Below are 268,383 nucleotides of genomic sequence, written 5' to 3'. Positions count from 1 at the left end.
TAGTTATGACTCTCATGCTGCAGCATTCACTCTTAGACAAATGGCATTAAGTGCTCACACTCAGCTACTGTTGGTATAAACTACCTCATAAATTTTATGGTGAGCTCAAGAAGCCTGATTACTAGTCTCCTAAAAACTCCTAATGCAAATCCATTCTTGTCTTCGAAGCAGCAGGATGATACAAAGGACTTTATGGGTACCTTTTCAGTAAGTTAATAAAACCTAAAGCCAATAATAATGACAGCTAGTAGGTAATTCATCAGAGCTTGTACACTGCTAGCAATACATCAGCATAAGACTATCATTAGAGGCCGGTATCTGTGTGTTACCAGATGAACTCTGCATTAAAAAATGAGATTTTATTTTCCACAAATGAGGCCATTAATTCAAATACTCTTTTTGTCTTTCCTTGTTGTGATGAGGCTGCTAATGCAACACAACAAAGCTATGCTTTGTCTCAAACAACTGGAAACTTGGGATTCTGAACCATTCTCTCTCTTGAATTTCATTAGTACTGAGAGTCTACAACAGAAATTATGAGATAATGCTTATTTTGTTATTTTTAATTTTAAATATAGGGCAAAAATGAAAAGAAAGGAGCTTGACAGATTTCTGATCAGAGAACAGATGGGCAGTTTGGCATGGAAACAAAGATGTTAGCATACATTCATCATTCTCATAGTGAAATACATGCTTATGGTGCCTATCCAATGGATGTATGGATCAAGTAGATCTTTTTCCGCTACAAGAGGTGCTTTATATCATTATACTATAAAGTATCTAACACACTTTTGAAAGCTAAATGGTCAAATGCTCTTGCTCCTCTTTTTGTCATCTCTGTCATTTCTTCAGCATCACACAACTTGTGGATTTCAGCAGCCATTGGTGGTTGAGTGTTCTTGACTCTGGGTACTGGCTGATGTGGAGAAACAAAGTCCTGGTTCTGCCACGGCAATAGGCTGGCAGACCAGCACAGCTGTGAATGAAAACTCTGCTACAGAAACTTGCTGAGCAGATAAACTGAGAAATGTGGGTGAATGCTGTGAACGCTTCACTGGGGCAGGATGTGACCATCTAGATTTTCCTGTAGCCAGTCTATTGTTCAGAGTACTCTTAGATCATGAATTTCACGGTTATTTCTGGTGCACATAACTCACCAAAGTAGAAAAATTTCCAGTGGATTGACAGATAATTGTTTTTATGACAATGCTAGAGTAGATGCAAAAATGACTTTTTTTGGACCATGATTTGGGGGCAGAGGGGGGAAAGCCTCAAATGCCAGTCCTGGTGAAATCAGTGGGAAAAGTGCAGTATCTTGCTCTGCACTATGAGAATTTTAAAGGTGAACACACATCATTACTTAGAGGGAAAAAAAATGAACTTTTGGTTGAATTCCAGTGATTCTGTAAGTAGGCTTTACTATTAATGTAGATAATTTTTACCTTCTGATATGTTCTCAAAGGCATCGGTAGTGTCCAGGGCCTACCATACCAATGCATGTTATTGCCTTGAAGGGTATGTCTAGCTGAATTGTTTCGACAGAAGAGGTTGCATTTGGTAGTGTATGGCACCCTGAGGTCAATGGATTTTATTACCACAAACGTCTTTTCTTTGATTCAGCACAACAATCTGTACTAGCACTGTTTATCAAGGCAGTGTACAAAAGATGTGCGAAGTATCTCCATTGTGACAGAACCCTGACAAGTAAGGCCCTTTCCTGTACCATCGAACAAAATGGTGTGGATTCACTACCCCATATTTCTCCCATTTAGCTAAAGCTAATTGGACGCAGACATTTTCTGTTATCTGCCAGAAGCTTTACACATTTCCTCTTACTTCTTCTCTTCTTTTTGCATTTTTATCCTACTGTCTGGGACATTTCCTCTGTGTTTACAACCCACTTGTAGTCCCCATCTCTCCTGCCAAGCACACTATTCTTCTATCTCATCCCACTCTGCTCTATTTCAGCCCCATTCTGTTGTACCACATTTTGGTTTCCTTGGTTGGTTGGAAACTACTATTGGGACAGGTAAGTCTACTGCTCTGTAACTACAGGTAAGGTGCTGGTTTTGTTAAACCTCCTTGTGAAATTAATTTTCATCAGAGGACTGATTGGTAGATTTTGTGAAATCCCTGTAAAGATTCTGTCATAATCAGAGAAAAAGAAAATTAGAAAACTCCAACTGCAGGAAAGCTACAACCCTTCTCTCCCTCCAGGCACCATGTTGCTCAACAGTCATCACTGCAAATCTCCACAACTGCTTTTGGCATCATTGCAAAAATTCTGATTCTGTTATGCTTTGAGTGATTAATGACGAGTTCCAGAGATGTTCTTTGGTGATTCTCATGAGGCGTAAAGGAATCAATTGCCTCAGCAATGTCTGGAAGCAGAGTATGTCAGGGATACAGTTTGCTTCCCTGAGTTTATAATTAAACATCTTATTGCATTCATTGCTGTAAAGTACTAAATATGTCCTGCATCTGTTTGGCCTGAGCACTGCAAGTTTGCCTTAGCAAATTGACAGAGTTTAGTAAGAAATTGGTATTAACAACCACCAAAACTACAGGTTTTCTTATGTTATGAAGAATACAATTTAGCCTGACTATATTTGTTCAGTTTTTTATATGCAGTAGTATAAATCAGAATACTCCAAAGCAACTAACTCCTGGATACTAACAATTCGTCACTAAAAGTTTTATTTTGAATGCTAGGGAAATGAGCATGGAAAATGGCCCTGATTCTGCTCCACTGTAAAGCTATGTCAGAATAATTCTAACATTTGTACTAAATCTTTCTCAGTGTCAACCTTACAGATCAGTACAATTGAGTAGATAATTAATATATCCTTTCTTGAGATTTATACTGGTGAAAAGGAGAGACATTTTCTCTTGTAGTTTTGGTCATCTCAGTTTCTAAATGCATGGGCTTCTGTGAAAAGAGTTTGGGCTTTTTAATTAGACTTGATTTGACTTTGAAATTAAAAATCAGGAAAGGTTCCACTTAAAGTGGAAACTTGCAGCCTGGAGCCCAGTGGTGTTATTCTGGCTGATGTTCTATCTGATATGACTGTGGGGAAAAATTGCTGCATTGCCATTCTCTCCTTGTCTGTGAGAGAATGTCATATGTATCTATGTATCTACAGTATGATGATTCTGTTCCAATGTTTCTTAGAGGATTCTTTTGCTTAAACATACTTTTGTATCTCTATTTTTCCATTCTGGGGAAGTATGCATAACAAGATATTATCACAGCAGTTCTTTGAGTTAGGGTAGCAATTTCATCATGAAGAAGAAATGGAGGAGAGAAGTCAAACGTCTTTTGAAGAGCTGTACTGGCAGAATACATCAGGACCTGACAACCAAGCCTGTGTTTCTTCTCAGCGCATAGCTTGTTTCTGGTCCATTTTGAAACTGGGGACATTTGGAAGTATCCAAAACCAATTTTCACTGTGTACCATCACACCCAAACATCTCAGAGACTTGTTGCTACCTTTGCTCTCCCTCAGAGACCAATGCTCTGTGCCTGATTTCTCCACAGATGTGACATTTTTATCAGCTCATGGTATTTTTCCTGTGAGTAAAGAAGTGAAGCATTTTCTGTGGCTATGTAGTCTTGATGTTTTGTTTTTTCTGGTTTAACAGTATTATGTACAGGAAAGCCTGCATTCTTTGATGAGACAGGAAAAAGTTTAAGAATGAATGTGAAGATAAGTTTGCATTGCACTGGCTTCTGTTAAGACTATCTTTAACCATTATTTTGATAAATAGTAATTTGTAATAAAAAGGTCCCATTGCCTTTCTTCAGGCTTCCTGTTTCTACCTGCATATATCCTATCTTCTGATTTACAGACGATTTTGAGGCAGCTGAAGCAGCGGTCTGGCTGCTTCCTGGCCAATGGTTCCTACATTCCTGTCCTAATAGTGTGCCACTTCCAACGCTACTTTATCTGATGTGTCAATGGGCCAGGGTTTCATAAAATTATACTTTTCCTTCAACACTTTAATCCCCTGGTCCTTTCTCGAGAAAAATTCTTAAGACTACAGAATGTATTGTGCCTGAGGCTTGTAGAGTGAGACCCAAGATTTAACTGTTTGGCAATTCTTGGTTATAACACACTGAGAAATTATTCACTATGAATCTCACGTGGATCTAATTATGACCTGTCAACAAACTAGGTGCGAACAAGGAGCTGAGCATTTTAAAATGCATTGTTATTCATTTTAATCAAGGAAAACAATTTGATGGCATTTTAAGAATGTCCCAGGAGTTAAAAAAGAGAGGCCTAAAAGTAATGTTTAAAAGCAGTTCCACAAAATCAGCTTCAAAGAGTGAGGTATGGGATTCCTGTGTTGTGGTTAATGGAAAAGAATATTTCTGTAGACAAACAGAGGTGGAGGATTTGTACATTGTACATTGTAACATTTTTCTGCTATGGCACCATGGTTTTTAGTAGTGTTCCTTATAGAGTCATAGAATCACGAAGTTGGAAAGGATCTACAAGATCATCTAGTCCAAATGTCCTCCTATCACCATTACTATCACTAAGCTACTAAAATATATCTCATAACACATCATCTGGATGCCTCTTGAACACCACCAGGGACAGTGACTCCACTACAGCCCATTCCAGTGCCTGACCACTCTTTGAGAGAAAAAGATTTTCCTTCTATCTAATCTAAATCTCCCCTGGTGCAACTTGTGGCCATTTCCTCTTCTGAGGTTTAAATGTATGATAAAAAGGTTGGTGCAGGTGCTTTGAGTTTAATACAAAGTTCTTAGCAGATGCTATGTAGCAGTTCACTGTAAAATTAAATTTCAGTACCACGGTGTCCCTAAGGAACATAAATATCACCACATCTTCTCACCTTTTATGTCAATTGAATCTGTGATATTTAATAATTTTGCTGTCCTGTGTGGACACTACAAAAGCTTCACCAAATACGGAGTTGAAATTTCCGAGTGCAAGTGTGCCGTTGCAGGCAGTCATACCGCTTCCCTTAGGCTGTGCTGAACAGTGAGGAGAAGGACATGTAGGTCAGTATGAGCATCTTGAACTGCCTGGACTGTAGCCAGGAGCAGTCTCATTCACCTTGGGCAGTGGCAGAGAGGGAGGCAGAAAGTCAGATGCATCTTACTGATGTCTTCCTCTCGATGCTTTTCAACTCAGTTGAATTCAAGACAGTGGTGATCTTTTGCTAGGTCTATAGGGAGTATTCTCTGTAAAACACACATTTCCTTGCCTTTTGGAGTATATTTCTACCAATGCCTGACATTTACTTTGCTTTGCTTTTCTATTTCTGCATTATTGCAAAGAACAGCTTTCAAGGTAGCTGAAGAGCCTCCCTTAGCCAAGTGGTTGCAGCCTACTTTCATTATTCTTGTTGCATTTCTCATGCTTTCCCTTAGGCTGCTTTTTTTTTTTTTTTTTTTAATCAAACAGAAAACTTGTATTTATTTTTTTGTAATCATAGAGGCCATTTAATCAAAATATTTAATTATGTCCCTCTCCAATTTAAGTCTGGAGCCAGTTTGGTTTTATTATAATTAGAACAAGATTTTCTAAATGACAACATTTTCCAGTATCTTTCAACTGAATCAGAGATTAGAATCTCAACTTCTGTTTATGGCAGACATTCAGAAAAGTCTGTAAGTGTATCTGTAACTCACACTGACTTCAGTGGTGGTGTTCACAGTTCCATACAGACAAACATATGCTTAAGTGTCTTGCTAGCCTAGGCCTGAATATCACACAGAGTTTGGAAATTTTGACACATTTTACCAGGCCAAAGAAGAATTGAAATTATACATGGCTGTTTTAGGGAAACCCTTAAAAGTAACTGATTTAATTTTTAATTTCAGTGAATGTATTTCAGTGGTATTGTGATTTCCAACTGCATTGAGATAGAAGCAGAGAGAGTGACCCCAGGTTATAGGGGGAACATGACTGTGGTCTGGTGTGGCTTTCATATTGCCAGCCTTGAACTGGAAAGTGCCCTGGACATGGAATGCTAGAAGAAATGATCAGGTACTGCCATAGTCTTTGGAGGCGTGTAAAGCCAATGGTTGAATGCACTCACTCCAGACTGCCTTTCACATGGTGCCACTTGTACTAAAGAAGCAAATGGCTGGAGACTGATTTGCTGATGCATTAAGGTGCTCTAACGGTGACAAAGACTAGTTAGGTGTATGTATCTTTACAAAGTGGTAAATTTTCCACGTGAGATGCAGTTTCATTTTCATCAGTGCAAGTAAGTAGCCAGTTTTACTGTTTCTCCTCACCAAGGAGAAAAAACACTAGTACAGAAACTTTACTAAGTGAGAGCTTTAAAATGCAGTTTCAAGCACAGATGTGTGAAACAACACTTTTTGAAAGGAAAAGACCTCTGTTGTGAGAAAACCTTTGCGAATCTTGTGCCTTAGTTTTCAATTGCTAGAGGGCAGCATTGCATCAACAATGAGAGTATGACCTCTGTAGGCGTGCAAGCATCTTGCTGCTGAGTTTAAATTTGGTACTTCTCAAGGATAGCAATGCTTTCTCAGTTTTACGATCATGGCACAGTTAACAAAGCTATTTCTACTTTGATTTTGGTCTCAATGATCTCAATATTCATGTATCTATATCCCCTATGCTTGTTTTTGGCTTATCATAAATGTTTTGGTGAATTGTTACCTTATTCACTTTTCTTCATGCAACTGCCAACATAGTAAGTAAAGAAATTATGACATTTAGGACTAGTTCCACAAGTTATTTAGCTCACAATGTTATACAAGTTATACAGTTAATTTTCTCACCTCCCCAGAAGATGGCATCTACAAAATATTTATGCATTAGACTCTGCAACAGGGAACGTTTGGATATAAAAGTTGCAACAAATTATTCAGCTTTTGCTGATGGGTCTCAGAAGGGTGTGTCTCTGCTTTATGTTGTTCTTCTCTGGCTTTTCCTTATTTTGCTTATGCAATGCTTATTGTAAATGCATTTAAAAAAACCTGAGTATAGAATCAACTTTGTTCATAGTACTCATAACCAAGCAAGTATTGAAACAATGCATAGAATAAATTTACATTTCATCTACTTGCAACTAAATAACTAAATTTCCAATTACAAACAATTAAAAAATGGAAAGATCTGAAATTCCTACAGTATCAATAAAATTAATAAGCTTTCTGTGTCTAGATGCAGCTTTTTAAGACACAGAACTCAGCATAGGAAAATCAATATTCTAAAATATGGCAAATGATTTGGGGCTTCTGTGTGGCACATCTGAAACTACAAACATCTCGTAATTGAGAGCTTGCTTGGTGTACTGCTGCTCTCTGCTTCCTCTGCAGATTTATTTTGGTTGTTCGCTTACCACATTTCACTGAAATAGGCACAAGTAGCTATGGGGCTGCCCCACGCTTCCCTTGGCTAGACTTGCTCCCAGCACACTGCCTGTGTCAGGGGGGAGCAGATTTCACATTCCAGCCCTGACCCTGACCATGCACTTTGCATTGAAAAGCTGTCAGCATTCTTGACATGGAACTGGTTGTGAGTGATCAGTTATGCAGAGTTTATCTTGCTAGACAAACTGTGTGCTATTGGGGAATCCTCAGTGCCTTTTTAGGAGAGCTTTATGTGCCTTTTGACAACTGTGAATCTAAGGGAAGATAACAAAATTAACCTTTGTCACAGAGTTTCTCTCCTGTTGCCTCAGATTTTGTGGCTTCTCCCCTTTAACTTTTCTGATGCCCTTCAAGATCTCCGAGGCCAAGGTTATTCCTTTAACTTCCCCCTTGTGTCATGGATCCCAGGATTCCCCTCTTTCCTTCAAAGTCTGCTTTCAAGTAGCAGTTCCTCCTGCAGAGTCCCTCATCCCCAGCCTCTCCCTTTTCCCAAAAGCTTTCAGACTCTGAATTCAGAAAGGCGAAATCCATCAGAGAACACCTGAGACTTAAGATACCCTCTGTATTTATGTCATTATTTGGACACAGTAAGTATTGATGCTAATGCAAATTTACTCCACCAAGACAAAAAAAACCAAAACCCACAAGTGTTCAACTGTTCTAAATTAGGTTAAAAAAACAAAGCCAGCTTCTGAAGAAGTGCAGAATGGCACAGTACTATTGAAGCCAATGGGACGAACTGGCTTACACCAGAACAACTCTGCTCCTACCAGCCTTTTCTCTCTCTCACTAGAAATGTCTGCTAATAAAAATACAGTCTGTAATTTGGAAACTCTTTACTTTTAAGAAGCTAAATTAATCACAGAGTTATCTGTAGAATGGTGAAATGGCAGGATGAATGGGCAGTCAGAAGAATAGGTGTAGAAGAGTAGGTGTTGAACTTCTGACAGCTCATTGGCTTGGGCTGCTAAATGGAAAGACCTGCTTTTGCTTATGGTCCCAACTCCAGGTCTGCTGAAACTGGAGTCTGGCTCTGCAAGAAGCCCCACGTAGGTAACTGCCCACAGCTAGAGAGCCACTCATCAAACCTGCTGCTCTCAAACGTGCTGCTCTCAAAGTGACCTTCCTAGTGACAGAGCTATGGAGCCTTGCTGGACAGTCACGTGAAGTAATGAGGTGGTTTCGGCTCACCCAATAGCCTTCATGGCCGACCAGCTGCCCCCAGCCCCTACCTACTGACACAGACTATGGACAGGTGCAGTGAAGGACTTGGTCTGCTACTGTCTGCCCTGCTGCTGGGCTTCAGGCTCTATGGTGCTGAGACAACTGTCTGAGCCTGTCCTACCACCTGCACCTTCTCCTTCTGTACCAACAGCATTTCCTCTTCCCTTTCCTACAGAGGGCACCGAAGCAGGTCTCTGGTACCTCCCGGTTCTGACAAGCTGAAATAAACATTCCCAGGGAAGGTTACTGATCACTGTCCTGTGATTTCTTTCTCTTCTCCCCCATACCCACTATAAACCAACTCATGCTGCCAAAAAAGAGTGCTGTTCTAATCTCCAGCATATTTCTCCAGAGTGAGCAGCAGACTTCAGTCTCTGCAGGCTGGCAATCTACTGTCTTTTGCTAATGCTACAATCAGTTCATTTTTTTAAATCTTATTTATTTATTTATTTATTTTTACCTCCATGTTTTTGTTTGCAGACTCGCAGTATGAAATTTCTTTTGGTTGTTTGTCTAGTTTTTAGTTTCACAACTGAAGAACAAAAAACACTTTTAGACTTTCTTTTAAAAACTTTTTTTTCCTGAGAAGCAAAAAGCAGCCAAAGACACAGTACTGAATAAGTCCAATTATGTTGCATTCTTGTGGTTGGGTAAGACATAGAGCAACTAAAACAAACTAACATAAACAGGGAAAGCCAAATTAAATACTTACATTCATATAGTGCAAGAGGATCCTGGGCTCAGGAATGTAATTCAATCTTTATTTATTTTTTATGTAGACGGTGCATAAAATTGCTGGATATCTTTCCAATGCAACTCTATGGTAGTGGAATATTTTTTGACTAAAGAGTCAGCTAGCATAGTATTGTAAGAGGACTAAATGTTTGCTCAGAGTGCAAGAGAGCTTTGCCAAATCTAAAGAAAGGATCACTGAGTCAGTCATGGCTCTTCATAATACAAAAGCAAATTATCAAAAGGATACCTGACACCAAATGGGGAGAGAGAATGTGGGTGTCTAATTGACACATACACGGTCTGCTCAGCATTGGAAGTGTGAAGTTCTACTTGAAGAAAAAATGATTGTGGTATGTAAGGAATGCAGATGTTTATCTATATATCATTGCCACCGGGCCTTCTCACAGCCCTGCTAATAACTGCTCTGCAGAAAAGCTTTTGGACTTTTCCAAAACAAACCTGACCTTGCTATCACTCCCCACTTCAGTGTGCTTTGTGCAAAAGAAGATACATGAAAAAGTAACTGCAGCTTAGCATAGACATTAAGAAATGGCATAGCACAGTATTTTGTAGTTGAAGATTGGGATGGAGGGATTTCTTTTGGAGGCACTGCTGTTAACTGACAAGCAGTCTGTGTTTGTGATTGATGCATCATCTCTAAGGTCTATGAGCGATGTATCAGATGGTGGCAATTGATCCCTGAAGCATCAACACACAAAGTGGCTATTTCCTGCTGACAGGTTGAATTGAAGAAGCTGCAATTTATTAAATACATTGCTAGCTGGTTTCCTGCGCACACAAGTGCTGGAAGCCATTACTGGGACGTTAAGGGAATGAAAGAAGTTTGAATCATAGGCACAAATGAAACAGAAGGTGCATCATAATCTTCATCAAGCATGGTCCAGTTAAGATCTGTGTGGATGATCAGAGTTTCCATGTTTATGCACCTTTATGAAGGAAGATCCTAAGGCTCTTTATATACATAATTGTGGAAATGTATGAAAGATCAGAGGATTTTCAGCTCAGCTAGCTCCTTGTCCTCTCAGTGTTGAGTTCCCACTATGTTTTTTCAGTAGGGAAAAAGTGATGAGCTTTTTCACGGTGAAGTGTCTATTCCTATGAGACATTGCTAATCAAATTGGATTTGGCTTTACTATTTTTAAACATCTCTGCTTGCCTCCTGATGCTGTAGGAAGAATGCTCAGTGCTTTGCCTGGACATCAGGTATGTCAGAGCTGTTATGGGAGTGATTGCATGAGCTACCTTCCTGTTCATGAGGCACAGCTGCAGCCTTGTAAGAAGAATTTCCAGGGCTGCTGCAGTTCTTGGTAGGATTTACCTTTTCTCCATCTCTGTAGTGGAAATGCTAAGTCATGTCTTGAAACAACGAGCACCTGGTGGAAAGGCAGGGCCAACCCAGGGCACTCAGGTGCAGGCAGTGCATCTGAGTGACAGGAAGGGGTGGATCCTGGCTCCACCCCTTCCAGACCTCATTTAAGGGTTGGCAGGGAAGGTCTTCTGAAGGTGAGCAGCTTCTTTCCTTTGTTTCTGTGCCTATGGCTGTTGCATTTGACCAATTCCTCAAATGCCTAGGTTGCTTGCTGCAGCCTAGAACCCTGCTGCTTGGTTGCCATTACTGTGCTTTCCATCGCATAGCAATCTTTCTCTTTTGTTTTGAGGGTTGGGGATTTCTTATCCAAGTGATCCATATTGCCATCCATATTGGGATGGGTAGTGGCATCCTAAATGGCACATGGACAGTCATTATAGGAGAGGGATCTGGGATGTGTTGGCAGTATATACACATTATCCATCCTATTCTCTACTTTCAAATCCCATTAAAGATTTAAAGTCTTAGATCTGAGAGAAGCTGATAACATGAGTGTGTTGCACCTACTTACATTGCATAAGCAGACCATCTGATGGAGTAGGGCATGAACACTCTGGCCTGGATAATAAGAAGTGCCAAAAAATTGTTCTCTTGGTACTACTCAAGCATATGCATGTGGGCTCCAGGCTTAACAGAATTTCTGGACCTAAATGAGTAGCCTCCATTTCATCCTGCTGTCAGGGAGCAGCTGTCGGGTTTTGCTGCACAGAGAACATAGCACCTGCCTTGTCTGGTAGCAACACTTCCTCTGCATTCATCTGCTTCCTGTGAGGGAACCTCCAAATTCTATTCAGTGGACCACAGTCAGAATTAACTGCGTGAACTTGATGTTCATGATTTCTTTCTCTGTGGTGTTTCTGGTAAATTGGGTACCTGAGTTGCTAAACAGCTGGGATATTGTACAAATAAATGCATGTTTTGTGGGGATTTGTAGGATGTACAGCATAATCAATGCTCAAGGGAAAGCCAAGAGAGCAGCTGGAGCCTTGCTCAGAGTGGGAGAGCTCCATTCTGTGAAAGGTAATGGAAAACTTTACTGTTTTGCTTTGGTGCTGAGTAACTTGATCTACGTGGTTATTTTTATTCTTTTCTGTTTACATTCTTAATGCCTTTTTCTGATATATTTTTTTTTTTCAGTGTATGTACGCTTTTCCCTCCCTTCTCCTGTGGGCTCCTGGACAAAATTTTGCTAAAGCCCTTTCCCTCTAAAAGTATAGATAAATGTAGATTAAAGATATCTGTTTTTGCAAGAGGTCTGTATTCACACTCTTTCTCTCTGGATGAAGATTGCTGTGGTTTATACACGCGCAGCTGCTGTCTAATGAAAGCCCATGTCTGCCCTGGCTTTAATGTCAGTCAACAGTATTGAAGCTGTTAACCCTCTGTTACTTCTTCCTTCTGTCCTATGAACACGTGAAAGGATGTGTGTAAATAGGTTGAGAAACAAAGAAACGAAAGCAGAGTTTTTAGTCTTTCTGTGTTTGTTTTCAGTCCTTTTTAAGAGAGAAGGACATGGAAGCCTGCTCACAAAAGAAGTGGTAGAGCCTCTGCTCTCTGCTTGTGTGAAGCAGAACCTCATGTCCAGCTTGCAGGGTTCAGGAGGCCCTGCCTTCCAGAGGGCATTTTGTTTTATTTTTATTTTTTACATGGCTGTTCTAAATGATAGATGAAATAAATGACTATAGCTACAAGTTTTGTTTTATTTCTATGGGACTTGGCAATAGAATAGGAAATCTGTAATATAAATTAAAAACAAAACTAAAAGACAATCAACAGGAAAAAAATTGACCTCTCTTTGAGTGCTATGTAGGCTTCCAAAATTGCATCAGTTCAAGTTTGTGGTTTATTATGTGGGCTCCTCTTGATAACTTCTGAGACTTCATCCAAATGACCTCTTCAGATCCTGGGTGGAGTAACACTAATATGATGTAACAGACCTGAGGTCAGCGCATCTCCTCCCAGTGTGTGGTCTGTGAATAATATCTGGGCCTGTGGGTCCTAGAAGCAGTGATCTCTCTCAGAAAGAATTTAAAAAAAAAAAAAAAAAAAAAGTAGCTGTATCACAGTTAATACTCCCATTTCCTCAAAGAAACCATTCACTGTGAAGTAGGAAGGAATACGCCTTTTCAACATCCATCTTTCAAAGAGCACTCAGCAGGCTGAGGCGCTCTGAGGGCTGGAGCTGGGTACAGAACTCATGTGGAGACAATTTAATAAAGTCTCTATTTGATATGAGTGCTTGCAAAACAAAACATTTTCGTTGTGATGCTTACAAGTGGGTTTAATTGTAATCTTTGAGCAGTGTTAACCACAAAGAGGTTGTAAAACAATAGCTTCTCTCTAAACATAAGTTTAAGAGTATTGTTTTAGATGTTGCAGATTTTAGGATGTTAGCTGTGGTGTCTTCTTGCCTCGCTTCATAAATGTATTCTGTAGAAATACTAATAGTTTTAAGGGAACCAAATGGATTTATATTTTTTTTTAAACCAAATGGAAAATTAACCTTCCTGTGTATCCTCTATTCCCCAAAATGTTGTTTAGGTTTGATGTGTTAAATACCAGTGTTTAATGGAGAAGTTCTACATCTGTCTGTGATAGTGTCCCTTCCACTGTAGAGCAGAATTATTGCTGTAATTATTTGATCTGGTGCTTTTATTTACATGCTCTGGTTTCAGGTTGTGAACTTATTACTGTAAAAATTATTGAGATAAAGCTTATGGATGGCTTCACAGTAATAGTGGACCTGGTGTATGTCTTTGTGGGGTTTCAGATAGAGGCTTTTCCAGTGTCTTAAATGGGAAAACATTTTATTTGTGCTGTTGTGATCTCCTTTGCTTGTGCCATGCATGGCTTTAAGCGTTCTGATGGGATCTGGAGCACTATCTTGTCAAAGCTTAATGAAAGAAAAGCTGTGAAACTGGTCTGCAGCATGCTTCGGAGTTTCAGAATAGGTGCCTTCTGTATACTTTCAGGTGGCAAAGGAAGGCTGTGTTGCATGTGATCAACATGCAACGTGTAAGTTAACTAACAACTTATGTGATAATACTTATCAATATATCCCTAAGAGTGATTGGCCAGGCTTTGTGACATACCAGCCTACTGTGTTATAATTGAGCCAAAAGACAGGCAGATTGGTCATTTTGGCATGATGTTATCTTTCTGTTTTGTTAGCAGAAAGACTCTTTTACCAGAGGATATTTAATCTTCTTTCACCTCAGGTATATTCCTCCTAATGTGCCTTTGAGTGCTTGTGTGTATAAGTATGTGTTTGCCTGTGCCTAGGGTCTTCTGTATTTACTCGAGAACAGTGTCCAGTTCTATGTATAGGAGTTGGGCATTAACTCTAACTGCCTAGAAGAAAGACTTATCTTTTTCCTAAGTTAGAGTTTGTTTTAAAAAAAAAAAAAAAAGCATCAACTCACTAAACATTTCCTTGGGGACAGAGCTCCTAGCCTATTTTCTCTAAGAAGAGATTGATGGAAGTAATATAGATAGGTGAAAAATAGGCTCTTCTGGACAGTGATTCAGAAGAGGAATCTTCATGTGATTTTTATTGTCACTTGCTCAGTCCTGGAAAATCCTGACTTTTCACCAATTGCTGTTGGAAAAATGAAATATCGCAAGCAAGATGGATTTCAGTTAGACAATAACTTGCTTTTCAGCTACCCACTGGGACCTGGGCAGGGGAACTTGCAAGCGAGGAGCCAAAAAGAGATGCTGAGAAACTCAAATTGTGGATCAAAATGGTCGCTATCAGTTATCATAAATAGTCTGTTTTTTCACGTTAGTTTATCATTTTTTTTTTATTTATTGAGTTGAGTGTCTATTTCTCTTTTGAGTTGGTATTGAATTGGATAAGCATGTTTTCTGAACTGAAGAGTGTATGTTTTCATCTATTTACCCTGAATCTGGTGATAAATTTGATCCACATTAGAGTATAATAATGAAATATTCATAATCAAACAATTTTTTTCTTTGCTTTAATATTTCAGAATACAGCCTGTGACCCAGGGAAATACAACACCCCTGTATCTGTGCACTTAAGATGTCTTTGGCAAGCTAGATCTCTGAGGAGATAACGTGTTTGACTAAGCATGGTTTATATATAATGAAAAATGAAGTGGCTGTTCTAGGTATTGACACTTGGCAAGCACTGAACTAAAGTGGGAGTGCACATAATTTTTTAGAGGTATGGACAGATTGATCTGAGTCATTTTTTATTAAAATTATACAGTAATGCTTAGTCATACCTCAGATGCAGTTGCTGGAATAAAAGCAGATTATCCTCCAGAGGTAAGAATCACCTTTATTCCATTAGTGCCTGTGCAATGAAAACCAAACTGGAGGGATCAAATTGCTTTAATTCCGTTTGGTACAATCTTTGGACAAGGCCTTCTCTGTGTTATTGAGCAAGGAAGCCTTATCTCCTACCGGCCAAGACTATGTGCCATTTTACTGTGGGTAACTAAAATGTGCTTCTTGTAATTGTGTTCATTTATGAGTCTTAATCTGGTGAATAACTACATTTTTCCTGCGGTTGTTCCTTGTGAATCTGAAAAAGAGAGAGTAGTCTTCCTCTTCTCAAGTAGAATGCAACTCCAAACCAGTAGCTTTTACAGATACATCTTTCAATTACAGAATAAAGCCAAATTTTAGTGAAGATCCCCAAATACACACCTGCCACCTCAGTGACAGATCCCAGTCTAGAGAGGGCTTGCTTCTGGGTAAATCCACAAGTCTTGGAGCAACCACTTCTGTCCCTTAGATAGAAAGTCCTGCGTGACCAGCAGGTTTTGTGAGATTGTTGCTGTATAGCAGCTATTGAGTTTGCTAGTGCCGAAAACACAGAGCTGCCTCTCCTCTAGGATCAAATGCTACCGTGGAGGAATATGAGTCAGTGAAAATATAAGGAGATGAATACAAAGTATAGGAGCAGGCAGATTCATTTTTGTGTGTTTTACATAACAACCAGGCCAGCACCCACACAACTTTCACAGAGGTCTTTTTCATATTGCAGTAGGTAAAAGTGACCTTAAACTGGAAATGAGTATAACTGGCAGTTAGAAGAGTTCCAGCTATAAAAGTGCCTGTGTGAAAGGGGGAATCTGTCCCTTACCTCTGCCCTTTTGAATCTTCTAATATTGAATAAACAGATGCTTTTAATACTGCATTATCTTCTTGGGTTGGCAGTTCTTTTTGAAGAAAGGTTTCTAGAATTTTCTCATGCTCTAACTGAATTCAGTGTTAGAGTTACTGACTTTTTTTTTTTAAAACCATTAAAAGTAATTTTTATTACTTTCTCCAAGTTGTATTTTAAAGTTTCTGAAGCTTATTGTTGTTTTTGCTTCAAATCTTATGTCTTTGTTGCAGATTATCAAATTGCATAGGAAGTCTCTTGTCTGGTATTTGGTCCACAAACCACCTTTTTTTTTTTTTTTTTTCTGGTCATGACATACCTTACTTATGCAACTCAGGTTTGTTTTTTTTCCTACTGAACAGCTGCCTTTTCATTGCATGTTCTGGGAACAACCATGAACTGATGAGATGAAGTCTGTTCAGCGTTCATTATTTGAATGCAGTCACCACTCTTTTGTCATAGAAGACCATATTTTCTCATATATATTTTGTCTGGAATGGTTTCAGCAGCATAGCTCACTCCAGGAGTGTTCTTTTGAGCCAGATCTCTAAACCATATGAGCCAACAGCAGTCACCTTCCCGTGCCTAACTCTTATGGAAATAACTTGGGAGAAGCAGAATTCACAAATCCTCGTACCCAGGGCTTTGTAAATACAAAATGAAACCACCTGATGTATGAAATCTATACAACTGAGTGATAAACCTTATAGAAATATATTCCATATTTCAGAAAAGACTTTTTTCTTACCATGCATGTCCTTTCTTTTGCCCTTCAATTAAATCTGTAGAACACACAGAAATATCATAGTGAATGTTAAAAATACAACACCCATAATACAATTATTTTCTTAAAGCCTCAGCTGCTACAATAATTTGATTCTGCAAGCATTTTAGTTTTGAAAATAAATTATTTGAGCATCTTTTTGTGGGAGAGCCTCAAAAACACAAACCTCAAAGACTTAAATCCTATTTTAAAAAAAGTCGAGATTGATTTAAAAAACAAAAAAAGCTGCGTTTTGATTTTACTCCTTTTTTTTTTTTAGGGACGAAGTTGATTTCTTTTTTTAAATGCTTAAGACTGGCAGTCCTTAATTTTTTTCACACTTTATTGCTGCTTAATTATGTTCCTTCTAATGTAGTAGGAGATAGTCAAGCTGTAGCAGAACTCAACCAGTTCCTATCAACATGTGTTTTTGTTGCCTCTGCAAAAAATGCTTCCATATATTGCCACCAGTGGGTGCTTTACGAAACAGGGCTGACTCATAGAGCTGAAACACGTTCTTGCAGCCGCTGAATGCAAAGGCATATAGCTCCATAATACAATGCCTCTTCCTGGGATTCTTCCACTGTGTTTACTGCCAAGAGCAATAGAAGATCTCTTTCCTGGTAGGCTTTAATTGAGCCAAGCTTTCTTTGATTTGAAAGTTAGTTTTGCTTCAGCAATGAGTACAGAACTAGGCCATACGAATAGTTCAAAAGAGTATTGTATGTAGGTATTATCAGCTAGCATTATTGATATTAATGAGGAGACATACTGCACTTACCATCTGCAGATGCTGGAGTGGGTAGATTAGATTTGGATTTTAGGGAACTAGAAACAACCTGATTATTTTTTTTTCTATTTGGCTAATTATGAAATGATTCTTAAAACAGATAAGAATGACTAATTTGGCCAATGAATTTAATGGGATGAAAGGCAAGTACAAAAATGAAGCAAACAGAGAAAGGATAGAAAAAAACAACGCAAGGGCTTGGTGTGTATTTAATAATGTAGAATTTCTGTAGGTACCATAATGAAAATTTTTCCCATGACCACTCGGTCATTTTCTGGTTTTTGAAGTCCAAAATTCAATTAGAATTTGAACACAATAAATATCAGTTGCAGAGATCATTGTTGCTGGCTTGTACATGATTTAGAATACTTACATATCGTGTGTCAGCAAATCTGTGGTTCACAGGAGGAAATGTATGTATGGGTCTTGTTACCTGTCCTGTTATATAACTGATTATTACATATTTTCTGCTCATAGGGAGCTACATCTTAAGTTGTTAAAACAGAAAACAAATCTTCATATTATATTTAGTTTGGAGAGTTGCATGGTTTTTGCTAGTAGTTCTTTCTGCTTGCTGCTGTGAGGAAAAACCTTCAGTATATTATTTGTGTGCTGACTGTGACGGTGTTGCTTTTCTGATCTTTTGCTTGTTTTAAAGAATGAGAGAGGCTACAAGCAAAGGAGCATGCCTGTCAGCTTTGGCTGCTGCTATAGCAAGCCCTTGCTTTTAAAGGGAAAGCTGACTGTGGGTTTTCTTGGTGTTACAGATCACATACCATCAGTGATGGCTGATTTGCTTAAACATGAAGATGAATGTGCTAGTACGCTACAAAGAAGAGTAAGCTAATTTGTGATGATTTTTGGTACCAAGGACCAATTCACCCTTTTGGCCATTTAAGAGGAACTTTCTGTGAACATAATTCACTTGTCATCTTTTCATGGTTCCTCTTCCACCATCAGTCCCTCATCTTTTATGGACAGATTCTTTCCAGCAACTTTGCCGGTTAGGCTAGTTATCTGGTGTGTTCTTTTTCCTCCTTATGAGATCTCATTTTGACTGTGCAAACTTAGGCAGCAAAAAATGAGCTTTGTGAATGCAAGGATTGCTTTGCTGCATTCTGCAGAGAGCCTGTAAGCTGCAGGAGAAATGCCGTGCTGTGGTAACAGGGCAGCATGTCATGGAGGTCTCATCTGCAAGGAGCCCTTTGTGTTCCAGAAACAGCAGTACGGCATAGAGCAGTTCAACTTTAGCTAGCTTTTCCACGTTCAGTAAGCAAGTGGGAGGGTGTATGGAGGAATTAGTTTTCATCTTTTAAGGCTCACATTGTGTATGAGGTTTCCTCTGCTTCTGCACAAAGGTGACTTTCCACTTGTAGCTGCCCAGGTATCAGGTAGGTTTGTTTGGGATTGCGTGCAGGCCTTGGCAGAACAGCAAGCACAGCGTGGCCGGTGCTGCTGCTGACATGACTCTGAGCAAATGGCATCTCTGTCCGTGCTTGAGGACAGCTGAGAGGAGTAGGCTAAGAGCAAGACCGACACAGCATCCAACCAGCAGTACGACAGAGCTCTTCCCATCTGTCTTCATGGCACAAAGGAGATGCCATAAAGTCAAAGGGACTTGCTTGAGGCTCTGCTGAAAATCAGTGGCAGCGCCAGCACTGAGTCTCCTGAGTCAAAGCAGTGCCTGGGCTCCAAACCTCTGTGCTGCTCCATAGGCCTCCTGTCAGCTCATTACATAATGTTAGCCTGATTAACAATGATCGTTTTTATCTAACCAGAGCCAATGAACCTTAGGCTGCTTCGGAGAGGAGGGTTGCATTACATGGTAATTACAGGATGCAAGAGCTCTCCAAGAACATTTTAAGTTGAATGTATTTGATATTATGCAGATATAAAAAGGCTGCAGGTGGCTGCTCTCTCAGCTTCACCTCTTGACTTTTGGACTGTGCCTCTACAGAGGATTTTCAAACACTTCCATGCCGGGACAACAGACGATGGAAGGCTGCCCAGATATAACTTGTATCCTACTGGGAGGAGAAGAAACGGCCATCCTCGTGTCCAGCTTTTCTGTGTATGAGTATTTCTTCCTGGCCAACAGACATAGAAAAGAAATAAACAAAAGAACTGCACTTTCAGTGAAAATTCCTTCTTAAATAGTTTGGTAGAACAAAGGGCTTCAAACGATCTCAGGAATAAGCAATAAGCTACTGATTGTACTGACTGTAAAAAAAAAAAAAAAAAAAAAAACCTTTAAAAATAATGTGGAAGTATCTTACTGTATATAGGAAGGCTTTTTTATTTGCTCTACTTAAAAAAAAAAAAAAAAAAAAAAAAAAAAGCATATATTACCCTTTAGGTTTTACTTTCTTTTATTGGGCTTTTTTTAATTCTATGTTGGGCTCATCTTGTCCAGGCATTGATTTCAGTACGTATTGGAACTTTCTTTAACATTTTCTAGAAAGGTTTCTTTCATTGCTACTAAACTTGGAAGGCAAACAAATGAAGTGGATGAAAAATATTTGTTTGGATGATGGCGTGTAAGAAAGTGATCTCAGTTCAATAGCCTGTCTCACAATGTTTGCTTTTGATGTAGTTGTTTTCTGGAAAATCCTTAACTTGCTGTAAAAATGTATGATTAGTGAAGAGCTTCAAAGCAAAGGATTCTTTCCTCCTACTTTTGATTATTTGATAGATTCTTAACATAATCATATGGTTAAACTGATTATGCAAAACAGGTTTTTTAGCAATTAATATTTGAGTGAAAGCCTGCTCTAAAGTGAAACCATAATGGATCACTGTTACACTATCAGATTTCATAAAGAGGATGTTTAGCTAAGCTTATTCTGTACAAACAAAGAAATAAAAAACAGGCATGAAAAACTCATCAGTTTAAGACTTTTCTGCTGTGGAGTATCACTGTCTTTTCTGATGCTATGGCAGCTTTGTCTGCAACTCCAAATCTTTTATCTTGGAATATTTTTACATAATCAGTGCTTTTTCACTGTGATCGTAAGGTTTCATTATTTTTCTTAAAGCTGTTAAAAGAGAGAGTGGTACTTTGGCATGGATTCCCAGCGAGCCTTGATGAGTTCCAGAGAAGTGACTGTTATACAAATACAAGGAATGAAAAGAACTTGTTATCTTTAACAAGACCTTGATTGGATGTAATAAAAGTTCCTTGTTAATTTACTGAAGTTAGCAGCTATGCTGGTAATGAATTTATAATCAACAACATTTGATCTTCTGCGGAAGCTTTTACCCCTTTCTCCCCCCTCCCCCCCCCCAAAATGTTTCTGGAGAGAGTCCAGATAATTTTCTTTAATAGGGATTACAACTTTAAAGGAGCGCTGCTTTACGGTGACCCTTCTTGGCCGTTTATCAGAATTCTTTTGCAGCTGGTCAATGTAACTACAGAATTCTGCGGAGGGATGACTATTTTTCCTTAATCTCTGGTCTCCCCGCCCAGCCATGGGCAGCACATTGTTTACAGCAACACTGACAAAATAAAGAATCACAAAAATGAGTTACGTGAACAGGAAAGCTTTGATTGTGCAGGAATAGCTCCAAAAATGTCTTCTGTTTAATGCATGTTAAATGAAGTCATTATCCTAGAACTTTCAAGTAATTCTACCCAAATAGACGTAACTTGTTTTTTTTTTTTTAACTAATTATGTTCCATTTAGAGTTCTGAGAAATTGTCTGTACTTTTAACAAAAATTAGGACTGACATTCACACGAGTACTGCCACAAACGCTGTTCAAGTGTTGTGCTGCGTTTGTAGGCAAGCTTTCCTGTTGACTCACTTGGATTTTACGGTCCTTTTTACAAACTAGCAGTGCTGGAATTCAGGGTCTTGGTGGGGAGGAGGTCACGTAAGCGTTGTTGTTTTATTCACTTTTTTCTTTTTTAAGTCACCGAATCGGTCCTAAATTCCCTCAAGTTGCAGCCCCTGCTATGTACTATCCTGTTCTGCTGGGGTGAGCACCAACAGCACGGTGACAGATGGACAGGGCAGACAGACGGCCCGTATAATCCATCCTATGCTGTTTTTATAAGTCTATAAAAATGCAATAAAGAAAAAGGTCTCATTAGGTAGAGGCAGGGGGCTGATTGATTTGCAGGCCACACTCAGTTTATAGCTGCCTTCTGTGTGAAAGTCCATCTTACAGTGTGACTTTACCCTGTTTGCATGGCTTGTTTAGTCAGAGTTAATTTACTTCTGGTAGCGTCGAGCATTATTCATGTTTTTGTGGTCACTTCTGTTCCAGTTTGGTACCTAACTGTGGACTCTTTCTCAGTTTATTTTGTACAAATGAAGCCCTTAAGCCTGAGGTCAGGAGGAAAGCTGGGTGACACACTTCTACAAGTGTGCTGTCTCTGAAGGCAGGAGCTGGGTAATTGAAAGGGAAACTTAAAACCGCCAGAGCTCTCATTTCAGCTTACTTGTATTTTTCTGCTCTGCAACAAACACCACCACCAAATGCTGAGAGAAAATGCTCTGTACGTGGCCAGTCTGGGTGATTCTCAAAGCGTTCCACTTTGTCTTTTGTTGTGCAAGTGTTTCTAGGGAAGGGGCTTTTCTCTGGGAAAGAAATAAAAGCATGCAACTTTAAAACTGTGCAATGAGACAGAGGGGCTGAGGGAGCCGGCTGCACCAGCCATGCAGCTTTCTTCAGGCCATGCCATTGCCATCGCTGTCAGCCACTGCCCAAGCGGGGAGGTGAGCGGGTCTGAGCGAATGGAATGACTTGCCACAAAGGATGTATTTTTGGGAATACAACCCAAAGAAATGATGACAAATTCCTACAGATGTACTGAGGAATCAATCTTAAGGAACTGCAGTTGTTTTTATTCATATAATTAATATTTCGGTGATTGAGCTTTTCCTTGGTATCTCCTGTGTCTATGGAGATGTGTCTGTGTCTAATGTTTGCGTCTAGGCATTCTTGTTTGGTGTTAATTATTTTCCCTTTATTTATTTTTAAATTCCTGCTTTTACATTTTATTGGATAATATTAATACTTAATACGAACATCAAGTTATGAACATTTGTAGTAATTTAAGGGAACAGACGTTCTTCAATTAAAAACATTTGTTAATTCTAGTGGAAATTGTTTCAAAGTATTTAGTAGTTTTAATGTTCCCCAAAGTTTTCAGTCTTAACTGAGTTCTGTTTTGGCAAGTTGCAAGTTCTCAGAACTTAATTGAAGATCTTTCAATTCATTTACTCTTTCTTACTGGATATCTAAGTTCTCTTCAACCTTAAGAGAATAAAATGAGAACACTGGCAAACTTAAATAACTTTGTTCTAGCCAAGAATTACTTGCTAAATTGATCATCATGCCAGAAAAGATTTGAGTCTTGAATTCAAGCAAGGAATTCCAGTTACCATTGAAAAACTTTCCTCAGAGTCTACTAAAAATATATATATATATGTTTGGATATTTAGTTCAATCTCAATTCATATTTTTTTCTTATTATTATGCTTATTCTTCATTATTGCTGTTGTTGTCTTCCTCCCCTCTACTTCCTTTTTATTCATCAGAGAAACAAGCAAGCAAAGAAGTGACTCCCACGTGATACAGTTAACCACTCAACTCATCCTTACCCCCAACTCATCCTTACCCTTTGATACTATACATTCACCTCCAAAGTTGCTTCTTCAAAGCCATAGACTGGATTTGAGGAGCCAATTTCTGTTAATTTTAATGGAGATTGGACATCCATCCCCTGAGGCAGCTTTGAAAAATCTCCACCAGATTCTTTATGGCTCTTCTTAGAGGCAATAAGATGTTTACCCAGTTACGTAGCTACATTTCCTTAAGCACTGCTGGCATAAAGTTAGAAATCATCTTCCTCAAATGCAAAGTGCACCATTTCTCTCTGCAGCTGAATCTTCTGTTTCATTTCTATGCAGTCCTCTATATAAGACAGTTTCAAAAGGGGAAGGCAGTTTTGGGAAGGAACTAGATCATCATTCTTGCATGTAAGAAAATAATTCCTTTTTGTTTGACATGTACTCTGTAACAATCAGTTATATTCTCTTCTCCTTTTCTGGATTCTCCATTGACAGCTTTCTTCAGAAAACTGATTTCCTTCCATTCTGCTCTGAATGATTTATTTATGACATTTCATCTTAAAAATAGAGGCTTTCAAAACAAAATTACTGAACCAGGGAAGGGAGAAGAAAGGAGAGAACTGTTTATTCTAACAGAACTAATAAGCAATAAACCTGAGAACATTTTCTATTCCTTAACACATGTACCCGGTAGAAGTCTGGATTCACTTTCCCATGCACTGGTACTCTTCCATCTGAACTGACTCTGAGAAATAAGAAGATCAAACCTCAACTCTTTATGTTAAGCTAGTTTCCTTAGGAGTATCTGTTCTGCAAACATTTCCTTTGACAAAGCAAAAGTTTGCCATGAATATAAACGGAAGTATCCCTAGTTATAGCAATTGGATGGCTGCTAAATTGCATTTAAATTGTCCTTGTTTAATATATATTCTGTGCTGTCTTCCATGTGTATATCCCTTAGTTATGGTTTTGTCAGATTTGTTTTTTAAAATGTATTATAAATCTGATTTCCCCCATAAACCAGTCTGGAAAAGGCCATCTGTACTGGAAACTGTTTTTAGTGACTTGACACTTTGGCTCTTTTATGTCGTGAAACTAGTTTTAATTTTCTTAACATAGGCCAGGCATGGTACATAAACCTCTTCCCCCCAGGGAGGCTTTTATGTTTGATTCCTTTAGTGGCAAAGCTTTTGAATTTCTCCCCTTGATTGACTTGATTATGATCTTACCAGTATATATCCTTCATGTTGACGAATTCCTGGTAGGCATCCTCAAAGGAGTTTACAAGCCTCAATGCTAGATGAAACAGAAGAATTAAATTATCCTTGCAAAAGCTGCTACTAGTGAAAATAGGAAGTTGAATATTAGTGCTGAGGATTTATTTATTCTTTGACTATCTAATTTGAGATACTGAGGAAAGGCTCCTTTTTAGAGAATCAATGCTCCAAGGTTTCTGCCAGCTGACTCTGAAGCTGCACAAACTCAGAATTGAATTTGGAAACGTGGACACCAAACCCTATAAATATTGTCATGGTTTGCTCTTCTCAAAGTGACTACAGTGACTTCTACAGTGACTCCATGCTTCATCTTTCCATTTACTTACCTTTCATGATAAGTACTATGAGATATTGTCCCTGGGACTGAGAAAGCCACAGTGAATGCAACAATACTAGAATACACACAGAGACAAAACCAGGGGAAGATATTTTGACCTTAACATTATTTTCATTGTTGGGTTTCTAGTAAAGAAAGGTTAATGGCTTTTTTGTGTGTGTGTTCAGGAAGGAGAGTCTTTATTGGCTCTCGCTAGCTCTTAGTAATCCACCCTGATCAAAGGAGCTGTAATTTCTGGTACTTAGCTTTACAGTTGTTTGTCTTCATGACCTAAAACTTTTTGGAAATTCTCACTTTCCTAATGGATCTATGAGGACTGCTCTGATAGTAATGCCTCCTGTTTTATTATTTTGGCCCAAGATGTCAGAGGTGGATGTTGGTGGGATGGCAGCAGAGGTTGAACCTTCCCACCAATATGCCATTATGTTTTCTTGCTGTGTGACAGATGGCAGCAGAGGGGTGGTCTGACAGAATGGCATCTGACATAGAAGTGTGGATGAAGCCAAGGGGTGGAACTGAATTCCTCCATGAGGAAAAAATGACACCCGCTGACATCCATTGATGCTTGCTGAAAGTTTCTAGAGACCAACCAGTGCGTGTGAGCACAGTGAGGTGGTGGGTGGTTTGTTTCAGCAACAATGGCAGCAATATGAAAGGCAAGCCATGCTCTGGATGGCCATACACAGCTGTCATGCCATGAAATGAAGCTCATCCATATGAATTGGTAGATTATGATGAAGGAATTGTGTACAGAGCTAACATCAACTTTAGTGCATTGGAAACAATAGTGGCACTATTGGAATATCAGAAAGTTTGTGCCAGGTGGGGCCCACGAATGCTCACACAAGAGCAGAAAGAACACCGTATGCATATTTGTCAGGACCTATTGAGCCTATATAAGGCTGAAAGTGACAGTTACCTGAAGCTCATCATTACAAGACCACTACAATAGGAGTAAAAAATGGCAGTTCCTGGAGTAGTGATGTGTGAATTCCTCATCGAAGAAGAAGTTGCAGATGCAGCCTTCAGTAGGTAAACTGATGTGCGCTGTCTTTTGGAATAAGAAAGGGGTGATCCTTCTGGATTTCCTGGAACTCAAACCATGGGCTCTGACAGCTACATTGTAACAGTGACTAAGGTGAAAGCTTGAGCTTCTAGTGACAGACCAGAGAGGATGACATCCTTCCTCTTGCAACACAGTAGCACTAGGCTTGTACCAGCTTGAAGACCCTGGAGCACAATGCCAATCTTGGTTGGACTGTTCTACAGTCTGGATTTGACGTCTTCTGTCTTCCATCTGTTCAGGCTGATGAAAGATGGACTGTGTGGGCAGTGTTTTCTGAGCAATGATGGGAGCAGCTGTGAGGCAGTGGGTCACCTTCACTGGTGCAATTTTTTACAAGTGCAGCATGCATGCTCTTGTTTATCTCTGGAAAAAATGCATACCTAATGTTGGTGACTGTGTTGAGTAGTAGTGTTTTGTAGCTGATAATCTGCTCTATCAAATATTATTATTGCAGTCTTCATATCTGTTGTAGTTTCCATGGAAATAAATAGGAGGTATTATTTTTGGAGCCACCCATGCAAGTCGGATGCAGCTAAAAATCTAGTAGAGGCTTAAGAAAATCTGTTAGCTAAGTGATGGTAAGTCTGGATGCTGCACCTTTAAACACGGAATGTCTGCTTTGAGCAGGAAAGAGTCAAGAGGCATTTCCAGTAGGACACTGGAGCCAGACTGACCTGCTTCTTCCCCTTTTGTGCTTTCACACCCATATAAGTAAACAGAGATGATTGGAGAAGGGAGCTAAGTGGGGAAAAGCAGGATCAGCATTGTATTTTTCACATACTTTTTTTTTTCCCCCCCTCATCAGAAGACTGATGTAGCCTCAGAGTTATTGCAGACTAATTCACTTAGACTTAGTAGTAGTGAATTAGTAGTAAAGGTCTGGAAGGGCAAACAGGAGAAACATAGACGTAAGCTGCCTGAACACAGGTATAACTTTATGCATATGGATGTTCAGGTCTAAATTATTTTCTAGACTCATAAAAAGTAAATACTACAGAAATGCTTCCCATCTCTCCCCATACAGTGGCTGTAAGTCTCTCAGCTGTCATTGTCATTGTTGTTAGAGCTGCCTGAAAACGTTCCAAATTTTATGAAAACTGTCATGACCTCTTTTCCTGAGTTGACAAAGAAAAGGATGCTTTTTCAGGGTGGAGAGAAGTGTTATTATCACTAGTGAAAGCAAGTTTCTTTTTTTAAAAACTGTTTTAATAGTTGTTTCTATTCTGGTAGATCTGTGTATATGGAAAATGATGCCAGAATGCTAACAGTGCATACTGCCAGAAATCAGTTCTGATTTCCTTCTTTCTTGCTGTCCTTTTATAAAAGTGAAATTATTAGTATTTTAATTATTGCTTCTCCTATTCATGTAAGTTTCTCATCTATTTTTAACACTCTGGACATTGGCAGTCTCCTGCAGTAGCTTTTTCAAAGACTCTGTGCTGGCAGAAGAAAGTTTTAAATCAGTTTTGAACTTGCTGCTATTCAGTAGAGCAAAGGAGAAGGACAGCAAGGGTTTGGTAAGGTCTTGGGGTGCAGCTGGTTGCCAGGGTAACTTTTTTGATCTTAAACCAGTAATGCTCTTACATCCATCCAAACCATTTTATCCCCAGAACCTTTTGCTGACTTTTGCTGTGTACTTAGACAAATCCATGCTGCAGATAATTGGAATTGTTTCTTCCAGAAACCAAAGGTTACTAATTCTGTAAATAGTTCCAAATGAAGACTGGAAAGTATCTAAGACAGAGATGTATTTTCTGATGAGAGTATTAATAAATGAATGTGAATAACACAGAAATAATTTCAGTCAGAAAATTCCTAAGTTAGACACAGAATTTGGAATTTGTAGTACGGAAAAGTATGTATCCATTTGATTTCTGATGAGGTTCTGATGTTTTCAGAGCTCTGTAGATGCTTTCAGTCCAAAAAGAAATCTGATGATGTCGATAAGTTCTGTGATTTGCACTTTTTTAGCAAGGCTGCAAAGCAGGTTAAGATGTTGTTTGTTTCAGCATATGCTGGGGGTCATCTGCCTGGTAACTTTGAGACATGAGCTGTAAAAGCTGGGTATGGCCCAGTGTGACTCTGACAGGTCAGGTCTCTTCCCTAAGGGATCATACTAATGCTATACCATATATGTTGCTATTTGTGTACAATTTAAGGACATCGTTTTTGTGCTGTGCCCATGTGGCCATGAATATTTTATAGTCCCCTCCAATGGCTGTGGTGGGGAAAGTATGTCTGGAAATAAGGTTTCTCCTACAGAAATATGACAAAAATGGCAGCCACGACCACAGCAGAAGGCTTGCATGCAGGCAGGCAGTGAAGAGCTGCACGGCAGACTGCTCAGGAATCTGCAGTCAGTCAACAGTAGTTACCCAGCAATGAACAAGACAAGGCTGATGTGGTGGTTTTCCTCGCCCTTTCTTTTCCATCGTACATTCTTTCATCATGTTTGCTTCTGCTCGAAACTGTAAAAGACCTTTTTCCTCCTCCTTTGCTTCCATCTCCATCCAGAGTAGGGTAACCATACAGACATCCAGTGCTCTGAGACCATGGGGACCTTGTAGGGGTTTCACTCACTGTTCTGCTGCATTTTATTCTTCAGGCTTATGTTTTAACAACCGTGCCAGTAAGTTGACAGAAAAACCCCACTGCTCTCCAGTAACCTTTAGTGCTTTTGAGTTGTTGGGCAAAAATAATTGAATTTGTGGAAGCAGAAAATAATGAGGAAAAATGCAAATGAGGTAAGGAAAAAGCTTCAGGGGCTGGACTAGAATGTAGATGAGGGAAATCAGATCCTGGGAATTGTCACTTCTAGAGTGGCTTTGACTCAGAATGAATGTAAATTAAAAAATACATATTTATTATTGCCTTATTTAATGGTGCAGCATGTTAACAACTTAGCTGTCACCTAGAGGCGCTTTGCTACATAACAGAATAATGGCACTGTATCTTCTCCCTTCAGTTATGCTATTTCTTTTGCGCATGATTTTACTCAAGATGATCATCTATCACCACTGCCTTTCCACTGATATGATCAACTGCACAAATAAGACATTAGGAAAGGAGTGGGCTCTGTAGTCTGAGAGTAGAAGACCTGGAAGGCAAGGTGGATTGTGAGAGCTAAGGGAAATTCTAGGGCCTGTTAGCTGGAGTAATTCGGGAAGGAGGAGGATTTGGGTCCAACTGAGCACAGCACAGAAGGAAGCACAGAACAGGTGTTTGTACTGGACTGGAAGATTGTCTGAGAACATTGACATATAGTGGAAGTGAAATTGAAATAGCTGCAGCGTTGAAGTGGAGATGATATAGTGCTATAGCTTCTGCTCAGTCAGATGTATGAAATATATGTTCTTGGGCTGTCTGCGAGTACAGGAGACCTCCCTGTTCTCCTTCCAGTAAATCTCCTCTGTAATAACTAAACAGGTTTTTAGATCTTACTTGCCTGCTAGATTTATCACCAACATTTTGGCATATTTGTTTAAGGAAGAGGGTGGGAAGGTTCCTTTTTCATTGAGAAAGTGGATATTTGAGGAATGACTCAGCACAGAAATATGTAAATGCCCACCATGATGCTCAACGACTTGTGTGGTTCTATTCCCCTTGACCCTGCTCCCCCTCACATGAGATGGCCCACTCAGGACACAGCAGGGGTGAGTCCCCATGTGCTGTGGAGCAGGCTGTGCTGCTGGGAGAGAGTGAGGATAGGATTGTAAAGTGTTTGGACTTCAGCTCCTGCAGGGTGCCATGAAGATACTCCCTAGCTGTGATATGACTGTCAGTTTCCTTCATGAGTTTCCTATTTTTTTTGTGTGGAATTTTAGTAAACAAACAGTCTGCACAACTTTTTAACATTCTTGGACACTCTTCTGCCATCCACTTGGGTAGATCTGGAGCATGTGCATGGACACCACTGGTCCGATTCCCAGGGCTCACTAGAATGGAGTGTACTTAAAAACTCTTGGCTTCTATTGGGCAATGGAGAAATTAATGACAAATGCCTCCAAAATGTGAAAGCCTTAAACCTTTAGTTTTTTAAAACCCAGTTCTCATTGGTGCTAACTTCCTTTTCATTGCCAGATAATGAACCTTCACTTCTGTTATGTGTCCTCGCCTTCAGCCTGGTTCTCTGCATAGCTCCCGTCGTGGTCAATTAGCTGGCAGGAGAGGCCCACAACAGCAGAGACTATTGCTTAATTGTTACTGTGGGATCCTTATGAAATGTGCAAGTGCTGGGGTTCATTTACAATTCTAACACATCCAGTGCACCCTGCATCAGGAGTCCTGTGAACTGGACAAAAGTTAGAAAGAGGCAGCGCTGTTCCTGTCCAAAAGCTCATTAAGATAGCCGTCTCCTGCTAGTGAACATCACACAGCTGACACAAGCAGCTCGATCCAAACAAGAGACATTCTTTTGTTCTGCCTTATGAGGGCTTTCACATAAAAAGAATTCGAGGCTACTCAAAGGGCCAGCTGTGATATGAAGGGCACAGGTTTAAAATAGCTCTCGAGCAGTAAATGCTTAATGATCAGATCTTTCATTGGTCTTGGAACATTTGAGGAAACTCAGCCAGCTAAAATATTTGTTGATTACTTTAACAGAGGCCCTTTGTTCGCATTATCATGCAGAGTAATTAAGCCAATGCAAGCTAGTCCCCTTAGCTATATACATAATTAAAATGTTAGACTGTGATTGAATAGGCTGTATTGGCACAGGGAGCACCTATTCACTTCATAATAGAGTTCCATCACTGTGTTAAGCTTGTTTTCATCGTATATTATTTGTTGTTGTTTTGGAAAAATCAGTTTTATACAAGACAGATTGTGGTAGCTGTGCTTCCAGTGAGGAACTAATGAGATCTTACAATGAGAAAAGAGAGATATTCAAAGCGCTTAGTCCGTAGAGCAGAATGCAAAGAAAGCAAATTAATCCATCTTACTTTACTCCAGAGTTCATTTTGCAGAGGCTATGTCCAATTTTCTCATTTCCTTCTTGATTTTGGCATCTCCTATGCTCTAGTCAAACCTTCAAAGTGAAAAGTTGATGATTATACTGCAGTTGAAACTTTGTCAGAAAGGCAAACTCTTTGATCATTAAAATATTTTAATTCAATACATTTGTTAATTTTTGGATTACCGTTAGTCAAAAGCTTATTGTCAAACATTACATCATCCTGAGGTCTCCCAAGCCTAAAATCCAACTTTCTTTTGGGATCCTCTCTCAATTGACAGTTTGTGGTGATAAGTTAAACTATTGGCAGCAGCAGACTGGCTTTTCCCGTGCTTCTGCAGAAGAATGTTAGGACCCTTTTTGATTTCCAGTAGAGATGGAGTTTTTTTAGAATTTCTCCTAGATGTCATTTCTTCTGCTTGTTTTGGCCACAGAGTCTCTTTTTTTTACCGAAAATTCCCCAAAGCAGAATAAGTACAAAAAGTATCCTTAAGTCTAGGACTAGGAGGAAGCTGAAAAGGAGGAGACGCTTGATAGAAATCAGGTTATTTTGATGCAAGGAGATGTCTCTATTGTTTTTGACTTTGTGTGTGTGTGTTAATGTGTCTGGTAAAATAGTCCAGTTCAGTAGAACAGTAACTTTAAGATATGTTGGCCAGGGAGGTAATCCCAGAAGAGATCCCATATTTTATTTTGACTGCCTGACATGTATGAGAGCAGAGAGATCTTTAATTACAAGTAAGGTCCTTGATTGTGTTTTGTGAGATGGAAATAAAAGGCAGACTTGTCCTTAAATGCTGTGTTCATCCCACTGCCCTGAAATGGAACTGAGAGGGGTGACATCTCTACTATCTTCAGTAATCCTTTGAGCTAAGCAGTGCTATTGGAACCTCTGCTTACGAATCTGATTTCACAGCTTGTCCAGCAGGGCTTGCGATGAAAGATTTGCAATGGCTCTGAAAACAGCAGTTTAAGAGGAAAGAAGATGAGAAAAATCTTTCTCCTTACGTTGATAGCAGTTGTTGTCACATCTTCCCTCTCTTTTTTTACTTATGCTTTTGGTCCAGATTGAAGTGCTTATGCCTCTATCTGGACAGATGTTCCTCTAAAGTGCTAATAGGCCGATTTCCACAGAATTTGGCCTGTTAATTTGAAATCCTACTTGGTGTATCTTTTCTACTGAGTTTCACTGAAACTTTTTGAGTTTATTGTGAGTATGATGTAGGTTTATAGGGAAATATATTTTAAGAGAACAGCAGCAGGTACTGAGTTTCTGGTAGATTTGAGCTGTGTCTCCAGAAATCTGGAGAACTCTGTTTGCTTGTTACTGGATTCATGGCTTTAAGAGTCTTCCAGCAGACCCATGTTACTGGAGATTCATTCTAGAAGTACTCTTCCAGCAAACGCACCTTTCAACATTTTAATAATTAGTGAAAAGATGAAAGATCTCTTAGGAAATAAACTACTTGATGGAAAAGCCAGAGGACAGAGCTCCAGTTTCCAGTGCTGATCAGTCAAGTGCAGGTCTGCAGTTGCCACGTGTTTTTTGTGCTCCTCAATTTCTCTATGGTTTGCTTAAATTCTTGATTGAAAAGTGAATTATCAGTAACTATGTTTTGTTAGGCACTCATGTTTATTAATGTGTACTGTGATCATCATGAACGTGGCAGTTATAATAGCTTTCTCTTAATAAGAGTGATCTCATTGTGGGCATAATTTTGATGGAGTAAATAATTCTCAACACATGCTGATGAGAAAGAAACTGCGAGCTTGTTGCAAGCTGATGTCATGGGAAGAGCCTGGTCTCTTCAGCAGGGACTCATCAGTGCAAAGGGCTCTGAAAAATGTCTGACTTGGAGCTAAAAAGAAAATGCAGGTTGGGAAAAGCTGTTTTAAGTACTTAAATAACTGTATAAAAGGCAAGACTTTGACGATTATTATCAATTGAATCTTTCACTTATGTATGACTGCAAAATAAAAGAGATGAGGCTAAATTTTCCTTCAATTCTGAAGTAATCTGCATTTTTTTCCTCTTGCTTGTGGAAACAACTCATTATTTATAAACTAAGTCTTTCAAACAAAATAGCAGTGGGGTTTTTAATAACTTTTTTTTTTTTAATTTAGACTTGTTTATAGTCATGTACATGGTGTGGAGTGAGTGAGAAGGGCTACTGGTAGGATTTGCTTGTGTGATTTTTCAACTGTTTTGCATTAATATGAGTGGCAAAGTTAAACTTACTGGATAACGAGTCCTGATTGTAAACATCCTCTGATGTTTTATGTAGTGCTGTCATTGGATTATTTTTTAGAGGACACCACTGTCTGGCTTGATCTAACTGCAAGAATTTTGTGATACTTAGTTTATGTGAATAGATATTATGGTCCTCAAAGCAATGAAATGTTTTCTACTAGCACAGAATTAAGAAGACAAACTCAGGCACCAAAATACAGCTTTGGAACATATTGTCACTTGGAGCTACACATAATAAATTAAGAATTTTTTTTCCTAAATAAATAACTGTATTTGCAATCAAATCTTACCAAATCTTCATTCTTCTAGGAAGAACTTTAAGGTTGATTAATTGATTATGATTGTCTACTGGTTTATGAACTATTTATAAAATTATTATTATAAATGCATAAGAATTTTACCAGCAAAAAGAATAAGGTCCCAAGGTGTCACTATACTTGCTTGATGCTGCTGTGGAATTTCCTCCTGCATCCTGAGTACTCTACAAAAAGTTTGTACTTGAACTGCGTATTTAACAGTGCACAGCCTGGCCATTCTGCACAACACCTTAATAGAGAAAATTAAAATAAATACCATATTAAAGTCAAGCTAGATATTTTAATGGGAAAGCCTGAATCTTCCCATTTAAAGATGCAGAGCAAAAATATTCACTGATACACAAACCGTAAGCATCACTTGACTCCTATTTATACTTCTAAAATTAAGACCCAGAATAAGTCTAAAATGATTATTTGTCCCATCCTAGCTCTTCACACAGTTTTGAGTAGCAGTGTGGCTATGAGTCTATCTGTGAAAAGTAGAAAATGTATCTTCTGTACACAAAAACACTAAAGCATGCTGAAATGTGCTTAATGCCTGCATAGTGTGTGCCAGTACAAGTTCTTTGGGGACTGAGAATTCTTCAGGGATTTCTTTCTTGCAGAGACTGAGAATTTTTCTATTTACTTCAGTGGGAATAGGGTGTAGTTTTAATTTTTCCTGACCTAAATTTTCTTGGTGTTTTGATTCTGAAACAGGTGAAGAGAAACAGGTGAAGAAAGACACGGGAGAAGTTAGTCTTTAGGAGATGAAATTAACCTTGGTGGAGCGATAAATTGGTGCTGTTTGACTGTTTGCTGCACTTAACACTTGGTGTGTTGAATTATCTCTGCCTCTTGAGCTGAGGTCAGCTGAGGACAGAGCGAGAGATTTTACTTTGAGTGGTAGTGAAATGAGGCTCATTGCTTTTTTTTTTTTTTTTTTTTTTCCTTAACAAGCTGATTTAACAGCTGGCGTGCCTACATTGAAAGCAGTTTTCTTGTGTTAAACTCAATTATTTCTTTTTGCTTTGGCTGCTTTGCATTCTCGCGCACAGTTGGGTTGGTGTTATGTGAGAAGGGCAGGGTTATGGGTTCGTATTCATCTACTCATGTTGTTGCAGACATACTTTACCCAAGAAATAAAACAGTCTAAAATCTCAGTGGAGAAGTTGAAGACATTTCTCAAACCCCAAACAAAAACAATAAATGGAAACAAGGATTAACTTTGTCAATTTTCACCCCTCCCACAATAAATCTCCCAAGTCTTGGCTTTTATCTTAGATGGATAACACAATAGGCACCAGAGCACACCAATGTTACACAAATACTTCATGTGCTATCAATTATTTTGGAAGTATTCATCATCTGAATTGTGAAATGGTTTGACCTTTCTTCCTAATGGAGAGTGTAAAAGGATGCAAGTCTTATGCTGTCACATTCTTTCTCTTGTATGAATATCCTCTAAAGTTATTTCAGAAGGGAACAGCTCTAAGTTCTCCGTTGGTACCCTGCCCCTCTTGTTGCTCTGTGGATTGATGTTGGGTTAAAGATGATCTGATATGTGACAGGGGAATAGGGGTGAAGCGAGAAGCAAAACTGTGTAGTTTGGTGGTAAAACATGGCTTAGACATTATGAAATCAAGAGAATACATTCAGTGGGAATGCAGCTGCGCAATCCTGCCTGATTGACTCCCAACCTTCAGACAGCTCCACCTGAGAAGGAAGGAGCTGCTGCAAGATGAGGTGGGAGCAGAGCGGGTGAGTGTACCTAGAATGTGTTCTTAGGGAAAGGACTCTTGTAACATACCCAGCAACATCACACACAGAACGGCTTGCTTTTTTAACAACTTTAAAGTTTATTAACTTATAAAACCAGGTTGAAGTGATACAAGTACATAAATAAGTACCGTAACAGACATACGTCCCATGAAAAGAATTGAAAGCGTGATGACACTGTGTATTTTATTTCCCTATGTGATGAAAAACTGCAGAAATGCAACACTGCATTTTACTAAGTGGTGCTTATGATTTTTTTGCTTTTCTTAGAAAGTGTTTATTATAAAATAAATACACAATCTGGACTCCACCAGTCCTGTCACAAATACAAAAAGCTGATTGCCGCCTTCACAAAAACACAAACACTATACACTTTCCCCTCGGTCTTTGTTCACCAGCTACTGCTACAGACTATGCCCATGAGGTGAGAAGGCAACCGCTGCTCTTCCCACCAGATCGCTACAGTTCCTCAGTCTTCCTTACGGCATCTTCACCAAAGGAAAGATCAGGATAATTCATGGCTTATCAGAAGAGTTCTAGTGAGATTTAGCACTTCTACAGCACATTTGAACTCAATAGATGCCACATGCTGTGGGTTTTGCTAAGATCAAGCTGGTGCTTCCGCAGTTAATTATTTTGCAGTGACCTCTGGTGCAGTGAGGCCTTAGGACCTCGGTTAGCATGCCCTACTCCACTTCCAAACACCTGCACAGCACTTATGGAGGCAATGATACCATGGAAACTCAATGGAACAAATCACTTTGTCTTATGGCCAGGTGCCCATTCAGACTCTGCACGTAGCACGTTACCAGTGGTAGTGGTGTCTGTGCCCTGCTGGGCTCTGTGAGGAGAGGCTGGGCTGTCACATGGCTGCAAAGGCACAGCTGGGCCCAGTAGTGACACCTCAGGAAAAGGGGATTTCACAAAGGGTGAAACTGGGCCAGCAGTGTGAAGAGTGGCCCTGCAGCAGGTCAGGGCAGGAGGGGCCCCAGGCCTGGGCTCCCTGTGGCCTTGCTGTGCAGTTCTGGTGGCAGGACTGTGTCTGTGCAGGACCCGTGTTGGAGCAGCTGTCCTCACTGCGGCCTGATGAGGTTCGGTTCTTACTGATATCAGGCTAGAGTTTTATTATTGTAAATTCACCTACATGCTCCCTTTTTAGCATGTTTTCCTGATATAGTGGACTGCGTTGAGCACTTGGCAGGGAGGGAAGCATTCCTCTATGTCAGCCACTCTGTGCCCAGGCCTAGGGACAATATGGCGATTATATGCAGGATCCTGGAGCTACAACATCCTGGATCGCTCAGTGAGTTATTTGCCCAGTTCCCTCCAGCTTTCCCACCCCTTTCAGACTGTTTTTGTCACTTGCTCCTCTTTGCTGGGAAGCCCCATGCCGTGCTGCCTGCAGCAGAGCAGGGCCTGGGCAGCACGAGGCAGCCTGGCTGAGAGGAGCTGCAGGAGCTCCCACACCTCCGTCCCTTTAGGAGTGAATACACCCCTACAGTGCTGTTGCTGGCAGAACAACAAACCTCAAAATCCACGCAGTCACTGTGACTTCACTCCCTATGAAGGCCCAGCCCCTGGTTCAGATTGTTTCCACAAAGCTTTGTTTCCTAGCGTGTGTTTGAACAGCAGTGTTCCTTCCCACTTGCGGAGCAGAAAATGGAGGCAAAGCAGGCAGAGTCATCTGCTTCTTGAGACTTCACCCAATACTGCAGCCCCTGGGCAGTGCAGCATTATGGTGACTCTTCAGAGAAAATATTTTTTAAAATAACAGCCTTCTGCTTCTTTTTTGGCAGATGAGAACCACCTTTCTTAAACGCTGTAGATGTACTATACTAAGTTTAACAGAGTATCTCAAAATTCTTTTTCACAAAGATAAGAGTTTTCATAGAGCTACTGTGTTCTAAAGGCTTGCTGTAGCTGTTTGGTATTTGTCATGGGGGAAATCTGTCCTTGAAGCTTGAAAACTGGGAAGTCACCATCAGGAAAAAAATGCAGATTAGTTTTGCAACAAACCAGAACAAATAAATTAAGCTCTGTTGTAATGAAAGAGTTATTAATTGGGAGGTGCAACCCCCTAGGAATTCTGAAAGTGCTGCAAGTACTTCACCACCTTCTTCAGCATCGCTTTACAAAGCAGTCTATTAGCCAAGATCACGTGTTAATCAGGCCCAGAAGAATGAAGTTGTTAGGGCTGTGATTGAGAGATAATACATACATTTTTTTAGAGAAGTGGGTGGTGGAAACAGTAAAAACCACTTGAAAGCGAACATTTGCTCAAGTTGCTACAAAAATACAGTGATTGCCACTAACACCTGCTGTTCAGTTTATGGATTCTGTTTGCTCAACTACAAGACATCATCCCAAAGGCAGGCTGCTTAGGAGTTTGTTAGTTTAAATTTGTTTTTTATGTCTCCAACACAAGTACTGTAGCACTTGTATTTTTCTTCCACTGCTTAAAAAGAAATCCACAAGCCATTTCAACTCCAGAAATGGTATGAGCTCGGCACAGGAAATAATGTTCTCCACAGCTCCTGCACATTTATTAGGTGTCCTTCTTTTCATTAGTTTGAATAACTTGCCAAATAATAAAAGCATTCTGTTTTCTCTTTTTAACTTGTAAAGAAATGCAACTCTGGGAAAGTACAGTCTCTCTTTCTGCTTCTCCCATCAGTAAGACAGAGTCTCCTAGAATTTTGGAGGAGATATTTGAACGATTGACACAGACCACTACACATAAAGCAGCAAATTTGCTGTGCATGATGTGAATAATTACTGCATTATAGTTTTGGTTTTTAGGGCAACTGTTGACTTAAGCAAAATAAGCCTGCAGTCCAGCTGCAGATCCAAGTTTTCATAAGTTTTCTTGTGTTTCTCCCTCCAGTGCTGTCTCCCTTAACAGTGACCCTTTTCAGACTTCTCAAGGTACAAAACCTTTACCAAATCCTCGAGCTCAGTCCTGCACACTCTGCTTTCACACATTTGGCTGATCTGAGCTTCTCCCTCGCTAAATATTTTCCACTGACCTGAAAACAAAAACACAAAGGAGAAAGACACTCGCTTAGGAAGGGCATAGGGAACTTTGGAGTCACTTACAAGCATTCTCCAGACAAACTGATTCACAGTGGTCAAAGAGAGGATGTCCAAACCTCCCATGGAAAATATTCAAAGTATCTTACAGTCATTTAACATGAAATTCCATTCCATGAAAAAAACAATGTTGTTATAAATGATGAACAAGAACCTGAATATCCTTTTCTTTAATCAAGTAGTACTATTTGCTTCAATCATTTATGTAGTCAGGTCCCCTGATTTATGACAGTGATATAAAAATTTAAATGTGGTGGTAAATGAAAGCATTTAGAAGTCAGCGTTTCATGCAATATGAACTCTAGCTACCTGCGTATTATACAAACTGTGTCAGATAATAGTATTCTGGTATAGTTTTGCTAAGGTTAATAGAATTGCTCACAGTCCTGCTAACTAGGATGTGATAGTACAGATAACAATGACAAGTGCAGAGAAGGCTGAAAGGAACAAATTAGAAAATATTCAAGATGAAAAGCTGTCTGCCTCTCACTTATCCTGTATTATGAAGAATAGATTGTTCCTGGGCAAAATACTTCCCTGCCTACTTGGAACCTCAAAAAAAGAAAAAAGACAATTAGTAGAGCAAAAGAACTAGTAGCTAAAAGTGCCTATACCTTAATTAAACTGTCAAATTAGGTATCATATCCCAAGCTGGATGAAATACAAAAAAGAAATTGAAGCAAGAGTGATAAGTGAGTTGCATACCTTTTCAAAAGACAAATTTTAATAATAAAAATACTACTAAGAACACAGAAAAGGCTTCTTTGAAGTACAACATATGTATGTATATGGGCTTAAATAAAGTCAAATAGTGCTGTTGTGCTGACATCAGTCATATTTTAGACTCGTGGCATTATAAGCAGAAAACAGCCAATTTGTTTTCTCAGAACGACAGGAGACTAGCGCAGCATGCTATATGTACCTACATTTTAAATTGCTGTATTTTGATTATTTGATTTTATACAAAGCCACATACTAGAGGAACATGAGGCTGTTTGACTGCACTGAGTAAAATGGCGTATTTTTCAAGGTTGTGTAGATGGAGGAAAGCCTGAAGGTGTCAGAATTTTACTTACTAGAGGTTGTCCTTGTTATCTGTTTGAAGTAGGGAAGCTCTTCAAATTCCCTCTTGGACATTTTCTCAATGTAGAAATGACGGAGAATCCCTTCAGCAAAGGTACAAGAAGTGGCTGTTACTGGAAGCATGCACACTGCTCTAGGCCCGGGGTGCTGCCTGGTCTTTATGTAGAATTTCTGCTGTTTTGAGCTACGCTGTGAAATAATCCTTACCAATAATGTGGACTTTTGGCCTATTCTGTCTGTTTGCTACCCCAGTGCTCCTCTTCAGAGGATTTATGATTGCAGAGGGGTGTGAGAATTGGCTGATTATTTTCTGACATAGCTAAAACCTTTCTTAGCATGGGCGAATGTAAAACTACAACAGAAGCCAAAATCTCAGTATCTTGGAAAAAAAACAGTACAATTTTGTTGTTAACTGCCATTTTGCCTGTCATGAGTTAGCAGACATTACTGACAAGTCATCACAAGCCTTTGTAGCTTCTTGAACACATAAAGTAATTATTAACTATCAGCCCTCCTGCGATTTCTGTTCTGCTCACAGTTGGGATTTGGCTTTGTGCTTTATAGTGCATTCTGGAGATCATTTCCGTGGAAAGGGCTGCACTAGAAGAGGTTTTCCTAAGGGGATTGCGTCCTTTTTGCTTAAATTGGATTAAGTAGATAGAATCTTTAAAGAGCTGAAGATAATATTTTTTCTGTACTAACTGTTGAGGATTTGCAGTAATGCAAATCAGAAAGCTTTTGAATTTTCTTCTGATTTTACCAGTTGGTGTAATAAGAGATACTGCTTTCACCCTTAATAATTTATTGTCAATATTCTAGGCCATCATGAATGCATTTATGTATCACTAGGGAATACAGGACAGATAGGACAGACAGTAATTTCAAAGGAAAACTTTCTGGTCCAGCTAAATAAGCACTGGGTTCAAACCCACTGTTCATTTCTCTGTCACAGATTACACATGGTATTACTGACACCCAACATGGTTTTGTTGTTTTGCTCACAATAAAGGCCAGGAGTTTGCAGAACTAGAAATGTGTGTGTTATTAATGATGTTTGTAGAGCAAAACATAGTAGTGGACATGGCTGTAGTAGTGGTATCCTAAATAGCTAAGAGAACAGCGGTCTCTAGATGCTTGGAATTTAAGTTGCTCTGGCATTTTAATGAGAGATGATATACTTTTAAAATATATAACTTATTCAACTCACCTTTTCTGATTGTCCACACGTGTATTTCTATTTGTGGTGACTTTTCAGTCTCTACTGCAATTTTTCTGATAGTTTCTCCTTCCTCTGTGAAAATGGATTCATAGACAGGAAAGGTCTCTTTCCCACAGAAGTAATCTTTGTTGTCAAAGCTTTGACTTGGCACTTCTTCTGTTTAAGAAAAAAGCCCAAAACACATTCTACAGCTGTAAACAAGTCTTCCAGAAATTACGTGGCACTAAACCAAGCAGGTTTAGTTTAAAATTAGAGTTTTCATAGAGTCATGGAATATCCCAGGTTGGAAAGGTCCCACAAGGATCATCTCGGCCAACTCATATGTTCACTTATGCAGTCTTTGAAATCCATCTCCAGCTAAGCCATAGGCATTTAATAGTGTTCTACTCTGCTAGGTTCCCATTGCCTGCCTCTTGTGGCAAGAGAGTATTTGTATTTATAATCCATAAAGAATTTCATAAAGAAATGAGCTATACTGGTCTGTGAGAATCCTCAGGATTTTTGAACCACTGTCCACTTTCCAAGCATATTTGAAATAACAGTGGAAGTCTCAGAGGTAACTAAACAATAATGAAAATCAGTGGTTGGAGAGAGTGAAGAAACCCGAGCTAACGCTTTGTTCAGGAAAGGGGTGTGGGGAGAACCTACATCTTCTGCAGTTTGATCAGCAGGGGCCACATAGGGATGTGGCCAGCCAGCAGTTCAGTGCAAGCCTGGGCTAGGCACAGGGCACCTTATCTCATGACAGCCTGGTAAAGTCACAGGACATAGAAGTGGAAACTGTAATTATTCTGACGGTAGTTGGAAGTTGGACAAGAATGGGAGAAAGAAGATGAGATGATTTGAATGTTCTGTGAGTACTGCAGTGGGGAAAGAATGGAAGAGTCTTCTGATAGCAGTGGACTGTGTATGTTTCTGTAAAATTCTCTTTGGAAATGAGCATCAGGAAGTCATGCAAACAGTACAGAGAAAGACAGGAATTGATGAGAACACATGTGCCCCACGCAACAAGCCCTTCATCTGAGTAACAACAGTGAAGGCTAGGCAGGCAGCGGTGTGTGTCTCACATGGATATCTCTGCACATAAATCAGAACCGTGGGCACTGCTCTGCTGTTTTCATCAGATTCTGTGACCAGAATCCTTGACATGCACAGAAAAAAAGTGGTTTATCATGAACTCTTTGTTTTACCTGGACAGACTTTACAGCATTTTCCTTCCACTTTCTGAGGGTATTTGCAGGGATATTGTTCTGGACAATGAATTTTCTTACACTCTTGTTTGGTGATGTTGCAGGTACACAACACACACTCTACAATTCCAAAGGCCCGGAGATTAGGATGCCACGATTCACCGTGGGAGTATGTTTTGCCATTTGAAACACAAACTACAAAAGAAGAGAAAAGGAAGAAAAAATACAACTGGAAAAGGTACGTTCACTGGCTGTTCTTCTGTGAATATTCATTTGATTCTTGCACATTTGTTTAAAGCAGTGTCTCTGTACCTAATTCGTTACTGTCTCTGGCTCATTTCACTACTTGTTTGCTTCAGTCAGAGATTTGCCATGTAAAATGAGCCAGAGCCCATGATCACTCTTTTCTGAGCAGATTGGTTTTGATTCCAAATCCTACGATGCCAGTGTCCACCACTATTTTGAAGACAATGGAGAAGGTGGCTGAGTCAAGTATTTGAGTAGCTCCCCTCCAGCACATGCATTTCAGTTATGCATCATTAACCAGCTTATAAAACTAACTCCTCCTTCTAACTAACTAACTTCTCAGTCCACACACAGGACATAGCTGCTAAACTGGCTCTGGATTCTAGTATTGAATCTTCAGTGGGCAAAATCATGACATTTGCTACAAGTTATCTGAACAACTGTTCCTAGTATTAGCTGAAGGTGGCTTTTGCAGGGAGAGACATACTATCAACAGGATGGATTGGTGCCATCTGGGCCTTTAATACACAGGACTTCTGTACACAACACAGAGCAAAAGCAATGGAATGTTACAAAAAGAAGTCTGATGTCGTTTGTGGGGATATGTATGTCTACAGGTATATAGGGACATTTGGCCTTTGGAATTACAAGAAAATATTAACTTGAAAGGATGTCTGTGGGGCTGAGATTTCATTCCAAGAGCATCTAAGCATCTCACAGTATTTTTTTCATCTGTGCCTCTGAGAGACAGAGAAATACAGCTGGCAAAAGGAGAGTGGAAAAATTCCTACCTGGTAGAAGTCAGTTTGGGTCACCCTGCATTTAATGGGGATTATATCACTTTACACCGTGTTTGCATTTGTCCTATAAACCTTACTTCTTTCTTTTTAAATATTTTATAAACATGAAGAAAAATGCAAACTAATCCTAACAAGGTGAAAGAAAGGGCATTGCTTGAATTCTAAAGGCAACTGAAGTGAAGCTGGGGTATGTTGCAAATATTTCCAATTCTTTTAATATGCCATCATTTTTATTAATGCTTTTATTTGTAAAATATGTTCCTATTTTGCCTGTAACTTTCAAAAGCAATTTAATTTTTATCTGTAATCTGAAATTTACATCTAACTGGTAACAGATGTGATCAACTGGCTTATACTTTGCTGAGTTGCTGAGATTTATGGGGAGTGTTCTTTGTAATGTATTATCTTTCATGAGGTTATGTTATCATTTGGTTTATAATTTGCTACTTTTTAACTCCTTCTTAAGACATGGCTTTATTTTAGAGGTGGAAAACAGTTTTGTTTCTCACATGAAAGCAAATAATGTGTTATCTGTTTACTGAAAATGAGAGAAGAAGGATCTGTTTAGCACAGAACAGTCCAGGGTAGCAGATGTAGCCTTCAGAAGAAGCTAAAATATGGCATATAACTTCTAGCTCTCAAATGCCCTGGTTCTTTTTTTGTGTTCTTCACATTCAGAATTATAAATCTGTATCCATACAATCACATCTTATTTGTGTCTCAGGAGAATTGCTATGTATTTATTTTTTAGTTTGTTGTGTCTCAAGGAGCATATGCATTAATTAATGCATTACTTGTTAACTGGGGAAGAACAAAAGAAAATACATGGTCAGCATTTTGGTTTCCACCAAGGGGATCAGTTAGACACTCTCCAGGCAGTGAATGTAGGAAGTTGTAGCAGTTAGTATACTGCATTCAGAAATATGCTATTCATCTGTATGCTTTTTATTTGCTGAAACAAATCAGTTAGAAACTGCTTTGATGATGTCTTTATGTGTGAATAACATGTCAGAGATACTGCCCTGTGGAGATTCCAACTCCTAGATTCAGCATAAAACACTGGCATGATCTGAATGCTTTTTCATGGTTGTTCAGGTGGATAATAAAGATCCTATGGCCAACATTCCTCTGTTAGTTAATACCTTGAAAGATTAGTTGGCCCTAATACAGGGGCTTTTAACTCTTTGTGGGTAGTTTCTGAGTGCCTACTGAGTGGTATTTGTGGATAACTGCTTTTCTGAACATACACTTTTACAGCTATTTATTTTATGGCTTCTTAGACCTGTTCCTGCAGACCTCAGCTGGCTTACATACACCCACTGGGGGAACTGAGCATCCTGCCCTTTTGGTTGTACAGCACCTGCTGAATCATGAACTGACAACTGATATTTTCCCTTTATTTTTGTCTGTCCTACAATGCAGCAGGGATGTCTTAGTCATGTTTGTATAAGGTCTGCCATATAGGCTCAAAGTCTGCTGCCCACATAATGTAATATATTATCAGAGGGCACTAAGGATTCATTGCTTTGGTTAACTTTGCCTGGTTACAGCTCAGACATCTAGCTAATAACCTGCTCTGCTTCTACTGTTAGACATGATGGAGGAAAAGGATCCCTGATGGAGGAAAAGGATCCCCTGCATCTCAAACAACCAGCTTAAGGTGGAGGAAGTCTTGATATTTCCTTTCTTTGGAATAATTTGCTAAGCCTTGGAGGCAGAAAACTTCCAATTCTACAGCAAAGTTTTATGACCTGAGATTTGTGGGGCGGTTTAAATACATGCAGTTTGCAGCTAGTAAAATTACAAAATAGGAGATGGCGTAAAGACCATAACCACCATCTATTTCCTACTGGACAAGTCACTGTGTGAACCAGTTAGCAAATCTAAGGGCATAATGCTGTCCTTTGAAGCACTTAGAGCTCACTTTGCTGGTCACAGCAGCATGTGTTTTCTGAATTATGTAGTACAATACCACAAAGCAATTCAGAAAGCAACACAATAATGTTGTGCCCATGCAGACTGAAATGCACTGTTGCATTAGCAGGCACAACTGATCTCAGTCAAGAGCTTATTTCATATCCTCACTAGTCTGTTGCTTTCACCCTCTGATTTGCATTGGGTCTTCTGATACCGGTGTGAATTTCCAACAGTCTGCTGTACATTTTGAGAAGACTATTTTGTAGGTAAATGCCTGACCCAGAATAATACCATACAAAATACTTATCTTTACCTCGTCCATGCTTGTGCTTGCTGTTGATAACAATTTGTACTATTGTTCCTGATGCTTGCTGGGGATCTGGTAGGACTCCGCGGTTACTCCTGGCACCTGGAAATCGTGGAACATTGACTACCTGCCTGGTGGAGCTGGGTGACAGCTCATAGTGGGAGCGGTGGTAAGAGTGTCTCTGGAGACAGAAAGAGAGCAGGAAAGTAAATGTATCATTCCAGTGAGCATGAGGAAAGAGGCTGTACTAGAAACTCAATATGGGCAATGATTGTTGCCACTATCAACAAACCAGCCTTAAGCGTAAGGAATGGCACCAAACAAAAGAAGACCACACAGGTTTTGCAGGTGCTTAACGTGGCAATGAAGTTAACTACATATACAGTTGGACCTTATCTCACCAGACTGTATATTCAGTGTAAGTGTCTGCATCTAAATTGATTATCTGAAGTCCCTTATCAAGTACCTCTTGAATGTTGATCCATCTGACCTATTGTAGATCTCAGGAGATGAATCACAACCCAGAAGTCCCCATTTCACTCAATTTATGATAAACAGAATTCAGAGCTAGACACCTTCTTTACTTATGTCTGCTTTAAAAACAGGTGAGCCTGTCTAGTTTTCCTCATCAAAACTGCTTTCTGCTTGGGCTGCTTCTTGTTTGCATGCAGCTGTTCTGAACCCTTGTGCTGGGCCAGGGCTAGCCAACTTTACACAGACTGAGCAGAACCTTATTTCAATCTGTCTTGCAGACTGGGAAATCTCATTTGATTTGCAGAGGAAAGTAGACTGTGTGTTTTCTATAGCAAAAGAGCTGGCTATTTTCAGAGAATTATTTTCCAAAATACCCATGGGCATGAAGGGATAGTGTGTACTAAAGCAGATATTTTATGAGGCATGATTCTTCTCACTAATCCAAAGACCTGTTGGTTCATGTATTTGGATAGTGTGCTTAAAAATGCTTAAAAGCTCTTCATGTTCTCTCCAAGTGCTGTTACAAAAAGCCTCTCTTGAGTAAGTTGTTAGTGGTTACTGTTAACCCCAGAGGCAGTGAAGCCCCTAAAGTAAATACACATGTATATATGTCAACTGGGAAATAAGAGTTTGTAATTTTGATTTTGAAGTGTTGCTTGTATAGCAAACAAAATGCTGTGGAATTTTATTCTCATAGAGCACATACAGATGGCCGAATTCAGAGCCTACAGGAGCTCATGTGAGTTTGTAATTCAGACTTACTCATGAATTCAGGTAAAGTTTATTAAGGAGCTTGCTGCAGTAGATATTTCTATACCTTGTCAGACCTGATAACATCCTCTTTCTTCTTTTTCTCTCTTTTTCCCCCCCCAATGTACTGGCATGCATGGGCAGAAAATGTGTTTTTAAATCATAGGTCACACTTACAGCCTCCCTGTTGGCTGGCTGCCGGAAGATATCTCCATCAGCCTGCTCCCAGGATAACTCTCCATCTCCTGTACATGAAGTAGAGCAGTATCAGTTAGGGGAGTCATTGTGCAAGGATTTGGAAGATACGTAGAAGAGAAGTCTCAACCAGCTTTACAGCTAAATTTGTCAGTCTTTAGTCTGACTTGATTGTGTTAGATTATGTAGAGATGACTTCCCAAATATCTTGGAACCTACGTGATCACAAAGGCAAGGAGAAATGATCTTAGCTGAGCTCACAGAGAAAGGCAAGGCTGTGTGACCCTCTATCTGCTGTGTGCTGAAGGGACTCACAAGTGCAGTTACTGTTGATCAGTGGGTATGTAACTTGACTGACTGTAGCTCAACTCTGAAGTGTAGCCATTAATAATTTACATTCGATTACGTCAGGAAAATGTAAGCCATACTTAGTCCTGCACATTTTATATCCCTATGTGTGGTTGTTTTCTTCCTTATTTATGCTTTTTTTTTTTTTTTAAGTATATATACATATATATTATGTGATCATCAACTGCACTGAGTTATGGCAGAGATGTCATATATGAGAAATTGGCCCACTAAGACTGGATCCCATGTAAGCTCACAGGATGCTTTATTTGAATGTAGAAAGTATGAAACGTTCAAGCGTTCCTTTTTGAACTGGGCCAATAAAAGTAGTACAGAAGTAAGGCTCATAACAGTAATAGCCTTCATAACAAAGCAAGGACACGCTGACTTGTCTTTTAAATAGAAAAGGTTTTGTTAGAGCACTTGCAATCTGTGCATACAATGTAGAAGTAATGAATGCTCTTGAGAATCAGTGTGAGGGACTTGCAGAGCCAGCCTCTGGTCCCTTACAGCCAAACTTGTAATTCATGGGAAAAGTTGAAAAGAAGAAATTCTCAGTTTCTATTCACAAGTAACATCCAGCTGTTTTCTGGGTAAAGACAAGTTCCATAAACACATACACAACTAGTATGAGCCACATGAACGTTACAGCAGGGAAACATCCATTTCAGGCTAGAGAGAGAATGTAGCTATAGGAGTTGTTAAAGACATATTTAGAGGTGTTCCTTGTAGGAAGAGCCATGGAACTACTGATATCTGGTTTTTGGAAAACTTGTACAAGAGCAGGAGAAATCATTTAGTGTGGAGCTGCCCTTGGAATTTATCCCAGCCATGGAATTCAGATACAGGTACCGATAAAGTTGTTTTGCTAGTGGCTCGAAGCCTAGCTCTGTGTGTGCTGAGCAATTACTCTGGAACACAGTACAGTACCACCACATCGTGAACCTGCTGGCTTACATGAATGGCACTCAACAGTGCCAGGCACAAGCTTGGGCCCCTGTGACAGGACAGCTGCCACAGCACTAATAGCATGTGATCCTGGCTTGGGAGAGCCATGGTGCTGATGCAGCTGTGTCTCCAGTTCTGCAGTTAACTTGATTTCACTCCACCATCGTGGTTCTGCTACCCTATGGCATTTTTTTAGAAATCCTCATCCTTGCTCTGACTGGAAGGACAGTGACACCAATGAACCCGCAGCACAAGATGGATGCAGAGCTGTTGGACTGGGTCCAGAGGAGTGGCATTTTTGAAAACCATAGACACCTTTAACTTCCTTGCACCTCTGAGAACTGGCCACAGCTGCTTAGATTCTTGACAAGTGGCGATTCAAATGACACAGTACCAATAGTGAGATACAATACATCTAGAAATCTTCAGATATTTAGACAGGTTTGCAGGCAAATATTTAAGTGTAGACATTCAGAAGGGCTGGTAAGGCTGGCAGTACGCTTCCTCATAACCAAGTTCTCCATGCTTACAGGATCTAAAATGGAACTGCCAAGAAAATACAAATTTTTGCTGAATATAGATTGACACCTAATTTAAACTGAATTGAAATTAACCTCTAAACTGAAATTCTTATGTCTTGTATAACTTGAGCAGGACTGATAACTTGTCAAATGGAACCTCATCTTTTACTTCAAAACCTGTCTAGCCAAAGTAATGGCAACTATTTAAATGCATCATTTGAAGCTCTGACTGTCTTTCATTGGAATGCAACTTCATCAGTGCATTCTTTCCTTGTTTCAATTAAGAAAAACAAAGCAAGTAATATTGCCTTACTGGAATTTGGTGTTTTATTTTCCAGCATGCATTGGGTTATAAGTAAGTGAGAAACTTGCAGGTAACATCCTAAGTGACAGTGCTGGTGCACAGACAGGGGAAGGAGTACATGCTGATGTATGTCCTGTGCATATGTAACACTTACCTCTGCAAACTGGACAGCAGGACTCTGGAACAGAAACTGGGAAAGAGCAAGTTAATTTGGGACAGGTCTTCAGCCCACAGTACACATTTCCTTCCTGCCAGTAAAACACAAAGAGCATTTAGGAGTCATCAATTTGTAGGTATCATGTGTGCACTTTTATGGACATATTTAAATCTAGTATGGATGTTTACATATATGCCTCTCAAGTAGCCAAAAGCAGAATACTAAACCAGTGAAGAGTCTGAATAGCAGTTCTTAAACGTATGTCATGCAGAGGGAAGTCCCTTTGTTTTACAAAAATGAGAAAAGGTAAAGAAGTGTGGGGAAGGAAGGAACCGCAATTACTATAAGCCTAAAATCTGTCTAATGTTTACACCTGATGTAAATTCTTCCCCATTCTCCCTAAGTCATCTCATACCACTGATTTGGAGGAAGAATTTGGCAGTGACACAAAATTGTTCAGTACCTAACCTGTTCAGTTTGTTGTTACTGTTGAATACAACAATAATTCGATCAAAAGAGGTCCTGATTGGTTTGAGAAGGATGTTTCAGCTCAAAAAATGCCTCCAAAGAGTCACTGAGTGACTGCTCAAATATGCTAGATTTAAATTGGTGGCACCTCAGGAATGGGTCTGGGGCCCGGTGCTGTCTTACAGCGCTGTCCCAGCTCATGGGGCTCTTATCAGCTCAGCCCAAATGAATCCAGTTTCTTTCCATGACTCAGTGTTGTATTTTCCAGTCAGGTTGAAGTGGTATGTTCTATAAATGCCATGCACTGCATGCTTACCTACAGCAGATGTCTGACAGGGTGAGCTTTGTCCTCTGTGTTTGAGCAGGAGGCAGTCTGGCATTTACCAGGTGCCATGGACTGGCTTGTAGCACTTTCGTAAGTTTCTGCATTAACTCCCAGTTCCCAGCCTCTACTGTGTGCTATGGACTGCGTGCATTTCAGTGCCATGTCTTCTGGAAAGGTGAAATGAAGCTCAGACAGAGAAGGGATCTGACAAGCTGTGGTACTTACTGAGCAGCTGCACTGGGCACACTGGTTTGCTTGCCTGTTTTGGAAAAGCCCCTCTGCCACAAACATTTCGCCGTGATGGTAGGTGGTGCCATTGTATTCACAGGATTTCCCAGTGATTTTGCTGCTTACTGAGAACAGCGAATCTTCTGAAAGTGATGGGAAAGGAATACTTCATGCAAATTGTCCTAACAAGTAGCAATATCACAAGTACAGGAATAGGAAAGCTTCTCTGCTCCCCCATTTCTCTTTATTATAAAAGGGCAAGTTTTGTCATGCTACAAAATATGAGTGAAATTCTCATGCTGCTATCTTGCTGAACTTTCATAATTCACACTTTTGAGTTGACTGTTTCAGTTAATCTTTGGATTTTGATTTTATCATGAAGGCCAGCACAAACTGCCATCTCCCATGCTGCTGTGTTTTCTCTTGCCCTGTCTTCCACAGCATTACAATTAGGATAAGCAGGTGCAGTTATGTGCTCACTTGTTAAATTTACATGGCTCTTTGAGTTTTAATGTAGAAGGCATGAGGGCCTGTATACACGCAAAATTCCACTGTCAGTAACACATTTCTAGCACTGTTTCCTGCTTCTTAGGTCTGGTATTATTTTATTAATGATTTGCAGTGGGAGTTAATTGCAGGTCAGCCAGGTGTAGCCAGGTGTACCACAGGGCAAGCACAGGGCTGCTTCTCTGCCATTCACAGCACAGACCTTCTGGTGTACAGGAGAATTGAAACTGATGTTGGAACTCTGTTAAGAGTGAACAGGCCCACGAATAATTGTACTATGTTCTATATAAATGTTTGCTCCCAATGGCCTTCACACTTTGCTGCTGTTGTTTTCAGAATGGGCAAAACTTTTCAAAAGTAGTCTGCAAAAGCCACCCAAAAGCCAATGTTTTTCTTACATACATTGTAAGGTGAGATGTGCAAATTAGAGCATTTTGTTTGCAGAACTGAGTGCATACAATGAAGTGCACAAGTGTCCGTTCAATCCTGAAACCTCTTGTTTCAACTCAAAATCACATGGAGTTCTTCACCATATGAGTCAGATTTTCTTCTTATTCTTAAAATTATCCATATCTTAAGTTAAAACATTCCCTAGACTGTTTAACTATCACACAGCTGACAAACTCTGCAAAGGGATTATACTTCACCTATGAAATGTAAGTCACTTGATACATACTGGGCAGCAAATCTGACTCTAATACATTTACATTTGCATGAATTTAGCATCTCAGCAAGGGAAGAGGCATTTTGAACAAGAGCTCTATGGAAGTAACAGTGGAGTATTTGTTCTCTGGAGCCAGAATCACTGCAGATTTCTAGGAATGCAGCTGAAATTTCATTCAGTGGGTTTGGGCTTTTATGTAAAAGAAACCTGACCTGAAAATTCAGGTCCTGCTGTAGTCCCTTTTATCATCTATCAGATGGATGTGAGGAGATTACTTTTTGAGAAACTATGCTGTCATAGAGTGCAAATTTCTCAGCTGAGTTTTCTGGTGATGCATACTGGCATTATAAGCACTGACATTCAGAGTTTTGGATAAAAGCATGTATTTTGTTATGTTAGTTTCATCAGATATTAGTTATCCGGTAAATTGTAAATGTCAAATCTGCCTGTGGAACATACACATACTGCAGTATTTGAAAATCTAGTGGGCCAGCAAAGAACCTGTGGGAGAAAGGCAGAAGTTATCCATGAGGGGCCATTTAGGGCCCCAGGCCTGATATTTGATTTCTCTCGGAGTGAGCATCGAAGCAACAGATGCAGCATTATTTTGGTGCAATCAGAGATGTGTAGTGGTACCTTTCCAACATGCTACACAAAGCACTGACACTCGTGCTTGGCATGAAAACGCAATGTATGTCAGTTCACTGGTAACGCACATTCTGGAATAGCAAGGTGTATGTTCTAATTAAGACAAATTTGAAAGTCAAAGCAAAAGATTCAAGTAACAAATTCAGCAACTGTCTCATTAGGCAGAAATATTGGAAACCACAATAAAGAGGCACTTTTCAGGATAGTCCCACTTCTCCCAAGTTATGCCACCATAATTTCTTGGAAAGCACAAGAAAGCAGAAAAAGGAACTGCCAAACCCTAGATGTCCTTTGTACCTCAGGCAACTGGAAGAGCAGTTGAACTGGGAAGAAAATTATGAGAGAAATGAAAGAATACAGATGGTTCTTGCCTGGATGTGAGGGTTCATGCAGCCTGTGCAGGGCAGTACTGTGCCCATGTAGGATGCCTGTCCAAAGCCAGTGTTTGGCTTATGGTCTGCAGGTGTTTGCAAAGACTCGTTATGACACATCAGAATACTGGATGAAGAGTGTAAATGTTACTGCAGATTTACCTTGGTACATGCCACATTGCTCAGATTACTATGAAATCTCCAAATGCCTTCAAATAGAAGCTTTTGAATAAGACAAGGGGGATGGTAAACTTTTCTCTATATACTTTTATTTGTCCCCATATCCTCAATTATTTATCTCCAACAACACTTGAACTGTTGTAGGGTTCCAGTTGGATTACAGGGTTACAGCCCTGGTACATGACAGCTGAGTCAAGAAACGCAAGGCTGAGGAATCATTGCTGCTTTTCTAATTAGAAGGTGAACAGCAGAGGGGAAAAAAAAATCACAAAACTTTTCTTATGTAGTTCATGCTTACTCGGATTTCTGCCTGGGTTTTCAACACTGTCAGGTTAAATGATCACAAGGAATCTCCTCAACTGATTAAAAAGATGATGCTTTAGACTGCTGCAGGAGGAAAAGGACAGATAGTGATAGGATGGCTTGCTCTGGACCAGCTCAGGCCAGCAGCTCAGGATTACTGCTGTATTGTTTGATTAATATTAGAGTCTACACAGAAGATAGATAGATTCCTTGGTAACAATAATTCTCTCTCTGAGACTCTTCAGGTTTGGCAGGGGTAGAAAACCAGGTGAGACTATTAGAAATATATCAGAAATGATGTGGTGTGGTCATCTGAGATCAGCAGAGGACCAGGAGAGTCACAATGCAATTATGCACTTCAGCTGGGAATGGAGTTATTGTAGCCAGGAAGATCTTCCAGTAACAAGAATCAAGAGGCTGTATCTTAATCGTGATACAGATGCTAGTAAAGACAAGCTTTCCTTTTCAACAGAGCTACCCATACAAGTGCTTGGCCAACAGTAGGTGGTTGGAGTGCGTAGTTTTTGTTCATTTGGATTTCTTTTAAAGTTGATCATAGAGGTTAGGCCTGTAACAGCTAAATCATAACATACAGCCCAAAACACACGTATGCCAGACTATCTTTGGAACGTGGGAGGCAGTTCTATTGCTATTTGGAAGTCTTATTTGATGTAATAATTGTAAGAAAAATCAGTTTCAGTAGCAGGCAGTAAGACCATGTTTTTGGTCCTGATGCTGCACATACCTGTGCATGTAATTACCTTTGAGCACATTAAGTGAGTGGGGCTACTTGGTTGCATAGAACAAGGTTTAAAAGTTTCAGATCGAGACCGCATGATTCTTACTGCAGAAAAATACATCGTGTTACATACTGGAGAGATCATACTGACGAGTGCAGTTGATCTCCTCCAAACACAGCATCTGAAGCTGCAAGGAAGCTTTGTATCATATGCCTGTATGTAGCTTCTTGAGAGAGAAAATCAGTCTGAGAGTGACTTTCTGCAACTGGGGCTTGCCTTGGTTTCTTTTCCAGTGCTCTTTGAATCGTGGCTAATTAGAGGAGTTCAAACTTCCTCATATCATATTCTCCTGTAGAATGTGAAATTGTAGACATTGTATGTTCTTGTAATAAGTGCCAGGTTGGAACTTTGAAAAATCATGCCATTAATGCTGATATCAGCATGCATTACTCTGTGCCTCAGTTAAGGTACGTAAGAGCTGGGTTAGCTAACTGCAAACATGTGCCATTGCTCAGAGTCCTGTTTGTAAACCTTGTTTCTTAATCACAGCTGTTCCTGTAGCTTTATCTGGCATTTTAATGGTGCTGACTAACCTTGCTTTAATTAGCCGTCTCCATAAAGTACCGGGCAAACCATCTGTGTGAATCCTTTTAATTAACTACATTCAGTGGTGTCATTTTTGGCACTCATAGTGTGTCACAGGAAGCAATATAAAACGTAGGCTAAAGATGTTATAGCATCAATGGAAAAGGAAGTGGCTCTGTTTCTGTGGCTGCCATTTATTCTCCAAGGGCGCAGATTCCAAAATAGAGGTTGATAGGCCATGCTTGCATTGCCTGTGATTTTACAGGATTCAAGATAAGACTGTGTGTTATTAAAATGGATAGCCTGACTTATCACAGGTCTAGCATTAGGTAAAAGCAAGGAGCTAAAATGAGCAGCCAAGGCTGAGCACATGACTTGCTATGGATTTGAACTGACCCTGCAGGTATCTTTAAAGGTTGAGTCTGGCTGAAGGTTTCAGGGTTTACAAGCAGGCAACAACCACGTCAAAAATTAATTTGTTTCAAAATTTTTCTATTTTAAAAAGCAATTTGATACTGTGGTGACTATGCTTGAATTCTTATACCAAGCATTCCTTTATTCCAAACCTGGGATTCTCTCCACCTTCTGCTGTCTACCTGGGCTGTTTTTCACTGGTGTGCCATAAACACAGGGTAAATCCTGGCCTCAGTGAAGCCAACAGAAAGCTTGTCTTCAGGATTCAGCCTAGGTGCTTGCTGTCTCTGCTCTCTAAGATTCTGAGTGGGGAGACGGAAGCTTGTATTGGGAGGAACTGTTGATTTAGAAAAGAACAAGATCTTCTATCTGTTCAGGTTTATAGTGAAGCCTGATATAATGCTCACTCTGAACTAGATCTGCACATAGCTATAGCTTGCTTACTGTATGAAATGTCCTTTTGACAAGAAGCATGAAGAAACCATATGGGAAGAAGTTTGCTATGAAGGGACACTAACTTAATGCAAAGTGCAGTGCCCATGCTTTTCTAACAGACTCTGATGCAACAGAATTAATATGAATTTGATAAAACACAGAAATCTTCTGGCTCAGTGGAGATTTTCTGGCTCAGTCACAGATTTTTCATGGAAACCTGCATTGGATAATTGGAGCGGAGGTATTTGTATGCACGATATGCACAGACCCTGGCCAAGAATTCCAGGGGCTTCCTGGCTTCTGGAGCTTCCAGTCTCCTGGAAGCAACAGAACAGTGTCAATGGATCACATGCAACTTTGGAAATGGCATCATTTACCCTTTCTGCTTACATCTGTATTTCTTCCTGGATTGTTACAAAAGCTTGTTCCTGAGATGCTTTATCCTTACTTGGATACGAAGCAGAAGAGCATCAGTTATCTGCAGCTAATCCCTTGAATAGCTTAGACAAATTCCACTGGCAGTTCCTGCTCTTTGGATCAGTGGTAACATCACTGAAAGTATTTCTGTGTAGGCAGTGAAAAGCATGGGCAGCTAACCTTATGGGAAACGTTACCAGCGGATGACTTGCTTGAGGTGAAGAAGGGCTTCAGGATCCAGTCCTTACAACAGTCAGTGAGGCCTGCAACTTGGATCCTTCTGTACATACAGATACTTTCTAACAAACAAACTAGCTAACGAACTGGCAAAGCGAACTCGCAGTCAGTATAGTCATGGCTTGACAATCAGTCAGCTTTTTATGATATGAAGTCTGATCTGCAACCAATATTAAACTGAAATGGTAACCAAGTGTACTTCCTAAAAGGAGATGGTACAAATTAGACAAGGGTGTGCAAGCAAAACTCTGGCTTCTGCATACTGCTTAGCAGGGTCTGACAGCACCCTGCACAGCACTCAGAAAGGTCTGTGGGGTCTTACTGCATCTCCATGGGATACTTTCTTGTACAATATTCTGGCTGTTCTTGTTAGTACTTTGCTTAACACTCTCACTATTGCTTATTTTAGTATCAGAACATCTGGCAAAGATCATTTTTTAAAAATCCTACAGACTCTTGGCTTGCTGACTTAGAAACTATTTTTAAACTGCAACATTCAGAGTCACCTAGTGTCATTTACTGAAAAAAATGGGCTTTTAATATCAAGCAGAAATGCTAGGCACTCAGTGTGGCTTGGTTTTTGCAGTTTGTCTGTTTTATTAACCACCCTTGTAAAAACAAGCAAGTGCTAAACAATCTGAAATTAATAACGAGGTTTAAGAAACTTACCATACTGGGAACTGTTCTGCAGATAGTCTCTCTGGTTTGTTGTAAGTGGATAGATGATAGATAATGAATTTCAATCCTGACAGGATTTTAGGAAACGTTTTCTGAATCAACATGGAGCATAAGCATGCACAGACCAAGAAAATGCAATTTGTTTTGGAGTCCTATTCACTAGACAAGAAATTGAATCCTGCTATAATTCAGGGGCCACTGTTTGCAATGACATCTCTCCTGCATAATCACTTGTACTCCCATTGCCATCTCTCCTGCATAATCATTTGTATTCCCAGTGAACTTTAACACTTACTGAACAAAACTGGAGGAATTAGCTTAGTTGCACCCGCTACTTCAAAGCTCTCTAAGGCTGTATCCTGGTGCAGGAAGCTGTCTTTGGACACCAGCTAACCAGCCACCGCTCACTATGCTTCCATGCAGAAATCATCAAGTCACCCCAAATTGCAACATAACATCAAGCAAAGGCATATTTCTCACCTTGACATTTAAAATTGGCATCAGAATTGCAGGATAACTATTCAGAAGCAACACAGAAAGAGCAATTATGAAGGTCCTTAATCAAAATGAAACAATTCTTGGAAGTGTGCTGATTGTGAGCACTTCTAGTGCCAAAGCGGAGCAGAACTACAGTATAAGAATACTTCTCACTATTTTGCTTATTGAAAAATACCTGAAACCTGACTCAGCTTTGGTCCACACGCTGTCCAACACAGTGGGCAGCACTTAAGGTGACCTCAGATTTGGTTTCATAACATTGTTTACTTGTGTAGGAGTTGCACATACCTCTAGGTCTCCCTCAGAAAAGTTTGTTACTTTTCCACTCTATTGGAGTCAAGGTCTGTTCCCTATAAGAAAAAACATTCCCTAGGGTAACTTACACAAGTATCAGTAGAAAGATTCAGGGCTAATTCTGATGGTACTTTACCACAATGCAAAAGCTGATACAATGGCCATGTCAGGTTCCACCGTGAAGAAGAAATCTCAGGAGGCCCCAAGACGTGAAATGAAGTAGCTCAGAAAAACAGTAATGGGATCATTTATTCATGAGCATAAAAGTGTATTTCTGCATAAAATCTTGCAGGTGAAGTAGCAGATTACAAAGTGAGTTGAAAAAAATCAGTGCAGCAATGTAGAATAAAAAGCCAGTTTGCACCGACTGTAATTCATGGTAAGAGCTGGAGGCATAAACGCAGGGAGGACAGAGCTGCAGATAAGATGTTGGAAGCATTCTTTGTTACCTCTCTACCTCTCTTCCACTACTCCCAGAATGCAGCCTACGATTGCCAGAGGCCTATGGGTGTGAAACATGCAGTATTTTTCTCTGCCAATGAAATATTTTTTTTTAAATGGGCCATCATTCACAGGGGTTATGCATCTGTCTCAGAATGGATTTCACTTTGTGTTTGTGTGTGGAACAAGACTTCCTGAAATTAGCCAACCCAAGCACTGTCACTTGTGAATATAGCTCTGTCCTGGGTAGGAAGCGTGCCTCCCACCCCAACATCCAGCTCTTATCTGAAGGTGCAGCTGGGACTGGCAGCAGCAAAAGCAGTCCTTGGCTTTTTAATTTAATTTTTTTTTTTTTTTTTTTTTTTTTTTTTTTTTTTAGTTTTTGGTGAAGAGCTTTGAAGTTTTAGGGGTAATAATATGCCCTAAGGTTGCACCTTGCACATGGTGTATAGCATCTTTCTCAGCATAGCACAGATTAGTTCATTTCATTCATATGGGTTCCAGTGATGCTATGAATTTACTGCTCAAATGAAGTGCTCTTCAGTGAATAACTCTGGAGGCTGGGACTCTAACAAACAATTCAACAAAAAAACAAATTTCAATTTAGGGACAGCAATATTGAAAAACATGGAATAGTATGCACAGATGCAAGCAATCATGCAGCTGTTCTAATTAGCAGTGTCCACGTGTTCAAAAGTGTGTAGATGTGATTATCAGGGACAGGGCATAGTGGGCAATATTGGTGGTACGTGGACGGTTGGTTGGATTAGATGACCTTAGAGATCTTTTCCAACCTTAACGATTCTAATATTCTATGTTTCATCCTGTCACCTGCAGAATCAGAGCTCTGAAAAAGCGGTAATGAGTACTTTGACCTCTGCTGCCTTGGTATCTATGTTCCAATGGGTTCAGCCAAAGCACTTCCCAGTCCTGGAAAGAAGCTAAATGCTAGTGATGTTCCAAGCAGAGGATGAAGAAACCTGCCTCCAGGCAGAAATCCTCTGTACTGGGCTCTTCCCTCTGCTACGCAATGAGCCAACGGAATATGGTTATTATACATATGAAACAGCTATTTTCTGTGAGACACGTGTTTGGAATAGAGGAATGAATATGTGTTTATAATCTGATCCTTACAAACTCAGAACAGAGCCTAAGACTTAAGTAAGTGAGGGAAGCATCCTGCAGAAAGGGATTATGCAACTTGCTAGGAGAGTGACGGTCAAACAGATTTTGACATGCTTACTTTAAATAAATCTGGAACAACTATGTTGATTGGACTAACCTTAATGCTTTGTTCAATCCAAACTATTTTTTAATATAATCTTTTCAAAAAGATCCTCATGTTTATATGAGAAAAGGGTAACACAAATAATATACGTCTGTATTTATGCAGTGCATTTTATTCACAAATAGCAGTGCTTTCATGTAACACAGAGCACTTGCCTATTTTCCTGCAGTGCCAGTAAAACTGAAGTTAAATGACAGCAGTAGGTTTGCTTTGTACACAGAGATCCAGTTACTGCTCATCTCCTGATCCATTTGTACCAGAGGGGCCTTTGCAAGAAAGCACAGAGCTGGGAATGTGGATTTTCTTATTCTGCCAGGGTGGTTCGTTTCCCCAAAAAGGCCTTTAGTGCAGGAGACATTCCACAGTCGCGTCTTGGCCACCTTAGCATGTGTGTACTGTTCTAGAGCTTCTTGGTAAGAGAGAGCCAAATACAGAGGGGATAAAGAAAGCAGAGAAGACAGGGATCTTTGTTTTATAAGCAGCATAGAGCACTGTGAAAGACAAGTGTCACGGTGACCTGGGATAATGCATGGTTTTTCTTTTTTCCAGACACTTGCCAAACTTCCCTTGCTGTCTGTGCATACACTTGCCTAAGAAAAGCATGATACCTATCAGCACTACTTCTTCCTGATCTGCTGTTAGTGAAACCTCAGGGCTGCACAACTGAACTGGCAGACTGCCATTGCAAACTGGCTGTACAAGGTCAAAACCAACAGCTGCTGAAAGAGCAAGTGTTCTTACCACTATCATGTCAAGAAGGGTAAAGAACACAAATACTGTAAAGCTCTTCTATCACCAGAACTAAATCCCTATCCATCATCTCATAAGAATACAGGAACTTCAGAGAGAGAAAAGCTGCCCACTGTTTCAGTGCAGGGTTACCTCCTGGGGCTCACCTAGCTATTAGGTGGCTACAGGTTCTTGGGGGATTATAGCACAGTGTAAGACAGCAAATGGATTTCCTTTCTATAAAAAATTCCTTTACTTAATTTCTTCCCTCTGCTACTTTTGTTTCCACTCCACATGAATGTGTCACCTCAAGGTCTGATCTGAAGTCCACTGAACTAAGTAGATTTGGAACTTGGCCCAAACACCTACTCTGTGTGGTACAGCATAAAGGCAGTTTCCTCTTTGATCTTCTGTCTCATATTTCTAGCTTGCTCCTTAGCATTTCTAGAGAGGGGATTGTATCGCAGTCAATAACCGCATCTGTTCTCATAGAAGGCTTCATCAAAAAACTATCAGATCTAATGGAAACCCGTTGATTGACTACAGTAGGCTGTGGATCAGCCTTTCCCCTCAGCAATGCATCACCATCAAAATTCTTATAAATCTGCGATGTAAAGAAACGTAGATGATGTGTGAAGGTCCCTTTAAAAAACAACAAAAACAGTGCAGTGATATTGTTTTTAAAGCAGTGGCTGAGGCTGACAATAAATTTGGATTGGAAAGTTGTGCACTATCCCAAAACTGCAAACACAAGTTCTAAACAAAATCCATATGTGTCTCTCAGAGATGCAGGTGTCAAAGATATTAAGCCACAAAATGCTTTACATTAAAATAACTTCAAGGAGTGTGTTAAGCTCTGAAAACTCCAAGGTAATTCAGAGGTAATGGCAACAGCCAGTCTTTAGTATGGCCAGCCAGTAGAGAGTATATGAAACTCATTGCTTGAAGGAACTAGTAGCACCTTATCTAGACAGCATAAACTTTCATACAGATTCAAAGCAAAGATGTAGTTTCACTGTAAATCCTCAAAAGGCTGTTTTTGAACTTTCTAGGGCTAAAGTCAAGCTCTTCACATTATTTTAATATATTTTCTGCAGCTTAATTTCCTGTGTTTTCTTTTATAGTGGCATAAAGAAACTGCTCAGCAAAACTCTGAAGGAGTCATAAAACACTTTCTAGGTTGCTCCATTTTAATTCCTGGTCTAAAGCTGAACTATTATATGACTCTATCTGTCATTTTCCCAGCCAAGGAAACAAATTGAATTAAGCTTTCCTGGACTTAGAACCCTCTCTGAAGCATCTCTGAAGCTCTTGGAACTTGTCTTGGAAAAATTCTGAGCAGCCTACCCTACCCTATCATATCAGTCCAAAGAATGGAAGTTCTAGTCTGGTCATCCATGTGTGCAGATGGGTTTTTTTCAGTGCATTTTGGATGCTGATTTACAGATAGATTTTTTGAACTTTTAATGTTCAAAGAAACAGAATGGGAACAGGTCATAACATCAATCTGGCTGTGATAGCAAACATTCCTTTATGAAGCCAGTAACAAAGACAAATTACCAATCAAACAAAATTACTTGAGCCCAGGTCAATATAAAAAAATTAAATGCCTCCCAAGAATGCCTATACTGTTGTATTTTCAAGTAACATTTATTTCCAAATAAGCTATTTATTTGAACTATCTGGCAGTAGCCCACTGTTGGGATCCTGCAAAAACCAGAACATCTCACTATTCTCTGGCACTGTGCAACATTCTATGTGTCATTCAGAATCCAGATGTGAATCTCCAACTTGTTTGTCTATGCAGAGTAACCGTATCTAAGCCCAGAGGAACCAAATGCAGACTGGAGAAATTTGATTATTGATTGATAATAGTACTTCTCCAGTTACTTATATCAGCTGCTGTGCATGTTAGCATAAATATTCTGTGGCCTTCTGGGCTATGACTAATGAGAGCTTGGGTCACAGGTTACTTCTGGGTTCTTTTTCATCATCTGAAGAGTGCAGAGATGGGTAGTGAAGGTGGTGGTGGAGCTGTAGGGCCTGCAGGCAGCATGAAAACATGGATCAAAGGTCTTAAGGGATCAATGCTGAATGATCCCAGCATCATTCGGATGCTGAGGTAAAAGTAACACGGGAAGGTGGAGATGAACACTGAAAGGGAGCTGAATATGCAGTGTTTCTTCCATGAAGTGAGGCTTGTGTCAGACATGTGACAAGGTGCTGAGAATTGGGCAGAATGCTGTGAATGTGGCCAGTCATTCTAGAATTTGAGATGTGCCTGTAGCTCCAAAGAAATATTTTTGCCAGCTGTTATTCAAGTGCCAGTTAGTGGGAGGAAAACAGTCGTAGCAGCACTCACTGATAAGGTGGTTATGAACTTGTATATCCCATATACGCATCTGTTGCAGAAGAATTAGATGTTATTCTGTGGATAAATAATTGGGACAAGCATTGATAATGCTTTTAAATGGTCAAAATTTTCATGAGTCTAATTTTTTATAGTACTTGTCAGAGAATTTGGCTGCTTCCATAACTGTGGACAATGTAGAATGGGTAAAGAATAAAACTAGAAGGACTTCCAAGCAGTGCAATTGTTTGATTAACATTGATTGATAATTACCTTAATTTACCTACTCTTTTATTCTCACAGTAGTTCTGCATAAAACGCTTTCTGCATACTAAGTTTTCTTTTTCCTCACATTTTTAGTACTGTGTTTTCTATGGAGATGCTGCCAAGGACTTTCAGCTGTACATGTGGTACACTACTCCATCACTGGTAGACTGGACTTTGTAGATGACACTTAGGTTAGATGTTTGAACCTCACCAATGCTAATGACTGATGAAAACAGCTGAGCAAAGTGAATGCTCTTTGAAGGGGAACCCAATTTTTATAATGTTGTACTTCCAGTGCCTGATTTACTGATGCTTGTGCTGTCTTTGATTTTTTTCATCTGAACATTCCTCCCAAGATTTAGTAATTCTCAAGCAATTACTTCTACAGAAATTCTCCACAGTTCCTGAATCCCTGCTGCACTGAGAGTCCATCATGCATCAAGCACATGCATCCACACCTCCTGTGTGGAATGGACTAAGAATTCAATATCAAAATCTCTTACAGGCATCACAAGTGATGGACTTGATAAGATTTCTCTACAATTTCTTCCACAAAATGACAGCTATTGATGCTCTGCTGGATTTTTTTTCATCTCACAGTCGACCCTCTGGGTGGTCTGCAACATGTTTTTACTTGTTATTGTCTCAAAAGACAGCGGCTATTCACTTTCAACAACTACAGTATTTGCTGCTATCAGATTGAAATTTCATTAAGAATCATTAAAGAATGAAATGTTATCTGCATATCTCTCTTCTCATAAGAATCTCCCTCTAGCCTTCTTCCTTAATGCTTTTATTATTGTATAGAGGAAAGGAGGTCACAGACTCAGAGATTCCTTACAATACTGCATGACCAATGGTTTCAAATCCCTTTATAGAATCATACAGAAAGCAAACTTTCTGGAAGAACAGTTCCTGAATAAATTCTGCCCAAGGACTTAGAGGGACAGGTTAACATAACAGAAAAGGGTTTCTGTGATTGAAACCTGTCAGAGAAGAGAACCTTGAAGATCTTCTGTGGTAGGACAGAGATTGGTTTGGACAGCAGAGAGTTTCACAAGTCACACATGAAGACTAGATCATCTCCAAATTCTCAAGAAGTGCTTAGGTATTTGAACCATGCACACTGGTTCAGGCAAAATTTGTAGAAGGATGATACGCACTTTGGCAAGTTACTCAAATATTTTTGATCCTGAGTATTGCTGTAATAGTCTGTTTGAGTTTCCGACTAATTTCAGATGACACAGCATCAGTCAACAGACACATTTCATATGGGAGGTAACAACTGCTTATTAGCAGCATGGAAAACTATCTGATAGTGAGAGACCTGAACATATTTTAATATTACTATTTTTACATGGACTCTTTTTTATTTCCTACTGAGACCCATCTATTTGAGGCAAATAAAAACTTTTTTTGTGGCTTCAGTGAGATTTGGGCCATGAGTTTCTCACTTAGTTCTCACTTAGAAGGCTAGATGGTAGCAACAAGAGTTGTGTAGAGAACAGGAGCTGGCCATAACATTCCAAAGTGCTCCAGCTGCCCACGTTGAAGATCTGGGTTGTAATACAGTGCAAGATGCATTGTACTATACACGTGATTGTTTGGTTACATATATAATCTATATCAGGTCAAAAGGTGGAGTATGTACGCAGGATGTTGCAGGACTGAGTCTTTAAGAATAGTGGTGCTACAGAATGCAATGTACCAGATACCTGGAAGGTAACTGGAAGCTACTGGATGAACTCAGTGAAGGCAGCACTGAGCTCACTGCAGCCTTATTTTTCTGCTTCTTGAGTGAATTTTGCACTGCTGTGAGCTCTGTGCTGTCCTACCTAGGCGCCTCCAGAGGCTTAAATAGCAAGTTCAGAGGTAATGGGTGTTATGAAGTTGTGCTGCAGTCTACCATGCAGACATAGCCTCATCCACTTCTGGTGATGCTCTAAGACCACTATGGTAAAATCCCCGATTTGGTTTGTGTTTGCAGTTAGTCAACTCTTTGTAGATGCCACCTGGCATTTTGTTTTTTTTCAGTATGTAGAGAACAACAAGAAGCACATCAGAAAAGTGGTTTGAATTTGATACAGAAAAATCATAGTACCAGAGGAGCTCAAACACAAATGTGTTACTAATCATGAGCATTCCTGGAAGCCTGTGTGTTTAGTTGGGGCAGCAAGCTTAAAAAATACTTGAGCCAGATGGGCTGATTCATACCTCAGTGTCCTGCCTTATCTGCTGAGAAATCAAACTAGCAAGTAGAATATAGAAACCCTGCAGCATATATTTTTACTTCTGATGTCAGCATTCTCCATCTTGTATTTACATCTTCCAGAGTGTACTCAGTTTTTCAAATCTAAACCTAGACTCTAAATCTCTGAGTCACAATTGTTCCATACAGAGGTGATGCAACTTACAATAAATGTTCCATCTGTAAAAGCACTGTCCACAGTAGTGACAGAAGACAGCTGCAACTGAATGCTTTCAGAAGCTGTACGTGAAGTTTATTTTCATGGCAGAGGGCAGCAGGTGTGAAATCCTCTCTAGCTCCAGAACTGATCCTGCCTTAAGAATGGCAGTGAATTATCTCCCTGTGTCTCTAAATCAGCTCTCTCCTGATGTACCAGGAGCAATCCTGAGGTAGAAGGAAAGGACTCAAGCTGTTCTTTGATCAGATGTATGATTTTAAATCCACCTGCATGGATAACTCTTTAGCTCAGCTTAGCACTCCGACTGTGGGTTGTCAGAAAGTGTGCCTGAGCAGGTGATATGCTTCTGGGCCTCACTAATGTGTAAGAGGAGTCTCAACGAATGCAAAACTAGTTGTTCTAGTTCCATGGTGTGATAATAAAAATCCAGTTCAGATAGTAAAAGAAAATATTTTTCAGAGCTGCAAAAGGATAGAAGAGACAGGGTCTGGATTTTGGCAATGCTAGTAAGCATAAGTTTTGAAAAAATACCAAAAAGTTAGCAATGAATCTGTGGTAGAGGCTGGTAGGGTGAACCTCTGGTGAAAAGTAGAAGATGCTTCATAATATATGTCTGACAACTCCTTAAGATTCATGGTGGCTGGTGCCAGGGAGACAGGATACAAACACTGCATCTCTTTGTGTCAGCAAGTCCAGTGTCACTATGGATGCAGGAGACATGAATTCCAAGGGGAGAGCGGTGCCAACTTTTCTCAAAGGAATCCCTTCAGCAGCTCCTCCGCTTAGGTGCTTAAGAAGGTCAGTTTCCAATGAAAGTTGCTGCCTCCTGGCATTACCTCTGCTTGATTAAATAAGGAGGCAGTTATTTGTGCAGTTGCACTCTACAAGGCCAGCAGAAAGCAAGGAGTGACTGTGACAAGCACTACTCATTTCTGAAATGCTGCTTGAGGAACTGAGGGGAAACACAGGTGACAGAACGTAATGAGTATTTAGGAGGGCAACTCAGATGAAAGGCTACTGGACAGTGCTTAGGCACCTTCTGTTACAAAATACCTGGGGAACCAGACAAGTGAAACTCTTACATAGCAAGGGATGCTGCAGAAAAGGCATCGTGTGCTGGACACTCAGAAATGGAAAGCTGACATAAGATGTGCAAGAATGCTTGAAATTCCTATTCAGATCAGGCATGAACATTTACGACTGAAGACAGAGCATCCAAATATGAAACGCGTAATCACTGCAGAAAGCAGAATACAGACAATCCCTAAAATCACAAGAGATTCCTGGTCATCTTCTGCTTAACACATTAATGCAGATTTATCTACATTACGGATTCAATTAGAAAAAAAATAAAGCTTACTGGCACTCCTATTTTGTAATGTAGCACATAGACTATAGCTAGATTCTAAGAGTGAAGATAATGGATCAGAATTCAGGAAAGTCTCATCCTTATAATTTTCTGGATTTATCAATTTAAACATATATATTACAAAATTGTAGCTCAAGTCTGTGAAGAGCAAGAATTTGATTAAAACGATTTGAGAGTTTACAGGGCCCCTTACTCTTACAAGGTTATTGAAGAATGTTTTAAAATCTTGATTGGTATCAGGTTTGCAGCCCCACAAACAGAAAAAAAGACAAACAGTTCACTGCCAAAGAGCAACTGAAGCAAAAACAGTCAATCCACAATCATTTATGTTTCAATACTAAATGCTGTACAGAGATATGCAAAAACCTCAACCCGCAGTTGCTGCCCAAAACACTAATTGCATAGCAAGAGTGGGATTTCTGATATTTAACTTTAGCTGTCAAAAAATTAAGCATCTAGCATATGCTAGTTGCCTGTGCTCCCTCCATAATCAGCGGAGGCAACAATCAGACAGGCATCTCCAGGGGAAAATTCTTCTTCTGGATAACAGGATGAATCACCCTCAGGGGACATTGTGTTTCCAACAGCTATAAAGGGTATCTAGATGATTTCCTTGCCAACTGGAGGTTGAATTAGTTGGAAAAACAGACGAGCTTTTGGGCAAGCCAGTTCTGCTTTTGATCTGCAAACAGAAGTGTTGTTCATGTTCCTAGCGTCTTACTATTTTACCTAACTGCACTAGTTGGGCAAATAAAACATATTATCTTACAGCCTTTCTTTCCTATGTATTAGACCATCATCACTAAAATGTTACCATCAACTAGATGCTGAAATTTTTTATCTAGAGTTGAACAGGATGAAGCTCACCCCAGAATACAAGAGGAGCGAAAATACTCAAAGAATATGCAATAATTATCTCAACCCAAAGTGATAATATTACATCCTGAACAACAAGTGACTGCCAGCTTGCCTGAGTGACAGTCAGCCTGCCCATAGCAACTCTAAGTGCAACCAGTATCCCAGTAAGTCAGTACGATGAAGTCTATCTGCAGCTACATTCATTCAAATCTCTGGGGGGCCTCTGAGCTGCTCCTGAGACTTAGCTGCCCTACTCAGCTGCCAATGATAAGAGCGGTACAGCAGGAGAAACAGAGTGCAGGTATCAGGCTCACTGCTAGCGTACATCAGTGGCTCAGAAGGTCACTGTTAAAGGCCTGTTGTGAGACTGGCTTTGTGATCAGAAAGCTATTAAGGTACAGTGAGTCTCATTATGATGTATGTCTAACTGTTTCCTCTGTAAATGTGATCAAGTTGCTTTCCACAACTGCACAGAGGTATCTGGGAAGACATATTGCTTGGGATTTAAATGTAAAAGAAACAGAACATGAGGAAATGTCTTGAGGGAAGCAGTTCTGTGCTGATGAGCAGGAATTAATCATGTTAGTTTAGGAAGCTGCTGCATCTCTTGAATGAATAATGGCATTTAAAGGCACAGGCTGCTGCAGTGTGTGTTAACACCAGCCTTGTGGGCTGACAGCTGTTATTGCCTCACAGTATATGCACTCTTGGCACTCTGAGACAAAGGCAAGAATAAATGACAGGAAGGATAGGAGTCATTTCCCTGACCTTTATACAGTGATGGTGTAGATCTCTGTGTTCAGAGCTGCATTCGGATTCTGTTTACGGTCCACAGAAAGATAGCAGCACTTCCAGGATAGAGCTCATCCACCTGTTCTAAATTTCTGTCTGGCATCAGAGGAGCTTCCTCACCACTGTTTAAAATACAATTCTAGATACTTAGGTCTGATATTGATACATACATGGATCTGAAAGTAATGTCTACTATTTATTTCCATGGAAACTACAACAGATACAAAAGGCACAATAACACTATTTGATAGAGCAAATTCTTAGCTACAAAACACTACCTTTCAGTATAATCACCACCACTAGCTATGCATCTTCACCAGCGATGAACAAGAGCCCGCGTACTGTTCTCATACTAATCTGCACCAGTGAAAGCACCCTGCTCTCACTGTCACCACTGCTGAAATGCACCACTCACCCCTCACTGTGCTCACACCCACTGTTTGGTCTCCAGAAACATTCAGCAAGCATCACTGAATGGTAATGGGTGCCATGTTTTCCACACGAAAGAATTCAATGACAAACCTCTGCTTCATTCTCACTTCCATGTCAGAAACCATTCTGTCAGGCTGCCCCTCTGCTGCATGTCACATGGCAGCAAAATGGAATGGGATACTGGCAGGAAAGTTCAGCCTCTGTTGCTGTACCACCACCATCTGCCTCTGACATGGTGAGCCAACATAATAAAACAGGAGGCCTTACTTTTGGAGCAGCCCTCGTATATCCGATAGACAGATGTGTATGATTGTTGTGACAAATGAACGCTACCAAAAATTTACTCGTGGGTGCCATTTGCTCTCCAGTAAGTGTGACCAATACACTGCAATCCCTGTGGAACACAACCCGACTTGTGCACTCCTCTCCCTCCACCGCTGCAAGCTGCCCCCTGCACCCAGGTTTTGGTCAGAGAACAGCTGTTTTCCTCAGACAATGAAACTCACTCTGGAGAAAGTCAAATAAAACCCCTTTCTGTGATACTGCATGAATGCTTTCTTATACGAAATGGGGGGTGCCACTACGACAGACGTTTAGGGAAAAGCTCCAGCCAAATCTACCAGCCATTAGGCCATGTCGGGAATGCTGTAACAGCCTCATGAAAGATCCTGCCTAGTTTCTTTCATACAGTGGCTCTTAATAATGAGCTTATAATAAGTGTACAGTCTGGAGGAATTTACTATACAGTACCCAATTGGATTTATGTAGTCATAAACTTCCACAGCACTGCTTCTATGATTTACAACAGTCCCTACTAATGAAGCTATGCCTGGACATGAGATGTGGAACACAAATTTTACCAGGCTGGCAGTACAGTGATACTATACAAATGCATGTGCATTAGTGCATGTTGACACAGCAATTTGTAATTGTTTATTAAGAGAGAACCATTGCAAATAACCAGGTCTTATGAAAAGCGCCAAAAGAGCAAACTTAGGAAATTTGTGGGATGGGGTTTTATTGTGAGAGAGTTTAGATATAACAGAAAGAGTGGGGAGCAGATAGTCCCTAGACCTCATCAATGAAAATTCTGCTACTTTCTGCCTCAGCTGTCGGGGACTGGGCTTGACGGCTTACCCAATTCCCAAACCTTTCTCCTAAAAAAAAACCAGCACAGAAAATACTTTAACTTACTGTAGGATAAGCTTCTCGTGATCTAAATGGATATAGAAGGATGCTTACTTCACAGAAATTTTCCAGGACAGACGTGTCATGTTGCTGCTACTGAGCATGTTAAATAGCTATTGCAGAAAGGACTGCATGTCATTAACATAAATTACCTGGGCATCGCGGGCAGCACAGCTGTGGCACATGCACAGGGGAAGGACAGTGTAGGCTTGGACATCTTATTCTGCTGCACAGTACATTTCCATTCTGCAGGTGAAACATGACACAATACTTTAATGAAATGGCCTACCTTAGAAATCTGTTATCTATTCCACATTTGGCTATTTTAAAAACAAATGCCATTTTACAGCATTCTGGTTTATGTCACACCACTGTAAGCCCAGGCTACTTCAGCTGCCTATGAATTTATGCAGGGGGTCAGACTGTAGCAGAAACACATACAAACCTTAAAATCAGAAGAATTGCCTAAAAATGGATTGCAACAACCTTCATTTCTGTTTTCTTTTGGGCAGATTGCACTTAGGAATTGCATTTCCAAAACTAAGACAAGATAATGAATGGTAGGTCTCTGAGATATCCCCTACTGAGGGTTAGTTTAAGACCACAGGAGACAATAGTGTCTGTAATTTTTCCTGAAAACTGTGGAGAGTCTTTTGTTTTCATTTTATGGGTTCCCCGGTAGACAAAGAATACCAGTTGGTAAGTAGCCATTTTTCTAAGAAATATGAGCAAGTCTTGGGAATACTGTTCATTATTCATGTCATTAACATAATATTTTATTTGACCACATCTAAGTTTGATTTATAATTAAAACACTGGGAATTTTCCTTCTCCAGTATCTGTAACCAGAAAAGACTATCCATTTCAGATTCCCATTTCCCATCTATAATTCATCTTCCTAATTTAGCTCTGAGTTGCTCTTGTTTATAGCAAAAAGAATCTTTCAGCATGAACACTGATACTATACTATGATAATGCTACAACTATGTAGGTTGACGTGGTGTTGGGAATAAACCCATTTCATTTTCATGTACCTTGTGGAGCACTGAAATGTTCCCAATGGAGGTGCAGACTTCCTTAGCTTTTGTATGTGTAGGCATTTCTGGCCACTTTTTGCAGGATGAGGGCTACCCTTGGTCTGCATGGCTCCTTGCCCAGCAGACCATCATCCGAGAGCCTGTCCTGTGTAGAAAGGCTGGTTCCATCTGCTGGTTGGCCCCACACTGCTTTCCTGACCTGTGCCATGGCATCTCTGCCTTTTTATTCCCTGCTTCTGTGAAATCTCCTAGATGAATGTTTATTTCTGTGCATGATCGGCTGTGATAAAAATTCTGCAGACCTCCTTTACTGACCTTATGCTTAAATTCACAGGGACATTTGGGAGTCCAAGCCCCATAGATTACTATGGGACTTCAGCTCCTGCACACCTTTTTGAGTCAGGGCCATGAAAGAATTTCTGTGTCAGAAACACAAAGCAACAGGGCAGCTCTCTTCCTCACCTGCATTCTGAGGACTGACTGTGGACAGCATTCACTTTAGCCCCCTAAGGCATGCAGCTCCACTGATCAGGGAAGTGGGGCAGTTGGTGGTATGTGTGAATGAAAGGAGGAACAGGGTAAGAACACTGAATTATATTTAGTTTTTTTTTTTGTTTGAGTACATAAATTGTAACTTGTTAAAATACAATACTATGCACACACAACCAGGAATGCTTTTTTTTTTTTTAATTTAAATCCCAGGCAGAATAACTTGGCCTCTGTTTAGCTAGTTAATGCGTCTTGCCTTTTTCTTAAGCATGCACACTTTAGGTGTGTATTGGCTGTCTGGCTGGATTAACTGTTGTTCAGAGATGCACCACAGATTTGTCTCTGTTTCCTGGCTGATGTTACTTGATCTGCGTGGAGATCATACAGATCCTAACGTCTGAGGCCACAAATGAAATGTTGCTCACCCTGGCTATGTAGACCTCTGGGGATTTTGTTGCATTACTCTGAAGTGTGAAGGAGTAGGTTGTTGCTCCAGATTCTGCCCATATACATACTTTGCCTAATTTATTTTCTGCCTGAGAATCAGTTGAGTGCCACTCTGGTTTCTTTTATTTGCTGTCTGTGTACAACATAGTCTCATTTTTTTATGCTGTAATACTGGATTTAGGGTCTGTGCTTATGTTATGTCGTAAGATGTTTCCTAATGCTTTACGTAGCTTTGACTGAATCAAAATTATGAATTGCTGAGAGTTCTGTGATGACCTGGAGCCCTTACTATAGAGGTCGGTGTTCTGCTGGCAGTTCTGCTGGCTGGGACAAAGCCCACAAGAATGGCTGGATGCTGCAGTTGTCTGGAGTCTTCTTCCCATGCAGCAAGAGTTGCATCCCAGAGATCCTTCAGCATCCTCACTGCTGAAATAGGCTCTAGTAATGTCTTGCACCCTCACAGTACAACAAAAGTAAAGCAGAGAGAACAAGCAAGTAGAGTGCAGGACTATTTGGTGAGCTATATCTACTGATCATTACCACAAGAAGTTTTCTTCTTTACTTCCCTTGTTGCCCTGTACTGTCACTCTGGTCTTCTATGTGAGAAGGGAAGAGATAAAGCACATCCCAATTTGCTGGAGCTTGAAAGGGCACGGGTCATCAGAGTAATGCTGTTCTCTAGAGGAGCCCTCCATGTACTTCCTCATCTCTCCAGACTAACATCTACCTAAAAACCACTAAGCAGTGACTTCTATCCAGATCTCTAGGGCTTCCAGGGAATTTCATCCCCACCCAAGAAACAGCCTTCCAGCAATTCAGTGTTCTACCACACACCGACTCCAAGGGAGTTTGCAGCTTTGCGCATAGAACAGCAAAAGTGAGCAGGAACTCCTTTTTGCTATAACCAGGGATTTTTATTCATAGTACATTGCCTTTGCTCTTACAGATGCACTCTGCTGCACAGATGTGAGATGCAGCCAAGCTTGTGGGACTACTGTTTGTGCATCTCTGCGCAAAATTGTAGTAGCAGATCCCCCAGAGCAAATGCTGCACAGGAGCCCAGTATCTTACACTTGCAAGGGAGGAAAATAGCCAAGAAAAATGTATTCCACATTAAATACAGCAGACAAAACTCAGCATCTGGAGTGTCTCATGTGTTACTCATTATGAAGTACTTCAAGAGATGTATTCTGCTCCTTCTTCTGTCCCTCCCCAGCACTATACAACATACTCAGAGGATGTATGACAGCTGCACCCTAGTGCCAAGCAACAGCTGATGGTAAAACCAAGGGCCCGTGCTTTCATCTCCCAGCCAGTTCTCTCTCCTCCTTGTGCCACATTCTCATTTTTCATTCTTCTTTATCCTAGAGTTCTACAAATATTATTACCATGTTATTTCTTCAACACTTTAAGGCTGGAGGTACCTTGACTATGGAAATGCACTTTGGAAGATGTGGGCACTGTACGTACATCAGAACACAACAAAATGTGGGTTCAATATAACCCTCTGTATTGATGGAAGCGCAAGTATTATATGTCATTAATGGGGCCCAGTTATTCATGGTGTAACATTCAGCACTGACAAAGCTTGTGGCGTGTTAAGAAGCTTTTGTGGCTGCCCTATACAAGTATTTTTGCCAGCACTGGCCTTCTCTATTAATGTTTTCCCTTCACAAGGATGTTTCCTTCACTGCCTCTATTTCCCACAGCATGATCACTGCCCCCTAGCAAAAACAGGCCTGGGCTTTGTCAAACTGCAGATACGACATAGAGGATTCCAGTCAATTCAGCAAAGTAGAAGTAGGATCAGTAACTCAATGGTCCTACCTCTGAGCAGAGACAATTAACACAGTAAACAAGTCCGTAGGGTTCTAGGTAAGGATGCCATCTTTCTCCTACACGGTACTTCTTGTCTTGAAACACACAGTATGTATCTGAATCTGCAAAACAGTGAATGATTGAAAGAGTTCCGAATTAATGATCCCACTCCATAGATAAGAAGAGTTTTTACAGGTGCAATATGTTCTGTGAACTATCTTTGTGGACAGTACAGAACATTTTATGAAGAATTATTTTTTATTCTTTCCCTGGACAATGACACTTGGAAGTTGAATGCTCTTAATTTCACACGCTGTTGTTTCTTATCCCTCAAAATAAAATAAATGAAATGGCCTCCCATCATTCCCAAACTACAACTCCTGAAATAGCTGAAAATGTAGTTCATATAGGGTTTATTCTCACACCTACTAAGGCATAGGCTCACATCCCACTTAGGTAACAGAAGTGAAGTGCTTGATTGCTCAGGCAGGTTGATACAAAACCTTGTCATCACAAAACCATAGCAACTGGCTGCTCGTAGAAAAATCTGAGATTGTACAGTAGAGATTTGTAAATAAGGGGACTTAAAGAAGGAATATGCATGCACTGCATTTACACTGTATGTTCAGTATCTCCATATTTTAAAAGCCTGATAAAAAGAAGCTCATATTTCAAAACAAGTGGTGCTGTCTTACACATGCATCAGCTTCCAAAGTAGACATTAAATGCTCATCATCTTGCAGGTAGCTTTGCAGATGTCCATCTGCCTATCAGCCAGTACTGCCCTGTCTCTCCCTGCCACATTACAGTCGCATATTAAAAACTCAAATCTCTCAAAGAGAATGCAGTTCTCTGTATTTTCACAAGAGAAATCCTTGATGTCGCTTTACAGATGTCCAAATTCAGTTTAATTCATTTGCCATCAAACACAATCCAAGAGATAACCTAAGCACGAACATTCTTTACATGTGCTGGGCTAAGAGAAGGTAACAAGAGGTAGGGATTACCAGTAGCAACTGGGAGGTAAGCTGCTAGAGAAGCATGACAAATGAAATGCAGGACCTGGGAGCGGCTGGCTGAAGCAGAGGCTGGCCATTTCTCACCCCACACTTGCCTTGAACAAGGATCCCTGCACACACTGCTTTGTCTCTAAGTTCAGCCCTTTTGCAATGAAATTAATCTACATTCTTAAAAGCAGGAGCTGCTGACACTGAGGCCAAAATATGAACAGCTTTTCAAGGGCAAGGGCCTTAGTGCTTTCTAAGAAGGCCAAAGCCCGGCTGGGGCAGATGGCAGAGCAGCGCACGGCTGCAGGCCGCGGCTCCCACACGCTCCCTGGGACGGCTGCTCCCCCCAGCCACGTCTCCTGAAGTGTGCTAACATCTCCCGCAGATGACAGGCTTTGTAGAAATACCCCTTTGTTTTGTTTGTATTCTTTTCAGTGCTTCTCATCAAGTTTTTGCCTGCGCTTAGGCTCTTAATTTTCTCAAAAGATGTATCTAATCCAGTTCATATGAGATTGTTTTTGGAACAGAGCGGAACAGTCCTGGACAAGATTTACACTAACTGAAAACCTCAGCACAATGGCCTTATACAGGGGACAAAATCCAGATAATCTGTCAGATGTTTACAGAGGTCACTAAAATAGAATTAAGCACTCTCTCAATTCGGGGTATGTGAAATAAAACAGATTCTCCAACCGATGTGTTATGGTCTGTATAAACCTGTATGGCTTTAGGAAAACGTGCCCCAAACATGGCTGTGACCTGATTCGACTAAATGTAGGATTAGGAGGAGGAAGAACAGCACGAAGCTTTGAATGCAGCTCCACAGTTCAGGACATTCTTGCTTAGAAGTCTTTTCTGAACCACATTTGTCAAACGGAAGGAAAATGTCAGGTTTGGAGAAATGCGAAAGCTTTGTTAGAAGTCTACTTACGTTTTCCTTGTTCTAGTTTACCTCCGTCTATGAGCAGGAGACAGAACACAACAAAAAAGATAAAATGAAAATCCTCCAATCTCCACTTTCTTCTCATCTTTATCAACAAAAGGGAGAGAAACAGCCTCCAAGATAAGAGAATGTTAGAGCTGTTGGAAAGAAAAGATGAATTAAATCCAGCAATACGTCTAAATTCTCTGACATGCTTTCAGCCAGCACCCAGAGATCCTAAGCTGCCCAAAGCAAAAAATCTGTTGGTACCAGAGATCTTCATTTTGTGGAAACACCTTTGGCTTCAAATCGTTTCATTTTTGGAAAAGAGACCACACTCCCATTCATGAAAGCTGAAAAGCGGATACCACATCTCATTGTCTCGTTTGAGCAGAATGCCTTCATCGTTAGATTCCCCTTGGACATAGCTGGTACCTTGGCTCTGCAGCCTGGAAATCCATGTGTAGGGAGAAGTGCTGGCCAGGCTGCAGGCAACAAGAGTCCTCCTCATGCAATCTAACAGGCTCTCCCTCAGCTGTGTGATTCACCCCTCCTCCAATCTCCCAGCTACTATTGTTCTGGGATTGGGTACAATTAATTTTTCTAGAGTTAACCCTTTCGTTGCCTTGAAATCTGAAAGTACACTGCCACCTTCATTCTAATAGATCTTAGCTATCAAACCTTTGCACATAGAGCAAGGCTTAACGTATTCTGAGAGGTGCAGAGATGGTATTGTACTCACTGCAAGCTCTGTTGTTTTTCTTTTTTTTGGCTTTGAAAAGATGAACTATTTTATAACAAAGAAAAAAAAATAGGGAAAAAATAATTAACTGAAGTACCATTTATTTTTGATAGCCAACTTAAGATTCTAAATTAAGAGATCTGTAGATACATTACTGCTCATCAGAGTTCACTGTATGGAGTACACTTGTCCATAACTTACAGTGCTGAAAGATTTGGGTTTGATTTCAAGAGTCTTGGAAGTGGTTTCACAGTTTTATAAAAGAGTGAAAAAAAGATCCACCACTGGAAAAACAACCAATGTGCTCTGTAAACTGATTTGACCTCTTCAGATTTCATGTAAATAATGGCACACGAATTTGGTTTAGTTGACAGATATCAAAGCAGAAGTAGTAATTCATATATGTTTATTCAAAATTAAGGCGTAGATAGCATAGAGAAATTAAGTAAATTCAGAGTCACTGAATTTAACAGCTGCTTAAAAAGAAAACCTTCCTATGAAAACTGCCGTGTGATCTTCCAACAAAGAAAGAGAAGATTACCTGCTCCTATCAGAGCTGTTTAGGGGTTCTCTACACAGTCCCAAAGCACCAGCAGAGAGGACATCTTCCTTAACACATGTCACTATCTAGCAAACTCTGTCTCTATTCAAGGGGCTCATTCAAAATAATGCAAATTGCATCTGAAAACATTCAAAACCATAATGCATTTTTAAAAGCACACTCCCTATGGCAGTAAGAAAATAAAACTTTCCATTTATTTTGGAAGCTGAGAATAATATTCCAATTTCACAAGAAAGATGTAAGTAATTTTTTCCTTTCAACGTCTTCAAATCACATAGGGCATTTCGAGGCCAAACAAACTTCTAACAACTTGTTTAAAATGAAAACCTCGCAGCTGAGTCCCGGGGCAGCATGCATGCATGGAGCACAGCAGCAGCACATCCCCGGGACCGGCAGAAAGGGCAGCGCTGAATGCTCCGGCCCTCCCGGGGAGTGCCTGAGCAAACCGTATTTATAGAGGGAGCACAATCATCCTTTGTGCGGGCTTTACCTGTCGGCCAGCGGGGCCGCCTCGGCTAGAAGGGGCTCAGGGAGCCGTCCGTTTCAATGCCACATCTCGGGCTGCTCACGCTCAGAAAGGCTGCACGCAGTGAAACGGAGGAGTTAATAACTGCAATGGGATGGGGACTTTTGATGTCTTCCTTAATTCTCTTTAATTTCTGCATTGTTGTTACTCCAAATATAAACACATACTTTTCACTATTAGCACACTCCCTTTATTTCCCCAAAGGGCAACGTCCTAAAAATATTCCTAGATTTAAAAAATCAGTTAGGATTAACCTGTTAATTATTGGTGTGCTTCGCGCTTAGCAGAAACAAGCAAAGCGATCTCCTTCTCGCCGCACCGAAGCGAGGCTCGGGCTCCGTACCGCTCGGCCCCAGCAGCGCCGGCGTCGCGCACGTCGCGCCGGGCAGGAGCGGGAGCGGCGGAGCGGCGGCCGTCCAGCAGCGGGCACGCACCACCGGGCACCCGCTCCGCTCCCGCAGCCCCGACCTCGCGGCCCCCCGGTCGGTCCCGTCCAGGATTTCGGTCCGCGGAGCTCCGAGCCGCAGGTCCCGGCCGGCGGGGCTCGGACAGCGCGCGCGTCCCGGGGCCGGCGGGGACGCGCCGGGGAGGCTGCGGGCGGCGACTCCCGGCGCGGCGTTCCCGGGAGCGGGACGGTGGGGCGAGCCGGGGAGAGCCGCGCTCCGACGGCGGCACCGCGACTTACCCGCGAGGAGAGAGCGGCTCACGAACCTGGGGGGCCGGAGTTCCGCTCCGAACCGCGGCGGCGCCGGGGGAGCCTCTGCGCTGCGCCGGGGCGCGGGGATTCGGCTCGGGGGCTGCGCCGCCGCTCACGTCGCCATAATCTTCTCCCGCCGCTCGGCAGGGCTCTCGGCTCTTCTCTTCGCTCCCGCGGCGGCGGCGCGGACGAGTTGGGGACCGACGGCCGCCGGCGGCCCCCGGCCCCGTAGAGCGCGGGGCGAAGCGGCGGCGCTCCGCCGATCCTCCCCCGGACCCGTGCGGGGCGGGCGCTCCGCGAGGCCCCGGGCCGCCCCGGGACACCTGCCGCCACCGGAGGCCCGAGGATGCTCGGCGGCCGGTCCTGCCGCGCGGCCCCGGCGGCACTGCGGCGGCGGAGGCGGAGTGCGGCCGTCGGCCCGGCGGTCCGCCTCCCGCCCCGGCCCCCTCCTCTCCCGCGCCCCGCTCCCGCCGCCCGGCCCCGGCCCGGGGTGGAGTTTGCTTCGTGCCGGGGGCAGCGCTCGGCGAGGCGAGAGCCGCGCCCGCCCCCGCAGCGCTCCGCGCCCCCCCCGGTCCGCGCACCCCGCGGCTCTCCGGGAAGCGCCGTCCGCGGCGTTTGGCCAGCAGCCTCTGCTGATTGCCCCCGCGCTGTTAGAAGGTTTTGGGGTCACACGGAGATTCTGGTGGGACCAAATTAAACCCGTGACTCATGACATTATATGCTCGGTCAAACATTCTTGTTCCGTCTCGTTGTAGCCCCTGTAACTAATAAGAAGAGATCAGCGAACCCTTGACAAATGATCTGAGAAAAGGGGTGAGGTACGAAAAGACATCATGTGCAGAAACAAATGACAGCCCATTTCTCCCGCTTTGGGAGCGGGTGTTCGCGGAGCGCTGCTCGAGGTCACAGCGCACCTCCGGGCGCGGCGCTGCCTTCCCGAGGGCCGAACGCTGAGCGGAACTTCCATCTGTCCCACGTTAGCCGGGCTGGGCGAAATCCGGAAAGTACAGCGCGGGGAGCAGCGGTGCGAGCGCAGCGGATGGCTTGCGGAGGGGTTTCTGGTATCACGCCGTGAGTTACCAGCGCTGCGCTTTAGGGAAAAACAACTTTATAGCTTTTGAATCCCAAGAGAAAGAAAAAGAAGTTGCGTTCTGGAGTTGAGCTTTTTGAAAACATTGCTCTGAGCTTAAGTCTGTGCTGCACTACCGCTCTTTGCCCTGCTATGCACAGGCACAATCCATGTTCATAAGAAATAAAAGGAACACTTAGAGCTCTTAGACCTGAGCGTGGTGGCCTCTGCCACAGGCTGATGGCTTTAGGGGAGCCACCACACGACACAGGAATGGGCAAATGGGAAAAAGAAAAGGACGCTGAATAGGGAACAAGCTTGTCATTGGCACTGGCAGGCAGGACGATCCAGGCAGTGTGAGCTCTGGTCCTGCAGAGGTACAGCCACACTCATGGACAGGGACAGGTATGCACACGTCCTTCTGAATTGTGAACTTGCAGTAACTTTAGAAGCAGAAAACCACATACACCATGTGTAGGTCTGTCTAGAAAAGAGACTGCAGATCTTTGTGAGCAGGATGTCATCATCCTTGTACATCATCCTGTATCATCATCCAGGCTGAAGAGTTTGGTTTCATAGCATCGGTGTGACCTCAGTGGAGGTAGCTTTGTGTTAGGACAGAGCTCAGTTTTCTATATGGACATCCCCAAGCAGCCCACCTATCCCAGCACCAACCTGTCACATGTCCTTTGGCCGCTGCCCTTCATGTGCCGATACAACGCCCAGTGTATGTGGGTAAGGACAGCAAAAGTCCTTGTAGAACTCTTCATGCATAGTTGGTATAGGAGTAATGAGAAATATTTTCTATGGACTGTGACCTGAATTCTTTTGCAGAGAGATTCTTTGAAGAGAAATTCCTTATTTGGCGTGAAGTGTGCCTTGAGAGAGTTGTGTTAAGATGCCAGCATTTCACTCTGCATGCTGCGAGGCTGCTGCAGGAGATGGTGCTTTCTGGCAGTCTATGGAGATATTGACTCAGGTGTGAGACCTTTGGTAAACACAGAAATAGACCACAGGGAGCCCTTCTCCCACCCTTTGGCAGATCTAGGTTGGAGCAAATTGGCTGAAAGAGCCTTTCCCTGGAGTGTGGGCTTGGGACTCATAGGGCAGCGTGGTAGGAGCCTGCACATTGGCAGCATGCCCCAGCCTTACTCCTGCTCCTGCTGCTTATCCAGGGCTGTGCGTGTTTAACTGTGCAGAAAGGCTGCTGCTGGATTTAGCCATGCAGGGCACAGAGGCACAGCAAGAGTTACGGTTGTTGGTGCAAAGGGCAGAATGACACGTTCTGGACATTGGGTGTGAATGAGACGTTTGCAGGTGGGCTGATGGTGAGCAACCCCTGCTGAGCTCACTGAGTGTTCCACACCATCACGTATGGGCAGTGCTGCACACATGCCCGAGCCCTTCTTCTTTTCCCAGCTCTGCACAAGTGCCATTGAGGAGCAAGTACGATTAAATGTAGTCCTCTCTGCATCTCACCACATCCTGCTGTGCTTTGCCTCACAATGCGGCCCTGAGTTAGGGGATCTCCCCTGCAGGCTGCCGTGCTGTTGTGACTGAGGAACCACCTCTCCCTGTGCTCTTGCTCAGCGCTGGGCTGTGACTGAAGCTTAGTTCTGTTGCACACGTGTGACACAGAGCTCCAGAGAAGCTGGAGATGTGGCTCTTAACCATCACGTTCTCAGGCAGAGCTCACTGTTTCAATGTGCTCTGCGTCCTGCTGTCTGGAAAGGAAAAATTGGTTCCCAGCAGTGGGCATTAGAAATTTGAGGGTATCCTAAACTCTTAAGAGCACAGAAATGTAGGCATGCAACTCTTGTTTGAGATAACAAGCTGTGACACTGAGAGTGGAAGTGAATCTCCTTGTTCTGTGCCTCGCAGCGGCCACGCGATATGCAATTATCCTACTGTTACTCCTCAGCTCTTGTGAGGGGGAAAAAAAACAAGATAAAAGATTCATGCCAATGCTAACATGTTTATACACCATGTAAAACTCTCCTAATTGGATTAGATATGGAGTTTGAAGAGATGGCAGACATGTGACACAACTGCCATTTACCTTCCTGTCTTTTTTTTTTTTTCCCATTCCTTTCAAGAAAAAAATATTTATGGTCAACTTTTCAATTTTGAAAAAGCGTGGAAGGAAGAACTTAAACTTAATGAATTTCTTCATTTTTGCGTTCTTATAAAATCTGCTAAGCCCTTTGGAAAATGTATCTTAAAATGCTAAATATTCTTCCCAGCATTTTATAATAATCTCTAAATTACTTTTTGTGGTTTGGATCAGCCCTGCAACTGTCATACTGGGAATACAATCTGGATGTTCATCAAGCAGTCTTTGCATACGCCATTAAACAAAAAGGGCTTCAGATGTGCATGATTTAGTGATTATGGCATAGGATGGTCATGAGCATTCTCCACCCTCCTGCTCATCCTGTAGCACTGACTTCATCTGTGGTGGGGTTTCAGTCCTCAAACACTGGAAATTAATTATTTAGCAGAGAGACAGATGGATTTGGTAAGTCGGAAATCCTTGGGTATGGCTTGCTAAAAACAACAGCAACATTACATAAAAAGTCAAATAGAGTCCCAGTTCTTCCTCACCTTTATGCAAGCTGATTCATCTGAAACTGAAGAGCAGCTCAAAGTCTTCCATTGTTCTATCAAAAAAATGCAACTAAATTATATATTCCTGAATCCCACTTCCAAATACATAAGTGAACAGAAAGTCATAAGAGTTAACAGACATGAAAATGCAGGGGACCAGAATTGTCCATGTTTCATTCTGCCCTAGAGCAGGTAATGCTTTGTGAGGTGAGGTGCTGAGAACACCGCTGGATTTTGCATTGATCTCACGGTGCTCATCTACAGCTGTCTCTAATCAATCTAATTAATCTAGTCCAGATATTTATTTCTATCACCACAGCAGTGTGTACAGCATTAACTCTGATCCCACAAATCTTCCTCATACCTTTAATGTCAAAGAAAGTCAGTGGGACCATTGGTAGCAGTACAGGGCTCGTATCTTTATGAGCTATATAGAAAGCATCCTTCACCACAGTGTGTCACAACATTCATACTCAGTGGTTTACTGACAGAGACATAGTAATAAAAACGTATACAGTGTTATCACCATGATCTGTACAAGCAATTATCAGTCAACCTTTCAGTGAGCCCAAGGAACTGGCATAAATGAAATTGTGAGAGCGCTGATCTCAGTGACATTCCCAGGGTTCATTCGTGTCTGTCCTGTCTTGAAATTTCCAGTTGGGAAATTCTTGACCACATACATGTTGCTGTCAGTTGTGCACAGTAATCTCTGGCAGAGACCGTTGGTTTCTGATTTATCCCCTTTCTGTGCTTAGCCATCTGAATTACTTCTTATTTATTTATTTATTTATTTACTTAGAAAATTTGAGTCATGACAGATTTTCAAAATTTGTTTCCTAGTATTAAGGGTATTGATTAATTTCTTTTGCATTACTTGGTCTTTTTTAATGGGTCTTTGAGACAAAACATTGATAAAACTGTTGAAAACAGCTCTCTACATCACCAGGTGATGCCACATATCTCAGCAAACAAAGAGAGATGCTTTGGTAAAGATACCAAAAAACAAAGATATCTTCATTCCAAATGCTCATCCCTAACTCCTGTACAGCAGGACAGCACATCACGGAGGAAGCCTGCAGAACGCACAGTTCCTGGCTTCTACCACGGTGCAGTGCTGTCTGGTGACTGCAGTCCGTAGGCACAAAGGAGCATCCAGCATCCTTATCAGTGATGGCTTCAGAGTTCAGGGAGGAGCTTCACCTGGATTGTTTTCTCAGAGCCTCGCGTTCCTGAGAACAGCAGCAAGCAGTGTCGTTCACACAGAAGAGCTGATGTTCTCCCCTGCCATAGGGATCACTGAGGGATCTCACTCAGGTGTGTGCAGGAGTTGGAAGGAATCGCAGTGATTTGTGCTTGTGATGACCTGGCTGTGTATGAGAGAAGCAGTAAAAAGTCCTACAGACTGACATACCATGATAAAAATCCACTTGCTGATGCATTTCTCCGCAGCTGGGATCCACCAGAGAAGCTGTGTTCAGTCATTTTCCAAGGCATGGCAGAAGGAGTCCAGGCTGACTGAATGAAGCTCCACTCGCAATTCAAAAATACTTTTATAGAACTGTGATTAGCACTGCTAATCTCGCCTCGGTGAGCCAAAGACAATAACAGTGAGGTTACCGAACACCTCACCTATTATGTAATTCTGCTCCTCAGAAACTCGCTGGTGTGAGTGCTTTTGAAACCCATTAGTAAAACTGAATTTGCCAAATGAGCCTTCTCTGGGGGGAACAAAGTCAAACGTGTGCCAGCATGGAGCCAGCGCCTGCCGGAGGCTGAGCCTTCACAAATCCCATGGCTACCAGTGAGATTTGAAGACGTAAAGTCCTTGATCCGGCTGTAAAATGAACTGATGGCTGTGAAGCTGCCGTTCCCTTTGATAACAGCACTGTGTGCTTATTCCTAACAGGCCCTGGTGCTTCAGGCTGGCACCGACCCATGACAGCGGGCTGCCTAGTTCCACCTGCACACCGTGGGACAGCCCTGATGTCCTCCTGCAGCATCCACCGACCATAAGGGGACTGGGTGCTCTGGTGGGACCCAGAGCGCGGGGCTCTCCTCTCCTGTCTAGGTCAGCCAGCCTGTGTTAAGCCTTTCTTCTGGTGATTCTTCCTCACAAACAAAGCTGCAGAAAGAGGGAAAATACAGCTGAGCTTCCACAAAAAGCCACGATGAGTTTTCAGCAGAGGATGGGCAGAGCGGAAATTTCCACGAGGATACTGCTGCAATTGGAAATAGCTCTTTGAGAACAATTATCTGTGGAAGTTTCAAATAAGAAAAAGGAAGAATTTCCCTTAATTGTTAAGAAAAATATATATCAGTATAAAACACATGGAGAAAATAAACAAACAGTGAAGACGCTGTTGCTAGTAGGCTGGCTTTGTAAGTATTGCTGGAACCTCGCAGAACAAGAGTTTCTTTTATTCTTTTTATCCCAGCTCCCCACTTGCACAGTTCTTGTGTGAACATGCAGCAGTTTCCAAGGCTGTGAAATTATCAGAGCTGGACCAATGCCAGTACAAACCAATTTATTGGGGTCCAGCAATTAACTAAAACCTAGAAAGCCTGATTAATTGTGGCACTGCTCAGCAGGGAACATTTAGGGGGGAAAAAAAAAAAAAAAAAAAATCAGGACTAAACTCCATGCAGTGTCTCTGTTCCATATCCCAACTTACACTATATGTAAAGAAAAGTTTCCTCTCTCTAAGTACACTTATTTTGCACTGTGCACCAAGAATAACTACAATGCCATTTGAAATAATGTGTTTGTGGCTCTCTAGATTATCATTTCATAGTAGCTTTTGTCCACTTATAATTTTCTGGTGTAGGATTCATATCTTATTCTAACCCACACAATAGGATGTATTATTTTAAAACATTGCTTTGTTAAGCTTCTCTCTGGAGGGACGTGGGAGCATCCAGCACTGCTCCATTTCTTTATTTTCCTCCAACTGTTGACATGTGTGAGAAAAGTGAGGGTTTGGTGGTTGTTTGGAATTGTTTAAGATACAAACCCAAGGAAACAGAATGGTTGAGCTGAGAACCGATTTACTGGGCAGAATATGTTGCCTGAAATGAAGTCCTATAGACTGAGGGGACAGTCAGGAGCTTTTGCAATTGGGATGTCTAAGAACTGATTAGGAATGTCTTACAGACTATAAGAAGCAATTACAAGGTGTAATTAAGGTGTTAGCTGATTTCATTATGATAGTGTTAACAAATAGTGTCCACATAAGGTGTTTTACTGCAGGGCTTGTCATAAAAGCCTATATGTAAACCAGAATTTTAAATTCTCGTTTCTGTTTTCCTCACTGGTACATTAATCACTTTTAGTATAGATTTTATGAGAAGAAAGTAAATATTACGACTCAATGTAATGCACTGCTGCAGTGTATTATAATGGATAATACAAAACACTGGGTCTAGCAATTCATCTTAGTGCTTCTTACATCAAAATAATTCAAGGAGTAGTAATGGAAAAAAGCTGTCTGAGGATAAAAAATAGTAGTAAAAAAACTGTTACTCCTACCCAATGAAAAGGAAAAGAGAAATACATGCAAATGTTTTTAGCTTTTCAACATCATTTTATATCCTAATCTGCATCCAACTGTGACACTGTCACATTCTCAGATTTAAAGAGTGCAATCCACAGACAGGGCTAAATCACATTAGGCAGTGGTGATAATAGAGCCCGTGCATGCATGACATCCAGGCAAGACATCTCGCTGGGTCTGTAGGGTGATTTGGGACATCCAATGAGGTAGGAAGGGCTGTCTCCTCCAATTTCACTGTATTTATTGGGGATTTAATGTATTTTTTCAAAGATATTTGCAGTGGAAATCGGTTTGTCGGAGGTCATCTAATTGAATCTACAGCCCTGGCAACCCTTCACAAAGGCTGCCAGAAATGACCGAGTTGCTAATGTTTAACTGTGAATACCCAGCAGGGGTCCTCCGCAGGGCTGAATACAGTCAATTATGTTATTTTTCTAAATATTAGTGACTCAGCTGTCTCTGCTTGTGAAGAGTTGCCAGGGTCACAGATACAATCAGACAGATCCTCCCCCCCTGCACTTCTAAGAGATGGGGAGAGGCTTTTAAATAGCATGTTGAATCATCCTGCAGCAGAGGGAAGGGTCCGTGCAAGGCTGTGCCTCCCCTGTGGAGACTCACGTGCAATCTGGTGGCTTTGGGAGATCACTCCCCTCATTCCAGTGGGCCAGGCAGGGAGATGGGTCATCGTATGAGGGCATTGCCCCCAGCCAGTGAGGAACCCACTGAGGTGGGGAGTGCAGCACAGGTCTGTTCTGAGCAGCACCCGTTGCCCAGAGAGCTCTTCATCTGAGATGTGCCGATGCCCTCGCAGCCCCTCTCCTTTGCCCCTTACAAAGAACTGCAAGTATTTTAGGTTTTGATCACAGTTCAGAGACACAAAGTCTCTTTCCCAAAGCCCAGCCTTCTCAAGCAACAGCTTGTTCCTATGGTCCACAGCCCATCTCTTATCTGAGTGTTTGGTAAAAGGGAAAAACACTTCCAGAGCATTTGAGTGCCAGTGCGTCATTTTGGCCCAAGTTTTGGGTAATGCTTTGAAGTTGGTGAAGTTTCCTAATTTACTGCTGCTAAATTTATCCAACTTCAGGAATATTATATGGTTGTGGCCAACTCCCAACTATTCTAAATCTATTGCAAATACTCTGCCAGCATGCATCCAAACATAATCTAGTTCTGACATATTTAATGCTGATGCACACAATTTCCCTGTACCTTTAGGCACTGTATCTGAAAAGCAGTAGATGAGTTCAGCAACCGTCCATTGGAGCCGAGCTCCTACAAGGCGAAACCTTTATTCCTTTGGTTCTCTGTCTCTCTTAGTGCTAGCAAAACCAGTCTCAGTTTGTAATGACTGCTGCCGTTGCAACATTGACTTGTTAAATGTAAACAGTGCTGGTGTGGGATTTTGACATTTCCTTGCAGTGAGCACAGAATTAAGAGTCATGAAATGTCTTTCACTTTTTGGTTTGACATCAGTACCTTCTGGGTCAGACTGCTGGTGTGCCAGGTGTTAGAAATGCAGAAGCTAAATAAAATTGCAGTGAATGCAGAAGCAAAGTTTAAGATGCAGAGAATTTGAGTTTGTGGAGTTGGACATCATTGAAAGGGTGCCTCCGTAGCTTGTTCTTGCTATAAAAACAGGGAGGAAGTCAAGCCGCCTTCTGTTAAGGCTGGAGTTTCCCCTGGCTGGAGCTCCCCTAGGGACAAAGAAAATAACCCAGCAAGGGAGAGGAGGCTCTCTGTGTTTAGACAGCCTTTCCTCTTCTGATCTGCGTGTGCCTCTCAGGAGGAGGAGTTCCCTAGGAAGGTTTTGATGTCTGGCTAATTACCAGCCAATGTCTCTCTCCTGTAGGAGATGGTTTAGGACAGCAGTGGTGGTACTGTAAACCATAGAGGAGATGGTTTCCTGAACATTTTAATTAGTTAATTCTTTGCCTTCTCCCCAAATTTCTACCGGGATGGACAGATGCAGAGTGTGAAACTGTCCTCAGGGCTGTATATGAGAACTCCATCATGTAAAACTGGAAGCCTGGTGTTACTAATGGTGCAAAGTTGCACTTGACCTATTCTGACTGCAGAAATGATTGAGTCAACAGCATCTCTTCTTGCACTCCAACTCATCCAAATATTTATCAGTGAGAACTGATACAAATGATGTCTGTTGCTATAAGCAGCTGAAGAACATGCACCAGAGAAAGACAGTATTTCCAACTTCTGTCTCAGTAAATGCACCTTGTCTTTCTGTTGACACTGGAGCCAGTCCTTGTTCCCTTCTTTTGTTATTATTGCATAACACTCAGTAACTTAAACTCTTAGCTGAATTGTATCAATAATATGTATCAATACCAAACATGACTCATCAATCACTGTGTTCATCTCACTTTGTGAGGGAAGAGTTACCTGCTGATTCTGTCTCCAAAGAGCTTTATCCTCTGTGCATTCAGAAGTTACCAGTATTATACTGGTGATCAGTCATGAGAAATTTTGCATTCCAACTTTGTGGCTTGTGTTAATGGGTAGGAAAAATTTTTCTTCATTTTACTTGAAGTCATTAATGTCAGTAATTGAATGCTTTTTGGTTCCTCAGTGCCATGGTTTTTGACAAGCTGACAGAACTTGCTTAAGGAATATTTAAGAATATCTGATTGCATGATATAAGTACAAGAACATTGCTGTCTGGCAGTAAAGTGAGAACAAAACAATTATTTGCTGGTGTAGCATCCAGCCACATTATGAAGAGGGAGAAGTGAGTGGGAGCTGCAGCAGCTCAGTGCTACGTGTTGCACTGCCGAAACGTGCGTGTCCCTTTGGGCTACAGGAGACACTGCTAATGGAGAAACCATCCCTCAGCTCATCTGGTGAGTTTGTGGCTGGCTGTGACACCTGCTCTTGTACTGCACTGTCTTATCTCAAGGCACGTGGAAATTTGTCTACATTTCATGTTATCTTCTTAAAAAATGAAGAAACTGAGACACAATAATAAGAAATGCTCTGTGTGCAGTTACCCATCAGGCTTAGAGGAGAACTACAGTAGATCCTGTCTCCTGAGTTTCAGCTTGGTATCCTACCAACAGAGCGATGTTTTTACCCACTCGATGTGCTCCTTCTTGTACTTATGCATTCCTTTAGGAATTTCAGGTCTCAGGAAGATCCCAATCTCCTCCTTCCTGTGAAATGGGACAACCACATGTGAGCTCTGCACAGCACTATTTATTCTTCTACCTTGAGCTTTTAAAAGAGAAAGGAGAAGGAGGCGATATTAAAACAAAACAAACCAACCAACAACCAATATTTCCCCCCAGCTGAGGAAAAGTTCTAAAAAGAACCAATCCACTGTTCGCTTTTCTTTTACGGGCCACCTTCCAAAGCTACACAAAGGTAACTGCATTACAAGGAATGGATTAGCACAGAAAGGTTCTCTAAAGTAGACCTGTTGGAATTATCCTCAATATTAAAAGCGGAGTGTTTGTTTTCTTTAAGATGGAGGGCAGCACCAATAAAAACACCAGTCAAAGAAGCCAGTATTACTAGATCACATGTCTGCTTTTATCTCAGTGGAGTTATAGTAGAATGATTTCTGCTTGGAAACTTTAAAGCTGGACAGCATCCTTTCATGCTGAAATCATATCTCCTGCAAGGATTATTGGAGGATATAATGTTTCCTTTAGCTCCTTATTTTCTCCACTCCTGAACTTGGACTCCTGACCCTAACTTTTCTCTGGTTATGACCGAGCATTGGCCTTCAATTGAATAGCTGAGCTTTTTACAATCAGATCAGATCCCGCTCTTGTAACTCCAGACTCATTTTGTGACATCGATATTGTAGATCTTAATTAAAAAGTCAAACATTTTATATCTTGGGTAATGGCCATACAGGAACTGCTGGGTTTTGCTCCTACGTGCGTAACCATCCAAAACATTCAATGTGTGTGAGTGAAGCCAGAGGAGCTGAGCATGGTTTGTACGTGGGCCCCCCTTTCCTCTTTGTGTCCTTTCTTCAGCTCAGTTCTGCACCTGTGCTTTGCAGCGTGTGGCCACAAAGGCTGCTCCATGAGTGGCAGGTAATTCAGACTTCATGTTGCCTGAGTCTGGAGCCTCTCATTAGTTGAAGCAGCTAATCAGACAGAAAGCTGAGGGGCTCTGCAGTTAATTACAGGGCAGGGTTAGATGGTGGCTAGTAAAAATACCTGTCGCTTGGCTATATCATTGCCTCTTGCTAGCACCACTGAGGGCTAATTGCACTGGATTATCTGTGTAGATAAGATTAGATATATTGTACATTGGAGTACTGAATCTAGACATTCTTCTCTTCATGGGACTCACGACGTGTTGTAGTTTGTTTTTTTTAACTTTTCGGTTGCTCTGTATTAATTGGGGGTGATGTGTCCTGTGCTTTCTCTCACAGAAGAGACCTCAAGGAGGCTGAATTTTGGCAGTACAGATGCAGTATCAGCTCCTGATCACTGTCTTTGAATGAGACTCCAGACAAGATGTTGGATAATGGTCTTGAAATTGTACAGCAGTGGGCTGGATACAGTCAAATGTTGTCACTAACCACTGTTTCATGGATATTTCTCAGTTGTATGAGTGTGAAAGGAGGGGAAACCAGGCACCTCTGCTGTATCCTCCTATAAAACCTTCACTTCCTCCCAGTCAGCCACAGCCTGATAGTAAATGTATTTCCTTCTGGTGGGGGCAGGACTTAAGCAGTTTTTTCAGAAACACAAGTTCAGAAGTTACCTGAAGTCTGTTAAGTTGCACAGATTGTTCTCCAGAACACAAGATATGCCTGAAGAATGGAACCAGTAGCAAAGTTTTGTCTCTGAAAATAGCAGACAATTTCTGCTCTGAGTAAAGGCGATGACAGAAATGTCTCTGCTATAAATGGAAGCAGAATCACTACTACCAGAGAGCACTGGTGTACAGGGTTACTACTGTTTGAATTACTAACACAGGTGAGGACAGTTTGAGATTTTCCCAAATCATGAAAATTAAAAAATGAAACAAAGTGATATGTTTGATTAAAACCAGACTGTAAACCAGTTATATTAGACTAGCCATTCTCTTAGGATTATAATCCCTCCTTATAGGAGGAATTGTTTTGACCAATACACTTGTTTCATTTATTAGTGTAGCCTGCTGCTGGTAGTGAAAGCATGATAAATGGGCCTGTTATTTATTCACTGTCCTGAAAAAGAAACTTATTAAGCAAACATAACATAGAAAATGAAACTCTTCAGGCACTGAAAGGAGGCATTAGCCATTGCTAATTAAAATTGAACTTGTAGATAAGCTGCTCTTATTAGTTTAAAAGTAGGAAACACTGTCCCTTAGTGGTGGCAAGGAAGTATTGCTCAAGAACAGTTCCACAATTATGTATCATTTTATTGTGTGTGTTGTGGTGGATATCTTTGTTGCTAGGAAAGTTGTTTTCTGCTCCTCACTCTAATGGATCTAATTGCTTTATGTTAGAGGACGTTAAGACTATTTACATGCTTGTTCGTGTAACTTCTTGTAGATCTCAGGATTATATTTCTACCACACAGTGTTTTCTGTGAATGGTTGTATTTTCTGTTTCAGCCCTGGTGTTTGACAGCTGATCATCATCAATAGGAAAGGAAGGGCGTTTGGTGGGAATGCTGCTAGAGCTTGGCTACACCACGGTCCCTTTTCATACCTGCTCCCAGGAGGTCCCAAAGTCTCAGTTCTGAGTCATGCTAGCACAGCATGTGGAGCTAGCGTGAGCATGGGGCCTGGGAGACGGGGTGCCTGGATTCTATCTGCTTGGGCAGCAAGCTTTCTGGGGATTTGTCTTAATCCTGGATATAGGATTCAGTGTACTGGGATGTATTTCGTTGCCTCCTAAGATTTTTTCTGCAATAGAGAATGTATGCACGTAATGTTAGCGGGAACAGGCTCAGGAGGTGTAACTATAATAATCATGATTGATTTTCCTCTCTCTATAAAGAGAAGAAAAAGAAACAGAACCTTTTAGCGGTGCACTGTCTGCACCTTACCGCTGCTTTCAGCCTCATTTCCTGTGCTCACAACTTTCTCCAGGCATGATGGCTTTTTCTGTGCTCGGTGTAAATCTTGTACTCAGCTGCCTTCAGCTGCAAACTCATCTCGAATCACTCATTGAGGCTTTTAGGGGGAAAGTTGAACTGGTTGGAACATTCACGTGGATGCTTTGTCATAGTCTTCTCCAGTCATAAGTGCATCCTTACAAAGCTTTAGAGCAGGACTTTCTTTGGAAATGGCTGTGGGATCTTTGGAAACTTGTACATTACTAACCATCAGCTTACTCTGCTAACTTAACAAGCAGATGTTTGGCTACAGCACTGGCCAAAGTAAAAGAAGTGTCAGTGAATAAAAGCACCATTTTTCATTAAGAATATCAGTAGCATGATATAAAAATTGCCAAGTTTTGAGGAGAAACAGTCTTCTTCATTTTTCTTTTGTAATTGCTTCAAATGCAGCAGAGTGGTTTTTACTTCAAGCTTGTGGTTTTTAAGAGCATTCCCCTCTTTAGGGAATTTGTCTCTGTTTTATTAACAGCAGACTGTTTTTTCATATTGTAACATTTATGGGGGGAAATATGTAATTTTTATACACACTGACAGCATATTACTATTAAAATACTGATAATGGAGGTAAGACATCACTTACCAATGTCTAGAAGAGAAGGAAACAAAAGAAAAACAGAGGAGTACTTTAAATAGTAACCAAACTTCCAAAAGTGACCTACACTGCCAACTCTGACTTGTGTTAATTTGCTCATGGCCATCCATGATGCCCACAGCCACCAGGGAGCCTCGTATCCAATATCTGCAGTAATACCTAGTGAGGACTCTGTGTAGCAGGGGGACTGGCTCTTGGGTACTTCTCCACAAGGAAGATTACCTGAGCACACAGAGTAGTACAGCAGATGCTTTTTCAGTTGTGGGTATCTCTATGCTTTTGCTGAGGAATGTTTCAGGACTCAGCCTGTCCAATCTCCTTTCTGCCAGTTCCTCAGACTCTTACACTCTGGTTGCAATGGGGCATAGAGATTTACCCAGAGAAGACCATAGCTGGACTGGACATGAATCGCACTAAGATGGGCTGTGATAAGGGGAAGGCACTAAGGCCCCTGGAAGCAGAACCTGCTTGCACATTCCATGGGAAGCACTTCCAGGGATTCTCCACCAGTCTCATACAGCTCAATGGCTAATGCGTGTTTGCTTTCCCACTTATCGGCTCAGCTTACACAGCTGGCAGCTCTCAGAACACAGCAGCATGCCTGTGAGCTGGTGGCAGGTATACTGGTTGCTCAGGGAGACTCTCCTGCATGGATTTTCCTGCAGTATGTTTTGCTGGATTCCCTGGTGTGCAGAAACCTTTGGCTGTTCTCCACACCTGTCCCCTGACTGTACGGACATATGAACATCTGAAACAAACAAAAGCTGGTGTGAATTTGTGGTGTATTAATGAGCACTGCTCCATAGCTGCCGTGTGACCATTCCGGCACAGAGCTGAGAAAAGGCATCGCTTTGTTGGGTTGAAGCAAAACACTATTTCTTTGCTGTCCTCTGTCTACAAGGCTGTCAGTGGATTGTTCAGTGCAGTCTTTAAAAGAACAGCTTTCTCTAATTGCAAGCAGATTCATCCTGGAAGTGCTATCTAATAGTGAGAGCAAAGCATATGTGCAGATCGGACACCTACACCTTTCTGGTCATTTTATACTCCCTGCTAGCTGACTGCAAGTCCCTTTGCTCTGTCTCCAATGCGGAGAAGTGGCATGGAGGTGTTGCATGTCTTCACTTAAGCACCATCTGTGAGATTCTTTGAGATCTCTGGGACTGAAGAAGGGTGGCAGTGCACGTGTATGCTGATGTATTGTGTGCATGTATTTTGGGGAGTCTGTGTTAGATTGTTAATGGCAATTTGCTTTAATTACATTGTGGATCTGTTTGCATCAGCTTCATGCTCAGTCTTGCTCCTTTTCCATTCATCTCAGGAATAGGGGATGGTTGATTTCCTACAGTTGTACACACTTGAGAAGAATTTTAAACACTTGAAAGTATCAATAGCACTTCAGAGCTTTCATGAAACTGTCAATTTTTTTCATTGGTTTTCTGAAACTGCTAAATTACAACAGATGGATTCATTTATCTAGCTGTGTCTTTATATATATTTAGATGGCTCCCATCTCTGTGGGACTTGTGTGCCTCTCAAGTGTTTTAAAATAGAAAAAAGCTGTTTCCTTCTCTGTCTTGCTTTCGATCCAGCCCATAAGAGGAAAAGCTTGATTGGCTTAAATGGCTTGGGGTTATTGGACTGGCATTCCCTGCATGTTTCTGCATGAAGAAATGAAGCTGAGGAGAGACATTTTGCATTTACTTCTGAGTGCTATGGGATTGGGGTTATTTCTATTCTCATGGGGTAAAACCAGTTCAATAGTGGAGAAATACTGCCTGGGAAAAGCCAAATTCTCTGTCTGGTCCTACCCCTTTGCCTTTGGCTGCTGTGTTCCACTGGGAGCTGGCTGTGGAAGGTTATGAAAGGCTTTGAATATCAGAAAACCAAAGTTCTGAGTAAGAAATTAATGTGAGCAAAGCACCAGGCTCATATCCATTGCTAAGCAGACATCTGCTGTTTTACAGCAGCTGTGCTTTATTTCAAAGCATAGGGAGTTGCAGTAATTAAGCTGCAAGACACAAATTCATGCATCAGTGTGCCCTGACGTGCACTCCTCAGGATGAGGTACAACCTTATGTCCAGTCCCACCTGCAGGAGGGCACCTCAGATGCCCTGAGGCTATGGGGCAGGTGCAGGTGAGATGTGCGGCTCCTGCGCTGGTGGGACACGGAGGAAATGTTTAACATCAACCCGAGCACAGAGATGGAGCTGAGGAGCCCAGAGCACCAGTACCCCAGTGCCTGCTGACAAGATGTCAGCATCACAGACCAAAATTTCCCTTTTCTCACACGGAAGAAAGAGGAATGCCCGAATTTTACAGAGGATGAGTTCCATCACGCTGCTGCGAGCAGGTGGCTGTGGGGCGCCTGGGACCCAAGGGACGGGCGTCCTGGTCGTCTACCGGACGTCTGCGTCGCCTTTTGGGAGCTTCTTCTGCACTACTGACAAGCACCTTTTCCAGCCCCCGTGCCCCGAATCCTCGGGCGAGGACGGACGAGCTGTGCGTGGGCCCGCCCGTCCACGTCAGCCCAGCCGAGAGGAGCTCGGCCGGTCGCGGGCAACGGTGCCGCCGTGCCGCGGGATGTCACTGCGGAGCCGCCGGACGCTCGTGCCCGGCCGCCTCCCGCCGCCCTACCGACAGCACCCGGCCAGGTGTGCCCGCGGACACGGCCCCCGCCGCGGCCCGAGGGAGGCGTCCTCCCCTTCTCGTCGGCCCCTCCGCGGGCTCCGCGCCGGGCTCGGGCAGGGCGCAACTGGGGCCGCCGGGGCTCCGCGCCGAGGGGGAGCCGCCCCCGGTCCCGCCGCCCCCGGCCCCGCCGCAGCGCGTAGGGAGGAGGGGGCCGAGGACGGGTTTCACTTCCGCCGCTTGCAGGAACCACAAGCCCCCAGAATATATTAGAATAAATCAGAATAGAAGGGTCCCGCCGGCCTTCGTTTGTCCCCCCCGGAGACGGAGGGAGGAGGGGGAGAGGAAGCGCGGCGGCGGCTGGCAGAGCCATGCGGAGCCGCTGAGGGCAGCACCGCCGGCCGGCAGGAGCGGCACGGCCTCCGGCGCGGGAGAGGCCGGAGAGCAGGTCTGTCCTTCGCTTTGTTCCCCGCGCGCCCGGCCGGCAGCGGGAACGGCCCGGCCTGCGGCCCGCCGCGCTGCGGAGCCTTCCGCGGGGCCGCGGCCGGGAGGGGCGGCGGTGCCCCGTTCTCCCGGCCCTTCCCGGCCCGGAGCCTTTGCGCCGCGCGGGCCCTGCCGTGCCGGGCCTCGGGGCCGGTCGGCTCGGCTCGGAGCTCGCGCGCCCTGTGCGGCCGGGGGGCGGCGCGCCGTCGCGGGTCCGGGGAGCCGCCCCGAGCGGGGCGCCGGGGGGAGCGCGGGAGAGCCGCGGGTCGGCCGCGAGGGACGCTCGGCGTCTGGAGGCGCTCGGCACGCGGCGGGCTGCCGGCTCGGCGCCGGGCTGAAGGCTCGCCGGGACGGTTCGGCTGCCTCACCGCGAGGCAGAGTTACAGCAGCCCCCAGCCGGGGTCCGGTGCGCCCGTGCCCTCGGTGCTGTCCTTCCAGTGCAGCGCGGGCGCTTTGTCAGACCTGCGTGCCGTTCGACCGAGCGGGACAGCGCTGACGTCAGGTGGAATCTTTGTTGCACGAGGTCACTGGTGCTGGGAGCTCCGGCAAGGATGGCTTGTTGGCCGCCGGAGTACATCCCAGCTTTCCCCCTCCACCCCCCGCCTCTTTTTAAGAAGCGACTGCGCTATTGTGCCATATATATTGTATCACTATATCATAAGCATACTGATTCTCGTGGTATTTGCCCTTGTTTGCCTTGTTGCCTAGGAGAGCTGAGCACCTTGACTTCCAGAGTGCCTGAACTGAAGCCTATATACTGCTCACTGAGCCTTTTGTTTTGGAGGTCTTTCCAGAAGCTTGATCCATTTAATTTTACATGGATGTCTAGCAATGTGTAAGGGAAGGGATGTGCTTGAGTTCACTACAGGTTTGTGGTGAAGACCCTGGCCTGTCAATGCCATTTGGCCGCACTTCCCATTCCTTTCCAATTGACCCTTTTTGCCAGCCACACGTGTGGTGCTGGAGCACTTACCCTCTTGCCCTTTCACAGAAACCAGTTGCAAGAGGGAAGAGAAAGTGCAAGTTGTTGAGTCTGCACGATCTACAGAAATGAACATACGGCACAGCGTGCTCAGTTCTGAAAGCAGGACAGGAAGAATAAGAAGCAGCGAGGTAACACAAACTGAGCACTATATGACTGAGTAGGACCACTGTCTTGCTCATTTCCTTCTATGAAGTCTAAAGGTGTGCTGAACATGATTTAAAAGTTGCTGTTGTGAAGCATGTGAATCAGGCTCCTGAATCCTACCTACAGTGACTTTCCTTTGGTTCCCCAGCATGGTTGGCACATGGCTGGTTGTGAGACTTCTGAGAATGGGCCATAGCGTGCAGTTACCTTTTTACCTGTGAATACACAGAGAAAGGGAAATAGTTTTCTTTTGTTCTGCTTCCCTTTGAGTAACTTCTGAGAGTCCTCCTGCTCACACTGTGACTGCAGCCTGTGGCAGAGACAGGACATAGCAGGTGTTTCTTGGTCAGCTGGAGGGGAAAGCCTTCTTGAAGCTGGTGAGGTGGTTAGAACCACTGCTGTAAGGTAGCTAACAGCACGGAGAGGTCTGACAGCTGTGTGCACCTCTTGTGTAAACTGAATTTTGCAAAGGCAGTCATCACTGCAGCTGGCTACAGTCAGCTGGGAGCCTGGCATGTGTACCATATAACCATTCCCCTCTGTGGGTAGGAGTTGTGTGTTACTCATTGTGGAGATGTCACAATATGGGCAAGCTGCATATGAAACGTGGTCAGGTAAGTAACAGCATGATGCTGAAGCAGTGTGGCATGGGTAGGCATGTCCCCATGCCATGAGCAGCAGATGTTCTGGCTCCATTGGGAAGTGTGACTTCTGAGTCCTCCTAACGTGGACGTGTAAATTCCAACACTTTCATTCAGCGTTTGAAAGTGAGGATAGCAGCCCTGTCCCAGCTCCCATAAGCCCACAAAGCAGCAATGTTGTTTGAATAGTATTATATAGATTTTTCTTTTAAACTGGGTTTAGTCTCTGAGGCCAAAGAAATCTGAATATATATCTGCATCAGCAGAATGGCATTAAGTCCAAAATCCTCAGCTGACATGAGTTTTTATTTGTGTCTTTGCTGGTTCCAAACTGCATCGCTGGCTGATGGCTGTTCCCAAGGGCTATTTTGATAGAGGATTTGGAGCAGGCGCTCACACACCGATGCACCTCTAGATTTTGTGTTCCCTGATATTTCCAAACAGATTGTCACTGTTTGGCAAAACAACTGTATGTAACAGATGCCCGGCAAAGAAAGCTTGGACCTGAAAATACCCCTAGGTATCAATAGACATCACTTTAAATCATCAGATCGTAGCAATTCCAGTTAATGTGAGTACTCAATCTCTCACACTGCTCTCTGAGATTAGGCTCTAAAAGTTGTCCTCATAGTTGAAGTCTTTGCCCTTCAGATAGAATGAACTTAATTTTGAGAATGTATGGGATTTTTTCTTCCCGTTGATCTCCTCTGTAAAGTTTCTTCCAGTGCATCATGTTCCAGAAGCTTTCACTGCAACTGGGATTAAGAAACCCCCAGCAGGGTGTGTGGAGTGCCTCCCTGAAGGTGGTGATACCAGGAGGGATGTAGTTTTGGCAGGGTGCAGAGAGAAGCATTCTGAGTGTAAAGCTCCTCAGTGCAGGTGCTGACCGCCAGGGATGTTCTGTGGGGAGAGCTGTTATTTGTCCTGGCTGAGCACTTGCAGTCTGCTTCCGTTCTTCATCAATTCATACGGTCCGCTTCAGTGTTATAATTGTGTCTTAACATTTACTAAGGTCCTGTGGTGTGGTTCCAGATACAGCCAGGACAAATCATAGAGTAATGTAGGATGGAACAGTCTCTGGCCTCCTGCACAAGGCTGTGCTAATTTACAGCTGTTACTCAGGACTTTGTTCAGTTAATTAAGAACATCTGGGAGGGAAAAAAAAAAAAAAAAAAGGGAAATCCCACAGCCTCTTTGATCCCATTTTGCTGTTTGATTGTCCTCACGAAAAAGCCAATATCTAATCAGAATTCCCTGTGTTTCAGCTTGTGTCTGTGGCTATTATCTTCCATTGTGCACCTCTCCCAAGAATCTGGCTCCACTTCTTCCAGTACCATCTTGTTAGATAAAGGTATACAGAGAGTGAGGCTGGGAGAGATGTGAAAGGGGTTTTTTTTAATAGCAGCATGCTCGGTTTTGGAGCCAGTGTTAACAGTGTGAGATTATATGAAGTACTCTGAGGTTCAAATGGGGTTTGCTCTCAGGTGAAGATGAGCATAGCTGTAGCCTTGTACGGGTCCTGTGTGAGGCATCAGGGTTTGCTAAGCCATGCTTTCGGTTCCAGCATTGTGTGACAGACGGGATGGTGTTAAAGGACTGGAATAAGTGCAGAATTTATGTGCCTCCTTTCACTTAGGTGTTTTTCTGGGGACATCCTGCTTGAAATTCATTTGTTGGCATGTTGTCCTGTAAGGGATCTATTCGTTTGCGGAGTGCATCCATCCCTTAATATTCATATGGCATAAGACGAAGACATTTCCTCTCCCAATGCTGTGCTGCCTGAAAGTGCCCCAAGCAGTCACAGACCACAGTGTCAGCAATTTCCCAAACTTTGAACCTTGGATGCTGGCAGCTGGCAGCATTTCTTGCAGGCTGGCTTGTGACTTTGGGCATCAAACGGTGCAGGAGGGACATGTTTCTGCAGGAGAGGTGCTGTTAGGTTGTGTAGTGTGTTAATGAAATCTTTTCCAGTAGGCTGAAGCAGGTTAACGCACTTTGACCTACATGTGATGATGTATTAGAAATCAATTAACAGTGATTGAATTTTCAGTAATAATTTCTGTTCTAGTCCTTAATGTCTAATTTATGCAGAGGTTAGCAGAGGGCAATAATCAAACAGTGTATCTTACATAATAAGACAGAGGATCAGCTGGAAAGACTGACCTGCTGGCTGGCAGTTGATGCAAACTGTTTTATTTTAGTGGAAGCCTAAGAACTGCCATACTAGAGGAGTTCTGAAGGCCACATCCTCTGCTGTCTCAGCCTGGTATTGCTGGTCCTGTATGATCAGGGGGCAGCATAGAAACCATACTGTAGCACCTTAGGAGTTAGTTTATTCCTCACATCACAACTCCTTTTTGCATTCAGAGATAGCACGAAGTTTGTTTTGCTAAAATTTATCATTAGAAAGCAGTAATATTAAATCCTGGGACAGGCTGCCCAGGAAAGCTGCAGCATCTCCACTGCTGAGGATTTTTAGGAGTAAGAAGGCAAGTATTTCTTAGGACAGAGGTGCTGAAGTGAGGTACTGGGGTCTGCACCATCAGCTGACTATTGCTGAGAACTTTCATTTCTCGCGTGTGTGGCAGCTGCTGCTTGCAGGACCACTTCTCTTACATGCCCTTCTCCTAACTCTTGCCATCAAAACCATCCCTTACATCCACCTGTGGGTGGATGCACAACATGGGCTGAGCTGGACTGGGGCACAGCATCCCTTCTGCTGGTTGATGGAGCTGAGCAGGTACAGGCAGGATGGCATGGGCTGAGCTGGGTGACAGCTTGTTGGGATTCCTTGGTGGACAATCTTTGTATGCATTTCTGATCCTTTCTTTTGATCTTGTTTGGTTCTTGGTCCAGCTTCAGGATGACTGCCTGGTTGATGAGTTCTGGGTTTTAGTTATGTAGGCAGAAAATACGTCTTATTTACTTCAGTCTGCCCATTTATTTGTGGGAGCTCTGGTTTCGTAGCATATTGAAGCACCAATGTGAGGGCACACTGCAGCAGCCAGAAAAGTGTTTCACGGTGATACTGGCAAACAAAGAGAAGCTAAGGAAAGGATGGGAGGGGTTACCGTTTCCCTCTGCCAGATGTAGTTACACTAAATACACTAAAACACAAGCTAGAGCAATGGGAAAAGATATGCATAAAAAGAACATAGTCATTCCATTGAACTCAGTGGGAGTTTTTGCCCTTATGTTCACTTTGCTCCACACCTACCCTTTAATATATCTCATCAGTCTTTCCACTGCACAAGGGCCTCATCAAACTGTGGTCAGTCCTTTTAAGAAAAACAGTTTATTTCTAAGAAACAATGAAGCCCGTCTTTCAGATTAAATTAAAAGCCAGGAAGAGCCTAAAGCAAAGCGGGCGGTGAGACAGCTGCCTCTGGAAGCAGCCGCAGAAGGCTGGGACTGAAGCAACCCCTCTGCCCCTCCAGCTCTGCAGGACGTGCTCACAGGACCGCATGGCCCCTCCATCGCGTCGCGTGGACGAGGAACGCTTCTCCAAGAGAGCTGTGAGTGCTGGAGGATCACAGGACTGTAATCAGCTGATTTGGATTCTGTCCCCAGCTCTCCCATTGCCTTGCTGTGAGAGGCCGGATTGTTCAATTAACCTCTTTGCTCTTGGCCTTTTCCAGATAGAAACTTATTTTTATTTATCTCTTTGAGATCTTCATAAAACTGATGCTAAATGTCTCACTCTGTGCAGAGACATCCGGAGGCAAATAACATAAAAGCTCCTTAAGTGCAGCGCATTTTGGCTCGACAGATCTTTAACTACCGTTTCACTGGAACCCCTTAATAACTGCAGGGCCTGAAGGGGAACGTCCTTTTCTTTCATATTCAGCAAGGCACTTTGGGCAGGCCCCTGCTCTGCTGGTTGTCCACCACAGCGTGGGCTGGGAGAGCACATGCCTGTGACAGATGACTTGAGGTTTTGTCACAGTGTGGGGTTTCATTTCTGCCATACCACCCACAAATCGTGGCAACCATGTGACAAACGGGACGGAAGCCTTCTGCCTGCATCCTTGGGTTTTCCCATTGGGTCAGAGAAGCTGTCCGTTTTTTTTTTTTTTCAGCTTATTGCTTATATTATTAATTAATGAAGGGAGGAGATAAAGAGTTCCCTTGGTGTTTTTTTTACTCTACTTTAATATTTATCTTTAATTTTTATTAAAACTTGTTTAAGATTTTTACTCTCCTAACAGCTAACAAGGTTTATCGCTGATCTCAGCTGTGATTGGAGTATCTTTGGCTCTGAGCCTGCATGGAGAAAAATAAGGGAGGAATAAGCTGAAGGGCTGTTTTTAGGGGATTTTTGCCTGTTGTTTGTTTTCTTCATAGTGTGTTTGGTGCTTGTTTCCATGAGAAGACTCTAGGTAACCACAGAACTGAGGAAATTCTAGTATCTTGGGAACTGAGGGGTGAAAAATGAGACATCTGAGAGAGAGAGGAGATTTGCAGGCAAGGAACTGATTATGTTTTTACAGAACATTCAACACTTGCCTGCAGTGCTTCAGCTACAGTTCTGTTTTTTTTCCTGTAGACCACCCCAGGTTGACTACTTAGTGGAATCTGAGAAGAATAAATAAAACTTTAGAGATAATTTTAAAATAATGCTTTTAGGGACATCATCCCAACTCTGCAACAATAAATATCCAGCACAAATGCAGGATAATATCTTCAAATACAGTGTTTTATTGGGATGTTTGTGTTTGTCTTCTTCCTTTCTCTCATTCTGTCTCCATGAGTGTGAGAAGTCTTAGCACGGACTGCAGAGATTGACAGTTCCCCTCCATCCATGTTACCACCTCCCTGCGTCTGCTCGCCTTCTGGAACCACTCGCAAGGAGACAACTGCAAGGGTGGAAGGTTCTTTCCCAAAGGTATTGTCAAGACACGCTGCTAGATAACGTTTCCTCTCCTTTAAATAGTGCTGAGTATTGTGTTCTTTTCAGTAGGCTATGTTCCACTGGCACGGTTATGAACTATCATTCGTTATTGTGTTTGGAATCTCCATTCCTGTAAGTACCTGGCTGGAAGGAAATAGAATAAAATTTGAAATTCTTGAAGATCAGCAGTTCTGAAAAGTAAGTCCTGTGCAGCTTAGTAAGCCCTCAGCCTTCCTTCAAACTCCTCATCCAAGGAAGGACGCTCATAATTCAGCAGAGCCCAGTGACTCGAGTCCTTCAGTTTGTGCAGAAGTTTCCCCCAATTCTAAAATGCTTTCAGAGAACTCATAATTTTCAAGCAATTCATTTAAAAAGAATTATGCTGAACAAGATACAGAAATAGTTGTGTTTTCATTGTCCAGATACGGCTTCTTGAATTTTCCAGTCACGCTCAAGAACTCTTGGTATTTTTTCAAGTGAAATGGTGAGATGACTTATTTTCAGTTGGCAATTAGTATCTTAGCTTTAGGGAATGAAAACTGTTACATGAGAAACAGCAACATCAGCAAAGGTTTTTTGTCTGTTCCTGCTGCCAGTTTGTGTTGTGTGTAAATGTGTAGTTCTCAGCTGCCTCGCCATCACCCATGTCTGGAATCTGGGGTGTGCCTGTGGTGTGGGGCGACTTGCCTTTGCTAGCTCTGTGTCAGGGGCAGGCTTGTTTCAGGGAGCAGCTTGTGGGGTGAGGGGCTCAGGCGGCCTGCTGGCATCCATCCTGGCGAATCCACAGCACAGTGATCCCTGGATGTTTGCACTTTTTCCTTGGAATGAGATTAACCATCTATTTGCAATCCTGCCAATTTTTAACGCCCATCTTCACTTCAGGATTTCCCATTGTGGAGATCTCAAGAGTGACCCAAGGAAGCGAAGCCATGATTGCAGTTTTGCAGTGTAAAGAAGAGCTACACGGGCACAAGATTTCCATGTGGATTAGTTCGGCTCTTCTTAACCTCTTTTGTGGGAGAGTGGAACTTACGGCCTTCCTCTTTTCTTCTTCCTGCTTCTTGGATGGGGAAAGAAGAAGTGAGCTGTGCCCCTCTGTGCCTTTCATGCAGTGTGCTCATAAGGTGTAGGCAAGCTCTCAGTTAATGCATTTCCCTTTTTTGATAGACTGACTTCTTACATAGGATTTACCAGTTTTGATGTGGCTGATGAATGTGATTGAAACATTCTCTTGATGTTTAATAACCACCTAGGAAATTAAACTGGCTTAGCAGCCCTGTCCAAGGGGCACCAGGTGTGAACTGCAAAATTGTATTTTCAAAAATTAGAAATTAATTATTAGTTAATTCAGAAACCTGAATTAACTCGGCTTGGAAGACATCTAAACACACAAAGCTCTGTCTGTTATTAATAGTAAGATAGCAAGTGTGCATTTGGTGGAACGCAGTGAAACTTAACTATGCTTACTAGAAGGGCAAAATACCTCACGAGGGGTTGCACAGGTCGCCCCAGCTGCTGATCTGAGCTGCCTGCAGTGTCCTGGCCTTGCTGCTTTTTACTTAATGCTGAGGTGCAATTAGTGGTGGGGTGAAGCTTTGCCTTTTGTGCGATCTGGAGGGTTGTATTTTTGAATCCAGGTAAGCACATGGATTTCAATCAGTTTTAAGGAATCCGAGGCACAGCTTCTAATTTTGTACTTGTAGTGTACTCTGGTTCTCAGTGAGCAAGCTGAATCTCTAAATGCTGCCATTTGTGCTTACAAGCAATTACAGATGCGACTGATTGTGCACGAAATAAAAGGCAATGTAAGGGAAAAAAAACCCTTCTAATTTTAAGAGCTCTAAGCCATTTGTCCAGATATGTTTTCATGGATCAGATCGAGTACTGCTGGTTTGCTTTTGTTGTGTGTCCGAAGTTTGAATGAGGCGCATACGGAGTGCGCTTGTTACAAAGGAGGTGGATTTCCTTCTTGCTCGGCTTGCCTCTGAAATACATTTTACGTAATGAGGCATTGATTACCTAAATTAGAAAACCAAAACAATGCTGTTGTCTCATTTGGTAGGAGGCAGAGGCTGTGTGGACAACTGAAAGCTTGCTTAAAGGCAGTCTGTGACCCACTCCGTTCTATTCTTATGCTAATGTGAGAATGGGTATCCTGGGCACCATCTGCTGTCCCTGAAGTCCCGGCCTTGGGCATTCAAAATTGGTTTGCTTTATTAATGCTAGGCCATCCAGAACAGCAGCGGTGCATTTGTTTGAGCCTATGAAATCAGAAGTTCCAATTGTAAGCATACAGAGATAATTGTCACTTTTAATAATACACTCTAACATGATAGCTACCCATTTTTCCAAGCCCTTAGACAAAGATGCCATCTTTCAGGCTGCAGTTAGCTCCAGCAAAGCCAACAAAGGCCTCTCGGGCTTCCTGGGGAGGTGGGTTTTGCATCCAAGGAAAGTCATTTCCTTACATGCAGGATGGATTTATTGGCTGGCTCTGCATTTTAACTTTTGTAAATGCCCCCTAGAGAAACAGAGGCAAGTCTCGGTATAAATCAAAGTTAATAAATAGGACATACGATGTGGTTATTTTTAGAAATGCCAAAGTGATGGGGTATCAAATATCTAATTAAGTCAGGCAGGGTTTAAAGCATACAGAGCTTATTGGCAGAACAAATGTCTGCAATCTCAGTTGTATCTTAATGAAGTCTCCTATAATGATGATTCTGTTTGTGCTTATTAGCAATATAGTTCTTTTGGTGTCTGTGGCTCCAATTAGAAAGCAATTCCTTTTGTTCTAGTACCTGAGTACTTAAACTGCTCATTCTTAGTACCTGTGAGGAACAGGGCAGGATGATGTAAAGGTAGCCAGCAAACTGGATCCCTCTGAGCTGCAGCCTTTGCTCTGTGGCCTCAAAAGAGGCCGAGCCTACGGAGCTGAGTCCAGTTCCATGTTCATGGCTGCACGGGCAGGTCCCGAGCTGGCACCCGGCCCCCAGCAGGGACCAGCATGCTTCTGCATTGGGCAGGCAGGGTTTGGTGTATTGTGTTGGGGTCCCCAGGCCCGAAGGCACTGCGGCTTGCCAGGACTGGCCCCACACTGCTTGCAGGGGAAGCAAAGAGGGATGGAAATGTGAACAGGAGGCAGTGGGAAAGCAGTGTGATGGGCTGCAGTCTCTCAAAGGCAGGTTCGTGGTGTCCTGGTGGGAGAGTGCTTTGTGGCATAGTGGGAAAGGAACAGATTGCCCAGGGCTATTGGTGATTCAGGGAAAACATAGTTTGGGGTTTGTGAGTCTGAATGTCCTTATCTGCTTGTTTCAGCATGATGTGCGTGCAGAATTTATTTCCAGTGACCTCTGTGATGAAAAAGAATTAACAGCAGACCAACCATCTCCAGTTACCTAAACAAGCAACTCACAGCCAACAGGGAGAGCAGCTTTCATAGCTGCTTTTATCCCCTCCCTCACCCCCAGAGCTTTCTGTTTTTGTTTTCAGTTATGGGTGAAGGAGACAAGCACTCCAGGGCCAGAGAAAATGAGAGTTAATTACACTGTGGATGGGGATTGTTGCACAATGCTGTTCTTTCCCATCCCTGTCTCAAATGCTTGAGAGAACAGCAAAGCTAACACAGGTGTTCTTCAGTCCTGTGTGTTCTTTGGGGCGCTGCAGATATGGAGTCGGACTCTTTTACTGCAAGGAAGACAAAGAGGAGAGAGGCTCTCAGAGCTTCGTGTTTGTGCTACTTGTGCCAAGGACAAGTAAAATGTAGCATAAGTGGATTTAAAATGTGTATGCACTCCTTAATGTTCTGGGTATATGTGCATATATTTTTTAAATCCAAAAAAATAACTGGTTTTGCTTTGGCCTCCTTGTTGTAAGAAGCAGAAGGAAGTCCCTGGGACATGAACAGAGGAGAAAATATTTGTTATCCAGAGCTCTGAGTTGAACAGTAGGATATGAAGGACTGTTTTAGAAATCACTCTAAATAATATTCACCCTTGGATCCCGCACCATCACTTTCTGGGATTACTCCTATTCCATTCCTGCATTTGGCACAGGAAGAAGAGTCCTTGTTTCAGAAGCCCCCTATCAATGGAATGCTGGTATAAGGCAGAGGTGAGCAAAGGGAAGGTGTGACCTTCTGCAAAAGAGTGGAGGGGAAGCAGATGGGAGTGTTGTCTTTTGATTTTATAAGCTGAGGTGTTGAACTTATGTTGAGGTCTGAATACATAAGAGAAGCTTACAGATTGCTGATTGCCTGTGGATTTCTCATTGATGGAGGAGGCTCAGCTCCTGCTAAAGTAGGGCGCTGCCTGACTGGAGGTGCAGCCTGACTGGAGGTGCAGCCTGTTGGCAGTGGTACAGTCAAGGGGCACATTGAAGTTGTTCAGTGTTTAGGTGCATCTACTTGTGAATGTGACACTAAAGATGCATATGCAGACCTAATGCAAGCGCTGAACCAGGTATTACAGGTTCATGGTCTCTCATCTGTCAGGGCGATTTCATCTCACATCAGGGCTGATGCTTGAACCTGTCACATTTCAGCTCACTACAATAATCACTGGGTTTGCATGCCCCGATTGGAAAGGCTCCCATTTAAATGTGGATGATGCTTCAGAATGATTCTGCTGCACTAAAAGGCTGGAGAAGGTTTCATCTCATTGTAGAAGACATTGAAATACTGAAAGCTCAAAAAGTGCATGACTGTTGTCTTACCAGAGCTTAGAGTCATGGCACTGTACAATGTCCCAAGTTGGAAAGGATCCACCAGGATCATCAGGGGAGTCAGGAGCAGCTGGAACCAAGTATTGATAGAAGGTCTGAGTTGGTGGCTCTGTTAGACACACGTTAGACTGTGTGCCTCGTGTTTTTCATTGCTGACTGGTTAGGAAAAGTAGTGCTATTAGCATGCTGGTGCTCACGAGAGATGTAGGAATTCCTGCTGCAACCTTACTGAGGTGTTTTGGGAAATTGTTTCTGCAAAGGGTGCTGAAGCTCTTGGAGAGACGGCAGGGTGCTAGGCAGCCTGGTGAGCCTTCCAATGCAGCCTGGCAGTCTCTGTCTTTGGGAAAATCACGCTTAAACAGACACTGGTAAGAGGAAATGTGGATCTAAAGAAGCTAAAAAGAAATTGTGAAGAGAATGGTATCCAGAGATGGCAGGACTGCCATGAGTAAGTCTTGGTTTTTCTGTGCAAAGTTCTGTCAAATGACAGCTTTAGTTAAATGTGTAATGACTTGTTTTTGGAATGCCTAATGCAGTTTCCTTCAAGCTGCAGTAGTTTTGCTCAGCACCACAGCATATTTCCTTCGTTCCCTGTCAGCAGCTACTGGATCTGTCTTCTGCTGTGGTTCTAGGGAAGCCAGAGGACAGGGATGGCTCCTGGAGATGCTGGCTGCTGCTGGTGGTTCAGGGGCTGTGCCTCCAAACTGATCTGATCTCAGCCAGGTTCTTGGTTCCTGGGCAGGTGTTTTAAGATGCTGAGATGTGTTAAATGAGTGCTTTGAAAAGCAAACCTCTGCTCCTTCCCCCTGCACATGGTGGTGTTACTGCTGCTTGGTGCTACACCCCTGCTTATAGACCCCACTACATGCACCAGCAAGGGCTGCTTCTCAGCTTCTGCGTGTACATGAGACAAGTCATTTGCAAGGCCTAATTTAAACTGGTAGATCAAAATGCTTGCAACTCTGCATATGCTTCCTCAGGAGAAAGGAATGTTTTCTCATTCCTGTCTTATTTCATATTTCACAGCTGCAGTTTGTCTTGTTTTTCCCCCGCCTCAGGCCCAGCAAGTGCTGCAGTGGATAGGGGCTTAAAGGATTATTTACTTTAGGGCATTCATGCCGCCTTTGAAAATTTATGTATGTTTAGTTTAGTTTTACCAGAGACTCTTATTAGAGCAGCATGGGGAGTTTGCAGGGAGAAATGAAAGGCAGTCAGTATGCATATTTCTTCCAAAAATGTGCTGTACAAAGATAGTTACCCAGTTATCTCTTAAGCAGGACAGCTTATGATGGTCTTTGCTCCTGCGTTCGTTTTTCCTTCTCATTGCCTGTACCTCCCTCTCTGTACCCTTTCTAAGTCCATCTCTGATGGCACTGATAACTGTGTCCTGATGTTACCCAGGTGGAATCAGTAGGAAAGTTAACTCCAGTTGTCTTCTGTAGGACCATGATCAGTCCTTAGCTGTGCCATCTCCAGCCAAAACAATTCTGGTTACAGTGCAAGGTGTGAAGCATCAATGAACAGTTACCAAGTCCTGCTCCCTGTCCTGTGACTCCCTGTGTCATTATGACAATGGTGGATTTCTTCTCTGCTTCTAAGAAAACACCGTGGCAGAGAAGGTAGGTTTATACCTTGGAAGAATATCTTGAGAAAACTCGTGCTGGCTCTTGAAAGCTTTCAGGCTGGTGACTCGAGAGTCTGACACCTTGTGTCCCAGGGTGATGGCAGCATCAGAGCTTTTTGTTTGCTCAGGCTGCTGCTGAGTAGCGTTGCTTGCAGGTGCTGATGCCAGCAAGATTGTACATATATGACTTCTTAAATGGGAGCTGGAGTGTTACTTTTCAGTCAGCGAGGGAGAAGATGGACGCGTTATCTTTCTACCAGTCTGAGATTGTGAGAGGATGGGCTCTTTTTTCATGCCAAGCTTTAACTTAATTATTCCCACCAGTAAGCATGTCATCTTGTTGTACTCCTTCCTCTCCCAGGAGAGAGTTCAGCAGTAGAACTCCAAGAGTGTTGCAAATATATTGTAATAAGCAAAAGCCCACCCTCTAATTCAAACAGGGAACAGAGAAGCCCATTTCTGTTGTGCCACATGTCAGCCTGCTTGATGCCTGGTAGTCTTTTACCAGCTTAGGACTCAGAAACGTATTGCTGCTTGTGTGTCCTGCGGTGAATGGGGATGCTGGAAGGTGAGGTTGGTTTTCAACATAATATGAGATATATATTTAGTGTTTTGCTCTCACCTATCTGCCACCCTTCTAAGAGTAAGATTCAAAGCTAAGTCTTGCCTTGAACCTTCCCCAGAGCTTTGGGTTGAGGCCTCCTGAAGAGCCAGACCTGAAGGTGCTTGCTTACCTTGTGCTGAATGTGGGGAAGACATAGGTGGGGTTGGTAGAACCTTGAGGTCTCTCTCATGCAGCCAGCAGGGAAGAAGTCTCCTGCAGTACTAGAGGCTGCATGAAATGGGTGCAACAGTGCACACAACTTTAGAGTTTCCTTCTAAATTATGTTTCATAGAAGTCTGAAAATTCAAGCAGAAATCTGCTTGGTTTTTTGAATGTAGGTGTCTGCGTTGGGGTAACTGGGAGAGACTGACTAACAGATTAAATCTATCCAATAGCATTCACAGGGAGAGAAAACATATTCATACCTCTTTTACCTGCGAGAAACTTGTACAACAAAGCCTGTTTCTAATGGAGGTGTGCATCCTTACTCACTTCTGTGAATGATCATGGATCTGATGATATTTGTCTTGAAATCCCAGCCTCTGGACTTGGATGACTTAGGGCGGGATTCTTTGTTTTCATTTAAAGAACGTTTCTAGTTCTCCATACCGTGAAGGGAAAAAAAGAAAGACTTGAACACATAGCAGCAAAATGCAGAAACACCATAAGGCAAATAAAGCATGTCATTTCTAAAACCATCTTGTTTTCTAAGCCAATCTCATTATTTTTTAGGATCTGACTAATGGTTTTTGAGTGCTCAGGTTGGCTTTGGAGACAAGACTTGATTTTCGCAAGTGCTAAGTACTGCACTCCAGCTGTCACACCTATAAAAAATCACCCATTAAAATCATGCCTGGCATCCAGTAGTCAGACACACACAGCTGGGTGGAGGGAAGAATGCAGACACCACGGCATGCCCAGAGCTTTGCCTTGCCCACTGTGTGCTGTGGCAGGCATGGGCTACGTTAAGCAGTGGCAAAAGCTAACAGCAGGGGCTTCTTCATACAGTCTTATAAGGTCAAATATTAACATAAGAAATGCCAGGAACTAGTTGGGAAATCCACCAAGCTGAGATTTACATCTAAAGAGCAGATCAGGGTAAAGGGATGGGGCAGTAGAGAGACCTGCAGTAGCAGAGAAAAGCCAGAAGGGACCTTTCTTTAAGGAATATCTTGGACTGAGTGAATTGGGAATTTTGTCTTTATTTGAGAAAAGGGGTATGAAGATACCTGTGGAGAGTCCTCATGGAGACTAAGCCCATCTTGCGGTGTTTTTTTATTATTAATGTTTGTGTTTTGAGATTTATCTTAAGGCCTCAGCTCTTGAATTCAGATTAGACTCTCAGTATCCCTTATGGAAATCATTTCCTGTGTTTCCTATCCATGAAAAAATGAGTGGAAACCTGAGCCAGCAGCATGTGAGAGGAGGAACCTTTCCCTGTCCCCAGCCCTGTAACTGCTCTTTCTTCGGGTGTGTTTATTTTGAGGCCTGACTCTTGGTTTTTCAAGTGCTGGAGCTTAGCATTACCCCTGCTGTTAGCCCAGGTCACTAACTGAGCCTGCCTGCACACTTCCCAGCGGAGGTGACCGCATTCAGCGATCTCAAGTCAGGGCTGCTGTGCTGTGTCTCTGCTGGACTTCAGTCTGAGAGGAAGAGTTTCCCAAAAACCACAAGTCGATGTGGTTTTTGGTCTTTTTGCATTGAAGGCAGGCTTCGGTGAGAGCTCAGGTTCAAGGCCATCAAATTACCAGAATTAATAGAAGCAGTCAAAGCTTTAAATGTTTTGTAGTTTTAAAAGAGCTTAAAAGTTTCTAACACAAATAAAATGCCAGTATTGATTTGACATAAAATTTTTGGGTCTCGGTATAGTTGTTTTTTTTTTTTTTTTTTTTCCCAGGTAAGTTTGGTGTGAATCATGTGAATCTGAGCTATTGGCAACAAATTAATAAATGACATGCTTAGTCTTTTAACTGTAAAAGGTATTTCAGTGTAAAGATGGTGTAAACTTCATAAATGTGCTTTCCAGCAGGTTCTCTGGGCTGTGCAGATCTTTTGATGAGGAGAGAAGATGATGGCTTTTGTGTGGAGATGGGAGAAAGCTGAGTGTGTGAATAGCAGTGGAGGAAGGAGAGTCCTTAACATGGTTGCAGGAGATGTGTTCTACCCACTCGTTTTTCCAATAAATATATTTATACACCAAAACCAAAAGCCCCTATGTGAGCAGTGCAGAGCCAAACCTCCCTAACAGAGCGCTCTCAATGAGCTCCTTTCTCTCCACAATTCGCTTTTCAGTGACATAAGCTGCTATTTCCACCTACGTTTTCTCCTGTTGTATGAAGCCTCTCTCTGTCTCCTGAGGTTATTCCTGAGTGTGGAGGGTTCACAAAATCCCCTTCCCTGAAAATAGGAGAGCTCAGTTTGTGCAGTATGGTAAATGGGCAGATGAAGCTGCATACGCAGACAGAGAAAAGTATTCTTTTTTTTTTTTTTTCTGTTTAAAGGGGCTTAAAGTGGGTTAATTAACACTGACCCCATTTAAAGGATGGCTTATGTGGCTGCTTGATGGAGGGGAAGTCAGATTCTCCATGTGTTGGTCGGAGGCTGTGTGTGCAGCAGGCTGCTGGGCTGAGCAGGCAGCAAAGCCTGACAAATTGGGCAGCTGCTGGCCCCACAATGAGCCAGCTGGTTGAGAAGCTGGGCTGTGTCACCGAGCCTTGCATATTCAAAACCAGAGCAGATTTGCTCCTTTAATTACAGTGTTCGCCCTGGCCCTTGGAAAATGGGTTCGTGACAGGGGGCTTGTTAAGATCAGGGAAGATTTCCTGCTTCCGCCAGCCTCCAAGGGGAGGAGGAGGTGGAGAAGGACAGCTGGGAGCCGCTTGCTGCAGGGAGGCTTGGGGCTGGGGCTGGGCCCAGTTGCTGTCTATGCTGGACAGGAGGATGGAGGAGATGACTCCGGCTCGTGGTTGGCAGGGCTTGCGCCAGGCTGGTGCTGCATGTGTTGAGCTGATCCTCAAAAGTGCTAAAAACCAAGGGAGGATTCTGGGGTGGGAAATGTGGCCTTTTCCTTGGGCTCATCTCATCTGATACGCAGAGAAGAAGCTATGAATACAGCTGTCGTGGTGGTGATGTCTGTGCTGCAGGGAAAGCAAAAGTTCCAACCCGTGCAATCCCAGCAGCAATCCCACAGAGATGTGTGCTCCAGGAGGAACTGTCCCTGTCACTGGTGTACTGTAATCAGGAAAGCATCTGCTGAGTGACTTTCATAGCTGAACTCTTCCTCTGCTGTCTTTTGGCCCTGTGGCTCCGAGTGTTTCCTAACACGGTGATGTGATCTCTGGCCTTGCTGGTAAGCCCTGAGCACTTCAGAGCATGAAGGAACTTACCTGGTGCTCCCAGTCTCCCCAGGGGATATTGCCTCTCTGTGTCCTTTATCAGTTACTGCTTAGGTGATAGAATCACAAAGCTGCAGTATTATTAGAAGCACTCAGAGCTGTCACATCAGTTTGGTAGATTTGCTCTCACTCCTCTCATTGATAGGAGAGGCGAGGCAAGCCCTGCGTTTCCAGCGACACAAAAGGTATTAATCTGCAATAAAGCTTATTTTTGAAATGAGCAATGAGAATCAATGGACTGATGAGCAGGGCCATTTGTTGGAAGCGAGGCATTGAGCTCTCTGCAAGTCCACCCACGCCACGTTTTTGCTCATTTCAGCAATGTGATGGGGAGGACATTGAACCTGACTTCTTCACCCTTCATTTGTAGGAATGGCATTAGGGAGACTCAAATGAGGAGAAAGTAGCAATTGGCATGCAGTGTCTCAGAAGAGTGTTGTGAACTAACAAGTTTGCTCTTTTTCCGTGTTATTATTACCTGCTTCTAAAACCTGCGTAGGAATGGAGGATATGGTCTGAATAGGCTCATTAGGAAATCTGATCAGAACTTCCCTTCTCCAAAGGGAAATTCAAACTGAGAAACAGCCCATGGTTAACAGTTGAAGGACCGTACTGCACACAAGGCAGTAGGCTGGGCTGTAGGAGCTGCCTGCCAAGGCAAAAACACCCAGCAGGATATGAAACAGTAGTGAAACGATAGAAGCACTGGCAGCTCTGAAGCAGAGTTGGAGAGCAGGGCAACTGCTTGCGAGGCTCTTAGGCTGCGGCGTTCACTCCTGAAAGAGGATCTCCCTTTGTGTGGATCCTTTTTTTTTCCTTCTGCATCCTGCATCCTGGCCAACAAACAATGGTTAACCAGAGATAAAGCCAGGATTGCAGGCGTAGTTTAACTAAAGGAGAAACAAGGTGAATCTAATTGGACTGGATTGGTAATCACAAGGAATATTTTTCAAACTCTTTCTGAATCAGTACTTGGAGGAGGGGTGTAAGAGTTGGGAGAGCAGTTCCTGTTGGAAGGGAAGCCCCTGCTACTCAGGAGCTCGTTCACTGGTGCAGGGAATTGAAACCAGGCAGTATCTTGAGCTCATTTTGAGCTGGTACTCAAGATGCAACCAGATTTTGGGTGACAAAGAGACGATCTCAATGTTCAGCTTCCCAACAGACTTTTGTTCCTCGATCTTGTGCTGAGACAGCCGCTATTCTGCAGTTCAAAAGCTCTCCTCCTCCAAGGTCTTACTTTGTTTCATGATGCAATCTACACCCTGAGTTGTTAAGGATTTCCTTATAATGTGACAGGTCACTGAGACGAGATTTTCTGTCTCTTTTGGGACTCTCCTGAGACTTTGCAATAATAGCAGGAAGAGCTGGGGCAGGAATGGCAGCTCCCTGCTGCCCGGCACTTTTTTGGTTTAGTTATGTTTTGAAAAGTAAATCCACCCTGAGAAGGGAGAGGAGGGATTGGTGGAGGTTCAGTCCCACCTCTTTTCCACGGGATTTGCCTGTCAAAGTAGCAGGCTGTAGTGCTGGGAGAAAGCTGAATCACTCTTAGGGAGCTCTTGTTTCAGGGGTGGGTTCTCCATTCGCTTGTTTGTTTTCCCTGCTTCTGTAGGACAAGTGATTTCCTCAGTCTTACTTTGTTTTGGAAATGTGGTGGAGCTGTACCCTGCGATAAGCCCTGAAAGATTTTAAATCCCATCTGTATTGCATTCAACAAAACCCATTTTATTTTTTGGAAGCAGGTTTCGTTCTGTGATCTGGCTGACTGTGACTGTCCAGCTGTGCTGCTGGGCATGGATGGTGGTGGGTGCCATCCTTGTGGTTGTGATCCTTGAGAGGTTATTTCTCATTTGGTGTGACTGATGTCAGGGAAGGGACTCATACTGCCAACTTCTTGTAGTGAAAGCTGTGGAAGCAACAAGCAAGTAGATTGGCTAGGCAAATCGCTCAGGCCTAGCAACAGTTTGTTTTGCTTCGTTAATTGGATGAAAATAACTTCTGGAACCAGTTCTGCAGGGAAATACTCATCTCTGCAGATGCAACACTTACTTTCCAATACCCTCATGATCTGGGTTTTTTTAGTTGTTGTTTTTCTTCCCAGGAATATCATGTGCCAGGAGATGCAGGCAAAGGGAAGGCAAAAGAAGCATCAGCACCGCCCAAATGACTGTGCTGCTGTGGGCATCTGTGTACAGTGTTCTCTTCTGGCATAGATAACAAAACCAGGGCCTGAATTCAGCATTGCTCTCGTGATACCAGTTATGCTGGTGTCTGCTTTGGTTTGAGGTGATGTACTGTGTGGTGCATCTGGAAGAAGCAGGATGTGCCAAAATTAGGTCTGTTTATCTGCCTGCCTCAAGTATACAGCTTTCAGCTAGAACAGGGCCCTGATCTAAACCAGTTCTTCCTTCTGTCCTTTTCTGGTAAGAAAGGTAAAAGTGTAGGGTGAACCTTAGCTCCTTCACATCCTTTATCACCGTTTGGGGGTGGCTTTTGTCGGGTTGCTTTATCTTGCAGACTGAATCATGCAGGGCAGACTTGATTTTCTGTCCCAAGGACCGTCCTGCCAGCCCCAGGGTCCTGGCCTCGTGGTGCACGTGGCTGCAGAAGACTGCTCCGTGGCTATGGGGCTGACTGGGGGCATGGCCAGGGTGGGTGGGCTCAGGCATGCGGGTGGTATAGAATCAAGTGCGGTTATTTTGTCCTGATGGAAAAGAAAACAAAAAACAAAAAAAAGTGGGAATAGGCAAAGTAGAAACACTTCTCATGCCACAATGAAGTAAGGTGCTGCGGTGATGTGTTGTCCTGCTTGGTTGCACTGCACACAACTGCAGCTTGAAGCCAGCCTTGTCAGGGGAGTACGTGTGCGCCTCACTAACTCACAGTGTATTCAGCCTGGCAGGGTTTTCCCAGTTTGTTAGAGTCATCTGAGGAGGAGGCTGGATGCATTTTGCTAGAGCATCATTTTGGATGCCCTGGTGGTCCTCAGCCACACTCCTAAACCTTCAAATAAGTTCTCCTTTCTTGTAGGGCTTCATTTCCCTTTCACAAGGGAGCAAGCACAGGGCCAGGGGCAGAGGACATCCCACCTTCATGGGCTTGGGGGCCAACTCCCTGTGACCCCGATGTAAGTGCTGCCCAGCACGATGTTCCCTCAGTGCCCTGACAGCAGCCCCTGCTCCTCCATGACCTGGTGTGCCATGAGCCAGCCTGGGAGCTGCTCACCATCCTGTTCTTCAGGGTGAGAAGTGCCACAAAGCGAGGAGCGGAGATCTACTGGATGAGTCCTACTAGGAGGCAGCCCGGCTGTGCCTGGAATGAGCCCCAGCCGGGGCAAAAGATGGTGTGCTCCTCAGGGAAGGGTTTTATAGCACCCAGAGGGATAGGATTTCTGCTCTTGGACACTACTGCTGCGCAGGTGGTAAAATGTGCCCTACTTCTTGCCTTAGGCTTAGGGGCGAGGCACGTAGGTGGCTGCTGCTCTGAGGGCACAGTGTGAGCTGCAGTGGGCCTCGCAGCTCTGCTCTGCCAGCTGCGGCAGGGCAGCAGAGGTGGGACCCTGAATTCTGGGAGTGCAGTTCCCAGAGTCAAGGTGGGTTATTTGGACTGCTTGTGTGCACTGTCTGCAGTGTGGCTTATCTAAGTAGATCAATCCAGACATTTCTGGAGTTTCTTTCCCTGGGTATGCCATGCACAGTACTTAGTTTGGCTGTTCACAGCTGACTAAATCCTTTTAAGAATGAGTCACTCCCGAATGAGAGGTGACAACGGATATGCAGACAGCGAGAAGTCAGGAGTGAGATAATGAATATTAGAGAAAGGCTAAACTAAAAACGGAAAGAGCAGTATGAACTGCAGCCCTTATAAATAGCACTGCACTAAAAGGATGGGTTTTATTTGGAAATATGGTTCTCAGGGAGGGTTTAGGTTTCCTGGGCCCATAATTCTGTGGCCTTGTCCTGCCTCACCAGCTCTGGGAAAAGAAACTGTTCAACATAGGTTAGTGTTGGAGAGTGGTTCCCAAAGCAGCATCCTGCTCCGGGTTGGGTTGGGATGGCATTGCGGTGCCTCAAGAAATGATGCTTTTCCACACAGTCACCTTGCTGCACTGTGTAACAGAAGGGAAAAGATGGGTTGGGGCTCCTTAGCTTGGGCTCCTGGCCTTACATCTGTGGAAGAATCCCCTGTTGGTTAATGCTGAGCAGAGTGCTCTGCCTCTGCAGGTGCTGCTGTCCTGCAGGTGGGCATCCTGCAGTGGAGGTGTGAGTCACACTGGAGTTGGTTTTCCACACAGGTTGGGGCTGGACATTGGCACGAGGTTATTGCCTAGGGCAGAGATTTGCAAGGAGCTGAAGGGAGGTAATTGTCCAAGTCTCATTAAAATGCAATATAATTATAAAATCCCATTAAAAGGCAATATAATTATATAGCTTTATTTTAGTTTTGTTATTTATATTTTGTGTAATGCACAGTGATTTTTTGCAAACCTCCGTGTTAAAAGCATTCAGCAAGGCTAATGTCTTTCCTGATGCTGAAAATTAACCAGTTACTTCTTCTAATTTAACACTATAAAAAGCAAATGTTCAATTATTTAAGAAATATCATATCTCAAAAATTCATTTATTTCTATGTACATCCAAAGTTCTATGGCATGACTAAAAAGGCAAATTACAGTTTCTCTTCCTGAAGAGGAACAAATTGAACTGGGAGGCAGGCAGCAGTCCTGAAGCAGAAGGGAAAAGGACCTTATAGGAGGAATGGTGATGTGTAGGTGAAGGATTGTTTGGTGGAGTTTGTCATAGTGGCTTTTTCTAGCTTTCACTCATAATTGAATGAAATGGAATGCGGCCATACATTGCTAACACTAGCAGGAGGGCGTTGAGCGGTGTTCAGTAGCTATGGGAAAAGCAGGGAAGGAATGGAGAGAATTTGGCTCATTAATGGGGTTGGGTTTAGTAATGTCTGTAGAAATGTGAAGCTTGAAGCAGGGTAGTGGGAGAAGGAAAGTGGCTCCTGAGTGTGTAAAAGCCACTGGGACCTCCGCTGATGATTTGGGCTAAAGGTTATCCTGGGGCGTATTCTGTATCCACAGTGAAATGCTTTCCAATTGTTCCCAAACGGGACCTGAGAGTGCTGCAGTCCATCAGCATCCCTCAGCAGCTCCCCTTGGAGAGTGATTCGTTGTGACAGATTGTCAGGGGATGCCAGCAGTGCAAACAGTCGCAGGAGCTGGGATTATCTTTTTGATGTTTTTTTAGGGATATTTTTACCCCCGTTTTTACTCATTTGAGGCTGGGGAAGGGTAAAGGGAACGGGGGAGGGTGTTTGTCCCCATTACAGTAGCAGCTGTTTGGGCTGTGATTATTTATTTCCTTAGGAAAATGTAAGGGATTAAAATGAGGGAACAGAACTCGATTTCTTCACACATTCCAATCTTACTGACCTCAGAGCAGATTGCTTTAGTTTTCTTTGCTCGTGGTGCTCTGTCTTGGTGAAAGTGGCCGTTTGGAGTTACCTGAAGCATTGGTGCTGGCTTTGACTACACTATGGTCTGTGTTTGGGCTATCCGCAGATTTTTGTTCAGTTTGATGATTTTGCCAAATGCATACAGAGCACATGGAGAGGATGCTGCTGCTGCTTATTTTCTTTTAAACCTGGGTATAAATAAACCTCTTCCATGCAGGTCCTCTCCATCCTCTGTCAGCTCCACACATCACCCTTCCCCAAGAAAGTTGTCAGGTCTCATTTCAGCTCTCTTCTCTTGTTACTGCAGAAGTTGCAGCTCCAGCCTGCATTTCCTTCTCTCTGAAGATCTCCCTGGTGCCCTTCATTTTGTCCCTCCCATCCGATGCCAGCTGCCCACTGCCCTGCCCTGCTCCCTGCTGCCTGCCCTGCAGCACTTCCATTTGGCGAGGGAGGGAAAGCCTTCTCTAAAACAGCAACTAGCGAAAAACTGCTGGAATGGAGCTGTGCATCCTTCAGTCTGGATTTCTGCATTTTCCTTAATAGAGAAATGCAATTTTGGAGGATTTTGCTGCTCAGGCAGCAGCTGGTACTGGATCTAAGACGTGTCTCATCTCCCACACATGGTGCAGAGCAAAGCCCCGGAGCCGTGCTGACCGGTGCCATACGAGGTCCTGCACTGCTTGGAGGTGGTGGAGAGCTGTTGCCAGGCTGCTCGACCACTCAATAACTAATGCTCGTTTGCCTGTTTTCTGCTTCTTGAAGACAGCTGTGTGATAGCCTGATCAATTTTATCATTGCCATTCATGTGATGGCCTCCTGCTGCTTTATTCTGTCTTTTTGTTTTAAGAAAAAGGAGAGCAAAAATCAAGGAGCCTCATTTTGCTTTCCCCAGCCTGGGGATGAGGTGGAAATGCCACAAATGTTTGGATCTATTGTGTTTTTTTTTAATCTTGCATCAGTTTTCAAGATCAAAATCTCTCACAGTATTTTGTGTGACAGCCCTGCAAGTATAAATAGAGAAATCACAGACAGTTCCCTGGTGACTGAGGGCTAATATCTGAATAATCTCACCTCCTACTTCATAACAATTCTATAGGAAGCAAGCTGTATTATGCATACCCACAACCTTCCTTCACCGTGTCTGGTCTGCTGCGTGAAGTGTGTGTGTAAATATTTTTAGGGTAGATCTCCAGTCACCAGAAGGGAGAGGCTGCATGAGGAAGGTGATGGGACCTCCTGCCTGCACCCGGTGTGGTTTGAAGCTGTCTGCATGCACAAGCACTGCGGCCAGGCTCACAGGCGTGGTGCTTGTTATGTGCTGATGGTTCTGCAGTATACTTACCATCCCAAGCTATCCCATCCAGTTGTGTTTGAAAACTCCACCCTCTGGTTCTACTCTACCCTTCGCAAACATCTCTGGATCATGAAGTGGCAAAATCCAGCTAGATTGGCAAATCATTAGGGGAATTAGGGGATTGTAGGGGCTCCAAACTGCAAAGCTTGAGGCTTTTATTCACTGGTTTATTTTGCTTAAATACACCTTTACATTAGGTGTTTAATGTTAAATAACATTAATTTAGCAGAAAAGCCTGCCTGCTCGCTGCTGCTGCTGAGGAGGAAGCCGTGCCTGAAGAACAAATCACTCCCCTGGTGTGCAGCGAACCAGCACATCCAAAGTGCTTTGTAACTGAGACTGCTTTCCTCATTTTCCCTTCACAGCTGAGGACACTGGCACTGTGCGTGATGTGGGGAGTTGGTGGATGGACCAGGATGCAGCTGGGACCAGAACTCATCCGTGCAGGATGAGTTGGAGGTGGCAGGCTGTCCCTGAGGCCTCCCTGTCGCTGAATCCTGTTCCAAAGCTATGGCCATGGGGAAGGTGCTGGGGAAGTGGCTGTGGCATGTTTCTGTATGCTGGCTCCCTGCAGCCCCTTTGCTCACAGTCTCAGGCCCTGGACTGCGGGCAGCCTTGCCGGTGTAGCTCTTTTGGTGCTCTACATGCTATGCTTTTCTGAAGACTTTTCCTCAGGGGGATGTGCTCTGGTCTCCCTTTCCTGCAGGGGACCACAGGACTGAGGAACTGTGAACAGGACAGGGGAGCACGTGTGTGCTGAGTTTGGCTTCCACATTGCATTAGGAGTCCCTGGCAAAGCAAGGACCCAACGCAACGCAGGCTCACTGCCCAGCCTGACCCAGTCACCGCTGCACCAGGAACCTGCTCAGTTCTGCCCCTGAGCCCTGAGCCTGCCCCCCACATCTGAGATTTACTGATGGCATTTCAGAAAGTTTTGATTGATGCCAAACCAGAAGGAGATGAGAAGATCCTACAGCACATTAACAAATCACCCAATTGATTTATTTACCATGAAAATCACCCTAAATGAAATGCTCTGATTTATCCAACTTTACTTCATACTTGTAATGGGAGGGACTGATTTAGTGATGCTGAGCCCAGCCATTAATGTACCATGTCCATAAATCGTGGTGCGCATGTGTTAAATGGGGATTTGTAAACCCCAGTCAGACTTTCTGATTTCATCCCACCGCTGTGATCCTGAGCACCTTGAAAGTTCTCCCAGCTGAACAAAGTGTTTCCAGGCAGAGGAATGCTACCAGCGTAGCCTTCCAGGGATCTCCTCTCTTAGAACTTGGGGTTGCTCTGTGCTTTGGGGTCTGGAGAAAACACTGATCATCTTCGGTTCCCCTTTCTCATTCACAAGTCAGCAGAAAGAAGAGAGGGAGGGATGTGAGGAGTCACCAGGTGAGGAGGAGAGGAGCTCTGGACTGTATGCTGCTCTCTGCCACGGCTGGTTCTTTTATGGCTCGCTGCTTTGTGTGTAGTGGAGTCACAGGAGATGATCTGTATGAGGAAGAGGGAGACAGAACTTAAAGCAAGAAGGCTTTGCAATAGTCCTTCAGTCTGACTTCCAGGATAATTCAGGATGTGGTGTGTTGCCTTGTACTCTCACAATGAGGCTAATTACTTTGTAACCGAGCTAGGCAAGTGTGAAGGGATTTGAGCATCTCATCCCACCCAAAATTTGCTTTCAGGTCTGCACTGCACAGAATGAGTGCTGTCAGGTATGAAATACAGCTGTGCCTTTGCCCTGCAAAGCTTTCCACCTGCGTCATTTTTTATTTTACAACAGCGCTGGGCTGTAAGGAGTCAGAATTGACAAGCTCTGTGTGAGAGATGTAATTGATGTTTTTTCCATGAGGACATCTGAGGGACAGGAGTTTCTGCTGTGTAGCAGGTACTCAGTTCACAATTACAGGTGGGCACTGGTATACTTCTAAGACAGTAGATAGCTTTGGCTGCTGGAGCAAAGTAGAATTTTAATTAGATTAGGAATTAAACCAAACTACCCCCTACTACGCTCTTCCCAATGCTAGGTAATAGCAGATGTGGCCTTGATTATAATTACAGTGTCACAAGTTTTTAAGCTCTGCGCTGCACATAATGGTGCTCTAACAATGACCTCCTGCATACTGAGACCAATCAAGGCATTTCCATTTCTGAATCAGTCATAAACAGGGCTGCAGGAGGGCTGAGGAAACAGAACCGAATGTTCCTGGTGCTCGTACCTGGGCAGGTTGACTGACGGTCTGTGACTCGGTGAGCTCCTCGTTCTCCCCAGCAGCAGAGGGGTGGTCGTGCTGGCAGTATCACCAGGTACCAGCCTGTTTCTAAGACTCGGTGCTCGCTTGCAGTCCCTGCGAAGGATGTCTGTGGTCATGCTGGGAGCTCGGAGGCAGCGGTTCTGGATGGCAGTGGGAGTCTTCCCAGGGTGCAGGCCTACTCCCTGCTGTGCTGTGCCTGGCTGCCAGCGCACAGCCTGCCCGGCAGCAGTCCTAGATGAGAATGATGAAAGGAGAAATACAGAAAGTCGTTACAAAAATAAAAGCTGAAGCGATACATAATTGTGATTAGGAGAAAGCTGCCTATGAACAGTAGGGCTGTAGTTGTCAATGAACACTGCTGCTACTTTTAGAATTTGTTAGGAACACCGGGTCCTGTGGAGGAAGTCATTATTTTCTTCTTTTCCTGCGGTTATCACCTCTGCAAGGAGCACTGTGTACAGGTGTGCTTTTGTCTGCAGAGCTGGCAGCTCTCTGCCTCTCAGCAGCTGTGGGGAAATCTGGGACAGCCTCACTTAGTGACACAGGACTCTGTGTTGGAACTTGACATCAGTAACAAAATTTCTCCTGGCATCAGAAAAAGCAGTGTGTGTCCATTGACTTTTCTGGGTAAAACTGAAAAGCATAAAAGCTAAGGATGAGCCAGTCTCAACTGGTGTCATTTCAATTGAATAGTTACTCCGTGACACAGCAGCTCGTAGATCCCAGAGCAGATGAGAGCATTGTGTACAGGGCTGGAGGAGGTGGCACTGAGCTGCAGAGCGCCTCTGTCTGACTTTGGAGCCTACAGATAGCCTGTGACTTCAGGGGGAGTGCTCACATGCCAGGCACCAGAGAAGTGCTGAGATACCCAAGTCAGCTCATTTAAGAGATAATACACACTTCTCAAATTCTTGGCTTACCTCTTTGCACTGCTCCTGCTTGGCTACCCCAACCTACGAGCCTGGGCAGGGCTGATAGCTGCTTTGGTAGACAGACTCAGCTAGTGCCAGTTGATGAAGCAGTGAAGATGGCCTTGAAAATAACCAAAATGCAGAATGTAATCAAACCCTACAGACTGCTTTCCCACACTTGAGAATTTCAGATGGACAGTGCTGCTGAGAGGAACGTGCTGTATGAGTGTAGAATGCAACTGTGGGACAGAAACCCTTGGTCTCTTACTGACACACTTAGAGCAGAATGGAGGATGTGGCAGAGCCTTCCAAAACTGCCTCGGGCAGAGGCAGAGTGAAAGGAAAGACAAGGAACCAGTAAACAGTGCAAACCCAATCCTGCTGTATTTATTTCACTCTGACAAAAGAGCTTCTATTTATTTTGAAAGTGTTCGGAAAATTATATTGAGGAGAGACACAGAGGTGGTGGCAGTGGAGATGTACGGGGGGAGGTTTGTCTCCTGCACTGAAAGCAGCGTACAATCCAGCATGGAATGCTGTTGTGTCAAACCTGGAGTGCTGAATCCTTCGTTAAGGTACTGAATGAGTTTGGGCACTCCATTATATGCTGTGCCAGTACTCTGTCAGCTTAGAAAGCAAATCCCAAAAAATAGTTCTGCCTATTTCAACTTTATGCATTTCTTCCTCTGCACTGTATGTTGTGAAACGTTAACGAGGATTTTAAGAAGTAGACACTCTGCTCTCTTTGATGTGTTCCTTTGCTTTCTTCATTCCATGTCTCTTTGGCAGTGCGCTGTAAATGTTGATGGAGAGCGTTCGTTGGGGAAGAAATAAGCACACTTCTTGGAGAAGTGAGAGCTGGAGGTGGAGGCTTCTTGCTTGTGCTCTGATTCCTGCAAATTCTACTGAAAGAGGCTGCAGGAGTCCAGAGATGTCCAGTTCCTCCACTGTGTGCTGCGGTATGCTCTGGGAGAACTTGGCCCTGGTCTGCAGGATTAGCAGGTGGAGTGCTGTCCCTTTTTGAAGGTCAGGGGCTGCAGGCAGCCAGTAAGCACTTGCTGCAGTTGGAGCCAGAGGTCAGAACTTCAGTCAGCATAAGAGAGAGATGGACGGCACAGTGTGGCTGTTGGCCAGCAGGATCGCACTTAGTGGTTGTTTCCCAAGTTAAAGGTTCAGTCAGTCTTGCAGCCTGCCTGGAGAACAAAGGAGTGAGATGGATTTTCATGCTCATTCTGTGAATTGCCCAATGGCCCTTCTTTCAGCACAGATCTGTGTTTGTGTGCCAGAATAACTTGGGTTTATGTCTGGCACAGGAGATGTGATGGCCTGTGGAGGGACTGTGACCTGGGCTGCCACCTGGGAGGAGTGGGGAGCTGAGAGCACATCCCCCTGCCCTACAGTCTGCAGATACCCCAGCACGGGGCTGAGGGATGAGAGAGAAGGGACAGGAAGGTCCTGAAGGGCTTTTTTCAGCCTGCCTGGATTTGGAGGTGACACTTCATGTGTCAGCTTGGATTAACCTGTTTCAAAGAGTGCCCGTCCCAGAGCCTCTGATGCACTCTGAGGACAGTGACTGTGGGCGAGTGGTGGCTGACATGGATAGGGACAGCGGGAGAGGGGCTGCTTTGTGGCAGGGCTGCTTTGTCCTTTTCTGCATGTAGCCACAAGCATGGAGCTCACCTGCTTTCCCTAGCACATGTTTGTGCCCAGTGTGCCAGTGCGTCAGCTCTGGTATCGTGTACTTACGCTGTGGATTTTTGCAGTGCTCCTAAGCTGAGCTAGGTTTAAACGGAAATCTTATCTGGAAGCTAAATGGTTAACAGAAAGCCATAGCACCTGTCTGCAGCCCTGCTCCCTCCAATGCTGCTGAGCAGCATTTCACGATGGCAGGGAAATAATTCAGTACAGCCAGGCCCTGCTCTGTGGGAGATAAATGGAGCACAAGTGGAGTGGAGGTCACTTGTGTTAATCTGAAGCAAATAGGACTGTGGGACAAGGGGAAGGGGGTGAACCTCCTTTTATGTACAAATTCTATGGCTCTGAGGCTTAGGAAACACTTAATAGTAAACATTTGCAAAGTAGCCATGCCATTAACCTTTTCTAGCAGGAGAGACAAAGGTTTTCCTGCTTCATTTTGTGCACATCTCACGTTTTGGTACGTATGCAAATCATGCTGGGTGGCAGTGTCTCATACAAATAAGGCTGGGATGCAGAGGCAGCTGTGCAGGAGGGATGGCTTATGTTTCTCTGCAGCTGCAGCTGGACCTCTAGCACAGGAGGGGCAGAGAGAGGCTGGTGTGTAAGAAGGTGTCAGGGAGAGAGGAGTAACCAGAAAGCCTCCTGAAATGCTGCACAGTAACGGAAAGCACTGCATCCTATGTTTTTGGTAACCCAATGAGCAATTCCACTATTTTTCTGTCTGTATCCTAACTTCTCAATGCCTGGAAATATCTGAGCCAGGCAGTGGGGAGGTGACGTTTGGGAAGAAGGGATGGTCAGCACCTTTTTGAGATCATAACTAAATGAGTGAGGAAGATGATAGAGCAGTTGAACACAGGCAGGCAGTTCTGTAGGGACATAGGCTGTGTGTTGCAAAGACACCGTGTGGTGCTGCTGGTGTTCCCTGTCCCACAGGCAGGGTGGGGCTGCAAGTCAGTTTCTTTGTGCTGTTTCACATCAGTTACTGGTATGCCTGTATAGCACTGCCCTACTTACAAGCCTTCAGTGTTTCTGATCTCTCTGCAGTGTTTCTTCCGTGAGTAGGCAGGCGTCAGGCACTTGCACTTTCAGGATGAACTCCCCAGTTCTCTCTAGCTTTGGCTGAGCTTCAGGTAAGCTGCTGGATGCTCACTGCTAGCACACTGGAAGGTAAAGTTCTTGTAGTAAAGGCTACAAATCCACGGTGTTCCTTGGTTAACACGTGCCCCAGTATAATCTAATAGTGTCGTCCAGGCAGGAGAAGGGGCTGCGTGGTTACCGCTGCCTCTCCATGGGTGCACACACAGGCTCCCTGCTGTCAGCCTGTGAGCTGTAAGAAGCAGAGAGTGCAGCTGCAGGGCTCACACATGCCTCGCTGGCTCTGTTCCCTCTCACTCTGTGGTCTTTCTGTACACCCAGCAACATGGCTGCATGGGGTGCTGCAGCTGCAGACTGCGCTGCATTTGAGAGCGAATTGCCTCAGAGCCTTCAGTCTCTCCAGGGCTGTTTCCTACCCAAACCAGGGAAGCTGGGATTTCCACATGGTTTTGAAACTCGGTTCTGGTGAACATATATATAAATCCTTTTTCTCTCTGTTCATTCCTTACTACTGAAATGCTTTGGGAAACTCCATCTTCAAAGCAATATGCCATCTCACGGGCCACTGCTCACTCAAGTTTGCTTGTATGGGCATCACCGTTTAGCAGGAAACATGACATTGGTTTGACATGCGTGGCAGACGAGACAGGGAGAAATACATCTGTGAGTTGTTAACCGAGAGTAATGTTTTTTACCTTCAGAGCATATAGATATTTTTTCCCTTCTCCTCTGCCAAACACTTGGGCATTTCAGCATTGCCTGCACCCAGAGGGGGTCTGACTGGGCAGGAAATGACCTGGGCTGTGCATATGCTGTTCTGCACTGGGCACCTCCTGTGTACTCTGGCTCCGTGGCTCAACCCCTCTGCACACATGGGCTTGCATCAGTTCTGGCACCTCACCTCTGGCCACCAGACCTGTGTTGTGAGACACTTTGGTATTTCACCTTTATGTGAACTCGGTGGTCAGGAGAAGCCTGGGTTGATCCCTTCTTTTGATAGCTGTAAACCCTTTCCCCAGAGCTTTCTTGTTAAGTTTAGTGAATGGAGGTCAAATTGTTATTTAATCTGATGTTTCCCCTGAGCATATTATGTGCCACGCTAAAACCTCTGGGTTTCCTGCCCCTTTGCAGGGCAGTTCCCCTCTCTTCAAGCTTAGAAGCAGTCTCCTGTCTTACAGTATGAACTTATTTGTGGACAAACTCTACCAATTGGCTACATCATCAAGAAAGAAAGACAAGATGCAAAGGCTGTATTTTAATTAGAACACAATCTAATTAACACACCTGTGAGTACAGCCGGACTGCACGCTGATGTTCTTGCTCATTCCCACACCTTTGGGGATTTGCTGCCAACCTTTGTCTCTCTATGGGAGGAACCTGGAAGCCAGGGGTTCTGTGCTCTGTTTCTGGCAGTGCCATTTGATTCACTTGTGACCTTGTACGAGTCCCTTTGGGTTTCACATATAGGGCTTTCATTTGTAGGAGAGAGATGAAAATGCTTCTCTTGTTTTTCAGCACTTATTGTGAACCCTAATTAACGCTTGGAAAGTGAAGAGCTTTAGGCTGTGGGGTGCTGCAGAGGGACCTTGCTGTGGGAATACGATTAATAAATAATAACATAAATAGCAAAGGAGTTCCCAAACTACATATTGCAGTGGTTTATTTTCGTGATTTGTTTACTGTGTATGGTCTCTATGAGTCAATCTGTGTATCTCCTTATTTTTTATTACTGCTGGAAAAACCCTGGGTAGGCTACATGAATATTCTGCCTCCTGAAGTGCTGCGTTGATGGTGCTGTGATCCACCTCAGCTCTCTCTTCAAGATGGAATATCCAGACTTCGAATCCTCTTGTTCTGTCTCTTGTCTGTCTCTGTGCTGTTGGACATTGTCCTTTTCAAGAGCAAGCACCAGAATTGATGCTGCTGCAGCCCAGTAGGGATGTTTTGCCCCTTAGCAGAGCTGTGCAGAGGCCTGCTGGGGGGTGAGGGATCCAGGCCTCCTGTTGAGGTGGCTCTCTGAAGGGTCAGGTCTTGCTTTGCACTTCAAGTGTAAGGTTGCTTCTGGAGGAAGTCCTTATAACAAAGCTGAGGAAGTGTGGGATAGACGAGTGGACAGTGAGGTGGGTTGAGAACTGGCTGACTGGCAGAGCGCAGAGGGTCGTCGGTGGTGCAGAGTCTGGCTGGAGACCTGTAACCAGTGGTGTCCCCCAGGGGTCTGTGCTGGGTCCGGTCTTGTTCAACATCTTCATCAATGACCTTGATGAGAGGATAGTGGCCACCCTCAGCAAGTTTGCTGATGATACGAAGTTGGGAGGATTGGCTGACACGCCTGAAGGCTGTGCTGCCATTCAGCGAGACCTGGACAGGCTGGAGGGCTGGGCAGTAAGAAACCGGATGAGGTTCAACAAAAGCAAGTGTAGGGTCTTACACCTAGGGAGGAATAATTGCATGCACCAATACAGGCTGGGGGATGAGGTGCTGGAGAGGAGCTCTGCAGAGAGGGACCTGGGCGTCCTGGTGGACGACAGGTTGGCCATGAGCCAGCAGTGTGCCCTCGTGGCCAAAAAGGCCAATGGCATTCTGGGGTGCATTAAGAAGAGCGTGTCCAGCAGGTCGAGGGAGGTGATCCTCCCCCTCTACTCTGCCCTGGTAAGGCCTCATCTGGAGTACTGTGTCCAGTTCTGGGCTCCCCAGTACAAAAAAGACAGGGATCTCTTGGAAAGAGTCCAGCGGAGGGCCACAAAGATGGTGAAGGGCCTGGAGCATCTCCCCTATGAAGAAAGGCTAAGTAAACTGGGTCTGTTTAGCCTTGAGAAAAGAAGACTGAGAGGGGGCCTGATCCAGGTTTATAAATATCTGAGGTGTGGCGGCCATAGTGGTGAGGCCAGTCTCTTTTCAGTGGTACGTGGAGACAGGACGAGGGGAAACGGACATAAGCTGCAGCATAGGAAGTTTTGCACGAATGTGCGTAAGAACTTCTTCACGGTGAGGTGACGGAGCACTGGAACAGGCTGCCCAGGGAGGTTGTGGAGTCTCCTTCTCTGGAGATATTCAAGTCTCGCCTGGACGCCTACCTGTGCGACCTGGTGTAGGGAACCTGCTTTGGCAGGGGGGTTGGTCTCGATGATCTCTAGAGGTCCCTTCCAACCCCTACAGTTCTGTGATTCTGTGATTCTGTGAGGTGACTAAACAGGGAGAGGAGGGAAGGCTGAGAGGCACTGGGAGCTGTGGTCTCAGAGAAGGTCTGTCTGTACGAGGAGATAGGGAGAGCTTGCCCGAAAGGACGTTAGTTGCAAGTGTGAAAGGAGCTTGGCTCACTGTCCAGGACAGTCATGGAAGGAGAACACAAATTCTGAGCCCCTGTGGCACAGCACTGAAGTGGCTCTGCTCTTCCCACAGTGTGTGTCAAGGAGACTTCTCCATCTGAGTCTTTTTGGTGTACTTTTGGACGTGTTTCATTCTCTGTGCTCCAGTCCTTTTCTCTTCATCTCCCAGCAGCCTTTGTCTGACAGCCCTGTCAGTTAGATTGGCATGTTCCTGCTACTGCCAGCTTCTCTCTTTTTGCCAGGCTTCTCTCATAAATTCCCCTTGAGTGTAATTACCGTCCTGATGAGGTTAGGTGCTGCAGGGCTCTCCTTCAGTGGGCTGAGCTTATGAGTCCCCTGGGCTCTGCTGTTCTCCTTGCCATTTAGAAGCAGTGGTGTCCGGCAAATGCTTCTGACTTGTGCCTCTTTATTCTGCTGTGCATGCTGTGCAGATCTGAGATCCCCTTGCTGCTCTCTCCTAGGAAAACTAGGTAGATTACCAGTGCATATCCCTGTGATGGCTATCATGTACTGGTTGTGATGGGCAGCTGTGTGACCTCCCTCATGGCAGAGCTATTCCTTCTGGCTCTCAGCACACTGTGAGAAGTAATCTCAGTCCTGGGGGTTCTCTTTGCAGCTGCAGTCCTTAGAAACTGAGGTTCCAGGGGTTCAAACAGTATTTTGGGGAAGGAATCAGAGTGCATGTATGTTAGGTGGACTTTTTTTTTTTCATTTACTTTTTCTTATCCAGGTAGCAGAAGCATCATGAAGAATCTATTATCTCATTTCCTTACTGTTAACACCTGGCAGGAGCCAGCATGTCTGCACGTGTGCAGCTGGAGAGCTCTGCACCCCTTCAGGTGGCTCTGTGAGGTTAAGTAAGGGAGAATGTGCCAGCAGATGGCATTCCTGAATACATAGCATTGTTTCAGCCTTTGGTGGGGCCTCAGCCAGTACTTTTGGGTGCATGTAGCAAAAAGTGCAACACATTATAGCATTCCCACACACATGTTCACACCCATGGCTGCAAGCTGTTAGGGGCCAGCAAGCCCAGGTAGCAGGGAGCAGCAGGGGCTGTGTGTCAGAAAGAAGGCTGAGGTGCACCTGGATACGAGGCCATCCCCGCTCCCTGGGTCTGTTCAGAGCTGCTCACCTCCCAGGCCTAGGCGTGCAAGGACCCAGGAGGGAGGTGCAGTAACTCAGGCACTGCTGCTTCAGCGGTGGCAATTTTGAGTGTGCAGTTTACTGCAGAGACAAAACGATTTTTGCTTGGAAAATTACAAAGTGGAACAGTCATTACAGGGAGTCCAAAGTACAGCAGGTTATTCTGCAATGCTGACGCATCTGTGGGACTGATGGTGCGTCCCCATTTCCCATGTGCTGATAAGATGGATCTCTTCTCTTTTCCTTTGTCTTCTTTACAGGAGGGTTGAGCAGCCTGTGGAGCAGGTGTATGGCAGGCTGACTGCTGCCTTGAGCCAGCGTCCCCAGGGGAGGTGCGGTGGGATGGGGCAGATTTCACCCTGCAGCCTGCTTAGGGTAGATCTTCCTTTCATATTTTTGGAGTCAAAAGAGAGGAAAATTCACGCTGTGTGAGAGCTCTTTTGGTTTGGGGGTTGCCTTTTTTAACCCCAACAACAGAACCCTAAAGACCCTGAAGTGCTGTTCCTCCTGACAGCCATTCAGCTCTGCCTGGCACAACACACGACCAGGGCTCCACTCTGCCAGCATGTGGTCTTGCTGGGAGAGCAGTGACATTCAGCTCCCGTTAGAAGACAAAAATGGCATCACAAGGCCATTTGAGGGCACATTTGCAGCAGTCAAAGTGAAGGCAAGGTATGGGCTCTATTTCTGAGCCAGGAGAGCAATCTGTTCACAGTCCCTGGGACTGTCAGCCCAGGAATGATTAGTGAGGCAAAAGAAAAAAGCCACAGAGCTCCTCCTGCCCAGCTATGGTGAGAGGTGGAGATAAGGACTGTGCACCCAGGAGATAGCTGGCAGCAGCAGAGCAAAGCAATGTCAGGCGCTCTCACCATAGCAGTTGTCCAGGTGCTGTGCTCACAGCTGTAACTCGCCTGGTGTGCATTCCTGCACCATGTGCTGTTTTGAAGGCATCATGGCTGCTTTGTAAGATCAGGTGGGATGGCACAAAGGCTGCGTGCCATCGGGTCTCTAAAGTTTGGGTGGAAAAGCAAACAGCGAGCTGTTGGCTTGGATAAAGCCACACCACCCTGTGACTTCACATCATCTGTGCTACAGTCTGCAGCCTGGGCTTAGTGAGTGTGCCCTGCACACGGGGATTAGGTGTAGGGCCTCCTGCTGCTGCTCTCCTCTGATGATGGAGGAACATATCTGGCATTTCCTCGCCTGCTTTTCTGAGACTCTGTGAACTTACGGCATTTCCTGCCCTCGCCATGGGGCAGCAGTTCCTCCTGTTGGGGTGGGCACCCATCACCTCCAGAGCAGAGTTCTCCCTGGGGCTGAGCGAGGTAATTGGCCTGTTTCCCTGGTGTGAACCAACGGCTGTGCAAGGCAGCTAATGAGGAACAGCCAGGGTAGCAACAAGATTAAAAATACGTATGAACAAACGTCTTGTTTTGACTGCAAGGATGCACTGAAGCATAAGAGTCTGGGTCCCGCGGTAAGCCAGAGGCACATTGGATTGTCATTCAGACTGGCTGCTGCAGTACAGGCAGCACGGGAAAAGGGAGGGCAGGAGCCTGCTTTACACTGGTGTCATCTAGGGTAATGCCATGCCGTCACCTATTACATTTATCTGTGTGCTGTTGGACCGCAGTGCGGGTACGTGGTGTGAGGAGAGCAACGGGATGCTGATGAGCCCAGAGCTCTGCCCCTCAGGATGGCATCTTTTTGTTGTGAAAGTGGTTTGTATGGAGCCTTTATCTGCTCACCAGATGTTGAGAGCAGAGAGGTGGATGCTGAGCATGGTGATCCCATCCTGGCTGGCCCAGGGACATTGGCAGAAGCTAAGAGGGGTTGTCAGTGAAGTGCACAGAGAAAGCAGGTACCCCAGTGAAGCATATTGCTTTTTGTTTCATGAAAGAATACAGCAAAGGTATTTAATTTTAATTTCTATTTTAAGGGCGATTGTTCTTGGCTGGGTTGGGTCCCTGTAACACTTCACAAAGTGATTTTCAGATAGTTGAAGGCTGTCAGCACACCCCAGTCATTTTCCTCTCACAAGGATTTTTGGAGGAAGGCTTATCCTTGCACTGCAGGAGCTCGCTCTGGCAGGGAACCTTACCAGCCAGCTGCCCAGGTACTGTCATGGCAGGGAAGGCTGTTTGGTACCTCGGCTGCAGGGTGCACACGTGGAACCTGCAGGGATGGCTGCCTGCCCTCAGATCTCTTCACAGATACATTCATTTGCTCATGGAAGGAGCTGGTTTCTCTGTTGTGTGCTGGGTTCATCAGGAACCATACATTTCTGAGCCTGGGATTCCATGTGTACTGAAAGGCAGAATACCTCATGGAAGACGAGAGTTAATGGAATAGTTGGGCAACCACGTGGGTTTGTAGCCCGTGTTCTCCATGAGAGCCCTCACATCCCCATGATGGAGACTCGATTCCCTGGCCCTGTTGGAGTGTCTCAGCTGCCCGATGCCAGCAGAACTGAGGTGAAGGGCCTCTGACCTGGCACTGCAGTGCTAAGCTGTCCCCAGTGGCACTGAAGTCATGTGTTTATCTTGGAAGTCAGACCTGCCAGCCCCATCCTGTATATTAGCAATTCCAATAAAAATAATAATTGGATTCAGTCCATTGAATTTAACATTTAAATGTCAGCTGGGGATTTCTTCCTGATCCCGGCTCTCGCCTAGGTGACATCAGATTAATAAGCCTGATTGCATTCTCTGAACGCCTGACTTCCACAGTCAGAGATGAGGGCTGAAATGCAGTGCTTTCTGCACAGCTGTGCTTTATGGACTTGACTGGAGCTGGCCATGCCCGTGATTCCTGAAATGCCATTTCTTTTTATTTTTGATTTTGATCTGAACTGGATGGAGAGTAAAACTTTCTTAAATTTGCCTTGAATTAAGTGCTCCTGTAGATAGAAGCTAAAATAATACTTTACTGAGTATTTTAATGAAGCTAATCACTGAAGCTGACATTAAAAAGATCCTCTAGTTCATGACATATCTCACCCTCTCCCTGTGGACAATTAGGGTTTAAGGTCTCATGAATGTATCTTTCCGTAATCTTTCTCTGTTCAAACCTGGGAACTTTTGAACTCGGAAAGACATTATTTTTTTAGAAAAAGGTGTTACTTTATTTTGCCGGAAAAGTCATACTCCACTCTCAACTTAAGATGAGAGCTTTCTTCTGAGCTTGTGGCCTTCTGTCTCCAAAGCAGTACTTGGGACTGTGCTGTGTCAGACCATAACTTCTTCAGTAATGTAATGACTGAATGTGAAAGATAAATCTGTGGAACAAATTATCTATGGTGTTTGTACCTGTACACTTGCTTGGCTGGGCTGCCATCCTTGTCAGTTCCTTAGGGAGTTCTTTTCTGTGAACAGGTCTCCCATCTTACTGGCTGTGTCCTGATGGACAGTGTGCTACGTGCATATGGCAGGCTACAGGGGATGAAGGTGAGGAAGGTGCTGGAAGGGTTCAGACGGATGAGAAGCAGGAATGGGTATTGTCCTCTAAAGAGGTAACCACAGTGAGGGTGTGTTGGTGGCAAGGCTGTGTTTCAAGATCCAGTAGTTCCTCTGTGTATACCTGGGTCTGTTTCTGGCACATTCTGCATCTACTATTGTGATGTGGTCAGTCTCGCTAAGTCCTTTTTCCAGAACTAGTTCCTGGAATCTTTTTGGAAGTGTCTCACTAAGTTGGGTTTCAGAGGAATATTTTCCTTCAGCTGCTGCAAATTGTTTCTATCGCAGAGACACTCCCTGTCCTGCTGCTCTAGCTGGTATTCTATACAGCAAAGAAAAGAGGAGCACTTCAGCTAGTTCAGCCAATGCCTGTCTGCTGGAGCCTGGAGCCACTGCTTCTTTAACTCAATGTCAAATGCTTTGCCTGGTCAGCAGCTGGAGAGTTGCTTGCATTTTAACATTGGAGGTCACAACTGTGGGAAGCTTGGGAAATGTATTCTCTAAGTTAAGGCACACATTCTCCAGCATGCTTGGCCTAATTTTGAGGCTTCCGAGTAAGAACCTGATATGAAAGTGCTCCAGACTGCACAGACAACCTTGTCTTCCAGCTGTTGGAAGACATTGCCCTGAGCAGCATAGTCATAAAATCTGGCTGTCATGGAATGTTTTTCAGGCAATGGAGTCTTTGTTTGTGGAGTGGGAACTGTGTAAAGATGTCTCTCATCTCCAGGAACTCTGAGCTGATGTTATCTGAATACCTGGAGTACCTCTGCCTTGCAACATGTTGGTAATCAGGTGTTTATTCTCACAAGCTGTTGTGCAGTGCCCCATGTTTGCTGTTCATAACACCTTTGTTCAGACCCACCCGTGGTGGAGCTCCATTGCCATAAGAGCAGTGAGATCAGAGCTCAGTGACACTATTGCATACATGCTGCTCCTTTTCTCTTGAGGCACAGCTGAAGAGCAGTGGTCAAAAGAGAAACTAAGTAATTGGTTTTGGCCCTGATTTTCATTGGTATTAAACAGCAGTGATTCTACCCACTGTATGAGAATAAACCATGGGTGAATTGCCCAAAATCAGGTCTGTGTGCTCTTCTGTTGAGGGTCTGAGCCAACAGTGATGTCTTATTTTGAGCTAAGGAAGATAGATAAGTGCAGAATAATCTATATATGCAACCACTATAACCATATCACCAGCAACAGCTCTGTATTGTGCTCCTAGGAAAATGAATCTTAATCTGCAGCAGGCACTGACCTAGTGTGAGATTAGTTCTCAGATGCACAACTTTTGTAGGAAAAGTAGATCTTTGAAAGAGCTGAATGAGCGGGAGAAGCCATTTGGAAACAAGGATCTGGTTTCATTTGTGAGGACAGGAAAAGGAACCATCCAAATGAAAGCAGCCCGAGCTGCTTGGAAGGAGTTAATTCAGACACTCCTATGAGGAGACTCTGGCGGGGAGCTGAGGGTCTAGGATTTCTTAGGGATGCAAACCAATGCAAGCTTCTGTGTGCTGGAGGTAAGCTGATCCCTGAGAGTAGCCCTCAGTGTCCCCTCCTGAGCCTGCCTATGTGTGTCCCAGCAGGCACAAGAACCTGTACTGTTCCTATGGGGAAAAATAGATGCCCCTTGTGTGGGAGGCTGGGAGGTGTCTGAATGCAAACCAGGTGGGATTGGACTACAAGGATCCCTTAAAAACTCAGAAGTCCCTGGCTCTGCAGGAGGCTGCAGTGTGTCCTGTTTGCAAGCTGCATTAAGGTAGGGCTGGGTACATTGAGGCTGCCAGTCCTGCTGCTCCTGTTGGAAGGCAGTTTAAATTGCAGTTTGCAAAAAAATGAAAAAGGACCTGAGAGTGACAGCAGGACCTGTGGGAGGCAGTGCTGCCACCCCCGCTCTGCTTGCTGCCTCAGTTTCCCCTCTGCCCAAACCGGCAGAGCAGTGCTGCTGGGCTGCACACCTCACAGAGCAGAACAGCTCACTGCAGCTCGGGCGGTCTTTCAGAGCTCTAGCACAAGCAGTGCTGGCTCTTGTTGTCACCCCACTGTGACACCCTGCTCCAGGATGGAGATCTCCTGGCGGATGTTGCCATCCCTTTGTTCCTTCCTATGGCAGGAGCTCAGAGCCTGGTGCCCAGAACTACGCTGAGTAGTAGTGTCAGCTCTGGATTTTGTACTGTGTGTGGTAGGAGGGCAGGTTGCTCAGTTCTGCTGGTTTCAGGAGGTGGGTTATGTCCCATGTGGTTGTTTGCAATGGTTGTGAGCATCTGGCAACATTTTAATGAGGTACAGCAATGGTATGTTGAGAAATGTATCTATATCTGTCAGCGTTTAGTCATTGATTCATAGTTCATTGGCGTCTTTTAATGTTCTTATTACATATCAGTTAAATCCATGATTGAAACATTGAGTAGGAAAACTATGATTTGAGGCAAAAATATAAACTAAAAGCACAGCTGGTAAGGGACAGGGAGAAGCCCATAGGCAGGGCATGAGGAAGGGAAAGTAAAGAGGGCCAAATTTCCTGAGGCATGGAAAAATGCTACTTTTCTGAAAGAGCGGTCAGGCACTGGAATGGGCTGCTCAGGGAGGTGGTGGAGTCACCAACCCTGGAGGTGTTCAAGAAACGGTTGGATTTTGTGTTGAGGGACATGGTTTAGTGAGAGCTATTGGTGATGGGTGGGTGGTTGGACTGAATGATCTTGAAGGTCTTTTTCAACCTTGGTGATTCTATGATTCCGTGATTCTTTGATTCTATGGAGACAGTGCATGCACAGCTGCTGTGGGAGGGCACTGTGCTGGGTGCCCTGTGCGATCCCCCAGCCTCAGTCCCCAGTAAGGACCATGGGATGTCTGTGTCCCATCTGGGCATTCTAGGAGGGCCTGCAGACAGCCGGGCCACAAGGTACCTGTGACTGAGATGTGCTGGCTGCTGGGCCCTGCCTTGCAGTCCAGGTACCTTGCAGTGCCAGAAGTTCCTGCAGCTGAGTTCACCTACGGCACAGAGGGGCTCAGGGCGGCCTGTGAGGCCGGTGGGAAGCTTTGTGTGCCGTGGGGCCCTGCCACTTGCCCAGGCCATGCTGCTCCTGGGCCCCAGCAATGCCCAGCCCTGTGCCCAGATCCCAGAGGATCCCCATGGCTGGGAGCTCTGCTGGCAGCATGCTGCCCGGTGTCTTGTTCCATGCTGGCTCCCACTAGCCGAGCTCCTTCCAAGTGTCAGCGTCCCTTCTCCCTCAGAAGCGCTGGGGGTCCCCAGCACTGCTTCTTAGGAGACAGCCTCGTTGTCAGGACAACGCGCCGTGCTGAGCTGCCGTGAGGGCTGAGCCTGCCCAGCGCCAGCCCCGGCTCCGCAGATGCTCTCCCGCAGCCAATCAGCAGGCGCTGGCAAACCATGACATCATGGCTGAACAGGCTCCAGCGTTTAGTCGTTAGCTTTCAGCATCCATCCGTGTCCCTTCTCGCCCCAGTCAGCCCTGACACGGGGCTGCCACCACACCAGGGTAGTGCAGGGATGCTGAGCCATGTGCCTTTGCTGAGCGCACATGGGATGCCTTGCTATTCTGTGGCCATATCCAGTGCAGCGCTGAGCAGGGCTCCTGCAGCACCTCCCTGAGCTCCTGCCCAGCCTCAGCACGTGGCCTCCAGGATCAGGATCCGGCGGCTATTCAGAGGAGTTCCTCTTATTGCTCAAGAATACTTTCCTTATTTCCTGTCTAACCTAGCTCAATGTGCGTTCTGTAAATGCTGCTGCTCAGCCTCTCCTACTGAGACTTGCACACTTGGCTTCGAGCCTCTTCCTGCGGGACAGTGTGCAGGGAGGGATGCAGAGCTGACACTTTGCAGGGCCGCCTGACCACATTCTGGGGACCACGGCTGCAGATGGGGCTGTGCCATGATGGCAGAAGGCAGCATACCAGGCACCAGGAGAGCCGCATCAGGTGGGTGAGGGTCTCGGTGAACCTCACATGCCAACCCCTAAGGTGTGTGCTGTTAGCAGATCACAGTGGTTTTCAGGAAAATCTGTCTCATGGTCGGCGTTAGCGAAGTGTCTGTGGCTCCCACCAGCCGTAGCTCTTATGCAGGCCGAGAGCAGGGGCCCGGCTCTGCGTTTTCCACTGCTCTGAGCCCTGCAGTCACGTTTCTGTTCTTCCACAAGGAGAACGATGCTGAACCCTGCTTCGTGCACTTGGCCCTCTGCAGAGCCAGGGCCGAGCTCAGGGTGCCGGGAGCGTTTCCTTTCAGCGCTTATAGGAACAGCTAACTGTCAGCTTGCAGTGACACTATTTTAGTTGGGCTCTTTGAGCAGCTCACCGCGGCGCAGCCCTCACACCCATAGCCGTGACAGAGGTGCGCGGTGCCCCCGCAGCAGAGCAGGGCCACCCGAGGGAGCAGGCAAACCCCACAGCGCCATCCGTCTTGTGTTTTTCCGAAAATAAGAGGCCAGCATCACGCAGCCCGGGCCCGTTTCTCCTTTCCAGCCGCGTCTCGAAGCGCTCGGGCCGGCAGCGGCGCCGGCAGCTCCGCTCGCTGCGTGCCACCCTTCGCTCCCTTCCCTCCGCGACCCCCCGCGCCGCCGCCTCGCACCCAGGTTCGCCCCCGCGCGCCGAGGGCTCCCTGCAGCCGGGCGGGCGCAGCCAATGGGCGAGCAGTGGGCGGCGGGGTGACGACAGGGCCGGGGCGCGGCGGCACGTCCCGGCGGCGCGCGCGGCGATTGGCGCGCGGCGGCGGCGGCGCGAGGGGCCGGGCGCGCGGCAGATGGGCTGCGGCGGGCGGGGGGGGCGGCGCGGGGCCGCGGCGGGGGGACGGCGGAGCAGCATGACAGCGCCGGGAGCAGGTAACGGGGCGCGGGGGGGGAGGGAAGCGGGCCGGAGTCGCCGCGGGGAGCGGCACCCGCAGCGCGGGGGCGGCGGCTGCGGGAAAGCCCCGCGTCCGTAGGGCCGCGGCGGGGCCGAAGTCGTGTCGGCGCGGGGCCGCCGAGCGCTGCCCGCCGCCCGACAACGCCGCCCGCGCGGCGGGGGCTCGGCGCTATAAATAACCGCGGGGGGTCGGTGCCGTCATTGACAGCCCGCGCCCGGCCGGGCCCGGTACGCGCGGCGCGGAACCGGGGCCGCGCCTTTGTCCCGCGCGGCGGCCGCCCGCGGGGCTCCCGCACGGGACCGGCGTGCCCGCGGCTCACGCGGTGCTGCGGTCCGCGCCGGAGGCGGAGGGGACGCTCGGAGCGGCGCGGCCTGCGGGCTCGTGGCGGCGGCGGGCGAGCGGCGCGTTCCGTCCGCGGCCCCCGGCTCCGGGGCGGCCTCTCGTGCCGCAGCGCTCCGGCGGCCGCGGCCTTCGGGCGGGGAGCGGAGGGTTGAGTTTCCGGGCTCGTTAGGCCGCCGCTCGGGCGCTCTCGTTGCTGTGCCCCGGCGTCGTGTCCTCGCACGCGCCCCGCGCTTCTCGTAGCGCCCGCTGGCCGGGCCGACGTCCCGGTTTGGCCGGGTGGTTCGCTGCTCCCTCTGCGGCCGGTGGGCGCTTTGCTGGGGGCTGTAGCGAAGAGGGTTTGACCTCCGTGCCCGGGCTGTTCTCCGGGCAGCTCCTCTGTAAAGATCTGGCCAGAAGTCGGTATTTAAAAGCAGAGGGAACTCAGAATCTCAATTATTTTGTGTATCTTGAGCCGGTCACGTGGTCTAGAAGAAAGAAGTCTGTCATCAGGTCTTCTGTCTTGTGCCCCTCGTGTTTCTTTGTAGTTCTTGTGCACGCAGCTGCAGGACAGGTGAGCTCTTAGCTCTTATATGCTGCTCTCTGTAAGGAGCCTGGTAGTATTGCTCCCGAAGAGCTGCTTTGTGGTGCCAGTCCTTCAGGTCTGCCTTCTGCTCCTTCGTTTCCACTGTGTCCACAGGGCTAGTTATGAGGGACACATTGGCCTTGGCTACCAGCCCTGCTCTGGGCACGCTCCCCATGGCTTTGGATGCTAACACTGCTTTCAGTCTGCGCCTCGCTGGTATGAACATTGGTTTCCGTTCCTTGCCGTGCTGCATAGGGTAGCAGGAGCCCCTTGTCACCTTCCCCTTTCGTTATCTGCTGTAGCTCCTGCAGAAGGTGCTTGAAGCTTTTTTTCCCCATGGAATTTCATGGAACAGAATGAGTGGGTGGAGAGGGCAGTGGAAGAAAGGAAAAACTTAAATTTATATTCACCTGCAGAAATAGGTCTTTCTACTTATCAGTGCTATTTTATGTTTAGCAAGCATTTTTTACCTGGACCTTTCTTTAGCTTTTTACCTTCTAGACACAAATAGTTGAACTTACCAGGGATGAAGTCTTCTGTTACTTCTTCATGCATTTCTCTTCACCTCTTACTGCTCCATCAACTGCTATTCTCATTTAAGTGATTGGTTGCTGTCACTGGGGCTGGGCAAGCACAGGTGATGCTGAGCCTCCTCTCAGCTGGTTGGTGCCTCTCCTGGTACCAGGACTCATTCTGTATTAGAAAAACATGAGGAAGGTGAGGGGAAGTATCTGTGGTTCATTAACACTTGGAGTTTGGAAGATCTTTTCCAGGTGTGATTGGTGATTGGGCATGAATGTCAGCTGTGGCTCCTGTGCAGTTGACTGCAAATGTAATGTATGATCTGTTGGGGATAGAAAGACTTCTCGTTTTGTGAGATTGGACAGGCACGCCTCAGTGGTACCCTCAGATATCCTCGCTGTGTTCAGGGCGTTTGGGGGAAATTTTAAGTGTTCCTTCATAATTCTAAGGGCAAAGAGAAGGGGCTTTTAAGGGCTTTCTCAGAGAAATGGAAGCAAAGCCCTTGGCTTCTGAAAGGGACAGGGCGTGCATGGGCCAGTGGTAGACGTGCTTTAATCCAGCTTGCTGCACACCTGTGCTTTGCTTGAGCCATGTATTGCAGTGTGGGATTTGTACCATTTCAGCACCACACAGATTCCACAGCCTGGGTGTTCTCATTTTCTTTCTAATCTGAAGCATTGCAAGTTCTCTGGCCCCTCAGTGGGCTCACCACTGCTTTGCAGTGTATGCGTGCCCAGGTGGGTGCTGCAGTGCTGCCTTGCCACATCACCTGTATCCAGGCTCCATGGGCAGTGCTGGCAGACGGGTGGCAGTGGTGGGCCCCCTCTTCCTTTCCTAGAATAGATCAGTGCTCTTGCTTTATTTGGGAAGGGCATTCAAAAGTACTTCCACTCAGGGGGAGCGGAAGGCCTCACGGTTTCTTTCCTCTGTTCCCAATGGTGAAGGAGAAAATCCTCCAGATGAGAAGGCTTCCCTGCAGAGCATGTTGATGTGACCTGCAGTGCCCACGTCGGCTCGCATCTGTCAGGTGCACCCAGCGCTGCTAGCTGCAGCACGGGCTGGTAAACTGGGGAGGGAAGAATGGAAGTGGCACGATTAAAACCCCTTTTTTAATGTCTTTTGCCTTCATGGGCAAGAGATTACGGACTTGGATTTGGGATGTGCTTGTAGTGTCACTAGGAAAGCCATCAACTATGTGTTTGCAGAAATGGAGGCTTGGAAAGTGCCTTTAATTGCAATTCTGCTCTGCACAACACAGATTGTCATGCTTTGAGCTCAGGTTTGTTTGTATTAGGGGCAGACATTGATACCACAGCTCCTATTGGGGCATGAATATTTCAGTGACTGAAACGATGCCTGCCTGCTCCAGAAAAGAGCTGCTTACATCCGTGTTTGATCTTCTAGTGAGCTTGCTCACTTGGCTTGGCACCCTGGTTATTTATTTCCTGCAGATGTGGTCTCTGTCACCATACTGTTACTTGCCCCTCTTTGTTGCAGAGGTTCTGGGTATCCAAGATGGGAAGGTGAGATTTCCAGCAAGAAAAAAAGCATAGCAGCCAGAATTTGCTCCCTGTTATATTGCTGAGAAAGCACTTTGCACTTTGTAGGATGCACAACCAGAATGAAGCGGGTTAAAATTTGTAAGTCCTCTGCAGTAGCAATCTGAGGGAACAGTTCTCTTTTACTTCTGCCCCACGTCCTGCACTACACCAGCCCTCTGTTCCTTTCCATGTTCTGTCAGTCTTTCCCTACTTCTTCCTGCTCCACAGGAATGCGTGGTCCTCCTCTCCAGAGACATTAATAATGAAAAATGACTCCAAAACACCTGATTAGGGGGCACGGCCTTCCATGATCTGTGATGTGGGCAGTGACAGCTTTGAGTGCCTTGTTCTCTAGGCCGTGCTCTGTCTTCTCCCGTGGTCCTGGAGCACTCTGCATGCTGGGCTCCTTCATATAGTGGAGAAAAACAATGGGGATCTGGATATGGGGTGGTTTTCCAAGAAGGAAAAAGGTTAGTTACCTGTTGTTGTTTCTTTCAATTTTTTATTTTTTATTTTAGTTGTATTTCACATTGTTTGTGTTGCTGTTCTCCAGCAGAATGCCAGAGCTTGGCCTTGTATGTGCAGCTGGACAAACATGGTCCTGTCTGTTTGAGGAACATGTCTGTTGGAGCAGATATCCTGCACCCTGAAGATCCCAAAGCCTGCTTTTCTGTGAAAGCTATTATAAAGGTTTGCAAGAAACAGCTAAAAGTGAGGCCTGGAGGAAAAGCAGCAGGGTCAGGAGGGCTGGCTGCCAGTGGCAGATGCTGTGGGTGCACAGCTGACTTGGGATGCTTGGAAAACCCAAGGTGAAATTAGATGGCTGCAGTCATCAGCAGGGAGCCAGCAGAACAAGGGAAGGTACCAGGGAGAAGGAAATGAGATTGGATTTTTGTGCTGTTTGTGGGGAAAGGGGGTCTGGTGTGGCAGGGAGCTCACAGACCTCAGCCTGCAGGTGCTGAGATAACAGACCGTGGGCCAGCAGTGGCTACTGTGAGCAGCTTCATGTGGCATGCGACTTCGTGTGTCCTTTCTGAAAGCAGAGCTGTGGCACTTCTCTCTGGCAGTGCCTGCTGGCCCGAGGCCCTGCTGCTCGTTTGGGACACGTAGCTGAGGAGGCGTGCTGGGTGATGGATTGCTGTTTGATGTACTGGGTGTTAAATGCTCCGATACGAGGAGCTTGTGGAAGGGGATTGTGCTCATGTGTAGCAGAAGTCTTGTGTTTTGTGACTCCCACTCGCTTCTGCTCAGCTGCACCTGCAGGCCGCTGTGATGGCATGGTGAGGTGGCTTGGGCACATCGTTTGGGGGTTTGTAAGGAGAGAGATGGGGGGAATCTCTCAGGGCTGGGGACTTGAGGGCTTTTTAGATGCTCTGCGTTGCATTTCACTTGCACGTGTCTGGGAGAGGTGTCCCTGTATGCATGTATGCATGTATCTCATATGCAAATGCATTTCGAGATGCTGTGCGTTTTGTCTGTATTTAGAAGAGAACAATTTGGAGAAAGAATCCTCCAGGAAATGTTGATTTTTGCAGGCATGGGCTCCTGGCAGTGATCTGGGGGGGAGGGTGGGGTGGGAATGAAGGGGCGGTTCGCTGAGGTTTTTCTCTTATAGCATTTTGGGCCAAGACCCACATGCAGTCAAATGAATCAGCCTTCCATTTTGCCATAAGTAATTGGCAGCTCTAGCTGCAGTACAGTTTTGATGTATGTCTAATACACTTCTTTTAGGCTGATTGAGGGGAAAGCCTGCAGTCGCTGCTTGATGCTGAGTTGGCCTTTGTACGAAGCCTCTGAGCTGGTAGGGAGACATTGTGGGCATCTTCTTGAAAGGCGAGCATTTGCTGCTCTGGTGTTAAGGCTGTCATTGATGTTCATCGGCTATAGAAAAGACATTTCTAGTTGCATGCAAGCACAGAGGGCAGTCTAAGCTGGCACGCGGTACTGTTGCTTGGCAAAGGGTTTCTGTAGAAGAGTCTCATTTTATAACAACTTCAACAGAATATTCATGTTCTTAGAGGAGTGACTGTTCCTGTGCAGACAAATGAAGCCTTTTGGCCTTCTCATATTCCTGTAGCAAAATGAAATTCACTTGTTTTCTAAAGCATCTGGTGCCAATTCAGACTCAGAGCCCTCTGTGTCTGCTGTGGGATTTCCAGTGGGCTTGGGAAACTTACCAGACAAGCTCGGCATTCACCGCTGGAAGTATCTGGGGTAACTGGAGGGCTTTCTTGTCCTGGAAGCAGGACATGTAGGAACTGCCCTTGGCAGTCTAAGACTTGCCAAATGCCTTTTATTTCCTGTTGGGAGCATAGTTTTACACGGGAAGATTGTATTGCTTACATGACCTGAGTGTCTGTTGGTAAATATTGACTTTAATAGCATACGCTTCACCTTAACAGGATAACAACAGTGAGGGATGAATGCCCAGCAGTGTAACTTTTGCATTCTTTACAGTATTTTAAATGGTAAATACCATACATATTTTTTTGTCGCATTTGAAAGTCCATTAGAAACAAGTTACTTTGAGTAAGCTGTAGTCATCCATGTGATTAGTTCAGTGTTGGGGTTTTAGTCGTGGCCAAGACTTTGCTGAGCTAAATGCTGGCTAAACAGGGGAAAAACAAGGCTAGCCTGGAGGAGCTCTTCCATGGGATCGTCTCATGTGGGCAGCATGTGGCCTTCCTCCCTCCGTCATCTGTGGGGGAGGAAACATCCACAGAAAGTGCTGATGTGTAGTCCTCGTGGGGAGCGAATAACACGGTTGTCTCCACAGCATTTTGCACCTTAAATGAGACATAAAAATGGCTGTTTTTACCACGCCCCTTTATAGGGGCGAGAGGAGACTCTTGGATCTATAGAGAAGCAAACACAGAGAACACTCTGCTTGTTTGGGTCAGTGTTTTTTGTGTAGCTGGAGACAAATTGTAGCGAGGCCGGTTGGGCTGAAGCTTGCTCCTTCTCACTCCAGTTCATGGGACGAGTATTTTATGTTTTCTTCAGCATAACTTTAAATGGGCATTGCTTTGCCCTGTTCTGGAAGGGAGCTGGTATTTCTACAACTCATGCTGTCATGTAAGTAACCTTTTTCTTTTCTGAACCAGGTCATTACATCACGATGCAGTAATCCTCTGCCTGTGGGATAAACCATCCTCTGTCTGTGTCTCTGTCTCCTGCTCTTATCTGTGTTTGTTCTCTCTTAAAGTGTTTGTGGGGGGAGGAGAAATGAGGGAGGAGCAGAAGTTCTGATTCTGCCCTGTTAAACTACGTTCAGAGAGAATAATGCATGGGTTGTGCCTGTGAAGAGCTGTTGTCTCACAGGACTATTGCTTTGAAACTTTATCCACAAAGTGAAGTTCCAGAGCCTCAAGTCAGAGGAGCCTGGGGATGAAATTACACCTTGGCCGGGCTCTGACAGGTTAAACTTTACAGAGATGCCGGTAGCAAATTATCCACGGGCTGAATTGCAAAGGAGGGCTTTCAGATGGGCTCTAAAAACCTGTTGAGGAGATTGAGTGGATGAAAATAGTAAGTTCTCATGTCCCTCTTTTTGTCTGTTGAGTTAAAAGCAATCTCCACGGAGGGGACCGTATCATTATTGTGCTGTCGGCCCGGAGGAACCCGGGGCTGGAGCAGTGGGGCAGGTCAGCATGGAGCCGGCGGCCTGACCCCCTGTCTGGCCATCAGACCAGGTTTCCTCCCTGCTCACTACGGTTTCTAATTTGTTTGGGTGCGCCCGTGTACTTCTTCCAGAGTCCCCTTACACCACGGTGTAGCATTCATAGCCAGCCTGAGGTGTGCCTAACGAGGTAAGGTTCGTAACTTATTTTCAGTTCATTTATGAAGGGGTTAGGTCATGTGGTTGCCTGGACAGCAGGGACAGCTTGGTGACCCCACACGTCTCTCCCAGTCCTGTGTTTCTGTGTAACTGGAGGAGATGCCATCTAAGCTGCATCAGTATGCCAGTGATGTAATTTCAGCCTGTCTGGTCTGACCACCACAGAAGTCAGGGAGGCTGCACACGCGTAGAGAGGGACTGAGTTTTATCTTCTCTGTTTCGATAGAGAATAGCAGGGTTTGATTCAAAATGAAACTGGTTAACTGAGCAGAGAAGGAATGGATGTACAAGTGCTTGATTCCATCTTTTACCTGCTTCAAGAAGAAATAGCCCCTCAAAATTTTCAGTGCAGCTCTTGGAGAGTATGGTGAATAAGCAAATGGAGAGATAGAGTCTCCACAAATGGCTTTAAAAGGTGTGAGGCCCTCATTGTGAGTAGATGTTACAGTGATGGAGCTATTGAGGTAACACATCTAGAATCTTGTGAAGACTCTGTGGTTACTGGCGTGCCATTCTGTAGCAGTTCTGGGCATTGTGGTAATAGAGCACGAATCCAGAAGCTGGAACTCGTAGACATCCTCAGCTGTCAGCAGGACCGGGCTCTGCTGGATGCCACGCGGTGCATGTTGTGTGGGAGTGGTTCTGTGCTCGTGTGCCTTTGCAGCCATCAGAACAGATGCAGGCAGCAAGTAGCTTGGAGTGTGAGCAGAGGAGCTCGGGTTGTGCTGTACCCATCTGTGGCTGAGCAGTCCCCTCTCCAGTCCATGGAGATACTGGTAACAGCCTCTGTATCCTCATGGTAACATTTCTGTCTGGGAGCCTTCTCATAGATGTGCTGCTGACGTCACTTTTGTCCATGTTTCAGCTGTGCTGCCTCCGTTGGTGACAACAGACTCTGGTTTTGTCCAATGTCTGAACGTTTCAGTAGAGGAGGGGAAATTTCCTAATTAGATTAATTCATTATCTTCTTCAATCACTGCCTGTTATTAGAAAGATTATAGCAAATCGGTTTGTTCTGCTTCATTTGCGTTATTGGTTTGCTTCTGTTTAATTCTGGCAGAACTGTTGGATCCAGATTCCAAGGGGATGACCATGTTGTGTTTAAAAAAAAAAAAAAAAAAAAAGTGATCACAGTAGGACTTTCCAGCCATCAGTTATCACAGCTTTGACTTTTCTAACAGGGTACATTTCAGAAAAGCATTGATTTTTATTTCTTAGTGTAACTTGTGATTTGCTGAGCCATAGCTGTGACAGCAGCTTCTCCCTGTCCTTAAGGGTCATTCTCTATGTGCTTGTGATTGAAAACTGCAGAATCACAGCTTAAAGTCCTCTAAACATTAGCCGAGTGTAATACCTTTCCTTTTGCACGCAGTTTTAAAGCCAGATGTCCAGAAAAACAACTTCTGGTGCTTTCATGTGGGCTCATAATTTTCTCATTGATGCTATTCGTATTGCATGCCCACTGCTTTGTGATGGGTGTGGGTGTTCGCTAACTACAGCCATCTGGGGGAGAGGAGCAGCTTCCTGGCGCAGAGTAACATCCCAGCCAGCTGTGGGTGCCAGAACCACATCTTGGACACCGTCCCTCTGGGCTCTCCCTTCTGTGTGCTTTTCCTCAGACAGTGCTGAGCAGTTCCTGGTACCGGGATCCCACAGCCTGCTGAGCTGGGTTTCTGTGCTAATGCCTGTCCTTTGCACTCCAAAGGCAAAAGGTAGAGCTCAGTTTCATAATCACACTTGGGCTCATGTCATCATCCTGGGAATTCAGTATCCCTCAATTCGAGGGACTCTCGTAGTTAGAGCTGTTTGACTGTGAAGCAGTTACCAACTGCAGTTACCAGTGCCCTTGCTTTCACTAAGGCTATAGCTTGAGACGTGGCATCTCTTTCTGTACCCTTTCAGCACAAGTGATGCTTTATAGCTGTGCTGAAAACCAGTGAGCCTGGAGCTGCAGCTCCTTCCTGACAGTTTAAGGGATACCAGTTTTTCTGCATTTGTTCTTGTAACATTGGAAAAATGTCATTGCTTTGCCCTATAGCTTTTGTTCCTGGAAATGTGAGCAGGTTAAAATTGAGAGAAAGGTGAAAACGAAGCCAACTCCACACAGCATCCCAGGTAAGCTCTACCTGTAGAGAATTGTTTTTTTCCCCACATTGAGTTGGTTGAATTATCACAGAATCACAGAACTGTAGGGGTTGGAAGGGACCTCTAGAGATCATCGAGACCAACCCCCCTGCCAAAGCAGGTTCCCTACACCAGGTCGCACAGGTAGGCGTCCAGGCGAGACTTGAATATCTCCAGAGAAGGAGACTCCACAACCTCCCTGGGCAGCCTGTTCCAGTGCTCCGTCACCTCACCGTGAAGAAGTTCTTACGCACATTCGTGCAAAACTTCCTGTGCTGCAGCTTATGTCCGTTTCCCCTCGTCCTGTCTCCACGTACCACTGAAAAGAGACTGGCCTCACCACTATGGCCGCCACACCTCAGATATTTATAAACCTGGATCAGGTCCCCTCTCAGTCTTCTTTTCTCAAGGCTAAACAGACCCAGTTCACTTAGCCTTTCTTCATAGGGGAGATGCTCCAGGCCCTTCACCATCTTTGTGGCCCTCCGCTGGACTCTTTCCAAGAGATCCCTGTCTTTTTTGTACTGGGGAGCCCAGAACTGGACACAGTACTCCAGATGAGGCCTTACCAGGGCAGAGTAGAGGGGGAGGATCACCTCCCTCGACCTGCTGGACACGCTCTTCTTAATGCACCCCAGAATGCCATTGGCCTTTTTGGCCACGAGGGCACACTGCTGGCTCATGGCCAACCTGTCGTCCACCAGGACGCCCAGGTCCCTCTCTGCAGAGCTCCTCTCCAGCAGCTCATCCCCCAGCCTGTATTGGTGCATGCAATTATTCCTCCCTAGGTGTAAGACCCTACACTTGCTTTTGTTGAACCTCATCCGGATTCTTACTGCCCAGCTCTCCAGCCTGTCCAGGTCTCGCTGAATGGCAGCACAGCCTTCAGGCGTGTCAGCCAATCCTCCCAACTTCGTATCATCAGCAAACTTGCTGAGGGTGGCCACTATCCCCTCATCAAGGTCATTGATGAAGATGTTGAACAAGACCGGACCCAGCACAGACCCCTGGGGGACACCACTGGTTACACGTCTCCAGCCAGACTCTGCACCACCGACGACCCTCTGCGCTCTGCCAGTCAGCCAGTTCTCAACCCACCTCACTGTCCACTCGTCTATCCCACACTTCCTCAGCTTTGTTATAAGGATGGCGTGGGAGACAGTATCAAATGCCTTTCTAAAATCAAGGTAGATTACATCTACCGCTCTTCCCCCATCCACCCAGCATGTGACAGCATCATAGAAGGCCACCAAGTTGGTCGAGCACGACCTCCCCTTGGTGAACCCATGCTGACTACTCCTGATAACCTCCTTTTCTCCCAGTTGTCTGGAGATGGTATCCAGCACAAGCTGTTCCATCACCTTTCCAGGGACAGAAGTGAGGCTGACAGGCCTATAATTACCCGGATCTTCCTTCTTGCCCTTTTTGAAGACCGGAGTGACATTGGCTATCCTCCAGTCTTCAGGGACCTCCCCTGTTGTCCAAGACCTCTCAAAAATGATGGAGAGCGGTTCGGCAATGACCTGTGCCAGCTCTCTCAGCACACGTGGATGCACCCCGTCAGGTCCCATGGACTTGTGGACCTTAGTACTGCCTAGGCGCTCACGCACGTCCTCTTTCCTGAAAATTATTTTGCAGTCAAGCTTCTGAGAACTAAATGGATTTGCAAGCTTGCATCAGAGCTCACTGGTGAGATCACTTTCAACAAAAACCAATCTGTCGTTATTGCTCTCTTAGTCTGCAAGGGGTCTCAGCACAGTTGCTAGCCTGGGAGGCAGTCCCTACAAAAAACAACAGCCTTTGGCCAAACCCTGCATCCAGTTGTGGGACCCAACCTCAATTTTTCATTTAATTTTCAGAACTGAGGTTTATAAAATAGCAGTGTGAAATATTTGCATCAATTCCCCTCTCAATCTGACGCCTTAGGAGCATTTGCAGTAGGAATCTGGTTTCAAGATTTCTGATGTTTCCCAGCACACATTCAGCCTTTCAAATGCCCGTTCAAATTGCTCTTCCTCTCACAATGTTTCCTTTCTCAAGCAGTGTTCTTGGGATGGGCGTTCTGCAGATGGCTGCAGGTGTTGGCCAGTCCTTCAGAAGAGGTATTTCCTTATAGACAGAAAAAGAACACCCAATTCTGCCATCCAGGCAGTCCTTAAAAGAACAGAAGCTTATTTCCTTGTGGGCAAAACAAACCTTTTGCAAAGACTAAGGAAGAGATTTCATCTCCATTTGTACAATGTACAGACTGGGATTGGATGTTGCACTTGGATATCGTGCTGTTGAATGTGAATCAGATCAAGGTACTCTTCTACAGTTTGCAGCAGCCAAAGTTACATTAGTGCTGATGAAAATTGCTAAAAAGGTGTAATGGTCTGCCTGGGTAATCATGTCTGAGATCCTCAGTAACGCTGAGAACTTTTGTTCTGACAGTAGCCCAGCAGTCAGTGGTGAGTTGTGCTGAGCTGGGAATGGTGCAAGGGAAGAAAACTGTCCCAGAATCTGCCTGACTGGCCAGTCACATTCTAGCACAGACAGACCTGTGGGATCAAAGGCGGGTGATGTTAGAACTGGGCTTGTGCTTTTCTTTCTTCTCCCTCAGAGTAACCAATGAAACTAATCAAAGGCCTAGGGTAAGAGAAACCTCCCTCTTCAGCCCATGAGGCATCAGAGATCTGTGCTGTGTGGTAAGAATCCTGTTTCAGACTTGAGGGAATGCAGCCCAGGTGTGTCAGCAGCACCTGATGTTGCCATTGGAAATACCAGAACCAGAGCTTAGCCCCTGCTGTGCTGACCACTGGGGGGAGGTTGGGAGTTGGATGGACTGGAGAAGTGCTGGTACCCTCTTTACTCGTGGAGGTGGCTTCTTGGCACTGAAGATGTCAGTTCTGGCCATGCCCAGAAGCTACATGAGTATGTGCTGGGAGAATCTGAGGAACTCCTGTTTGGCAGTATTTGCTCTTCATGTGGCTAGTGGGAGCTGAGCTCTGCTTTCTGCATGCACCTGCAGCAGCTGCTGCCTTCTCTACTGCATTACCACATCCTATCATATTCTCTGAAAGCAAAGGAGTGAAGTTACAGCCATAGCTGTCAGGAAACTTGAGGAAAAGATGTTAAGCATGGGCGTTTTGTTTCAAGGATGTCTAGGCAGTAAATGAGAGAATGGTTTGGATGCAGGTGGAGACCTTGCATGAGCGGTGAGGTTTGGTAGTGTTGGCAGGTCAGGCTGGTATTTCTTTCTGTGTGAAGATTGATGTGAATTTTGTTTTGGCCAAGAGAACTTGGAGGACCTCTGTTTCTTTGATTAATGTTGTTTGTTGTCTTTCTAAAGACTTTGACAGAGAAGGAATTAATATGGTGAAAAGTGTACGTGCTGAGTAAAACATGAAGAGATGGAGGCTTGAAATATAGTTGAATATTTCTATGAAAAACATTCTGTTTTCATTGCAGGCTTTAATGCCACATCTTAGATTTTCCTTGATAAACATTCCTGCTGGATAGTGTTGGTAATCATCAGGTCCTTATTTCCACCAGTATTAGTTGCAGCTTTATGGCATGTTATTATATTTGTTTGTTATCGTGCAACTTGCCAAATTATTCCTCTCTTGGAAGGAGAGGAGAATGCATTGCATCTCTGTCTCTTGTTCTGTAGTGCACGTGTGTATTTTGCCAAAGCCTTGGGGGAGGAGCAGTATCTGGCATTGTGGGCAATGCACACCAAGGAAGGAGGTGTTGCACACTGCCTGTGCTGATACTCCAGCCAAATATCTTAATACCCCGTCACCCCATATCTGCAGAATTTGGTAGGAAGGAGATTAATGAGGTAGCTTGATGATGCGCAGTAATTTCTGTTCTGTGAATGTAGGGCATTCATATGCATGCCAGTTGCATTTTGGCAGCTTTTGCCAGCAGGTTATCACTGGGGACTTTTCCTTGGGTACAGGCAGGTGAACGGTTGAGGTGAGTGAATCCTGGGGAACCAGAGCAGCTGCAGTACTGCCTTCTGGGGGCTGAGCTGATGCTGCAGCAGGAGGGGGGGCTACAGCTTCGCCCCAGAAGCCGGCACAGGCCGGGGGCTGAATGCAGGGAGCAGGCTGTGCCGGCAGCCTGCTGCGTCTGAGAGCTGCAGGGACAGCTGGGGCTGCGGAGCAGGCATTTGTTTGGTCTTTTGACTTACAAAGAAATGAAGGCAATTCATCCTGTCAGTCTGGGAGGAGTAAGCCCTGAGCTTGTCAGAAAACTGGCAGTGGCTTAACTGATTCAGTTGTAAATCACCTGCTCCAGTGGTATGGATGACTACATGTAGACTGGGTCTAAACGTGCTTGTGCAAATCCCAGCCTTTGCTTCAATCCACTTTGTGCTGTTGTGTCATCAATTTAAGTAATGCTGACTGCTGAAAGAATTAGGCCTGCTTTAAACATGTCAGCCGTAAAGCTTAGATTGTAATTAAATGTTTTCTGAGGAGAGTCTGACCAGTGTCCTCAGTGGTGTCAGCTTGGGTGTGGAAGCTGAGGGAAGGCAGGTGAGCAGATCCCAATCCTGGTGGTCCTCTCCTCCCCATCAGGGGAGTTAGCATGCTTAGGGCCAGGCTGGGTGAATGTGCACCCTGCCTGTGTCACAACCCAAATCCCATCCTTGGAGCTTCAGGGTAAGTCACCCGGTGCTGCACATAAGTGATCTGGTACAGACACACCTTCCCTTCTGCCAGCCGAGCAGTAGCTTTGGTGGAGATGTTTGCATGGACAGAGCTGTGTAACGTGGTTGTGTCCGTGTGCTCAGAGCATGTGGCCCTGTGCCCTCCATCTCCTGAGCACTTCTAAAAGGTTCTAGGCCAGAGCTGTTGCTCACGCTGCGCTTGGAAGAGCTGATTTGTGTTGAGTCCAGCATTACAGGTTCTCTGGAAGGACAGATCCAAGTTGCCTGTGGCATATTTGTCAGAGAGCCACCGTAGTAATAGGAAGTAATGGCAATAGCACCTTTTACCTCTTCCAAGCACTCCCCAGCTATTAGCTAAATAATAATCTGCAGGAGATCCCTGGGAGAGGGAGATGGGCTGCAGTCCCTTGGTTGGAGAGAGGCTGTGCAGAGATCCCAGCTTCCGTGGGCTCCTTTGGAGCTCAGCATGTGGTACTGCGCTCGCTGTGTGCCCTGAGCTCTTCCCCTGTGTGCAGGAGATGGTTTTCTCTGCTGTCGCCATGACTCTAGGACATTTTAAAGCTTCTCAGACAGGAGAGAGTGGAAGAAATTCTATTACGAAACTTACATGAAGGACTGAGGAGACTATTCCTGGGGAATCTGGAAGCCCTGTGACAGGTAGGAGCCCTGAACCCAGCTTTCCCATGTTCCTGTTAACGGGACCCCATTTTCTTCTAGGGGAGCAGAAACTTGAATTTCTCTGTTGCATCCAGAGATGCACCCTTCTGACAGAGCCTTCCTGTAGCATGTTCCCATGAAAACTTTCTTTTCCAAGCTGCTGACATGTAACTTCCTGAAAAATTAATGACCAGCTCCAGTTGGAGACCTTGGTGCTCCCAAGAGCACAGCCTGTGCCTGCTGGATGATGATGTGCCTGCGGGGAGGCAGAAGTACAGCATTGCTCCCAGGTGGCTTGGGATCTGTTACAGCATAATTGTAGTCACTGAGAAATGAGGGAATTGAGGCACATTGTAATTATGCAATTGGCCAGCGCTCCCGTGTTAAGTTGCTTTCGGAGTAGGAGAGGGCATCCAATTCTTGGTGTTTCCTCCTGTGCTCTTACACAGGGAGACAGGATGGGAAAAACCTTCTCATTTTGGATCTATTTGAATATTGAAGGCGGTATTTTTTTTAAAAGACCTCAGCTCCATTTGAGAAGGTAAAAATTATGGGAATGCCAGTAGCGGAATGAATCAGTGATTTGAAAGTAGTGAGCCACTGAATGAGAGAGCTGAAGGGGACCAGAGGCTGCAAACACACAGAGGAGATGTGGTCAGTGCCTCTAGCAAAGGAGCAATCAGTGGGTGATATGAACAGCTACACCTTCCTCTGTGGATAGAGGCAGGGTGCTTGAATGCCAGGGTATCAAGGTGACGAAGCAGAGAGGATGTGCCTGTATAAGGATGGGACAGCTGTGTGGCACTAGGACTTAGAGCTGCAAGCTGACTTGATTGAGGACAGAGGGATGATGGAGCTGATTTTTCTGTAGATCTTTATCTGGACTGAGGTGTTCTGGGTGATGGGTAGCTGGCAAGTGCAGAAATATGCTAGAGCAAAAGATTTCACTGTCTCAAATGGCAGTGACTGCTGTTCTCTGGTGTGTGGGAGATGCTTTGTACAGTTGAATTCAGACTATAGGTTTGACATGAGGGGCCGTGCATACAATTTATGGAACCTTGGAACTTGTCTGGACATCTCAGCTGCTGGTGGTCAATGCTGGACAACAAGAGGGGTGCTGGGCTCCTGGGGCATGGGGCAGGGACAGCTGGTGGCGTGTGCTTGTTAATTTATCTTGGTTTTACATCCAAACGTTTATTAGGCCATTCTGAACTGTAATTTAATCTCTGATTTCCTTTGATTTAAGCTTTGATTTCCTACTTTGCAAGCTGTGTGCAGACCAGTGGCCATGTTCTGAAGAACACACCTATTGCTCCAGGAGTGCATGGGGATTATTGGAGGTAGGGATAAGCCTTACTGAAGTGTATCCATGTGGTGATGAGGGATTTAATTAGCTATTGCTGCTGTACAGCTTCGTAAACCTGAGATCAGTGGCTCACCAATGCATAAAATGTTATCATTCTGTATAAATCTTTTGTGGCTAGTAGAAGAAAAATACTTTAGAATGCAGAAAGTAATACAGAAACAAGTCTCAGAAAGTGCCGCGTTTATTGTGGAGCTGTTGCGGACTGGACTGAATTGGAAGATAATGAGATAGCCATAAACCATGGTGTGATGGCCCCGTTTCCCAGCAGAGGCTCGTTCAGCATGCACGCCATTCTGCATGGACCCCGCTGGGGCTCGTGGGCCCTGCGCTGAGCTGAGCGGTGCCCAGTGGCGCGGCAGGACATCATTGCCTGGCGCACACAGAAGTGATGTGGGGCTGCCTGTCTGGAGGCCTGGGCTTGCCTCGCGTTTGCTTTCTTCCCAAGGTTTGTGCATTTACTAGCTGGCCCTGCTGTGACAAGCAGCCTGCTTTCAGCATACCGAGCCTTAGAGGTGCCCTTGACTTCGGTGGGAGCAGGGGGAACGTAGGGCTCTGGCCCTCGCAGGGCCTGGCCAAGTGTCTGAGTCAGGGAAAGGGCAGGCGGCCAGGGCCTTCCCCACAAAGGCAAGGAAGAGGAGTTCAGTTAGTTCTTAAAGGAGGTTTAGCTCCCCAGCTTGGAAGGGCCCATAGGAACCTGATCCAGTGTTGCTGGAGTCTATTCTGTGACTTCAATGGGAATTGAATAAGACTCTAAATGTGTTAAAGTCTTTGCACTTTTAGCCGTAATGATGATGCTGATAAGCAGACCTGAATTAAATGATGTACTGTTTCTCATGACAGAAAAGTCTGCATCTAGATTATTTTTGGTTTGGTTTTGTTTTCCCATGGTATCATACTCCCTTTAATAAATAATTTGTGGTTCTTTGTTGCAATTTTCTTTACTCCTGAAGAGAGCAGATCCAGTTTCGTATCTTTTCTGGCTTTGAGGTGTGTAGTTGCAAACAGCTTCTGCCCTTTCTTTCCTTCTTACCTTTGCCTCCCATTTACAGTTGTGCCTGCAGCTTGGGAGAAGTTTGCTTACTGTAAGGTAAATATTTGCTTTTCTCTGTTATACCAACCTTTTATTGCCTTATTTTGTTTCTGGTGGCAAATAAACATTTGAGCAGCCAGGAATGATTAATTCTGCGAATTTGCGAACCTGCATCTCTTGTAAGTGAGGGGATCCTTGCTTCCAGGGGTGAAGTCTGAACAAGCAAGGTAGATGGTCACTGCCCCTCTGTGGAGGCTGCTCTTGGGTTTCCCTCTGAAATTTACTGCAAGAAGGAGGAAAAAACAGTCCTGAATACTGGCTTTTGTACATCCTTGGCCAGTCTTCCCCTGCAGCACTCTCCCAGCCCAGGTACACACGCTGTGCTGCAGTGAGGCAGAGCCCCGTCCTGCTGAACAGGGGTAGCAGAGGCTGGGCTGAGCAAATCTTTGTTGTTGTTGCTGAAACTTGTTTCACCTGCAGCAGTGGCACACGAATGAGAACAGCAGGCAATAGTGAATATTATCAGCATAAGTTCTGAGGACTTTACTGGCTGCTATGTCATGACATGCAGTCTTGCAAAGAGAAGATAGTATTTTCTGCCTGTGATCTGGCCCATCGTGGAGCCAGTGCTTTATGACTGCCTCTAGCACTCTGAAATCGCCTGGAGTCTCCTATTAGAGCAAAGCAGTAATTTGGTGAGTTCATCTGCTGTCGTCTTTTCCACTGAGACATGAGTGTTGTGTTCTGTTCAGCCTCTCATTTCTGTGTATTTGCTGCTGTTAGTGACCATCTGGGCAGTACTCTGTGCTGGTGCACTGTGAGAATAGGGGCAGTTATCCTGCGGATGCGCTCCTCAGAATGTTTGCGTTGTCCCTTCTCCTGGCGTGAGACCCAGACAGTGCTGGTGACTCCAAGGTATGGATGGGAATGTCTTACTCCGGGGAGCGTAGCCGGTGGCTCTTTCACTGTCTGAGCAGGTGTCCTTTGTGAGCTGTCAGCATCAGCAGATAATGGGGATGGCTCACTGTTTTCCATAGCTCTGTTCTCAGGGTTGCTTCTAGAGGCATCTCGATGCTGCTTGGAGCTGCTACGTAGGACTCAGGTACCTCAGGACTGGGCAGGGAGAAGCAGGCGCTTGCCTTGGGCTGCAGATCAGGGAGGAGCTGACACGTCACGCTGGTGGCAGAGCAGCTTCTCATAACAGCTCCTGATGGCAAAGAGCTAGATGTGCAGCCCCCAGCAGCGCGCCCTCTGCCCCCGGCTGCTGCCTCCAGGCTCACCTGCATCACAGTGCCAGTGGTAGCTGGGCCTGGGGCTGGGATGTGGGCTGGCCCTGCTGGCTGAGCTGCTGCTGAGCACCTGAGGACTGCACTTCATCCCTCAGTGCTGTGGGTATTAGAGCTGTGGAGGGGTGGTGCTGGGTCTGCAAGGCTCTCCCAGCGCAGTACTGCAAGGTGCCCATCATGTCTTTTGCTCTAGGAATTCCTTTGTTAACCTCAGAGTAAGCACAGGACCAGGGATTACTCTCAATAGAGACGGGCTCACTCACTGGTAGCTTGTATTCTTCAAGACCTGATAGTTAGTGTGGTTTTTAATTTGTTTTATGTGATCTGTGGTCTTCCTTTTGCTATTCATCTCTTAAGCAAAGCCTCTTGTCTTCTGAGGCCTCAGGAATTTTCCTATGACAATGACATTATTTCTACCTCAGGAAATTCCACGCTCGCATGGCCTTGCTGTCAAGTGGTGGCTCTGTGTGTCAGTGCCTGTCAGGCTGGAGCAGTGACGCCACTGGTTTTGTGGGGTTTTTATCAGCAGCTCCTATTTGCCCACTGACCTCAGAACAGCCCTTGTTCTACATTTTCAACACTTGGTGGCATTTCTCTAGTCTAGGATTGCCTTTTATCTCTGCAGCTGGCTCTGCAATCCAGCTGGAATCAAATTGGGCTTTGATTTAGTGGCACAACAGCACACGTAACCTGGAATGGCTGGCAGCTCGTGCAGAGCCTAGCAGAGCCTGTCTGCCTGCCCCACTCCTCCTTTTGCAGGAGCACCCCCCAGTCACTGCACACACTCTGGGGAGCTGCATCCTAACATGCTGTGTTTCCTGTGTCCATCATCTTGTCACACTGAGTTGAGTGTTTTTCATTTTGTACTGCATTCTGTACTGTGCTCTGGACCACAAAGCCCACGTGCTTCAGGCTGTCGGTGTTTCCTGGATTCCTCTGCCCACGTTCTCACCATGTGCAGATGTTGCTGCCCCGAGCTCTGGCCCCATTCTGCCCCCCAGCTCACTGCTGCACCGCTCCCAGTTTCTCTGAAGCTCCCCAGGCCCCCATTGTTGGCACAGGGCATCTCAGGCAGTTGTCTGTTTCTCTGGGAGACCTCGAACCCCTCTAGAGTTACATGCAGACACTGTGACGCACAGTTCTGTAACCAAAGCATTCATTCTTTTCTCTGCTTTGTGATGTTGCCTAAACAATAGTGCCTTTAGACAGGTTCATTTTGTGTGAGGCCAAACAATATATCAGTCGTTCTTGTTAGGCTTTTTTAGCCACTGTCCTTGGCAACAGTGTCTTGCTCGTTCCTCTTAGTTTGCTGCCACTTAATAAAATAATTCCCCCTCTATTTTTCTTGTCTTTTCCTCCTCAAGGACAGCACAGTGAGCAGGTTCCCTTTGTGCTGCCGTTGACTGTCCTTCCAGCCCCGCAGTTACAGAGGGCTGAGCTTCCTGCTGGCTCCCATTTGCTCTGTGCTCAGCTGGCACCTTGTGGGCCTCTTTCCTCTTTTCTGCTTGCTGTCCAGGCTGCAGATGCAATGTTGCATGTACTGTGTGCTGCCTAGCGACCTGAGTAGTTGTCAGGGTCCTGAAACTAAATCAGCTCATTATTAGGTTCCTTTAGGTCTGATAGATCTGGAAATATGGAAACCATCTCTCCCCTGCACTAGCAGCAGGGAGAAAGCCGAGTTCTTTGTGGGGAAAAATGGACACGGTGTGTGGCTGTGTGATGCCTGCAGTGGGTGCCCCATGCTCGCAGCCTCTGCACATGATCCCACCCTGTCTGTGTCCTGCAGGGAGAGGGCAGAGCAGCTCTGGGCTTCTGTGCTTTCATGCTGCTGCTCCGTTTCCTTGCTCCATCAAATCCTTAATTTACTTCAGTTTTCTTTTAAGGCCTGAAGTCGGTGTAAATGGGAAGCAGAGTGTGTCAAGCGGTGATGGGCTCCATCTAGCAGTGGGGTAAATGCTGATAAGCCGTTTGAAGAACAAGTCTCTTTGCTGAGCTTTTATGCTATAAATCTGACACGTGCCTGGCACCAGGAATCTACTTTGGGTCCTGCTGCTGTCCTCTTTCCTAGCTGTTCCTGTTTATTTACTTGTTTCCATGCTTTTTGATGGTTCCTTATATTTGGTAGTTTCTTTGACTCAATATGGGATTGCATTGGTGTCAGTGCTGCTCTGGAGTTGGTGCTTGTGCAAGGATTTGTGTGAGGAGCTTGAGCTGCTTTAGGAGCACACAGTGAGCACTGGAGGAGCTTCCTTGTGGAAGCAGCAAGTGCAGTGGTTCTGCACTCCTGGACAAGTGTGCTGATTTGTTGTGAGCAGATGTAGCTTGGCTCCTCTCTGCTTACAGCAAAAGATCTTCTGTCCCTTTGTGTTGCTGACTCACACACGTGTTCCCATGTTCTCCAGACAAGGCTTCTTTGGCTGTAAGAGCAGCAAAGCGGTTTGTTCTGCTGAGAAGTTGTGGGAAGCAGGAATGTTACACAGAAGTTTGAAACACTTGTCTGCCTGCCGTGGTTTGTAGCATGGACACTGCCGTTTCCAAAACCAGTGCCCTGCTGGCTTGAGCATTCCAGTACAGTGCCTGGGGCTGGGATGTCCTTGGAATGCCCTGGAGTGCTACCACCTCCTGTAGCCATGCTTTCCTGCTCCAATGTGGAGCAGTAGCTGAGAGGGCTGCAGATTCAGTGTGAGGGCCCTATTTTGCTCTCTGAATGCAGGTTTCATCTCTCTGCAGCCTATTCAGGAATGACATTTGCATGTTGCTCCCTGGCCTCCCTGCCCTTCTGCTCTGAACCAGGGTCCAGCAGGTGCTGGAGACATGCACACAACCGCTGCAGGCCTGCGGTGCCCTGCAGCAGACATGCCATTACCCACGATAAGATCACTAACGCAGCAGACAAATATTAGATATATGAAGCTAGTCAGCTGTAAATAAAGGGCCTGGCAAAGAATAAAAGGCAAAATGCTGTCCCTGGGGAAGTGAAGGGGATATGAATGCCTTCCTGCCCTAGTGCCCTACAGAGATGATGCAGAATCTGGAATGCATCCACCTCCTGGTGAACAGCATGTGACAGCTGGGGCTTTGGCACCTCCTCACCTGCAGACAGGTGCTGGGTCCCTCCGCTGTGCCTTGCTGCATTGCTGGGACAGCTCGGCACAGTCTGTGCCGGTGGTGTTTGGAGGCCTCTGAGTCTGCCCTGTGCCACCTGAGCAGAGGGCTCCCATTGGGCATTTCTCTGCCTTGGCCTTAGGTACGCCTTTCAGACGTGGCTTCGTGCTCTTCTTCAGTCACATGGGCTTAAATAGCATTGCTTACTACAGCAAGGCAGACTGGAGATTGCAATGGCAAAACAAGCCGAAAGGTGACTTGGGAGGTGCTGGGAAAGGGCAAGTGGTGATCGCTTTCACTGACATTATACTGCTGCTTCCATGTCCCTCTGTCACACAATGACACCAGGCTGGTGCCTGGCAGGAGCAGCTCAGCACTCTGTCTGTGCAGAGGTGTACACATGTCCCATTGCTCAGTGGCACTGTGTCCCTGTGAAGGAGACAGGGCTGGTTTTTGGCACACAGCGTTTGCATGGGCCATGCTGGGGGTCGGCGAGGCCCTGTTGTGCTTATCGTGATGCATCTGCTGTGAGAATGTCATGCAGAGAGCAAACGGGAAGAGTGGAGAAAGCACCCACGCCTGCAGAGAACATGAGAAACAGGGAAATGGAGCCTTTTGTTGTCTTTTTTCCCCTTGTTTCCTTCAAAATTCTGCTTGATTTTTTTTTTTTTTTAATGTAAACAAAATGAAAACCATTGCAGGCAAGATGCCAGCTGGCAAATGAAAAGCAGTCTCAGTGCATCAGCTGCAGTTCAGTAGGAATTTAGGGTGCCCAACAAGTATGAAGTCAAGGACTTAGGTGTGTATATAAAGAGAGAGAATGTTTGTTATAGAAGCCTATGCAAGGAGAGGCTTTCTTGGCTGTTGTTTAAATGTGAGAGGGAGGACAGCGATGGGAGCAACCTGCCAGACACTGTGACTGGCGCGTGCTCTGCCCAGGTCATTGACTGTTAGCACAGGCAGAGCGGGTTCAGAGCTGAGCCTGAGAGCACTGGGTGCAGCTCTGTGCTGTCTGCCTCCTGTCACTGCACGGTGGGCTGCAGGGCTCTGCCTTTATTTGGGGTGGGTGCAAGCTGTGGGGTCTGTGGGTGGATGTGTGCCGGAGATAAACCGTGCCTCCCCCAAAAGCACAAGCACTGGGGAAATGAGATGACAAAAAGAAAAGAACTATCAGTTCTGCACGGCTGAGGCACGAGCTCTGAGGTAGGAATAATAAAGTCCACGTGGAGAATTACTTGAGTGTATTTACAGAGATTTAAATCCACACTTCATTTCACACAGAAGCTTTCATGAGTGGGCAAGGGATGCTATCTGAGGCAAGGTGGGATATTTGATGGGCACAGTGGGTTTGGAGACATCCTCCTCTACTTCGTGGAGTCCTTCAGCTGTGTAAATAAAAAGCAGAAAAGGGGTGGAGTGGGAAGAATGTTGTTTTTATTCCTCGCAATACCTTCTCTGGGTATTTTTCTCATCGTTTCTGGTCAGCCTCTCATCAGATTGTTCTTATTTCATTTTGGTATCCTTCACTTGTAACTCCTCCAGCTCTGTCTGAAGTGTCAGCAGTGTCTACAGGCAGTGGCTTTTGGGTTGGTTTTTGTTTACCCCCTTTCTTTTCCATGTTGTGCTCTACAGCAAAGTGCAGAGCTTCCCTAGTAGCTGCTGGGCTGGGCAGCAGGGCTGGCCCCAGTGCAGAAGGCTGTTTCTGCCCACAGCCTCTGTGCATGTGCTTCTTCCTCCCCACGGGGCTCAGGCCAGGTGGGTGGTCAGGACCCTGGCACAGTTTCAGCCTGCTCTCTGCATTTCACAGCCTGCTTGGGTGGCTCCTGGGGTGCAGGGAAAGGACGAAATAATTTAAATCCAAAGAAATGCTTAGTGAATTAAGGCCATTAAGTTCACTGTTACTGCATTCGTGTCCCCTCTGCATTCATTTATTTCAGTACTCCCATGCAAATGCGCTGTCAGGTGGGAATTTCAAACCAGTGTTAGGGAGTTGTTTAGTAAAGCTCCAACAGGAACTTGGTTCTCAACGTCCTGCCTTGGAAAAGCAGCAGTTCCAGGTGGTGTGTCAGGTCAGCCCTGGTTGGGTACAGCTCGAGCTGAAAGCAGAACCTACAGGCAGAAGGCAGCTTGCAGCTGCTGCTGCAGGGGCCAGGAGTCGCTTGCAGCAAGTTTCAGAGGTAACTTCTGTGTAAGTGGATATGCTGGAGGAAGTCGTAAGCTGCTTACGGGGTGTTTGCAAACAGAAACAGAGTGCATTCATCGAAGAAATGACTCTGTTTGAATAATTGCTCAGCTCAGCGCTTGTTTACCTGCCAGTGAGGGGAGCAGGAGGGTAATTGGAGAGCATTAGTGCTGTGCTGTGAGGCTGTGTGAGAGGCAAGGTGAAGGTGAGGTGTTGCTGCCTTGGTTGCTGGCTTTTAACTCCTGCTGCAGTTGGCATGAGTGCTGATATTTGCTGGTGGAAGCGATGAGGGCTGTCCTGCAGCACACAGACGTGGAAGGGTCCCCAAAGTGCTCCTGCTCCCCACAGCACTGGGGCGTGCACCCTGGTCTGCTTTGCTTCTGCATGGCCCTTCTTACTGAAGGGATTTGGGGACAGTCTTGTAACTTAGCCAGGCTTAGCAGGGAAGACAGCAAACCCTCATGCACGTAGTGATGCTGTGAGTACATTCATTCTATGCAGCTAACCAGCTGCACTTTCATGTGAATTTTGAAAAGACTGCAAATGAACACACAGCTGTAGAGAAACATACAGTCCTCCAGCAACTGTGCTGGAAAATGCTGTGTAAGTTTCTGAGCCAGTATGTAACAGAGCATCTCAGCGCTGCATACCTCGAAAGAATTCTGCTCAGTGACAGCAATGCTGATTCCTGGGGCATGTGTGAGTATTGCTGGGAGCAGAATGAGGCCCGTACAGCTCAGTAATGAAATATATTTTGCAGGAGGTATATTTATAAACAAAAATCTCTTGGGGAAAAAAGAGCATTGCGTCTTCAATTACATTTGCAAAGCTGCTGCTTGGAAATTGGCATGGCTCCGTCCATTCAAGGGATCTTAGAAACGATTTTGCTGCATCACAAGCTGCTGTCATATCTCTGAGGCTTTGAAAGTGAACACCGATGTCTGTGTGAACAGGATGCTCTTTGTGAGTTCTAATTGGAACCAGTCCTGTCTGAATGCTGCAGCCTTTGACATAACATGACTAACCTAGGGAAGCGATTCCAGACCTATCTGTGAGCAGTGCTCCTCGAAGGGCTGGCTGAGATAAAGGCACAGCAGGAGGCTGCTCTGAACTTGGAATGGACTTCAGACAGGAGTGTGTGTGCGTGTGTGTGTGTGTGTGTGAGATTCTGATGACATTTGGGTGCTTTCTCTCCTTTCCCTAGCTTGGCTAGAGCTAGATGCAAAAAATATTAAAAATTAGGCTGTTCAGAGGTGGACTGAGTCATAGAGAAGCTGGATGCTATGTACTTAGGGTACATGTTTGTCTTTGCAGCTACAGAACTGATGACTGCAAGAGGTGGGACAGGGAAGGATGTCAAGTCTTGTTCCATAACCCTGCAATGGAGAAGTGACTGACCTCGCTGAGAATTCAGTTTTAGTTTTGCCACTTGGCCATGAAGCGAATATGCTCACCTATGCATTTGTTTCTGTGTTTTCAGTATAACAGTCTGTTCCTTAAAGCCAATGGCCATCAAAAATAACCTTCTCTGGAGGTAGGTGCTGGTGCCATCTCTTTGTTGCACACACTTTACTTCCTCACCAGTCTGTCACCAGCACTGCCTTGGCTGCTCTGAGAGGGGCATGTCTTGGAGAAGCAAGGTGACAAGATCCTGATGATGGTGCTCTGCTTTTGGTAGATGTTAGCTGGCCACTTCCAAAAGCTGTACTTAAGGACAACCTGGGGGCTGCTGCAGCTCACGGTGGTGAAGCGTTTGATGAGTGCACTGTGATGGCACTATGAAGGCAGGGTGAATGGTTTGCTAGGATCTCACCTTTGCTACAGAATTGTTCTGTTTTTGCTTTAAATTTCCCCTCTAGCCATCAGGCCTGCGAGAGGATTCTAAAAAATGAGACAGGAGTGAAAACCAAGAGCATGCTGGCTCTCTGAGTTTGCAGGAGTTGTGGAGTGTTAGCTCAGAGACCTCAGCACTGCTCCCATCCCTTCAGTCCTGTGGGTTTTGCACTCCTTTGGGCATGGAGCACCTCACTGCTGCAAAGTCAGCGTTATTCTCCTAGAGCTTGTAGTGCTGATACAGGCTGGAAATTGGTTTTTTCTTACTTTGTCCTGCTGAGGAGCTTCTTTGGAAGGCCCTTGGTGGGTTGTGAGCTGCTTGTGTGCTCGTTGGCACTCCATTTTCTCTAAGTTGAGGTGAAGTGAATTAGTACGAAGTTAGGTATGAGAGTGAATGTTCTTTTGCCATGAAGTGAGTCGTGTATGGAAATTCTCAAAAAGAGAAAGAATGGAAGAGCAGATGGGCTCTGATCAGGAAAGCCATAAATTTCAGTCTCGGTGTGTGTGCTCCTTCATGGTTTGCTGTAGTTTTCCTTCAGACCAACTCTGGGAAGTTAATATCAGCCGTTAAAGCTTTGAGGCTATCTTCCCCCCTTTTCTCTTCTGGTTCAGAAGTGAATAAAGGAGCTTTGTACAGTTCTTGAAACTGAGCCTGAAACAGTGCTGAACAAAATATAGTGTTCCTTTCAAGATCTTGGAAATAATTACATCATAGGCAAATTGGGCCAGAAACCGTTAATAGTATTCTTTGTGGAGTGAAAGCCCACGGGAGGACCTATTTCAGCAGAGCGGCATTGTTTACAAACAGATACAGTGACAGAGGCAGTTGTCCCGTTCTGAGGGACAGCTGAGGCTGGTGCCATGTAACAGACTGCAGAATGACGGCCAGCTCCTGCCTGCAGGCTGGGCTGTGCCTGGCGGCCGAGCGGAGCAGATGCTGGAGAAGTCCATGGAGGTGGGCTACGGGGCAGACAGGGCCTGCGCTGCCGTCAGCTCCTGACCTGCTAGGGCTGTTTGTGTGGGGGAGAGCGGGGTGTCTGTCTGCTCAGAGCACCTCTGTGGTGTGCAGGGATGTGCAGCTGAGTGCACAGCAGCCCCAGTGCGGAGGGAGGTCAGGGGCACGCGGTGCTGTGTCTAATGTCTGCTGTGGAGCTGGTAACACCCGGCCTCGTGTGTGCTCCTTCAGTGGGAGGGGATATGGTCTTTCCTATTCCTTACAGCAGTTTTCAGCCCTGGCTCTTTTTTCCCCATTACCTGAAGACGTCTTGCATTTCGAGATAGAAATCGCAGAGGTTGTTGATGGCAACTGTTTGACCCGAATCTACAAAAGCGTGTGGTTCTCCAGGTAAATGGCTGTGGCACTGGAGATCCCAGTCTGTGGAAGCCTACCCTGGGCCCAACTGCAGTTCCTCAGTGGTGACACAGAGTAGCACATCGTTGCTTACATCCATGCTATATCAATAGTGTGTCTCTCTAGGACTGGGGCAGGTCCACACCCTCATGGCAGGGCTGTTGGCAGGGCCTCTCACTGGGGCCAGACATGCACCAGGGCTGTGGCACTGTCCCAGATGGTGCGTTCCATTGACAAAGCATCTTTCTATCTGAGAGTTGCCTTGGTGCACAGCTTTGTTAGTGAAAGGTGTGTGATCTCTTCCACACTCGTGGCACAGAGGCTCTAGGGAGCTGCACCTGGTTGGTTCTGGCCGCAGGGTACAGGTGCAGTGACCAGCTCATAGGGCAGGTAGGGTCCAGCAGTTCCACTGGGCTGCAGGCTCCGAGCTGACATCTTCCTCTGCTGGGGAGCACCATGCTGAGCTGCTCATGGAACAGTTCTTTGAGTCTTTCCTAGTTTGTTGTGGGCAGAATCTGCCAGGTTGGCTCAGATCACCAGTTTAATGCAAACTCATTGATGAAGTTGGCTGGGAAGTGTGTGCTTACAAGCTGCTCCCTAGGGGAGTTGGTGTCAGTAATGCCTCCAATAGGTGTCTGTGAATCAGGGCCTCCAGAATCTCCACTCGGTGTGTTAGGCAGGGGGCCAAGACTGGCTTTTGTTCAGGTTTTCAGCTGTGTAACCCTGGGATGGCTCCCTGGGATCCCGTGGGCACCAAGACATTCAGTAACCTGTCTTTATGGCACCTGCACCAGTGCAAAAGAGAGTCTGTGTATTTCATTTATTGTTCTTGACTTCAAACAGATGCTTTGAGTGCCTCATCCTTGGGAAGTGCTCAGGGCCAAGCAGGGTGGGGCCCTGGGCAGCCTGGTCTGGGGTCAGCCAGCCCATGGCAGTGACTGGGACTGGGTGGGCTCTGAGGTCCCTTCCAGCCCACCCACTCTGTGATTCTGTGATTCTCAGTTCTGTCATTTGTGGGTTTTGTTTAGATCAAATTAAAAACATAAGTACAGTAGTACAAAATAAAATCATTTCATGTGTAGTAATGTGAAAATGGTAACAGGCCAAAATGCCCGTGTCATCATGAAAACCTGAGCAGAGTGAGCATCTTTGCCTTTCCGAGTTGGTCATCTAGTTTTTACGTGGGAGGTATGCTCAAGCAGGGCAGTGTGGGTTTGATTATCGCCTGCTGATCTATGGGCTGGAAGTCCTGGCAGAATGTCAGCTGTGTCATGGTCAGTGCTGTGCTTGCAGGCTTTGCCTCAACCCCGTGCTTGTGGCTGCAGCTGGCCGGTGGTGCCCATGGCTGTTGTACCACAATGATGGGCCTCACTGTAACTTCTGCAGTTAAGAAACAAAACAGAACATCCTTCATCTCAGATTTAAGAGACTGACTGCAGGAACGTGTGCTATCTGTGAATCAGTGCAGGGAAGGCTCTGCCTGACGCTCACCGTGGGTCTGCGCGTGCCTGCCATAAATGGAGCTGCTGGAAGGCAAGGTGCTTGTCGAGCTGTAACCTTTAACAACACACAGCGGAGCCCACGTCACATCTGATCCGCTTGAAATCATACTCTATTTTCAGGTCCTAAAACAGTCGGAGTTCGTTTTACTGAGCGTTGCTTGTTTGTGAAACCAGCTGCTTATTGAATTTCAATATTGAAGAAAGATGAGGAATTCCAGAAGTGTTACCTGCCCTGTGTTTCCTCAGTATATGGAACATGTACAGCAGTTCCTGGGTATCTTTTCCATTGGGTCAGCACAGCTGTTCCTTGGAGCTCACAATGCACTGTGCCTGGGGCCAGGTGGAGTCTCAGGCACCCCAAGAGGTCTACGTGGTGACAGCTCAGAGAAAGGAATACCTGAATTGTTTTCAGGGTACCATCATTTTCCCATTCGGGTCTGTAAAGGATTTTAAAGCATATGTATCTCTTGTTTCTGTGTGCGAAAATCTTTTTAGTTGGTACTTCTGAGTAAATTTTTGTTGGGAATATGGTTTCTTTTGAAGCTCCGTGCTCAGGAGTAAACCCTCTGCAAAAACAAAGCTAGGGGAGAGCAGAGGTCCCAGTGCTTGTTGCCTGCGCTGCCCGGCGTGCTCCCTCTGTCTCACATCACAGGAGTGGTACCCCTGGGTATGAGGTTGTTTCAGAAAGCCATGTAAACATTCCTTTGGAGGCCTGGTTTTAGAAAGGGAATTGGTCTGTAAACAACTACAGGACATAAAAGTTAATTAAAAAAAAGGTAAGACTTTAAGAGGGATTTCAAAAAAAGAAAATAAAAGTTTGTTTTTGCTACTGATACAATTATTTTTAGGAACTGCGTGTATTTTCGGCAGCCAGCCTTCTCACAGACAGCGTTCCTTCCTTCCCTGCCTTCCTTCCCCAGCAGCAGGTTTTCCACCCCTCCCCATGTGCCAGCACCTCACCTGATGGGCATGCTTTGTGTTCTGCTTTTGCAGGAGGCTGTGAGGGCTGCTGAAGATGTCTGATAGTCTGGATGTTGAAGAGAAACCTCCAGCCCCGCCATTGAGAATGAACAGCAACAACCGTGATTCTTCAGCACTAAACCACAGCTCCAAACCGCTCCCCATGGCCCCTGAGGAGAAGAACAAGAAAGCCAGGCTGCGCTCCATCTTTCCGGGAGGAGGGGATAAAAGTAAAGTATCAGCACTGGGTGGCTGCGTCCTTCTCTAACTCTCTGTTGGTTGCTGTGTTTACTTTCTGCCCATTTTCTTCCTGTTTCAGTTGCAGAACATGATAATTCAAGTCCTTCTGAGGCCTTCTGTTCCAATTACTCTAGTAACATGTTTCAAAAGAGGAGGAGGTATTCAGGCAGTTCCTGCTTTGTCTCTGAGAAGGCAGTGAGACGCACACGCACACTGTGCCGCTTGCCTTTTAAAAATACCCCTATGGTTCAGTTGGGGGAATCCTTTTCTTTGGATTTTGCTTTGGGTTTGCAGTAAAACCAGAGATGAGATCATATGCTTTGCAAAACATGTTTGCAGAAGTGAGAAGGCAATATGCCTGACACTTTATTTCAGTGCTCTTGCATCCCATGGATGGGAGCAAGGCTGTACTTGTTTGTTCCTATTGCAGTGATAGTGGATGCAGAGTGGTTTGTTTTAAAACCTGCTGGATATGTTCACAGTGTCTCTTAAAAATGCAGGAAACAGCATTTCAGTTGCATTCTCTGAATTGCATTTACAGAAGGAAATGAGTCTTGAGTTACTTTATTTGCAGAATCAAGAAGGTAAAACAGACCCTCTTTTCTTAATGCTGTCGACCTGGTGGGTGCTGAGGGAGCCGACTGATGTCTCTGCAGGGCCACTCTGGATTATCTTTGAAAGGTGACCAGGCACGTTTCCCAGCGAGTGGAAAAAAGATCAATGTCACTTCTGTCTTCAAGGAGAAGGTCCAAGAAGCTACACGCCAGTCAGCCTCTGTTGGTGACTGGGAAGCCAGTGGAGTAAACTTCCCTGGAAACCATTTGCAAACGTCTAAGGGATAAGAATGTGACCAGGAGTACTGAGAGAACCTTGTGAAACACAATCAGAGGAGATGTTGCACCTGAGGGCAAATGGCCCCATGCATCTGTGCACACTGGGGTTGTCCTGTTGGAAAGCGGTTCTGCAGAAGCTGTGGGGGTCCTCACAGGCAAGAAGCCAGTCCTGCCAGCAGTGTGCCCCTGTGGCAAAAAGAGGCCACGAGCATTCTGGGCTTCATGTGGAAGTGTTGCCAGCAGGTGAAGGGATATGGTCGTCCCCTCCACTCCATGCTTTGTGGGAGGATGTAAAGAAGACAGGGTCAGACCTCTCTGCATAGTGTCCAGTGCCAGTACAAGAGACAGTGTGACCAGTACAAGGCCCAGTGACCTCATCCTCAGGGCTCATCTCTCATAGTGTCTGTGGTGGGACAGACCCAGACCTCAAATGGAACTGGCTGCGTTGCATCCCAAACCGCTGCCTTCTGGGAACAATGTGAATTTTTGGTTGGTTCATTTTAAAGGCCAAAATTGAGCAAGCTGGGGGAGATTTTAATTCCCAGAATGACGTGGGTCATTTTTTCCCCTGACTGCTGGCAAGTCAGCATGTCACTGCTCTGAGGGAACATCTATAAAACAGGAGGTGCTGAGCATGACATACAGAGATGGGAGATCTAGAAACAGCCCCTCCTGGAAATGCTCAGTGACATTAAAAATAGACATAATTATCAGTCAGATTAGTCTTAGGAAACATGCAAGTATCATGATTTTAAATGTTACTGGGAGTAACATTTAAGAAAGCTAAGATTTATTGCTTAATTTTGATGAGTGAAATAATAAATGGAGGAAATTTAACTTGGCTGGCCAAGCCCCTGGAGGTGGTTGTGTGTCGTGCTTGGCTTGTGGCTCAGGGCATCAGCTGCCCAAAGCATGCTCTGCACACCCAGTGACATGGTTTTTCAGAGTCGTCCTGCTTATAAAAGCAGAAGATGATTAATATGGCTGCTCTCACTGGTGCAGCGCTTCACAGCCTCACGGATTTATAGCAGTAGCCCAGTGCTTGTGCACAGAAGTGAAGGAGGTGCTGTGGCAGGGTGTTTGTGACCAACGTGCAGGACCTCACTGGCCCACCAGGCAGAGTGCAGGGATGGCTGTGCTGAGGTGCAGGGCCGTGCAGGGTGGCCAGCACTGTTTTGCAGCACTCTGCTAGCAGTGCAGTGTCTTGGTTTTCAGTTATGGTTTGAGCACTTCTGCGTTTAAGGCCTTGCTTTGGTAAGCTGCTGATGTCTGTGGGGCCCTCTGTACTTTGATATCCACATCCCAGAGCACCTGACCTGCCTGCCTTGGTCCAGCTCCTCTTGTCCCATCCTGAGGAAGGTGTCCCCAGGACATGGGGGCCGAGGAAGCCAAGACAGAGGTACTGAAACACCTTTCCAGCATCACATGGGTGTGAAACCCACTCTCCATAACCCTGCTGAAGCTGTGAAGTTGGCTCTTCCCTGTAATGCAGTGGTGGGAGCTGTAGTGGAGTACACAGCATTAGCTTTTCCTTTCAGCTGAGAGCTGTTTCCTCAGGAGAACTGAGAGCAGGAAGAGCTGACTTGTGCTCTTCCAACTGTTAGAATACGTCCTTGCTTTGTGTTGGTTAAGTTACCTGCAAGTTACTGTGCTGTGCAGTAAATCAACACTGTGCCTGAACTAGTGGCTCCACGGAGGCCCTACAGGATATTCAAGCTAAAGAACGGAGTGGGCAGCAGACCCCCATGGCTCACAGCCTCCTTGCAGCTCAAGAGCTGCAATGAATGCTGTCACTCCTAGTGCTTACCTGCAGATGGAAATGGAGTCAGACTTTTAAGTTTTCTGGATGCTCCTGGATGGTTAAAAAGAAAGAGGGAAGAAATAACAGGATAAGGTATTGGACTTGGACATGAGGAGAGCAGTGAGCAGGAGAAGGGTAAAAGAGCAGGCTTGCAGGAGAGGGGATGAAAGAAGAAGCAGGGCAAGATGAGGAGGCAAGCAAACAGGAGGGCATGGCATGAGGTCAGTCTTTTCCTCTCTGGAGGAAGGCTGCTGCTCAGCTGACTCACACTTCTCTGCCGAACAACTGTTCTTTTAGAATAATAATAATAATACAGATGATGATGCAGCCTGTGGAAGACAACGCGCTTTGCTTGTTCTCTTTCCATCTAATAGCTGCTGAGGCAGTGTGGGTGGGCCCTTGTGGCTAACTGCTCTGCATCAGCACCATAGTGTGGGGGGCAATTACAAGAAAAGAAAATCCAGTATAGAACCCTTGAATCCAGACAGTCCCTGCTCCAAAGCATTCATGTCTTTTTGTATTGTTTTGCCAGCTTACATAAAACAGGAGCAGTGTGGGTTGCAGGGCACAGACAGAAGTGTCAGAGCTTTTAGGTAGTGAAGGAGGTAGACAGTGTTGCAAGAAGAATCCTCGTTCTGTATCCCATTGACGCCATGTCAGTGTTTGGAGCAGAGGCAGTATGTGTGCAGTCTGGTTTGTGAAGCAGGAGCAGACCATGGGAAGGGAGCTGGGATGCATGTCCTCTGTAGGAGTGCTGCTGCTGGGGAGTGCTTCCTTTAATGCCTTTGGCTGTTGCTTTGATGGCCCTTTAAATCCAGATTTCGCTGCATTTTCTTGCCAGTGGATGAGGTAGGAGTAGCCGGTTTTGTTATCTACAATAAAAAATTATATATGCTGAACAAAAGTGATGTCTTCCAACTGGCAACATTTATCCTGAAAATTAAAGCAACAACACCTTTGAGATAAAAGAAGGTAAAAAGCCTTTATGTTATATGTGATATATTGCTGCTATCGTTACTGAATGCCGAATGAAAATAATTCATCAGTTAACATTGTGGAGGAGCTTGCAGTACAGATGAAAGGTGACGTTAAATTATTTAATGAGGATAAATGCAACAGTGCAGAGGAAGGATTAGAAACATCCAAAGTACTCAGGACTTTAATTAGGAAGAGCAGAGCATCTTCCTCGAAATGAGGCTGTAAGGTAGAAGAAGAAAAATGTGCAAAGAGAGCTTTCCTTTCTTGTTAGATAAAACATAACTTACACTGATTTGCTCTGTGAAGCCGTGTTATCTGTGAGCAAAGGCAGATGTGGGGGGTGATGGTACAGCCCATGGGTGAGACGCTCAGTAAGTGGGCAGGTGTAGTACTGGGACACAGCATTGTATGTCCGTGAGAGAGAATTGCTTTATGTTAGAAGGGCAGTGCACCACAGGATGGGTTTTACAAAGCTCTGTCCTGGCCGATGTTGGTAGAAAGGGAAGCTGGTGTCTGAGATAAGGAACAAGCTCTTCATGCACCTGTCTTTAACGTGTGTAGCATGGCTGTCAGTGACGCCGCAATGAGGAGTGTGAAAGGTAAAGATGGGAACTGAGCAACTGCTCCTTCCTGTCCCGCTGATGTGTCGCTATGACACACATATACACCTTCATATTACCGCTAATCGTGGTAACGTGGTGGCATTTGGGGATCCTGATGGGGTACTTGTGGTGAGCACAGCACAAACCTGCCTGGCTCGGGGGTTCTCACAGTTATTAGTGGGAAGTCACATCAGCACAACAGTGTGATGAGGGCATGTCACCAGGTGGGCAGTGGGTGGGTAGGAGGGGCAGCAGAGGAGAGGTGGGTTGCTAAGGTGTAGATAACTCAATTTAGTGACACCAGTTGATGTGATTTATTTATTTTCATTCTGCGTGAGCTTTGTGTTCATCTTTCTGAGTTTACATTAATAACTGTCACGTTCTGCAAGCGAGCACCGTGATATTTGTTCTGCTCCAGCTGTGAGCATGTAACTTCTCACTGAAACAATGAACACACTGGGTAGCGTGGCATTGCCCTTCAGCTGTGTGCAGTCTGCCCCTGGCACTAAGGGACCCAGCAAAGAGCTGCACGCTGTATTGTTCACTCCCAGCAGAGTTGTCCTGGAAGATGCAGGTGCTTGGGAAGCCAGTAGCTCAGTGCCTGCCAGCAGGCTGGAGTCTGAGCACAGGTTTGTGCTGCCTTCATTTGTGTGTTTGAGAGAAGTCCAGAGCTAGCGTTGCTGTTGCTCAGGCCTATCACTGTTGCACATGGATTCTCAGTGCAGCCTCTCAGTCTTTCTTCTGCTTGTTCTTTGTCAGAGACAGAGCAACTGGGCTGAAGGGAGGTTTGTCGGTATTGAAAGCAAAGGAGGTGGATGACCGTAACGGATGTCGTTCCCAAAAGGTGTTAGATAAAGAAGGAGAGGAGAAATATGTGGGTTCCAGGTCTGTTTCCCTCAGGTACTTCCCAGTCTGTGAATGCTGGCCAACAGGCTTCAAAAATATATTTATATTCCTTGAAACCTGACTTTTATGGATATATATCTCGTAGTTAGTTGTGAGCTCAAATGAAGCTTTTCCAGTGGCATTTATGGGATTTTGTTGCTGTGCAGATTCTGTGGTTCCTTATGCAGGAAAAGCTGCTGTGTCAGTCTTCTGCTTAGGTGACGAGCAGGAACAGGGCCTTCATCATCTTCTGAGCTGCCTGCTTTCATTGAACCTGCAGGGACTGGTTATCTTCATATCCTTTCCTCTCTGATTTGGCTGATTCTGATGGATTCACAGCATGCTGGAGAAGACACTTGTACAAACAGGCACTCACGTGCACATCCTGGGTTCTTCACTTCCGTGGGAACCCGGAGAGCAGGAATGTAATGGCTAGAGATGAAAACTCAGTGAAGAAAAGAACTGATAATAGAAGCTATATTGCTCAGAGATGACCTAGGGAGGTGACTCCATGACCTTACAGCCTCCATGCTTTGGCAACCTCTTGGAAGAAAACCAAACTCAGATATATCAGCTTCTGGACCTTCTCAAGACAAGGGCTGACAGGCTGGTATTGCGTTAACTTGAGTCTCATGGTCGAGTAAGATAAACTCTGAAGTGTTTTTCACATGTAAAATACTGTTTTGAGTGAACATGATTTTGCAACTTTTTGAGTGAAAAGCTGTGCAGAAAATAAGTTCTTGTTAACACTTTGCTTCTAGCCAATAAGAAGAAAGAGAAAGAACGCCCTGAGATCTCTCTTCCATCAGACTTTGAACACACGATTCATGTGGGGTTTGATGCCGTCACTGGAGAATTCACAGTAAGTAACTGCTGTGTTGCATATTTACTAAAACTTCCAGTTCCTTTATGGTAAAATAGCTGCCTGTTGCCAGAAACTACAGATGACAGCAGCCAGGCTGCAAAGAGAGACCTTTATTGGTTGAGCTTAGGGCTAGGAGTGTTCTGCTTCTGATTCAGGCTGCTTTTATTCTCCAAGGATTATTGGCAGTGTTTGTGGAAAACGAAAGCTAGAAAGAACGTAGGTGTACACTTCTGTCAGTCCCACCAGCTGGTACAGGGGTTGGTTATTCAGTCCTTAGAAAAGCATTGAAAAACCTTACACATGTGCATAGTGTGTCTGTGCAGGCAGCATCAATGTGCAAAGTCCAGCCGCTCTGCAGACAGCTCTTGGAGGTGCTCAGGAAGTGGCAGTGCTGCCCATTCATTTTAATCCAGTAATCTTCAAAATACATCCATGGGTTAGGTGCTCAAATGCATTTCTGAGCTAATAAAGTAGCAGTCAGCTTGCTCTACTTACATCAGAAAGTATATGAAGCACTGGGAACAATGAGTCTGATAGAAGCTCCTTGAAGTCAGCAGGGGGCTTCAAAGCATTTTCTCTCAGACTGTTGCCTGGTGCTCAAACCGTTTGTCAGTGAAGTGAAGATGGCAGTGAGTTTACTTCTGATTGAGCTGTGGAGGTGAGAGGAAACACGAGCAGTTCTGTGTGCCATCAGTAGTACCCTGTGAGATGAGTGGTCGGACCGCGTTGTCACTGTATGTCGCACTGGTGTGTGTGCTGCATACACCACACAGGATGGGACAAATCATCTTCCCAGACAATGTACAGCTGATTTCTGGAATTTCTTCATCACTTTTTTACTTTTACTGCCACTTCTGTTTACCAAAAACATTCCCGAAGTCCGGAGGGTTTCTGTATGCTGCAGCAGCATTAGCAGCAGTAAAAGGAAAAAACAAACAAACAAAAAAAAAACTTAACTGCAGCTTGTCTTCAAAGGAGTGAAACTGAAATATTCTTGTAATTAAGAAACACAGTTACACTTAAAATATGTAGAATAGTTAATCAGCTTTTTTAAAACAGATGTCACTTATAAACACTTCTTACAGCCAAAGGAATAGTGACTCCTCCCATGCAGCTTGCCAGCACAGGTCTCATGTGCAGTCCTAGCAGAGCAAAGTGTCAGCCAGCAAGGGCACAGCTCTGTTTGGAACTTCTGTCGGCCCCCACAGGGTCTCTGTATGCGAGTGCTGCATCTCATGTTGCACAGGGCATGTTTGATTTGTCCCATCCTGCGTACAACTGGTGTATCAGCTGGGCAGTTCTACCAAAGGGACTGTCATGAGCAGAGTCATCTGAAGTGTCTCGCTGCCTGGTGATCACACTGTCTCCTTCAGAAGTTTGGAAGTGCCACGGGAATGTGCGATAAGTGTGTGGATGTATGGTTTCTTTGTGTTTGCTTGCTTTTGTGTTTCTGTTTGTTTGTTTGTTTCAAATGATGACAGTTGTCATGCTGTGTGTGTTTGCTCTGCTGGTTGTGCAATGCGTTGAGCCATTTGCTAACAGCCAGCAGCCACCTCCACTGCATTCCCTGATTCCCCAGTGCTGCATCTCCAGTCAAAGCTGGGAACACCTGCATGGACTCCTAAGCTTTGGCTTTCAGGCTTGAGCATCAAGCTGCTTTGTTGCTCCCGAACATATATATGTGTTGTATGTCCATTTCACCATGCTTGGAGCAACCACATTTGCTAAGAAATAGGACTGAAAGCTCCAAATAAAATTGGCTTGAAGCTGTTGGGTGGGAGCATGCTTCTAGAGCATTTTATTGACCTATTTTGAAGAAACATTTTCTGAATGGAGGAAGAAGCGTGGTTTGCAGGGCTTTGGTGTGAGTTCTGTGAGGCATTCATTTTTGAAACAGTCTCCTGATCCCCATTCTAGAACAAAACGTGTTCCAACTTTCTAAGTTTCAAGATGATGATATTAGCAAGTGGGAGAAAGGTGTGGTATAGACCCAACGAAGTTGCACATTGTTCTTCTGTCTAATAAAGCCTTTCTTTTGAATTGCCTCAGTTTTGTGTGGCACTTGTTGATCATTTGGGTTATGACAGCACACAGCCTCCCATTGTGAAATCTGGATGTGACCTGCTGCTTTCTCCATGGCACTCTGTTGACTCATGCTCTGGCCAGTTGTGATCTTGGGGCTGGAGAAGCATTTTGGATGTGTAGAGCCATTCAGAATTGCTTTAAGAACTGGACAATCAGCAGAAGCCTGGATATTTATCTTTTTGCCTTATAAAATTTTTAAGAATGAAATCTTGAGTAATTTTTCCAGTCACTTGCTGTTGATCCTCAGCAATGTGTTTTTTATAAGGGAGAGAAAAACTGGTATGAAAAAGAAAGGGGAAATAATGCTTCCAAACTTTGGAATGATTGTGATTTTTCTGTTTTCCTAAGCCTGTCTTCCTGTAGCCTGTCCACCACCCAGTCTATTTGATATCTGCCTCAGAGCTCCCATTTTAGATGGGACTTTCCCCATTTTGGCCCACTGGTTTCACCTCCTACCACCTTCTAAGTTGTCCCACATTCTGTTTTAACTTTCTTTTCTTTCTTTATTTACGTCCATTACAGCCAGATCTCTATGGCTCACAGATGTGCACAGGGAAGCTCCCAGAGGTGCGTCACAGGCCCAAAAGAAGCTTGCATCAAAGTGCTTCTTTGAGATGTCATAGCACTGCAGCAGCAGGTCGATGTGTGTGCAGTAGATTTGTTGCTTGGCTTATCCCACTTTTTTCATTAATCCCAAACTCTGGAGGCCCATGTCACACATTGTTTTGCAGAGAACTTAGGAAGAAGCTATATTGAAATGTTTATCTCTGTTGGGGTGGCACCAAGGGTTTAAGCTTAAATGCACTTCAGGTGTAGTGTTCCATTCCTAGGCCCTACAGTTTGCTGGTAGATGGTAGCCGTGCAGTAAATGGGGAAAATTACAGGCTCTCAAATTTAGGAAATTATACTGGATATTTAAAGCAATCTTTTGTTAATATGATTCCAGTGCAGAGTTGCAGCTTTCAGCGTTCTGATCAATTTCCAAATGCCTTCCTTGTTAGCTGTTTGAGATTCCACACGAGGCATTGGCACTCAGCCTGCTTCTTGCATCCTGAATTTCTGCATTTCTACAGTGGAGAACTTAAAACACTGCAGAATCTGAAAAAAGAGAGATCCTTAGCAGCAGCAGCAGCTGCAGTACAACTCAGTGTTACAATTTTGAGAATTTAAATGCAGAGGCTTAACCTCTCTGTGGTATCTGATGTGCTGAAAATTATTGTCAGGGTGGGGTTTACCTTTTGATCAGACAACAGTGATCATTTCAGCCATGTGTTTGCATTATTAAGCATTAAAAATCCAGTGTAAAGCTCCTAAAATACACAGCGTTGTCCACAAATATAGAATAGTCTTGTCATGTCTGCACTGAATCACCAGGAAAACAAGCTAATCCTCAAATCATTATTCCATGGAAGAGCAATGTTGATTGAAAGATGAGATTCATGCACTTTTTTTCCTATCACAATCATAACTTTCTTTTCTTTTTAAAGTCGGATCCTGGTTTTAGCTCTGTATTTTGATAGAGAAGAGAATGATTGCATCTACTGTATATGCTTCTAATTTTAATTGTAAAGCATCAATCAGAATTTCTGAAAGTAATCTTACAGGTAGCATGGGATCTTGGTAAAGTTCTGTACAACTGCAGCTGTTGTATGCTCGTAATTCACATTCTTTCCACTTGACATCTGCAGGGCATTCCAGAGCAGTGGGCCAGGCTACTACAGACCTCCAACATAACAAAACTAGAGCAGAAGAAGAATCCTCAAGCAGTTCTAGATGTCCTCAAATTTTATGATTCCAAAGAAACAGTTAACAACCAGAAATACATGAGCTTTACGTCAGGAGGTAAGTGAACATCTTGCTGCGAAAAAGGGGACGTCCAAGCTGAACTTCTAGAATGTCCAGTGGTCAACAGTCAACCTTAGAAAATTGCACACTGTGGGAAGCTCCACATGTGAGATGAGTTAATTTGCCCTTTTGTCCTCTGACTGTCATTGATACTCTGACTTGTCCTCTTGTTTTCAGAACTAAATCAGATACTAGATGGAGGTGTTGCTGCCATCACAGGCATTTGTGGCCAAAAATCGTGTTTACTTTTGTTTTGTTTCTTCTTTGCATCCTTCTTTTTTCTCAGTGTTCAGTTTGGGGTACGAAGGTTGTCTGTTTAGTTCATCTTATGAGTTACTGTTGGTACCTAAGAGCAATGGACTCTGAGGAATTTTTGTGTTATTTTATGAAGAATTTTAAAGGCTTTTTATATGAGCTATAGAGAAGATAAGGCTGCCACGTGTAAATGTGCAAAGAAACTCCAAATGGCTGCTGTAGTGGAGCCCAAAATGGGCTCTGGCCACAAAGGAAGAGAAGGAAGGCAGTAATGATGTCCAGAGCAACCTCTGCAGCGTTCCAGGAAGATCCTCATGAGCTAGGCATTACCTTGCTAAAGCCTGCAGACGTTGGTGTCATTTTTTTCTCTTGGTTGTGTACAGTCTGCAGAATTGTAGTACAGCATTGCAAAAACAAGAAAGTGAGAGCAAGTCTGTGCTGTAGTTTGCTCTTTTTTTGTTTCCTTTGGCCTATTTTTTTTTCATTTTGCTTAACAAGCGCTGGCTTGCTATAAATCCAGCAAAAAAAGCAGAGGATTTCCTAAAAGCAGTGTATCTGGGTTCTGTTGATGTGTTCTGCTGTTTCTTAATAAGTGAGACACATTCAGAATGAAAATATCAGCAAGGTACATTTACTTGGTAAAGCCCGTGTTGGCATGTTCAGCTAATGAGGGGCTGTCTGCCTCCAGCAGCATTTCAGACTTAACCTGCAGCCGTTCAAATCCTCCTTGTGGAAGTCTGGCAGCAGGGTCTCTCATTTCCTCCATTTGCTGGTTCAACCCATACAACCTCCAAAACGCAGAGTGGGGCAGCTGCTCTGAGCTCCTTCTAAAAACTGTGCAGTTCTTTCCAGAAGGTGTTAATACTTGTCATTGTTTGTAGGGAAAGCATCTTTTTCCTAATCATAATTAAAGAATTTTACTGTCTAACTTGATACTTAATGTCCATTAAGGTAGCAAGTACTTCTGTGATGAGTCCTTAATTCACAAGAATTAGTGTTTGCTCCCAAACTCAACATTACCCACAGTTTGAGGGAGGGGTGTATCTGTGTTCAGCATTGAAAGTAGGACTTTACATCTTGACAGAGCTGTTACTGCTCTGTGTTGCAATAGCAGTGCCCAAACCACGGGGCTCCCCAGAACCTCTGTGGGGATGTACACTTAGCAAGCTGGAGAGCATCAGTGCGTGCAGCTTATTAAACAAACAGCTCTCTGGGGGAACAGAAGCATTGGATGTTAAAGAACAATTTGCATTTCTTTTTTTTTTTTAACCATTTTTCTTCGTATTTTATTTACTGGCAAAGCAGGGATAACAGTAGACTCAAGGAACAGAGGGGAAAAAAACCCACCCTGCTATTTTGTTACCTTGCTTTCTTTGTGAAATAACTCTTGCTACTGGAGTGTTGTGAAAGAAAAAAACAGTGTCAGTTTGAACATACTGTTGTGTGGGATTCCCCACAGCAGGTACTGCTTTATAACTGTGTTGCTTTCCCTACACATTGCAGATAAAAGTGCCCATGGATACATAGAAGCCCATCCTTCGGTGAGTGTGAGCTTCATTTTCCTTCTGTAGTGCTTGGTTGCAGAGCAGAAGTGAGCTTTGGCTTCTGTGAGGTCATGCTACCTGGTGGGCTGCAGGGAGGTACATCTTAGTGTCTCCCAGAGCACCAGTCTTCTAATTTTCCCTTTAAGAACTTTCCTACATATGAAAGTCTGGTTTTGCAGCCAGAAGATTGCTTACTGTTCTTAGCCGTGGTGGAATATATAATTCACAACAATATGCAGTACTGTCTAATTAGCCCATTTTAATATAGCTTTAGCAACTTAGGATTCGTTTCTATTAAATTTCATGATTTATCCTCAGTACAGCTGGTTATGTAGCTGAATATGAATAAGGTTATAATTGATATGTAACTCACTGGAGCCATTGAAAGAAAGTTTTAAATAATGATTCACTCTAATTAATACTGAATTGCCATAGCAATCCCAAAGATGTACTCATGACATTCGCATTAATATTGACCAGATTTATTAGTGTTAATGTTGCTGCATTAAATAGCAAATGATTGAGTGGGGATTTGGCCTTTATTTTCAAGTGCTAAGCAACGTAATTTTAGATCTGTGATTACACAGCAGAGACTGTGTAGAATTAAATGAAAATCATCTTTGTTTACTTTATTTGTTGTTGTTGCTTTTCAGTTGATGCCCCTTTCATTATCTTTTATAGAACAAAACTTCTAAAGGCAGTTTGGGTCCCATGGGAGCACTGTGGGGCCTTCCCAGTATCTGTCCCCATCTGTGGCATTCCAGAGAGTGCTGCAGTACTCCGGTCTGTGCTGGGGGTCAGCCCTGGGGAGGTGCCCGTGGGCAGCATGTGGGCTGCTGCTGTCCTGCAGAGCAAACTGCACCGACAGGAGCGAGCAGCCCTTGCAGTCAGTGTAATTTCATTTCACTCCTTAATGGGGGTCTGGCATTAAGTAATATGACATTGTATATGTTCTAGCTGCACAGTTCAGTTCTGTCAGACCAAACGTGGAGCCCAGTGGAAAAAGTAGTTAATGAGAGTTGAACAGAACAGAAATGTGATTATTCCCTTCCTTATTTTTTCCTAGATCATTTTTTCCCCATGTAAGCAAACTGCTCATGATGATCTCTTTCTATAGAAAGAGATATGCAGATCTAATGTATGGCAGTGCCATACACCTTTATCATTGCTCTTTAAACCAGTGTTTAGAATATCTTGGGTATCAGTCTGTACTTATACAGGCCGTATTGGTGGCCTTTCTCTCCCTTTACCACTAAAAGGTTGGTGCTGAAGCAGGGTCTCATGGAGCACACTGTGTTGTTGCCAGGCGTAGCACAGGTATGGCGAGGGGCTCCTGCTGCCTGCAGGGCAAAGTGAGGCAGAAGTAGTGGGGGATCTGTTTGCTGCTTTATGATTAGGGAAAGAGGACAATAGCGAAAAAGGAGCTGCTAAACAGGGAAATTTGGCTCTGTGAAAGCATGCAATATGACCACCCCAGGGGTGAAATAAAAGAGAAACAAGCAGCCTTTCCCTGCAAAATAAAATTTCTGGCAAGACAGTGCGGGAGGCTTTGCGTGTTGAAGTGTGTTAATTAACCTAGCCAGCAGACACCTGTTAACTTAATTAACTGCTACCATTTCTGCAATGCCAAAGCAATTAACTAGTAGCCAGGTGGGGTTTCTAGTGATATATTCAAACATTACTTTTGGTGAAATCAGACTTTGAGAAAACTGATGGGAATGATTTAGCTGTTTTCACATAATTTATTGCTCCAGTGATGTTTGGGCACAGTTCAGGAGCCCACGAGTAGTTTACTATGAATAAGTATAGAGCAAAAATGAAAAACACTGAGGAGAATTAACAAAGCATGGTAACCTTTAACTTTTAAGTGGTGGTGGTGGACTGAAGGGTGTTGGGCCTTGGTGTAGGGATGCAGAGGCTGTTGGTGATATCTGAGCAGACAGAAGTTGTTCATACTTGCCAGACTTCCCAGTGCCCAGTGGTGGCTGTCACTCATGGTACTGTCTGTCTGCAGAGCACAAAAACAGCATCAGAACCCCCGTTAGCACCATCGGTTTCTGAAGAAGAGGATGAAGAAGATGAGGAAGAAGAAGATGACAACGAACCTCCGCCTGTTATTGCCCCACGGCCTGAACACACAAAATCAGTAGGTCCTGGCTTTGGGCAGCACTGCTGCAGTGCCGTTCCGAGCTGTGTGTTTGTTGGTGAGGGCTGCAGTACAACCATGGCTGTTGCTTCACCCAACCTGCTGATGCCAGGAGATCTGCTTGAGCTTAATTGTCTAGTTGAGAGTTTCCTGATGCTGATTAAAACAGTGAATTTTATCTTAGTGTCAGATAAGAGGTAGCACTGTGTCGTTCAGTGCTACTGCTGAAACAGTGCACAAGTTGGTCCATAGGACCTGTGTACGGAGAGCAGTCATCAGGTGCCTTTCACATCCTGTGGGACATGTACACCTCCATCCCCTGGAGGTACCCTCCCTCTCCACGTGTAAGGAGTTAAATAAACTGCTTAGGGTTGCACTCTTGCATGACAGAAGTTTGGTGAAAAGCATGCTACCCAGGTGTGCGTTGTAAAGAGCAAGTAGAAATCTAAAGGACTGGAATGCAGCTCCTAGTGGAACTTAAAACTTGAGATCACCAATGGGAAGTTAGTTGAGCAGCTGCGATGAGAAAAGGGAAATGCTCTGTTTCTGTTCAAGCACCTGTCTTAACTGATCAAACCACTCCTGATGATGAGTATTTCTGTTGCAAAACTGTTGCCTTAAGTGCTATGTTGGTTCCATCCCTGAAATTTTTAAGAGTTCCATTACATCAGTCATTTTGTTTCCCGCATAAATAGAGGAGCAGAAGGGAACAAGGCTCTCAGACCCCAATACATCTTTTTCTGTAGTCTGTCAACACAGTAAATTAACCATTTGTCACTTTCCAGAAAATAAATGAAAATTGAGCCCTGACCCTGAACTTGTATAAAGCTAGCCTTTGTTTTTCCTTATCCACGTTGAGAAGTGGAGAGTGAAAATGAACGTTTTAAGCCCTGGATGTGGCAGGTAGCATCTTCCTGGCACCTCTGTTTGAAATATGGTTTCAGGGCACCTCTGCAGGTCACCTTTTTGACATGAACCGTTTATTGTCACAGATCTACACGCGCTCCGTAATCGAACCTGTCGCTGCACCAGCACCAGCTAAAGAAGCCACCACTCCCCAGCCTGAAAACTCCAACACAAACACTTTGTACAGAAACACAGACCGGCAGCGGAAAAAATCCAAGATGACAGATGAGGAGATCCTAGAGAAACTGAGTATGTACTTGTATTTCCTGTCTGATAAAACAGTGTCCTGTGTGCATATCTCAAGTACTTGGAGAAGCGTTCATCTTCAGTTTAGCATCACTGGGTCTTACAGCTCCTTATGCAAACTGTTACTGTGCCTGGAAGGAGTGGGAGAACACTGTGGGTATTCCTTCTGCCTCCAGGGGCAGCTCTGACTGAGTTGGATTTGCCTGAGCTTCTGTCTGTGCTGAAGGCTAAAGAGGAGATTATTTCTGCTTCAGCAGAAGGCTGTGGCCTAGTGAATGTCCTAGTGAACTTCAGTGTGCTGATGCCCAAAGTTAAAAGAATATTTGGCTTCCTAAATTATCTTAAATTCCTGACTTCTCACCAGTCATCAGAGCCAACATATTTTGCAGAAATTTCTTGGATTTGTTGGTTGTTTTGTTGTTGTTTGTTTGTTTGTTAACCAGTAGACAGTACAGAATGAAGCAGATTCCTTCAGCTTCCATTGGGTCTCCTCCCCAGGATGTTCTAGTGCTGTAGTTACTGGGGTTACCATCACTTGTACCAACGTTCCTGAGCTTGTTGTTAGAAGAATTCCCCATTTAGTCAAAGAGGACTCCCTTGAAAGAACCATGAATGGAGAAGAACAGATGTTCTCAGTGTACCCCAGAAGAAAATACTTTTTATAGCAATCCTTATTTTATTTCTTAGCTTTATACTTATAAAGATGCTTCAGCGAGGCACACGTATGTGACCTGGCCAGGTAGAACTGCATTGCAGGTGTTTCTCAGGAGCTGTAGCCTCTTGCATACCCACTGCATATTCCTCAATTTTTGTGGCACTTTGACATAGCTAATTCCCAGTGAGTTACTACTGGAATCCTAACTGTTGGCCCTAAAGCCCTCCATGGATCATACAAACACATGAAGCTCTTAGGGATTCTATAGCACAACCCATTTAATCAGCTTCTTGCATGTACTAGCTTGCAGCTCTGTGTTATCAGATAGTAATCTGCTGGGTTCATAAGATACCTCAGTTCATTCTGTGTCTCCTGCTACCTGGTAGCACAGTCAGTGGATTGACTCCTGCCCCCTGTGTTTGATCCCAAAGCTGATAATATTACACCTTTAGTGGGGGGCAACCACTTGCAAAGAGCCCAGTCTGGCTGTGGCTTCTTCCCAGTAGTCCTTCAGAGGCTGATTGCTGTGAAAGCCAGTCGTGGTGTCTCACGTTCCTTCCCTGACCAATGGCGCATGGCAGAGGCTGAAGCCTTTCCTAGCTGTGAGATTGCTGCTGCTGGTGTTGGGGTGTTCTGTGCCCTGGGATGGACAGGACTGTTAGAACTGAATGTCACTGCTGGAAGGGAGTGGTGACGGGACAAGTTCCATGGCTTTGGCTGGGAGATAATGAAATAATTAAGGCGTTTATTCCAGAGCAGGAGGTTCACCTGCAGGTATGTCAGCTTATAAAGGGAGATTATAGCTCCTTCAGCCGAGGCTGTTTGAGGCAGGCTTCTGCCATGAGATCTGCAGGCACGTGCATACTTGAATGTAAGCGTGCATATTATTTATTGACACTTGTGGACCTCAAATGGAGACTGAGCCCTTAAGTTACTGCAGGTTATGCCTTTGAAGTGTTGTGTGCTTTCATAGTTCGTTTTTTTTCTTAAGAATTTGATACTCGTTGAACAAGGTCAGAAGATCTGCCTTGGGCAAACTGAGATGTGGGCAGTGAAAATCTTTCTTTGCTTTTATAAAGCTATCTGAAATTGTGGCCAGTGCTCGTTTGTAATAGTCCTGGACTGACTACATCAAAGCATGTGTGTTTGTGTTGGTTTTGTTTGCTTTTGAACTCACAGCACTTCTTCACCTTGCCGACTTCCTCTGCAATTGATTTCATGCTTCTTTTATGAAGGTGTCCCCTGCCTTCTTTTATCTTAAATTGCTTTCCTAATTCTTCTCTGCTTGAAATAACCTGGGCTTTTGTAGAGACAATTTCATTACACGTTTTCCTAGGGAGTAAAGCCTGTAATATTGAGATAAGATCAAACAAAACTCTGTCTGTAATGAAATCATGAATATGTTCTGCTGCAATTATAAAACAGAAGTGGCCAAATTGTGCTTTCTTATCCATTTAATTTAGGACTTGATAAAGGAAAGTTCTTAAAGACCTCACAGTAATCGGTGTGTTAGTCTTGGTCCAGCACAGGGAGTGCTCCTCTGAGCTGGAGCTGCACACAGTCAGGCTGCTGCTTCCAGTGCTGTGCTATTGGACAGACATTGGCTCAGTCACAGGAAATCAGCCACAAACAATTAACAGGCAGAAGCAGCCACTCAGGTACTGAACTGCAGAAGTTTGAGCTGCAAAATCAGTAGTAAGTTTGGAAAATTGTTATTCAAAATACCTGTTCTCCAGTCTCTTTTTTTCTGTATTCTTTTCTAACACAAACTTCCATGAACTTCTGCTCTCGGTCCTGGTGGAGAAGCAGTTCCATTCACTTGCTGAGGATAGCACCTTACCAGACACTGACGACACGGGGTTTTTCCTATTACCTGCCTTTGGTTAGAGAAAGGGAGACCCAGAGTCCCGTGGTCATATTCCTCTTGGCTGAAGAGAGAGACCATTGAGAGGGCCCATTTTTGTGCAGCAGACTAAAAGCTTCACCTTCTGTTGCACGTTTTGGTGAATCCCACTTTGGTTGTGGTGCAGACCAGGCAGGTGGCACTGGGTGAGCTCTTGCTGCATGGCCCATTGGGAAGGATGGCACAGCCCAGGTCAGCTGCTGGTACCATGCAGAGCTGGTGGTGCTGTGACTGTTGGAGGTGAGGAGGAGGTTGCATGCAGGGGCAGCAGCACATCCCTGCCTCTGCTGCAGCACTTGTGTCTATCAGCACCCTGCTCTGCTTTAGCTGCAGTAAGGAACCCAACACTGAGGTCAGTGTAACTGAGGTGGAAGAAGCAATGCAATTGCATCCAAGGGATGCAGGTTACATTGTGCTGATTATAAAGAAAAAATGATTGTCTTCTCTTGCATGGCCTTGGTGCTGTTTTTATTTTGCTTTTCATTTTGAAGTTTTGAATTGCCATTTAGTCATCAGCTTAGGTGCTGCCATTTGTATTTTTGGCAACTATTGGACCAGAAAAAACAATACTGTTTTTGAATTACTCCTTCGAATTTGTTTGAATTTATCAGATTTGGGCTCTTTCACTTGGTACAAACATAGTATCCTAATTACTGCACTCTCCTTCTCATTCAGACTGCCTACGTCTCTGAGTGGGCAGGAAACCAGCAAGCTGTGCATGTTGTCATTGTGGCTTCAGTGGCACACGTGCTCCAGACTGCTTCTGGACCTCGGCTGCCCCATGCCCATGGCAGCAGCCCACCTGCCCTGCTTTGTGTGTCCTGCACCTGCACTGGTGCAACCACAGCATCTCACTGGTGCAGCTTTCCTTGCAGTGTCAGCTCCTGAGGTGTACTGCTGGTCTCCTTAGGCAGCGTGGTTCTCCTAATGGTGAAAATCAGCATTTGTGCACCACCGAGAGTCAGGCCAGATGCTTGTTGCCTGGATCAGAGTGAAGGAAAGGAGTGCAGTTGTTAGAATGGCACAAGCAAGGTCTCCTTTGTAGCTTAACCCGATAATCAATTATGAGGATCATAGTTTCTAAAAATAGTGTTACAAGATGTACTTTTTTTAAAAGGGCGAGACCAAAATTTTGGCAAACGACTGAAAAGCTGAGAAGAGTTCTACCTGGAAACACTACACTGTAGTCTTCCTATTCTGACAGTGAATCTCTTCATAAAAATTGGTTCCAGAACCCTAGGGGCATTTAATCTTTGAGAGTATTAAACCTTCTGTAGAATCAGAGTATTTATCTATAAGGAAATAAGGCTCTGTTATTCCAGATCTCGTCAGTGTTTGTAAACAGAGAAGCACTTGCACTGATACTTGCTCATTTCTGATTTCCATCTCCTATGAGTTTTCTTCTGTGCTGTCAGTTCCCTGTCACACAGAGCAATCTCCAAAGGACTGCAGGAAGCCAGTTTCTGTGGGGCTGCCTGTGCTGCTGCCAGCTTTGCTGTTGTTACCCAACAGCCCACATGCAGCTGGCAGCCCTGGGCAGTGTGGCTGCATTTCTGATCTGTCCGAAGGTGGTATCTCCATTTTCAAGTGAACATCTTTTATCTTCTTTCTTTCAGGGAGCATTGTGAGTGTGGGAGACCCTAAGAAGAAATACACTCGATTTGAAAAAATTGGCCAGGGGTAAGTCCAGGCATGGTAACTTATACACAGACGTGGGCTGGGTATTTTACTGCTCTGATAGCAAAGTGGGAACCTGGGCAAGCTCCAACACACTCAGACACTGGATCTGGATTCTCCAGCCTCTTGCTTCTTACAAGTATTTTAGCTATGGCCAGAAGGAATTGTCAAAGACCCCTTGCTGCTGCTGCAGCAAGGAATGGGACTGGGAATCTACTGTCCCTCAAGTGTGCAGCACACATCTTCTTAGAGGACATAGTTCTTATATGTTTTAAAATAATAAATGCACGTTAGGGAAAGAAGAAAAAAATTCTGCTTCCTTGTCTGAAGGAGCAACTTACCAAATGATACTTGTCATGTAAATAAAAGCTCTCAATAACATTTTAAAATATATTACCAATAAAAATACTCTGATGACTGAGAGTATAACGACATAGTTTAGAAATTGAAACAGACACAAAACAAAAACAAAAACAAAAAAATCAGTAATAAAGGTGGTGTAGATGTGCAGTGTACTTCGCATGGGAACTCACTGCCTGCCTGATGGTACACTGCTGAGATCCTGCAGGATTTGGGGCTCTGTCAAAAATGATCTGCTGAGCTGTTCTCTTTGGAAACCTTACTCTAATTGGGACTGATCTGAAATGCTGCCTATATGAGGAAGTAAGAACAAGAGAAGTGACATCGAAGCTAGATATCTGAGACACATTTCAAATATTGGCAGACTCCCTGCTTGGTCCAGGTTTTCTTCCTTGGCTGTGTTGTAATTTCAGGAGGTCTGATGCCGTTTCTGTCAGACCAGGAGCATGCTGCTGCCTGTGCATGGCAGAATGCTGCTTGCTGACATCAGGAGATATCATTCTGCCTTAACAGTGAGGTTTGATCTCAGATTGAGTAGCATGTTGCTGACCTACAGCTGATACATACTGAAGAAAGCTGGGCACGCTCATGCTCTTTCTCTGGCAGGCTTTTCAGTAGATAAATCTGATTTGATAGGACACTTGTGGGGAGGTGTTTCTTCTCCATCCACTGTATAAAACCCTTTCTGAGACTGGATTGCTTTCTACCTGCAGCTTTGGTTCTTATTGTCACTTGGAAAAATATCACTGGACACTCAGAGCCATGCCAGTCTCCCAAAGATAAGTGTCAGCTGAAGAAGTGAGATTCGGAATAAACATGTGAACAGATTCTTGTTGTCAGTCACAAAATGACCGTCGTCCTCACTCACTGTCTTTTGTTTTGACACTGCTAGGAGTGAGGTTGTACAAAAGTGCCTCAGCAACTGGTGGAAAGGCAGGTGGCCTTGAAAGGACATGGAGATAGGTTTCCTCTGGGATGTTGTGCAGCTAGAAAGTTGGATACCCTTCTCACAGGGGGGCTGGTCTGCTGTGGTAGTGCTATGGGTTGAGTTAGATGGAAACAGCAGTCCTGGGGGATAGCTAGACCTGTGCTGGGTGTCTTTCAGACCTTCATTGCTATTGCAGTGAGCACATGAATGTGGGACTGTTTTGACACCTGTTCTTGGACTTCAGCTGTGCATAAAGGTTTTATTTAAGACTTGCTGTAGCTTTTATAATCTAAATTATGGTAACTTTTCTTCTCAGATACTAGAACAGTGAGTGCACTCAGTAATGTTTCTTCGTCCCACAGTCCGTACAGGAGTTGGGCTGGCATTTAGGCCCTCAGTGTTACACTGCAGGGAAGTGAGCAGCTTTTCAGCACTGAGTGGGTGCAAGGCTGTTAAGTGAGGTGTGGTTACAGCAGATTCTTACATTGGGAAAAGTGAACTGAGCAGCCCGTAGTGCCTCATGGCTCCATGCCTTGGTAAGCAAAAAAACAGTGTGATGGTTTTTTAGCCATGTTGCAGTGAACAGCAGCCAGCTGAAGCACAGGTCTGATTCAGTGCTGAATCTCTGGTTTGTAATTTTAGTCCAGTTTAGGACTGAAGATGCTGCTGACACTGGAGGGAACTTCGTTAACTGGTGCTTGATAAAGGGGCTGTGTTTGCTCCAGCTGTGCTTAGCTAGGAAAGACAAAAGCAGGATAGAGCCAGGAGCAGTCTAGTTTCTGGTGATTGGTTTGTTTGTTGGCTTTAGCAGTTTGTATTTCACTGCATCTTAGTGAAGCAGATCTCACTGTATGTTCTGGTATTTGCCTGACTGCATTAAACTGAAGATGCTACAGAAGAATTTAAAAGTTAGATACAGATCAGAAATTATAGCTGCTTCGAAGTAAAAGTCTTTAATGCAGAGTCACAGAGCCTTTGCAATTAATTCACAGCCTTACTTAAATTCCTCACCTTTATCTGAGCTCTTCACAGATGGCCTGGAGCACACCAAAAGGCATCTTCATTTAAATAGCTATTTTTAAATAAATCCTGACAGGACTGTACTCAGGAGGTACAGCACAGTGTTAGAAAATCTAAATAAATGGTGTTGGCTTTTTGTGAAAACAAATTGGATTAATCTCAACAATTAGTCATAGAAAAACGCATTTGCATTTATATTAAAAGAGTACATAGCATGTCCAATGATAGCATTGTTCCCAACACTGCTGTGCAGGGCTGCTGGTTGAAGTAAGGCTTTCAGAAATATTTCAGCCTGAGATAAACAGAAACAAACCAGGCAGTGGGGCAAAAATGAGAAAACTGATGTTGTGTTTTCAGATACCAGAACACCTGCAAGACACACATTCCTACTTCTCAAATCTCCAGACTCTCCCTAGCCTTGCTGTCTGTGCAGCCATGGGTTTCTTAAATGATGGCAGCACACACCCAAAGGAAGCCCCAGTGGAGTTTACAGGGCCACACTGTCTGATAAACTCAAAGGGATTTCATCTGATGATGGCCCTTCTTAGCACGGCAGGGGAAGAACCTCTTAATAAGAGGCAGATGGCAGGCAGTGCATAGCACTGTGTGGTCTGCAGGTCACCTATTTCTGGTGGCTCTGTACCACCACCTAAGTCTGTTGTGGAAGCACAATGCAGACACCATGAACAGTCCTTCGTGTCTGGTGCACCTAACGAGCAGCTGCTGAGTGGCTCCTGACAAAGAGAAGCTGCCTTAGGCTCCCCTGTTTTGGGTCACACTCAGGTTTTATGTGGGATGTCATATATCCTAGCCTGCTCCAGCTGTGATGTGTCAGGAGGGCTGGAGAATAATTCCTTGCATGCTAAGAAAGCTGTCTCCAGATCCTTTCTTCAGAGGGCTGACGTGCATTTGGATTCCCAGAATGACTAGAAGCCTCAATTTTGCAGATAAATTCAAATAAGAAGTCTAAGAAGGTGTAGCTAGATTTCTTGTTAAATTTCATGGGGCAAAAAAATAAACCAAACATCAAAAAAATAACAGCAAAGCAAAACTGGGGAATATTTTCCAGGGGCTTTTTGGGGGAAGGTGAAAACAACTCCCTCCTTACATTTTGAACTAAAATAGTTCAGGAGGTGTATTGGAGATGTGCACCTGCCCTTTCTCAGCACATTGGACATTGATCTCGGATTCCCCACCTGGTGGAGGGTGGCTGTGCTGTGTGCTGCTGGAGGGCTGAATGAGCGAGGGAGGGTAGGACCACTGCAGGCAGCAGAGATGTTCCGTCAGGGCTTGTTCTCACTCCAAGACACAAAACCACTTCTCATTCTTTGGTTGCTGTTTTGTTTCTAGGGCATCAGGAACTGTTTATACAGCAATAGACATTGCCACAGGACAAGAGGTAAGCACCAGCTGTCCCAGCTGATTTTGCAGCACTCAGTGTTTTCCCCTCTGGCAGGAGCTGGGGATGGGCTCTCAGGGTGCCTGTAGGTCTGTAGCACACAGGCTGTTCCTCCTCAGCATGGATTGGTGTCAGCTTGCAAAGAGCATCAGCTGCTGTCTTCAGCTTTTTGGAGAAAGCCCTTCAGTAGCATTGTGGTTCTCTGCCTCCATAACTGAATGCTTACTGGGCTGTCTGCTCTCCTGCAACCATTGCACAGAGGTGCTGATCAGCACCTGAAGAGGTGCCCATGAGTTCCTGGGCGAGGTTGTCCTGGTGCCCCTGGGCACTCTGTGCCTGAGCTGATGCTTCACCTTAGCATCTAAGGGCAGACCTAAGCGATGTATTTCCTTTTGTCTTCAGAAGAGGTCGGTGCTCTCCATGGTGTTGTTGGTCCCATCCCAGTACTATGTTATGTCTGTCATCCCTCAATGAATATTTTAGAGATGTCTGTAAATAAATCTGAACAAGCTTTCAGGCCTGATTAAAAATGTTTTTATTGCCCGTGTAAACGTGTTAGGTTAGAAATTTCCCAAATTTCTTAGTTCCCAAACGCAGATGACACTGTGCTCTTAGTGAGAATGTTGTGAGTGTAATTTAACTGTACTAAAAACTGCCTCTGGGCCTGGCCATAAGTCAGTTAACAACACCAGTTGTAAAACCTAAAGATCTGTGACTGTGGGCCTCGGGGAACTCAAGTGGTGGTCACAGTTTCCCCTATTGCTGTGAGGAATAAATTGTGTTGCATTGCTTGCTTTTGGGCAGAATTTGTAAGAACTGCCAGAAATAATGCGAGGAGGGAAGTGTTGTCCTTCAGAGAAGGGCACACTGTTTTCATTGCTAGGTACTTGGATGCAACAACTAGTTAATGGATGCTGCTGTCATTTGTTCCCAGTTTATCTTGAGCACTGATTCAGACAGTAATACTATTTCACTTTTTTTCTATAGTGTGTGTAATCTTCAAAGTATAATAAAAGAACTCATTAAGGAGGAATCATATTTAGAATGCAGTTCTGTGTTTTGTTCATTCATAAGCTGGTTGATGTTGAAAAATGAGAAAACTTGGGTCAAGGGCAATGATCTCTGTTGAACAACACAGCTGTGTTTGGGTGTGATGTCAGTGACAGCTCCTGCTACCTGGTGACATCAGCCTCGCCCTGGCAAGGACTGGTTGGGGGCTCAGGGGTTAAGAAACAAATCTTGAAGAAAAGCAGTGTTAACTTTGACAAGTCAGGATAGTGGCTGATTTAAAGTGATGTCTTAACATTCATTTCCTTTTCTAAGCTAGAGTTCTTGAAAACGATGCACAAATCCTGTTGGAGAATCTGTTTGACATCAGAAATGAGAGCAGGGAGAGAGGGTGGTTGTTCTCATACCATGTCAAGAGCCAGGATTAGAGGGGGGAGGCTGAACAAATCCCCTGTGGGGGAACAGGAGTGTCTTAGAGGCTGCTTGGGGCTGTCAGCAAACACACCTAATCTCTGGGAGTGTGAGATTCCACTGATGCTCCACCACCTCCAGTGGTGTTCTGTACAGGAGGATGCTTTGTAAGCACTCCTAGAGGTCTGCAAGTGGTCTGGAAGCCATGGACTCACAACCCTAGCTGTGCCCATAAAATGCCAGTTTTTGAGATGCAAAATCAAAATCCAGAAAGCTAGGAAGTGCAAGAATTTGTGTGTGTGTCTATGTAACCTTAATGATCTCAAGTCAGGAGTGACAGCAATTGCTGACATAATCATTTAAAATCCTATAATTATTAAAGAATTTCCAACAGTTTTTACATGTTTTCATGGTAATAAAATTATTTGCTGCTTGCAGAACGTGCATGAATGATAACAATGGGGGAAATAAATTGAGGCCATCTTAGAAGAACGTAAGTCCAGAGAGTGTTAGAGATTTGTGATTGATAGTTTCAAGATCGTTTTTACAGATTTATGAGGCAAGATACATATGATTGTCTGTCCTGTAACTGTTACCCAAGCAAGCACAGAAATAGGGTGTTCTAAGTTACTGACTTGCAGTGCCTAATAACAAGACCCTTTGCCACAGCTCTCATACATCGCTCCAAGAACGCTTACTCCCTGTTGGTTCTGATCTTGTGCAACACACTATTTGAGCTAATGCATTGTTTTCACTGTCGTTTTAGGTGGCCATAAAGCAAATGAATCTCCAACAACAGCCCAAAAAGGAACTAATTATTAATGAAATCCTGGTCATGAGGGAAAATAAGAACCCCAATATTGTTAACTATTTAGACAGGTAAGTGATTCTGGTATTCTCACATAAATGTTCATTTATATACTTCAAGTCAAAGATTGAGAAAAGCCTTTAGTCATTGACAGAAAACTGACCTCTTTATTACTTATCTATAAATATGTTTGTATATATTATGTGTGTGTATATGTGCAAATGCATGGGAAAAGATTGGTCTTTGTATGTTAATCCTTGGCATGCCACAGGAGCCCAAACTAGTTGAGACTGGCAGGGAGCCCTGGGTTCAGCTGCTCCCAGCCCTGCTCCAGCAGGGCCACCAGAGCAGGGTGCCCAGGCCCAAATCCAGAACCTTTTGAAGATCTTCAAGGAGAATCCACGACCTCTCTGGACAGTGTTCTGTCACCTGTACAGCACAGAAGTGCTTATTTAGATGGAATATGCTGTTCTGAGTATTTTCAAAGACTTTGACCAGCCCTATCTTACTAAAACAACTGCTTGTAGTTCCACTGTTCTTAAGTTGGTCATATTTTCTGCATATTATGCAAATATATCACCATAGAAATTATGCTCTTTGGCTTTTCTGGCTGTTTTCCATTGCTGTGGGTGCCAGAAAGACTAGGTTCTTGTTTCTAGACACACATAATTTGCCAGTTTTTAAGCTGTTTTTTCTATTTCTGAATGTATTTATGTAAGGTTTTCCAAACTGTCAAGCATTCCCTGTCCTCTGTGGTACACGCATCCCTGTCGTGGTTACTATGAAAGTTATGTTGTCTTACACTATTATTTTTCTGTGTTTACAATGATGAACCAGGTGATCTGATATATTCTGGTTCAACATTTACCTAAAAACTATGTTTTTCACTTACTTGCCATCTAAGATGTATAATTTTTTATTTATCTGCCTTTCTCATTTGGACTGCACAGTTTTTTAGCACTATGTTTCAGCATTTTCTAGTACTCCATGGCCTAGAAGGAACGTCCATTCATTTTATTCTGTCTTCATTTAAAAATGAACTGGTAAGAAAAATAACTGTGGTAATTTTCCTAAGACAATTTAGTTACACACATTCACATTAATGAAATCTATTGTTGTCTTCTTTCAGCTATCTAGTAGGTGATGAGCTCTGGGTGGTTATGGAATACTTGGCTGGAGGCTCTCTAACTGATGTTGTTACAGAGACATGTATGGATGAAGGGCAGATAGCAGCTGTCTGTAGGGAGGTAAGGGATCCCAACTGCATTTCTGATTACTGGGACAGAATGGTACTTTTAAGCAGGTGCAACGAACATGAGTGATGTTGTGTCCAGATCTTTGTGTTGCTTTTTTAATATGGGAGAAGAAGAGGGTGTTTAGTGAACCACCTGCCAGTATCACTGCACTATGCTTTGGAATTGCACTGTTCTCTAAGTTTTACTGTTCTCAGCTTTGCCTCTTCCAGCATTTATCTGGAGTATGTCCATACTGCATTCCTGGCCTGTAAAAGCAGACAAGCTAGTGGCAGAATTTAAAAAAAATAAAGAAAAATAGAGACTCATTTGTCACAGTTTTCAACTTAAAAGGGTAGCGTTCCACCCAAAATGGTATTTGCTTCTGAAAAATGACTAACATGTTATTTCCAAATCCGCTGTAGGACGTAACAGTAAAATCTTTGTCATGCAACCTTCCACCCAAAAGTGATCCGCTTCATCCTGAAGAAAATGACTTTTTCTTTTTGGCAAATAATAGTTTGTCAAATGGACGAGTATGGCACATTCATTTTAACAGCAGTCATTTGGTCTGTGCTTTTAGGGGACAGTCAGTAACAATAACTGACGTTTCTTTTTCCAAAGTTAATGTGCCTTCATTTAGAAAGTTATTATTCTAGTAGTGTTGAAGCAGCAAGCTGTTCCTCCTGACAACACAATATTCTGCCATTACTGTCAATTCTTCTAGAAATTAAATCTTTTATAGTCATTTCCTTTCTTGTGTGATGAAATCAGGTCATTAATTTTTACCCTTGTGTTTTTTTTTTTATATCTATCAGTGCCTGCAAGCACTGGATTTCCTTCATTCAAACCAAGTGATTCACAGAGACATAAAAAGCGACAATATTCTTCTCGGAATGGATGGATCTGTCAAATTGAGTAGGTATTCCTGGCCAAGCACAGCTTTCCCAGGATGGGGTGCAGGGCTGCATCTGACTGACTGCTAGTTACCCAAAGGAGTGCCTGTGATAGTGTACTGAGCACTGCTGCAAGCGCAATTCCAACACACAGAGAAATATGGAAAGGAGGAAGGTGTAATATCTGTCCTTTATTTGTGCATGCCCTTTCCAGAGACCAGAGTTTATCACCTGAAGTCTTGAGTGCATAAAAGTCACTGCAGAGTAAACAGCCATGACCACTTTTCCAGCTAGATTCAACAAGACATTCAACAAGTTCTTAGGCATAAAGTGGGGATCTCTTTTCTTGGCTTCATAATTCTAGATGGCTTTAACAACACTTGTTTTTGTCCTCAGCTGATTTTGGCTTCTGTGCTCAGATCACCCCCGAGCAGAGTAAAAGGAGCACAATGGTCGGGACTCCTTACTGGATGGCACCGGAAGTGGTGACAAGAAAAGCATATGGCCCCAAAGTTGACATCTGGTCACTTGGGATCATGGCAATAGAAATGGTGGAAGGAGAACCTCCTTACCTTAATGAAAATCCTCTCAGGGTAAGGTACAAATAGAATCAGACACCACTGTCTACTTAAGCACTCCCATGCTTAGAAACAAAATCCCATTTACATCAGCTTGGGCTGGTTCCAACAAGGACAGCCTGTAAAAACGTCACTGGAGCACATCAACATGAGAGAACACTAACAGACCAGTAATGTGGAGCCAGTTCAGAAATCTGTTGGTTTTGTGTTAATGATGCAAAATTTCTCAGGCAGTTTGTGAAATCTCTGTTAGCTCCATCTCTGACATGGATTTTTCTGTGGCAAATTTCTCCACTGATGAATCTTTATGAAAAGAGTTTCAACTATATCTGCAGGCAGAAGTATTTTCAAACACAGGTCAGTGTAGATGGGTTACCTCATCCTTTCAGGAAGTGGCATTGGTTATTGTAATGCTGTAATTTTTATTACCAATGATTTTCTAAAATGCACGGGTACTTGCAATAAAGTAATGAATTTTTGTTTTAAAGTTTTCAAATTTATATCAGCTCTTAAAATGAAACTGTAGTGGGGGAGGAATGTATACTAAGGAAATCACTCATAATGGATAAACAGATAAATGCTACATAGTTAATTCCTGATGGGAGACAGGAATCTGAGGAAATTAATCTTGCACCTTCGTATACACATGATTTTTATTAAGGCTAGAACTTGTATACAGCATGACCTTTAGTTCTTCTCACAGTAGCAAGGATGCACTCCGTCTGGCACCCAAACTCTTTGATGCAGACTGAAAGAACAAACAAAAGCTACAAATAGCTACCTGGCCATGCTACTTAAGAAATGCGAATGACAAACATACAAACTTCGGTCTTGTATTCTTTCTGAAAAAATGTTCCTGGGTCTTCTTGGAAACAGTTGGAGTCTTGCATTTCTGTTTTTCTCAGGCACTGTATCTGATAGCTACAAATGGGACACCGGAGCTGCAGAACCCTGAGAGACTCTCTGCTGTGTTTCGTGACTTTCTGAACTGTTGCCTGGAGATGGATGTGGACAGGCGAGGGTCTGCCAAGGAGCTTTTGCAGGTAAAATGGGAAGTGGCTGCAAGTAAAGTGGGTGCAATATATAATGGCATTCTCATCAGTTAATCATAGAATGACAGAGTTGTTTGAGTTGGAAAGGACATTTAAACGTCATCTAGCTTAACTACCCGTTAGTGAACAGGGACATCTACAGCTCAATCAGAGTGCACAGAGACCAGTCCAGCCTAACCCTGAATGTCTGCAGGGACAGGGCATCCAACACCTCACTGGGCAATCTATTCTAATGCTTCACTACTCTTGTACTTTTTGTAAAAAAACTTCCTTATATCCAGTCTATCTTTTAGTTTAAAACCATTTTCCCTTGTCCTATCACAACAGACCCTGCTAAAGAGTCTGTTCCTTTCCTTCTTACAGCCCCCCTTTAGATACTGAAAGACTGCTGTCAGATCTCCCCAGGACTTCCTTTCACTGGGCTGCACGGCCTCAGCTCTCTCAGCCTGTCCTTGTAGGGGAGATATTTTATCCCTCAGACCATTTCTGTACCCCTCATCTGGCCATGCTCCAACAGGTCCATTTCTCTCCTGTACTGACTGAGGACTCCGCATCTGGACACAGTACTCCAGATAGAGATCTCACCAGAGCAGAGTAGAAGGGCAGGATTCCCTCCCTTGCCCTGCTTACCACACTGCTTTCAATGCAGATCAGGATCTGGTGCCCTTTCTGGGCTGTGAGAGCACATTACTGGCTCATGTCTAGCTCACTGTCCTTCTGTACCCCCAAGTCCTTCTGGCAGAGCTGAGTTCAATCCTGTCAGCTTGTATCGACAATGGAGGTAATGACCCAGATGCAACCCTTGGACACTTGTTGAACCTCATGAGGTTCTCCTGGGCCCACTGCTTGAGCCTGTCTCAGTCTCTCTGGAAGGCATCCCATCCCTTGGGTGTGTCAGCCACACCACACAGCTTGGTGTCATCTGAAAACTTATTGAGAAAGCATTTGATTCCACTGTCAGTGCCATTGATACTGAAGATCGTCAGTCCTAGTACTGACCTCTGAGGGATACCACTTGTCATTAATCTCCATCCAGACATTGAGACATTGATCACTACTCTCTGGGTACAATCTTGCAACTAGTTTCATAGCTACTGAATGGTCACCCATAAAATCCCTATCTTCCCCATTTGGAGAGAAAACTGTTAATGGGAGAGGAATCTGATTAATACTTACATATCCATCTCCAGACTGTGGCCTTTCAAGCAAAAAAAAACCGAAAGTATTTTGATCTATACTGAGTTATATGTTGTAACTGAATCGGAATGGCACCAGATTCAGAGGCTTGAAAAGGTGTTGATAACTGCTGTACACAGAGTTAGGGACAGGAGGAAGCCACTGATACCAATCACAGCAAAATGGCCAGAGATTTGGCTGTGTGATAAAAGGAGTTTTGGGGTGCTCATAGTGAATGTCAGGGGGGCCAGTGGTGAGAGTGCTCAGGTTTATCCATCCTGCCCCACTTCTGAAGGCTTCTGCCACTGAGATAAGGACAGCTGAGTGGGACTTGTTACTCACTGTCTGCTGCCTGGCATAGCTGGGTAGATGAGAACTGCTACTGTTTTACTGCCAGGTTTTGTGGCAGGCATAAACTGGTAGATAGTTTTGCAGCATGGTGTGTCTGTGCTGTCAGAGTGTCAGCTGGCACAAGGAGAGGCAGGTTGTCTCCTTACTCCAATCTTGGTTCCTAAAAGTTGGACCTCAGTGGCTTTCACAACTTCTAGTGGTATTGGAGTTCCCTCAGAAATGGCTTACGTTCCCAGTCTTCCTGGACAACTAAAATAGCCTGTCTTTAGAAAAAGAAAAAAAAAAAGAAAGCTAAGTATTTGAAGTTCCATGAAAGGAACTGGGCTATTAGGACAGCAAGTAGCCAGTCATGACTTCTTGAGTATAGTGGAAAGTAGTTTGGCAGCCACATCAGTCAGGTCCTTTGGGACCCTGAGTTGCATTTTATGAGGCCCCACAGACTTGTACAAATTCATGCACATCAGGTGGTCTTGATCGTGCTCCTGCAAAGGTCTCCACAGTCCTGCGTATCCCTAATAAATAGAAGAATACTTCTTGAGCCTGTAACTGACTTTGAAGGTAACTTTTTTTTTCTTTCTTTCCTTTGGGCAGCATCCATTTTTAAAACTAGCCAAGCCCCTCTCCAGCCTGACTCCTCTGATCATTGCAGCAAAGGAAGCGATTAAGAACAGCAGCCGCTAGTGCTTTGGGCTGGCATTCTCCCATGCCAGCTCACTCCAGAGCAGGACTGAGAAAAAGAACTCTATAGAACCTCAACTCTTCTGCTGCAGGACAGACGGATGGATGGATGGATGGACAGACCAACAGTCGCAGTCGTGGTAGGAGGGGAGAATAACTGTTCTCCAGTCCCTCAAGGAGTAAAAACTTACGTCTTCTTCCTGCTTTCTGGCTCCTTAATTTATTTTTAAGATGAAACAGGGCTTAAGACAGAGGTAATGACAGAAAATGCTTTGCTGCCTCAGCCATTTCCAAGGTAAAGCAAATTCAGTTGGAAGATTCCCTTCCTTCTCATCCTGTGAATAAGCTGTACATTCACTTTTAAATTGTCAGTTGTTTCTTAAAGATGCAAAGTCCCTTTTATGTTTTGGGGTTTTTCTTGTATGGTTTGGAATTGGAAAAGGGTCTTAATTTATAACTCCAGATTATACTGCCTTTAGAATACAGCCCACTCACTGGTATTTGCCTAGTCATTGCACTTCTCAATGAGGAAGAAAGAGAAATTGCATTTCCAATCAAAAACAAATCAGGAGTGGAGCAGTCAAAACATCCTGTTGAGATACAGGCTCAGCTGTGAATATATAGTGTTTCTGTTCTTGACATTTTCATTTGTAAAACTAGTTATAATAGGGGTGAGAGTCTTACTAAATTGAGAAAGCAGAAAGATCAGTTTGCTCAGAAAGGGCTTGTCTGATGCAAAGCTGTAAGAGAAATGTGAAGTGAGAGCAGGCCCAGCCTTGCCCAGTGCTGAGCCTCATGGACCCCTTTGCAGAGCAGCCTCAGGTCTGTGACCCAGACTGGAGGAAGGTGCTTGCAGCAGCAGGCCATCGCTGGGCAATCGCCTCTTCCTGGCACTGCACTGATCATAGTGTCAGCTCCAAACTGGCAGTAGGCAGCTCTTGAGGTTAATTGTAGCTGTGTTCCAAAATGTGCAGAGTGGTGGGAGTAGCCTTCTTCAGTTTGTACAGGAGTTGAAGAGAGGAAAACAGCCTGGGTGTTGCTGTCACTTCTGAGGACGTCTGCTCTCCTGGTCCTCTTATAGTTCCCAGGAAAGGTTAGTAGCATCTGTGCTCCTCTTAACAGAGGGAATGATGACCAGGCTACTCTGCAGGCTTTTGGCAGGTGAGTGTCCTTTTCATGGCAGAACTTGCATGCCTAAATTGCGACACTGATGAAAATGAGTGATGGCTTCCAGGATTTGGTTCTGCCTGAGTCAGTCCAGCAGACAACTTTGGAAGTGCATTTAAACCTGGAGCTCTGCAGTGAGCAAGAAATGCAGAGCAGACTGCAGAACTATATAGAGCCATAAAACCAGCCTGCTATATGTCCTCCTCCATACAGCAAGCACTGCAGCAAGCAGTTCTGAGTTGCTGGGAGAGAGTGAGCCTTGGATGTGACAGGATTGTGCTTGACTAGTCTGCTGATTTGTAAGAGAGCAGAACAGTTTTAGTATACCATTTGCGTTTTATTTATTTTTTTCTGAAAGAGTGTGGCTTCACTCAGAAAAAGCATTTGTATGGAGTATTGGTTGCTTTATTTTAGTAGTACAACTAATGAAAGACCTTCAAAACAGCAACTGAATCAACACCTATATCCGATGAGCAAAAAAAGGAGTAAAACAGCTTTTTGCTGTAGTTCATGCTTTAGGCCTGCTCCCGCAAAGGGCTAAGCAGCCTTAAGGTACTAAAAACCTTCACGTTTTGCCGGTACGAATGAAGGATGCTTGGGCTATTCTTGAATTAGGCCATTAGTTTGTCTGGTTTTGTCGTCTTATTTAGTTACCGTCTTTGTGTTGAAAGTGTCGTTCATACTGCTAACCACCCCACCCCCACTCACTCTGTCTGTCTCGGTCTCTTTGCTGAGGCAGTCGACAGAGGCAGTGCTCATTGAGGTTCACAGAATCACAGCATGGGTTGGGTTGGAAGGGACCTTAAAGCCCATCCAGCTCCAACTCCCTGCCGTGGGCTGGTTGCCCCACCCCAGATCAAGCTGCCCAGGGCCCCATCCAGCCTGGCATTGAGTACCTCCAGGGATGGGGCTCCCACAGCTCTGGGCAGCAGTGCCAGTGCCTCACCCCTCTCTGAGTAAAGGATTTCCTCCTAACATCTAACCTAAATCTCTCCTCTTTAGATTTAAACTGTTCACTCTTGTTCTGTCACTATCAGACCATGTAAGAAGTCAATCTCCCTCCTGTTTATAAGCTCCCTTTAAGTAATGAAAGGCCTTAAGGTCTCACCTTCCTGGGGAGCACAACAGGTTTGATTTTCAGTTGTCAAGTAAGAAAAGATGTTTGTTTCTTTTGCAAGCCTATGTTCTTCTCTGTCAGCTCAAGCTATCTATCTGGGAGATGGGCTTCCCTGAGGAAAAAAAAAAGAGGCATTTAGAGTTGAGAAGAGCTGCCCTCAATTTGTAAAGCGTTATTCTGAATAAAGCATTTTTATTCCATGTAAGTAATGAAGAAACTAGTGGCAGTTTCTCCTTCCAGTATAGCATTAATTTTTTTCCTACCCACAAAGGAACAGATGGCCATCCTTTAGAAGGAAAGCACTTTTTTATGGCACACATTTGCTGGACATACGATACGCTTACATTAACAGATCACACTACTTGTTCTTTTTTTCAATTTATTTTCTTAAGCAAATATTTCAGCATCCCTACTTTTCAGTTAAGTTTCACAAAAGATAACAAATAAATACAGAAAATTGACAGCATTATTCTTTTTCTAATCAGAGTATGCTCCAGCATACAGAATATTGTTGGCACTGGCTTTTTAAATACAACTTCTTTAGTAAGAGGCCTTACTTTTTATTTTATTAAATGCTATATTTATTTTTCTTTGCATTTGCAAATCTAGAGATTTTTCTGGTTAAAAAAACATCCTGTGAGGCAGATGATAGTATTCAACAGGAATCATTTCTGCCAGTGGCTTTTTTTCATCATGACTAATTGCCTATCTGGGACTGCTTTACATTCAGGGCAGTGCACCTCTAGCATCCCTGCCCTTCAGATAGCCTCTGGCACAAAGTTCTCTGTCATCAGATACTGAAGGACGGCAGCTGCTTTTATCATTTCCCAACTCTGATAGGAAATGTGGAATAAAATAGTAATAAAAAAGTCTGTCCTGAAAGGGGCAAGTCTTGTACATTATTTACAAGTAGGAAGCTAGGACTGACAATAGCAGTAACTTTCCAGGAAGAAACAAAGCAAATATAAAATCTCTGGAATCATCTCGGGTGTTTTTGGACTGCTATCTTCAGATTAAGCAATTAGTTATATATATTTTTGAAAGTATTAGGAATAGGCTGTTTTGTTGCCAAATGCATAGATAAATGTTGTATGTTTCAAACACTTTCATTCCAAGGTTCTAAAAAACTGGTTAATTGTCTTTATTTTTAAATTCATTAAATGGTGGAGAAAAAAAAAACAAAAATCAACCAACTATCTAGAGCTTGACTATGATTCCTATCCCTGCAATGAAGATGTGTGAAAATGACTTGTTAGCTTGCTGTGGTTTTAATGAGTTCTGGGCCAGAAGTATGACAGCAGTAAAGTCAGGGAAGCTTGAGAAGCACAGGAAAGATTATTTATTTAACAAAAAAAAGAAAAAGAGAAAAAAAAAAAAACCCACAAATGTACCTATTAAGAATTCCACACACGCTCCTAGGAGCCTGCATGGGGGTGGATCTCACAGTGCTCTCAGGGTTTGTTCACAAACTCGGGCCGGGGTTGCATTCTTACTTCTGTGTCCTGCACTTCTGTAAATCTGTCTGTTCTCCATCTTCGGATACTGTTTGGCAGACTTAGCACAGAAATGAGCTCAAGTATGATTTTTTTTTAGCTGCATGTGTTGGATTTCTCTGATGCCAGTGGCTGCACCTCAGCAGGTCTTCGGTTAGTTCCCCCCCATCCTGCCACTAAAAATAAAGTGTGGTCCAGTCACCACAAAAAGGAAAGTACCTTCTTCTCCTCTGCTAGTTGTAGGAAATATCACCGTATCCTATTACCTGCAGTTCCGGTACAGTCATTGCTTTTGCCACAGAGCATTCCTCACACTGAGCTTGTACATGTATGCATTTGTTTGCTCAGTGGTGTTGGTCATCACAACTGGACAAGGACCGAGAGAGAGACTTCTGCTAGCCCCTACCATGAAATACAGGAGCCAGCTGTTCTTTGCTCGGCACCCAGAGTGTACACTAACCAGCTTAGCCTTGCAAAGTGTTACCGAGAGAGTGGTCCACAAACCTTCTTGGCAGACTACTGTTAGTACACATGCAGTAACTTAGTGATGGGGCAAGCTGATGAAGATGCAGATTTTGTTTTTTTTTTAACAGAGTGGATAGGTATCCTTAATTTTGAAACCCTGGTTTTCAGGAAATGGGCAAAGAACTACCTTTATTTCAAGGGAAAGCTTTGAAATACCTTTATTTGAGGTTTCTTTGGATGCAATCTGGAATTCTTGGGGGGGGTGGGGGAGGAGGGCAGGTTTAAAATTTTTCTTTGCTTGTGTCTGTCCTTGAGCTGACAGGGTAATTTCTTTTTCTGGATGAAGGTTGCAAAAATCTTGCTTATACATGTGTTAGAGTTGACTGCCATAATCTCAGGCATGTGTCATGTATATAAACAATCACTTTCTTGAGCCTGCCAATGGTTGCATGCGTCTTTGATGATAAAAGTCATCTCAGAGGGAAAAGCAGTACAGGAAGGAGAAGGAGGGATGCTTACATGCTCTTTGCAGATGCCCTTTGATCTGCCATGAAGGTAGGAGCCTGCAAACTTTGTTCTCAATGCTTACCTATTCTTCCAAGCAAGTACTCATGTTCTGCTAGAATGTGACTAAGAAAACTAGGGAGCAATATAATTTGTTAAAGTTGATAATGTGGAAAATTGCACTGGACAGCTTCCCAGCAGATTGCATACAAGCTTCAGCATATCTGTGTTAGATGCCTTGTGCTTTAATTGAGTGGCACCACATTCGTAACTGCTTGGGGATCATGCTTGGTTTCTGTGAGGCTCACTAATGTTTTGCCTGGCCCAGCTTACGTGTCAAATGGAATCAAAGCTGCAAGGACCACAGCTGGATGCAGTGGTTGAAGGTGGCAGTTGTGAACGTGGGTCAGAAGAGCCAGCAGCCACATGCACACTTGTTTTAGTCACAGTGTTCTAAGGGAAGAAGTGTACAAACTGAGAACATGAGTACTGTTTGTGTGCCACCTCTCCTCTGTCCTTCAGTCTTTTCAGGGGCTTGAAACAGCTTGTTTTCTGAGGAGATAAATGTAAAAGATCTTTCAAAAGTCCTGTTCTTTCTAATCTCTGTGACTGAGTGTTGTTTCTTTATTTGCCTCTTTCTATACTCAGTGACTGCTAACCAAGATTGTGTAACTGGCTCAGATAAAGTGCTTGAGGTACTCATTTTTCTGCCCTTTGAACTGCCTGTTTACAGCAACATTTAAAATCTTTAAGCCTGGTCTGGACAGAGTTATCCTCCACTTTGTGCTTAACCTAGAGTCTGTGGCCAGCCATCTCAAGTCAGTGCTTGCATCAAGGGCTTCCAGTTGTCACAGGCTTACAGAACACTATTGAAAACATGCGTGAATAGTGGCAGCTGGTCGTTTTTTGAAGTCAGATACTTTTGCTGCTGAATATTCTATGTTTCATTTGATATCTAAGTCTGTTGTGGTGCTGGACAGATACAGGTACTGCTTCTGTTCCCACTGAAGTTGGTGAGAATTTGGTGAGAATTTGGTTGCTGGATTCCTTGGCAGCATCACCTTGCTGCTTTAATAAGCAAGTACTGATACAGCTCTAGGTACTGAGGTCAGTCCCCAGGGGTGTTGCATGGCCAAGGGAGCAGGTGGATAGCAGGGAGCTGCTCTTGTTCCTTTGTTCCATCATGCAAAGCTATTCATGTCAGAAGTGAGTCAGCATAGAAAATTTGAAGCATGCAATTCTCTTACATCCATATCTGCTGAGATTTTTTACCTTTGAGCTAAAGATGCACAGAGGCAATTGCTTTTTGTCACACTGTTTATATTAGTGTTAAATAATGCTGCTAAATCAGTCTGTAGAACAGCAACAAGAAAAAAGCCTCTCAGCTCTTCAGGTGTGACACTCACAAGCTGCTGCTATCTGCTGTAGCAGGAGAGCTGCTCAAGATGGGAACCAGTAGCAAAGCACTGTGTAGCCCTTGGTGAAAAGAGCACCACCTTCCCAAGTGGAGCCCAAATTCACACTGGGAGCTGCTCTGGTGTACTGGTGCTGCATCTGCACTGCAGATGCTATGCATACAGACATACACTTTAGGAAGATCTGCAAAAGAATTCTGCAACTCTTGACTGGATCAGGATGTAACAAACTCTAAACTCCAGTTTAGTCTGAAGCAACCAGTTTAGATCTAGACTGGTGTCTGCTAGGTTTTTTATTCAGGGTATCCAGACAAAAGTAAACAGAGGAGGAGCCTACATTTTCATTGTTTATCAGAAATGTATCTCATTTTGCTGTACATTCCTTTTTTAGGACATGTTATCTGTTTTAAAAAAAAAAAAAAAAGAAAAAAATAACAAAAAAGATAAAAAGCAAAAACAAATGTGTAGTGAAAATCTTCTGTAACTTTGGATTAAGAGGTAATTATGATCTTTTTAAAAAAAGAACTAAGTTATTTACTTTGTAAATGTGCTGATGGCATGGATCCATCTTACTGACCTCAGCATCCTTTTTTTTTTTTTTTTTTTTAAGATTTTGGGTTTTGTTTCCAATATTAAGTTATTTTAAATTGTGGTTGAAGCAATAGAAAATTGAAATATGGATTGTGCATGACTGTGTCTTGAGTGTAAAAATATTGCAGTTTGAAACTTGGACCTAAAGTATTGCAAATAAAAGTTATAAATACCAGTGGAGTGTGTGAACTGCAGCTTTTCCTATATGTTCTGCTGATACTTTTTGACAAAAAATGTCAGGGATGGATAAAGATTACCAACCTCAATCATCTGCCCTTAGGAAGACTTCATCTGTTTGCCTGTGTGAAAAACTTTCAGCTTTCACCTGTGCCACCAGAACATCATGTTACGAAGCAGGATTGACGTTGTCTAAGCCTGTACTTACCCTCTCCTGCTAGAGCTTCTTGTGTCTGCAGCAGCAAACAGACTCTTGGGTGCTCCAGTTTGGATAAATGCACTGAGTGCTGCAACTTTTCAATGTGTTGTATGTCTATTTGCTCTGTATTTATTAAAAAACAAACAAACAAAACATCCCTTCCTCATGAATGTGGTGAGTTACAGAGATGGCAGTAGTGATTGTCAGAACCTCACTGGTCTTTTAAACTGCTTAATAAGCTCTTATACAGCTGCTCACATAAAGCTATAATAAGATCACCTGGCCAACAGCTCAAAAGTTAAGCAACACCAAAATTAAACGTATATGGGCCACTACGGAAACACCACTCCTCTACCTGCTGTACTGTGCATGGCTGTACTGCATCTAGTAAATGCTCTATCTCAGGGGCGTTCTTTGCTAACAGTGGAGGAAGGTGGGTAGGACAGGCTCCAGCCACAGGCACACTCCCGCAGACCTCAGCCTGGCCTCCCAATGTCACCAATGTGTGTTTAACTCACACCAAGACATCGATCCTAGCTACTTGTTGCCACCAGGTCAACAAGGTGAAGGTGTCCCAGCTCTGCTGAGTCTGCACTTACCTCCAGGCCCTCCTGAAACTCTCTTTTATCTGCCCGCCTCACCGTGCTGCAGTTCGGCATCCCTTGGCCCCAGCACCTCCTGCTCCCATGCTGCACCTCACCTGGCTTCTCCAATGCTGTGTGTGACCTGAGCAGATGGGGGGGAAAGTACTGCAGCAGTAGCACTTGCTGGGTGTCTTCAGCTCACCTATCAGGCCATGGAAACCCAATGGTGCAAGGATCATGGCTAGCAATATTGTGTGAAATATTGTATGAAATGCACAACTGAAATACATACGTAGACAGGCCTGTGAGCATGCAAACTACTGTGTGCATTAGTACACAGAAGAGATACTACAGATCTTCTCTAACACATATATCATCTAAGCTATCCTTATATACATATATATATATATACACACAGAGATATGTGTACCTCCCTGAAAAACCCTTATAAGGGTGCATGCTCTATCAGTTTGTATGTATTCTAATAGATTTGCAGATGTGCACATACAGCCTCTACACAAACAGATATATATATATAAGGACACATATAGTAGTCTCTCCCTAACTGGCTCAAAATAAGATACATTATATAGCATATATTTATGTACTCATTTTGCATGTATATACAAGCAAAAATTTAGAGCCATCTACAATATATGCTATATATGAAATATGTATATGCTTTTACTATCTACTGTATGTATTAGTATAGTGCATAATTACACAGATAGAGACGCATATGATTTATACAAACTTATATTTTAATACATACATGTATTACTATGTGCCACTACACAGGTCACGCCGAAAATAATGACTCCTATATATTTCCATGGAAACATCAATAGATACAAAAAGCACAACAACACTATTTGATAGAGCAAATTATCAGCTACAAAACACTCTTTTTCAACACAGTCACCAGCATTAGCTGTGCGTTTTCATCAGCCATGAAAAAGAGCCTGCATGCTTTGCTCATCAAAATTTGCACCAGTGGAAGCACCCTATTCCCACTGTCACCACTGCTGAAACACACTGCCCACCCATCACTGTGCTCACACCCACTGTTTGGTCTCCAGAAGCATTCAGCAAGCATCAAGGAATGGCAGCGGGTACAGTTTTTCCAGTGGAGGAAATTCAGTAACACACCTTTGCTTCATCTGCATTTCCATGTCAGACACTATGCTGTCAGACTGCCCCTCTGCTGCCATCTGTCACATAGCAACAACATAACAGGATAGCGGTGAGAAGGTTCAGCCTTTACTGCTATACTGTCAACAACTGTCTCTGACATTGCAGACCAGCACCACAAAATAGGAGGCATTACTTTTGGAGCAGCATGTGTATAAATAAATAAAATACATGATATACTAGTTTTATAAATGCTTTGTATGTTATACAGTATATTTTCTATATAATGTACAAATGTGTACAGAAACTACTATGTTGCTATCTAATACCCTTTCACAGAATCACAGAATCACCAAGGTTGGAAAAGACCTACAAGATCATCCAGTCCAACCATCCACGCATCACCAATAGCTCTGACTGAACCATGTTCCTCAACACAACGTCCAAACATTCCTTGAACACCTCCAGGGTCAGTGACTCCACCACCTCCCTGAAAGGGAGCCCATTCCAGTGCCTGACCACTCTTTCAGAGCAGAAGTATTTCCTAATGTCCAGCCTAAATCTCCCCTGGCACAGTTGAAGCCACTCCCTCTAGTCCTATCACCAGTTACATGAGAGGAGAGGCCAACCCCCAGCTCACTACAGCCTCCCTTTGGGTAGTTATAGAGAGCAATGAGGTCTCCTCTGAGCCTCCTCCAGACTGAACAATCCCAGCTCCTTCAGCTCCCCTCATAAGGCCTATGCTCCAGCTTTGTCACCCTTCTTTGAACACGCTCCAGGTTTCTCAGTGTCTTTCTTGCAGTGAGGGGCCCAAAACTGGACACAGTACTCGAGGTGCGGCCTCACCAGAGCTGAGTACAGGGGGACAATCACTCCCCTGTTCCTGCTGGCAGCACCATTCCTGATGCAAGCCAGGATGCCATTAGCCTTCTTGGCCACACCACTGGCTCATGTTCAGCTGAGCATCTATCAACACCCCCAGGTCCACTTCCGTACACAGTCTTCCAGACTCTGTGCCCCAAGCCTGTAGCACTGCCTGGGGTTGTTGTGGCCAAAGTGCAGGACCCGGCCTTTGGCCTTGTTGAACCTCATCCCATTGGCTTCAGCCCAGCTATCCAGCCTGTCCAGATCCCTCTGTAGGGCCTCGTAAATCAACACTTTCAGCTAACTTGGTGTCGTCTGCAACCTTACTGAGGGTGCATTCAATGCCCTCATCCAGGTCATCAATAAAGAGGACGAGCCCCAGCATTGACCTGTGGGGAACACCACTTGTGACTGGTCGCCAGCTGGATTTAACTCCATTCATTACCACTCTTTGGGCCTTCCATCCAGTTCCTTATCCAGCCAAGAGTGTAGCTGTCCAAGCCACAGGCTGCCAGCTTCTGCAGGGTAATACTGTGGGAGACAGTATCAAAGGCTTTGCTGAAGTCTAGGTAGACTACAACAACAGCCTTTCCCTCGTCCACCAGATGGGTCACTAGATCATGGAAGGAGATCAGGGCGGTCAAGCAGGACCTGCCCTTCGTGAACCCATGCTGGCTAGGCCTGATCCCCCAGTTGTCCCGCACACGCAGTGTGATCTCCCTCAAGACAATCTGCTCCATAACCTTTCCTGGCACTGAGGTCAGGCTAACAGGCCTGTAGTTCCCGATCCTCCTTACAACCCTTCTTGTAGATGGGAGTCACGCTGGCAAGCCTCCAGCCTTCTGGGACCTCACCAGTCAACAAGGAACGCTGATAGGTAATGGAAATGGCTATCACCTCCACCAGTTCCCTCAGCACTCTTGGGTGAATCTCATCTAGCCCTATGGACTTGTGGCGGTCCAGTTTCCATCACTATATGTATGTTTATATACATATATGTTTATATATAAAAATGTGTATATATATACACACACACATACATATAGATACAACTATAAATCACTGTATTTTGTGTATATAATTAGATAGAACATAAATGTATATAGATTGCTAAAAAAAGATTATATATATGTTTTGTGCAACTGCGTATATACACAGACGTATGAAGAGTGTATTTCTATATATACCCAATATATTTGAATTATTATACTGTATATATATATCTGAATTATATGCTACAGTAATATGCATAAATGTATCATATATAGCATCCATATATACCACCCTCTCTCTGTAAAATGCTCCCTCTCTAGCCAACTACATGTAATATAGTATTTAGCTTATATATTGTGTATATACAGTTCCTTCTATAAATATGAATCATGCTATTTATACATATTTATAGTACATGATCTATAATATAAACTATATACTATATATACTTTATATATGTGTGTATCTATGTACATGTACACGCACATAGAGCCCCTCTCTGTTTATACACACACACAACACACATACATATACAGAAGAGTGGCCTCTTTCTCATATAGAATCAAAGAATCTGAGATCACCAAGTCCCACTGCCTGCCTATCCTGACATGCCCACTAACCACATCCCTCAGTGCCATGCTGACCCTTTTCTTGAACACGGACTGGCATGCTGACCCCACCACCTCCCTGCACAGCCTGTGCCAGTGCAGCACCGCTCCTTCCAAGAAATTGTTTTTCCTAATACACGAACCTCCCTCAGTGCAAATTAATATATGTATATATTTTCTATATATATCTGCACACACATATGCACACACATAACTATAGCGTAAGCATGTGTTTAGCTACGTATACATACACAACTATACATACATACACATACATAACATCCTCAATCCATCACATATATGTGTATCTACGTAAAGAGCTGCATGTAGGTACGTATGTAAAAGATACATAGGATGAGATCTGAGACAAAAACCTAACATTATCCAGGTGAATTATCTATGTATACCTACGTATGTCAGACATTGTAATGCACTGTACGTACATTATACAGGACATAGCGTATATATTTGTGTCTATGGGTACATATACATATAGACACACACAAATACAGACACATAATTCTCTCTCTAGACATCTATATGGAGTTCTACCATGTATTTTATATATGTATTGGTGCGTACACACACCAACAGTGGTTTTAATGTATATGAGAATATATATTGATATAATCTATACGTAATAAAAATACGCGGAGATAGTGAGTGTTCCATCACTAACACACTCACTAGCCACCCAATTTTTTTAACATATACGTGTGTATAGGTGTGCATGTATATATATTTCTAAGCTTTTAAAAACATATACACAGAGGTACATAGTTCCTTTTATAACTTTATAACACTGCTGTCTACATTAACAGACATCTATATAGACACAGACCTTACATAACTATATAACTCTCTCTATATACTAAACATTTATAAGTGCATATGTACACATACGTATATACAACCAGGAGCTCTGCACGCGCGTTCTCACCTGAGTCGCACCCACACAGCACGCCATGAAGTCCCCAAGCGCCACGTGCCGGACCGCCAGGTAAGATGGCGGCCGCAGCGCCGCCTGCGGGGGACGGCGCGGAATGGCGGCGTGCGGGAGCCCCTCACCAGAACCTGAGGCGATCCGCGCGCGGCTCGAGCGCCGCCATGCGGCCGCACGCGCCCTAGACGGAGCTGCGGGCGATAACGGCGCAGAGCAGCTGTGCGGGGAACAGAGGCGTGCGGCGATCTGCGCGTTTTTCTCCCCCTCCGCCCCCAAACTGACTGAGGTTGGGGTCAAGCTGAAGCGAGTTTTCCTTTATCTGAGACAAAAATGTTTCATTTCAGAAATTATTCAAGGGGTTTATATTTTGTTAGCCTTTTATTTAGGTCGCTTCGTATTGAAAAAATAAAGGTTGAAATTTGAAATAAAATATTTTTCAGACTTGTTTCCTCTGTTTTAATGTGGGGATTTGTGGGGGATCGAAGCCTTCACCGAAGGTGGCACACACATGCAGGCAGTTACCATGAAACAGAACATTTTCCCACAAGGTGTGGCTGAATAGTGACAAACACTGCCCGGCTCTGGTAACATTTGAGCAGGGAAAGCAGCCTGGCCCAGCTGGGTGCTGTCTGACAGGAACCTTCTTTGGGCTATGCTCTGACCCCAATCAATCAGCCAGATGAGCCAATCCCTCCTTACTGCACCCATTTCAGAAGAAAGAGTTCTGCAAAATTGTCTGAAAAGTGGATTATACAACAAAACCAACTCTGCACTCCCCAGGTGCTCACCTCTGCTGCCTGTGATCCTCAACAGCTCTGCAACTCTGGTGCTCTGCCTGTGCAGGCAAGGTGTGTCTGATGGGCTGCTAGAAGGCAGAGCTATTGTGGAATAAAATACTGTGTGAGGAAAGGTAACATAAACAGGTCAGCCCAGACTGAGTTGCAGCTCTGTGTCTTGCCTGAGCTCTGGTATGTATGATAAGCTCCATGCTTTTTTAAAAGAAATGCACCTTACAATCATATGAGAGTAAGCAACTGTAAAGCCATGAGTTTACAAAGAAGAGTTATACTTGCCTGTGGGGCTGCCAACTGCATGTAGCTCATATCTGACAAATGCTCTGCGTGCAAAATGGCTTTGAGCCCAAGCTATTTTAAAAATAGTTGGATTTAGGTACTTGGTACATGCAGCTAAGCTGATGGCAGCATAATATCCTTCATAGCTTTATATTCCAGCCCTAACATGTCAGACAAATCGTTTTCCTCCCACTGCACTGATCCTTTTGGATGCCCTGAGCAGACTTACTTACATACCTTTTTTGAAAACATTAACTCCACCAAGGGCCATTTTATAAGTTATAAACATTGCACAAAATGGCTGAAGTAGTTCTGAGGTACACAGAAATACAAGTTTCCTGGCTGTACAAAAGGCAGAATAGTAAGCCTTTAGCTTCACTTTCAAGACCAAAATTTGCAACCATACAAAATCCATTTCTGACACAGTAAGCCTCTTTTACACTGACAGAATCACTGTATAGCTTGACAACTCAGAAATGTCTGCTAAGAAGGAGCCCTATTGACAGGCTACATGCAAAAGTTAAAAGGAAGTTTGTACAACGAACCTTGCTTTGAGGAAAATCTGAACAATACCTGTCCTCCATCATACCCAAGTTAAAGTTTCTGAAAGATGTGAGCTCTATCAGCAATAAACCAATGCAAAATTTCCAAAGAGAAAACCTGGTACCTGCTATGTCATGGCATCTTTATTTTACAGACCCATTCCTGTCATAAACTAATTTTCTCCTCTTTCATTCTCATCACACCTAATGAGGCAAAGGGAGCATTCTTCCATTCTAGCAGAAAGTAGATTAATCAAAACCTCCTTAGGAAGGTGGCTTCCATAATTGAGTTTGTCCTCCAGGCAAAGCCACAGCTGAACTGTGAGATGCCCATCTCTTGGCTAAAGATATCAACTTGTGAAGCAGCTTGAGGTGGACAACAGGAAAATACAAAGAGAGCCTTTATGCAGGCAAAGCTGTCACTCCGAGGCGTGCCCCTCTATTTTAATGTTGCCGTGGCATGCCTGGTCTTAAGTCCTATGACTGAAATCCTTGAGTAACAATGTTTTAGCCAAGGAACAGAAATATCTTTATCAATGGGAGTGAAATTAATTTAAAAAAAAAAAAAATCAGTATTAGGGAAAAGAATTCCAACTAAAATTCAAAAAACTCCCTCTCCCAAGAGGAGTCTAGCAGTGAACAGGGACATCAGGCATGTGAGTTCATCTTGTCCTTGCCAGCCTGCCAGCCTGCTGGCATGCGGCTGTGGAGATACAGCTATTCCCACCTGCCTGCTGGGAACACGTAATGAGGTGCTAGGATCTGTGAGAACAGTTATGTCTGCTTCCAGCTTACATGTCACGAGCTACTGAACGATGCTGCTGGGGGAGATGGTTATGAGCTCATGTCTTAATGAGCTCATCTGCTGACAGTTTGGCACCTTTTCTACTGCTTGCTGTATGATGAACATATATATACATATATGCTTTTTTTTTCCCTTTAAAAGCCTCCCTTCCCATTATCCAAAATAATTGAGAGTTTCAGAGAGCTTTTTCTTTTTAAAGCAATTGTGAGTATGTACATGAAACCTTTGCTTACAAGTCATTCACACAGAAAGCATCGACAAGCCCTCCTGCTGCGAGGTGACAGCTCTGTCTGGCTCTGCAGGGCTTTGGTATTCATAGCTCTACGAGGTCATCACTGGAAAAAACCTTGACGGTGATGTGACCTGGCACCTCCTCGGCTTCTTGGCTGCCTCTCCCTCGAAGTTGCAGAGTCTGCTGTTCTCTGGGGTCACTGGGTGAGGCTGCCAGCAGCGCCTGTCCAAGGAACTGGTCACACAAGATGTTGCTGTTCCAGACCTAGAGACAAAGGGACAGAAATAACCTCAGCTGAAGCGCTGCTTCTCTTTTACACTCTACTCAAAAAGGTTGTGCTGGAGGAGGGTCATTCCCATTAACCCTTCAGAAGAGCATTGAGGAAGGGGCATACATCTAAATTTAGCTAATTGTCTAGCAAGCATGTGGGAGATTCTGGATTTGCATGCTCATTTACATATGATATGCAAATAAGGAGCTAAATGCAGCTTTTTGCTTTCTAGGTCGAAGCCTGCCGAGAAGAGGAATGAAAATTAGCAGTTTGAGTTTATCAGCAGTAAAAACACCTTGTCTGTGCCACTCTGCTTGCTTGTGCTCACCTCCTGCTCTCTAGCAGTGCTTTTCCTGTGACTGCTAGAGCCAGATCCCCTCTGCTTAGAGTGCTCCCTAAGTAACAGCAGTTGCTTTTCAGTGGAAAAGATCTGGGCTAGAGAATCAGAATTAGTGGAGCAGCTGAACAGTGTCAAGCATAGCCCAGTAAGGGAAGCAGTTCTTGCACTTGTCTTGTTTTTTTACTATCCCCTGTCCTCGGCAGCTCATTCAGCGTGGTTTATCTTACCTGGACAATGATGGGACTGTCGATGTTCTTCCTGTAGAAAATGACTTGTGTGTTGAAAATCGCACTGGTAGTATTGTGTTGTACAGGGGAGCGCACTTTTTGGTTCTCACACTTGATAAGCACATAGGGATCTGCTCCTGAAACACAGCCATTAGAACACAGAATAGTAGCTGAGACCTGCCCAGAAACCCAGCAGGAGTCATGTCCTCCTTTGCCTGGCAGCGCCACTGCTAGTGACATGGGAACAGGACATCAGAGTACACCACATCCACTGCTAGTTCCCTATAACAGGCAGAAGTGAAATACCTCATTCTTAATGAGTAACAACTGAATGCTCAGAACTAGAAGTTGAACACTGTTTGCCATGAAACCAGCCAATTCTTTGACTGCGATTGTCATCTTTCCATATCCCCTTACTGTACACATCCTCATTTAACACAGTCTTCAAAAGTGAAACACCACACTTCCCAGCACTGCTCAAGACACGAGAGCCAAAATGCATCCATGTGTACGTAATCTGATATGTGGTTTGGGGCTACAGGGCAAAAATGGCAGGTTAAAACTGTTCATCCTCCACAGTTCACCAAACACATATCTCAGTGCCAGCTTTACAGTGCCTAGGTTGAAAATGCTGTCTACCACATTCTGATATGAGTTTTATATTAGTTTTAGGAGGTAATTTTCATGAAGCAGTTTCCCTTGTAGAAAACAAAATATTGTCAAAACACATAGGAGCATGCTGCTTTCAACAAAATTTTCTGTAGGAAGCTGTCAAAGCAAGTCCTCCGCAGTTTCTGATTTCCTTCCCATGAATCTGATAGAATTTCTTTGGTTCTATTATTTTGATCTATGTTAAAATTTAAATTATTGTCATATATTTCTGTCCCAATTAATAATTTAAATCATACTTTAATCATACATAATCCACTGAGATGATCAACAGTTCAGAAATATGTTATAGTTTCTACATTTAACATTTTCACCTTGTTATAAACATTGATATTTTCTTTTCATTCCAATAGGGAGCAAGAATTGCTTTGAGAAAAAAAAAGAAAAAAAAAAACCACCTGTCTTTATCCTGGAATGGGACAGACCACTCTATTTTACTTTTAATTAAACATAAGTGCTACATTTTTCTGTATTTCAATGCAAGTATTTCTATCTATTCTTAGTGTTAATTCTAGCGTATCTATTTTTTCACCCCCTTCTACTTTTGCAATACATATTTTAAATAAGCCCACTGAATGTGCATAAGTGTAAGTCAGACACACGATCATTTCTTACACACATTTTGACCATCTACCTGAAAGTGCCACTAGTGGAATGACAGCCATAAGGCAGCAACATTTTAAGGCAGCTTTCATTTTTAAATAATTCATACCCAGCTTAGTTTTCCTCAAACATATCACTCAAAAAGCTCACACAAACAAACCACATAGCAGCTACATCAAAAACAGAAGGAGTTCCTTACATTGATGAGAAAGAAAGATTTTTCCGTATGCTGCACTGCAATTACATCTGGCCAGACATGTAGCAGCCTGTTACCCTGACAACATATCACACTTTCTACAGCAGGTACCAATGTATTGGCTTTTCTGGGAGGCAATTACTTTCTGTGTCACTGAAGGTGTGGATTTAGCTCTGGGGCACGAGTGTACCCAGTGATGGAAGGGCTCCACCATTCGCTGAGAGATTTGGAAAATGGACCTGAATAAAATGGGGTCTTGCATGAAACAGCCATAGGTTACAAGCAAAGCAACATCTGATCATTAACTGAAATCAAGAGATACAGGGCATAAAAGGTGGTAGGGAAAAAACATAGAACTTTAAGAGTTAACAGGCAAATTTTCTGGATTGCAGAACTGTTAATGAAGGGACTTGCTAAGTCAATAGAAGAGGAAAGCTAACATTCAAAAGAAACAGATTAAAATTCTCAGAATGAGCTAGAAAAAAAAACAGGCAGGCAGAAGACAGACATTAAAAGTACTTGCACAGCATGACCTCATGATTGCATTGCTGAACTGCCATTTATATCATAGAATGGGACAGAACTGCCCCCAACCAAATCAGGCTGCCTAGTCCCCCATGCAACTGGCCTTGAACACCTTGAGGGATGGGGCAGGAAGAATGGCTTTAAGTCTAGAAGAAAAGAAAGAACTGGGAGAGCTGCATATGTGGAATGAAACTAGAAATGTTCTCAGCTACTGCTGGCCCGGGTAACTGCAGCACTAGGCAGTACAGTGACAACGCAGAAGGGGCTACTAATGTGGAAAAGCAATATCCTAGCATTCACTACAAGCTGGGAAGGAGAACAACCTGAGCTTCTATTATGGTAACCATTCTGGCAGTGCAATAGGTTAGTTCTCAGTCATATATATGATTCAAGCTTTCCTGTGCTTTGTCTGGACATCTATCAGCTGTTTTTGCCCTCTCCTTCCATTTCTTGAACCACTCCCAGGGCATCTGCCATTAAAGGCACCAGATACACTCCTTACCAGGGATATCATATATAGAGGATCACAATACATAGTTTAGAAAAGAAATGGTGAAAGGCCATTAAACATGTGAATTCAGCATGGAATTCCAGTGGAAAGGCGTAATGTAAAGATGATTTTTTCCAGAAGGTAAGCTGTTAAGAAAAGAGTGCGACAGACAGTAGGGAGAGCAATTTTTAAAACAGACTTGGGAATGACAGGCAGACTAAAATCCAAGCACACTGCACTTCCTCATCTTCTTGCAAATCTGCCACTTTACTTGGCTCCCAAATAGCTGGATCAACTTCAGCACAAGTTAACTCAGAGTGAGGTACTTCCAAGAGAAGCAGCCAATATGTGTTCAGAATTGAGTCTAGGCAGCTAGATTCATCTGCTAATCTAGCAGCAAACCATCCATTACTTTTTCCTGACAGGACAATGGATTAAAGACAGCAGCAAGGAAGAGCTTTTAAATAAACATTTATAACAGAGATTAAACAACCTTCTTCTGTCAGGGGACAGGATTCTGATGACAGGCAGCTTACGAGCCAGGCTAGGAGTGCACTTGCTATGTAATCTTCATTCTCTTGCAGTTTTGTTTAAGTAGTTTCTCAGAAATTTGTGCTAAGCCCAACTCTCATATGACAGTGAGGGGCTGATGTGATAAACAGTGCATTCAAATCTAAAATCACTCTAAGCAAGATGTATCAAAAAAAGGTACCTCTGTACACAGTCCTTTTAGTTTCCACATCCCCATACACCAGTTCAGAGTATAGAGATATTCTGATGTTTTCAGGACACAATTTATCACAGAGAAGTAATAAAATGCCTTAGTTCTCAGAAGCTTCGGAAAGAATAATATAATCCTTCATGATCATTCAGTTCTACCTTCTCTCTCTGCTAAGGGATGGTAGCAATGCTTTACTCAAACCAGGCAGGCAATCTGGCCAAGGGGTATACAGCTAACTGATGACAGAGACTGAGCATAAGGAAATAGCAGATTGAGAGCTGAGATGCAAGTACACAGGTAGACGAAGAAGTCAGGAAACCCGTGTAAAATGCAGTGGGATAATTAGACACAGCAGCTCACATGGAAACAAGTTACCATCAATATCTGCACCAGAAAATGAGTAACAGTAATGTGTGTGTGTGAGGCTCTCTTAGCAGCATACACAATCACTTAATCTACCTGTTTCCTATGCGAGTAAACATTGATCATGTCTAACCTGAAGAGAAACTTCTACTTGTATCTCCAGATGGAAACTGCCGTGTGGCATTTTGTGTCAGCTCACAATATTGATTATACAGGAGGTTGCTGCTGACTTTTAACTCTAGGTCACACTAGGAAATGGAAATGCTCCAGGAGTGGCTTACTTTGGTAACTACCCATGTGGCTGAGGTCTAAACTCAATTCTGGGACATATGATTCAAAATCCTCAAGCAGGCGCATCTTTTTTGATTGCCTGGCTGCTATTTCTCCTTGAGATATGGGAAACAGAACAGATATGAATCTAGAGAAGCTACAGAGAGATGGAAGATGACAAATAGATGAGAGATGACAATGAGTTGATTTCCTCTGCACAGTATCTCAGAATACATTAACTCATTACTTTTTAGTGTATATTTACAGTTCACACGTGCACTGTGTTTCAAGGAATTTCTGTATTCAAGTATTTTAATGTACCAAAAAAAAAAAAAAAAAAGGTGAGAAACGCATGCCATATTTTACTTTTTGTCTTACTAAAAATGGAATCCAGTATCAATCAGAAACTTTGCAAACTTCCCTGCAAAACAACCTCAGAAGGCAGAGTGCAGTTGCTGGTGTTATTCTTGTCACTGCACAGCTTGGTTTTAATGTATAGCACAAATGTGCATGTTTGACTTAATGATTTTTTATTTATGCACTCTATCTACTCCATTTCTGCCATGAGATGTGGCAATCTGTAAGATAATCTATGGATGTACCCTGTGAGTTAGAGAATCTTAAAGGAAAAACAATGCTGATAAAGAAAGATTCAAATAGATTTCACAGCAGAATTCAAGGTAACAGGGAATGCTGATGGAAAGAATGATCTCAGTCTTCCTTCAGTGCCATATGAATGGTACTGCAGGCCAAAAAAGGACAAAGGCTTTTGCCAAAATCTTTGTGCTGACACAAAAGGAAAATATTTTTACATTTTTGGTGAAGTTTTATTCAAAGGCAAACAATAAGATTCATTTAGGCTTTTGTGTTCCGATTTTGCTTATGTTTAAACAAATTCTGTGAGCCCATTTCCTGTACACAGATCTTCCCACTATAGTGCACATTTTCACTTTTGTCAGGGCAGTTATGAGCCCAGTTCTGGGTGCTGAAATCAGAACGGAAGATATTTCTGCTCAACCTGAATATGTGTGGTAGCACTGGCTCCTAACAGTGTTTTGGGCTATGCTATGGAGTATTTATTATCTATTATAAAACATCAGTTTTATGTTCCATTTGTATATTCCTGAGGTCTGTGTCACAATGCACCGAGTCTGACAACGCTCTCTGAGCTGAAGCCTGCCCTTTGGCAGCTGCAGGCAATTGTTTTTAATGATCTTGTCAAGATTGTAATTGTGCTAAGGATTGTGAAATGCTAAGGGTGGAGAATTGGCTTTCATTACTTTATTGCAGGGAATGTTCAAGAAAAATGTCTAAGGAATTTTAAATGGAGGAGAAAAAAAAAACATGGAAATGTCCTTCACAGGGCAAACACAAGTACATACTCCCTCTTTTCAAAGGACTGCTTTGCTATTTCTGTCACATGTAGCCCCTTCATTTATCTCATCCAAGCATCCTGCCTTTCTGAGAACATGGGGTTGTACTGCTTGTTTGACTGAGGTGTCTGTAGCTCATGTTTTTCAAGAGAAGTAACAAGTCAAATGAACTGAAGCAATGCCCTACATTTCTTCCATTCAACATTCCTGTCCCCTGAAGAGACAACCAGAGTTAACAGAAGGGGACTTGTGCAATAAAAAGTAGATTTACCCACCACTCAGTGGGTACAAGGACCAACTATGAAAAGGGAATTGTAGCCAGCTAGTGGGAGAAATCTTACAGTTGCTCCACAAGTCTCAGGATGAATTGTACTGAAGGTCTAGGTCTAACGATTTCTTTACCACAAAGAGTTAAAGAAATTGAGTTTCACATTTTAAAGTAAAGGGGGTTGAAGAGTTATCCAGACCAAACAGCTGATGTTTCATCAGCTTGTTCCAAGTTCACTGTATTATCTCTGCTCATTTCTCATTCTCTCTTCCCAAGAGTTAGTGCTGGTCTTCTATTCCATGGTGATGGAAAGTGAAGGATAACAGATGGAGAATAGGAGTAGAAAATGAAGAAGTAAATGACAACTGGACATGTTTCCTAATTAACTGCCAACATCAGGTACCAGAAAGACGTTTATGTGTTCTTGTTTCAGGACACTTCCTTCAATGTGTAGGCACACAGCCTTGTACTAGTAACTTAACCTCTTCCCCTTGTAGTGTACCTACAAAACACCATATTTCTTCCCCTGAAGTGCTATTAAAGCTGTGGTAACGAAGAGCAAAGTGTTCTGACAGCTATGAATGATATCACTGAGGTAAGTGTAATACACCACATGTGTATTCACATGTGCTATTCAACATTCTCCCTGGATTTTTCCATTCAGAAAACAGATACCCCTAAAAAGTTAATTTCTTACTAATCCCTACAAAAAGCTTCTCGGGAGAGACTGGCTACTACAGTCCATCTGCACAGGATAGATGACACATGACTCTTGCCAGTTTACATCATCTTATTCATCTGAGCTCTCCTTTTGAACAGATCTTACAATGTGTTAAAAAAAAAAAAAAACAATTTGTTTGGATAATTTCTGACTGCTTACATGCCAACTTAGCTCTGCTCTGGAGGACGAAGCCCTTTCCACTCTTCCAGTCTTGTTTTACACTTACCACTTGATCCATCTTGCTCCTGTAAGCCTTCTGCAGAGTGGATTTTGATTTGGGTGATTCTGCATGGATAGCCACAAAGAAGACTCCAACATGTCATTTCAGGCTTATCTGCCATCAGCTCTCTGAAAAATCAAGGCAAAGCAATTGCAGCAATGAATTTCAAGCAGACTATCAATGGTTTTGTATTTTTGGCCTTTTCTGAACTTGAGATTTGTTGCAAATTTGTGGTACAGGAATAACAGACTTGCTGAAGTAAAAACAAAGCAAACCACACTACATGTATTTCATTTCTTGTATGACTGCAAAACAAAAATGGCAGGATTTTTTTTTTTTTTTTAAACAAAAGTAATATCAAGACAAAAGCAAGAGAAAAATTCATTGGGCCTAGTTCTATTAAGAACTAGTTTTGCCCTCACAGATAACCACTAGTTTCAAATGAGATTGGTTAAAGACAGTCAGCTATACCAACAAGTACCAACACTCAGAGTTCTGCACCAAAACTTGAGACAACTACAGAAGCCAGATTAAAAGATCAAGAGTTCCAGTTGTTCTTAAGTCACCAAGCAAAAATGTCTTGAGCACAACAAAAGCCAGTAGACCACCTGGAGATTCTTGGAGGTGACCCAGGCTATCTCAAAGGACACCTTCTGGAGTTCTGAAGCGATACATGCTAGTGAGTCAACAATATTTGAGGGCAACGATTTTCGAGAAGGTGCAGCCAATACAAGCAAGGGAAGATCTCCTGCAACTGTGAGTGCAGAGTACCTGAGCTTTGATGGCACATCAGTGAAGAGTCTCAGCATAAACTTTGTAGTGATGCCAGGAAGATATGTAGTTGGGATAAGGATGTAACGGCCTTGCTTAAGGATCTTCTTCAAGAACACATTGCGTGTATTGATGTATGGAGATGTGGCTACTCTCTCCTGCACAGTCAGCTTGTGTAGTCGATAGCTTCTGTTACCTTCTACCTACAACCACAGAGCAATATAAAGGTTAGCAAGGAGGAAGAGAGACAGCAGGCAGGATTTTCCCTGCGTATCATGCAGCCTTTCACAGGCAGAAAAAATAGTGTGGTTTGTCACAGTTCACTACTGCAGTTGTGACACAGACAGACTCCTGACAATCAACTCAGTGCTCCCAATGCTAGCCCACACTGGCTCCCAAGCAGTACTGTTTTGCACTTCACTGTGTTGGTATATACATGTACTCAGACATCCCTAAGTGGAGGTGATAGTTTGAGACTGGCAAAGACATTTGTCCGCTAACAGACATTATGCTACTGCAGAATTTTGAATATTTGCAGAGATGCATGCACACTCCAAGGACTTCAACTGCTAAGCTACACTGCCATCTTAGATGAGGATGAGATTTATCTGCCTGCTCTCTATAGCATGCTGTACTCCATGTATGAGATACAGCCTTTCAGTCTTATATTGCAAACTCTCAATCCAGGGCACATGAACAGATGCACACAGACATATTTACATTGTCCTTCCCTAAATAATTAAAAAAAAAAAGCTAGAGAATTATCATTTATATTTTGTTTTGTGAAGCTGTGCTTAAATATTAATGCTCTTCAGGAAACTAATGTTTGCCACAGCACAGTTAAAACATAAACCTATTCTCCTGTGAGCGATCACAGCCCTACATTCTTTTCTGGTATTTCTCTTTTGTCTTCTGATAATTTATGGCATGGTCCTCTGAAGGCCCATAGCTGTATTAACAAATCTGGTGGTTTCCAACTTTTCCAAAATAGAAAATTACTGAACAGAAATAAAAGACAGAGCACCGATATTTTTCTGAAGGTGCAATTTCTTTTCCAAGGCTTCCTAGCAATTAGATACACTAGACATGAGCAAGGCATGGGAAGATTATGCTACTTTCTAGATTGACAGTTTTCAATACATTTGGTAAGCAGGTGGTTGTCAAACATACAGGTGTGATGTAGATGCCAACAGCTGTGACTGACTGTTAAAAACTGACTATTTTTGAAGTAGGGCCATAGCCTGAGTGCAGTCCGACTAGTTATAGCAAGGGATTATAAAATAATCCCTCTCCTCGGTGAAAAAGCAGATGCATAGCTGTTTCTCTTGCTTTTCTCCCTCTGCTTTTAGTCCTTGTGTTTTCATTTTACACAATTTGCCTTAGGAGAGTAATTAAATTACTATTTGGGATCCCTTTGGCTTCTTTTCACATGTTCTCATTTCCTACTCACTACTCCAGCTTTTGAAATCGCTCGATACTTTTGACTTGTCTAAGTGGGAAAAGAAAAACTGCAGACTTTCAGAACTCATTCACTTGGCTGTATTTGCTGGTGGAATGGAGGTAGGAGCCTCCAGTGAGACAGGGAAATAAAACCTCCATGTTTCAAGCATTAGTACTTTTTTCTGTGAACAAACAATCTGTCTCTTCAAAGTTTGGAATAATGAAAGAACATTTAGAATTCTTTTGCAGTAGGTAATAATGACTTACACTCCTTCATTTCAAATAGAGTTTGCACTGAACTAAATTCAGTGCAGTTCAAATAGTCTGTCTAATGTCAGATGTAGTGACTGAATCCAGTATACACACAGAACTTGTGGAGAGGAGAGCCAGATCCCTCTGTGATAGTCATGCCTCTATCTGCCAAAGATTTCATTTGCCAGAATGAAACAAGATTTCAGAACAAACTCTGAACCAGTTGTGCAGATGGCTGCCTACCTTGAAGATTTCAAAACCAATGATGATGTTGTCTCCTTTCCCTACTTTTTTGCTCCTGCGCCGATCCTCCTGTTGTAACGAGATCAACACTTTGTCTTCTGTCTTCTTAACATCAAAGATGTACTAGAACAAGAGAGAGGAGAGTAAGCTGATAAAAAAGCCTTATTAGACAGAGGATAAAGCTATCACCAAGGAAATGAATGCATAAAAAGGAGGGAACTGAAAACACATTTGAGGGTAGGAGGAAAGTTATGCATAACACGTTCTCAGCAATTTACATCTGAAAATTAATACTAATTAAAAATAAAAACACACAAAAAAAAACACAAAAGCACACATTAAAAAAAAAAAAAGCAGGTAAATTGCCTAACAGGGCAGCATGAGACAGTATTAAAAAATAACTGTTGAGGCAGCAGAAAGGAAGAGCTGCTCTGAAACTTTCATTTGGATATATGTAAATCAGGAGTGAGATAAAAAAAATAAACCAGTAGATTCCAGATTGGGTCCTTGTTCATTTTAGATTATTCTCTTAAGCTGAGTATCTAAACAGGGTCAGTAAGTATCAAATATCATCTTCATACACGACCTGCAAAGGAAGATATCTTCCAAATGTTAATAATTTTTTTCTACTCTTGCATCTACAATTTCTATTTAATATAAGAATGACAGGAATGTTAATTATGGTATTTCTCAGATTTTCTGAAAACCTTAGGAACACACAGTTTAGAAGGACTAAGAAGGCCTCCTGCATCTTTAACATGCAAATCTTATATCCAGACTGTTTAAACTTGAATCGACCTGGGTTTAAAACCAATCAAAGCAAATTATTTCAAGCTTAAGCACCAATTCCTATCTCAATAAACGATTTTTGAATTGAATACAGTACTAAAGCAATTCTACCAGATCAGTTCAAAAGTGAATCTGTGGGGTTTATGTAGATGAAAAACATGCGATGGGTGTTTCTGTATATGATAAAGAATTAAACACTCAAAATATCTCACTCTGGATTTAATTTCTTTCCTTCTGCATATAAAAATATGCAGAGACATGCAGTCAGACACATTTTTATTCTTATCCCTTCTGAACTGTAGACAGTGTTATACTGTCAGACAGCCTAGGGTGTCCTTGAGCAAATAGAGGTGTGGAAGGGGAGCTTTAAGAGTGCAAGAGAGCTCTCTTGGACTGATGAGAGGTGTGCAACTACGGTGATCTTTGAACTGATGACATTTTAGCTGTCCTAATAGGTACCAACCTGAAAATCAGCAGGTGGCTGTAGGGATGCCTACATACTTGGCGGCTTAAATTCACTTACTTTAATGGAACTGGAAGTGTCAAAGCCCCCCTCAATACAGATGAACCTCACAAGAGGTTTCAGTGTCAAGAGTGAGAGGGAGAACAGAGCGTCTCTCCAGACTGCAGTAGTATGCGTCATAGTAACTTATGATGGCCCTAAGCTAACATAAATGTGTTTCAGCACTCCCATTTGAAGACTTTTAATTAACTAGCCTAGAGACAACTGGAATAAGAAGAACTTCCATTACACCAGGCATTGCACTCAACCGTAACAATTATATTTTGTTCTCTGTAAAGCTAAACACTTACAACTAGGCCCAGACAAAAGCACATGGAATACATTCAGATTAATACATGGGAATATCTGAATAAAATCACCTTCTAGAAAGAAGGCACCGATGCTTAATCAGAGGAGTGAAGAACTGCTTCTCTATCTACTTCAAAAACTCTTGTTAAGTGGATATACTTCAAAACTGTGCAAAGTAGCGACTCTCACCTGGGGATTCTGAAGGAAGGTCTCTATGTTATCAAAGCATCCACCAGAGCGATTTAGCAGGGGGTCTGAATTCTTTTCCCAAGCCCCATGCATCATTTTTGTCTCCCAGGTCTTGTGGATACTGAAGTAGGAGGTATTTACAATCCGGCAGATGTCCACATCAGTGAAATTCTTACACCAGTCCTCAAAGGTCATCCTATTCCAAAGGACACCAGGAAAATCGTGGTTTATTTAAAAGTAAACAGTCCTATTCACCCAAAGAGCCACAATAACACATGACATCTTCCAGTAATTTAACAGCAGGCATTGTTTAGCTTTCCAGAGGACAGATTCACCAGAAACCTCTCCATGTGGAAATACTCATGAAGCCACAATCACACTATCTTAGAACTTCACTTAAAAAACTATCACCTCAGAGCATTAAGCCAAAATGACCGGTTGTATCTACCAGGCTGGATTTGATAACTTCAGTTTTTGCAAAGAGAAAGGAGATCATCTGCAATCAAAGAACTGTCCACTCCTCCAGAACACTGTTATGGTCCTTGTTACATCTGTTCATGAACAAGATTAAAACCTAAATGCTCTGGATATAATTTACAGCATCTCAATGCTCCATCTGCCATGGTAACAGGCTGGATTTCAGGACAGTTAGAAAATATTTGCTCCTTTTTTGTAAAAGAGAACAGGTTGGTATCTTTGGACTACCATAGCGTACTGGCCCACTAGTGCTCCAGGACCAAATCCTACAGGTGGCTTCTGTTTGCCAGTTCTGACAAAGTAAAACAGAAGATTTTCCATACTGAGCCCTACTAGCATATTTGATGCAGTACTGATGATCAACTGAAGAAGCTGCTGGACTGCCTTATTGGATCTGAGTTTTAAGCAGGATGCAAGTGATTTGAGTTCTGCAGATTCTGTAGAAAATGGACACTTCCTTTCCCTGCACTGGAAAAAACTGACAAACACCAAAATTCATTTGCTGCAATTGCATTTACTGGCACCTTCGTCCTGGTTGACCTAAAAATTCTACAAATAGACTCAGTTAGTCACTAACCAAAACTGACAGTGTGTTCAGTATTTGGTGTTCTGTCATGTAAACCAGTATATGTTTTATCTTGGATTATAAGTGACTCTCATAAATGTAGATAATATATTTTGAAATATTTTGAAGGGGTTTGAAGCTTGTATTTACTGAGAACTACTTATTTGGTTCTACTGGTTTTGAATCTGTTTGTATGGTTTTTTTTCCTCTGTTTTCTCTGTAATCTTTTGGGAGTTTAAAAGAAGAAGAGCTTTTGCTAACTGGATAATCTATTATTCATATTGGAAAGTTGTTTTTGAAGCTGTTGAATTGCAGAGATAATTGTGATTACTCAATGTAGCCATTATTTCCAACCCCTCCACATGACTCCCACTCACCAGAACTCTCCATCATTCTCAACAGTGAGTCCCAGACGCTTACGCTCCGAATTGCTGACTTTCTTCCACTCTTCAGAACTAGAAAGAAAAAAAAAAGATTTACTAAATAAAATTAAATATTCTTATCTGGAAAAACAATTAAAAGTAAAATTCTCTCATGGTCCCTCTTTATAAAAATAACATTGGAATATAAATGGTAGATTATATTAAAGAAAAGGGTACATGGCTTACAGAAGAAGTTTAAAATCATTAACTGATTTGAAAGATACTAGAAATAAAAGAGGTGAACAGCAAATTGGCACAACTAGAGCAGAACTTCATTGATTTCCTTTGTTGTATTCTACCTTAGGACAGTTAAAGAGTTATTTTGGAAGGTCATATGAGACTGACTCAATTTCTTAAAAGATCTTTAAAGAAACATGGATTTGCTAATCAAGAGCGTATCGAACGGAAGATAAAGTTCAAGCTAAAGGAAAGAGGTTGCTAGTCATAAGCGACATTTTCTTTACCAATTTGGAAATTCTCAGTTCTCTGTTAGGCTAAAAAACAATGGGCCAATATCAGTGTCCTCTGGAAAGAGTGACAGCTCGGACAAGACCTAGCAGAGAACAAGGGCTTAAGTTAAAAAAGACATACTATTTTCATAGAAAAACAGAATTTACTCAGGTTAGAAAAGACCTTTGAGATCATCAAGTCCTACCACAGCCTAACCATACTACCCTAACTCTAACAGCCACTGCTAAATCACGTCCCCGAGCACCACATCCAAACAGTTTTTAAACACATCCAGGGATGGTGACTCAACCACCTTCCTGGGGAGCCTATTTCAGTACTTAACTACCCTTCCTGTGAAGTTTTTCCTGATATCCAACCTAAACCTCTCCTGGTACCATTTCCCCTTGTCCTGTCACCAGTGAGAAGAGACCAACCTCACTCACTGCAATCACCTTTCAGGTATTTGAAGAGAGTGATAAGGTCTCCCCTCAGCCTCTTCTTCCCCACACTAAACAGCCCCAGTTCCTTCAGTTGCTCCTCACATTGCATATTCTCCAAGCCCTTCACAGGCCTTGTTACCCTTCTTTGGACCTGCTCCAGCACCTCCATGTCTATTCTGTATTAAGGTGCCCAAAACTGAGCACAGTACTCAAGGTGGGGCCTCACCAGTGCCAAGTACAGGGACAGGATGACTTCCCTAGTCCTACTCACTACATCATTTGTGATACAAGCCAGGATGCCATTGGCCTTCTTGGCCACCTGGGCACACTGCTGCCTCATATTCAGCCGGCTGTTCATGAGTACACCAAGGTCCCTTTCCATCAGGCAGCTTTCCAGCCACTCCTCCCCAAGACTGTAGGGCTGCCTGGGGCTGTTGTGATCAAAATGCAGGAATCAACACCTGGCCCTATTAAGACTCATACAGTTTACCTTGGCCCCCTCAATCTTTCCAGCCCTTTCTGAAGACATGCATCACATTTGCCAGCCTCCAGTTCACCAGGACATCCCCGGTTAGCCAGGACTGTTGAAGGATGATAGAGAGTAGCTTGGCAACCACATCCGCCAACTCCCTCAGCATTCTAGGGTGCAATCCATCTGGCCCCATGGACTTGTGAGTGTCCAGCTTTCAGAGCAGGTCCAAAACCATCTCATCATAGATCATGCAGGGCTTATTCTGTTCCCCATCCCTATCTTCCAGTGCAAGGGGCTGTGTGCCCAGGAAGCAAACAGTCTTACTATTAAAGACTGAGGCAAAGAAGGCATTAAGTACCTCAAGTCTTATCCCGATCTCACAGCCCGTATAAAAACTCAATATAAAATAGCTCAAGAAACTATGAATATGGTAATTTTACAGCATTTTTCACCAGCTGCTTAAATTTGTTAAGAACGAAAGATTCATATCATCCCCAGCAGTTAACAATTACAGATGAGAAACTGAGTCACAAACAAACTCAGTGGTGAAGCTGGGAACAAACCTCGTGTTCTTGACTCATCACCTTAATCGTAGGCTATTTTTCTACTCAAGATCCAGTGGGCCAGAAGAACGATGTATACTAAGGTCCAGAAATTTATATGTGCATGTGCTCACAGAATGGAAAGAGATGACAGAACATTTCAGATCTCACTGAACACTGCAGGCTGTCATTATGTCTTTGTGTTTAATAATGAGTCCAGCTTCTAGTAGCCTTAAACACAATTTTGTTCTTTTAACACTGGATTGTCAGCACTTACTTGTCACTCCAGGCACCATTCCACTCTCTATTTCCCCAGGGATTCCTCAGCCTGACCATGAAGAGCTTTTCTGTGTTAAAAGAGAACGTCAGACTTTCTCCAAGGTGCAGCTTCCGAATTGCAGTCACTGAGTAGGCATGACCAGCAACGAGACCTGTCTTTGCCTCCACCTCATTGGCTCTTCCAGAGGAAGACTTCAGCACCAAAAAAGACAAAAAAGAGAACTCGTGTCATTGAAGACGTTTGACATCTACACGTTCAAGGGGCAGAACAGGGAAGGCTAATTTTCTTTAACAGAGCTGCAGGATTTCTTAGAAACTGGGTTTGCTTCTCATAGACTTCAACAAGAAGCCTGGTTACCAGCAGAGACCAGGCAGTAGACTGTCCTGCTGGATGCCTAGGTTCAGTGAAATGCAGATCTAAGCATACATGAAGTTTGCCAATTTACCAAAAAAGAACACAATTTAATTTAACATATCCAAAACAACATCTTTTAAGTACACCTAGAACCAGAAAAACAGTATCAAATACAGATGCTGGAGCTGACGTGAATGACTGGCCCTTTATAAAGTCAGTGTAGCATTGTTTTTGAGCAGCATGTAGACTGGGCAGGAGAGTGGGAAAAGTAAAGCTGTGGCAGTGCTATAATGTTGCTTCTGAGCTAGAAACAACCCAAATGGTTATGCCTCTGGATTGATCGTATGCTATCTGATGCCAGCATGGGCAGCTTTGCAATGAACTATATCCAGAATCTCACTTGTATTGGGTCATAATCCATATGCTTCAAACACTCACTCACTTGGACAGCAAGAAAGGCAAATTTGACCCAGTGCAGATTTCATGTGTAACTCACAATAGTCTAATTAAGAGCTCAATGATCAAGCAAGACTTTGCTCTGTGTGGAGAGATAGACTTACTAGAATTATGAAATGCACTGTACTATTTCCAATATTTTTAGCCATTTTAAAATTTCTCTGGTCTAAACAGACCAGTCCTTCTCCTCAGGCAAGTGTTGCACTGATACTAAAGTGTTCAGTCCCAAAGAGAAGAAATCAGAAAAAAATAAAAGGCAAAAGATAAATTTATATCAAATCAGAAAAGACAGATGCGCTTGCAAGTGTGAGACTCTCTCCCAGACCTCTTTGCCTTTCACCATCAACAGCTCCTAAAGAATCAGCATGTGTGTTACATCAAGACCGGCAGACATTTCCAAAGGGTTTGGGCTTCCTCCAGTGTAACACTTTCACTTGCATTTTTCACAACTAAAAGCAAACAAGACTCTTTCACAGCACAGGAGTCTGTATATTCTCTGCTGTTTTTATTATCCTCCAGGCCTTTCTCAACTGCTGAGCTGTCTTTCTTCTTGGGCCATTTATTTATTTATTTAGCTGAAATATTTAAACATCTGTTGTTCAAACTTCCAAACAGTGAAGATCAGAGCTATTTTTTGTAATATAAGGAAAATGATGATGTGTTTAGGTTAGCAAGGAAGCCACTCAAGGATTAAATATAACAATATAACTATCAAAAAGTGATAAATGTAGATGAGTCAAGCTAAACCAATAGGAACAGCCCCGCGTAATCAAGCTTAGAGACATCTGCATTTAATTTGACATGCAGAAATATAATGCCAGGAAGACAGGAAGGGATTACAACTGCCTTATTAATTGATTTCTAAAATACAACTCCCTAGATTTTGTCTACCCCTACAACAGATCCATGTTAGGAAACTGAACTGACTCAGCATTTGGGACCAGTGAATTCTTTCATAAACACAGTTAATAACAATTACACTGGTAAGTCTGGTCTGCCAGCCTAATGCAAGCAAACCAGACTTGTATTTTTAAATACAAATTCTGACCTCGTGACAAAGGTAAAACAAACACCAAAGACATAGAAGAATTTGTTTCTGAGCTGTTGTCTTATGCTGCTGGGAGAAATGGTTCAGGACTCCTATCCTAGCTGAGTTCTCAGGTTCAAGTTAACTTTCCACAAGCAACCAGGTGTTCGTCTTTGGTAGCATGGCACTGGTACAGGGCAGTGTGTGGCCAGGCATAGCTAGACATGTAAGATTCTCAGGCATCTCTAAACACAGCTATTTCCTATTCTCGGTAACAGCACAACAGCCATGACATTCATGCAAGTTTCAGAATGAATCAGCACTTGAGGGTCCATTTAGTACTCACGCTACAGACTGACATTGGAAATGAAATATGAGCTTTGCTTTACAGATGGGGAAAATCTCTAAACACAGCTATTTCCTGCTATTCTAGGTAATTGCACAACAGCCATGACATTCATGCAAGTTTCAGAATGAATCAGCACTTGAGGGTCCATTTGGCACTCACACTACAGACAGACATTGGAAATGGAATGCAACCTTTGCTTTACAGATGTGGAAATTCAGGCAGATCTTGGCCTTTCATCCCAACTCCAGTGTTACACTAGCAAGATGATTGTATCTTCACAGCCAGAGTCGAGAAGACTCAGCGACTTAGTGCTGAGAGAACAGTTTACTGTAAATTGGGCGTCCTGGTGGACGACAGGTTGGCCATGAGCCAGCAGTGTGCCCTGGTGGCCAAAAAGGCCAATGGCATTCTGGGGTGCATTAAAAAGAGCGTGTCCAGCAGGTCGAGAGAGGTGATCCTCCCCCTCTACTCTGCCCTGGTAAGGCCTCATCTGGAGTACTGTGTCCAGTTCTGGGCTCCCCAGTACAAAAAAGACAGGGATCTCTTGGAAAGAGTCCAGCGGAGGGCCACAAAGATGGTGAAGGGCCTGGAGCATCTCCCCTATGAAGAAAGGCTAAGTGAACTGGGTCTGTTTAGCCTTGAGAAAGGAAGACTGAGAGGGAACCTGATCCAGGTCTATAAATATCTAAGATGTGGGGGGCAGAGTGACGAGGCCAGACTCTTTTCTGCAGTGTGTGGAGACAGGACAAGGGAAAATGGCCAGAAACTGCAGCATAGAAAATTCTGCACAAATGTGCGCAAGAACCTCTTTAGGTGAGTGTGATGGAACACTGGAACAGGCTGCCCAGGGAGGTTGTGCAGTCTCCTTCTCTGGAGATATTCAAGACCCACCTGGACACCTACTTGTGCGACCTGGTGTAGGGAACCTGCTTTGGCAGGGGGGTTGGACTCAATGATCTCTGGAGGTCCCTTCCAACCCCTACAGTTCTGTGATTCTGTGAAATGAATTCCCCTAAGTGGTAAAGAAATGGAATGCTGCCAACTGACCTGTAAATTAGGGCAATCTAGGTGCATTAACCTTGGGTCAATGCACAACTATGACCATTGACAAACAATGGTATTTCAGATCCAGAGTAAAGTGGCCAACAGCACAAACTGCTTTGTGATTCTATTTGGTGACTCCCAGAATTGTATTTGGATGAGAGCACTGGCAACTTGATAGCTTTTTCCAAAGCATACAAATGAAGGTCACACAGAACATACTTTTATCTAGTAGTAACATTTTTTCCAGGTAAGAAAGTTCATTAAAATAAATTCCAAAAATCCAGCTCGCCATACATACCGCGATAAAACAGCTGATCAACCCGCCTCTTTTATGCACTTTCAGCAAATCTTCAAACAGCTTCATCTGCTCTGAAATAGTCTCACTGTATTTTCCCTGTACCAAATCAATAGATTCTGCCACTGCTCCAGTAAAATCCACTATTGCATCTGCAGCACTGCCTCCATCCAGGGCTTCATAAGATCCAGCCAACCTTGAGGTAACATAGAACATTTAAATTAATTTTATTCTGTGCTTTTAGAAGTGCTCTACTTTGGATGGATTTAGATAATGTATTTGTGGCACACCAGGGAAAACAAAACTAAGCAAAACTGCAGATAAAACCTTGCTAAGAAAGGAGTGGAAAGGTCTTTAAGGTTTTGGGCTGCTAAAGTAAGGTGCATTGAAGTTTTCAACCTCTTAGGTTCTCTACTGGGAGCAAACCTAAAATCCTTGAAAGTGTGATAAGACTAAGAGAGAAAATAAGCAGATAGAAGGGACAGTACTGAGGTCTAAAAGGACAATGAACTGGCTCATACTTTGCATAAGCCTTCTCCAATAATGCGCTCCAGAATTCATTTTCCACATTGGAATGGCAGTAGATCAATGTCCCATCAATTGTTGGCAGCAGATCATCAATAACCACCTCCGTCCATATTCCAAAGCACCAAAAACGGAAACGGAAAATTCCAGCATATTTCTCTGGTGTTTTAGGGTCCCATTCTTGTTCTTGAAAGTCTGGAATCACCTAAGAAACAATGTAAGGGAAAGTTTACTAAATCATTATGTTAAGATTTATTCAGAGAGCTGAGTGCCCTGAAGCACGCACTGGGCTGGTATTCAGTTTCATCAGCAGCTGACCTCAAATAGATGAAGCAGTGAAAAAGATGTAATTTTGTGCAAAGATAGCCTATCTTAAAGATACTATTAGAAAAGTAATATTTGAATAGATTTGCAGAGAATGACCATTGCTTTGCTGCATCTTTTCTTTGGTGTTCAATTTAACCATGCAGTAGGGAGGTCTCATAACTGAAAAAAAATGAACTTTTAATGAAAGGAAGGATTTAAATGCACCAACATTCGCCATTCATCCAAGTCATATTAGCCTCTTCATGCAGCAAGTACACTGGTCACCTACCTGCTGCCAGAGCGTCTTCCTCAGTGCCAAACAGGAGCATGCAGCCACAAACCAGCAGTTCCCCAGGCTGCCTTGATTCAAGTCATGAGAGCTGATTCCATTCACAAACAGATAAGGGTCTTGACAGAGATCCTAACAATGCAAATCAGAGATTACTGGGGATGATCACAGCTCTCCCTCTCCACACATGTTCCACACATTCACATGTGCTGTTCTCCCTGCCAAAACACCAAGTTTCCAAGTTTCTGTAACAGGAAACTCAAAAGCATTCTGACACGGAGTACATTTACAAGTCAGGGTATATGGGATTATTAAACCTTTAATGTGTAGACTATATAGGCTTATCTAAAGGTCAGAATTCAGCCAGTTGCTTTTTGGCTTTTTTTTTTTTTGGGCCAGTGTTCCTATTTCTTCTCTCAGTTGCAGTAATCTTTAAGAACTAGAATGCATTCAGTTATTTGACATTAGGGCAAGCTGATGAGCAGCTGAAAATAAGTGAAAGGAGAAGAAGGAAGCATTATAGAGAAAGGTTCTGACCAAAAAAATAGAATAAAATAAAATAAAAATCAAGAAAAGTAGCAGGAAATGCTGCTGCTGACACCAGGAAAGCTTATTCTCTGTCATTGCCAGTCCCTTGGCTGTCATCCTGGCAATCCTCCTCTGCAGACAGCATGAGCTGCTGCAGTGACGCCTCCACCCAGCACTGAAAAACGTAGAAAATACATCTTTGAAATGTACCTTACAGTTTCTGGGTCTCCTTTCTCTCGTTGATTTGGCTCTTATTTGAACCACTTTGCCTCCTCTCCCATTGCTTTCCTGTCCCCATTTCTATTTACAGGTAGATTGTCACCAAAGCATAGTTGACTCCTGCTGTAATCTCTCCCCGCTCCTCCATAGCTTTCCCTTTCCTGTGCCTTTCTCAAGGGGAGCAATGACAGCCTCCAGACCAAGGAACACTTCTAAGTATCATCAAACAGGAAAGCTACAAGGGTGCCTTTTGCAGTAATATTGTCTTGATAACTCTTGGTAAAAGGGGTTCTTCTAAACTGATACACATAAGGCCTCACAGTTTCAGACTGGGCCAAGTAAAACTTCAGAAAACAGCCAATCTTAACATCCCATAATTGATACAGATCCAGCTCTAAGATTGCTCATGATGCTCTCCATCTGAATCACTGCTTGTCCTGACCACTTGAGAAGATGGAAAAGCAGTAAGAAATTCTGTTCTTTCACAGTATAAGAACAACCCTAAATTTCAACACTGTTGGAAGGAAATTATCTCATACTTTGGCACTAGAAATGCAGAAAAAATAACTAATCTCACCTCAATATTGTAGAAGACTCCACACTTACTGCAATCTCTCCAGTTTGTTACTAGCAGTAGAATTAGGAGCTGTGCTCCTCACCTGTTGAGGTCTCACGGTCCTTTGATAATTACAGACGATTATCCCAAAATATAAGGCATGTCAAAACTTCTCAGCTTTCCCTTTGATGGGACTGTGACAAAACAATGGCATCTGAACTTATTTTTTGAGAACAAAAGGAACGTCAGTGCTGAGCTGAAAGCCTGTTTTCCTGAAGAGGTTAGCAGATGGCAGCCTGTGGTGGCTCACTGCACGCAGTGCATGAAGCTGATGCTGTTTTCTCTAAGAATGTGTGTCTCTGTTTCTTGGGGTTTTTTTTTTTTTCCTGTATGAGGCGTTTCTTATTAAATAACAGTTGGTAAAAATTTTAAATGCCTCCTGGGCATGACTGATCATTATATGGCATTGTTGTTCTGCCAGTGGGTCTTAAAAGTAGTTTCAGTCAGAGACAGTTTCAAAGCTTATTAACAAATCTTGCTAAAAAATTTGAATAACAAAATCATGGGTATGATGAAATCTGACCATGAACAGAAAGGACAGGTTTGTTCACCTGCCTTGACGCTGATATGGAATGGTAATTTCAGCTGATGTAAAGAAGCAGTTTCCTGCTGCAGAGGTTGATACCGGTTGACAGTTGGCCTTCACTTCATGGTGGGAGTAAAAATTTCAAATTCATCATGGGTAGAGTCAAGTTTTATATCCAATTCATATTTATGTCTGGTAATGATGATTTCTAGTTTGTTTTCCCTTTCAAAATGTTATTTTATTATAATAAACAAGGGATAAATTGATCCCTCCAGGATTAACATGTTCAAACTTTGCTTTCAATATAGGAAGCCAAAGCTTTCATCAGTTTTGCAAGAAATTAAGCACTACCATGTATTACAAATACCTTATTTGGTTTTCTTTGCCAAAAATAACCACATTAAACTATCTCTTTTTCTAATGGAAATATGCCTCATGTCTTACATAGTCCTCAGATTAAAAACAGAGAGCAGTAAGCATTGAATGCCAGACATATGGGTGAGATTAGCGTGCACAGACCACTGCAGACCAAAGTAAACAGGGAACAGCAGAACTTAGAGACAGCGCCTCACCATTTCCACCACAGTCCTTACATTCTACATCCTGCTTGGTAAAGACATGATTCTTAAACCGCAAAGAAGACCTGGACATCTGAGACTAACACTTGAAAGAAAATGACATTTGCCTCAGCTTCTCCTGGCATAAATCATATATATTACAATAGCTGCTGTGATAGCTGTCACTGTGTGACTTAGGTGAGATGCACAGTAATAGTCAGCTGTCAGCTGAATGCTTCCACTATTTATGCAACATTGCACATTCTAAAGAGTACTTTTGAGAAGAATTAGCTCTCTAAGACACAATTCCCTCAACAGAGTAAGAAATATGGTACTTCTATATTGCTCTCCACTGCTTGTGAGGATCTCAAAGCACTTTTGGTTGCCCCAAGCAACCAGACTTTCATCTATATACAAAAAAAAAAATTATTCATGTCAATTCCAGTTTTTGTTGCACCACATGGGCTCCAACTATCCAACATCCACCACTATGCAGCCTATATCACTGGTGAAATGTAGTAGCCAAGCCCACATATAAAACACCAAACAAGGCCTTGCAGAACACATAGCTCTTGCTTACTAAAGATGGGGTGCCATTTTTCTGTCTTTTTCACCTCAGTTTCACATATTTGGGCTGTATTCAGAGTCATCCATCCTCTGATCTTTTCCTATGAACTTGCTGCCTAGGTCATTCCTTCTCCCTAACTTAGCCATGAAGTTACTTAACACAGAAGCACTGTACTTGTTTGCGTTAATCAAGTGATGCTGAATTTCATTCTGTTTATTTCACACTATTTTACCAAGACATCAAGATAAGTTTATGTTCCAAATCCTGTTGACAGGCTTGTGAATCTAGATCAGTCTGTGTCCTATAGCAGTCCAGTGCCTGCTATTCAAACAGTAATGAGCATACTGAGCAGTACCAGAACAAGTGAAATCCAAGCAGAACTCTACTGATACAGCTCCATCTTGAGAGTGCTCCAAGTGACTTATTTCATTAGCTTTGCATTCACATTGCAGAAGACTGAATTAGCTCCAATTTTCATACTTTTGTAGGACATACAAGGGCTTACAAAAGCCAAACTACATCAGATCTACTGCTTCTTTCTTAGACACAAGACTGGTCCCATCCCATGCAAGAAAGAAGTCAAGCTGGTTCAAGTGCATCTGAAACAATACCCTTTTTACAATACAACATATACTATGAAAGTTACAGTGCTTGGCACCTGCTTGGGAATGATACCTTGAGGTCTGGAATTTCATTAAGACACAAATGTTTGGACTGTAGTATAAGCACGAAAGATGGCAACTTTGTCTATAATTTATCTCTATGAAATTTCAAAACAATGTCAGCTGTGGGAGACAACAGACTCCCATTTCACTGGATCTATGAAATGGTTTGAAAACTGAATAACTTCACGCATTAAATTCATTTTGCTCTGCCTACTTTGAATCTTCAGGAATCCAGATAAAGGAAAAAGTTACCCTTAGCTCTGATGGAGCATCTGTTGGCATAAGTCCATGAACTAACTAAATAAGCCATACTGGTTATAAACATGGAGAAGGACATTCAGAGGGTAATTAATTCACAGTGTATCTTCACAGACAATAACTGAACCTGCACTGTAAAACATTACAAAAAGTCTCCTATAGATGAGAAAAGGGAAAGATCATTTTTTAATGGATTAGGGTCTGTGAATTGTCTCAGACAAAATAAAAAAAAAGATTTTGTGAAAGGGAAGAAGAAAAAAGCAGTAACAGTGTTTGCAGATAAGATTCTCAAAGGATCCAGTAGCATTTAGAGCTTACTTTCTTCAGGACCATTTAAAAAATTCACTCCTAACATAATAAAAATAATCCAACATTGCTTATACAGAGACAGGATCTTTCCTTGATGTTAACACACTGATCTGCTTGAGCCTGGTAGACCATTGCCATCATTTTTTTTAAAAGCACTTTGATTTATGTCAGAAATGATAAACTTTCCCATTTTCTTTTCTCCTGTCTTCATATCATACTAAACCAGCTCTTGCAAAGAGTGAGTTTGGAGTAGGAAAGTAAGGGAAAAGAAGTGTGAAGGGCAATTATTCCAGAATATGGAGGCACAAATTCATCTTGTCTACTGCTAACTATGAACCAGCCGTACCTGAATGGGGGTAGAAAAGAGAACATTTATTTTGAAGCTGTGTATCTTTAGAGGTAGAAGAGATTGTCTATCTCATAATAAATCCCAGATGTGCTGGGATGTTTATAGAAGTCCTTTGCCAAGACAATAGCAGTTAGCCCTAGAAAGAAAAATAATTGAGTTCAACTGTACTACATATTTCAACATACACAAAAAGCCTTTTGCAACCCTGTCCTGCCTGAGAAGACTGTTTAGGGAATGAAGAAAGAGAATTCTTGAGTTACAGACACGCACTGTGGTACAGCTCTACCCTCTTAGAGGATAGTTCTCAGAGAAACTTCCTTCAAAAGGAAACAGATCAGGTATGACCTCAACTGAAATAGCCCTTGTAAATCTACAAAAATGCAGATTTAGTCCTTCAGTTTCTGTCTGTACAGCCTGAGCTCACACTGCATAACTCTTCCGTCAACTCCATACTCATTCTCCAGCAACATCTGTTCCTGAGAGCAAGATAATGCCAATATAGCTTAGAAAGAGAAACCCACAAATACATAGGCAAGGGAAATAGTATACCAGTTTGTTCCAGCCACATGTAAAATATGTTATTTGGGGATTGGGAAATAGTTCTTCTCAACACTCCCTCCTCTTCAATAAATCTTGTTATAAAACTAACTGCATTACAAACATTTTTATCGCATTCTTCTTCTCCGTATTCAATTAGTTGTGACTAATACTCAGTAAAGGCCATGAGTTTCAGTCTTGCCCAGTCTACAGGACACATGTATTTAGGGAAGATTGGAATCAATGTTTGTGAAGGAAAAAACAAATGCTGGGCAACATGGTGTGTATTTTGGCTGCCACTAGATTTCACCTGACCCTTGGAACACTGGAGCTGCTCTCATCCAGAACACTAACAGTTGCTGGAACGGGTACAACTGATTTGCCGTAGGACTGACCTTCTCCTGAACCTCAGCAACAAAGTGTTTACTGAAGGTCCGAGTGCTCTCTGCCATTTCACTGCAGAAATAATTCAACATGTGATGAAGGACTGCCTGGTCTCCATGCATCCTCCTACAAGTATATTACAGTATCTTTTGCTGCACCATCTTACTTTGTGATGCTTTAGACCACCATGATATAGCACTGCATACTACTTAGTATTCATACTACTTAGCTTTTAGAGTAAAGCCACTTTTGTTTGAGGATAACGTTGAACTTACAAGACAACAGTCTTACTCCCTGCCTTTTTCCCTTAGCACCTTCTTCCTTCTCTACATTCAGTATTACAACCTGTATTACTTTTCGCTCATGAACAGTAACTGGAGAATCCATTCTTAGGATCAGATTCACCTCAGGAAACAGTCACATCCTCTCAGCCTCTCAGGTGTAACAAAAGCAGGAGCTCTTTCAAAGCAAGATTACAGTCATTGCCTTCTCAGCTCTCACAGTGTGAAGACTGGAAAGAGATCTCTCTATTGACAATATAAAAGAAAGGTAAATGGGTCAGAAAAGAGACATACCTTTTAACCTGTTGCTACAGAAAATGCTGACCCACTGTCTTTGATGAGGATTTCATTGAATAACTGCAGTAATACACATTAAAAAGCAGTTCCAGCTAGCTATAAGAAAAGCATCCAAAGAAGTATCCTAGGTCAAAACCCAGAATACAACTATTTTATTGGTTATTTCCCCTGCCATTAATATAATATATATAAATATAAAAATAAAACTGGTGATCTTGGATTAAAATCCCCCAAAGATTATTGTTGGTATAGTCAACATGGACACTGAGCAGGCATTCATTACTGAGATCACTTTGAATTGATTAATGTTGCCAACTGTTCTGAAAAACCTACCTTACTTCCTCCATGTTTCACTCATCAACAACTACGTTTTCTGTGGAACTTCAGACTATGCCATTCCACAGCTACTGCTAGTTTGACATAATCTAGGGAAAAGAATGTAGTTAAAGTGCCATGTTAATAGACTAAAATTTTACATATTTCAATTTCTGGAGAAACATCATTTTCTATTAAAAAAGAAATCATTTTCCAGCCACTAAGCCAATACTTTCTTGTACTGTTGAGACAGTGATGCTCCAAGAGAAGAGGTGTTGTCTTAAGGTAGTAGACCTTACTTGAGGCTGGATGATGTTCAACACTTAATATTGTAAACATAGACCTCAAAGGAGCTTTGTATGACAGGCTACCCACCAGCAGCTATAAGGACATTAGAAGTCTCAGCATTTAATAAAATCAGTCATGAGTTCAAATCTTTATTAATGACTGGAATGCGCGTGACTGCATGGGGATACACAGCATACAAGGAAGAACTCCAGACAAATCAGACTCACTACACATGAGCTGTGCACTCAGCCTGCATGTGTACCATAGCTATTTGATTGTACTGTTTAGCACATTGCAACTGCTCCAAATTGGCTGCCAATAGTCAAGGGATCTCAGAAGAACTGAGCTTCTTTTTCCACTGAAAAGGAAAGCAACGGAGGGCATTTTCAATTTTGGCAATCAGGTAGCATAAATCAGCCTAACTATTCCTGCAAAGGGCAACCTACCAAACGCTGGGAACGGCTCTGCATTAAATATACAAGTAAAAAAGGGAAGACCAAGTTCAGAGGCAGTCAGTTTAGAATAACTGTCTGATATCCCTTCCAGGCATAAGTGAAGTGGCTGAGGTCAGACCTGGGCTGTAAGACTAGTCTTGGTTCATCAGTCTAAAAGGTCACCCATCGTTTTGCTGTGCGTTCTTAGTGCTTCCTCAAAACATGTTTTTCAGTCAAGTTCGTCAACTAGTTTCCTAATAGGGGAAATAAAAACAATGAGAAAAGAAAGTTGGAAAACTTCAACAATTTTTTTACGACGCTGAAATATTCAGCACTGGACCAGTGCAGAAACAAGAATTCCCAGGTCTGTACGCCTGACTGCTCGTCTCTGGCAGCAGCTATTTTCTTTGCCTGATAATAAGCACCATTAACAAGCTCAGGGGCCAAGACCTTTCTGGGTTTGTCCAGTCTGACCTAATGCTGAGCCTCAAGGGACTGGTAATGGATGTAGACTGAACTCTTGATCACTGTTTTTATAAGGAAGAGAATATGCTATTTACAAAACAGTATTGGATTTCAGTAGATTTCAGCAAAATCACTGTTTTATGTTATCACATGGTGAATGGGCATTGTGTAGCAAAAACAGTCAGGCAACATAAGAAGCGTTGTCTGAAATGAACATTCAGATAAAGATGGAAATGTTAGTTTATACTTGAAAGGGGATATTTCTTCTTTATCCAATGGCACAGACATTAGTGGTTAACAAGCTCAAATCTAAACCACATCAAAAAGCAGAAATCTCTTAAGCAACAAGCTCCTCCTCTCCTTGTTCCCCTCCCAACAAGGCTTGACATCAGCCTAGATACCAGTATCTACTGATTGTGACAGTTACCTCTGATACTTTATGAAAATAAAAATCCTTCATCCTCTTCTCCCAGTGTTGATGTTCCTAATCTCTCATCTTTGCCAGACAGCACCTTGAAGTATTCTTCCCCACTTTGCTCTAAGTTTTATAATGCCTGGGATAACAGTGCATGAAGCAGCCATTGCAACCCCTAGATACAGAGTTATAATAGATGCCATGCCATTCTGTACTGCATGTTTGATTTGTGTCATGAAAATAACAGTAAAGTTGAATGTGGAATTCTGGTCATAAGACACAAGTTTCTTCAAATATTAGGTGACTTTCAAATTTTAGATTTTGAAATTAATACTTTTTAAAATACCAATTATGCTTTTGCTAGAAAAAAAAAAATCGCACTTCTCTGAGCTTATGCAAGTCAGAGCCAGAGGAGTCTCTGTTTTGACAGGACACGTACAGAGATGTGCCTGATTCTGTGCAGAGAACCACGCTTAGTGCCATCAGGACATCTGATCACTCATCTTCAGGAAAGAAGAGTCTTCCCACCAGGTTATTGACCTTTCTGGTATACGTCTCGCTCCTTTCATTGCCAGACCAGGCATTGCTGCAGCCAGGAGAGCAGCACCAGCTCTTGGTGCTGTAAAGAAACCACCAAATATCAGGGCAGCCAAGTGTTTCTAGGCAAGCATACATATCAGCACCCATTAGAGTGGTAAGAAACATCACCAGTGTTACTGATTCACAGTCAAAGGGCATAACACAAAAAGTTGCTTAGGAATAAAACAAATAGACCAGTGGAGAAAGAGAACCCAAAATATGAGATGCCTGATATGAGATGCCTGCTGGTCTGACAATCTGTGCAACAAACTACCTTTACATTTTAAAAGAACCTCAGTTCTTGACAAAGAGTTCAGATTCTAAGCTATAAAAAACGCTGCCTCAAAAATGAGGTTGCAGTATTCATTTTACTTCTGAACGCTAAAAGTATTTTTATGACACAGATAGACTGACCAACATTGATCATCTTTATAAATTCACAGAAACTACAGAAAGGATCATATTTACGCATCTTTAAAAGAAACAGCAGCTTACATTCCTAAAACATCTTTTAAAATCTTATCGTGTTTATTTAACAGGAAAGTTATCAGCACAGAGATAAGTCTCTTGAGTTCTGAAACTTACGAAGCTAGAAGAATACCAACAGTGATTTTTAAAGTAAGATATATAAGCAAAGACATAGTTGCCTCACTTGCCAGCTGATCAAGTATGTGCTTTGCCTTCTATGTAGGCTATTTTTATTTTACCTACAACTTGTTGCTCTTAAAGTACTGAAATGAATGCATTTTGAGGAAGTCCCTTTGCCTCCAATTCTGTCAGAATTTTGGAAAGTTTTTGGAAATTTTAAGAACAATAACAAGTGCTATAATGTAAAATTCTTCAGGGTAATTGTGTGACTAATTTGCCACTTCTGCAGCTGATGATGCCAAATGATTGCCAGTATTACCTTGATATCCATAAATTCACTTTAATTCACTCTTTAGTCAGGTAGCCTCCTTTTTCATTCACCCACCTTCATTATGTTCTCACACTTGCTTTTCTTCCCCATCTTCTGCTATCAACTCAACATGTTCCACAAGGAATCAGTAAGAAATTTACTTCATATCCCACAAACCTATTTATAAAGCTTGCTTCTGGTATCTCCCTTTCTTGTGGGCATCCCAATGACTAATAAAGGACAAGCCTTTCCCCAGGGTAACCTGCTCCCATTCAATTTCTTGGTGTGATTAGTTTCATTAAGACACCCAATTACCAAAGTGGATTGAAACTTCTCAATAGGAAGGCACTGCTGGGAGAAGAGGGGAACAGATACCCACTTGGATACAACATAACTGTAATTGTACTTCTTCTGTGAGAAGAAAGGCCGAAGGAACAAATACCTTGATGGCAAAAGACATTAGCCTGTCTTGTAGATCACAGCATCCTCTAAATAAGATCAAAATTACTTGGCTGCTCAGTTTTAAGGCTGGAGATACACCATCTTACTTCTGTGATCAGTCTGGGAGCATTCTACATACTTTGATGCCAAACACAATTGATTCCAACTTCACCATCACCGTCAAGGTGTTTCCTATCATGAACCAAGACTTTTTTTTTTTTTTTTTGTATGGAAACCAGAAAGACTGGAGCAGATTCAGTCAGACATGAATGAATGCAGGCCTTCAGCTCACCAGGAGCAGTCAGTCAGGTTTGTTTTTTTTGATTGTTTGTTTTTTAAAGAGTGTTTACTCATTTATGATCTTCTCCCTGTTGAACTACAACCAGTTTTATCTTTGTTTAAAATATTTACATCTTTAAGAGAGCTCTTGTTAGGAAAAACATAGCAAGAAACTTTTTTTTTTTCTAATTTATATCACACTGTTTCTCCACATAGCACGTTCACTGTATTTATCAATCTTATTTTTTATTTCCCCACTTGTTAAAGACATACTGATTTGAATTTACTACTTCATTTCAGTCAAATTCCTTCAGTGAACACTAACATTACATCCGACACCAAACTAACACAAAGAATGTTATTCAACAGTCAAAAGCAGAGAACTACAATACAGCAGACAGGAGACCTAGAATCATTTTATCACAAAATTCACTGCTAATAGACCCGCATCTTCACCAGATTTCCAATCCCTATTAAAATGATTTCAAGCCACTTTAAATAGTCCATTAAAGTGGAAGGTTCTCCATGAACATTTAGGAAGTTTTAGAGCTTGAGCTTTTCATCATCTGAGAAGACAGAAACCTCCCAAGGTCCTCTATTGTGGGAAACAGTCTGCTTACCACCTAAGAAGAGCAGTTTGAGAGGTGTTGATAACTCAAACCATGAACTAAAGTAGACATCAAATCCATCTTGACTTATGCACTGCTCCACCTCTACATGCTGGAGAACATCCCAGAACTGCTCCTCTTCTATCAGGCTGAATTTTGTTACGACATGCCAGGAAAAACATTTCACACCAAACCCCAGCAGGGACGCTGAAATCATTCTGGCACATTTGTGTCTCCAGTAATCTCACCGCTAGTGCTCAACACACAGACCACTTCCAAGAGAAAGTCATGAGTCACCTTTTAACTCTGGTCTCACACTATCAATCAGTGATTTTATTCAATCATGGTCCAACAGTCAAAGTTAGTGGAAAACCTATAGAAACATGACTCTCAAAAGGCAAAGCTAGGGGAAAGCCTGTTTTAAATGAAGTTTGACAATATTATTTTTTTCTTGCCTTACAATTTCAATATTTGCAGTGCAGCCATTATTTTCACTAGAGGATAATCATTTTTAATTTTTTTTTTTTTGCAGATTTTGGAACATCTGCAGAAGTAACTTGGAATGGCGTTCCTATCTTTTCCAAGAACACCATCCCCTCTTTGCATCTGAAGTTTTTATTCAAATGCAGAGATGCAGACCAGATTCTCAGCTGTAAATCACATTCCTTTGGCAAAGTCAGGCACATCCAACCTGCAGCCTGCACATGGTTCAGCACAGCTGACAATGCAGCCCGCTCTCCTCTCCTTGAGCACAGAATCACAGAATGCTTGAGGCTGGAAGGCACATTTGATGGTCACCTTGTCGGACACCTCTGCTCAAGTAGGGCTACCTAAGCAGGTACCTAAAGCAGGCCCAAGACCATTCCCAGATAGGTGTCTTTTGAACACCTCAGATGATGGACATTTCATATTCTGATGCACAGCAGTAGGTGACGATGGCTCCTAATCACCTGCAACAGTGACCAAAGTTTGGATCCTGACACCCACACTACAAAGTGTTTCAGTTAACTGTATCTGAAGCTTAAATGTGCAAAAGAGAAAATTCACTCAGAAGCTGGAAGATAATATTTGATCTTAACAGATACAGTCTATTTTCCTGAGAGGGAAAACTTCCTTCCTGCAAACTCAAAAAAAGCAAGTTCTGAATGTTTTAGCCCTTGTGATTAAATTAGAAACAATGCCACATATCAGTGAGAGAGCACTTCTAAGAGATTCCCTCAGTTGTGAAGGATTTTTTCAAAGCGTCTTTTAGCATAAGAGCATACAGCTTCATATATATATATTTTAAATAGAGTTAATCTTGAAGGAAACATATTTAAATTGCAGGATAAGAGCATAAAATTCAAACTACTGTGCAAATCTAAAATATAATGGCTTAAAAAACACTCAGATGCCAGGACATTACTTGTCCTAAAGATCCTATTAAGTGTGGAAATAACATGGGGTGGGGGGGATGACACACAAAACCCCTAACATACAAAGCATTCTTTCAAATTCTCTCCTAAAGAAGCTCCACTTCAGGACGTGGATGCTTTTCACTCTTGGAGAAAGGTGTTGACAGAACAGTACCTTAATTTTCTTTGGAACTGGCATGTTTAGGCTGTAATTTTTCCTTCACAGAAGTCAGACATTTAATTCTTGGGGAAGACTAAATCAATGAACTAACAATTACTGTAAGAAGACTTATCCTATCTGAGGATTTGATCCTCAGGCTTTTTGTTTTACAGGCTCAAAATAAATTCTACCATGTCACTCTTTCCATCATCACATTGCCTCGGGACAAACAGAAGCTGACTTTGAGAGGCCAATTTTCATTTAATGACAATTGAACCAACTAAACAAAACCTGACACTTGAAAAAAAAAAAAAAACATTCAAAACCTTGGAATTGAAGTGCTTATGTTCTGGAGGTGACGCTGAGGTCATCCTGCATTTTTGCTTAGAGAAAAATACAGCAACAATGTAAGAAAGCCTCCAGTCAGAAGGAGGGAAAAATAAACTGGAAAAATTGCCAAGAGAGAAGATAACAAAACATGGGCATCTGGAGATCTGTCTGCTTGGCAAGTATGTATGTCATTTACAAATGTTTGCTCATAATTACATCCCTGGAAGACTCGGGTGAATAATACCATTGAGAAAGATGCTGCTTGTAGAACACTGCCTCTTCATCATATGTAAATAAGTGCAATACACATTGAAGATTGAATATATCTAAGGATATTGTCACAAAAAAAAGAGAAGACTACTGCCCTAGTATTTGTAAGAAGAGGAGAAGTAAGGATAGAGCTGTGTATTAGGACACCCACTGAACATACAGCTGTACAACAAGGTTTCCAGAGGAGCAAGGACAAGAATGCAGGCAGAGTGTTGCTGTGTTCCTATTTCCAGTAAGGACACGGCCAGCACAAAAAGGCACAAATAAGAACAAGGAATTTTATGAAGCTACACAAGACTGAGCCATCAAATTTATGTCACACAGGGTCCACCCAGTCAGCAGACTGCAATGAAGAGGTCAGACATGGGGAATTACTGACGGCTGAAGGCTTTCCTAATTCCTTGCTCGTCTCTTTTCATGGGTAAGCTTCATCTTATTTTCCAGGGAAAACAAAATTACGGAAAGAATATGAGTGAGCAACAGCTCCATTCTGGGAACACTTCAGCAATTCCAGAGAAGAACGCATCACAACTTTTCCAGATGAAAACATTGAAGACAGACTGTTCCGTGAGGAATGGCTTACCCAGGCAGAACGAGATGGAAACATGACAAAGAACATTATCATAATGTCTCCCATACTCAGCCCATCAGGGAACAGGCAAGATGACAGACAGCCTTATACACAGCAAGGTCAGTTTTGCTCCAGAAACATATTTGGCAAGCTGCATCTTCTTCTGATGCACTGCATCATGTCACTGATAGGAAGGAGAGTAAATTAAACTAAGTTCATAGATTCCTACTCTTTGGACAAGGATGTTTTCTAAAATAATATCTTGAGGAGAATAAAATTCTCTCTGTTTCAATTCCTATAGCACTTCTCAAACATTCATTTCTCACCAACCCCAGTCCTGAAGCACAAGGTTCTCCTATGCAGAGTTTTCACATTGCTTAACCTCCAGAAGCACAATAGAGGCGTCCTCAGAGCTATGCACGCTGTCAGAACCAGGCATGTGGCTATGCAGAATACTTAGAAAAAACACAGGAACTCTGAACAAAGCAGAGCTCCTGTTCTTATTTCTGATGAACTTTCTCAAACACAGAAATAGACTCCATCAGAATGAAATACTGTAACATTTTCAAGAATTCTTATTTAGAGCATGGCTGAGCCATAACACATTGAGCTCCCCAATAACATCTCCCAGTGTCAGCATGCAGGATGAATTTCAGCCTTAATGTGAACCTCAGATTCTAGTCTCAGAAAATGGGACTTGGACAAGGGTCATACAGCTGGATGTACTCTTCTAAGACTTGAACCCTGGCTGCTGCCAGCAATAACTCCGGAAGGGATTAAGGTGGTTAAGAGATCCCTGCTTGTTTGTTTGGCTCTGTGAGAAGAGTCCTCAGGGCACCACACACAACTCTGCTCACTTCCTCACTACAGGAACAAAACAATTGCAGAAGAAATCACATAAGAACACATCTGCAATAGTCCTTTGCATTTGAGCACTGCTTTGCCCCATAACTTTTCTGTGTTTCTTGGATCCACCACCTAGAAAAACAGATGGTTACACTGTCCATCAGGAATACTGTTTTCTCATCACCCTTAGCAGATGCAAATGCTGACTCACCTCAGCTTATATTGACTCACCTTATACATGTTGCTTTTAAGCAACTCCCTCCTCCTCCCCCTGCCAAAAAAGAAAAAAGCTAACTAGCTAATATCTGTCAATACTCTGGGTCTATGCTTGCGTTAAAAATGCAGAACGTCACATCTTTGTCCTGGCACAACAGTACAACTCCAAAGCACTGCTTCATCCCTCCTCCCATTGCACCATCCTGCTTGCCAAGTCCCTCTAAAGTATCCATGTACATACATCCATGTCAGCCAGTTCTGGGGATGTGCAATTGTGATGTACTTGCAGTTATTATATCTTTAGGCCCAGATAGAAAACTTCTTAGTGACTCTGGCACCCATCATCCCTCATATTTGACGTCTGCATTAGGAATTGGGCTGGTGTTACCTCCAGCAGAGATGCTATTGCAAGCAAACAAGCTGATGAGTGATCTGAGGGGTTTATAGTACTGAAATATGACTTTCACTTTAACATTCTCTTTCCAACAAAACAAATATCAAATATTCACTGTTTATAGGATTCTTGCAGAGTCCAATGCATTTCAAACTTCCAGAGACAACCCTGCTAGTTCTTATTCTGATATTCTGGTGACAGAGGTTACTTTAGAAGAATAGCAGGACAAACCTTCAGACAACATTAACACATTTTCTAGTCCAAATCTCTGATACTAAACTGCAATTAAAGCAGCTGCTGAGAGATAAGACAGGCCTTGCAGCAAAGCACATCACAGACACTGTGAAAGGATGACTGTCCTATAAATATGAACTAGTACACTGCCCAGGTCTGGTCCTTTGACCCAGGATAGCTTCGCATCCAGGCTAATTCCTGTAACTGTGCCATGATCAGCTCCTTATGCCCTCAGGTGGGGGGCAGACACTCTGTAAGGACTCTTTTCTGCTCTGGGAATAAAGGCCCTTAACTTCTCTCGTCAGGAAAGTTGACTCCATGAGAGACTGGCTAACAAGAACATACAAATAATAATGTTAATCTTAAACACAAGAGACTCAATTGTATGCTCTTTGGTGTTGCTTTGGAATCTCCCCCTTCCCCCAGGCTGCATTCAGATGTTGTGAACTGTCAGCCATTATTTACATGGCTAATGTGAGATATGCCCTCTTAAATGCTGTTTTGAAGTGGCTGCGCTCGTAAATATCTCATCTCAGCTCCATGTGTGAATTCCTTGTGGACCCAGCAGCAAAATGAGATGGGGAGAGACTCACAGAAGCCTGAATCTGATTTGGAAGACAAATTCTTTTTTGTTGTTGTTTGCATTATTCTATAACCAAACACGAATACACAAAACGTGAAAGTGTAAAGAGAAGAGGAAAACACCTTGCAAATTGCCAAATCAGTACAGCTATAAACTCGTCCTGATACTCAACCTCATTTTAAAGATACTGAAGATGTAAAGTAGGAATTTGTCACTCTTCTGGCAAGCACGCAATACATGCCTGGACAAGATACAGAGTAACACTGCTTCCATAACATGAAAGATACCTTCTAGCGGCTCTGAGCTTGGCTGTCTTCCTCACCGTGCTGCTAAAGAGCATCAACAACTTTGCACCTTATAAATTCTGAGCGACATCAGAGAAGACTAGCTTGGCACCAAGGATGTCTGCATCCAAAACTGGATGCCTGGAGGATTAGAAACCTTTTATCCTAGCTGACTGACAAACACCCACAGGAACTTCTAATTTGAACCTCACTGTCCATGGAATAGGATTTCTTTTTCTTTCAGTATTTTTAAGTCCTAAAAATATTTTCAAGTTGCAGAGGGAATCCTTCCCCATAGGAGCTACTTCAAAGTATTCTCTGAGAACACAAACTGTAAAACAGTTCGGTATATACAGCTACAAACCTAAACTGCAAAGATACATTTCTATCCCAAACTGATCTCAGAGTCTGACCTGATTCCTTCCTCAGCCTCCAGAAGGAGGCAAAACCTCTCCTGCTTATTTCTTCCTCTTCTGGCCAGCTGAAAAAACAAACACACACAAAACCTTCCAAGTTACGAAACATAAGACAGTTCATGTCCCGTCAAAATCTACCTTTGCCAATCCCAGACAGGGAGAGGGCAACAGACTGTATAAAAAAGCTGCACTCCCCCTCCCCCCCCCAAAAAAAAAAATCAATGAAATAAAACAAAGAATCCGATGAGTGGCAAGGAGAGCAATAGGAGGAACCAAACAATTTACAAACTAGTTTAAAACCTGGGGCTGCTGCCATCTTCATCTGCCAAGGTGCTAAAGGGTACTACTCATCTGAGTCCTTCCTTCAGTCTTTAAATCACTAAATAAGTAAAGTTGCAGAAGCAGATTTTTAGTCTCTCCAATAAGAAAACAAGGCTCCGAAGCCAAGTGCCAGCTCTAATTTTATCATTTAAGCAATACACAGCACGATACAGCCCTGCCTACAACAGAATCTCAGACGTATGGCACTTCATTGTTAATATCAATAACGTTCACCCATCATTACACCCCTTTCCCCCCAGCTCAAAATAAAATCTAACAACCTGAAGATTATTTGCCTTAATTGCAGCTACATCACTGTTTGCAGGGCATGCTGACAATCCCTGCTTAGTATGTGCAGTTGCTGGGGCAACGCATGTGAAGAGCACGCCTTTGTGTTGCCACATGCATCTTCAGGAGCTGTGCCAACAGCCAACACCAGAGCCCCCACAGCTGGAGGATTTAACACCTTCCTCCCCAGGAGCAGCCTGCCCGTCTTCAGCACGGAGGCCTTGGCAGGCAGCCCACGCCTAGCACCACTTCTCTACTCACTGACAGCTGCACAAGGACAGACGGCCGAGCTTGGCGCAGTCACATACCAAGGACACCGTGGCACCTTACCACATCAAACATTCAGCAGAGCTAGGTTTCATTTGCAGGAGTAGGCAGTTCACTGTGCACATAGCTAATGAAGGAACGAAGTGTTGAGCACCACCAAAAAATAATATTCTTCTGAAGATGTCCTGTCTAGCTGTTGTCTCCCTGCCTGCCCCCTCCAAGCTAACAGAAGGTTGCAGCACATCTAGAGGACTGCAGCGTCTTCCCTCCATCTCCATAATTCTAACCTAGAATCACAGGATCATTAAAATTGAAAAAGACCACTAAGATAGTCTACTGCAACCATCAACTCATCACCACCACATCACTAACAACATCCCTCAGTACCACATCGACCCTTTCCTTTAACACCTCCAGGGATGGTGACCCCACACCTCCCTGGGCAGCCCATGCCAGTGCAGCACCACTCTGAGCAGTTTTTCCTAATATCCAACCTTGCTCTGGTGCAATTTAAAGCCATTTTCTCTTGCTCAAAATAAGATCCACGTGCACACATTCCTATCAACCTCTCTCATTATCTCACAGGGCAGACTTTTTTTCCAGATTTTACCTCCCAATTCCTATCATATTTCTTTGAGATGAATGCTTTAAAGGTACATTGGTCTGCTTTGCCTACAAGCTTTCATATCTTTTCTAAGAAAGCCCTCCATCCACAAGGCTTACACACTACTATAAAAAAAAAAAAGCCTTCACTTTATATATGCACACATTTATCAAAGAAACATCTGCTAATCTTATGAAAAAAATAGGAACAGGAAAATTTTTCTGGAGGTCAAGATTACAAGCTGAATCTGCCATTATGGCAAATAAAACTACTCTAATAATTATGAATGCAATAAAAGGAGGCCATTCACATGTAAACGCAGCTAATTACAGCATACATAAATGCCAGTTAAAATGCTAAATACTGTAATCCAGGAAGTTTTGTACTCCTTTAGGAGCCCCAAGCATCACTAGTGTGGAGTGCAATGTCTGAAAATCACCACAGAAAGTTACAGTTGGGATCTCAAACACCCTTGAGCAGTGTATGGAAGACAGCATCCACAATGTTATGATCTGTGACTGTGAGAGAAGCAAAAGGAATAAGAAGCCAGGCAATCTTTATCTGATATTAATGCAAGGCCAAGTCTTTTACAGCACTCTTCTACAGACACATCCCAGGGAAGAACAAGAAGTCAGCAAGCTGTAAGACGTTGCTGCTCTGCTCACATAACCTAACATCTGATACCACCTTTGTATTCCAATGAAAGTTCACGTTTGAAGTAAATAAAGGGATTCCTGAGCTTTCTCAAAGGTCAGCAGAGGCTCACAACCACACATTTCCCCACCTCTCAGATACAGGTACGTTCCATATAGGTCTGTATTTCATGTACAAATGCAAACATCACAGCACACAAGGCATCTCAATTCATGTTTGTCTCCACTTCAAGAGTCAAAAACCACCAGCAACAGAGAAACATGGGATTAGGCAGGGAAACAGAAAATGAAAAGGCTTCTTGTGGTTCCAGATGTTGCAGCAGGCTTTGCAGAACACATCAGGGTTTCACAGAAGAGCATTAATCAGACCCTGTAAAGTTTGAGGGGGAGGAGGGGGAGAGGCAAGAACTGCTGCTCTCATCAAGCAAGATCAGTGGCCTTTAGCCAGTAATAAAAAAAATAAGTAAGGTTGAAGAGAGAAGGAAGCACATTCAGACTGTCAGAGCTGATCCTTTTATCAAGACAGCTGTGGGTGTGGTAAGGAAATGCAAAAATCAGGAAAGTGTCACTATTCATAGTGAATGCTACAATCTTGTTTGTCACACAGAAGGCAGCAATGTAACTGTGCTCTACTGCTAAGACTTCACATCATTCTGAGGTGCCAATTTACAGCATTCCCCTTTATCTCCACTGTTCCTCCAGCTCTGGATTGCTCCAGGCACCATCCTGGCAGATAGCCCAGGCTGAGAAGCTGCCACTGCTCCATGCTCTGAAACTGTTCCTACATTGCAATGTGGGACAACCACTCAACCCAGACGCAGCATGCCTGGATGCTTTCCTTTGCAGCACTTCTCCTGATACAGTGTCCCAAAAGTCAAGCAAGTTCCTGGTCTCATTCATGGTCTAACTGGAAAACAGATTGAGAATAAAGCTGCAGCTTACAGAAGATAGAGGAATCAAAAGAAAGCCACACATTATCCTTAAGGGACATTTAACCCAAGTGTATCCAGTGCTAGGCAGTACCACCCAAGTATTTCATGACACTTATTCTGCGATATTTATGAGGTCTGAGATGCTATTAAACCTTCTGGAGGACTTTCTGTGATCCCAACTCCTGTCACTAAGAACATAAATGGGAGAAAGAACATGAATGCAATATATGTAAAGCTGACACAGGCAGGCATGCCCTGGCGTGCAAAATTCTCCAAGACAAATACAGAGGTGGGGGGAGGTTTCCAGGGTTCAAATCATCACTTGCAAATGCATATATTTTTTTATTATTATTATTATTATTTTTTTGGTTCTTAGGCAACTGATCATCTTCCAGCAGTAAGAAGCAAACAAAAGCTGGTGCCACCTCCAAGAAACACAAGCAGATGAAAGGCAGAGCTCGCCAGTTCTCCAGCACCTCACCCACTCACGCTCACCTGGAAGAGTCACCAACCTGCTCCTCCCATACTGCCCAGTTTGAAAACTGTTGGGTTTGTTCCCTTTGCTGTATCTCTCAAGAACACAGCACCTAATTTCCCAATCTTTTTAACTTTCACTGTAATAACTGCCCCTGAAAGCATAAGTGAGAAGAGTGGAGAACCAGGCCTACGCCATGCAGAGTTTTCAGGAACAGGGCAGACAGTAGGCCAGGAGTAAGCGACTCCCCACTTGCAGGCAGGTAACTGACCTTCGGCACCAGGAGAGCTGGGGAATGCTGGGGGCTCAATAAACACAGCAGCAGTCCCTCCTGCAGTCTGGGACACCAATGAAGCTTCTTAGGAAGCAGCTCAGCAGTAACCTCAGCAAGCAGCTTTGTGCCCTGCCTTACTGAAAGAGAACTAGCTCTTGTCTTTCCAGAACATGGGGGTATAACCATAGCCCTTTTGTAAAGAAAACATGCGGATGAAAGCAGAACCAGGGCTTATAAAACAGAGGATCAAGCAGGGAATCTGGGAAAGCACACAGTAAGATTCTCATTCTGTTGGATGAGACCATTACTTTCCTGTCTGAATACCTTAAGAACACGTCACATATCTCTGAAGCAAGCTTATCTGCTTTTTCTCCATACGGATGTCTGTCCTGCCCAGAGGATCTAGTTCAACTCAGACAAACATGTCCTTGGGATTTGATACCTTTGTAAGGTCAATTCTATCAGTTGCAAAATTGAGGCAAACCCTCGCTAAAAATAAGACAGACAAAATATTTTTGAAGCAGTGACTGCAGTTCCTGGGTATTTTCACTAGAGCCACTTGCTGCTAAGAGCCAACTCTGAGCCAGACCATCACACAGAGGCAGCGTTCACCCTCAGGAAGGGGTTAACCAGCACAGAAGGGCACTGATGTCCCAGGGCCAGCAGAGATGAGGGGGGCAAGAGGCTGCTCCTACACCTTGGCAGAGCACAGCTGCCCCCAGCTGTGAAACAAGATCCAGTATTGCACATAAGTAGCGTTCATTGCTCTTATTTGTTGGCTGGTCTTTCCATAAGAAAATTTCTCCTTGGAAAGTCAGACCATGTGAGGGGGAATGCTTGGTAATTACATGGTGCCTTCTGTGCTCTCCACTTTCTTAATACAGGGGTGCCACAGAAGTAACATTACCCTGGCTTTGTTCCCCTTCTTAAGATGACTTGTACAAAACAACTAATTAATGTCAGACTGTTAATGAGCTATTGCTGTGAGTGACTAGAATAAGCAAACAGAACATACTTAACACTGCAGGTGCAAACCCAAGGACAAAAAACACAGTAGAGGAAGCCCTTCTCCCTGCTCTTCTCTCTCTCTCACACTCCTTTCCTCTCTGGACAGAATAAAACTTTTTTTTTTTTTTAACATAAAGACACTTCCTATGTATTTACTTTGGCCAACACCAGCCATTTATGGACTGAACAAAGTGTGAACACGTTTCTGAGCTGAAACTAGAATACTAGCTTTTAGTTGAGAAAAGCTTTCAGTTCCCAGATCCCAAATGTACTTCTTGTGACACTGGCATCAGTGAAAGCAATTGCAGAGGCATTGCGTGCACTGGGCAGCATAGCACAGTTGCTCACACAGCTAAGAAGGGTTTCTAAACTGAGGGACCCATTGCTCATGTCAGTACACAAAAACCAGCATCTGGGCATGCTATCCACTGCCAAATACGTGATGGGAAGAGAAAGAACAGAGTTTCACCATTTATGAAAGCAACTCCTGTTCTGCTCACTAAAATTTTAGTATTGAACCTGCTGTGAGAAATCAACACCATCAAGGAAAACAAACAAACAATCTTATGTTATCCTGGCAAATATAGCCAGGCTTGGTCAGCCTCATCTGTCATCTCCTATCACACGGAACAAGGAACAGTACCAGATACATAGAAAAGCAATCATGCTATCATTGTCATTTTCCAAGAAAAGCCATGCAAGTTTATGCTTCCAGAAGATAAATCCTAATCCCAACAGTAAACATGAGTAAGTTACAGAAAAATTCACCATACTTCAGGGTAATAATGCTTTGTGCATCCAGCTACAAGCTTCGAGTGTGCTCTTCATTACACTTGAAAGAGTGTGAGAACAGATTACACTCTGATGGAAAGTCACGTGGTCAAAGTTGAAAATGATTTTATGTTCCTTGAATTATTTGTTTACAGCCATGAACTGCTTTATAAAAACAAGATATGTGAAGCATGAGGCTTCAAAGCAAACCAATTACCAGATCCCAAATATAAGTAATATTAACAGTTCCAATGTGCAGTACATTAATCACAATCAGAAGAGAATGACACGATATTTAGGTCCTGCTAAGATGCTAGCTGAAGAAGCAAACAGACACAAGCATTAGAGGCAGAGAGCGAGCAGATAATAGTTTTTTCATTCTGAAGATGAAATCCCTATGGCATAGTCCACATTTTGTAGAAGCCAAGGGCAAAATTCATAGTCACTTCAACAAAGTCATACAGAGACCAGCAGTATCAATCAATAAAGGAAATCTCTCCATTTAATCTAGACAAGAAGTGCTGCTAAGGTTTCACTAGAACTGCTGAAACACAGCAGAGGAAGGAAGCGTTGAATTCAGTATAGAAAAAAAAGTTTACACATACCTTTGAGAACATACCTTCACTTCTCTGCATCAGCTACATGTCTGCATAGTTGAGTATTCCCAGGAGTAGTTCAAAAGCATCCTGCCTTATACTGTAGGACTCAACCAAACCTCTAAGACCTGCACATAGCTGGGCTTTTTGATTCCTTTATAGTTAATACGAAAGGTAAATTTGAGGACAAACTGCACACACATGGTTTCCTCTTAGTTTTGGCTCTTCTCTTTTTTGCTCTCCAGGAAAAATTACTAATCATTCATTTATAGATACAAACAATTCAGCTACTTGAGATTGGACCAATTTCCCCTTGCTACTGTGAGTTTTACTTTCCTCACATACAAGCTACAAATTATTCTGAAAACATGCAGAGAGCTATAATGATGAACAATTAATTGAGTTGCATGATTAATATGCTTTTAGCATTCCAGGCTCAAATATTCATCTGTTCTGTTCATAAGTTCTTATTTCCTATCGTGTTTTTACAAGGATTGTATTTTCCTTAAGAAAAAAATAAAAAAGATAAAACATTTGTTGTCTTGGCGAGGGCACTACATTTAATAGCTAGAGCTTAGATTTTACATTGCCACCATTCTGCCTACATACAAGGCCCCAGAAGTGACATGTATTAAGGAGAAATTCAATTAAGAAATCTCAACAATTTCTAAGATGCTTTCGTCAACAGAGCAACCTGTAGAGTTACATACCCACAGACAGATCCAGAAAATGAAGAATATATTCTCAGAATATATTTCTGTTTTGACTGATCTACTACAGATAGGTATTCTTAATTAAACAGAGGGATGATCTAAACAGCACTACTACTGGAGTTACCTCACATTGTTTGTTATGAGGGCCATCAACAGTAAAAAAGCATGATCAGGTTATACCGAATGCTTGCTTTTCATCTTCATAGAGTAAGGCATGACTTTTGTTTTGGACAGCAAAATGACAGATAGACTTCTGTCTGGATTGCACACTGACAAGAAATGAATGGAAAAAGGGAGGACATAATTGTTTCAGTACAGAGAAGATGGTAAGAGTGGAGTAGTACGAACAGCATCTCATCACTGGGGAGTGAGTGCTCATTACCTTTGGACGCTTCCATTCAACTTTCCCTCGTGGGGCTTTTTGATAGAAAAGGGACTCATCTGAGGCTGGAAATTCAGGATCTTTGAAGAGCCGTCTCTGCTGGATACATTGCCTTTTCAGCTCGTGGTACTTCTGATCTCTGAAGAGTTGAACTGATGAAGACATATCTTTCTGTATAGGTAAGATGAATATTGGCTTACATAAATTATGAAGCCTCTTTAAAGTAGTCCAAAACATAAAGCATAGTGAAGCCCTCACAAGTATTTGACAACAGAGCATAATTTATTCTAAACAAGATTAATTACTGATTTCTGTTTAAGAAACAGATTATAAATTCAATTGTACTAGGTAGTAGACTAAAAAATACAAAACAGTATCATACATATAAGGATACCACTTTTGACTGAAGAGAACTCTTACTAGAAAAGAATTTAAAGGTTCCAGGTAAGAAACAAATATAGCACTTTGCTTTGTCCAATAGATTGGAAATGTAACAGAGTGGATCTTGGCCTTCAGTTCATAGTGCATGTGAAGAGCAAAGCCATCTCTATCCCTGCATTCTTCTATTGGCCACTTCAATTATCTACTGCAACTCTTATGCCTACTTAGAATTGAAAACAGATTTCCACAGTTATCCATCTTAATTAAAGTGACAATACTTTAGCTAGCTTTGTTGTCCTTGATTTTCATGTTATGTTCCAGGGATCTGAATTCCCAGAAGCAGCAAACATTTGCAAATAGTGTTGAGAATAATAATAACCACTAGCAATGAAAGAAAAACAAAACTAACTTGCTTTCAGACCTTGGTTCCAAGAATCATGACTATCTAGCTTTGCAAGTTTAGTCATAGTCACAGAGCTCAAATAAGTTGCTTAAGATAATTCTAAAAATCAAAAATTGACCACACAAATCACTTAGGACAGTCTGAAGCCTAGGGAACACGAGGGATGGAGATACTCCCATCTTTGTAGGGTGCTATTTCAAGAAAGCGAAGAGAGTGTTTGAACTTACTCTGTATGGAACACTTCTTTTGTACAGCGATTTCTTTCCTCTTCCTTCCTAGTATGGGTTAAGGATGTATCTCCCTTTTCTCGACGTATCTATAGCAATGAAGACAAACGCAGGTTACCCACCCCAGCTATGAGAGCTAAAACCACACGCTTGCAACAGAGAATGGTGTTATGTTGTCCTAGCAGCCTACTTGCTGTGTCCTGGTACGGTGATCTCAGCCTGTGATCCCTGAGCGACGCGCGTTACACATTGCGTAAGATTCCACAGATTTGCAGAAAACTGAACGAAGCTAGGCACAAGCATTTCCCAGCAGGCAAGTGAACACAATAGGAGAAACAGAAAGAAGTAATGAGGAACACTTGGAAACATCAAATTTGCGATGACTGCTTTTGTGCATGAAAGAAAGCTACTGCAGCCAAAATAATAACATAGGAATGGTTTTGAAACCCTCCCTCCCTTCTTCTCCCACTCCACTCACTCCTTTCCTTCCCTCGCCTCAAACTAGATAGTGTTTCAAGGATGTAAAGTGCTGCTCTACTGCCTTCACTCATGGGAATGGGTGCTCCTCCAAATCACTGCCATTCCTGCATCCACTCCAAAGCCTCCTAACTACACTCAAAGTAATTCTCCTGTAAGCACGACCTTGTTTCTACTAGCAGAATCTTACACAGCAAAGTGACAGAACAAGAAACAAGTCTATGTATGATATTTGGATGAAGCAAATATTAAACGCCTTTCTAGGGATTCAAATCCCCTCTTGGACCAAAAATCCAGAAATAATGTTTGCATACACCAGGACCGTAATTACTTGGAGTCAAATCCTAATACCACTGGGATAGAAAAATTTACTGTATCTTCAGCCAGGCCACGGGTTCCCCTTTTTGAACTGGACCTTATATTCTGTTACTGTGTTATCCAGCTTCAATAAAACAAAACTGCATGCAATCAACTGTTCAAAAACAAATACCTCACTAATACTCTGCCATTTGTAATAATGTCCTTTTTTCTAATGTTTATTCTCTTGTTAATTATCCCCCTAAAATGTCACAAGACATCTTAGTTATCAGATGGTTTCCTAAGACAAAATGAAATAGACTTGCTTCCCCTCACCAGCCTTTAAAGCCCCACCACCAGTTCTTTAAAGTCAAATTATCAATTATAAAAAGATAGCTCAGGGACAAAAGAAAAGCATTAGTTTGGCTAATCTCAGTAGAATACAGATCATCTCACGATAACTGATATTCTTGCTTATTAGAAATTCCCCACAAGCTAAGTAAGATTCTAAACTCAGCCTATCTGCAAGACGCTTGTTTTTAGAATAGCCCAGGGTGATCAGGTTTTCAGCTGCTATTGCCTAACTCATCAAGATTGTCTTTAATGACTTTGCCCCACATCCTCTCTCTCTTTCTATCTTCTAAATTGGAACACGAGACATTCCAGGATTAACACCCCCACACCCACTGCATCACAGCCAGTATTGCAACAACACACAAATTGCATTCATGAAACGATGTACACGACCTCAAGCTGCTGGCTGTGTCACCCCAAGCTCATGGGCAGCACACCCTGGGGGGAATACACCCGAGGAGAAGGAAGCCGCCACCTAGCCTCTTCCAGACTCCCTGTGCTGTCCTGAGCAAGGGGCTGGGCACAATCAAGGGGCTGACCACAGTCTCTAAAACAGCCAAGTGGTCGGAGAACAGAGACTGAGGGATGGTCTCATTCTCTCCCAGGGTGTTCACCCACCAGAACACAGCCCAACTTGATCAAGACAGGCAGAGAGCCCCTGGTTCCCACTCCACTGACTTGTTTTAAAGCAGGTCCCAGATGCTGCCCCTCAGTTGAGCACTGAAGCTCTCAAATTACCCAGCTGTGCTCTCTGTCCAATCGCAAGTTCACAGTATGCGTTAAGATACCCTTCCCTGCTCTTCAACAGATTTATCTTCAGTTCTGCTGGCACTCACAGTGTGCAGCTGCACTTGAGGAAAACACGAAGGCAGGTTTGGCAGCTGCTCTGTCCAGGATTCCCTACACTGTCATGTGCCATAGTGTGAGCTGGGTACAGCACAGAGAGGGCTCAGCAGTGCAGTCCTAAAAATATCGTGCCACATTTTAGAGGCTGTATAACCAATGAGTGTACAGATGTATAATTGATAAGCACACAGAGAAGTTAGGCTGGTCTTTAGAGAGCATATAGCGGGAAAGATTATCGCATTGGAAAGGGATAATAGGAAATTAATGGAAAAGCCTACCCGTGTCCTGGGCTCACAGAAAAAGACCCCAAGAGGAGCACTCTCTAGAGAGAGATCCTTCCTCGCTGGCAGTCAGCCCTTAAATAGGGTCTAGGAGAGGTGGAGCCAGGCTCCAGCCCTTCTGATCACACAGGTGAATTGCCTTCACCTGTGCTCCCACGGCTGACTCATTGCTTGCCTCAGGTGATCAATCAGAGGTTCAGGCCATGATTCAATAGTTCCCAAACAAAGACCCTTGGCCACTCTGTCAAGGAAAAGAGATCGCTCTAGAAGAAGGACAGAAGACAAAGAAGAAAAGAGGGGCGGGGGGGGGGGAGGGGGGGGAAAACAAAAAACCAAAAACCCAGCTCTAAAGGTTAGACGTCATGCTTTTGCTGATTGTTCTTTCTCTGACTGTATGTAACAGCTTAGTTCTTTTCACTTTTCTGGTCTCCGAGCTGAGCTCCCCAGCAGTCCAGCACAGTTGATCCCAAGGTTTCTCTGGAGTCACAACTAGCCCCTTAAGCCAGCAGGAGTATAGGAGGTCCTGCAACTCTTGACTTTCAAACACCAAGCTTTAAGGTCTTTCTCTTACCCTTTCTTTTCCAGTGGAATTCTTATTTCAATCAGCAGCACAGTGAAGCCAAGTCACTGCAGGTCCCCTCTTCCATAGAGCTCCACCCAAGGTTCGCCTCTCAGCCTGGCAGTACAAACACTGTGCCCTTACTCACAGTTCACACTCAGAGATGCTTCCCCCATCAGAGTGAGCAAGGTTCTGTCTTAAGCACATTCAACATAGCTGCAAATACCAGCTCCTGGCAGCTTAAATTAAAGGGACATCTACTTGAAATGCAGCTCTTTACAAGATCATTAAGTATTACTCCCACTCTGGAGAGCCTCAGTCAACCACTCTTTCTTTACACTCACATTTTCCCATCTTAAATGTTCTCTTCCCAGCTGCTACGCAGAAGGACCACAACAAACAGCCTGACTAACTGTTCAGACGGGCTGAGCGAAAATTACACTCTAGCTGCCATTAAAGCTGTGCAATGAGCACACAAGAACTAACACAAAAAGTCATCTCTTTTAAGCCTATTTGTGTCGCTGTGTGTGACTAAGCACCATGCAGGATAAAAAGTCAGGAGTTGCTGAAGCCGTGGAGTTAGCTGCCCCATACACGAACCCCCTCTCACTGCCATCCCCACAGTGCTCAAATTCTGAGCCTTACAGAAAGCAATAATTTCCCTTCCAAAGGTGAACGCTGCCAAGCAGCTGCAGCAAAACCTCTGGTCTAGATGGAACTCCTCTTCAAGGAAGAGACTTGGCATGCTTCGCTACATTAATTCTACCACATACCCCACTTCTCTGTTCCAACTGAAGGATTCAAAGGAGTTTTCATGCACAGCAACAGGACTAAAAGGGCAAAGTAAACTTCTAGTTGATATTTAACTCCACAGTGGAAAAAGACACTGCTCCTTCCAACAAGCGGCACCCCCAGCCTCAGCACTGCACCCCTGCTGCTCCAGGAGCCCCTGCCTGAGATGCCAGGAAGCCAGCAGGGACACACACAGCACATACTATGCTCTGGGGTGGCACCCTGATTTTAAGATATTATCCCTTTGCTAGCATCAAGCTTGCTTTTCTCTCGTGCAAATGGCAATGTTACCAGTAATAACCAGTATTTGGTTCTCAGGTTCCCCTTTTGAAATTGGAGTTGTGAGCTGCCTCAACACTGCGGAAAAACTCTAACTCAAAGCTCTACTCTTTCAGAACCAATCTATCAGTCAGCCTTAGAGCCACTGTTTGGATTATAACAGCAACACAGGGACTCAAGTGCTTAACTGTTTGCAAACATAGCTGCCTAGTGCTTTTGCAAACATCTCTTCCTCAGAACTCCTAGCTTGCTTCAGGGCAACCAAGCCAGTGAGTGCCTGCAGAAAAGCAGCCAAAAGCTTTAAATTACTCTGAACTGTTTTCCTATTAAACTCCTAATTGAAAATGCTTCCAGGACTTCAGCTGGAAAAGGTTATTTCCTTCTCCTTCTGTGCAGAATGACTGCAGGTCCTTACAAAACAGTGACTCTGCAAATTTGCATTATGTGTCGGGGAATTTAAAGCAGTTGCAAAACTTCTGCTTCAATACACTGTGGCATCATGATCTTGACCATTACTTTCCTACTAATGCAGCAGCAACATCACTGCCCATTACATTAAACATTCCTACTGGAGAAATGTACTCATTCGTATTCTTTAAAAATTTCAGCATACTAACTGCACTGGGAGTCTGTATGCTATAATGCGTGTCCTCTGCTCTTTGGCATCAACTTATTTAAAGCACAAAGTTAGTGTAAAATTCATATTTAATGGATATGCAATTGCATTAATAAGAGCATGCTCAATTCAGATCAAATTTGCTACACAGGGTATTTCATAGCACTGAGGTCCCGTGTTAATGACCACAGCCCTTCTCAGTTTGGCATAGCAATGCTCTCCTCACAGGATGAAATGCCAAGTGCTATTGCAAGCTTTGAACAGCATGGCAGTACCATGTTAGCCATCCTTTCATGCAGCTTTTGAATTTTCTACAAAATAAGGTTAATTTCACTATCTATGGCTCTCGGTACTTCAGTAGGTATATAAAGGTTTCTCTGTCTCAGCTCAAGAATTCACTGCAGGAAAGAAACACAAGCTTTTTTTTTTTTTTTTCCCTAATATAAACAGAAAAACGCCAACATTGTGCTGCTGCTCAGTTTTGCCATACTTTGCATCCAAACTGATAGATCAAAGATCACATATTTTCAGCTGAGAACATCTGCTTCCAAGCAGAAATTCAGGGGAGGCTAACTAGACAGCAGGAGAAGGACTGGCCACAACTGTCTGCTTTCATGGATGGTATCAAGGAGCAGCAGAATCTCCTGGCTACAAACCAAAGTTTTGCTATGATAACATTAATCACAACACGTTCCTTTTCTTCTACTGCAACATGATAGTGCTTAACTAGGGATTTTTTTTCAGGGCTTACTGAGACAGAAAGTTTTCATATAGCAGTAACTGGGAGACAGGATACAGCTTCTAATGCAAAGCCCACATCCAGCAGAATGGCTCAGGGAGAGGAGTTTCAAGACCCTTCCAACGACCCCAAGAGCTGAACAGGAGCCCTACCAGGAACTGAGTTATTTATTTTCAGTTTGCAGTCCTCACACTGATTCCCCTCTCCTCATGAGACACAAGCTGCACACAGAGCTACCTGTCCCACCGCTAGCGTGCTTGCGTGGTGGCAATGAGGGGACAGAACTCAGCTCTAAGTCACTGAGTGCTGACACACGGCAGCAGTAATTCAAGGCAAGTGCTGATCAGCAGTCTAGTTATCTCTCAGATGCAGAGGAATACATGAGAAACTACATATACAGTGCTGAAGCATCACCCCTTTCTTCCAACCTTTCTTCTAGTTGGGCCGCAGCCAGAAAAAAATTACAAACCCCATTCTTACCCTCCAGAAAGGCAGAGCTGGATTCACAGCTTTAGCAAAGCAAATCCTTTGGAGTGTAAATTGCTGGCTAATTGCACACTGCAGCCACCTCTCCCACAGTTAGAAGCACAGCTGTTCAGTGTTTGAGGGCACGAGCTGAGGGTGTTCAGGCTGCACAGGTGGAGCGAATAGCAGCTGAGAAAAGCTGCACTTACAGGTGATTATGCCCAAGAGCAAATGCTCCATCCGGCACGAGCAGAGATTACCCCACAACCTTCAACCCAACTGAAAAAAATACAGTGTTTTTTTTGCTACCGTGTTTTGTGTGGCCCCTAGCCCTACTCAAATGTAAGAATCAAACTCCTGGAGGGCTTTTCGCACCAAGAGCAGGAGCAGCTTGGCCAACAGGGCAATTTCATTGGAAGCCACTGAACCAAGCAGCTCTCTCTGAGTAACATGAGGCAGTTAAGTTTCTCTGAGTACATTTTAGCCCCAAGACACCCGTGTTTTGCCTGTGTTCCACTGCAGATGCACAAGTCCCTTGTTAGATCTCAGTCAGCACTCAGAAATTCAAAACACTCCGCACATCTGGGTTCGAAGGGGCTTTATAGAGGCAGAGTGACAGTACAAGAATGAACACAGAGCACAACAGCGGAACAGCAGGAAATGCTTTTCTGAACAGCCGTGCACCAACACTGCCAATGTGCGTTAGAAGTGCATGCCCAGAGATGCTGCTTCTCTTTCAGGTCAGAGATTGCCACATGCCTAATTTTGGTGCTGTTTCCCTAGTGGAAGGAAACCTGTTTGGGCCTGTGAACGTTGCACAGCATTCAATCTTTGTCCACCTTGATTCTAAGCTAGCATATTTCTCTTGTTACCAACAAGCAAGTGAAGACAGAGTGGCCAAAGGGCACATTTGAAAAAAACATCCCGGCGAAACAGATTTCCCAATCTGCACAGGCACCAGCATATTTTTCAAAAACGTAACATTCAGTGGCATCCACTGCAGCCCTGATCCCTGGGAGATTTACAGCTAATTGCAGAGAGGTACCATTCCAGTTTTGAATTCGAAAGAAAGTAATTTAATATGATGGATGCTGATTGTTACAATTAACATTAATGCAAGTCAAGAGATCTATAACAAACTGTAAAGAAAATGCTAACAGCAATGTCAGACGATTTGTTCCAGCCATGCTTTTGTACTGAAACCACGGGAAACAATTCTCTTTAGAATTCCAATATCTCTCCATCCTGTCTTTTCATAAAAGCTAGTTCAAAAAAGGTCTACAATCAAATTAATGGGTAACTCTATTAGGCTACTCCATTATTTTATGCATCCACTTATCTACTATTGTAGACACAGTATAAAAGTCTCTCCTTTGGAAAAAATAAGAAAGATGAAAATACCCACTTGAATTTCCACAGTGAAAGAATCCACAGTGAAAACTGGCATAATTTCAGATGATCAGAAACAGTATGGAAAATGGAATTATATGAGAACTGAGATTAAATCACACTTCATCATTCTGGCCCCCTTATTTGGTATAACTGGTAAAGATGGCTGTGTTGGTGCTTGGCTGGTTATTCCAGAAGTAATGAGAGCAGCCACACTTTGCAGTAAATCACAGTGACTGCTTGGCTCAGTGTTAGCATACAACTGCGATGCCACATTCTGTAAGAAATGTATCTTAAAGCAGTAGACAAAAGCATTTTGTCACTGTGCTTGCTGAAGTGCTGGTTACTAGTAACAAGTGTCCATCCTGGTGCTGAAGCTGTAAATCAAGTAAATAAAGGATTCCTTAATACCTTCTGCACTTACCTAGCTGACATGGGTCCTGCTCCGAGGCACATCAAACTCCAAACGGACTCCTGCAAACAAAGATCCCCTCAGCTTCTTAACCTGAAACTCTTTGGATTGTACCAAGAGCACATCAGTAGAGGGGTGTGTTTCAGGATGACCCTTACAATGATGAGTCACAAGGGACTCCAGGAAACAATCTGAGCTGACCCAAAATGCAGAGTCTTGTTTATTCCTGGTAAATTGTTATCTGTAGTTGTGGCTGTAACTGGAAATGAATTTTTAAAGGAGGAGATGAGGCAAGGCTGCTTGGCAGGAGTTGCTGGCATTTTTTTGTACAGAAAACAGGGCAGATTAATGTGCATCATGAAAAAAATGATGTTCCTTATTAGGCTGCGCACTATTCCTCAGTTGCATAAAGCCACTGTCCGTGCCTTGGCTTCAGCGGACCCTTCTGATAGCGGCTCGTCCAGATTGTGGGGAAGAATCACACAGCATTTCTGTGGGTCTTGCAGTTGGGTGGCGGTTAGCAGACCACAAGATGCTGCAAAACCCAACAGGTGGCTTTGTGCCCTCAACCAGGAGTGCTGTGGCAGGCCCAGAGCAGCCTTGGGGCGGGCTCTTGCACATTGCCAAGTTCTGTCTCCTGGTTTGACTGCAAACAGTCTAGCATGTGCCTAAAAGATGTTATTTCTATTTCCCTTGCAGAAGGGAAAACAGCCTGAATGGGGAAGATGTCCTGAGAAAGCCTCAGAACTCCAGAGGTCCCAAGTTGTCCAGGAAGCTGAGCTGTTCCACAGCTGTGTCAAACAGCTCTTTGTGCCTGAGATGTCACAAAACTGCCCACACTCTCACACACTTGTCTAGTCTTGCTCCTCTCCCCTAGCAAACAAGGGAAGACAGGCCAGTTCATGTACAGAAATTGGGAAAATAACACATTTTTCTGTGCTGGGAAAGATAATTTTTAAAAAAGGTCAGAAATAAATTCCCATTTAAAATTGGTTTTGGTGAAACAAGCTTCTCTACATATTCAATTTAGCCACAATTTCATTCTGGGTAAATCCTGAACATTTGGGTTAACTTGACATGAAAGTTTTCTCAGTTGAGGACTATAAAAAAAAATCCACCTTTACCTTTGGGCAGCTTTCACTTACATTTTTGTAGATGTAGCCCAGTTCCTAAACAAGTATCACTTAAGTAGACGTTGCAAATTGTCATTTGCTCCAATAGCCTTAAATATTCTCTCCGATTTGTTTCTTCCATTTCATTCTTCCTATTACAGCATAGCTGGTGTGAGTTTGCAAATAGGCCCATTCCTCCCAAACCTTGCTATTCAGCAAATCTACTTGCCTGAAGGAATTTAAGAGGACAAGTTACATTCAGAAAACACTATGAAGACAAAGTGTTAAATAAGATTGTAAATCTCCATCCTGCAAGGCTCACTGTAGGACTGCTTGCTTTCTTATAAAGCGCTTACCCAGCTTCCTTTTGAAGGCATGCTGAAGTTTGGACAGAAAGTCCCTGGAAGCTGCCACTACAGCTCTAGCATGTAATGCATAAAAAAAAAGCCCTACACAATAAAGCCATGTGTTTTCAATTTGTGATTAAGTAAGCAGACTAGAGTTTAAATCCTAATAAAAAAACAATGTCCTCCTATATACACCACGCATGCTGTGATTCATTTGCATGGTTGAGGGAAGAACATGGAAAATCACAGGAGTACAACAAAATTCTGCTATTTTCTGAGGTGATAATTTTCACAGCTTATACAGACATGTTATTGTGTAGCTGCTTTTGATCCACCATGGAACAAAACTCTGAGAACTTTTTTATGTATTAAATCTGGTGCCATAATCCAAGAATTACATATAATTTATCTGGGCTGAGGAGGAGCTTCTCCTGAAGTCTCTTCTTTAAAAAGGAGGCAAGATGAGTCTCACAGGCAGGCAACCAAGAGCAGGCAGACAGCTGTGTTCTCACTACAGAACCATGACCAAATAAAGCCCACCTTGTAATTCAGTAGGATTGCATCAAATTACTCAGAAAGACACGCTCACATACACTGCTATGGTCTAGAAAGAGGTCTCACAAGCTGGGGACAACATGGCCTTTCAAACACAGTCCCTGAATCTTTGGAAGTTGTTGCCAGCAGCCTTTAGCCTGCCAGTGGAAGATATCCTGAGCACCATCATCACATGCTCTTCTAGGCTGCTTCACACTGTTGATTCAGCGTCGCTTCAGAACTCCTCGGTTTGCCAGCACAGACACAGGACTTGCTCCTCCTCCCTGCAGCTTGCTGTTTTCCTGTGCTCCAAGACAGCATAGCCCAGACTGTGGCACATGGCCAGATGGGTGCTGTGCTGACCAGCAGTGTCTCACCCAAGGCCCCTCACAGCTGCAGACAGGACACAGCTGAGCTGCAGCAGGGTAGGACTGCTCATGGCATGGCTGCCAATAATTACAAGGGATTGTTATCTAGAAGCAAGCACTGATTTTCTCTTTTCCACTCAACCCTGACTCAGAAGAGTTCCTCCTAGGGAAGGACTCTCTTCACAAAGAAGGACATGACAGCACAGTCATCTTCACTCCAGACTTGGGCTGCTTTATAATGAGGCTGTTTTCATGCCTGTCAGAACTGCTACAGCTGTGTCAGGGCAGCTTTGCCCAACTCATGACTTCATACCACAGACACCAGTCACCTTGCAATCACATTGCACTGCCAGGTTCTTGTGTCCCACCAGAGTTACGCTCATCTATTATTCACTTAAATGCATGGGGCAATTTGTTAATAAAACATCAGGTGGTTTCCAGCACAGATTCTCCTTAAAGCCTACATGTTTATTCTACTCTTTAATTTAGGCAGTTCTGTACAGAGGACCCCAAGAGGCAGAACTTTAAAACTAACCACAGCATACAAATAGCTTTCAGAGTTGCATATCCAGTTAAGGTCTGATTCTGCTCAATAGCAGCACTTTCAGTACCCAAAGGGCAGCTGTAAAAATGAAGGGGGACAGTTTAGCAGGTCTGTTGTGGTAGTGTAGGAATGGAATGTTGTTTCTGCGTTAGATATCGAAAAGGGGTAACTGATCTGAAGAAGCAGTTCATGATGTATTTGTATTTTGTAACTTGTCCTTAGAAATAGCTGATGTGAAAAAGTAGAAATACCATATGTTTTAGTAGCAGATTTTAAAATATAGTTGCTGAATTATGTAATAATTTTTGCTTGCAAAACTGCAATAGTTTTTAAATGTTGTGAATAGTAGGGGTATAGTATTATGGACTAGTAAGGCTATTCTGTATAGATAAGTGACCCTCAGCTGAAAAAAACCAGACTTGACAACCATCAAAGAAGCCAGGGCCTCCACACAAGGCCAGACTGTCTCACTCTGTGGGTAGGTTGGGATGCAACAGACAGGCATCAAGATCAAGATACTCCCCTTTTCCTCCTTCCAAACTTATCTCTATCCAAGGACGAGCAGATGTCCAGAAATAATGACTGAGTGTTGAGTGAGCAAATGTTATTAGTTAAATAATTAGCAATGTATACTTAGCTAGCAAAAATTTATGTTTAGCCAGTATCCGTATGTTTAGCTGAGCACTGGTAAGATTGTGAACCTGAAGCACTCAGCCAATGAGGAACCAGGAGAGGAAGAGATAAGTGTAGCATAATAGGGCATAAAAGATGTAACGCTGTTTTTGGTGAGCACTCCTGCTTGCAGGACGCCTGCCACTGCAATTGTGAATAAAATGTTTTCATCAGAGATACCATCCTGATAAATTATTTGGATGTTTCCAACATTAGGACAAGAGGAAATGGTTTCAAACTAAAAGAGGGGAGATTTAGACTGGATATAAGGAAGAAGTTTTTTACAATAAGGGCGGTGAGGCACTGGCATAGGTTGCCTGGGGAGGTGGTGGAATGTCTTCCTGGAGACACTGAAGGTCAGGCTGGATGGGCACTGAGCACCTGATGGAGCTGTAGGTGTCCCTGCTGACTGCAGGGGGTTGGACTGATGGCACACAAGTGTCCCTTCCAATACTAACAGCTCTGTGACTCTATGGTTCTAAGGGGCTGTGTTTGCCTCGGACTGCAGCTCCTGGAAAAGCTCGGTGGCCATTGAGGGGTCTCAGTGCCAGTGTACAGGATTTATACTCTAATTGCATTAACCACAGAATTTCTAAATCTTCAGAAATAAAGGACGTGATTTTACATTAAGAAACACTTATGATTTTAACAGAATTTGAGGGAAAGAAAAAACAACACAGTCACTCCCTGAATTCCCTTTTGAATTCCCTTTTAGGAACAAGAGCTGAGACAGGTGTTTGCAATTATTCTTTGGGTAGGTCCATCATGGAGGAAAAGGAGCCTGAAGCAGAGGAAAATGGCTTCAGGACAGGCACAGTGTGAGGGAAATTCCACAGCGCTTGAC

General features: G+C 43.7%; 3 protein-coding genes across 11 annotated transcripts; 1 reads left to right on the top strand and 2 right to left on the bottom strand.

The window, feature by feature from the left end:
- Positions 1-35,021: 35,021 nt before the first annotated feature.
- On the bottom strand, positions 35,022-77,045 carry CHRDL1 (chordin like 1). Of its 5 annotated transcripts, none has more exons than XM_085230785.1 (13): positions 76,904-77,044; positions 76,157-76,246; positions 74,372-74,520; positions 72,443-72,555; positions 68,795-68,888; positions 49,529-49,674; positions 48,508-48,601; positions 46,215-46,282; positions 44,820-44,994; positions 41,544-41,738; positions 40,342-40,509; positions 39,128-39,217; positions 35,022-37,987 (listed from the first exon to the last, which is right to left on the bottom strand). In XM_085230785.1, the coding sequence occupies exons 3-13, from the start codon at positions 74,466-74,468 to the stop codon at positions 37,857-37,859; spliced, it is 1,371 nt and encodes a 456-aa protein (XP_085086911.1). In that variant the 5' UTR covers positions 74,469-74,520; positions 76,157-76,246; positions 76,904-77,044; the 3' UTR covers positions 35,022-37,856. The 5 variants fall into 5 exon arrangements, with proteins under 5 accessions (XP_085086911.1, XP_085086912.1, XP_085086913.1 ...); XM_085230786.1 differs by having other exon boundaries at positions 76,878-77,018; XM_085230787.1 differs by lacking the exon at positions 76,157-76,246 and having other exon boundaries at positions 76,904-77,045.
- A 16,688-nt stretch (positions 77,046-93,733) lies between these two features.
- PAK3 (p21 (RAC1) activated kinase 3) lies at positions 93,734-203,626 on the top strand. 5 transcript variants are annotated; one of them, XM_085230778.1, is made up of 16 exons: positions 93,734-93,871; positions 165,370-165,566; positions 171,437-171,537; positions 174,148-174,192; positions 175,314-175,467; positions 177,229-177,266; positions 179,284-179,415; positions 180,408-180,570; positions 184,742-184,805; positions 188,461-188,509; positions 190,695-190,807; positions 191,866-191,983; positions 192,787-192,886; positions 193,261-193,457; positions 194,348-194,485; positions 196,613-203,626. In XM_085230778.1, the coding sequence occupies exons 2-16, from the start codon at positions 165,392-165,394 to the stop codon at positions 196,700-196,702; spliced, it is 1,677 nt and encodes a 558-aa protein (XP_085086904.1). In that variant the 5' UTR covers positions 93,734-93,871; positions 165,370-165,391; the 3' UTR covers positions 196,703-203,626. The 5 variants fall into 5 exon arrangements, with proteins under 5 accessions (XP_085086904.1, XP_085086906.1, XP_085086903.1 ...); XM_085230780.1 differs by lacking the exon at positions 93,734-93,871 and adding an exon at positions 100,416-100,561; XM_085230777.1 differs by lacking the exon at positions 93,734-93,871 and adding an exon at positions 136,312-136,455.
- Positions 203,627-205,151: 1,525 nt separating this feature from the next.
- CAPN6 (calpain 6) lies at positions 205,152-264,136 on the bottom strand. Its single transcript, XM_003208443.5, has 14 exons — positions 263,975-264,136; positions 256,457-256,545; positions 255,446-255,616; positions 231,648-231,779; positions 231,049-231,257; positions 230,531-230,723; positions 227,000-227,193; positions 224,774-224,851; positions 223,355-223,550; positions 221,566-221,688; positions 219,631-219,833; positions 218,866-218,987; positions 212,441-212,577; positions 205,152-211,866 (listed from the first exon to the last, which is right to left on the bottom strand). Exons 3-14 carry the CDS (start codon positions 255,608-255,610, stop codon positions 211,684-211,686), a joined length of 1,935 nt encoding a protein of 644 aa, XP_003208491.2. The 5' UTR covers positions 255,611-255,616; positions 256,457-256,545; positions 263,975-264,136; the 3' UTR covers positions 205,152-211,683.
- Positions 264,137-268,383: the final 4,247 nt, after the last annotated feature.

Source organism: Meleagris gallopavo, chromosome 9 (genome assembly GCF_905368555.1).
Source record: "Meleagris gallopavo chromosome 9, MGAL_WU_HG_1.1, whole genome shotgun sequence".
NCBI classification, from domain to species: domain Eukaryota; kingdom Metazoa; phylum Chordata; class Aves; order Galliformes; family Phasianidae; genus Meleagris; species Meleagris gallopavo.
Note: the sequence above shows the minus strand (reverse complement) of the source record. Positions and strands in the feature narration are given on the sequence as shown.

Bases quoted from the DNA above. Each gene is read 5' to 3' on its own strand.
- PAK3 (XM_085230778.1), top strand. From the start codon at position 165,392: ATGTCTGATAGTCTGGATGTTGAAGAGAAACCTCCAGCCCCGCCATTG. The intron at 184,806-188,460 runs GTAAGTCCAGGC...TTTTGTTTCTAG, and splicing joins TTTGAAAAAATTGGCCAGGG to GGCATCAGGAACTGTTTATA. The intron at 191,984-192,786 runs GTAAGGGATCCC...TATATCTATCAG, and splicing joins TAGCAGCTGTCTGTAGGGAG to TGCCTGCAAGCACTGGATTT.
- CAPN6 (XM_003208443.5), bottom strand. From the start codon at position 255,610: ATGTCTTCATCAGTTCAACTCTTCAGAGATCAGAAGTACCACGAGCTG. The intron at 230,724-231,048 runs GTATGAGCCAGT...TGTTACCTCAAG, and splicing joins TTGGAGAAGGCTTATGCAAA to GTTGGCTGGATCTTATGAAG. The intron at 221,689-223,354 runs GTGAGAGTCGCT...CTCTTGTTCTAG, and splicing joins CCTTCCTTCAGAATCCCCAG to TACATCTTTGATGTTAAGAA.
- CHRDL1 (XM_085230787.1), bottom strand. From the start codon at position 74,468: ATGAGAAGAAAGTGGAGATTGGAGGATTTTCATTTTATCTTTTTTGTT. The intron at 68,889-72,442 runs GTAGGACCATTG...TTTCACCTGCAG, and splicing joins TTAATTGTCTCTGCTCAGAG to AATGGAAATGTACTGTGCAG. The intron at 41,739-44,819 runs GTAAAGATAAGT...CTTCTTTTGTAG, and splicing joins CAAGCACAAGCATGGACGAG to TTTGTGTTTCAAATGGCAAA.